Source organism: Uloborus diversus, chromosome 7 (genome assembly GCF_026930045.1).
Source record: "Uloborus diversus isolate 005 chromosome 7, Udiv.v.3.1, whole genome shotgun sequence".
NCBI classification, from domain to species: Eukaryota; Metazoa; Arthropoda; class Arachnida; order Araneae; family Uloboridae; genus Uloborus; species Uloborus diversus.
In genome coordinates, this window is record NC_072737.1 from 140850662 (window position 1) to 141113980 (window position 263319).

At 34.9% G+C, this 263319-nt stretch overlaps 1 protein-coding gene across 1 annotated transcript; it reads right to left on the bottom strand.

The window, feature by feature from the left end:
* Window positions 1-5404: 5404 nt before the first annotated feature.
* LOC129225533 (serine/threonine-protein kinase 17A-like) lies at window positions 5405-201219 on the bottom strand. Its single transcript, XM_054859969.1, has 8 exons — window positions 200855-201219; window positions 181238-181357; window positions 48020-48232; window positions 42475-42613; window positions 17418-17544; window positions 14060-14108; window positions 11914-12093; window positions 5405-9233 (listed from the first exon to the last, which is right to left on the bottom strand). Exons 2-8 carry the CDS (start codon window positions 181351-181353, stop codon window positions 8834-8836), a joined length of 1224 nt encoding a protein of 407 aa, XP_054715944.1. The 5' UTR covers window positions 181354-181357; window positions 200855-201219; the 3' UTR covers window positions 5405-8833.
* Between the last annotated feature and the right edge of the window lie 62100 nt (window positions 201220-263319).

Genomic DNA, 263319 nt, shown 5'->3' on the forward strand with positions numbered 1-263319 from the left:
ACAAAGTCTCTCAGTGATTTAGAAGGCTCTAACTGGGACTAAAACAACAACAAATAATAATAATAATAATAATGGCATTTTTTACCCTAAGTTTTTAGCATTCTATTCTGTCAGATTGTCCATGAAACTTTGAAGTACTGAAATGTGTTGTAAATGTTTTTACTGTGTGAATCTACTCCCATACAAGTTATTTAGTAGTAGATAATGGAAATCTATGTTAACCCCTGTATATGTTTTCCCGCCTATTATGAAGTTTTTTTTTTTTTTGTCAGCTCCATAAAAAATATTAAATTGGGGTTTTACTTTTTGTTAGTAAAAATGTCACACCCATGTAAATGGAGTGAGCAAAGTACAAAAGCACTTGTGGGGAAATTCATCATATCAGTACCTCAGAGCCAGAGTGACATAAGTTCAAAAATTGATTTTCTGTTTATTAATGCATTGTGTGTAGAAGCCTATTCCGCATCCAGCCATATGAAGGTAATTCTAAAAAAAATCCTTTTCAATTGTTTACCAGGGTTAAAAGAGTGTGCGCCCCATCCTTCCCTTCGCATGAGCCAGAAAAAAGTTTTTCCCCTCTCCCATAAAATTATCATAATGTGACTTACGTCCTTCTGGCTCTAAGGCAGGGTTTAAGCTGGGTTCAAAAGTTCTTTAGCATAAAAGCTAAAGTTAGGGGAAAAGTTTTAGCAAAATGTTACACGTTCTCATATCTTTCTAAATGCATCCGTGTGCTTCATCTCCTGTTGAAAATAAAACTCGAATTTCACCCATGACATCTTAAAAGAAATATATACAGAAGCTTTTTTTTTAATGTAAAATAAAAAGTCTTTGATTGTGCATACAAGTCCCCTCCTCCCAGTATACACTCCATTTATTGAGTAGACATAATACCCTTTTAGACTAATTGTTGTTGAACTTAATACTAATTTATGCATCTTTGTCGAGATTTTAAAAATATTAAGTTGACTGTTGCAGTGCTTGCTCCCTCTTTTGAATCATACAGTGTTTATTATTATTATTTTTTGCTTAACGTATTTTTTATTTGAGCAAAAAAGCAAAAATGCTTTGCTTTATTTTCGTAATTGGGATATTTTTTTCGCATTTTGTGAAAAATGAGACGCTAGCGGAAACCCTGCTCTGAGTTACAGATATAACAAAAAAGAAAAATAATTTTTTTTATGAATGTGAATATTATGTTTCACAAGAATAAGAATTATTTTTGTATCATCATGAATGAGCTTTCTAAAGTGTAATGTTATGTTTTATAATTTAAAGTATCATCTGTTGGTTTCTGTGAGTGGAAAAATATTTAGTTTTACCTTATTGACAGCTATTTCTGTTTTGGAGCTTATTTCGTGTAATTGCAGTCCATATTTTATTGTTGTAATTTGTTTTTAAGTTAAGAGGCATGGAACAGCTTGATACTGATTTATTTAATTAAAATTTAAGTACATTCCACTAGCTTCAATTTGTTGTATATTTTGTTAAGTAATTCGTTTGATCAAAATAATTAGTTTGAATATATATATATATATATATTTAATCCATATATCAGTACTGCAGAAGTTTTTTGTAAACTTAATAACAGTAACTTAAGTACAAATTAAACTTTAAATTGCTCTTAAAACACAAACATTGTCTGTTTAAATTATGATAATACTACTTGTAGTTAGTTGTATTAACTTGAATTGTATAACCAAGTGTAAGGTAAGACTTATTTCATTTGTAAAAGAAATGTTTTTTTGTTCACTTAAAATTGTTGATAGTAGAGGTGGGGTAGGGGAGAGTGGTGAATGGTACTAATGTCTTTCTCCACTTTTTAATTTATTTTATTATATTATTTTTGGTCACCACATGGCGAAAGGCAACTGTTAATCTTTACCTTTTATTTATACTTTGTATTATTAATGTGAAATTAAGTTGAATTGGATCAAGGTAGCTATTAAATTATGTTTCTTCATACATGGTGAGTATTGAACTGTATAGCTGGAAGATTTGATTGAAATACTGATTTCTACCTTTTTTGTACATGCAAGGTTAAACCAATTAGAATTGGTGTTATCTCATGTGGCTTCATTAGGGGAGAGTATAAAGAGTGGTGTGCCCCATGTGTGGTACTAATTAATCCCTCTTGATATGAAAAGAAATATTTTATAGTACTTTCTAATATGAGAAATATAATTATCTGTACAACACTTGAAAGTAGGATACTGCTTGTGTAAACATGATGTTTTAGCCCTTACTATAATGGCTTTAGAGTCATGGAGTTGGACAAATTTTAGGGTAAAGGAGTCCAAGTTGGATGTTTTAGAATTCCAGAAGTCGGAGTCTCTCCTATTTTCCTTCAAGTCTACAGCTCTGCCCAGGGGCGTGCACAAGGGGGGGGGGGCACCTGTTGGCTGTGGCCCAGTATTTTTAAAACTGGTCGTGAAATATAGAAATAAACAATATGTAGGGGGGTCCGGAAAAGTCATTTGTGATGGGCAGGGTTCCAAAGTTTCTGTGCACACTCCTGGCCCTGTCCTAGCTGTGGAGTTGGAGTCGGATTGATTTTGGGGTGAAGTCGAGAGTTGGACGATTTAAAATTCCAAGAGCTAGAATTACTCATTTTCCCTCCAACTTCCCAGCCCAGTTTACTATCAAGATAAAGTTACCCTGATAGAAGGCATTCTGAACTTTTAGAGGTCATTCTTTGCGAAAGCATAATTGCTTGTTAGTGTTTCTGTCTCTTTACCTGAACTTGTAACTGAAGAAATGGAAAGTTGACAGATTTTCCTACTGAGAACAAACTGTTGGTACACCACCAATTCTTCCCAATTTAAAATCTCGGCTGAAGAAGCAGACAGTTCCATTTTAAAACTTTCCAGAATAATCACAAAATAAAAGTTTAAAAAATAATTTTAAGAATTTTATCTTTATATTCAGGACTATGTTAGAATTTGTCTCGATGAAATCAACTTCAATGACATTTTAATGAAGTATTGTGCTGTACAGTGAAACTTCAGTAAGTTTTACTGTACAGCAAGTTCAGTAAACTTCAACAAGCCGAAGTGTATCTTTATTCCCGTTTAACTGAATGAACAATTATCTTCTGTAAGTTAAATTTCGTCAATTTGAAAAATTTGATAAGCTGAATTCTATTTTATGACCATTCTCATTTTCCTTGCAAACGTAAATCCATAAGTCAAAATTGTTTTTTTTTTTTTGTTAAAAAGTATGAACAAAAAAAAAAAAAAAAATTATGGGCACCATAGCATCAAGCAGTGTGTGGACAAAGGGAATCTAATAAATCTCTGGACATAAATTTACAAAATGAGCGAAGCTTTTTACAAAAAAAAAAAAAAAAAAAAAAAAGTGAACATTCCATCAAAAACAGATTTTATGTATTTTGTTGCAGTTAATAACAGAATTTAAGTTACAGTATACTCCACTGGTGAAGACATTTTATCGTGCATAAAGCATAAGGGAAAATAGCGAAAACGTTTCTTGTGATGCAGAGGAGGAAGAACTTTAGGCAGTGGTAAAATTACCTTCTATTCAAGATATGGATGTCTCACTTGCCAAAACCAAGATGGTGTTATCCATAGGAGTAAGCAGGCCCTTGTTTTACATTTTCTGCCATCACATGTTCAGAAATGTACTAAACCAAAATGTTAATATAAATTCACATGCTAAACATTGATAGAGCACTATTTTTTTATAAATTGGAGTTAATCGATTTGGCAGTGATGGATGAGGCATCCATATAAAGAGCAGCAAATGTATTGCACATTTTCATAGAATCCCATCCGAATGTTTCTGACTCCTTGTTTGATGCATTAAAAGTGAATGAAAGAACAAATTTCTGCTCGGAAGCGTTTTGTTACAGATTTTTTTTTCTTTTAAATACCTTGTTTTTGGTAAGTAAATATTGTTATATTTCAGCATAAAAATTTTAAAAATTTATTTTCCAACCTATACAAACGTTTGAATTTATATACTAATTATATTAGACGTTAATTTTGGCAATAAAATATACAATGTCCTTGATACATTATTCTATCAATTTTTGCTCTTATCAATTTAATGAGTTTCAATGGCATTTTATTTTAAATTTCGTTTTCGTTAAGCCAAATTTTCAGTAACACTCCACCCCACCCACCCCCCTATTTCCCTGCAACTTCGACTTGTCGAAGTGTCTTTGCATACTTATTTGCTATGCATTCGATTTCTCCCCATTGGTAAAAAGGAGAGGCTGTCTGCTTCTTGCTCTGAGGTCTTCAACTTTTTAACTGAAAATGATGTTATCCATGTATTATTTTCAATTCGTTTCCGCATGCCTTGGTTCACTCGGTTGTATAAAATGCTTTTTCATTAGTGAAGAAAAATCCAACTGGCAAGCATACTGTTAATAAATAATCATATTTATTTGTTAAACGAGATTTTAAACAAAGGGAATTTATTTCATTATTTTAGTGTACTAGATGCAGTTGTATTTAGTTGTTAATTTGTTAATGAATTTATTAAATGTCATTTGTGCAACCACAAAATGCAATTCAGAACATTTGTATTTCATTATTCATGTTTGAGGTTATTTGTGAAAAAATATATTTATCTTGTATTTGATGCAGTGTTCTTATGATTTTGTGAAAAGTAGAATATTTTAAAATGATATTTAAATAATTATAACTCAAGAGCTTTTACCTAACACCAGTGATATAAAAATGAACAATTTGTAAAAAATTGATGAGCTTTGGCAATTTCTAGAAACATGTTATATTTCATAATATCAATGGCTGGTCTTTTATGTATGAATTCATAGTGTGATTTTTTAATTTTTTAACTTGTAAAAAATTAAAGTTTCGATATGAAAATTTTAATAATTGTTAATATTTCATTTTATGGTTACATTTTGAAAATAAATGCAATAAAAGGGAATTTTCATTGTTTTCAAGCGATATTCTTGTGTTGAAAATTTTACAGAATACGTCATCCTTTGAGAGATTTTGTTTTTGAAATGACGCAATAAAAAAAGTCTAATTTCAGCCCGTAGAATGCGAAAAACTTTTCAGAAGACAGGTTATGAAAAATTTGGTTTGGTCATGAATTCTACATTATAAATTTCCATCAAAACCTGTAATAAATTTTTAATCGACTTTTCCTATGAAGCCACTCAGTTGCCTCATTTTCTTTTTGTATAAAAGTTTTGTTATTCACTAACTTTGCTGTTGATTTCTGTACTCAAAATTTATACTAAACTTTTGTAAATTATTTGAATGAGTGTTTTAATGTTAGTTTTTTCTTCGCTCAAAATTGTTCCACATGTTTTCGTTGGCTTAAATTATAATTATCAATAATATTTACATTAACAATAGAAAATATGAAACATTCAGCTAAAGAATTACAACCAATTTTTATCACATAACTTTATTTACAAAATATGTCTAGTTTTTTAAACGAGACTGTTTAAATTATGTAACACATCTTGTTGTACATTCATTTTTAATGTAGGGTTACACTAAAATGAAGGAAAGCAAATTGCAAGGTATGAAAGTAGGCACCATGATAAGTTATTACATTTACAGTTTAAAAGGCACCTGTTGCTGGAAGAAGTTATTATAATGAATGACAAATCACTATTTTGTTATGTAAAATAGATCTCATTATTTTATATGATATCGTATGGAGAGTTAGTATTAAATATGGATTGAATTTAAAGCAAAAACATACTAAAACTCATACAATTTTTTGTTGTTCTGAAAATGCAACATACAATAATGCTCAGTCTTTTCAAGTTCATCTCTCTGCAACTTTTTTGTTTTAAAACAGTTACTAATGAACAAACTAAAATAATTCTTACAATCAAACCTCGTTAATGCAAATTTGATAGGAACGTCAAAATTCTACATGTTAACCGATTTTGACGTTTATCGAATTTTGAGTATACATACTAAAATTTTTGTTTCTGTTATGCAGAAAATAAAACAACCAAAGTATATTTACTCAGAAAAGCACACACAAGTATTTATGTTTTAAGTACAAAACTTAGATTCTATAATATAACTAGTAATAAACAAAACCTAAAAATTGAAGGAATTTTCTGCGTCACGTTTGATAAACAGAAACTGAATGCATACCGCTTAGAGACTAGTTAGCATTAAAGTGTAGGTCTTTCAACTGTTCAAAGGTAGAAAGGAAGTTTCCATGTTAAAGGATGGTGTTGTTGTTTATTTCTGTTTCTAGTTCTTTTTTTTTTATATACTTATTTATTTACTTTTTTGACCTTAAAAATTGGTTTTTCGTGTTAAGCGAGATTCATTCAAATCACCTTCGTCTTAAACAATTAAATTTGCACTAATTTTTAGTTTTATCTGATGGGGAATGACATTTATTTTTCGTTAGAGGTATTCGTGTAAATGGGGTTTGACTGTATTTATATGTTAGCACAATTGAATGTTATCTTTTATGAAATAATCAAAATCATTTAAATTTTGCTTTATAAATTCAGATACTACTTGGATTTAAAATGGATGCTCCAAGCGTTAATAATAAACAAGAATTGTGTGTAACAACAGAAATAAATATGAAACATTAGATTTTAAACCTAATATTAATAAAAAGTATTTCAATAATATTTTATACAACAAATACTTTTTACAAATTGATTTTTTAAAAAAATCACCAAATGAACAAAAAATAAATAAAGAAATAACAAAACAAAATTTATACAACTTTTTACATGTAGCATTTTATAATACTCCAAACTTTATGTCACACCAAATCAGAAATAAAACTATATGTTGAATTTTTAGTGTTGATGAATTTGCATAGTACCAATTAGCGTTTACATATTAAATAAAATTGTGTACAAATTTTTTTTGTAGCATTCAAAATTTTACGGCTGCAAAAATATCCACTTTAAAAAATTTGAACATTAAAAGTACTACAATGATAAAATCTATTGAAATATTTTATTATTCAATTTTAAATATTAGTATTGATTAGACTTCGTTAGGTTAAATAATTACTGAAATACGAGAACTAATGCAACATTTTGATAATATCACATTGATAAAACTTAAAATACATCTTTTTTTTTTTTCACATAATTCAAAACTCAAAGCAGTTCAACAGAAATGCATAATATTATTGAATGCAAATTGCAAATGCAACAATCATTATAACACCTTTCATATTTTTACTTGAAATTTTATGAAAAGCAAAATATCATGAAATCAACTTATAAAGCTATCACAAAGTATTCTATCACACCAAATTTCCTCGTCTTCTAATTTCTTGATCAACGACAAAGTTCATAAATTTTGGCAGCCTAATGCAGTTTTTGTCCTTAACTGCATGGCCTTATACTAATAATCTCAATATCGACGCAAATTTTACTTGCAAGGAACACATTAAAAGGGGCTCATTCAACTCAAACCGAATTTGATTGAATCGGATCAATAATCAATTGTGTCTACAATAGCTCTGCCTTTGCCCCACCCAGAAGGAAATTTCTAGTTATGATATTGGTTGATGGAATTCGGTCAAAAAAAAAGAGTTAAATGAGCCCCAAAGTTTGTTTTCGATACAGATGTGCAACATTCAACATTTTGGCTGAATGACGTTCTGTTATGAACAGCAGGATTAAACCAACATAGTAGATAAAGCCTTTTTTTTTTTTTTCAAAAGAGTTAATCCTGAGGACATGGCAAAGTCTTCTGTTCAGTATCATAGTTCTAGAGCCAAGTGCATAAGTTCAAGTACTGAAGAGCATGATCAATGTGGATTGTTTCACAATGACTTTGATTTTAGCACCTCAAATATTAGTTCATGTAATTATGGCAATGAAAAAATATTGGAACAATTATGATATGATGTGGTTTTATAGTTCATTCAATGAGTAATGAAAAACGAACTTGGGAAAAAATCACCGGGGGGGGGGGATAATTGATAAATCAAAACACGTTGCAATCTAACTTCTTTTGCCAATTTGAGGAGGTATGTATGTAATAAAAAATACACGTACCTGTGAATGTTCATTTTATGTAATAAATACTTCACAGTATTTGAAAGCATCCAAAATCATTAAAAAATGAATTGCTAATTAAATTACTTTAAAACATTCATTATTTGACAATTGCAAAAGTTTTTTATTCCTAAAATTGAAATATTTAGCAACAATATAAATATTTTTTAAAATATAATCTATTTATTGAATTTTGACATACATGCCATAAAAAGTTCATAAGAATATGATATGTAGTTTCACAATGTATCTCCAACACTTGATTCTATTTTAGTATTACATTTCATATCAAAAAATCAACAAAATGAAACGTTTCATGACGATGGTTGGTTGGTTCGATAGGATTTTTCAACACAAGAGCCTTAATAGGCTATACTGCGCCAAACGATTATTAATAGGTTGAAAAAGGTGCCAAAAAATGAAGTTGTTTAACGAGTAAAGGACATAAACTTATGGAATTTTGAAAAGTTTAGCCAAAATAAACACATGAACAAAGTTCTAATTTTGAATAACAAACCAAAAGAATTAACTGAGGAATAATTTTGAGCTTCATAAAAAGCATTCATAACAAAACAAAGACGAGATGAAAACAAGGACATAAGGACGAAATCTAAATTAAACACAGAAATCCAACCTTCTGAATTTTTGTCTTTAATTCATGATGATGATATACGGCGGATTCTCAAGAAAACTAATATCATCGAAGTTAGGTGATTGTATTTTTGCTAAAAGTCTATGATAGTCGATTCAATTTCACCTTTGAAGTAATGTTCATCAATGTGATAATTTCCTCAAGTTAAAAGTAGTTCCAACACAATCCCTTTGCTAATAAACCATACCTACTCGTTCATCTACAATTATTTCTTCGGAGAACACAATTCGTTTGGACATGGCCAGTCCTTCAAATTGTGCAACCATCATGTCTACACTCCTGCTGGGAGTCTTTTCTTCATTAGGTGTGCTGTCATTTGGTTTTGGAGAGAGGCTCTTGCGAAAACCATTGCTCTGGTTGGACTTGTTTGTGTCTGAAAGACGGCTGAAGTTGCTGCGAGGAGAGTAGGTGTCTTCGCGAGAATTGACAGAGGAGTCCGAGTCGTAATCTGCGGCGTTTTTCTTCTCTGGGGATGGCAACAAAGTAAGTGATATTCCTGCACGAGGAGTTCCTGCGGCTTCTCCGTCATACAACCAAGGATGGCTAAGGCATTCTTTAGCTGACATACGTTCACTGCAAATATGCACAAAAAAAAAAATCAAGACTTAATTGCAAAACCATGTATCAAATTTGTATTTTCACGAAATTTCATTAAAAGGTGTTCCTCTCCAAGATATTGATAATTGTGATATGAATTAATTCTTCACAGTATTCATCAATTCTACAGCATATTTAAAACTATATAACTCCAACACCACTAGAAAAATCTGCTCATTTATAAATTTCTTCTAGACCGTTGCATTTATCAAAATATAAGAGGTAGGAGACACTTCCTTTATTCTTGTAAAAGGATTTGCTAACCCATCAGGGTGGCGACAGGAACTGTGAAAAAAAGTTCCCTGACTTTTCCCTGATTTCCCTGATTAAGTTCACCAAATTTCCCTGATTTACGTTACCAATGGTAATGGTTTCCTTATGTTTGTATAAAATGCAGTATTTTAAACGTTTTAAGTTGTGTAAAGTTGTTGAACTAAAGATATATTTTGAAAAAAATGCTACTTTTTTAATAAAATGGCAAAAAAAAGAAAGAAAAAACGAGACAATTTTTTTCTTGGGGGGGGGGGGGCCCTACAAAACAGAATATTAAATTTTTATACATGGAAAGATTATAGAAAATTTTTAAAAAAAGTACGTTACTTCCAGAAACCACTTAGCATAAGAATTTTAAGAAACTATTAAAATTACTCTTAAAAACATATGTGTATTTATGATAGAACTAAAAAGTAATTGAAATTATTTTGAACTAAGTTTTCAAACAGTATAATAATTGTTGCAAGAATAACAAGTAATAGTGAAAGAATAGAAGTAATGTAGTTATTCTTATATAACTAATTGACATATTTATGCAAAACAGATGAATGAATACAGCATTTTAACAATAAAAAAATAAAGATATTTTCTTAAGTACACAAGTTAACTTTATCTCAAATGATTTCAGTATGTAATGAAAAAAAAATTCAGATTGCTTTTGTAACAAACAACTTTGAAATTCAAGAAAAAAAAGAAAAAAAAAAGCAATTAGTTAATTTTAATATATATTAAAAAAACTTGGTTATAAAATTAAAGAATTACTTAAATCTGAAGAAAAGACAACCTTTATAATCTGCGGTGACAACAAATAGTATAACGGCAAAAAACAAAGTTTTTTTTATTCAAAGTTCAATTTTAGCAATTAAATTAAAAACGCGAAGAAGTAATAACTTTTAAGCTTTTATAGTATTAATTCAAAAACCAAAGATTTCTTCTTCAAATCGGGATTACAGTACTTAATTACTTCCAGACAATGGAATAAAGGCAAAGGAGCTAAGGCATTAATGAAGGCTTCCTCTTTGCCTGTATGGTTGTTTATTTTACGTAGCATTGAAAGCGTAAAAGGAAATTTCGAGCTAGGTAAAATAAACAACCTAACAGACACAGAAGCAATCTTAGGAAGTTCATCCTGTGGTTAATAAGTAAGATTCAATACTTAGGCGTTGAGGAAAAAAGATGCACAAATATGCGGCAGTGTATAATCGCACCTCATTAATTTTACTTTTTTTTTTTTTGAGCAGTTAATTGCCGGAAAATGCGTAGGGAATTTAGAGTACTTAATTTTGTAAAGCAAAAAAAAAAATTTTTTTTCTTCATAAAATCAATTTTCCCTGATTTTTTGTTATTTTTTCAAAATTCCCTGATATTTCCCTGATTTTTCCCTGATTAATAAAGTTCCCTGACTTTTCCCTGATCTCCCTTATTTCCCTGATCTGTCGCCACCCTGACCATGTTTGAACAAGCCGTGTGTCCAAATGTCCCAAAATCAGAAATGCCAGTCCGCATTATTGTCTATTCAGTTACTAAACTCAGTTGCAAACAAAAAAAAAAAAAAAAAAAAAAATCAAGTCAAAATCGGCGGCTCCGTGTGGGAGTGGATAGAAACGCCCTTTAGTTTTTAAGCTCAACTATTTTTCTTTTGTTTAATTTTATTTTGTTTCAGAATTCTACGAGATTTGACCAAAAAGAAGTTATTTCGCGTAAAAAATACGTTGTTGTTTTCAATATAAAAAGAACTGCTAATCAAACGATGTACGTAATAGAGAACGAAATCGTGGCCAATCATGGTGGATAGCGTTGACGATTTCTCTGTTAGCCGAAATTTCCTTCCATTACCACTTACCAAAAGGTAAGAAGAGAGAGATGAAAAATCAATGTCAGGCCCGTCCTTTGGGGGGGGGGGGGCAATCGGTCAATTCCCTATCTGGCTTTGAAAACTTTGTTTTTTGCTGTTTTCCGATAAAATTTGCTCTTTGACCCCTCCAACCCTCCCCGATAAAAAAAAAAAATAAGAGAAGGACCTGTACAGTTCAAGGTATTTTTGAAGAACCACTAGAAGTAGTTACTTTATTAAAAATTACAATAAAAAAAATGAAATATATCAATTTCACCAACTTTCGGAGGACCTCCTCTCGTTTCCTATAAATAAGCTCCTCTAAGGTTCGGGGTTTACATTTTCGTGTTTTCCGCTGAATTCTGACTGAACAATTTTAAGGTGTAAATCATTGCTAGGATTGAGCAGTTGCATTTTCCTCTACGGGCCATGGTACTTTTTTTTTATAACATCGCAAATTTCTAAGGTACCACGAAACTTGGGTTCTAAAATAGTAAAAGCTACATCAGCTACTTAAAAGTATGAAAATCCAATGACATGATCACCAACCTCGGTTCTCTGACCAAGAGCCTTCGGATGAAATCTTTAGCATTGTTGGACACAGTTCCAAAGAGATCTGATGGGAACTCGAGGGTCCCCCTCGTGATGTTGCAAAAAGTTTCTTGCTTCGTGTCTCCTCCGAAAGGAGAGTGGCCAGATAGCAGGACATAAGTTAAAATACCAATACTCCTGAAATTAAAAAAAAGGGGGGGGAAACATTAGTTACCTTTTCCTTGAGCCTTTCTCTTGTGTTTCTAGTAAGCTTTATCTTTTGGTTTTGTACTTTTCATTTTGGATCAAAAATTTCCAATTAAAGTAACAAAATCAATGATTCTTGACCTTTTTACATCTACTCGTACTTAAAAATAGTCCGTTTTTATGATCACGATTTTTTTTTTTTTTTTTGGTAAAGGGTTTGTTTTTGCGTTGACAACATTTCATGCAATGTCAAATTCCTTGAAAATTAATCGTGTTAGGTGACGAGAAATTTGACTAAAAAATTAACCTAAGCCTTATACGAGTTCTCATATTTTCTTTCATTTAGTTATAATTGCCTATTCGCAACTCCAATAAACTATAGGGGGCGCTGCAGTCACTGTCTAATGGCGGATGAAAAAGGTAAAACAAACGCATGCCGTAACTTATAATTTGCTTTGACGCTTAGTGAATGACAGTATTTTTTCCATCGTGTTTGTGGAAAGCTTTCTTTTCTATTCTTCTGAAATTATATTACACCATAAACTGTCTGAAGCCTGTAATTTACCCCAAAGAAAACACGTGAAATGGAATGTTTTACCTTTTTCTTTAGTATTATTAATCACCGCAAGGTAGCGTATTCAAGCTCTGGAGTTGCGAGTAATTGTATTTAATTTGTAGATCATAATACTAATAGCGAATAGGTTATTTATTCTCTGCGCTGCGTGCACACTTTTTTAAAAAATGGTTACCAAAAGTGCAAAACTGGCTTCCATTTTTTGTGACTGTAGTAGCCAGTGGCTACTGTTCAGAAATCCTAACCTAGCTTTACCAATAACTGGGACCAGCTTATTTTTATTTTCTGCACGATAAAAACCACAATATTATCAATGTTGTTCATTACAATCATTAAATTCCTGTTGCACCTAAAAAAAATTCTAAATAAATCAAGTTCGTCTGTACATCGCAACATTACAGGCGTAGATGGGCATTGTCTTTCAATAACAGTAGAGACTGAAATTGAATTAGAAAATGTTCAGAACGCAATTTTATACAAATTAAGATAGTTATAAATCAGTAACAAATTTCTTCACTACACAGTTTCAACTTAAGATATATTGCTTGAGAATTTTTGCGTTTTGTTTGATATCCGCAAGAACAGATATGAATTCAGTGGAGATTAACGAACTATAGTAACCGTTACAACATTTAATAGAATAATGTACGGTGATAAGTTGTTTTAGCTTTAATATTGTATTCACGTTTCGCTGACAAACGATTTTGATTAGTTTGAGGTATTGAAGTCTAACACCTAAATTCCATGGACAAAATAATGAACCAAATCTACAAGAAATTTAGAAGATCGTAAAATATCAAGAGTCATAAAGCTTTTTTCTTCCACATATTCCACTTCTACACATCCTTTTCCAGGAGGTCACATATAACGCCCCCTTTCCTGGAGTCGGGGCCTTATTACTGAATAGGCCTACTAGGCCATGGCCTAGGGCCCCCGATATTTAGGGGTCTCTAAATGGCTGAAATTACTTCATTCTATAGCTAAAATTGATTCACCCTACAGCTAAAGGCATTAAGTTTAAATACAGGGGCTCCAAAAAAGTATTTGGCCTAGAGTCCCCCGATATCGTAATCGGGCCCTGCCTGGAGTTTAAAAGTTTCGTGTGTAGAAATAGTTTGTGTTTTTATCAATTTGGATGTGCGAAACATTACTTCGCGAATTAAAGATAACTGGATTTTAAAATAAATCTCCAAGTATGAAGTGTGGGGCACAAGATGATGATGATATCCGATTCCAAGGTGTAGATTCTATGGCTCCAAAATACTTATAATAAAGTCAATGATCGAGCGAGCAATGGATTTTCCCAGCCGGCTTTAAGTGTTTCTATGAAAAGCGAAAGGGCTCGCCCGTTTTATCAATCAAGGATGGAGAAAGGGTACTTACCACATGTCGGTGGGCAGGCTGATAGGCTCGTAGTGGAGTACTTCCGGCGCTGTAAAAGGAAACACATTAATGGAACCGACGAAAAAAGATACACATTTGGTTTGCTCTTAAATGGAGCGCACATGTATTGCTGGAGCTTTGAAGCTCACACAACCAATGATCATCACAGCTGAATCCTCAACACAAGAATAGTGGCACACAACTCAAAAAGTCATTATTCTTCAATATTCACCAAGGAACCACACAAACAGTGTAAAGTCGAAATCGTTTATAACGATCTCTGAGTTAACGAAAACCTAGATTTAGCGAGGAAATCAGAAATACATGGTTGGTACAATGTTGAAGTCTATGGGAGCATAATTCGCATTTAACGAGCAAACCCCACTTAAAGCGAGCATTATTTTTGCGATTCATAAAATTTTTATTGACTTCCAGCTCGGCTGAGCCTTTTTTGGTAAATTTTATTCAACATTCCAAAGTTAGTAATAAATCATAAATCCTAAGAACAAGCGATGACAGCACTTTTTTAATTTGTGGAGTAAAGAAACATTTAAAAATTACATATGTATATAGATCTCCTCAAAAACACTGACATAAGAAAGAGACATTCAGAATTCAAAGCAAAGTTATGTAACCAACTTCTTTGGTACTGTACAGTGACAAAAAGGAAGAAGAAAAAAGCAACTGTGATGATTACAGGAGACTTGGATCTAATGATTTATTTACTTTCGGTTGTTAGCTTAAAAATGGATGATAAAAGTATTTGATGAAAATATTTAAATTACGGATAGAAAGTGAAGATAATATCAACAAAAAAGTTGAGCCTACATCTCTTCAAAGAGTTGTTAAGCCGTTGATTGCTTAAAATATTTGTCCGTAGATTAAAGGAAAAGGAATTACTCTCAGCTTTTTCAATATCTTAATTACATGTCGATTTCAAACAGTCAGGAAATCAAATGTTTTCCATTTGCCGAAACAGAATATTATTACCAACAATACAAGCACTAATAAAATACGAATGTGGAACTGATGAAGGTAACATCAACCTAATAATTAAAGCCATCAGGTTATCGGGTATACATTTTCAATAATTGTAATTGTATTTAGATAGGATCAATTATTTCAGTTCTAAGGATTGCATTCATCTTTTTCAATGTTGACTTTCGTGTTTTATTTTATCTGAAGAACTTCAGCTGTAGATATAAGATTCGCTCTTGTAAATAAATGGATAAACGCTAGTCGTCTAGGAGCGAAACAAAGCAAATGTCTTGTATGTTTGCCTTGACCTTGCTTACGTTTTGCAAAAGCCAGATCATACTCAGTAAAGAGGGTTACGTTCATTCAACTAGCCACAAAGTGCACAGGCTATTATAATAAGAGAAAAAAAAAAAAAAAAAAAGACGAAGCGATATTTGTAGCAAGATGGCATTTCGAAAAAAAGAACAAACATTCAGTCTTCGGTAACGAAGAAACGTCAAGTGATGCAGAAACAAACTTAAATTTATTTACTTTTCATCTGTTTGCAAATCTGCAAGGCAAAACAACGACCTGTAGACGGCAGAAAGCAAACAACACACTTCAGGTAATTTGATGATTTAATAACAGTAATATATTAGTTTTCCCATGCCATTCAAAATGTTATTCGCCACAAATTGAAAGGTACAGCAAGGATATAGAATGTCAAGCCAGACAAGAGCAAAAAGCTAAGTGTTCTGTATTTACGTTATTGAACAAACTTGATTCTTATTGTTTTAAATAAAGAAGGTTACAACTTTTTTTTCTTAACTATGACTAAATAAAATTTTGTTTTATTAATTGGCGATTTATTGAGCAATCACGATTGCTTATTGTTCTCACTTGACTGTTTTGAATTCCTATCATTTTGTTTTCCCACCAGCACCCTCTGCCAGCACCATCGTCGACCGACCGCCTCCCGATGCTGCTCCTCTAGCGAAAACCGTCTCCAGGTTGCGTCCATATCCTATACGCATACATACATACAGGCATGCCTACACACTCACACACACTCACACATATACACCTACAGACATGCACACATACACACACATACCCTCACACACTCATGCCTGCACACAAACACAAACACACACATACCCACACACTTATGCCTGCACACAGACACAAACACACGCCTACACATACACACACACTCGTGATTGCGAAAAACATAATTTGAATTCCAAATGTCAAAATTCAAATCAATTTTTAATTTTTTTCTTCTTTCTTTTTGATTTTAGGTGTTGCGTTTCGCTTATTCGGGATTTTTTGATTTGCCGCTTTCTTTCTTTAAGAATGATTATTTTGACGTGAAATTCACAATTTTTTTTCTCTCTAATTGAAGCCTGATTGTTGAACATGCGTCACTTGACATCACTTATATTTTAGAGGTAGACCGTGCAAAGCCGGGCAATGCAGCTAAGTGTTAATAATAAAACAAGCAAGCTCTATGAGTTTTTTTTTTTTTTTTTTTTTTTTTTTATTATAAAGCCAGATGAAACATCCCAACGCTGAAAAGTTTTATGAATTCATTTATTTATTTATGAATCACAAAAGTTTTTACGTGGATCGCCAAAACCTAAACTATTCCATTGTAGTCTTTCTACACTTAATGCATTTTGCACTTTGCTGCCACTTTACTGGTCATACATCACTGCTGCAGGTATGAAATTGCTCCTCTATGGTAAAGTATGAAATCTTAACAAAGCCACAGTATTTTGTAAGGAGGGGCTTAATTTGCATGGGAGCTCCGATACTGTAATTCTTTTCAATTTTCAGTGATTTTTTACACAATAGAAGGAATTCAGACTATTTACCCTACATCACTGCTGAAGGTATAAAAATTTTCCTCTATGTTAAACGTGCAAAATCTTGACAAAACCACAGTATTTTTAAGGAGGATCTTAATTTGCATGGAAGCTCTGATCCTGTAATTATTTTTAATTTTAACTGATTTTTTTACACTCTAAACGGAATGCAGACTATTTTTACCATACACAGAGCTGCCAACTGTTGAAAATCCAAAATCGTAGCAGCATTTTGCAGGGGAGGGGGGGGGGGCGTATCCGCTGCCGCCGATTGAAACAGTGATGAATTTTCAACAGTATAAAGAACAAAAACAATGATATTTAACAACTTCCAAGTATGGATGCAGAAAATATTATTACAAACTATATATATATATATATATATATATATATATATATATATATATATATATATATATCATCACTGCTGAAGGCTGAAGGTATGAAATTGTACCAGCGATTAAGCAGAGTATTGAGTAAAAATGTCATGTAAAAAAACAAATATATAAAGCAACAAAAAGCGCACAACTTACCCACATAGTCAGGAGTGCCTACGATTTCTCTTATTTCAATACCTTTCGTGATGAGTCTGGATATTCCAAAGTCACATAATTTAACTTCACAATTTGGGAACGGTTTAGTCAGTAGCAAATTTTGCGGCTGAAAAAAAATTATGAGGTTTTGTATAGTTTTTAACAATTCAAATTTTCAAAACGAAATTTTACGAAAAAATTTCATAACATACTCAATGTTTAACAATGAAGTAGGCGGTCCACCCTTTTAAATATTTAATAATTTCATAGATGGCGCGCGATATAATGAACCACCGATTCCAGTGACTTTTACTATAATCGCTGGCCATCAGCATCACTTTTCTTGGTCGTTGAAAACTTTTCTCAGTGCAGTAAATCTAATAGAAGAAGATGCTCAAGATATCTCTTAATAATTTTGGTAAATTGTAATAGTTAATTGATTTGTTTTGAAGTGACCAGAAAACGGTAAACTTTTACGAGCGAGCAATAAACGTTTATAAGTTTCAATTTCACTATACCCCTAAACACAATACAATTCATCCAAATTTTGGTTTGGTAATTCACTTTACTTGGTGAAACAAAGGCAGCAATGAAGAGATAAATGCCTCTAAGTTTTATTTTGTTCATATTCATTTTGAACACCACCCTCTAACTAACATATGCAAAATTAAAAAAAAAAAAAAAAGAAAGGAAAATTTAGTATGCATGTAACAAACGTTCACATGAATCGGGAGAGGGGATCTTCGGGTTGGGGCGGGAATCGCAATTGTCTTCCGTCTAATTAGCGAAAGAAAAACTTGGAATTTCCAAATATTGAATGTTTCCGATTCAGAACGAGATTCAGTTAATCCAAAGCCGGTTAATGAAAGCACAAAACTTTTTCTGGTACCTCATGATGAACATTTTTGTGTAGTCTATTATGCCATGCAGTATAACTCATCTGCAAGTCTTTAAACATTCATTGGAAATAAATGATTGGATTCGGCATAGGTAACATCGAAAGTCAAATTCCGTTAAAGTCAACAAAGAACAAGGACGGATACAAGGGAGGGGCGATGGGGGGGGGGGGATTGCCCCTCCCTTGAGGGACTATGTACTGGAAATTTTTTCGAATTGAAGTGCTAAAATGCCAGTGTAGGCCCTTTTTGATGATGTTATGAAAAGGAACAGGGTTCGATTCTCCTTTCCAGCAGCTTTTCAGATTTGAAGTTTCTAAGGCAATTTTAGACGATCTTGGACGATGTTACGAGTAAGACGTTTGAAAGACTCCCCCCGGAGATTTTGCAAAATGTAAATCACAAAGACACGATTAGCCATCTCGAGTATTGGAAGGGGAAATAATGGATTCAGTGACTATCTTTTGGTAATTTTTCGAAACTGAAGTTTCAAAAAGCGTGATTTTAGACGACTTCCGATGATGTTAGGCGGAGGAGGGGTATTCGAAACGTTCCCCTGAAATTATTTAAAAAAATTGAAGTTCTAAAATGCAATTTTAGAATATCCCTTTCACAGAAAAAGAAAAGAGTACTTTGGGGGACCTCTTTGGCTAAATTTCTATAATTTAGTTGCTTTAGTAAAAAAAAATCCAGTGGCAAGCCCCCCCCCCCCATGTGTGAACAAAATAAGCATTAAGAAGCAAGTTAAAAAAAAAAAAAAACGCCCCCTCGTCGAAAATTTTCTGGATCCGTCCTTGACAAAGAACCAAAACGAAATTCGTGTAGAACCTAGTGATGTAAAATACCTGGGTATTTATTTTTAGGGGTAAATACCCAGGGTATATACCCGGGTATTTATTTCAAAAATTTATATTCAACTAAATTACCTTTCTGTTTGTATTTCACTATGTAACCAATCATATGCAAAACAAATTTTTGCCCAAAAATTGTATTTTGATCACATATTTAAAGAATTATTGTGTGAAACAACTTAGAAATATAATATGATATTCACATTAAATGTGTTGGATATGCGTAATCAATGTCCCCATCTTTCTTTTTTGTTTTTCACTTTTCTAACGCCTCCTAAATACTAAATGCCTATCGCATTCTCTCTTTTAACATAGAGCAAATTGATCCCAATAAGCATATTTTCGGTCTTCTGGCTACTGCCAACTATCGAAGGTCGAAAGCATTAGAAATTAAAAGCTGAGAAAACAATTGGATAACTTATAAATTTAAATTTTATAACTAACCAATTAACGATTTGATTTGAATTGTTTGGATCCATCGTCATAGCAGCACCATCCATGTATTGTCGTCAGGTAGTAGTGTTGTTTGTGTACCGGCGGAGGATCACTTTTAAAGCAAATGTGATAGGCATTTAGTATTTAGGAGGCTTTGGACAAACTAATTACAACTCAAAGCCAAAACTAACCAGTAGCATGATATTATGAAAAATCAATGAAAAGTTGAGTTAGTGCCATCCATGTGACAAAGTTAAACTTAAATCCCTTTGCTTTACCCTATAAAAAATTAAATTATCCTGCCATCCTATTTAAGTTTTAGAATAGTTCATTCTAAATTCTGACAGTTTTTTTGATAAGATTTCATTAGGCCTTTAATTAAAGAAATTATAATGTATAAATTTTTATATTTTTAATCTTTCATTTTACAGTTTATGTTTTAAAAAGAAAATCATCACCTTTTGATACCAACTAAAGTTTTTTTTTGGCAAAATGCACAATTACTAGGAGATTTACCCTACCTTAGGATAAACACCCAAAAAAATTTACCTTCCCACCCGACATCACTAATTGCGTGCATTAAAAATACTTCAAATAAATTTTCATCATGAAGTACTGGGGAGCAAATGCAAATGAGCAAGGCAACAGAAAACAATATATATATATATATATATATATATATATATATATATATATATATATATACAGATGGGGGACAAAATAATATGAACACCTGTGAAATAAGGAAAAATCTTTATTAATAGGGATTTGGACCACCCTTTGATCGAAGAACAGATTGAATGTGACGGGGGATAGATGCATAAAGGTCATGGACAACATTTAAAGGAATATTAAGCCATTCCTCCTGCAGAATGGTCTCTAATTCCGAAAGTCCGGATGGAGGTGGAAATCGGGAACGAAGTTTGAACTCTAAATATCCCCATAAATGTTCAATAATATTTAAGTCCGGAGACTGAGGGGGCCAGGAGAGATGTTCAACTTCACTGTCATGCTCTTCGAACCATTCTTGGACACATCTGGCAGTGTGTATGGGGGCGTTGTCGTCTTGAAAGAGCGGTCGCTCTCCAGGGAACACAGTCTGGACAAACGGATGGACATGATCCTCTAGAATGCTCAGATAGTGATTAGATTTGACACGCCCATGCAGAATAACAAGTGGCCCAAGACCACGCCAAGATATCGCACTCCATACCATAATTGAGTCACCCCCATGCTTCACAGTCGGCAAGAGGCATTCAGGATTAAAGGCTTCTGAGGGCGTTCGCCAGACATAAACGCGCCCGGTAGTCTGAAATAGGGTAAATAATGATTCATCTGACCATATTACCTGTTGCCACATCTGTGGGGACCAAACTTTGTGGCCTCTGCACCATTGGCGTCGCTTGAAAGCATTAGTTGCTGTCGCCAAGGGTTTTTGAATTGCCACTCTGCCATAAATGTTCGCAGCATGAAGTTCCCTTTTGACAGTTTTTGTTGAAACGGGGTCCTGGAGATGGCTGTTCATTTCAGATGTTATTTCGGATAAGGATTGCTTGCGCTCTCGGGCTACTATGCGCTTCAAAGCTCTTCTATCCCTATCAGCAAGCTTTGACTTTCGGCCACTGTGGTGCTTTGAAGACGTCGTCTTACCTTCTTTCGTGTATGCTGTCATAACCTCTGACACCGTACCTCTTGCACACCCCAAAAGCTTTGCTGTTTCCGTAACCGATGCTCCACTTAAACGCGCCCCAACAATCATTCCTCTTTGGAACTCTGTAAGGTCTGACATCTCAACTTATTACAGAAATTTAGAACCAAGCACGCAACATTTGTGACTACTGTTGAGACACTGATAGGTTCCTCCTCACGCTCACCAGGTGGCAGACTTCTGTTGCAGGTGGCGTGGCTGTACTATAGGTGTGAAATACGGCATACTTTTTCATAGGTGTTCATATTATTTTGTCCCCCATCTGTATATATATATATATATATATATATATATATATATTGCTTATTAATATGAAAACTGTTTCCATATTTGTCACGTTACCACTTAAACAGCAATAAAATAACTAAATAAATAATATCATAGTCTTAATGACTTCTCAGTAAATTCTTCCAAGCATCCCTCATGCTTCCTTTTTTTTTCATTTTGGATATGACTAACCTAGATTGTGGTTTTGAAATCCTAAAGTTCATAATTGGGACAAGTATAAGCAATTCAATGATGACATTGAAAAGAAAGATTCTTTGGTTCACGATATGTTTCTTCCATAATTTCATCAAGTCTTCCAATAAAAAATATTATAAACTGTGTAATACATATGTATGTATCAGTTTTACCTATTATTTCATACTTAGATTTAAAAAAAAATTTCAGACCCACTTTTTGCATTTTTTTTTTTTTTTTTGTAAAATACCCAGTTTTTGGGTATTTACCCAGGCCTTGGGTAAATACCCAAAAAATATTTACCTACCCACTGGGTATTTACCCGATCCACATCACTAGTAGAACCTCACTAATCCGAACTAATAGAAAAGCTAAGTAGTCCGAATTACTGAAAGTACAAGGAATTAAATAAAATAACCTACAAATTGGGCCAAGGTACTTAAAAAAACTACCGTACACGGTAAAAATTGTATTTTGGATTCAAGAGAAATAAATTATAAAACTACATCAGAGAAAATTAAGTCTTGTATGCAACAGGCCTTCAAAAATAATACATTATTGCGCTAACTCGTCTTTTATTTATTGTACACTATGTCATCTATATGGCTGTCTGGATTAAGCGAAGTCCGGTTTAAAAGGGTGCGGATCAATGAGGGTTTATAGTAATTCAACCGACAAAAACGTCCCAAATGGAGAATTTGTTCAAAAAACCGCACCTTTTCCGGTATTACGATTTTCTGAGAAACTAAATTTCAATACAATGAAGCATTTTATCTCTGGTGCAACTTTTTCTTTGGCACTGTTGCGGCGAGGCACGATAACATTTCTTCCATTCACGACTTTTTGTTTTGGCTTCGATCGTGAAACCGCCGCAGCGTGTCGAAACCCTCTCCTTCCAGACGTAGGTAGGCGAACCGTCCGAAACAAAAGTTCCACGCACCACTCAAAAGATTAATAATTGTCGGAAGAATATCTACAATAGTCCACGTTACTTTCGCAATGGCCGATGACCTGGCAGAAGTTTGCGCAAACAGTGAAAAATTGGGCAACAAATAAGATACAATTGGAAGATCGTGTTTTTAAAAAAATCGAGGCCGGTATGACGTCGGTTCGAGTTCTTGATTTTTTTTCGACACATCCTCGGCTGAGTGGAATATCACTTCCGCCCGTCTATATAACAAAACTCATTTTCTAAGGCAGAAATGTTTCTCAATCATGGCACGAAACGAATACAATTTAAAAAGTAAAAGATTAACATCATTACCAGTGGAACAACAATGATTAGATACACTCGCACTAAAACAAATAAGTTTAAGGATTACATGACGTATTAATACATTAAGAAAACAGAACAATGAGCTAGTTGTCATCATCCTCGATATTAAATTTATAGCATATTACAGAAAACGAAGTAAAGTAACAAAGTTCTTTATCATTGCGAAAGAAGAATAACGTCAAAAAAATATCAGTCGCAATTTAAAACTTATTTATTCAGAAAGAATAAATGAACGTCACAAGGTATGTCCGTTCTCGAAGCAAAGACTAGCACTTAGGATAAATTAAGGGGCGATAGGTTGAGGATGGACATTTTCTTCTCTCAACTGCTATCTCTGTCTTTTTTAACACCACTTTGGAAGAATTCCTGAATACGGTTTTTTTGCACCTTTTACTTCCGAGTTCCTATTTTGATGAAATCATAACAGATTTTACGCATGCGCAATTTGGTCCTAGGTTTCGGCTGAGGAAAACAGACGGTACAACTGGTTAAGCAACACTTGGTTCATTAAGTTTATTTTCAAAATACAGCATAACCTCGACTCGTCTATCCAGACAAACTAGGGCTGAAGTCAATCCGAAGGATCAAAATCCCGAATAATCCGGGGTAATATCTATATACTAGAAAATCGCCCATCAAGGTATGACGTGTGAAAATTGCTTGCCTTCTTCTACATTTTAACCAAGCAATTGCCTGTTTGGGAATATTTTGATGTTGAAATTTCAACCCTAACTCCAGTGGATTAACCTTGAATTCCAGTAGATAGCATTCATAGTTGACCGCTTTTTCGTTTCTTCATTCCCCTGAAATAACACAGTCTACCAGTATAACAGTTCAGTTACCGGATCGAGTTAAGCCTTTTCACAATGAAACCTTTCACTGCATGTTAAACATTACCAAAACATATTATCAAATCATCACGCCGTGGCGCGAATTTCATTGTTAAAACACGCGGGTTACTCTATCATCGGCTATTATTTATATGAGGATATAAATATGCTTTCCACATTATTACTAGCCATAAAGGTCCACAGTGTTGCATAAAATTACAGTATAATGTTTCATGAGAGACGATCGAAGTTAAAGAATGGGCTTGTTTCCTTCAGTCAAAAGTAGTACTTTTAGTCACTGAAATTGATAGAACAAGGGGAAAAAAATAATAAAATAAAATAAAATAACATGGACCCTGAAAATTCTTTCATTTTCCCAATAGTTATTTTTTAATTAAGTTTTTAAAAAGTCCGATTTTTCAAACAAAGCGTGGTCTAGATGACGTCACAAATGATGCTTTTTGGCGCATCTTTTGTACCGCGTTTCCACGCTATGATAATCAAGAAGCGAATTAAAATTGCGCTCTACGCTTGCTATCAACCATATCGTTGCCAATACACGTGAATAAAGGTGCGAATCAAATATTTTGCTCTGTGAATGGCAACACAGAATGGCATTTCATCATTTGTGATGTCATCGGCAAGAAATGTAAACAATGAAAGATCATGATTTAAGTAATTTTTTTAAAATATTAAACCTTGTCAAATTTTTTAAAAAATGATTAGATCCAATGTTTTTAAGCATGTTCTTTCAGAAAAAAATACTTTTAAAATATTGGAAACGACTCCATTATCTATTTTTAATAATTATATTAAAAGAATTTTTTTTCCCTGTTTTGTTTTTGCAAGATCTCCTCTATTGATAATCATGTGTTTTGTAACGAAAACGTAAAAGTAAAATAATAATTGAAAATCATAAGATGCTGAGGTTTTAATTACTTTGAATATACATAAAAATTTGATACCACGTGAAACCTGCGTTTTCACGGTATTTCTTCCGCAGTTTTAAAATAATCTTCTGCATTTTACAGATTAGGGCTTGGCAGGTTTGGCATAACTACTTACGATATTAAATTTAGCATGACACTTTATGCCAATAAAATTTTCTGCTAGCTAATACCTCTTGCGAAACAAAACTTAACCAGATTCTTTTTCCTTCCCTGCGCTATTTTTTCCTCTAATTTTACCTCTACCAACGGATGTAGAAGAAAATTATCATTCCAACATCTAGTTTTTTATTATAACATGCTTCGAGGCATATAATAAAATGACAACGTATGCGAACAACCTTTGATCTGGAGATATTTGACACTCCTTTGTTTTGCGTAAAGCACTGACATAACTTTTATTGCTAACAAAAAGAGAAAAAAAATGCCTTAAAAATAGATTACCCAAACGTACATATCGGCGATCAGAGCAAAACCATGTTGCGACAGTTGTTATAGTGTCCTTACTCGAACAAAAAAAAAAAAAAAAGATCTAGTTCCAATAAAATGAGTGCCAGAAACAAAGTTATTAATGCCATGTATAACAAAAGAAGTGGAGGTACAATATAGTTCAGGTCCTTAATCTATGTCCATCAGATTTGCAAGAAAAAGAGCAGATCGTCAGAAAAGATTAAGGTTTTTATTTCAATACTTTCCTGAATCATTAGTTTTTTTCCTTTGTTTTTCGACGTTGTGGGACGTTTTCCATTATTTCGCAGCCAGCGGGGGGATATCTTGGAAATATTTTTTTTATTGTCCGGGCGTGCAACAGACGGGGCCACTGTAGATGACCCGGAGAGAAGAGTCCAGGAAACAAAACGATACTACCTAGTTGGGAAAGTAGGTTACGGAGTACAAGATCACTCCCTAAGTCGAAAATCAAATTGTAGTATTCGAATATAATACCTGTTTACTTTATGATTTTTTTCCAATCAAACAAAGGATGAGAAATTAATTCGTATTGAAACAAGCTTTTTTTTCCCCCCCAGTTAGAAAAATAGAAACATAATTTATTGCGAGAAGTTTTAAACTTAAAAAGGATTCTAAATGTTGCGTTCTTAAGGGCCATTCATTAATAACGTAAGGATGATTTTGCCCCCCTTCCTCTAATGTAAGGGTAAGTAAGATTCCCCCCTCCTCCCCTCCCCTATCTTACGTAAGATTCCATTTCGTTTTTCAAAATAACGAATCTCACTGGAATCGTTATTAAATTCACTATTACATTTTTTTAAAAACCTTTTTGTACAAGGGGCCATTCATTAATTAGGTAAGGATCTAAGCGGTTGGGGGTTGGAAAAATCTCTACGTACCCTTAGCTGGGGGAGGAGGGGGGGGGGGTTCAAATTCATTCTTACGTAATATTTTCCAAGTCGATATTTACATTAGAAATCGCGCGGCCAAATGATTTGACAAAGATTACATGAAGGTAAAAAACGTATTAGGATGAGCTGCTTTTTATTTGTTTTACAGAGAATGAATAGGGTGAAATATAATTTAAAAAATGCACTATGTGTGGCAAGTTTTATTTTTAATTAGTATCATACCATATACAAAAAAATGTCGAAAAAACAGTCAGTCTAAATTCTAATGTTTTAGCAAATATTTATTTACACAAAAAGGTTTAATTTAATGATATTGAATTTAATTTCGGTTCCAGTGAGGTTATTTTATTATTTGAGAAAAATGGAATCTTACGTAAGAATAGGGGGGAGGGGTTTGAAAAATCTTATGTACCTTTACATGGGGGGAGGGGATCAAAAATTGCCAAAACCATCCTTACTTAATTAATGAATGGTCCCCAAAGAAATATTTTCTAAAAGAAATCAAGACTAAATGTTTTTTCGACAAATATTTTTTGAAAATTATGCGGTACTAATTAAAAATAAGACATTCCATACACAGTGCGATTCTTTTCTATATTTTACACTATTCATTCTTTGAAAACCAAGTAAAAAATAGCTCATACTCATCAGCAAATGAAATATGATCCCTGCGAAACAATTTGACCGCGCGATTTCTAATATAAAATATCGACTTGGAAAATATTGCGTAAAAAAGGGTCTGACCCCTCCTTCCCCAAGTAAGGGTATGTAGAGACTTTTCCAACCCCCCTCCCTCTCGGGATCCTAACGTAATTAAGGAATGACCCCTTACTAAAATAAAAGCGGTAAGTGTAAGCTGTAACTACTATACGCATCAAAGGCCCAGAAAGGGCCAATTTAAGGAGTTTTAGGTTGGTCCCAGAACCAGTGGTTTTATTCGAAATAATTTTTTTAATTTTATTTCAATAACTTTAAAGAAGACTTGAATCGATGTCAATAGATACCGAACTTGTTTTCGTGATACGAATGATGGCTACATAATCAAGAGCGAAGGCACAAAGCTCACACTTCACTGCATTGAAAAAGGGTTCCCTTAAAATCCCGAAACACGAGTAGGCAGCAAACGGTAAGTTTTGTGTAATAAATAGTTGTTTTTTTATATCTCATTTTACTTTTCAAGCACAAAGGTATTTATTTAATTCGAACGTCCTATCGCAATTCGTGATTGCGTAAAACATAATTTGGTTTAAGGTGTCTACGTTCAAATTAATGCCAGGGGCTAGATGTTGTGAGCTGGGTGTTTTAAAAATTAGTTTTTTTTTTTGGTAACATAAGCGGTGAGTTGAGTGCACTCCACAAAATTTACCAACTAAAAATGGAAACATTTCAATGATTTTTGTGTTTATTCATACATTATAAATACAACTGAAAGAGTACCGCAAGTGACATATATATATAAAAAGCCATACAGGAAAACCTTACAAAACGTTTGAATAATTAAGTTCAATGGGGTCGTTTCCAAAATTTTAAAAGTTTTTTTTTTTCTTTTCTGAAAGAGCATGCTTAAAAACATAGGATCTGACCATTTTGTAAATAATTTGTTTAAGTTTAATATTTTAAAAAAATACTTTGATCGGTGCGCTTTCATTGTTTACGCTTCTGTCATGCGACATCACAAATGATGAAATGCCAGTCAGTGTTGCCATTCACAGAGAAAAATATTTCATTCGCACGCTTTACTCACGTGTATTGGCAACGATAGGGTTGATAGCAAGCGTAGAGAGCAATTTTAATTCGCTTCTTGCTTATCATAACGTGGAACCGTGGTAGAAAGATGCGCCAAAATGCATCATTTGTGACGTTATAAAGACCACGCCTTGTTTTCAAAATCGGACATTTTAAAAATTAATTAAAAAATAACTGTTGGGAAAGTGAAAGTATTTTTTGGGTCCATGTTATTTTTTTAAATTTATCTATCAATTTCAGTGACTAAAAGTAGTACTTTTGACTGAAGGAAACAACCTCATTGAAGGGCTAGGGGCAAGAATGTGATATGCACATGATGTGAATTTTCAGTAGGCCAATTTCCAACATTTTCAAAGGTATTCTACATTCAATATTCTGCAATACTAAAATCAGATATCTTTTTCTACAAATGACATAACCCATTGTCATGTTTATTTCAATTTTCGTTATGAGAAACAAAAATTTTGATTGAAAAGTTACTCCTTGTGGCTTTTCACATTTCTGCCCTGAGACCTTCAATTCTTCTGGGATGTAAGGCCTCACCAGATAAGTATTAAAATTCTCAAGGCAACATATAAACAAATTGCTGTTAATTTTTGTAAAACGACAGGGGTAAATTATCCGCAATTCATAATGATACTTTGATTTATAATTTTTGAAGTAAATACATATATTTTGTGATAAACTTTAAAGTTCTCAACGGGATAACTCATGCCACGCTACTTGGCACAGTTTAAAACAACTTCGACAAAATTTAGTCTATGAGAAATCGAAAGTTCTGGAGTAGTTGTATAGAAGAAAAAAAAAATAACTTAAAAAAAAAAAGCCGGAACTGCAGAATTGCTGATCAACAGAAAGGTTTTTCACACGAAGGATAGTATTCTGCATTAGTAACAATCGAAATCAAAAGTAGGAAGAGAAAAAAAAAAGCAGGGAAATTGATTTTGATTGTATCTTGATTACCCGAAAGATTTCAGTCATCTTGATAAAAATCATGGATGCATTCACACAAAAGTCATTACATATGAAACGACCAATAGCTTTCCTCTTTCTAATGGATGTGGACAGATAAAATAATAATGGCAAGCGAAAGTAGTTTTTCGAGAGAAAGTTTACAATGAAAAATACTTGATTCAGGTTAGCATTAAACAAAAAAAGCAGTTTTTTCTCACATTGAGCTTTGTAACAAAGATAAAAAGCTGATATTTCGAAAGTATGGAATATAGTCTCTCTTATCACTTACTTAGACAGTGGCGTAGCCAGAAAAAAATTTCGGAGGGACATAAGGTGAAATTTTGGAGTAGATATGGTTAGTTTTAGTCCTTTTCTATGGTCAAAAATGGAAAATTTCTGGTTTTCGGAGGGGAATTTTTCCCCAAATCTACCCCCTGGATGCGCCACTGCTCTGAGAGTACATCATTATAAAAGTTGCTATAATTGAACAAAACTAAGGGCATAAAAATTTTCGTCTTTTGCAGCAGACAAATTAAAACTTCAATTCAATAATGAGCGTAACATTAGTTTTCGTTATTTAGGAGAGGGAGAGAAAGCAAGTATACTGCTTGTTTTTTGTTAAAAACAGCATTATCAATTACATTTCCTATACTGTAAAAAAAAAAATGAAGTACTACTAGAAAATGTCTAGGAAACTGGGCTTCCATCCATTTTACTAGTGATTTTCCAGTGGTACAGCAATTTTTTACAGTGTAGTACAAAATCATTTTCATTCTAAACTGACGCTTTAATTTTCGCAAATAAGTAAATGTTAAAGATGGATTTAACTAAACGAATTAGCAGTTATTAAAGCTTTGGAAGTGAGACACCGATTAACCACTGATCACAGTGTCACAATCTCACAATGATTTTATTTGTTCCATCATGCAGTGCTTCCACAGCTCTAACAATATTTTCGTATCAAATATAAACGTATCAAATTTTTGAGCAGATTTTATTTGTTACTATTAGTCTTGGAGAGGAAAAAATCAACTTTTGTATCAGTCACGGAGAAGGAATTAACTTATTTACCTGTCACGAATCATGACGTAAAATATCAACTTTGTATCTTTAAAACGCAGGGCAATTTTGATAGTATTACACATATGTATATTGGAGAGGGGAAAATAAAGATGTCAATTACAAGCGAACGGTAAAAGAAGGGAGGCCAAGCTCAAGGACATCCAAGAGTAGCTTGAACGACCTTGCCGAGCAAAAAACTGCAGTAAAAATACCTGGTTGAGGAGGGGGAATAACTGATGACTCGAAATGAAGTTTTCACATTCCCTACCTATCCCCATCACGCCTGTTCCGGCAGATATTTGCACGCAATGTGAGACAGGTTCAGAATTGTTAGATAAGATCACGACAGAAATCCATTTTTTAAAAGCATATTATCCGTTGACAATTGTTTTGAAAAATGGATGTTTAAAAAAAAAAAAATGATCCATTGGTGTAAGTCATACAAATGATGGTTTAGCAGAATTCTGTTTACCGTTTGATCGTGCCAATGTAAATACGTAACATTTACACAAACTCGTTAGGTTAGGTTTGAAGTTGAAGGGCCAGGCTTCTTTCAAATACTAACAGCAATGGATTTTAAAAAATTGTAAAATAGTTCACAGTGTAGGAAAGATGCAAAATTATTAGAAAGAAAAAACTTGTTGTTGTCCCCCCCCCCTTTTTTTTTTTTGTCAACCACGTCATCATCCTAAATTTTGCACTTATTTAATTTTTACAAAATTTTCTTTAACCTAATCTTGGCACAGTAAAGGAAAACATACTTTGAAGCAGTGCATGGTTATCACAAGAACAAACAAGGAAGCTTTTTAACGAGTTATTATAACTAAAATTAAAAATTTACTCTCGACTGGGTCGCAAATAAAAATCAAGAAGGAAAATTAAAAATCTTTTTAAAAGCCTAGCTATTAAAAATCAGTTATAAGTATTTTATTTGTTAACAAACAGAAACTGGCTACAGATAAAAAATTTAAATCATTGCTTTTAATTTCCTTGTCGGGTAACAATGAATTCGGTTACCAATCGCGTGAATAAAGGCTTAGTCATATTTAAAATGTGCTTTAAAATATATATATATATATAATTCGAATTATATATAACATGGAAGTTTCAAACACATTCTATCAGACGCAGAAAAAAAATACTCTTTATTTTGATATTAAATTTTAAAATTTTTTGAATTTTCACTGCAAAAATCGCGAAAACCTTTTAGAGGTTTTAAATTAATATCTTCGTTAATTAATGTCATCCGAAGACGCAACCTAGCTAAGAACACTCTCGATCAACTATCCTTTCGAACATTTTTTTTTTTTTTTTCGAAATCGGTCCATCCGTTTAGACGCTGGAGTGCCACAGACAGATACACAGACGCACACACATCAAACTTATAACCCCCTTCCTTTGTGTGTTGGGGGGTTAAAAATGATGTCTCAACAAGAAAGAGTTCTTGAATTTAAAGGGGATATATGTAAGATCTAACGCGTCACACCACCACACTAGATGGTGACGCCTAACGTCACATACAAACTGACATGCCATGTTTATCATGTTGCATTTTGTTGTTTATACATGACTGTTTTTGTGCCAAACGTCGATCTACGAATTCAACCCTAAAACACACATAGGGGAAATCCGGGTAACGTGAATACCTTAAGCTTTTCTTGATTATTGTCGTTTAGTTATAACTTTAGAAATTAAAACAAATGTTTATAATCAGTCTTCATTTAATGCACTTGCGTAATGCAATAACAGTTGTCCTTAATATTAATTACACTATTGGATATAAGGCCAGTTTTCAACAATGGCATGAATATCCACTTTGCCCAACACCCCGGGTCAAGTGGATTCGTTACTAGGGCAAAGCGAACAACATTATTTGTCATGAAACTAAACATTAAAAATAAAATAACCATCGAAAATTAAAGGAACATATCCAAAAAACATTTTTTTGCTACAATGCTAATTATTGTAGTTATTGCAAACAAAGAAATTAAACTTAAAAACAAAATAAACGTAGAAAACAAAAGGAACACATTTAAAAACATTTTTTTTGCTGCAGTGCTAATTGTTGTTGTTAATACAAACAAAGAAACTGAACTTAAGAATAAAATAAGCATCGAAAATTAAAGGCTCATATTGAAAAGCATTTTTCTGCAATACTAATTATTGCATTAATTATTGTAGCAAGCAAAGAATTTTTTTGAAAAAGTCAGCATCCAAAATTTAGGAGCATATTTAAAAAAAAAAAAAAAAAAAAAAAAAAAAAAATTTCTGCTACAATACTAATTATTGCAGTTATCACAAACAAAATCATTACCATTTTCGAATTCTGAACACTCTTTATGACATCACTCAGTACAAATATGACATTTTATCATGTTTTCTATTGGCTGATCAGCTTCTTCAATGAACATTTCATCACAGTAAATGCACCTTACATCAAATTTTTTACTTCCTTCTTCTTATCATTCTCTTATGCAGTCCTATGTTTTGTAGTAGAGATTTTTGATTAGTCTTTTTGGTACTTGGTCTCTTTTTAATAGTCTTCTGAGAAGGTTCAGTCGAAACATAATCTAATTACTTCATGAAAGTCTTTTTTAATTTTTCAAATTTTTGTCTTTGATTGTCCTTTACTGGAGTACCTGCCTGGAGTGTAGATCTCTGTAGTTTTTATTTACGTGTTGTTATTGGTTTTACAGCATGAGGAATAGGTAGTAAAACGAAAGGACTGTAGTAGTTCGTAGAACTTTCAGGTTTGAGTGAAGCGGCGGGAATATCATTGCCTTGGACTTATTCTATTGTTTCAGATCCCATGGGAGTATAAGGACGGTCTTCAATGGTAGTATTGTCTTGAGATCTTAATATTGAAGGACTTTCAGATTAGAATGAAGTGACGTGTCATGACCGGGCAAAGTGAATATGGTATTCACTTTGCCCAATCCGCTTCGCCCTTCAGGTACATTTTTGAGGTTACTAAATATTGCTAGAAAACCAGAGCATCTAAACTCGTCGTGTACGGATAGTTGAAAGCTACATAATCGTACATCAAATCCTACTCATAACAAAGAACATGTCACAAATAGTATTAAAGTTATAAATGAAACATTAACCTCTGTAAACAAATATTTTTTTCTCCAAAACATACTTTGTTCGCTCACTGGCGTTGTATTAGGTGAATATGTCCCGACGTGTTTGCCGCACACGGAGCGGCAACAGGCGACCGTGGCTACGACAACGCAGCTGCCGGCGGACCAATTATTTGGGAGTTATAGGCAAAATTCGCTTTGCCCGGGGTATCCACTTTAGCCGGGTTTCCCTAAGCTCTAATTCTACTTTCTAGAAATTTCCCAATAAAACAGCAATTCTCGTATACAGTTACTTCCTTTAAACTTTCGTCGTCAAAACCAAACCTGATGAGTTAAGTCAAATAAACCCCTCTCACTAAATCCAACAATTGACATCCAAACAATAGCTCATCACTATTTCCGGAAAATACCGTCCTTCGGTCCTGGGTCTTGATGAAAACGACATGCTGCTGCTAACATATTTCTCCTTTTCTACAAATGCCAACCAAAAAGAACCCCCCCCCCCCTCCAGCAAAAAAAAAAAAAAAACACATTTAATCATCATTATTGCCAAAAAATATTGTCCTTCGGTCTTGATGAAAACGTGGCGAGCTGAACTGAAGCTGTTGAGGATGACAGTTATATTCCTCATTTTCCACCAATCGAATGTAAGTAAAAAACAAAATTATTTAATCTGTTGACTGAAAGGAATATGGATGGAGTGCCGTGCCTAGTTTTCTGGAGGTGGTTCAACTATTGATGCTAACCAATAGAAAATACCCATAAGCTGAATCTTTAAGAATGTTTTCTAGAAATTTCCTATTAAAAACAACCATTCTCGTATGCCAAGCAGGGGTGAATTTGAGCTAAAACGCACCGGAACGTCGTTCCGGTACTACTTTTCTGGAAAATGTTTTTCCTTTTTACCAAGAGCTGGTCACGAATCAGGATTCAACTATTTTTTTACATTAGCATTCTTGCACTGAAAATTCGCGAGTTTACTCCTGTGACCAAGAACCCCCTCAAAACCTCACTAAATTCAGCACCCGATCCCAACAATAACTCACATCCTTATTGCCGAAGAACATCGTAGTGTGCTGAGAGCCTGGTGGGATGAATTGCTACTGATGAACCTTCTTCATCTTCCCTAAATTGAATGAAAGTAAAACCAAAATTATTCAACCGCTCGAATGAAAGAGAATGTGTCGTGTGAATTGGAGTGGCGAGTCCAGCCTGTTGGAGATGCCGTTTGCCCTGGATCTCTCGAAATGATCGGACTGATATCTGAAGGCGGTCAAGGTTCATCAACAAAATGGACAAAAGGAATTCCAGGCGCGGTGGTTTATCAAAGCAAAACAATGCAGCGACGAGTGATAATGTAGAGAAACAAAGAAATGCAGGTCCCGCTTGTCACGAGTTATTATAAATCATCTGGCGGAAAATGAAAAAAGTTAATAAATGATTCATGAAGTCACGATCCAACATCATGGACTTGCAGCTGGGTGTACTGTTTCTTCCTTCAATAGAAATTTTCCAGCTAGCAGAAACCTGATCGGTCATGATTGTATCCCAAATCTACAGCTCCAAAACTAAAGTATTGTACGATACACATAGAGTGTTATGCATTAATTAGGTTTGACACTGGTAAACTTCTGGGTAATCGCTACTAAAATAATAAAATCAGTAGTATTCCTGTCGGATTCAAGAACAAAAACAACTGCGTAATTATTGAAATATTTTCCTCGTTATTCAAATCATTGGAAAATAACCCCAAAACAGTTCAAGGAGTGAGAATACTTTTGAAATTATCGTAACGTTGAGCAAAATATTGTGTTGTTTTTTTTCCCCTGTCTAATGCTGACCTGCCTGAACAAATACCTAACTAAAATGAGCAACAGTACCAAGAAAATTATAACTATCATAAAACGAATGTATGACAAAAAGATACAAACGAATGAGGACCACTTGGTACCCTTTCGAATCCTTAGCGAACTTCATACAATAGAAATAATATTTTCAGAACCATTTTATTAGGTGAAATGAGATATACCCAAAAGTTTTCTTTGCAACTATAAAAATGATATTCTAGTGTGTAGTCATATTTTTTCTACCAACATTCTTTCATATTAACCTCTTCTCAAAAATTTTCGCTGCGTTTTCTTGGTCAGCCAATCCTTTTCTGGAAAACTCTTTTAGAGAATTTTATCTTTTATCCAGGGGAATCAGCCACCACACTTTGTGCTGTTAGTGCAATTCAAAAAGGCTAGGAAAGGGTAGGATAAATGTGCACCTCTAGAGGAAAAAGGCACCATGAAATGTTTTCCAAACAAGTATGAGCAGGACTTTTTATCTTTAACAGACCTGACTGACAAGAAGCTTTTATCTCTTTTCAAAACTTATGTATCTATTCCTTTATTCATCACGAGGTGTCCAAATAATATTGGTGATACTTTTCAAAAAAAAAAAAAAAAAGACAGCGGAAAGAACGGAAAGAAAATTAATTTACTGGAATTAATTAGGTAATATTTATAAGTAAGTATAGAAACCCTTCAGGGATTGAAATTATGGAACCTCAGTAAGTTGAAATCTGTTTAAGTCGACACATTTTCACGTTCCCTCGAGGTGTCGAGTTATCGAGGTTCCACTGCAGCAATATTAACTCAACTAGCTGTTCGCGTGCGGCATGAAGATTGCTTACGGACTACAGGTTGAGAAGCACTGGTTCAAAACATCTTAAGAGCTTTCCAAACTTTAGACCCTTCTTAAACTAATTTAAAAAACAAATTTGCATTGTTGCTTTCTATCAAGAGATACGTTTGTGGAATTGTAGCATTCTGTGAGTTCCTTGTAAACATCTTAACAGCATTTCCAACATCATCGCGTTACGTTTGCTCCGTGTAGCCTTAAAGCATTTTTTCCCACGCAAAATAAGTCAGTTACATGCCGAAGGAACAACAGCCTGATTGAGAGTAGTGGAATTGAAGGGTATATTTTCACCAGAAGAGTAAATAATGCTTGTTGGACTCGCGGCAAAATCGCCTCCAGGTCAGCTTGTCTACAATCTCGAACGATTACGAGGTCGAAAAAGAATTATGACTGAGATAATTCAAGTTCGGGCTACCATTTAATAACACGACGGGCAAAATCGACTGCCGTTTGTGATGGGCATGTGAAACAAAATATATGTCATTATTTTAGAAATCATGTATAATTTCTGATCGGCAATTGCTTAATTTTTTGCAGTTCGTGCAACGCAGGTGCACGCAGTTCAATTTCATGTAAGAAATTTTGATCGCCGAACGGAAGAAAGCATAATTTCTCGAAACAAAGTTTTACAATAACTTATGTAGCTGTGTTTCAAGAAGTTGCTTTCGAATTGAAGTATGTATAATTATTATTCATATTTCAATTTGAAAGCATTGAGGTTTGAATTTCATATAGTTGGAATATAGGAGGAGTAATTTATCAAAAGGGAACATATCCACTTTTTAGAAAAACTCATTTTAGGACATTTTCTAAATCTTTCAGATGATCTTAATCAAATCACTTACTCTCAAGAAGTTCAAACGGTTCAAATCCTATTTTACTTAAGGGTAAAGTTTGACTTTTCAATCAAAAAGTAACAAATCCGTCCTCCACACTTTTTATTCTGAGCAAAAGGTGACACATCCTGAATGAATCTTTAGTACAAAGACTTTTAGATTCAAAAGAACACATGTCCAAAACCCTCAAATTTTAATCCACTTTTTTTAGCTTTAAGTGCTTTGATAAGAGAATTTGAAAAGGTGAAACATTAGGGTTTGGGTGAAATTGAAATTTTCAACATTCATGTTGTTGTTCAAAAGGGCACATATCCAAAATTAAGATGTCGATATCTCTTTGTTTATTTTTATACAAACATTTTTCACTCTGGGTCATGATTTGCTATGCTTTTGGTCTCAATTCTGTACCTAAATAAGATAATATCATTTTGCTCTAACCCTAATTCGTTTTTTTCACCTCCTGAACATTTTTTGAAAATGGATTCCCTTTTGATAAATCAGTCCTCATATGAAATGTGTACCTTCTAAGAAGTGCTTCTACATGAATTGTATGCAATTGAAAAGCCTTGTTAAGGTTAGAGAGGTCTTACAATAAGTACTTTGATATTTTAACAATAGAGTTCCAACTGAATCATTGTATATGGTGACACCACACTTCTTGCACGAAATAAATCACGCATATTTTGCTTCGCAGAAAGAATTTATAGGAATTCATAAATGCTTAGATACCGCACACATCTTTGGGGAGGAGGCTGACCTTTTCTATTTTATCCCATGTCTGAAATGAAACAAACACACCTATGATATTTCCTTCCGCATCAAACGACAAACCTGGAAATCGAACGTCATTTCCAGAACACATCCGGGTCCCGCTACTTCCAGAAAGGCTTTAGCTCATTTTGATTTCCTGCAATAAAAAAACTTACTACTCTTTTTACATCTACTCGCATTGTCCGCGCTTGAGTCGGTCCCACTTGACCGCTTGACCCTTCCCATTCTCTTACAAGTACCAACCATTTGTTTTTAGGCTTAACTTCCTCTTGCACAAACGCAAAGCTTACGGAAGAACAACCCTCTTTTGTTGGAACACATACGTTTCGTGTACTTCGCCTGAATATGTAATAGCGCTCACAGAAAGAGATGGTGTCGTTGCCCCCTCTCAACGACTTTCACTCCAAGCAAATTTCGATGACATGACCCGAGGTGTCACACATGGTATATTGCTACATTATGCCTCCACCTCTTAACTTTAGCACATTAAATGGGGAAAAGGGCCATTTTTGTAAGTGCGCAATTGTTTCCTCGAAAAGGTTGTAAATCGGCGGAATGATCGACGTTACAGTTTCAAAATGAAAAAAAGGTGGGGTAGTCAGGCCATTAAATGAGCACTTAAGAAAAATAAAGTAAAGTAAATAAATGAAATGAAACAAAAAATAAATAAAACAATTTCATAATACAGCACCCGCCATAATAAAATCACTGGATAATAAAATCAGTCGCTTTTTGAAATCAAATCTAGACGAACAGAATCACTGCAACACCAAAATATGTTAAAACCACCCTTTTATAAAATCAATATGACACTATCGCCGTTTTATAAAATCAAACTTTTGGACATCCTACGTAAAAAGTTGATAAAGGTGAAAGAAACGGAAAGAAGTGGAGGAATCGGTCTCAGAAGATGAGGAAATCTCAGTGCCAAATTAAGTTGCCAAAAAAATACTTAAGACAAAAATAAATGAAGCAATTCATTTCGTTTTTAAAGTATTTAAACTTCAAAATCTTTCTTCTTTTTTTTTTTTTTTTTTTTTTTTTTTTGATGTAGGTATGCCGGTTTATAAAATCAAATGTCCTCAGGACACTTTAGTTTAGTACCCCTTTCTTTTCAGTTTGTTTTCCCCCAACTGCTTTGAAAAAGGCTCTACAAATTCATGCCCCCTCCGAGTTTTGGAATATGTGAAGACTTGATTTAAAGTAGTTGTTACTTAATTTTATTCAATTGAAAGTATTTATGTCTTCAATCGAAAAAAAAAAAAAAAAAACTTTCAATAACAGTGAAACATTTTATTTTTCCAAATGTGTAGTTACCTAGTTCTTACTTCGTAGTTACCAACCTCGGCCTACGAAATTACAACAATGAAAGTAAATGGACCCTTTACCTTTTGAATAGTGTTTTCAGAAACGGCTCGGTTCAGAACTCTAAAAGGAATATCATATATTTTCTGCCTACAAGATAGTGAAAGTGATGCGTTGTATTTCATTGTAATTCAAGCCTTGGAAAACGTTTCGTCACGCCATGATGAAATCGTGCGCGGTTTGTTTGTTCCATTGTAACGGGAAAAGAACTTTTCCAGGGAACACTTTACATTTTTCCATTACGCTTGACTGCACGTTAATGACGAAGATTAAATCGTGCTTGAAATTATTTGAAATGAATCGCTCAAAATTTCATGGGGTAAGCAGAACGTTTTGTTTCATTTTTAAAAACGTTGAAAAGACTATTGTTTCAAAAAAGCATCTATAAAACTCACATGTAATACTGTGTTTAAAAATAAATAAACAACATCGCTTTTTGAAATCGAATCTAATCAAGACGGATACAAGGGAGGGGCGATGGGGGCCTTGAATCGGCAATGTTTCGTAATCGAAGTTTTGAAAACGCGAGTGCAGGCCATCTTTAATGACATTAGGGGAAGGGATAGGGTTTAGGGACATTCCTTCGGTAATTTTTCGGAACTGAAGTTCCAAGAAGCAAAATTTTTGACGATCTTCGTTGAAGCTGGAAAATGTTCGAAACATTCTCTCGGAATTCTTACGACGTTGAAAGTTCTAACGCATGCAATTTTAGAACCTTCAGTAACGGAGAAGGAGAGTACATTCGGGGACCTCCAGCCTCCCAGTCTAAATCTCTACATTTTAGTTGTTTAAAAAAAATATTGTGGCAGCCTCCCCCCCCCCCCAAACAAATATGAATGACATGCGTAGTAAGATATAAGTAAAAAAAAATCAATCGTTGCCTACTTGAAAATTGTCTGGACCCGCGCTTGAATCTAATTTAAGCACTTAAAAACAAAAATGAATTTCGAATACTGAAATATTGAAGAGATGTACCTATACAACTGTATTCCTAACAGTTTTTAAAGGACAGAGTGGAAGGTTGTACGCCACAATAGCAAAACAGGTGTTTTACAACTCAGAAAAAGAAAAATAGCTACACTGGGAACAAAAAGGCACAACAAATATTACCAAGCTGATAAATAATGATGCGACAAATTTGGAATACATATCCAACTGTGTATTTCTTTGAAGACACCCAACGGCTCGGGCAAGCATTTACTTTTCTGCAGGTAACCTTCTTTTTTGTCGCAAACATTTTTCTAGTGAGGCTCAATTAGAGGCACAACTTTTTGCAAACCCATTGCGATCCCTCGATATAGCATCCATTCTTTTACGTGGCACCACAGTCGGCGGATATTTTACCACGAGAATTTTGATGCCCAGTTTTCTCACTAGATGGAGACATCTCATCTCACTTCCATGCGAAACTGCACTAGGACTTAAATTTTGCCGAGAGAACTAACTCCAAGCCTAACAAACACTCGAAGGATTTTTTACATGCCGCATAATCAAACGACAATGACACTGTCGAGCACCACTCTGTCGGATTGCCGCTAACATATAGTAAACATTACTAACTGCCAATTTTGTTAACTATTTTCCTACGATTTGTATATGGGAAATGCTTTACATCGTCCAAAACAGAGATGGTTAATATTTTGCTTTGCAGTTTTCACACTGAGTAGAACATAATTTAACTTTTCATGAAGTTGTATTATGTTTGGTCCAAAGAGTTTAGTACTAAATGGGGCTCCTTAACACCAATAGTTCAGTGTGATTCCCCCCCCCCCCACTTCCCTTTGTTGTTTCCCCATGTTTATCTGATTACGTACATAAGCGCACCTTTTCCCTAGAAAACGGTTTAAAGTAAGAAAACTTTCCCCAAGTTAGTTCTCTTTACATCACATAAATTAATTAATAACTTAAGAAAATAAGCACCAAATGAAAAGGATGAACTGTGATACAATCGAAATTAATTTTTCCGTTGCTTCTTAAAAATGAAAGAAAAAAACCCAACTTTCAACCAAGCACTAATTTAGTTGGGGGATTAAGGGGTCATATTACCCCCCCCCCCCAACGACAAAAGTTTAACAAAAACTGCGTTTTGGGAAATTCAATTTTCGAGAAATTACATGGGGAGAGCCTTAGACCCCCAATTTTGTGCTTAACTATTACATTTACGATATACTCTTCGATCTGTATGGTCATATTTCAATAATAACCGCTCTAGGGATTGCAATACCGAACCGAAAACTCAATACCTATTCGGTACTTTTAAAACGTAACACCGGAATACCGGTATTAATACTAGTATTTGAAATTTCTCAAAAAATGATTGAAAGCATGTTGTTTCGTTGCCGTACTTTATAATTTTGTACAAAAAAAAAGTATTATTTATGAAAACGTACTGTGAACAAATATAAAATGAAGGAACTAATGTCATTTTCAAAAAATCAATAAATAGTAAAAAAAATGATGAAACATAATAGAATTGTCTAAGCCTTGCACTCATTTTAGTGCTCAACTTTCCTACTGTTGAAACTACTCTTTCTGAATTCACGCAGGTCGGTGATACTGTTAACATTGTGGGATTCATTTCCCCTAATTGTCCCTAATTGTCTAGAAGTCCTTCACCTTCAAATAGTTCTGCCTTTTTTCTTGTGGTTATTTTTGGATGACTGTTTTTGTGTGTGTGTGTTTTTCTTTTGTATTGTGTGTATTATTATTATTATTATTATTTAAATGTGTAGCTAGTTGTAATTTCTTTCCGAGAGACGATACTTTTCCAATATTAACGTCATTGTCTCTTGAACAGGAGAGATTTGTGTTTGCTTTTTATTAGCAGTTTGGTTTGAAATTTACGATAAAATTGACTGAATTTGATCTTGTTAGTTTCTCTTATTAGTTTTCGCTTTTTTTTTCCATCAACATTCTTTACAGTTATAATTGTGTAAATATCTTAAAGTATGTTTCAATTGATTAAGCTTTACCTCTATGCAAAATTTAAGGCACTACATATATAATTTCAAAATATTATCTTCCAAGTATAAAGCCAAACAGCGAGACAGGACAACAAACCAATACTGGGGACAACAAAATACCATTTGTTATACTTTCAAGAAAAAGTTTTTGTCAAAATTTAGTACAGTTGAAACAAATATATTTTTAAAAAATCAAAGTATTACTTCAATATAGTTGGAATAAATGTTTCAAGGGACAAATGCAATCAAAATTACACTCGATTTTAACTTTTATAAAACGGAAAGTGAGGGATCAGGAAAATGGAAAAAACAAAAACTTGGTGCTCGAAAGCGCACGAAAATATGATTCAAATCACCATCTAATAATGACAATATTATTTTGAAATCTGTCCGCTACTTTTGTTTAATGATATTCTATTAGTTGTTTAATGATATTCTATTAGTTGCTTTTGAAGCTAAATTTTTACATCAATAGATTGATTTTGGTTTTGTATCATGGAAAAATAAATATACATTTAAAATATAAGTAGATATTTACTAAAACTCTTTAATTATAAACAACTTATTATTTTCAGCTAATACCGAAAATACCGGTATTTTACCTCAGCAAAACCGGTATTACGAAATTGCAAAGTTGCTCAAAATACCGTTATTCGGTATCCCGGTATTGCAAACTGAAGCCGCCCTTGCTACCCCTCTACACTCACATATTTTGCCAATTCAATCATCAGTCGTGGTACTGAAAGACTGCGCACACTGCTAAGCCTAAAAGCGAGGGTCAGTATTTAGTACTAAAAAAAAAGTTATTAGTTCTTCAAATTCTCACCTTGAGATCGAGGTGTGCTATTTTGTGTTCGTGTAAGAAACAGACCCCGGACAGGATCTGTCTCAAGAGACGGGAGGCTTCTTTCTCGGGAACAACTTCCTCGTCGTCCAGCACTCGTTGCAATTCGCCACCGGGAACCCTGCAGACAGAAAGAAGCAAGAATTAGACACGAACAACTTCGGCGGAATTTCACATTCAATGGGTAAATCATATAGACTAATAATAAGAGTAGACCGAGCTATGGCAACCCTTTTGCTGCTCACAAACCAAACCATGTGACTGGTGTGTATCCTAGCAACGGCGGGCGTTGATCATTGCAGACGACATCTTCCATATAAGAAATCATGTTTGCCAAGCGCTATTTAATTTCATATTCAAAACACTCAAGTGCAAGAAAAATGGTTCACTATTGCTGTGCATTTCCTTGCAAAGAAAAATATGTAAAAGGATTAGCTGTAACATTTCACAAAGTATGCAGTATTATTAATATTACATTTTATTTAATTTCTTGCAATTTTTCTTTTTCGAGTCATGTTTCGCTATGAAACTTGTAACTATTTCTATTAAATATTAAGTTATATCAGTAAAACACATAGGAATATATTTGATACACTATTTTGCTAGCTTCTGGAAGCATTTTATCTTCAGAGAAGTGAAATGCACTTTGAAAAGGTTTTTACGTGTTAGCAAGTTAGTCTCAATGTTGGCGACAATTTTTCCCCGCCAATTTGAAACACCCCCCCCCCTTTTAAACTGAAAACAATCTTGATTTTTAGTTTTCTCTTTTATGTACACATACTGTCTTTAAATAATTCGTATTTCTATGTTGAAGTTTTGAAATTTCTGAGATTGTCAAATTTGATCCCTATTAATTGTGGTGACATCCGTTTAGTAATGTTTAGACGTTGTTTAGACAGTTTGAAATACCAAACTCGTTTTGAGAAGATACCTTATTTCTATGATATTGATTTAAGAAAGTGAAGTGGGAAAATAATTCAGTGTTTAGTTTACTACAGTGGCGGATTTCTAAGTTGACTACTATCTAGTATAGCTTACGGCGGACAACTTCCGTAGAAAGCAAATGTTTGAAATGCTAAATTCCTTCGGCGTTCATTAGAAACCTAGTATCCCCTAATTTCTTTCACTATTGCAAGAAATGTAGTATAGGCAGTATGTTTCAGCTTAATATAGACGGTAATTTGTTTCAACTTGTTTGCGGCGAATACTTTTAGTCAACACATAACATTGCACTTAAAATGATGAGTTCCAAATGAAATAAAAGTTACTGGAAACTGTTATCCAAAACTAATTACTAATGTTAAAATAATTTATTATTAAAAGAAAAACAGTTCAAACTCTGCACCTGGGGGGAAAAAAACTAATAAAAATCAATTCCGTCTTAAAATACATGTTGAGTGCCAAACTATATATAATGCCGCCATCTAACAACCATGCTGCCAAAGTTTTCGCCAAACCCCCACACCAGTCACATCATACATCTGCGAACCAATTTTCTTCATCAGCAAGAATGCGAAAGCTCGATCTACTCTTATTATTAGTCTATGGGTAAAATAATCGAGGATAAAGCAGGGTTTTAAAACTTTATTGCTAAAACATTTATAAAGATTTCCCAATATTTTCGATGGTGAGATGCGTAACTTTTTATTTTGGGACATATCCATCGAAACTCGCCCGTGATGGTGGAAGCTCTCTCGTGGTGCAGAATGGGCCATCCTAAATTTCTATCGACTCTCCCACAACTGATCACAGACTTTAGATCCTATACCTAGACTATGGCTCGTGGGCAGTAAAGTAGGCAATGGACGCAACGTTCCACAGACCGGGCTTTATAACTGAATCCAAGATGTCAATGTACTCGATTCACGTGACGACTGCGGGAATAACGTCAATGATGGTTCTGTAATAGACGGAGTTCCGATTCTTCGCCGTACACTATCATGTGTACTTTCGTTCTTTCTACTGACACAAGACATCATATGAAAATAGTTTATATCTTAAATATGTTCAATTCTAAAAATGAACCAATTATTTCACACAAAATCTATCTTTTCAATCGTATTTTCGAAATTGGAAACTCCTTGGTTCCTCGTCAGGAAATTCGCGAAAACTAGCATTTTCTTTTTATTTATCACTTTTCTCGGCTCTTAAACGTTACAACGCAATCATCAACACTGACTTTCAAACATATGTCGTTGACACTCCATCAGGGGTGCTTCATTGTCGGGGATGGTTTATGAAGAGATGAAAAGTTATGAAAGACGAACTGCGTTCTTAACCCTGTTCTGAGGGTGTAACCCGTAAAACCCTGGTTGGTGTAAGTAGAGGACGCTCAGGGCTAGTCAAACAATCAAGAGAGACAAAAGCTATTCATTCTGTTTCTAAATTAGTTCTTTTTCCGTTTATTTCAAACATTTTGCTATCATTGTTTAAAATTGTCAATGAACCTATGACCAGGATTTGCCGATATATATCCAATATTTATTTTGAAAATATCATGATATTTTGATATTTTCGATGTTTATTTTTTCAACTACGGTATTTTCAATATAAAAATTACATTATTAACAGTAATATTGTTCATTAATTTTTTAAAATAACCAAAAAGTTATGTACTACATTTTTATGAGTATTAATACATCATTAATGCAGCAAAGTATTGTTTTTCATTTTATGTTCATTCAATTATCAGTAATGTTACAATTTTGATTCACATTAAAAGTGCCAAATTAAATATTACATGTTGGTCAGAAAAAAAGAAATGTATTATAACTCTGCAGCGACAGATGCATATTTTTAATTTCTGAATCATAATATAACTGTGTAAAAGTAGCTAACAGAAGAAAAATGAGTAAAACAGCTAATGCTAAATTAAATCCGTTAAAATTGATAAAAATGTAAAACGAAATATTAGATATACATAATGAAAGAACCTTAATTTTAAGTATACATATTGTAATAATAATAATATCTTATACATATAAAATCTGAGTATCTATCTATGTCCAAGCTTCTTCTCCCGAACGACAGTGAACTGACCATCGAACCAGGTATCGATGGATTCGTCATCTTCCCGTCTTCATGTTTGGCTATTTAACATAATCCTCCGATAATAATTAGCGGAGATATCAATTAAAAACTATTAATTATGACTCTTAGATTTCAAAATCAAATCCCTATTTTTCGAAGGCTTTCCTCCATTTAAATTATTATTCAGTGCTTCATCTCAACTTTCCGCAACAATGCTTTTATTAAAATGTATGTGAGCGTGAAGAAAATCATTGAGATGAAAGATCTGTTGCCATTTTTTTCTCGAACATGAAGAAATAAAATTTGGCTTTTGTTTTAAGGCTTTTCCTGTAATCGGAAGATTTAAAATGTTTAATTTTTGGTTATTTTTCCGCAATTTGCCGCAAAATTTTACTGATTTTTTTTTTTTTTTTTTTTTTTTGTTCAAGCCTGATTGTTGAACACGCGTCACTTCACATAACTTTTATTTCCGAGGTAGACCGTGCAAAGCCGGGCGACGCAGCTAGTAAGAAAATAAAGAGTGATTTGAGGATGCATTTACTATTTTGAAGACTTCAGTTTTGGCTGATATTGGATATATATCAAAATATCGGATATTTTCGAACCCTGCCTGTGACGCACACACTACATTTAAGTTGATTCTTGACCACTTTGTTGATAGAATTAAGAATATTGGTTGTTCAATAAACCTTTAACGATTTTACGCACAACTGCAGTATAAGTCTAAATAAAGTTACATAGATATTCTCTCTAGTTTTCTTTTTTTTTTTAATTTATATTTTTCTTAAGAACTAGTCCACTTGAGCATGCAGGAAAACGTAGACTGTTTACTAAATTTTGAACTTAACAACTTAAAAAAAATTTCTTTACTCAAAATGTAATCAGAACCAGAGTCCTCCAAAATAAATATTGCACTTTAATTTTGTCCGCAATTGTTCGAAAGAACCAAAACCATTTAACGAGTAATGAACTTACACATGAAATCTGTAGTGTAATGCAAATTTTCAAGAACCGCTGGTAAAGATAACTACGAAGAACCGTCCTGGTAACGAACACAACTCAAGAACAATTGCTTTAATCCGCCATTTAGCTTGTTGATATGCATACCTTTATTATTTTCGTTCTTTTTTAGCTCAACACTCATAAGTAACTTTCATCCCCCCCCCCCTCCTCTTCTACTGAGTTTAAAAACTAAAAGCAATACCTGTTTAGCTTTCAAGACAATTATCCATAATTATATTTTTCTGTATTTCTGGTGAGCGATGCTCCATCACAAGCAAACTTTTACTCGATTATGTGCAGATTTTAAAAATCTGTCAGATCAGTTTGACTTCTGTTGTGCACTTGAGGGGGAGAGATTCGTTCTCCAAAACCTCTCCTCATAAACAAACGGAACAATTACAAAGTTTTTCATCAACAAAATAGATGACCCTTGGCCAGCTAATTTGTAGGTACCCTGTATATTGCACTGAACATAGGACGAGAGATCGCAACAGCTTCTACTTTGCATTTAAAAGTATGATTCCAAACAGTAACTTCCAATTTACTAAATAATGGAATGAGCTAACTGGGTTCAGTGTTGCCAACTCATTTTGTGAAATGACAAGAGAAATAGGGTGTCTTCGTGGCTATGAGGTAGAATCTTGGCTTCTTATGGCGGAGACCTAGGTTCGATTCCCCCGGTGTCGTAGCTGTTATTTCCTCTTTCTGCTGTAAATCATTGTTCTATTATGTTATCTGTAAATAAAAGAAGTTCAACCCCTCGAGGCAATGACACCAAATATTTCCGTGTTGCTAACAATAGCGTAACTATGGGGTCTAGCGCCCCTGGCGAACTAAAGAAATTGCGCCCCCCTCCCAGGGCCGCCCACATGGAAGGTCATTAGAGGTCATTATGACCTCCAAAAAAAAAAAATTTTTTTTTGGAACATTTTGATTGATTGATGTTCGACAAATAGGAGGCAGCAATGTAATTTTTTTTTAAATTATTTTCTTTTTTAGAATTGTTTTCAGTTATGCAGTTATGCCCAATGTCCCTTCTCATTAGATGTTATGTATGTGTGTATATATACACCCCCTCTAGCTCTTTTTTTTTTTTTTTTTTTCAATTTTTTTAAAGAATATTTCAAATTCTATGATTTAAAAAAAAAAACTTTTAAATCAGTCGAAATGCCGCCCCAACCCCTGGCTGCTGCGCTCCTGGCGAGAGCCACTCCTGCCAACCCCTAGTTACGCTACTGGTTGTTTAATCACTACGGACAGGTCAACAACAAGAATACTGACATGAAACGTTGCCAGCAGAGTAGTCTTCTCTACAGACATTTTGATGTCAAGTATACTATAAAATGTGGATGCAATTTTAAAAACCCACATCGTTCGAAGAAGTCCGTCTAAGTGACAGAACAATTATTCTTTCCCCTAAAGCTGTCAAACACAAATCAAAGTTTCATTTTTCCCTCCCATCGAAACGTATACCACCTTAAACCATGATACTCACAATTCAAGGACGAGAATTATTTCAGAAGGCGTTTCGTACACTTCGTGCAGTTGTACGATGTGGGGGTGCTGGATGCTCAACTCCAGGACGTGAGCTTCGTGCAAAATTTCGTGCCGCACGTCAGAAGCTCTCCGGCGTTTTCGCATGTACTTGGCGGCATATTCGATACCAGAATCTTTGTGCTTGCAGCGGCGAACAGTCGCAAACTTGCCCCTGAAATGATAAAAAAAAATCATAAAGTCACAAATGTACTGTAATATAAAAAATCATATTAGCAAGCATTGTTCCGAACATGATTACAGAACAATAGATTTTTTTTAAAACCTTTCTGCCGATTGGACCGGGTAACGAATAAAAATTTCGCAGTAAGAAGCTTAAACGACTTTTTTTTTTTTTTTTCCAAATTGAACTAAAATACTTTTTCAGCAAAAAGGACAATAGACAACAGAAATGAATAGGTGGGTCGCATGCAGCCCGAGGGTTGGACCACACTGATGAACTACTTATTCAAGAAATAGATCAGAGTTGGCAAAAACCCGGGTTTTTTTTAAATAAAACCCAAAAAAAAACTCCAACTAAAGCTGGGTTTTTTTAAAAGAAATGTGTTTTTTTTTTTTTTTTTTTTTGTCTTTTCTTAGGGAAAATGTGGGGTACTTGTAGCATAGTGTAGCGTAAGTATATGGACAAAGCAAAAAAATTGTCTTGGGGTAAAAAAAGCTGGAAAATTCAACATTTTCTGAAGAAAAGTAAAAAAGACGACAAAACCCAAGAATGGTGAAGTTTCAGATTTTTTAGTTTCCATGATTATCAACAGTTAAGGCAAAGTTACTTCTCGAGAGATAAAATCTATTGTTTGTTTGTAATTACTACACTTTTTTTTTTTTTTTTTTTTTTTGTATTTTACTTTATAGTATTTCATTTTGTTATGCAAAACTACTGTAGAACCTCAAGTAGTTTAAATCCCTTTTTACTGAATTCTAGCTTAATCAAGACATTTCTTTGAATTTTATGTTGCCTGTTTTTCTATTTCTGTGCACAGCGTAAGAAATATTAAACTTTTTTTGTAAGATAATGAAAATACTGTACATCTTATTCTGTTTTCTGTTCGACCGTTAATCTACAAATATTGAGAAAATCAGCCGTGACAAGACTTAGTCAAGATAATTTGAGTTATTTATTGACCAGTTAAAGAAAAAAGTTAAATATATTTATTTAAAATCTTTGAAGTATTCTTTAATGCTGTTAAGAGTGAAAAAATACTATTAAAGTTCAAAATTAATTTTTTATGTCCATTGGCTGTGGTGAAGAACAAATAAAAAAGTTTAAATTGGGAAAGTATTTAAATTAATTTTTTTTATAAACTTCTTGGAAGATTTTAAAAAACCCAAAAGTGAGCTAAAAATGGTTTTTTTTAAATGGGTTTTTTCAACAAAAAAAACCCATTGGGTCTAACCCAATGGGTTTTTTTTTCCAATCTCGATCCAATTTCTTGATTGGACCAATTTCTTGATCCAATCCGGTCAACCCTGAGATCAAGCTATTCGATGAACTAAACAGAAATCCGTTCCATTAAGTTTTAGACCAACCAAGTTGTTAATTTTAGTCACCGTTCCGTCTAGATGTTCGCGAGAATTGCAATTTAACCATCTTCCAAATTAGGGTTTTCCAATCCCGCGCCGAATTCAGTTCCGCGGGATTTCGGGATTGTAAAGTTCCAATCCCGCGGGATTGACTTCATTCTTCAAAAAGTTAAAATTTTATGACAAAGAGAAAAAGTTGTGCTTTTTAGGATGGTTTGCTTTTATTACTTGAATCAGTAGTTTTCGTGAATTCCTTACAACAATTGTAAAGCACTACAAAGTCAGATCCTAATTAGCTATTATCGTTTGGTAAGCAAAAGTGTGCCGCTCGTATGGGATGGTAAAGGATTTTTACTCTAAAAATAATGCGCTTGGTGAAAACTCGTGCTGTGGCTCCACTGCAATTGGTTTTACTAAAATTAAGAAATTGGGAAGAGTGAGAAAAAGATTCGCATTAACTTCATCTTCTGAAATAGATTTTTCTTTTCTTATGCTGGGTTTTTGTTCAAGAACTGCAAATTTCGGACAAAACCGATGTCTGTTGGACATGTTGTTTGCTGCATCCAATTTAACTTGCATTAATAATACCTTTGTTGCTTCATTAACGTTGTTCACTGCATCAGGGAATTTGATTCATTACAACGAGGGGTGAATACTGCTTGATTTCACCATTTCACCCATTTTCAGTCTCAGTAAAAGTGTTTGGCTATCTTTGCTAGTTTTATCTCTCACTTCAAAGAGGAATTCAAAAACATGAGCAGCTTCAGGGGCTTTCACGGGGGGGGGGGACTGTTGTCCCGGCCTCGAGGCTGAAGGGGAGCCCAATATTTTTCAAATGATGGGTGAAATATAGGATTAAACAATATGAAGGGGGGGGGGGGGCGTAAAAGTTATTTGTGACGGGCCCCAAAATTTCTGTGCATGCTCCTGAGCAGCTTAAATTACTGCACTGTAATGAAAATCATCCTGTGTTCGATACAAGTACCTGTCACCCCTTTTAAAGTCGTGCCGAATACATAAATAATGTCAGATTTTTCATTGCTTTCTTCTTCGGAGTGCACTTTTTGTAACTTAAGTTTTGAGTGTATTACTATAAAGCTTAAAGAAGTGCTCTAACATTGCATTCAGGCTACTCAGCGGGTTTAAGAATATATAATACACTTTCTCTATTTTTTAAGCGTAATATTTACTGGATTTTAAATTTTAGTGATGGTTTTTAAAATGATTATAAGTTTTACGCATTTTTTCAATTGCTGAACGTATGAAAATTGAAAATTCGAATGAGAATACCAATTCATTCTCAGAAAAATGTGCTCTGAAATGGTAAATCCACTGTTGGTCATATGAGACACAGTTTTACTTGCTCTTCTTGTAGATATACGAAGAAGATTCAAACTTCAGATGATGCTTGTGAAAATAATCGTTTTATGAGCGGCAAAAGCTGAAAAACACTTGAATGAAAAAAAAATTTGCGGGATTGGGAATCTCGCTAAAAATCCTGCGGAATCCCGCAGGATTCGGGATTTCGGGATTGGAAACCCTATTTCAAATATAGGATATCGTACACGAGGAAAATGGTTGGAATCACACAATTTCAAATCGGTTTCTTTTTGAAAATATTCATCATCAAATATTATACTATCACAACATCTCAAGCTAATAACATAAAACCAGTATAAGAGATAAAAATCTTGGCTTAGAGATTCCATATCGCTGTAGATGAGTACCGTATGATTTGCCAAAAGCGTTACACTTCTAATCTTTGGGATCTTTACTACGGCCACATTGGAGAAACATTCTGCTTGATCTAAACCACCACGCAGGTCTAATCTAAACGATCTGATGATAACTTCACCCAAATGACTGGGTACAGGAAAGTATAAGAACTACATCCATACCAGGAAGAGCAAAAACTTTCCAGGGTCACATCAACTTAATGTGCTGGCTAATGTGATATCTTTCAGCCATATTAACAACATATTTTCTCCTGAGCATTTTGTTGTGAACGGGGTGGCATTATTTGCTCGAAACTACAGATTCGCAGTAGAACTCACGAATCATTTACAAAACGTGGGCATCAAATAATTCAAAAGATCACGAGATAAATGCGCCATGTTGTCCACTCCTTCCGCCCTCCAAACTTTTTAATTATTCAAAGAGAGTTCATTTTATAAAGATAGCGTCAAGGAGAAAGGATTAATAACATTTCAATAATTTATATTTTAGAAGTGATAAAAATCTTCCATAAGGCAATTACAAGGGTTGGATACAAATTAGTAGAGACAGGTACTAATTTGATTAGCGTCGAGAGACCGAATTGATCATTTTAAACTTGCTTTATGATTTTGCCAAATTGGCTTCCAAGAATCGTATCACGAGCAGCACCGTGTGGGTACTTCTATGTGCGTACGTGAATTGTTATATATACATATTTTCGAAAATATTCAAAGTATGTTTGAAACTCTCTTTTTTTAGCGTTTCCTCCACCCTCCTTTTCTCTTCTGTTTATTTAAATTGAATTGACCCTTCTTTAGTTAAGAAGACAAGAGAAAAATATTCTGTTTTGATCTGTAAAAGACTAAGTTCAACATTTCTTTTCTTGTCTCTTGCTATATGTACGTCCTTTATTAGATCGCTTTCTTTTGAACAACAGAAAGTTCAACATTTAAAATTTGACTTAGAAGTTTGCCTATAACAGCGATTCTCAAACTTTTCCGAGTCGCGGCATCCTTTGAAGAATTCGAATTTTCTCACGGCACTCTAGCCTATCTCTCTGTTAATGTTCTTTCAATGTTTTTCCTCTTGCATTTGAGTTCATTTGTGTTTTCTTGTAGTTTGAATTTGTTCTGAAGAACTTCTAATTAATATTTGTGATGCTTGTATTTTGGTTTGAAAATGTTCAATTAATTTCTGTCATGTTTACATTTTTGACTTCTGGTATCCCCCTTTGCTTGAATTGAGAGATGTCGGGGTACTAGTGCTGTCTTTTTTGCATTTCGCCTGCAGCACTCACGAAGCATCTTAAGGTATTTTCCCTACCCTCGGGGAGTAACCCCCTGATGAGGCCCCAGGGAGTTTTGGGATTTTGATTCAATTTTACGTTCCTTTTTGTTCAAGTTTTATATTGCTATTAAATTTATCGTCTACCCGTATCAAAGTGCTGCCTGTGGCGCCTATTGAACTGAGTTATGAAGCTTCATTCAATTTAATTAGTTTGTATTGTCCAGGTTTAAACTGAAGTTTATGTTAATTTTTCTTACTATCTACTGTGAGTGTATATATATATATATATATATATATATATATATATATATATATATATATATATATATATATATATATATATATATATATATATATATACTAGAAGTACCCGCACAGCAATGCCCGAGCTAAAAATTTAATGGAAGTCCGTTGAATAAAAAAAATTTGACGCCCCCTCCCCCTCTGATGTGAAATGATCATTCTTCTTTGTATAAAATGCGTACTCACCTTTAAAAAAATATAAAAAAACCTACTATGTTACTCATTGAGAAGACATCTTTCATACAGTGAATGAATTTTTCAAATAGGGGCAGTGGTTCCTGAGATTACCTCGAACATATAAACACACAAAAATTCGTCCTCTCTATTATATATATATATACTAGCAGTACCCGCACAGCGATGCCCGTGCTAAAAATTTAATGGAAGTCCGTTGAATAAAAATATTTGACGCCCCCTCCCCCTCTGATGTGAAATGATCATTTTTCTTTGTATAAAATGCGTACACACCTTTTCAAAAAAAAAAAAAACTATTAAAGTTTCTTTGAAATTCAAAACTTTTCGTCAAATCATTAAATTAGATTTACAGTTGCTTTAAAAATCTATTTAGCGAGCGAAGCGGTTTTTACTGCAATTTAAAATATTTCGCCAAATAAACAAAAAAAGACACAAAATAATATCTTTCAAATGTAAAAATAATTCCATAACTCTATTGTTTATCTCCAAACTCGCCCAGCAACTACGCTATCATAATCCATCCGTCTAACGAAAAGCAAAAAAACATCCCGTGGAACATTCAAAAATCATCGTCAGAAAAAAAGAAGAAAATGTCGTACATTTCACTCGGATAAAAACAAATCAAAAGTTTCTTTTCTTTCAAAACAAACCGCCAAAATAATGAATTACATTTACGGTTGCTTTAAAACAATGATCCTAGACTGAACCCTGCTCAGCACCTAACGCGTCAAGCGACCACGCTATTGGAACCCAGCCCTTTTGCGAGTAAAGCGGATGGTTTTTTTTTTTTTTTTTTTTGACAATAATGAATGTTTGGCCAAACAAACAAAAAAGTATAAAATCACATTAACAGTAGCTTTCAAATCTTTATATATTAAGAGCTGCGTTGCCCGGCTCTTCCCGGTCTACCTTGAGAATAAAAATTGTGTCTAGTGACATATATTCAACGATCAGGCTTAAATAAAAGGGAAAAAAAACCACCATGCAAAATTACCCTTCCAAACAATGACGACAGATATTAAAATACTTTTAAGAAATTAAAATGCGGAAGATGGATTTTAAAAGCGTAATCATGGAAACACGAAATAAAATAAGTTTAAGAAATTAAATGCAAAAAAAAAAAAAAAAAAAAGAGGAAAGAAACAATGTATTCAAAAAGCGTAACCGTGAAAACGCGAAAATAAAATGGTTGACAACCTGAATCAAAATGACATTTTTCGAAATTGATTTTAAAACGCTTGCAACTTTTTTCCTTTGAAGACAGAAGCTAAGTTTTTCGACCATAAGTCGAGAGAGATCTGGAGTAAATATGTCGCTTTTAACAATGGAGTCAAAAAGAAAACTTCGGGACAATTCCTTTACGTTTTATTGATAGATTTAATGAAGAAAGTAGTGAATAAATTTCAGCTAAGCCTAAAAAAGTTCGAGCTAAAAACGCAAATTACTCCCGCCGTAATTAAGTTTGAGCATTGATACAAATTGTTTAGAATGCGGAAAATTCTACCCTTTTCAACAAGATATAGTATTAATAAGTGCAAGTAATTTTTCACTCCCATATTCAGGAATTTATGTGAAATTTGGGCCTAAATTGGAATAAAAAAAGAACTATTTATCGGATTTTTTTTCGAATTATAAGCCTATGTTACTCAGTAAGAAAGCAACTTTCATATAGTGTAGGAATTAATTTGACAAAGAAGCTTGTCATTCGCTGTTCTAGAGCTTGAATACGCCACCCTGCGTTGATTTACAAAATCATTAAAAGACGTAAAATATTTCAACATTGCTTGGACAAGGTAGACTTCTCATTGGTATAGTGCTCTTTCTAGGCACTATATCATTGGACAAGTCATATCCTTACGTAGATGGATGGGTCTTTGTTTCACCTTTTTCAGCAGCCATTGGGCAGAGAATACAGCGTCTCATATAGCCTATTTGAATTGCGAATATTAATTGATATATATTTGAAACGTGTCAGTTCCAAAACAAACCCACGCATCCGATAAATAATTTTAAAAAAAATCTTTTGGACGGAGGAACCGAATCCATCATATAATCGCGGCCCTGACGTGCTCCATAAACGATTCCTCGCACCCGCCGGCAGTGATTTATGTGAGGCTGAGAACAACCGGATTGGAATTCGAGCCCTCTAGGGTTTGGTTCATTTCAATGCCGAACACAAGCATGTAGATTACCTAAATGGTTAGAAGTAGCAAAACACACGCGTGTAATGATTTCCGAAGAGAGGCGCACGAAATTTGCATTTGCGTGTTTTCGCATAGCGTTTGCGTAAGCTCTTTTTTAATTTTCGAACAATGAAATGGTTGAAGGTATAAGAGGTCTAACATGCTAAGAACATTTCCTCGTAAAAATCTGACAAAAAAAAAAAAAACCCTACAGCTTTTCTTTTATTTTCTTCAAATTGAGTAAAGTATTTCAATTACGATAACTTAAAAAACAAAAACGAGTTTTTTTAATTAGCACTTTCATTCACGAATCATGATAAGTCAATGTAATATACCTATTGTGTTTTGCATGGTAATTACTATCGCTATAAATTATGTACTTGTATATAATTTAAAAAAGCGCCTAGTGGAAAACAGCGATTAATTTATTAAATTCTTGTTTCATACAAAATGGTTTTCCTTTATCGATTCATTGAAATCATTCACAAAAAAAGAGAGAGAGAGAGAGATTCGTGCAGGGGTGCTACTCCCCTCCCTCCCCCCAAAAAATCTCAACCCTCTTTCCCTTTTTTATTTCTTTTTTTTAATATTATTATTATTTTTTTTAATATTTTTATTTATTTATTTGTTTTTAATTATTATTTTATTAGAAAAGTTCTGTGCTACGCCAATGACACACACACACACAAACTGAATAAATAAACATAAAATAAAATGAATAATTTAAATTAAAAATAAATTTAGATAAATTTAAATAAATAAATTTAAAAAAAAAATCGCCCCAAAATTTTTGATGGCGCAACTTGCGTCATAATCCCTCCCCCCCCCCCCTGTGGGCACCCCTGGATTCGTGAAAAAAAAAATCACTCAACTCGAAATTGATCGGACATAGTTTTTAGCCTACGTTCCCAGTATAAGTCAGAAAAAGAAGAAAAAAGCATGAAAGAAGGCTTAATGCATCTTAAAAATATCGCGAAAAACAAAAAAAAAGTCAAAGAAACAAAATAATTAAATAAATATCGAAAATTAAAAAATTGGAAAGTAGGGTATTGAGATGAGGGGAAATGTCTGTCGGTCTGTCTGCCCCCCCCCCCCCCCAATAACTTTTGAATGAATAGTCCGATTCGAACAAACTTTTTTTTTGTTCGAAAGATCTCGGCAAGGACACCTCATTCCCATATTTTACTTTTTGATTTGAACTATTTTTTGTTCAATTTTGAACAGTTCAAAAAATCTTAATGCCTACGGGGAAATTCAAGGCAATTCCGAACTGTGAGGCGACTTTGCTTCAAACAAACTTTGTAGGAAAAAGCTTTTGATGAAAAACTTGTATATAAAATATCTTTTTGATTTGAACAATTTTCCGTTCAATTTTAAACAGTTCAAAGCCCTTAACATTAGCGCCTACGAGGAAACTGAAAGTCAATGTAGATTCCGTACTTGAAGGCGGATTTACTTCAAACAAATTTTCATGGAAATAGCTTTTGATGCCAAACTTCAGACTCCGACAATTTACAGGCACCTGACTCTAAAAATTATTTCTTTAAGTTGACATTTTATTGTTTTTATTTATTTTGGGAAGTGCATTAATTCATTTAAAAAATTATTTTTGGCAACAGGGGAAAAAGAAACTTTTTTTTTTTTTTGATATGATATATTTATTTTAATGAGCTAAAAATTTTAATTATTATTTTTTCGCTGTTAAAGAATTTTTTTAATGGAAATAAGTGTATTATCTGCTTTGTTTAAAAGGTGCTGTTATTTTATTTGTTCGGTTTTTTTTTCCCCCGATGAGTGAGGAATATTTTATTCCTAGAAATCAGCATAAGATATTTTAAAAATATGTTTGAAACAATCTGCGATTTTAGCTATTTTTGAGAATATTGATCAGGTACTAGAATGTAGTATGGGTATACGGGAAAGTAGGCTCGTTTAGTTCTAGACGGAACTTCTTGTTAAAATCGCTTTCGTTTACTTCAATAACCTCTGGTGATATCAAGGAGACATGAGATTTTACAGTCGAGTCCCGACTTATGCGAGGGATGCGTTCCAAGGCTCCTCGCGTAAGTCGAAATTTCGTGTTGTGGAAAAATATGTGAATACAATTTTTTTTAAAGCGTACCAAATCCTTTTTGACACTTATAAACACCCCTGAAACTGCTCTAAAGCATTCCTTAACCATACACTGCAGTTTCTTGCAAAAAGAACTGAACTTTTACTGTATTTAAAAAATAAACTGTTATTCAACATGAAATACTTTAAGATGCACAAAATGAATGACCAATGGGAATGAAGGACATAAAATAACAACACGGTACGTACAGCATATAGTAAAATTAAAATGATGCACATTAATAGCACTGTACAGTAGATACATTAACAATATTTAAGAGTTAAAGAATGAATCTAGTAATGATTTATGTTCCATGATCAGATTGTTTTTTTTTTTTTTTTTAAATTCTAAGAATACATTTTTAAATACGGTTGCTTCACCTTTTCTTTTATGACGTTTCAATCTGTGGCAATATCTCCTATTCCTGATCTCTTTATTAATCTACAATACAAGAGCAGTTTCAATTTTTATAATATTTACTTTGCTAGACGGCTCTGCAAGCTTCAATATTGAAACTAAGTTCTGAACTTTTACGGATATCTTTTTGTTTTGACTTTTAACTGTACGTGTGGAAGATTCACTCATACTTATTGTCGCGCTAACCGTCGACGTTTTGTAGTTGTTCAAGCACATCTAGAATCTTAGCCTTTTTTTTTAATTTTTTTATAAGAAACTTTCTTTTTCTTCCCATCTTCACAAGCTTTTAGATGAAGGCGACTCTAAGGTGCCATTATATTTCATCAACTTTTATATTTAGAATGAAAAAAATAAATAAATGAAAGATGCTGAGAGTGGTTATTTGATGCACTAGACTAGTTTAGTGTGGGAACTTTGGCTGTCAGTGATGCGAAAAGAGATTTAATAACATTCACTAAATCAATATTTAGTGGCCAATAACGATGCTGATACTTCTTTCCAAAATAATTCGTGTTGTGGGCGAAAAAATTGCGCTAGCTCAAAATTTCGTTACTCGTGAAAAATTCGCGTTATAGCCATTTCGCGTAAGTCGAATCGCGTTGTAGCGGGAGTCGACTGTAATGACCTCAGCCTCCAGCAGAACAAAATCATAGCTTCGCCTCTGTTTCGGATTCCTTAGCTATGTCTAACCAATGTCAAATGCTTTTTTTTGCACATTCTCACTTAGTTCACTGACCAATACGAACAACTTCAAAGCTGTGAAAAATAGAATGTTTAGTTTAATGCTTTGATGCATGAAATGAGGTTTTGTTTGCGAACTCATCCATCGGAATCTCTTTTCTGTGTTTTCTGTGACCAATGCACTTTACTAGAGGTTACATCGTATTTACATGACTCATGGACCCGTTTTAAGAAACTCTTCTTTTCCTGAAAAAAAATTGTTCCCCCCCCCCCAGGAGGGAAAAAGAGTTCTCTGAACAAAACGAAAGCTATTCAACTCTCTCTACCTCTTTTTTCCATTTTAAACCTCCATTTAGTTATATTATACTAAAAGATTGCCCGTCAAGGTATGACAGGTGAAAATTGCTTCTACAGTTGAACGAAGCAATTGCTTGTTAGATTAGTTTCAACTATCAAAATATCATCTAACTCCAGTCGATTAACCCTAAACCCAAGTAAATAGCGTTCATTACTCACCACTTTTTCGTTCCTTCATTCTCCTAAGGTGACAGTCTTACCAGTAACCAGTAAAACAACTAAGTTACCGGATCCAGTTCAGCCTTGACAAAATAAAGCATGTCATTGTTGGTGACGTCAGGAGCGTTACTCGATCAGTGAATCGGTTATTGTTGTGGGGTGTTTTTCACCGTTTATACGTTTTTGAAGACACTGTATGAATAAACACAAAATAGGCAGGCCCGGATCTGCGTATCCGCAGACTCCGTAGGGCGGGGGGGGGGGGGCACGTTCTTAAGGAAGGGGCTCAACGGCCCAAGAAATTGCAAAAAAAAAGTTTTAAAACTAGCACTACGACTTATTAATGTTGTAAATATACACTGCTAACGTCTGGGGAGAGACCATACAGATTTCGTTGTGGGGACTACTGATTTTATTGTGTGTTGTACTTTTTATAGATCCGGGTCTGATATTAGGTATACGTTAATGTGTATTAGATTCTGCAGGAACCATTATAAAATGTATAATTGATAAAAATCTATGAAAGAGAAACGTATAAATGGTGTTTCACCGTAAATATACATATATCACCCGTTATAGAGTTAAATGAACAAGATCAATATATTAAGCATTTTAAGACTTAATATTAAAAATGCACGTTACTTTGAGCCCGAAGAGGACCATTTCAATATCAAGGACCCATGGCTTCAAGGATAATTTAGTGGACCTATTCATTTTATTGCTCCTCCTTCCACTGTCAAGGTTTTTTTTTTTTTTTTTTTTTGGAAAAGAATCCGCTCCGTCATGTTTAAAAAAAAAACCAAGTTTTGCTTGAGAATTAGATTACTTATACAAAAGTTGAAGAAGGGAAAAGAGAAGAATTCGCTCAACAATACGTCAACGAAATTCAACAATGCGTCAATGCTAAGAGAAAATGCAGACGAAGCAAGATGAAAAAGCTAGAAGAAAAATAAGCAATTCAAATCCCAGTTCGAGAAACGGCAGAACAACTAAAACAAAGAATAGGCGCCGAAAACGTTTGTACACACATCACACCCGAAAGGCAGGTCAAAGGCCCAAGCTGGATACGAAGAGAAAAAAAAAAGAGGGGCAAGGGCAGTACACTGAACTTCGGCAGAGCCAGCGAGCGAAAAAACGTCCCAGCCACTAGTTATGGCATTATTATATATAATTTTTCTACCATAATTGTACTGGAGCAGGAAGGAACAATTAATCGTCGGAAATAGAACGGCCTCCAATTAGTGGAGAAGGAAAAACAAACCCCACAATAATAGAAAGCAACAAGAAAAAAGCTTTTTAAACTTCCGAAGCAAGGAAGCGAACCGCATCCATAAATGCTCCTGACAAAGAACTTAATTGCTCGTTTAAAGAGTTCTTTTTCAAATGAAATCATTACCGGAGTTATGCCGTAAATGGGGTTGATAAACCTAGGGATGTCGTAAACATACGAAAAAAAGGGATTGAATCTGGGGATTATTACTCATTAACGCGCGGGAAAAGATAATAGCGCAAGGACGAAGAACGTCCTCAGCGGGTTTATTACACCCACATTCTTCTCTCGTCCAATATGTTTGCCCTTCGGGCAATACAGTGGATTACAACGAATGTTACGAGCATTGCCATCACGCAATTCTGTTATGGAAAAAACTAAGCTCACAGGGTAAGGGAAATGTACAATAAATGCACGCAAATGTCAGAAATGAATTGTAGAAAGTGGTTAAAATAGATTTTCTCCTGCTCCCATACGATACAGTTTGCTATGGTGGCATTAAATGCATATTTGAAAATTTTATGAAAACCAAATGAAGATGAATAACACTTTGCATCTTAAAATAAATAAATAAAATTTGAATCTTTGATATCTTGATTTCAAATCATGTTTTTCGCAATCACGAGTGTACATGTGTCCAGAGGTGGGTGTGTGCAGGCGCGCGTGTGTGTGCCGGTGTGTGTATGTATGTAGGCGCACGCGCGTGTGCATATGTGTGCAGGTAAAAAGAGGGGGGGGGGGGCAAAGACGCCAGGAATGGTCCCGCTCGCGGAAGCCGGTGGATCAGCGATGCTCACCCCCCAATGGCGCAAATCAATGGCGGTCCTTTTTACCCGAAAAAAATGATCGCATTTTCTCAAATTTAGTGTCATTGGAAAGTCCGTGAAAAAATCTCTTCAGAAGATTTCCTTCCTTCGATTTGAAAACTCATAAGTGCTTAAATTCACCAAGAAAAATGTTTTTCAGCATTTTTAAGTAAGTACATGCACCGAGTCGGAGGCAGATGTCATCTCATTGAAGCTGAGAGTGCAAACAAACAGGTAGATAAAATGAATTTATCTCAAGAGCGAGTGTCCGCAGAATGGTGCAGTTCGACTCGTGAATTGAAGGCAAAGCTTGGGTAGGTATTTAGCAGTTAGTTACCACCCCTAAGCCAGGGCTAAGGTCCAGATTTACATGCAATAAACCAGACAGCCCGGTTATCACATCCTCCTTATTAGAACTCATCAGTGGGGAATAGTATTCCTAGGAACAGAACACATGGAATGTCAGGAATAGAACACCTCAGTCAGGAATACTATTCCTGACTGAGGAGTTCTAATAAGAGCGAAACTGCAGTCTCAGCATGTGATTGATAACCGGGCTGTCCTGTATATTGCATGCCGTTCTGCCTTAGCCCTGGATTAGGGGTTTTAACTTACTGCTTAATTTGTACGTAAGGTAAAACCAATTTTAAATTGGAAATTTCTCGTCTGCACGAGCTAATATAATGAGCGGGAAAAAAATCATTGAAAAGAAATAGCTGAATAAATATCTGTTGCCGTTTTTTACTTGAAAGTGAGCAAATAAAATTCTTGCTTTTGCTTCGAGGCTTTTCCTGTAATAGAGGAATTTAAAAATTTCCCCTTTTGATTCATTTTCCGCTATTTATCGTTGGAACGCATCTTCACTTTGCAGATGGATGTTCTCTTACGAGCAGACAGTCAAGGGCATTTAATTTCTCGCCAAGTCTTTAAATTTTCGCGATTTTCTTAAAATTTTGGCAAACTTTAAGACTTTAGATCTCGATAACGGTGACATGAGAGTAAAAACATTTTGCGTCAAAAATAAAAGTATCAATATGCTCTTTTGATTACAAACTACTTTTTTCATTGGTACACCATTCCCATGGTTTCTTGATTATTAAGTAAATGTTGTTGCTTCATAGCATAGCATCCTGAAATTTCTGAATAAGCCTCACATATACAATAGCGAATTTACTGATCGAGTAACGCTGACGTCATCAACAATGAAACTCGCGCCATTGCATGATAATTTGATAATAGCTTTGGTAACGTTTAAAATGCAGGGAAAGGCTTCATTGTGACAAGGCTGAACTGGATCCGGTCACTTAACTGTTTTACTGGTAAGAATGTCCTTTTAGGATAATGAAGAAACGAAAATGGGGTCAACAATGAACGCAATCTACTGGAGTTTAAGGTTCATCCACTGGAGTTAGGGTTAAAACCAAAATATCACCAAACAGGCAACTGTTCAAACGCAGAAGCAATTTTCACCCGTCATGACGGGCGATTTCCTAGTGTTTAAATAATTACTAAATCATCCGTTTCAACATTTAGTACACAAGTACACAAATGTAGCAAATAACATGGGATAAATCTTTCGACTCAAATACAGCGACTAATTTGGGACGGAGGAAGTAGTAGTTAATGTTCGACTCAATAATAATAATCGTTGCCATCATTTCACTTCAACACTGCAATCAGGATTGCAAAAAAGTTACAGGTTCACACCTACCCAAACACGAAACCTTTCCCTGGGGTTAAAATCACGATTACGATTCCTTTCCATGCTACAAATTTTACGTTTCAATAAGCAGCGAAAACCCAGCAATCATCTCATCTCCGAACGCATACTTTCCACACACCTTTTCGAGGCGAAAACAAAAGTGGCCATTCTCGCAGAACAAAAGAACAACAACTTCGCGAAAGCACGCACATGCACAATGACTCCGCAATCAAGAAGAGCCTAAAATAAAAAATCGTCGGCTGAAGAATACGCCACGAGGAAAGCAAGCAAAGGATCTGTCCACCCGTGATGGCACGCGGAAGAAAGCGCGCGATTACTGTTATCAACCACTCTGGCATTTGTTTTCTGAGTTCACAATGGCCATGCATACACACACAACAACCGAGTAAAAATTATAGGACATACTTGTGATGATTCAAATTAGAATGCAGAGAATTTAACATTTTGGGTACAGCTCAAGAACATCTAGAGGCGCGAACAGCCGAGGGAGTATTTTACAGTCATTTTTATTTCATTCTTTAAAATTCTTGAAACAGTGTTTTGCACTGGGGAAAACTACAGTCTTCATTAATAATTTCATTTTGCTATTGGTAAAATACTGATGAAGTTGAAGTGATAAATCTAAGAATATCCACTCGCCACACGGCGATTACACTTTTTTTTTTTTTTTTTTTGCTGTAGATTATTATTAACGTGAGTTAATGTTTCTAGCATAATTGAAACAGAACCAAAAAGATGTAAGTGCCGAAATTAAAAATTTGGAGATAACCAGCACAAAGGGTAGGTTAACATTTCCTCTGTTTTGGTGCAAGAGATAGTACTAGTAGCGATAGTAGGTTATACAGCATGATTTAGAAGGGAAAAAAATGAATGTCTACCTAGGACCGGAACTCAAACACGTTTTGCTCAAAACTTGAAAATGTCCACTTATATCCCTTTGTTTCTCACTGTCTTACCCGAGAAAATTAAGCTAGCCAACTGTGGCTAGTAAGTAAGAAAGATTTGTGCGCAACAGACTCGTTGAGTTTGCGAGAAATGTGGCCAGAAAGCTAAAAAGCAGGACAGCGGAATCGGACTGATTTGGGGGTAGAGTTGGAAGTCGAAGGTTTTAAAATTCCAAGAGTAGAAGTCTTTTCTCCTTCGAGTCAGCAAATCTACCACAGCTGTGGAGTCAAAGTCGGACTGATTTTGTTGTTCAGGAGTCGGAGGTTCTAAAATTCCCGGAGTATTTCATTGTCTCTCCGATTCCACAGCCATGCTAAAAGGATAGCCAAAGGGCTAGTCATTGACTACTAACAAATAGTTTGAACTTTTAGATTCATGAAGTGATCGGAACAAAGTGACCCCATCAGCTACAAAGCTTGACCACAAAGAGATAGCGGATGACCTAAAAGCAAAAACATCATTTGTAGAAGATTGTTTGTTATTATTTAGCGAGAATGTACCTCTTACTACTCGGCGCTTTCTGACTGATTATACCTATTACAAATGATGTTTTCGCTTCAAGGTCATCCGCCATCTCTCCGTGATCAAGCTTTACCAAAACTTAACAAACGTCTTAAGACAACAAAGGTCTCCGCAGATCAGTTCCTGGAGCACTGTAAAAAGATACTTTCAAAAATAAAGTTGTCGTCCTTCCAGCTTCCAGGTGATTTTTATGTGGTATAATACAATTCAATAAAGTTCATGTCTTCGTCTATCGCTGGAACTGCTTTCTGAAAACCGAAATATTAGCACATATATACGTGCTTTGTACAACACAAAGCAAACTCATTTAATTACTCCAACATTGCAAAAACGATAAGTGAATTAAATCAAAGTAAAACTTGCAGAACTCTCAATGTATTTCCACTTACATTAGAGAAACCATAAATTCACGCATATGAACGAGATAAAATCAACTCTTCAGATCCGAAGAATTTTTTGAATCTTTTGACCCACCCAAAAGGAACCCATGATTTCGAAATACAGGAAATTTATAAATATAAGATATTATAAAATATAAGATAATCGTACAATTGCACATCAAAAGCAAACAAAGGCACTACAGACCTTCATTGCTACTGAACAAGGAACAAGTAATCATTACTCCGACCATCACCTTGGGGCCAAGAACATTTCAAACATTGTAATTGCATTAAAATGCGAATGACACACCCTTTCTACACAGGATTGTTTCTAGAATTTTTTTACAGTTAACCAAGTCGATGGAATAATCTAAATGATCGAAGAACGAAAAATCTTTCAGCTGAAAATTACCGCACCCATTTTCCATTCGACATGATACTCAGAAGTAACAGAACAGCTTAGCACAACAGTCGGCAATTGGTGGACCGCGGTCCAAGTTCGGACCGCAATCGGTCAAAAAATAGAGAAAAAAAGTCCGGAACGAAAGCCACACAGAGAGAAGGTATATTCTGGATGCGTTAGTGTCTAGATTGAATTCTAGTTAAAACTTAACAGTTTTACTATCATATCCAAAACATCCTACAGATCGAGACACCTGGAGAGAAATTTCCCGCATCCTCATATAAATAATAACCGATGATCGAGTAACCCGTGTGTTTCAACAATGAAACTCGCGCCACGACATGATAATTTGATAATGTGTTTTGGTAATGTTTAACATGCAAAGAAAGGCTTTATTGTGACTAGGCTGAACTCGATCCGATTACTTAACTGTTTTACTGGTAAGACTGGGTCATTTCAGGGGAATGAAGAAACAAAAAAATGGTCAACAATAACCGCTACCTACTGGAGTTTAGGGTTAATCCAATGGAGTTAGGGTTAGAATTTCAACTATAAAAATATCACCAACACAGGCAATGGCTTCGTTCAAATGTAGAAGCAATTTTCCCCCGTCATACCTTGACGGGCGACTTTCTAGTCTGTAAATAAATAACATTTGATACGTGACGTCACTTATTAAAAATCCACGTGCGCAAAAGGTTCATCGAGGTTTACGCCCAAAGGGCTATCTTTTCTGAATGAAATTCAAACGCCCTTTTCACACGCGAGATGACCTCGGCTAATCTTGAATCAAACGAGATGTCAAGGAGTTTGATCTATCTCGTACAAACCTCACAGCAAAACTATTCGTCATAGCTAATTTTGAGGTGGATATCTACAATTCTTTTCACATTTTTACAGACCAGATATGAAAATAAATTTTGTTAAGAAAGTTTCAGAAACAGTTATTTTAAGCACTCTAATTGTCACACATAATTCGAACAGTACTCGGGATAGTTTTTTACGTGCTTACCAATAGTACCAAATACTATTACTTTAAAATTAAATTTCGAACACCTTGGAGCATTTTTATTTCGTTTATTTGCTTTGTCGTCAGATTTTGAACTACAGTTGAACTATCTTAATACGATCACGTTTAATACAAAATCACAGCTAAAACGAACATTTTGTTCGTTAAGCTTGGTTTGCTATTTAATTACGTTAAAAATTTTACGTATAATACGTACATTTAAATTGAAAGTTTCGGTTAAGACAAATGTTCATGGTGGCTGGTTAAGCACTGTAATTTTCTTTTTTTAGAAATTATTCATCATTTTGTTAGGTAGTAGAAGTCCTATTGTGTAAAGAGAAGTAATAAGTATTTTACATAGGAAATAAAGCCAGTACATTTGTTTACCTGTAGACATCTCAATTAGTCGGAGATAAAATTGTTGATCTTCCATTGTGAAGTACAACCTATTCCACGATTGTTGATTATCATTTTCCTTTTCCAATATTTAAAATAATAATAATAATACAATTTCATTTATATGATATAAGTGATTTTTTCTAAATGTGCTAATAATTGGATTACGATGCGTGTATTAGTTGTAATGTTTTTTAAATATAGGTAAGCATTTCTTTTTTCACAGTATTACTCATCCACAGTTGTTACGAATAACGGCTAATACGAATAATTTCATGGATTTTTGACATTTCGTATTAACCGAGTTCAACTGTATGTTCAAAATTTCAAATCTCTAGCTCATCGGGAAGTAAGTTTAAAAACTAATCACAAGATCCCACCCGAACAAGCATACAAAAGAGCGAATTGTTAAAAAGAGGGTAAAATAAAGTATGACACATCCCGTATGGGTAATAACTGCAGAAAGAGATTAGAAATATCAAAATTAAGAAACAAAAATGTGATGAAAAGTCAATGACTCTTTTTCTAAGAAGTATTTTTCGTTTTCATTAAAGAACATAATAAAAATAATCATCACAATTGCTATCATTCAAATCAACTCATAGTGTTTAAAAGGGGGGAAAAACAATGGATTCTGTTGAAACTGAAAATAATGGCTTAGAGCTGAAAAATAAATAGCCAAATATCGTTTTTTGAGAAACTTACTATTCAAAACGAATAACTACTGACTTCGAACCTTTCAAGTTAATGAATAAATAATACAATACAGCTTTTAAATGGTTTACTTTATTCAGGATTAGAGTTTCAATAGGTAGGACATTAATAGTTCAGGGCAGTGCTTAATTTAGCAACAAAAGAAAAAAGTGCAGGAGTCTTATGATCTTCGGAATTCATATTCATACATGAATAGCATGAAATTTTGTCTGGTCTGCAAGAATTCACCGAAAAAGAGAAGTTCAGGAGATAAGCTCCCAATGATTTCCTACGCAAACTAAGCCTTTGTTCAGAGCTTAAAGTTTTAATTAAATGCTATTCTTTAACCTTTTTTCGCAATTATAGAGCTTGAGTACGCTACCTTGCGGTGATTTAAGAAACTACCGAAAGAGGTGAAATATTCTATTCCAGGTTTTTCTTCTGTAGCAAAATTAGGCTTCATATACTTTATGGTGTAATGTAAATTCATAAGAATAGAAAAGAAATCTATACTAATATTATAAAGAGAGAGCACGAATTTTTGTGTGTTTATATATTCGAGGTAATCTCCGGAACCACTGCACCTATTTGAAAAATTCTTTCACTGTATGAAAGGTGCCTTCTCACTGAGTAACAGAGGCTATAATTCGAAAAAAAATCCGATAAATAGTTCCTTTTTTATTTCAATTTAGGCCCAAATTTCACGTAAATTGCCTATTATTGGCTATTAAAGGGGTGAAAAATTACTTGCACATATTAATATTATATATCGTTGAAAAGGGTAGAATTTTCCGCATTCTAAGCAATTTGTTTCGATGCTCTAACTTCATTACGACGAGAGTAATTTGCGTTTTTAGCTCCAACTTTTTTAGGCTTAGCTGAAATTTAGGCACTACTTTCTTCATTAAATCTATCAATAAAAAGTGAAGGAATTGTCCTACAGTTTTCTTTCTGACACCATTGAAAAATGCGACATTTTTTACTCCAGAAATATCTCGACCTATGGTCGGAAACATTAGCTTCTATCTTCAAAGGAAAAAAAGTTACAAGCGTTTTTAAATCAATTTCGAAATATGTCATTTTGATTCAGGTTATCAACTATTTTATTTTCACGTTTCGACGGTTACGATTTTTGAATCCATCGTTTATTTCCTCAGTTTGCATTTAATAGCTTAAACTTATTTTACTTCATGTTTCCATGGTAACGCTTCAAAATCCATCATTCGCATTTTAATTTCTTAAAAGTATTTTAATATCTGTCTTCAATGTTTGGAAGGGTAATTTTGCATGGTGGTTTTTTTGAGCAATCACGATTGCTTATTGCTTTCATTTGACTGTTTTTGATGTCCTATCATTTTTCCCACCGCCACCCTCCACAGCATCACCTTCGACCGGGTCCTCACGATGCTGCACCTCTAGCGAAAACAGTCTCCAGGTTTCGTCAATATCCTACACTTACACGCATACATACACGCACCTACACACATATACATATATACACCTACACACATACACAAACACATACACACAACTACCCACACACTCATGCATGCACACAGACACAAACGCATATGCCTACACACACATACACATACCCCCCCCACACACACACACTCATGCCTGCACACAGACACAAACACACATGCCTACACACACGCTTACATATATACACACACTCGTGATTGCGAGAAACATAATTTGAATTCAAGATGACAAAATTCAAATTATTATTATTATTTTTTTTTTAATATTTAAGCTTGATTGTTGAATATATGTCACTCGACACAATTTTTATTCTCAAGGTAGACCGGGCAGAGCCGGGAAACGCAGCTCTTAATATATAAAGATTTGAAAGCTACTGTTAATGTGATCATATACCTTTTTGTTTGTTTGGCGAAACATTTATTATTTCCAAAGAAAAAACATCCGCTTCACTCGCAAAAGGACTGGGTTCCGGTAGCGTGGTCGCTTGGCGCGTTAGGCGCTGAGCAGGTTCAGTCTAGGATTATTTTTTTTAAGGCAACCGTTAATGGAATTCATTGTTCTTTTGGTTTGGTTTTATCTGAGTGAAATGTACGACATTTTCTTTCTTTCTGACGATTTTTGAATGGTCCACGGCATGTTTTTTTTTTTTTTTCTCTCGTTAGACGGATGGATTATGATAGCGTGGTTGCTGGGCAAGTTTGGCGATAAACAATAGAGTTATGGAATTATTTTTACATTTGAAAGATATTATTTTATGTCTTTTTTTTGTTTATTTGACGAAATATTTTAAATTGCAGTAAAAACCGCTTCACTCGCTAAATAGAGTTTTAAAGCAAATGTAAATCTAATTTAATCGTTTGACAAAAAGTTCTAAATTCCAAAGAAACTTAAATGGGTCATTTTTTTTCTTTGAAAAGGTGAGTACGCATTTTATACAAACAAAAATTATCATTTCACATCAGAGGGGGAGGGAGCGTCATTTTTTTTTTTTTTTATTCAACGGACTTCCATTAAATTTTTAGCACGGGCATCGCTCTGCGGGTACTGCTAGTACACCCATAAACAAGATTAAAAATTAGTCATTCACTACATTTAAAAGCAGGTTATAAGATACGGAATTTTGTTAGTTTTAGCCGCCATTGGCCAGAGATTGTAGCGCCTCCTAGAGTTTATTGGAATTGAGAACAAGCAATAGTCATATCTTGAGCACTTTCTTTCGAACAAATTAATTCCAAAAGCAATTTTGCGTGTCCGTCCAAGTGATGCAGAAGACAATAAAAAACGACAATTGTTTTATCATCCACTTTCGAACAAGCCCGGAGATGCTCAGTTGATATGGAAAAGGAAATGGAAGACATTGTCTCTGCTCACGTGACAGCGATAACAAGACCCATTAATGCCACACGGAATGTAAAAGGACGGATATCGGTACCATGCCAGTCATGCATCGCGAGAATTTTCCAGATTAGTTGGGGATGCTAATAAAAATGTCCCTTGAAGATTATGAAATAAGAGTTGCACGAAAAACCTTTTTAGATGAATTCATCCTTTTCCACAAGCAAACAGGCTTAAAGCATGGGCCAACTGGGCCCAGGTCCCTCAAGGTTTAGGGCCCCAATTTATGTTTTAAGTTTTGTTTATGTAACAGATTTCGCATTTGCTGGGTTTTAGATACATAACCACTGAAAGCAAAATATTTTATCATGTTTTGTGCTCCTTTTTCTTCAATGTCTTTAATGTTTAAATTAAACATTCAGTACATTTGCACAACAATCTTTTCTTTTTTTTTTAAATATTACATCAAAACTGCAAAGCAGTTTCGGTCTTCCCTGTCTTCTGTTTGAATAAAAAGCGTTCAATCGAACACTTTATTGTAGGAGTGTAGTTATTGTAGTGTTTGTTGAAAGTCTAAATTTTATTTTACAATTTGTGTAGGGCCTGTACATTCGCTTATTGAATCAAAATAATGCGCAAATGTTCAGCGCAGAAGAGAGGCACATGTTGGCGAACTTTTTAAACTTTTATTATTATTATTATTTTTTTTTAATTTGTAAATGGAGTAGAAAAACTTTCTCCTATAACTTGGATAATCTGTAAAAATGCAAAGATGACAAAAATGAAAGGGGGGGGGGGGAGCAGTTGCTGCGTTTCACCTTCTCACAGCCGAGTTGTGCACGTAACAAAATGAAAATTTGTAGTTTCTTCCTTGCTATCATGATTTTAAAATATTATTTATGTAAAAACAAAGGTTTTCTTAAAAAAATCCATTTTCTTCCGGATATTCCAAAAATCTACATGAATGAGTTCCGGAAAAACGAAGTTCATTGCACTTATTCTCAAATGGATCATTAAGAAGTCATTCAATTCATGCGTTTTTTTTTTTTTTTTTTTTTTTTTTTTTTTGCGATATGTGCAGTAGTTCCGAAAAACATGGTTTCTTTCTTTTTCCAAATCGAGTCCATCATTTCGCTCAGCCCGTGCCTCCGGAGAGCGAGGGCCTGAAAAAGTGCTTTCTTCCTTTTCCCCTCAATTCAGAGTCTCTGTAAAACAATCTTTCCTGTCTACATTCTAAGAACTGCAGAAACTGCACTTCAGAAGAGTTGTTAGAAGATGTTTTTTACCAGGGCTGCGGAGTCAGAGTCGGACTGATTTTGGGGTAAAGGAGTCGGAGTCGTTCGAAAACATGCCGAATCCGACTACTTTGTTTTTCTTTAACTTTCACTGACTCTCCTTGCAATTCCTAAAAAATTTTTTTGTAACTATAACAATTCATGAAAGCATACTAAGATCTTTTTTTTTTTGAAAGAGAAAGGGGTACTTTGGTTCACTTTTCTTTTTCCAGAGTTTAAATGTGCAAATGTAAAGAAACAAAGTATAAACATCAATTACAATAAAACTTAAGCACAAAGGAAATTTCTAATCTAAAAAATTACCACTTAATAATCACTTACAATAAAAATCAAATCGTTTCCAGCAACGTATTTCTTTTGGCAAAAAGAAACAATGCTTCAACTTCACAGGACTAATCCATACGTTTCTTTTGCAGTGTAAGGTAAAAAGCATTTCGATTTTTATTTTTATTTTTTATTATATTTTAATATGATGAAAAATTCCAACAAAATATTTTAACTATTCAAAAACAAAGTTTTGAACTAATTAAGTGTTTGCTTTTTAAACTTTTAAGTCTTTTACGGTTTGGCCAGATATTTAACTCCATTAATTTGCTTTTCATCAGTTTCGTCAGCATGACCTCGTTGCAAATATCCCTTCCATATGTCAGAAAAAACAATTGGAAGTCGAAACTTGGTCCAAAAATATACAAAACTGTCTTTATTTTTCAGCTTCTAGTGCTCTTAACTTAGTGCTGCGAGAAGCACTATTTCGTCTTTCTCTATTTCTCGAAGAACATTATCTTGAATGAGCAGCTTAGGCTAGGACTTTACCTTGGCAAGCAATGCGAATTCTTTCTTTGACTGATTTGTTTGCTTTGGTGTCTCCATCGGGAAAAGGAGAAGAGAAAGTTTTACCAGAATATTTTCCGTATGCATTCTAAATATACTAACGCTTTGACCAGCAAGAAAGCTTGGCTTCTGCCCAACAAAATGAAATTCGGCATGCGGATGATATCTATCATATTTCTCTTCCGTTCTTCAAAGAAAATAAAGATCATTCACGTTTTAAGAGTTTCACAAAGAAAGTTTAATAATGGGGTCGCTTCCGAAATTTTAAAAGTATTTTTTTCTGAAAGAGAATGCTTAAAAGCATAGGATTTGGCCATTTTAAAAATAATTCGACTAAGTTTAGTATTTTTTAACAATTATTTTAATCGGTTCAATTTCATTTTTTACGCTTCTGCACATGACATCATAAATGATGAAATGCCCTTCACTGGTGCGATTAGCGCAGAGCGCAATATTTAATTCGCTTCTTGTTTATTATATCGTGGAAACGCTGTAGGCAGCAAGCATAAGCATTCAGCGCGCCAGTAGTGAAATAGCGGGCAAATTGTTGGCTCTTAAAAGGATTTTCAATTTTCCCTCTTGATTCTACAGTTGCGACTCAGTCGGTTTTTTTTTTTTTTTTTTTTTAATTTGATTTTAGTTACTCGTTCACAATTGATTTTATTTAAGAAAACCTGAAATGACTCGAAAAGTATTAAAAAATTTATAAATAGGAAAAAGTAAGTAATTTTTTTAATTAAATTTTTGCAGTGTACGGGATTAGAACAGAACGATCTATAACTTTAGACCGGGAGGTTTAGAATGCATCTGCATATCAAGGAAAATATGAGGTGGTCTAAAGTTGTCACCACCATATGCTAACTTTATACCACTACACAAAAAATTCCCCCTCCCTTTGTGTGTAATTTAGAATTTTTTTCGAAGCGCAATTCTACAGCTGAGATGTATGGTATTGTGTGGTTAAATTATTAACCATTTTTGGCAAAGAATAATAAACCTTGAAGAAAAATACACATTAAGTGGTATAAAGTTGTACTGCTTTACGTTACTCAAAATCTTTCATTTCTTCTATTTTTCCGAGCAACATTTTCAATTCCAGTGCTATTGGTCTATACAACATAAAAATGATTAAATTTCTCCCGTAGAAAGTAATTATAAATATCTTTTAAGCCTTTCAAAAAAAAAAAAAAAAAACGCTTGAAAATAATTAAATCATAAACTTTAATTTTACGTAACAGTTCTATCAAATAAAAGAATTGTCGTAAATAAACCCATCTATTAGATCAGAGTTTTGCAGAAAAGACAAATTTCTTCATATAGCCACACTTTTTTTTTTTGAACTGTTTCAAAATTGAGCGAAAAATTGCCCAAAACCAAAAAATAAAACGCGATTGAACAACTTGATAAGACTCCCCCCCCCCCCCCAAAAAAAACATGTGTTCAACTCAGATTATTCACCCGCGTCATTCGGGGGGGGGGGAGATCGGCTGACATACCTTCGCCCTACACGCTTTTTTTTTCACTCATCAATATTTATTGTAGTACTTATTTTTTGAGCGATGTTTATTTACAGATGATTAAATCTTCTCTCATGTTTTCATTTTTCGCGGGGAAAATATCAGCAGATCTAAAGATGGTGAAGACTAGAAGAAAAAAAAATGAATAAATAAACATTAAAATTGTTGGAGGGCATGAAAACCTGTTCGATCGCAACTGCTTCACAAGCCTTTAGAAACACACACAATCTCGTTTCAGAGGAAGCGATGATGGTATATTTACAAGGTAAAAAATGACAGTACAAATAATCCTCGGGTACATAATGTCTGGATTTAGCCGGCGGAACAGTCTCAGAGAAGCTTCCGAATATAATTTAGTCAGTATCCTTGCAGATTATGCAGAACATCAGACATTAGAGTAATATTCCTCTTAATTTGTTTCGGGAAACGAGAATTCGCCTGGAATGCATCTTCCCAAGATGTCTGAGGGAGATTTCGTAGAAATGATCAGAGAAGCTACAAATTTCTTCATTGGGAATAATCGGGATTTGGATACCGAGAAGGTGACGAGTGCATTCCGTAAAGCAGATACCAAGAAAACAAATTCACTTCAGCATTGTATCAATAATAAGCAGAGTTCGCCGATATATATCAGCCAGTCGATATATATCAGGATATATATCACGGTACATATCCGATATATATTTTGAAAATATCATTATGTTTTGACATTTTTGATATTTATTTTTTCAACTGCGGTATTTTCAATTTAAAAATTATATTAATTATAGTAATATCATTCATTTATTCTTAAAAATAACCAAAAAGTTATGTACTATATTTTTATGACGTATTAATACATCATTAAGAGGTCACAGTACCTTTCAAATATTTTTTTAAAATTTAAGTAACTTTTATATTTTTTGAAACCATAACATGCATACTTATTTCGTAATCAATAATTTATTTTCAAAATTTAAAAATATTGCCTACTTTTTTAAAAATTCAAAAAATTGAGAAAATTTTCAATTTTTTTAAATCCCTAAGGCTTTTTTATTTTTGCACTAATTTAAAAAAAGTTTTTTGCTAAACGATCACTATAATCATCTCTAAAAATCTGTGCATTCATTTGCTTATAAGTTTATTAGAAAATTTTCTGTGATTAATTATGTAAAAAATCAAAGTTTTTTTTTTTTAATTTGGTTTTTAAAGGTTTAACATGCTCTAAACATTTGAGTAATTTATAAAATGCTTATCCAATGCAGTTTTGTCAAATATGTTATCCCAATTACAAAAAGTATTACTTTAAAGCTGTATCTTTAATAGAAAAAAAATCCTTAGGGATTCTAATGACATGAAAAAAAAAAAAAAAAAAACATCATCGAGAAAAAGCAATTTAAAGTTTTTCTTTTGCATAAGAACACATAGCGAGCATGGCCTAAGACCACTCATAACTTTTTAAATATTTGAACTAAAGCAATGAAACTTTTTCCCTTTGTTCAGAATAGTTTTTAGTTTTGAAATAAGAAATAAAATTTTTTTTGATCGTTTCATCATATTTGAGGTACTGTAACCCCTTAATGTAACAAAGTACTATAATACTCCTTTTTATTTTATATTCATAAAATTTTAATTCATATTAAAAGTGCCTAATTAAATATTAAACGTTGAACTTAATACTGCGTGTGCACCGATTAATGCATATTTTTTTTTTTTTTTTCTGAATCATATAATTGTATAGAAAATGCTAACAGAAGAAAAATGAGTAAAACAGCTAATGCTAAATTAACTCCATAAAAATTGATAAAAATGTAAAATGAATAATTGGATACAAATAGTGAAAGAAACCTTGATTTTAAGTCTACAAATTGTGATAATTATATAAGAAAACGAAGAGTGATTTGAAGATGCATTTACTATTTTGAAGACTTGATTTTGTGATGATTGAAAATATATCGGATATAAATTAAAATATCCGATCTATATCAAAATATCGGATATTTTCGAACCCTGATTATAAGCATTAAAGAAAAATATTAAAGAATTGAATTGGTTTCTAGAGTATAAAGTTTTAAGGAGATGCAGGGGAAAAAAAATCCCGTTTTTTTCAGTAAAAATTGGAGAAAATGGAAAAATTGGTTTTACAAATAATTTTTAATAGTATTTTTTCTCAGATAACATAAAGTGCTCAATATTAAATATATATATATATATATGCAACCCATATTTTATCTCTTAAGAGATTGATATAAAACTTTTGTTTTTTCAATCATCCTTTCTGTTTCATAACACACCGAAAATAATTGACTAAATCATCATTTAACCATTAATTTTGGATAGGATTGATTTTTGTGAATTGAAATAATTTTTGAGAGTAATTTATTCCCTCCCCTTCCCCCCTTTTTTAAAAAAAATATATATAAATTGAAGATTTTAAAACAGAATGTTGATGTTTTTTAGTTTGTTACATGCATTTTTCATATGATACATAACTCATTAAATGGCCATATTCCCACTGATTGATATTATTGATATAATTCTGTCCTGCACATAAATTTAGTTTTAGTGAGAAAAGTAGAAATGAATACTTAAATTGCAAAGAAAATAAAGTATCATTTAGCTTCCTGCATTATCAAAGTTAATGTTTTTGATGTGGAATACTGAACATTAAAAAAAATAATAAATAAAGGGAAAAAAAGCGAGTAGAAAGTAAATATTACAAATTTCTGAGTAATTATTTTACGATGCTAGTAATAGAAGTAAACCCCATCGAAAAACAAAATGCGGGGGGGGGGGGGGGGGTGCGTAATAGAGCATTAACACGCGTAACATAACACACAAGAACTTATTGTTACAACGAATAAAAAGCTTAAGTTTCGCCGAAGATAAACCTCCTATTATGAAACAAAAATAATTTTAGGACAATAAACAGTAAAAGCAGCCATAGATGGATTCAAAAACTGCGATTGTATCTTCTTGCAGTGACTCCAATGTTTGACAACTTATGTATGTCATTCAATTCTTTAGCCCATCTGAGAGAAAGCAGTTTCTTTTATTCTTTGCCCTCTCAATGACATTCAGAACTCGCCAGTTAAAACCCGATGAAGAGACAAGGCAGAAAATTAGACCCACACACGTATCCCTCCAACACTTTGTAGAAATACAAAAGAGTGATGTCTCGTTAAAAAGCAAAATTGGTGTACCTGTTGAACGTTGTTCGCAGTATTATAGTGTGAAAGGACTTTCGATGAACCTTTTTTCATCCCGAAATTCATTTTCGACCGCATCGAAAAGTTGGCTGATCGTTTTCACCCCAAACCATTCATGACGAAAAAAGATTATTGCCAGCATTAAAGATCAGTATCGCTGCTTTTAAACGATCCGAGGGAAGATTATGCTCATATCAGCTATCTTTATTATCTCCAGGGCGAATGTACTTGCATCCTAGAAGAAATGATGGATGTAAAGATTGGTAAACTGAAACAATGTTCAGTGTGGTAGTTACAGATACAGTCTGTTGTCCGCTTGCAGGAGACAAAGAAAGAACCAAAACATTTTAACTGTGATGAAAGTGAAAAATCGACGTAAATAAAGCACACATTTTGAAGAAAGTTACGTAAAATAAAGCACAAAGTTTTTCTTCAAAATTTGTGCTTTATTTACGTTGGTTTTTCACTTTAATCATATTGTAGCACAAAGCTTATATGATTATTTTTCATTCATTTTAACTGTCAGTAAAAAGTACGCTAAAACTTGATGAAAAACAAGTGTCTCCGTCTATGTATTAAAAAAGAATAACCTTAAAAAAATTGTGCCAGGACACCCCACAGCAACTGCAGCTTTGATAATATGTAGAAAAATAATACGAACCCCGGCAGCTTGCTCTTCGAAACGTTTTTAAAATTAATTTGTTATGTTGTAATTATTTTTTTAGGATAAAATTTCACATAAATTGCCTACTAAAGGGATAAAAGGTTTTCTACAAGCACCTTAAAATTTTATGTCATTCGAAAGAGCTTTTTTTTTTAGCACTAGGTAAAGTTTGTTCCAATTTTCCCAACAAACTAATACATCAGATATTAGGGATTCTAATTTACCGAAAACCCTACGCTAAATTTTAATCAAACCTAGAGACGGAGTGCAAATTGTTACTGGAGACTACTAATGGAAGGACTAACCTAAAGAGCAACTACTGGAGACTAAAAAAGACTTTTCAAACGTATTAAACGGCTGTTTAACTATGCTCAGGAGCAGAGTTCGTAAGTAACGCGTTACAAGTACCAATGCTACTGTAATAGCTATATTTTTGTAGTGTAGCGCACAACTTCAAAAAGTGGGCAAAATAATTGATCGAAAGCAACCTTTTAAAATGTGGGAATACACCAAAGGTTGTAATAATAGTCAAATATTACTAATTTTTCCACTTCTCTCTCTCTCAAAAAAAAAAAAAAATCTGATATCCTCTATGCTAAAAGGTAGGAGGGTGTATGCCCTTTACACATAAATTTTAATTTTGGCCCCGAGTTTATACCATTGTTCTGAAGGAAAACTTAAAAACGACGGACCAGATTAATGTGGATGCTACTTTGTTTTCAACGTTCTCGTAATGACTATATTTTAAGAATTGCGAAAGATTCGTCATTTTTTGAAAAACAATGAAGACAATACGAATTGAAGAAACGTGATGGTGTGATAACAAAAAAATCAAAGTATACACCTGTTACATTTATATAGTTCACTAGCATAAGCCTTCATCCGGCTCATAACCCCGTAAATTTTGTGCCCCCCAGTTGATGATTTAAAATATTTTAAACTCATGTCTTCGTGCCTTTACAATACGGTAACAGCACCATTCCCCAATTGTTTTCAATTTTATTTTATTTTGTTTTTTAATCGAATCCGCGAAACAGTCACTGAGCAAGGACTTAGATTGTTTTACCTATATCTGCTTCACTGCAACAGGCCAGGCACATGCAAGACAACAACAACAATCTTGACGAACGAGTAAATGATTCATCTTCAATGAAAGTGAAAAAAAAAAATTGAAAAAGGATGGGAAATTCGACCTTGAAGTCAAATTAACCAGAAGAAACTTCACGGATGGAATAGGTCAGTGAAGCCGGGTTCCTCGACATTTGCGCAATCCCTTATAATCGCAGGTTTCCTGCCCCCCCCCCCCTCTCCCGGTCAATGGCTACCCAAGCAATTATAGCCGATAACCTTGCCAAGGTCGTCTTACAAAAAAGGTTCCATGTTCCAGAGGAGCAAGATGATGGAAAAGGGAGGATCAAAGCGTGGCTTTTGATCTTCTGGTAATAACAACACGCATCATTGCCCCTATGGTGTCATTCAAAGGGGTAACTGTCCGATATTCTTTTTTGAAGGTTGGTTTCTTTAACGGACTACTAGCCACGCAATCAGTGGATGCTAGTGTGAACCATTTCTGAGCAAAAAAAGTGACATTAGTGGGGGAACTGAGAAAAGTAAAAGTAATGTAACCAAACAAATTTGAAGCTCTACACCCGAACTGAACATGAAGGATCTTACAGAACATCATCAGTTGCTGATTTCAAGAATAAATGGACGTCAATTTCAAATAACCTGTATTTCCTGAATATTTTTTTCTTTTTCTTGTTGTTTCCTGTTTGTATTTCCATCCCTCCCCCCTCCTTCCATTTTTTTTTTATATTCTAGAGTCAGTGATTGAGGTCCTCAATCATTGAGGTGATGGTCTGCTAGTGCAGTAAACCATTCTGATGATGTGCCTCCATCTCCATGTACAACAAGGATGACCGACAATGACTACATTTAATGTGATTTTGCGGAAAGATACCCCTGCGTAGAACTTCTTCAACACGGTGTCATTGACATAGAAGTATTTCCCTGCCGACTGATGACGCCAACCACGCGAATCTACTCCAAAGTTCTAGAAGGAGAATGGAATCTACTCCAAAATAGTGAGAGACAGTTAGACAGTCTTCCAATTTCCAATAGCATATACGTACTATGTTGATTCTGATTCTTAACTTTTAAAATGTTTGATATAAACTACTGGCATATGGCATATTACCATAATCACAAACTACAAATAAAAGTTTTGGACACAAATGATTGTTACGTCTCGTAGATATTCCATTGAAATGAAAAAAAAAAATTTTTTTTTAATTAAAATTAGTGTTTAACCATACGATATTAGTTCCTTAGATACAGTGTGTCTGAGTTGTCACTCAATTCGGTATCATTGATACACTTCTACAATAGAGGATTTCTCGAGTTGGAAAAGCTTTTTCATCTTTTTTAGGAGGAAAATGCTAAACTGATACCCAATTTCGATGAATCGCCGTTGTTCTTGACAATGGCTATTTCAGAATTTTCAAGATTGGTTTCATATCGAAAGACGCTACAAAAAGGAGCAAAATAGTCGATGAATAAAATTTTAAACTTATTCGTGAGCTTAAAATGATAGTAATAAAATATTTTCTAAGACTCCGGAAAAAAGTAATCTTTACGATGACAACATAAAACCAATGTTGATTTCAACTGATTATCAACTGATGTAGACAAAACTTAAAAAATGTTGACAATATAGTGCGTTATCAATATTGTTGTTGAAATCCAAACAACACTGCATGCAAGCTGTTGTTGCAGTATTGTTTAGTGAGCATTTATATAACTTTGAAAATGTATGAAAAACGTTAATATTGAAGCTGTCAATGCGCTGTCAAGCTAGCTTTGTCAAGTTTGCCACACAATATTTTCTAGTCTTTACCAATTATAAAGCTGAAAGTCTGGATCTCTATCTGGATGTCTAGATGCCTGGATCTCTGTGACGCGCATTTTCATGAAATTTGGCGCATGGGGGTGTGCACCTTGAAGCGATTTTTCGAAAATTCGATTTTGTTCTTTTTCTATTCCAAGTTTAGAGAACATTTTGCCGAGCAAATTATCATGACGTGGACGAGCAAATTACCATAACGTAGACGAGAAAATTACCATAACGTGGACGAGCAAAACTAACATAACATGGGCGAGCAAATTGGCGAGTAATTCATCATTCATTATTTGTAAATATACAAGCGAAACAAATGACCTTTTAATTTTCTACAACGGGCAAAGCCGTGCGGGTACCGCTAGTAATGAATAAAATGAATTCGAAGGTAGGTATGAATATGTGTGTAGTAGGCGAAGCTGAAGATGGAACGGTTTTTAAACAAATGCAACACAGGAATTTTCATCAAATGGGAGAGTAATTCCCGTCATTAATCATCCCTAATAGTAACTGTTGGAACATTTTCCTCGGGCGGACCTCTTCTGAGGTGCAAATCTAGTTTCAGTATCCATTTAACTCGGTTCTCCTCCTCTTCAACCCTTCTGCTTGACCTCTGTCGCATTCATTTTAAAGAGCATTTGCTTCTTATCGGAATTTCTTTGATGGTTTGGAATGTGATTCATATAGTAAAAGACAACGTCGAATGAACTTTTTATTTTTCATTTCGTGCTTTCATCACGTGACGTCATTTTCAGTGGTCAGACGGTGTGGTGAGGTACATCCGCTAGTTGGTATTTTAAAAAGGTAATGGTGAAACGGCTTTGGTGATGGTACTTGTACGTGCATGATTGTGTGGGTTTGATTCATGATAATGTCGCAAAATATAATTGCTCGTGTAGGATGCGATAGCAGAATGTAGTGATAGCAGACTTGAAGCTTTTGTCTGGATAAATTTTGATGCTTGTTAAAAGAAGAGTTGTTTGAGTAGTGAATTATCTGGAATATATTACTTTTGAAAGACCCACAGCTATGAGATATTGTGGCAAAATACACAAATGATCTTGCAACAGTATAATAAATTTTTAATTAGTGTTTTAATTTACTACTTCATGAAATTCGATAATTTTTGGTGTATTTCTTCCTTGTATACTCTGCGTACAAGTAAAACTTGAACTATGATTTATCTGAGCTTACTGCTCCCCATCATCGCTACCCACACTCTGCATAGCCAGGTTCTTTGGTTTTAAAAATTCCTTAAACGAACTCTTTCAAGGAAATGCGGGCCAAAAAAATTTAAAAAAAAAAAACGTATCATTTTCTATCCGTGGTCCGAAATGAAGAATATAATTCGAAATATGAACATCAATATTAGCATCTGCTTACATTGGAAGCTGGTCAGAATAAATATCAAGCGAGGTGTACGTGCCCGCATCGTGAATTGGCCGTATGAACTTAACTTTTTTTTTTTTTTTTTTGAGAGGGGGGGGGGATCGGAGAAGATGTTATGCTTTTCTCTCGATTCTTACTCAAAAAAATGCAGGTTAGTACAGTTCTTGGGATATATTTTATGTACCACAAATGAGAAATTTCGCTGGTGGGTAGATTTGCTCGTCACGATAGGCCAAGGTACAGATTGCCCTTGAACAATGCGTTTCCAGAATAGGACACATAACAACTGAGCCAAAACTCTGTTATACGCGCCTCTTGCTTGCAAACATTGCTGATGTGCTGATGTTCATCGATAGAGTCCCCGCTAAACCCTTGCCATCCACTTCCTTTGTTCGAAACACAGTTTACGAGCAGGTAGTACTTTCTTTGAGTGGTAATTAAATTGGCAACCATGACTGAAGAAAGGACATGACATCATCCATTTCTTCTTGAGAATTCCCGACGTCTTAGAGCAAAGATCCGCGCTGCTCTTTTTTGTGACACATATATCTTTCCGTGCGACTAGGTTATCGAGATGCATCCGTCACAATAAAGCAACTGGTGGAGGCATGGTTGGTTGCGCACGACTGGCTTGCAAGCTTGTCGACAGAGCGAGAAGCTAATCGCTATCAGAGGTTCTTGATTTTTTTCAAAGGTTGTGCCACTCGGCGGAAGGATCAGCAGCTTTGGGAGAACATGCATGATTTACGGTACCTTTCGATTCACCTTTTACCTCCTGAAGTGGTATTTTGATTTTTATGGAGAATTCGTGCTAGCACTTTTGGGATAGGATAGACCGACCAGTGGATGAACACTTAAGAGCGCAATTTCACTATCAAAAATTCATTACATTGTTGAAAACTTTAGCATTTGGCAGATGACAGTGAAAACATGTTAATTGCTATACGTATTTTTTTCCTTTAGTTTTTTTTTTTTTTAATATAATGGGAGAACTTTTACAGTTTTGCTTCAGATTTCCTGGAGGCTTGAAAGGAAAAAACGTGCACCACCCAGCGAGTGAACAGTACCAACCAGTGGCTAAACATATAGCCTGTTCTAGTCTCTCTTATTTTGGAAAGGTATAGAAGGAACGTACTACTGCCAATTCGTTTGAGAAAAAACTTTCGCAAACTTAATTTTACATTTATTTATTATTTATAATCAATTACGAGCTGTTCATTTACTGGTTGATCTACCCTACAAGTCGAAAATTTTCTATGCGATACATTTTTGTACATTACTGAGCGCAAGGAAGAAAAAAAAAAACTGCCAATTTAACATGAAAAATGAAGTTTCAAACAGCTCTCATTCGGAATTTTTTTCAGAATTGTAGTCTTATAAACGTAATTAATTAACATCTCTTAACACTCAAGGATCGGAACTTTGTACAGGACGTTTTTCGATGTTTCCAAAGCTCAATTCGGGGGAGCTTTGATTTGTAAAGTTCTTTTAATTTAAGTCCAAAAACAGTAATTATAGGATGCCTCTGATAACGCTAAGGTAAAGGATGGGGTTCAATATACACTCCGCCGGAATTTTTTAGAAATGGAAATTTCAAAACAAAAAAAAAAAAAAAATAATAATAATAATTTGAGAATTTGAGAGGATTTTTCATGATGTCAGGGGGCAGGGGTTTGGAAATTTATAAAAGGGTAAATTTCCGAAATCAATCGCCCCTCCTTGAATACTTTTTGGATCCGTCATTGGGGGCCCTAGGCCACGGCCTACTTAGCCTATTCAGAAATCAGGCCCTGCCCCCAATGACCATTTCCATGATTCGAAGAGAAAGTTATAATCAAGTCTCCGTGGTATTCACCAAACCAACGCATTCAAATCAATACCAACTGTCCAAAAGTAAAAGAAAGTCTATCTTCAACACGTGTGTGGAACAGCCGGCACGTGCTGGCCAGCAAAAGCATCTCCCCAAGGCCAATTCTTCTTGAAGACGGAACACAATCCGCATCAGGATCGGGCCCCCGATAGCAGAAGAAGAGCTATTAATCTAATTGCGGACAGTTCAATGGATCAGGAAGCAGGACAGCACATGTTGCACTGTCTACCGGCCAAAATGGATGAATCGAAAAATGAAGCCAATATCACCCTGAGGCCAACAAGCGATGATAGGCTGAGATAATAAGGACCCTCCATTTGAGAATTAAGTCTGCCCAGCCGTCTGGTTTCCAAGTGGAGCGGCCTGGTTATTATTAGTGATCCTGCACTGATTGTTATGCAAAAACTAAAAGAACATGCGTGGAATGGCAGCCGAGAGATCGCCCCCAGGTATCCTGATTTTCTCTAGATGCCTGAATAAATTAATATTAGAGAGTTATTTGGAGGCACTGTACATTCGAATCTATTCCCACTATAAGAGTTTGGTATATAAGGCAAACACCCAAGTTTCAGAACTGCATCGGAAAAAGAAAAAAAAAAAAAACAGCAAATGAACTGTATCAAATAACTCCAAATTAACAAAAAGTATCAAATGATTCAATGCATAAAAAATTAAGGACTGAAGAGGACGAATACATTTGGCTGGCTGGAGGCTACAAAAAGCTTTGAAATAATGGAATGGCAATTTCTTACAAACTTTTCTGTAAAATCGTGCACACTTGCAGATATTTGACATGTAACAGAGGGCGTTCATTATTGTCGGAAGCTCTCTTGTCGCCACCCTTGTTGACAGAAGGGCACCAATTGTGAACGACTTATAAATTTAAATTTTAAACCTAAATGCTGATACTTCGTTCTTGTGGCAAGAACTAATTACTTAGAGCAGTGGTGGGCCTGCCCAACCCACGGCCCGTGAGCCACATGAAACCCGCGAGGCTGACCTGCTCTCCCCGTTGTTCTGTTTTAGTGTTACAAATCGAAAACCAAAAATATCAAAAATTTGGAGCCAAATATTCAGAAATTGGTTTCCGGAAAATAGAGGTATGCCGGAAACCAGCATCAAGTACGGAAAACAACAATTCTTGGTTTGTAAATTTTCTTTAATTTTCTCGTGTTATTGAGGTTTCCTTTAAAATGAATTTTTCAAAATTTTATATGTGTTCTGGCCCACGAGAATCATTTTAAAATAGGGGTAAAGAAAGGTTGGGCAACAATGACTTATAAGGGTGGCGATAATTATATCCTCCGCCTTTTTTCTGCAGACCAGGAGGGCAAAATTCGTTTCTTAGCATTCATAATGTCCTAAATTCGAGTTAAATAGTTGAACAGTTCTCTGTTCATAAGTTTGAATAAATTGACAATAGCGACAAGTTTTCGTTATGCTGCTAATAATCCTAGGATTGTTCGAAGATTTTGATACTTGTGAATCTTGTCCACTTTGAATCCCAACAAGTATAGCTAGCAAGAATGTCAGATTAAATTACTTAAAATCTTTTTTTTTTTTTTTCACAATATTGCAACAACATTTTCATTTACAAACACATATCATATCTCAAAAATGCACAATAAATTACTATTCGTCTGCAACATTTGGTTCCCATCAATGTTGATGTTCCAAACAATAAATGTTGTTGCTAAGAGTAAAAACCTTCAACGGTTATACCCGCATCTATTCAATAGTCTGACTACACCAGAGGTTACGAATCACTCCTTTATATCCATCAACGGGTAGAAGGTCCTCATCCACAATCAGAGTCTTTGCAGCCAGATGTAATATCAAACGACCTCGGAAGGTCGAGTCAAGGACGGTAATGTGGTATGAAAATACCTTTAATCTCCCTTTTTAACTCTATTTCCAGTAAAAAAAAATAACGGTCGTCTTACGGGATGTAATGAAACCAGTCAGAAGTTTCTTTTTATGCACGATCGAACTAATGACTCCAGTTAAGACGTTCTGATGCGCATACAGGTGCCCTCAGTGTGAGGCAATTGCGTCAAGCAAGCCGGATATGAACTTCGCCCTCGCACTTTTAATAGTTCAGGTTTCATAATAATGGCTGTTATTTCAAACGAAAAATGCGCTCATTGGAGAGAAAATGAAATCTAAAGGGTAACACACAAAAGAAAAGTTAATGTCTTTCTCAAGTAACTTTGACGCAAATAATCGGTTCGGAGCTCTTGGAAAGATTCGAAACGTTTTGGAAGTTTTTAGTTGTAATTCTTAAAACCATTTCAGCCCTTACAATTCTACAATTGTAGCAAAAGTAATTTATTTTTAAGCATTTTTTTAAAAATAGTTTAATCAACAAAGAACAGGAGAACAAGCTATCGTTAGAATCTTTGCTAAAGTTTCGTAACGATTTCATTTGCAAGTTAACTGTAGCCGCAGATAGTGGTATAGCTGGTAGAAGAGACCCAACAAGGAAAATTAGATATACAATACGAATATAATTATAATTTAAAATAATAAATACCAAGTTTTTTAACTACAAAATTTTTTTGAAAAAAAGTGGTAGCTAAAATTTGGCCAACAAACTGTGCTCACTGAATTTTTTGAGTGAGGCGATTACCCAAATGGAATTTTGAGGTTGGTATTGTCCACTGACCACTATCTATTTCACAAAATATTTAGCTTTAGTTATCTGATATACCTTTGCAGATTTACTAAAAATCTGTACCTGATGAATCTGTTGACCAACCATGTCCGATAACCCAACAGTCTTGTTAAGAGATGGTTTGCGGAACTTTTCATTCTGCTGTTGAAAATATTCAACACACAAACATAAAAATTCTGAAACCTTAAGCTTCGAAAGAACAATAGAAAAGCTTTCGACTTTCAAGACCGTATTCTATAAAACAACCAGATTAACGAGGGTTATGAGATCACAAAGTGCTACGGGTAATCTTCATCAGATAAATGAAGAAACCAAATTGGACGGAAGAAAAATGGCGTGAGCAAAATGCAATCCAGAATGTACCACAACTGTAGCCAAACCGTTAATTAACGAGCCATTTTATGGCTTATTGAAGGCCAGCGACCCAAATCAAAAACAAAGCTCCCAAACTCGGAGACTCGAATTTCCCTTTGTTGGCAAAGGAAAAGCAAATCGTGAAAAAGAAAAAGGACACAGTTCCAAAAAAATAATAAAGATAATGCTCAAAATGCATTTTTTTTCTTCAGTCACAATTACAACTTCTGATAAACACTGAAATACCTGCAACAATGAATCCAAAAATGGAAGTCTCCCATATTCAACGCAAGTTCAACGATTTCAACTTTTGTTCGCTGTTCGAAATATTTAAGAGCGAATTAGCTAGTAAAAAAGAGTGACGCATACAACATCAATATAATAAAGCAGCAACACATATAAAGCGGAGTTTGTAAAAAGAAAGAGTATTTTTAGATGGATTTTTTAGCAAAGACCAAAGACCCAATTCATATACAAGAAGGATTAGTACACATAATCCCAGGTAACTGACCTCCGTCTCCAAAGACAATGTGAAGAAATGATGTTCCAATCAATGTTGTTTTGCAGAGTAACACTTTCAAAAAGTTGATTGCTTTGTTTAGAAAACGAAACAACACATGGCTAGTTGATTCGTTGGTTGAATGGGAATTTACAGGACATAAATATACAGCGCAACGTATTTTTTATATTTGGGAAACAAATCGAAATGTGTGGGTAAAAAAAGAAAATTTGAAATATAATGGTTCCAGAAAAAAAAAATTAACTTGGGAAAATTTGAATAAAGTTAAGTCGAATATAGCAAAACACGTAGCATGAAATTTGGTATTAATTTTAATTAGTAGTAAGGTTTACATTTGGGCAGAACATTAAAATTTTCAATAACATGAAAATAGAGAAAAGGGGGAAAGGGGAAAAACGAGGAAGAAAAACAAATCATCAGCGACGCCCATAACTCTCCTCTCACCCATACATTACCACATTCACTCGGAATATAAACCGGGGTTAGATAGCCTGCCTGCACATGCACTTCATAGTCCTTTAAAAAGAAAATTCTAAACTTTAAAATTACACTTGCCTCGACGATTTTTTATTTTTAAATTTTTTTAAATGAAATTATTCAAGGGTATTTTAAATCATTTTCTTTGTGCTTAACACATTTTTGGCTGAAACATTAATTCATTTAAGAGTGTTAAATTGCACAAGAGAGATGGTGGGTTCATTCTCAAGTCCGGAACCCTACCCGCCTACTTAATGAAAGACAGCGGTCCTAACCACAAGACCACAAATCATGAAGATTGCAGGACTAACATGTACGCACTATAAATCCATCTCTTTATACTTTAATATCATTAGTGCACTGAAAAGAAGTTCGACACATATCTCCACATCTTTTCAACTACAGACACCATATTTAAACCATAAAACCAAGGCTTATTTTTTACCAAAAAGAAGTGCAGGAGCCCTGTAGTCTCCACTACTTATTATTAAGCGTAAATAACCCCCGAATTTCGCTTAAAAAGGTTAAATTTTGCAAAAGTTTTAAAAGAAGTGCAGGAGTTCAGCTCCGTGAGCTCCTATGTACATTAAGCTCAGCATGTAACTGACATGGAAATGCCGCATTTCCAGATGGTTCGCAGTAAAGTTCCGGCGGTTTTCAAATTAGTCACAATTGTCTACCATGGGAGGTTTCCGTCAGACAAAAGTACTACTTTTAATCACTGAAATTGGTAGAATTAAAAAAAGATAATAATAAAAAAACATGGATAAAGAAAATATTTTTTATTTTCCCAACATTTAATTTTTAATTAAATTTTTAAAATATCTGATTTTTAAACCAAAATGTTTCATTGAGTGACGTCACAAGTGATGAAACGGAGTGCGTAGTTGCTTTTTCTGGCAAGATATCGCCTTTGAATGATTTTTTTCATCGCGAGCAATTTATAAGCGGAAGGAGAATTGTTAGTTTAAAGAAATATTCATTTAGCGAAGTTTGGAAGCATCTTGAAACATTATTTTGGTAACCCTAGCGATTTGCTCACTTGTGACGTCAACAGCGAAAATGAATGCTGAAGTCGTTAAAGATATTTTTTTAAGAGAGAAAATAATCAAAATCAAGAAAAAAAAGTAACTTGCATCATCTTTTCGACCAAACTCTTTCAGAAAAAAATATTTTTGATAAATGCGAAACAACCCAATTCCCTTATTGAAATTATGATTACTGAAAACAGACATAATTCAAAACTGCCCAGCGGCAAGAATTCAAAAAGAACACACACACAATTACACGCACCATACACAAAAACCTCCATATTCAGTAGTAACGCGTATCTTCATTGTGTGTGCATTGCCACCAATAATTACACTTAACTGCAAAGTTTGGCATGAATAAAACCTATGTTTAATATCAGTGTATCATACATTAATAAGCGAGCATAATTTTTGTGCTTATTTGCTTCAGCCTCTAATTTTATCTTCCGCAATAAAATCTTTCACATAAATTTAGTGTGAGAATGGCATTCCAACTTACTTCCTCCTTATGCCATTTAACAATCCAAAGGTCAGGAGAGTGGTATACCAACTGGCATAAACCATAAAACGATTGGTATTTAGTGATATAATATTTGGACGGAATGCTACAACTGAGCTTTTTATCATTAGCAAAAGAGCTTAGAGTAATTAATATTGCAACTTACAGTACGACAGGACACAGTAAATAAATGTTTGGTATTCATAAAGTTCATGTGGCCCCAAAGTCAATTAACCTCTCAGAAATATGCATATCATACGTCAGGAATTATTGAACTCAAAAAATTTAACCGAGGTCATATTAATAAATCTTATTTGTCGTAAATGTAAGGTTTTATAGCTTGAGATAATTATTGAATGGTTGAATGCAGTGGCTGGAAGTAGCGAGCTACAAGTAGCGAAGCGACTGTAGTAGCTACGTTTTTTAGTAGTTTGTAGAGTAGTGCACTACTTTTTTTAAAAAAAAAGTAGTTTAGTGAGGAGTTCACTACAAAAAATAGTAGTTTGTAGCGATTTCTGGAAACTATTTTTAAATAAACTTAAAAAAAAAAAAAAAATCTAGGTTCAAACGAATTTGACTGCCGCAAATTTTACACAAGTACATCATCGGATGAAATGAGAAATAAGACTTATAAAAACACGAGCTGACCTCAGGCAAATCATTTTGATGCCATACGTTCTATCTGTTTGACGCCATTAGTTTGTTTGCCATCGTAATTTTCATATTTCGCCAATATTTGTACTGTACTGAATAGAGCTTGACTTAAAATGCTAATATATGAATTAGCGATAGCCGCCAATTTAGTAACTCCTTTGTTTTTTCTGGCTGTCGAGACTGTCTCGTGGATAAACCAGGGTTGGCAAAAACCCGTGTTATTTTAAAAAAGCCCATGGACTCAGGGTTTTTTTAAATTAAACCCAAAAAAACCAACTAAAGCTGGGTTTTTTTTAAAGAAATGTGAGGGGTTTTTTGTCTTTTTTAGGGAAAATGTGGGGTACTTGTAGCATACTGTAGCGTAAGTACATGGAAAAGCGCAAAAATTGTCTTGGGGTAAAAAAAGCTTTAAAACTAGTTAAAATTCAGCGTTTTCTGAAGAAAAATATAAAAGACGACAAAACCCAACAATGGTGAAGTTTCAGATTTTTTAGTTTCCATGCTTACCAACAGTTGCAAAGTTACTTCTCGAGTGATAAAATCTATTGTTCATTTTTAATTATTATTATTATTATTTTTTATTTTTTGCATTTTACTTTATTGTATTTCATTTTATTATGCAAAACTACTGTAGAACCTCAAGTAATTTAAATCCCTTTTTACTGAATTCCAGTTTAATCAATACATTTCTTTGAACTTTATGTTGCCTGTTTTTCTATTTCTGTGTACAGAGTAAGAAATATTAAACTTTTTTGTAAGATAATGAAAATACTGTACATCCTATTCTGTTTTCTGTCTGACCGTTTGAGAAACCTATTAATTTCTAAAAAATATACCTTGCTTATTTGAGATTTGTGACGTGTTGGTTTACAGAAAATAATTCACATGAAAGCGTTTTAGCTAGAATAGTTTCCTCTGTACAATCTATAAGTATTGAGAAAATCAGACGTGACAGGACATAGTAAAGATAATTTGAGTTATTTATTGACCAGTTAAAGAAAAAAGTTAAATAATATTTATTTAAAATCTTTGAAGTATTTTTTTAATGCCGTCAAGAGTTAAGAAATACTATTAAAGTTCATAATTCATTTTTTATGTCCGTTGTCTGTGGTAAAGAACAAATAAAAAATAAGTTTAAATTGTGAAAATATTTAAATTAATCAATTTTTTAAAAAACTTCTCAGAAAATTAAAAAAAAAAAAAAGTGGGCTAAATAATGGGGTTTTTTTAAATGGGTTTTTTCAAAAAAAACCCATTGTATCCAACCCAATTGGGTCCAATCCGGCCAACCCTGGGATAAACGTTTTAGATTTCAAAGAAATTATTGTTTCAATAGTGTAAAAGCACTTATTTTCCCGAAAATGAAGATATCGGTGATTTCGCGGTTTGAAAATTTCGCGAATTTTATGTGCACAGACCGAAAGTTAAAAAACAAAAATATTTCATGAAGTTTAAATTTTCGTGATCACGACGGGCAATCGAAAATCGCAAAAATGATTTTCTTCAAAAAATTGATTTTTTTCGACACATACTTTTAAAAATGTAAAGCAAATTTTACGAAATTATCAAGCTGAAAAATATAAACAGTAAAGTTGATAATTAGTGTTAAATAGAAATTTTTGCTCTTTTGCCATGACTAAAGCCTCATATATAGTACCCAAAGATATGGATTTTTTCAAGGTAAAGTTATTTTTTTCATTTTAAATACATTATTTTTTATTATTCATTTGCAAATATTGATCTGAAAATATGTTCACTAATAATTTCTGAACTTGATATTTCATTTAAATTTATATGTAATTTTTTAAAAGATAAATAGAAAAAAATCAATTTTTGATGAAAATGATAAATTTTAGGCCAAGTGTGAGACATCTAAATGTTTTTAATTTAAATAAATATGTTTGTGGTACATGTGGGCAGTGAAGTAGAGGGCAACATCTTATCAACAGAAATTTCGAGTTTCTAAAAAAAGTTTTTTTTTTTTTTTTTTTCGATTTGGCCTAACATACAATTGCTGGTTTACACTTTCAGGCGCAAGTTGCCACGAGTTGCGTTTGTTCAAATTCTACGAAAAATTTTTTCACAATTGCTTTGACAAATAAGAGGAAAAATATTAGAGGGTATGCGACTTGAAAAGTCGACTTTCATTTTTTTGTGGGGCACCCTAGTGTGTATGCTTTTTATTTATTTCCTTTAGAAGTAGCGAAGTAGCGACTACATTTCAAAAGTAGTTTGTAGTTGCTACATTTAAAAAATAGTTGTAGTTGTAGTTACCTACATTTGTAACAAAGTAGTTGTAGTTCGCTACAAAAAAAAGGGGGGGGGGGGGTAGTTTTTCCAACCACTTGGATGAGTGCAATAAAATTAACCAGGAAACAGAATGCGATAATTCTAAAAATCAGCTAACATTAGAACAATCGAATCTTCTGCTAAAGTCAATCTGCTACGTAACTTAAATCAAATACAGTCAATATAATTAAATACAGCTCATTAAACGCTTAATAACAATATGTTAATCAAGTAAATAATCCAATTTATTAATAAAAATAACTAGAACTATTAAATAAATCGAAAATACTTTTGTCAATGTTAGGTTTTAGAGAAATTAAATTTCCATTTTTGTTCATACGTTTATATATATATATATATATATATATATATATATATATATATATATATATATATATATATATATATATATATATATATATATATATATAACCAAAAATTGATTCTGCAATTTTCTCAAAGTTAGATGGCTTTACTCGCGCCTGCTCGATAAAAATTGTTGATACTCCTTGTTAATGTACATGATTTGTATTTTTTAAATAATTCAAACAAAAACATATACAGTGGCAAACAAAAAAAAAAAAAAACTGCAATACTTGCAAAAATTCATTTTTTTAGAGCTTCTCAAGAAATTAGAGAACAATGGTTCTGCAATTTTTGTCAAATAAAAAGTATGCTTCAATAAAAAATTAAATCCTCCATCCATTTAAGGGACCAGCAACAAATTGAAGAAACCAAAAAGGAGTTTTGGTCATCCTTCATCGGGGCATTTAGCTGAGAATAAGCTGTAAATTTCAGCAATTAGTTTACTTATTCATGTAAAATATTAGTGAAAATATCACCGAAGATATGAGTACTTCTTTTAAAAATATTTTTTTGAAAACAAAGATTATATATATATATATATATATATATATATATATATATATATATATATATATATAAACAGTTTTGCTTTTTCACCGTCGCAAAACTAAGCAAATGAAATACACCGCCAGCTCAGTCAATTTCAGTCGAGGATTGCAGTTTCGTGCTTCGGGCTGATGAGTGCTAATAAGCACGAAATTGCGGTCCTCGGCTGGAATTGACTGAGTTGGCGGTGTATTTCATGTATTTCTGCATTAGCCGTGGCTATAGGGCGATAACTTACTGAATATACCTGCCTTGCCTTCAATATTCGACTTGAACCGAAGCATTGCTTCGGTCACTCTTCTGGTCAATGCTAATTCTGTATTAGCTACCAGTTTGTTTGACACTCTTGGCTTCCTTAGGTTTTCCACCTCCAGCTCAGTCACTCCTATGCCGGGCTAATGAGTGCTAATAAGCACGAAACTGCAGTCCTCGGCTGGAATTGACTGAGCTGGCGGTGTATTTCATGTATTTGTGCCTTAGCCCGGGCTATAGGGCAGTAACTTACTGAATAAGTAAATGATTTTAATTTGTCCCTTTCTTTCCTTTCCAACTTTTCGCAAATAAGGAAAATTCTGCTTAGAGTCAAAAGGGCAGAAAAGGACAAAAAAAGAAAAAAAAAGAAGTGAAATTCAACAATGACTGCTTTACCGACGCCAATTTTTATTTAAAAAAAGAAACGAAAAAAAAAGAGTGATTCTCTTAACCGGAAACTGGCGATGACAAAGAAAGCACTGGAATCCCAGACATGCGACCGACAACCTGAGAAGCCATTTCGCCTGGCAGCAATTCACACAGCCACGTCCTTGATCTTGGCGACCTTTTAAATTCACAATGGACATCTTCAGAGAAAGGTTTGGCATCCACAAACATTCCAAGCAATTTCTTGTTTTATTTATTTTTATGCTGCGCGTTTTTTTTTTTTTTTTTTTTAATTTCTTCAACGAATTTTTTAGAAATTAAGGAGATGTGGGGGGGGGGGGGGGGGGCAGGTCCGACGAGAGGTCATGTCAGCCTAGTAGGGAACTAGGGGCCCGGGCCATGGGCTCCCATATGCAAAATTTTAAGGGGGGGGTGTCAGATATTTTCCCTATGGTTTAGCAGGATATTTTCCCCAGAGAAACCGATTTCAGTACAGATTAGAGTTATAAAAGTTTGACATTTTTAATAAATGACTCATTAATGGCTGGAGGAGAAATGTTTTTAGATTTTTGCAAAGAAAAAAGTACTGAAAGCAAGGAAGTTCTAATTTCTAGGGGGGGGGGGGACTTGAGTCCCCACTTGCCCCCCTATTTGGACGTCCTTTGGGGGGAGGCAACACTGATGCAAACAAAAAGAAAAGAAATAAAAGAAAGGAAGAAAGAAAAGGGGGGGAGGGAATCCGATCAAGAGAAAACGTAAAGATTAAGTAAAATTTATACTATTTTGATATTCACTGCTACAAGGCACTTAAAATACAGTTAATTGCTTTCTAGTAAGCAGTTTTGATTCCCCCCCCCCCCTCTTCTTTCCCGCCTTTTTTTAACACGCTTTTATTAGCTTCACCTGTATGTATGTATGTATCTTGTAACGGAATCTTGCAACTCAAATTTCACCCACTTCCTGCGATCGGATTCTTTTGAAATTTGGAACGCGACCTCAGACCCGATGACAATGCAATATTCTATAACCAAATTAATTGATTAACTCTTTTATTTGTTAGTTTCCTCCAATTTTAATCAATATTTTGGCATAAATCCAACAATGTGAAAAAGGAAAAATTTTAAAAAATACATGAAAAAATGCTCGCAAAAATTATTTAAAAATATCTACAAAAACCTTTAATTTTTCTGCATCAGACAAAATTTGTTCCAATGTTCCAAGGTAATTAAATTAGAACATTAAATATAATTGTTTTTAACTGATTTCATGCCAAAATTTAGGTGAGCCTTCAATTGTAAATTCATTGCTGATCAGACCATTGTTGAACAAAACTTTTATTCAAATGCATCTCAAATTTTCAAAGTAATATAAATATGATTTCCGCAAACATACATCAATGACTCACAGTAGCTTCCCATCGGGGTGCCCTTGTCTTAACTTTAAGATATTACCTAGCACTCGTTTTATAAATAATTTCGTCGCCTGATAATTCTCCAACATAAGACGAAAAACAGAAAAATAAAATAATGAGCGATTTCATTGAAAAACTAACTTTCTAACGATGAAATGAACGATTACAGGAAAGGAAGAGATATGTACTATAGTAGAGCCCCGATTATCCGAGATAATGCGGACCGAGGGTACCTCAGATCATGGCCCCACTGAATACACTTTACGGGCCTTGACAATTTTTGATTTTTCTGTGTTAAACAGATGCAGCTCATGCATCCACCAATCAATGTCAACGTTTCAATGCAGCTCATGCATCCACCAATCATAATCAATGCTTCAGAGTTAGTTTATATTTTTGATTGGACGTCGCCCATTTTGACCGCAAGAGGCGCCACTGGGAACCCCTGCAGCCACCAATCAATTGCGAAGTAATGGAGATGGGTGCCCTGTAGCGCCCTCTTTGTTGCCATGGGTTTCAGAGATTGTCATGGCCTATAAGAATTGAGTGGGGTTATGCTCAGATAATCGAAATCTAACACGGGCTCTGTCCGAATCGAGAGGGAATAGGTAGTTAATTGGTGAAATGAATGAAAATATAGTCTAAAAATGCATTTACTGTACATGTTAGGCAATGAAAAAATGACGCATATGCATACAAACCCCAGGGGTGCCCAGCCTTCTAAGATCAAGGGCGCACCCCCACCCCTCCCCCCCAAAAAAGAATAGTTTTAAAGAATCTTTTTGTTTCTATTTCCCTCCACACACACACATTTTAAAAGGTATACTATTTTTTTTTTAAATTTGAAACACAAAACTAAAAAATAAGTGACTTAATTTTTCAGGCGTATTTCCGATTTTTGACGCGTGAAATACGCTTGTGAGGGCGTTAAAAATATCTCTAAAAAGGGGGTAAAACGACATCAAGGAAAGAGATAATTTGTATAGAAAACATAAGGCAAAATGCCACATAAAAAGATTCTCTCCGAAGATATTTTGTTACGATGAGATTATATTTATGCCTACTCTTTGTCATTCAAGACAGATTTGATTAAAATATAATGACATGCGCGGGGAAACGCCTTACACATCTTCAGGCAGTGAAAAATGTAACTCTCTCTATTAAAAGAGGGGAGGGGAAGGGGGTGCATCAACGGAAAAAAAAGAGAGCAGTTGATTTTTTTCCTCGGATAATAAAGATAAATCAAAGAAATAAAAGAAGAAATTTGAGTGAAATTTTTTTTCTGCGATTGCAATCACGTGTTATAAAAAAGAACTTTAATCTTGGAGTCACGAAGGCGCCTAAGTTTTCTAGGGGTCAAAATGAAAAATTTAGTTGCAATTTTTAATAAACCAAAGAAGGTTTGAAAATATGTCTTACAGTAGAAATACTTATGCCAAACAGCAGATGGAACCTAATTGGAAAAATACTGCTGCATGTTAAATATTGATTATTTAATTAATATTATTACTATAAGTTTATCGGATTGATTGTAATTAATGCTCTGCAGCTCTTGCTGCTTTTTAAATCCTAAAAGAATGTTAGAAAAATACATTCGAATTATTTACGCTTGCTAAAATCTCTTCAAGAGCAAGTACCAAAATTGAATGACTTCTATACAACAGTGATTCACAACCTGTGGTCCGCGAACAGCTAGCGAAAAATAAATCTGTATTATTTTTACAGTTGCATTTAAATTTATCACAGAAAACTTTTGGATTCCTCTCATACATTTCACCACATATTACTCTTGTGAGAATATTTTTTCTGTCGTATATTGTCCGACTAGGATTCAGAAGGGTACCAACCTAGTCCTCAGTAGCGGAAAGATTCAGAACCACTGATATAGAATAATATCAAAGCTTTCGAGCTCAAAAAGTGTACAAGGACATTTTTTTCCAGGAGATACCACACAAGATTCTCGGTGCAATTTTTACCTTGAAAAAAAAACGAGACGACTTTGCAATTTTCACCTGGTGCTTCGTCCGTCCCTCAGCCTTAAAAGTCAGTAGGTAATTAAACACTGCATGCTTTTCGAGTTAATTAATGGCACCCTCGACACAATAGAATTCAAGGTATACCGGTGGTTTTCGTCGGTATTATTTTTAGAAACTAAGGAACATTCTTAAATTTAGAATTGACTGCTTCAAGGCGCCTGGCTAAGCCATAGTAACAATGGGACATTACGCAACACGACACACAATGACACTCGTGTCAAACGCTTTGTGGCAATAACTCACCGAGTGCTTCAAGTATAGCAGAGACGGGCAAGTTGCCAAAGGTTCAATGGATATTTTTAATGTATATTTCAATGGTCAAAAAAGAAATACTGTGATAATAAATACTGCGAAGTAGGCAGAACAATAAGACTCCTAAAATGCTAAGCCTCCGAGACTCGGACTCTAAGTTTGTAGCAGTTGCAGAGTTGCGAACTGTGAGGGCAAATGGTCGAATCCGACTCCCTGGTTATAATTGGTGATGTTCGGGATATCCGTATCCGTAGATATTCGAGGAAAAATAAAGATCTGTATCCACATCCGTATCCGTTACTTTTTTGACGGATCTTAATCGGATATTTTCTATTCTAAAAATTCTTAAATATTTGAATAAAAGACTCTTAAATTCCGTTTAAATTAGGTTTTATTCCCTATTTAAATTATAAGGTATCATTTCAGAAGCCAACGGCCCTCTGAGACATGTTTTTTTTTTTTTTTTTTTCTAATTTTCAGCCTAATATTAGTTTTTGTTATTGATTTGGGGTTTCTGTTATTCTTCCTTTTGGTTTTCCTCGGCATCCTTCAAAAAAAGTGAGACAAAATTCTCTATTTACTGTTTGTAAAGATGTTCCCCGCTCTGTTACTCCGTCAGTCGGAGTAATTTGGATGGAATGGGTCAGCGCTGCATTAATGCTGAAATAAAATGCGAAAAATCATTTCTAGCCTATCCAGTAGCAGCTTTACACTCTTGTTCCTGTATCGTACATCTACCGAGCAAGCTAAAAATAATTTTTCACATTCTATCTAAGCATTAATGCAGCGTTGACCCGTTCTTTCCAACTCTCCCTCAATTTTAACGGAGATTTCTTTAAAGAGTAAATCATAGTCTTTATTATATTTTCGCCATAGATAACATTTTTTGAAGAAACAGTGTTATTATTAAAACGGGATAACTTCCGCAATAAATTTTACACTTGGATACTTGAATTGGGCAAAAAAATTTTGAGATCCGTATCCGTACCCGCGGATCTTGACACTAATGATCCGTATCCGTATCCGCAGATCTACTTTTTTAACGATCCGGCATATCACTAGTTATAATTTAGATTTTACATATGCAGGGGCCGATTAGAAATTTTAAAAGATTGTAGGTCAGATACATCTGCATGAGTCGCATTGAATAGTACAATTGAAGAAAAGTGCTACAGCTCGAACTTTTTTGTTTTTGAATATGCTACAGGCTAGGGTACACTGGGGGTGTCTGAACTACCTATGGAAAACACTAGATAGCAAGAAAAATGACTGATTTGTAGTTAAAAGTCACAATGCTTTACACTTTACCGCTCCTTGACTTTATCATCATAAAAAACATATTAAAAGCCTATTTTTAGCCTACTTTCCCAGTAAAAGTCAAAAAAAGAAGAAAAAAGCATGAAAGAAGGCTTAATGCATCTTAAAAATATCGCGAAAAACAAAAAAAAGTCAAAATAAATAAAATAAATATAGAAAAATTAAAAATTGGAAAGTAGGGTATTGAGATGGGGGAAAATGTCTGTCGGTCTGTCTGTCTGCCCCCCCTCCCCCCTAATAACTTTTGAATGAATAGTCCGATTCGAAAAAACTTTTTTTTTGTTCGAAAGATCTCGGCAAGGACACCTCATTCCCATATTTTACTTTTTGATTTGAACTATTTTTTGTTCAATTTTGAACAGTTCAAAAAAACTTAACGCCTACGGGGAAATTCAAGGCAATTCCGAACTGTGAGGCGACTTTGCTTCAAACAAACTTTGTAGGAAAAAGCTTTTGATGAAAAACTTGTATATAAAATATCTTTTTGATTTGAGCAATTTTCCGTTCAATTTTGAACAGTTCAAATCCCTTAACAATAGCGCCTACGGGGAAACTGAAAGTCAATGTAGATTCCGTACTTGAAGGCGGATTTACTTCAAACAAATTTTGTTGGAAATAACTCTTGACGCCAAACTCCAGACTTCGATTCCGAAAATTTAGGGGTACTTGACTCTGACTCCGACTCCTGTGCCCGACAATTAATCGGACTCCGACTCCCCGACTTCGAATCTGTAGCTTTGGCAAACATTTATACACGGAGGACAAATGACTGACTCCGATTCTTAAATATTCGACTCCGACTCCTTTATCTCAAAATGAGATTGACTCCGACTCCGCAGCTATGGTTTTAACTGTAAAATAGTTATTGTTGATATGACTTGTTTTTATTTTTACGCTAAAGTTTCAATTTAGGTACTCAGTTTTTGGCGAATAAACTCGACGTCATTTATGTTTCTACATAAAAATATGCGCAGAAGTTTTTTTTTTTTTTTCAATGAAAATTATTTCTTTAAGTTGACATTTTATTGTTTTTTTTTTTTTTTTTTTTGGTAAGTGCATTGATTCATTTAAAAAATTGTTTTTGGCAACAGGGGAAAAAACGATTTTTTTTTTTTTGATATGATGCATTTATTTTAATGAGCTTATTAATTTTAATTATCATTTTTTCGTTTTGAAAGCTGTTAAAGATTTTTTTAATGGAAAAAAGTGTATTAGCTGCTTTGTTTAAAAGTTGCTGCTATTTTATTTGTTCGGTTTTTTTTTTTTTTTTTTTTTTTTTACATATCTAATTTTTTTTAGATGAGTGAGGAATATTTTATTCCTAGAAACCAGCTTAAAGTATTTTCAAAATATGTTTGAAAAAATTTGCGATTTTAGCTATTTTTGAGAATATTGATCAGGTAGTAGAAAGTAGTATGGGTATACGGGAAAGTAGGCTCGTCTAGTTCTAGACAGAACTTCTTGTTGTAGCTTTCGAAATGATCGATAATTTTTAGCGGCCCCTGAAGGCCTGAAGCCAAGGGGCACCTTAGACTGGGCCTAATGGTAAATTACGCCCTGTATATATGGTACGCAACAGCGGAAACATACTCAAAATGATCCAGACTTACAACGAAAAAAAGAGGGAACAAGAAATCCCTCTTTGTATGCTAAGTTTATTTAATACATAAAATTATAATTAAATTAAGCGGCGTTAGGTTTCAATTGCAATAAGGAAAGACAGATTAAATCTTTTTTTTTTTTTTGAAATTGAAATTCAATTGTTGTGAATAATTATGAAACACGGAACAAAATTTTCATAAATTAGGAAGGCCACATATTCAAACTGTATGAGTTTTGCCGATTCACTTACTAACCTAATTAAAAAGCATCTGTATTGTTATCACACAATTGAGAAATCTTGAGAGATCTGCTATACGCACGGGTTGAAATTGTAGATTTTTTTTTCCTTTCTGAGCTCTTCATGAATTCAAATAAAGCAACGAGGAAAACGCATTTTAAATCAGATATATCTCATTCTTTTCGACATGAATTATTCAAAATAAACAAACTTGCTTTACGACATGATCCCTCGAAAACACACAAGTGTCTACAAAAGAACGGTGAAAGTGAACATGTTCCATTTTAAATATTCAAACTATAAAATTTTCAATTAAAAGAATCACATAACATACAACATAGTGAGCGAACTGGCAAAATGAGGTTTCACATAAGTAAGAAATAAGGCGCAAGGCAGTGTGTCCGCCAAGTTCGGTAAGTCCTATAAAATTCTTACTTTTCGATGAAGAATATTCGATTTCAGTGACTTTTATTAATGAAATAACTAACTGTAATTGATAATTGTGTACACAGAAAGGTGAATCAGATGTAAATAAAAAAAATATGACGTATGATGGCGGTCCATCTTTTTGCTGAACAGAGTAAAGATCTTCAGATCTTCCGCCCTCCCAGGGTCCGATTATGACTTTTGAAAGCATTTTGTACGAACTCTTAATTTAGTGCCCCCCCCCCCCCCGCTTGTCCTATTTAATAATGTACAAAAATATATTTTTGGGGAGATTTTTTTTTTTGGATTGAATATTTGTATATTGTTGTAGAGCAGCGGTTCCCAACCTTTTTGATTGTGTGGCCCACCAGTTTCGTAGAAAACGCGATTGAGGCCCACTAACTACTGTATATTACTTGCACAGCCAAAACTTTCTGTGGTGCGGGGGGGGCTGTTCATAACTGTCCTTAAATGTAAATAATATACCGTATTAGGACTGAAAGTGAGTTGAAAAAAGAGTTCTGGACACGTTAATCCGCTTCTCCCCTTACGTCACACCACAGATATAACTATATTGTACAAGAACAATTTTCAGAATGACTTTGATATCTGGATTGAAACTAGATAGTTTTAGTCACAAATAATTCGCAACATTCAATGCATTTCTACATTATTATTATTTTTACTTCCTTTTACAAAAAAGGAAGTATTGTATTCGTGAAAAGAAATTCACCCAAAAAATCGGCCTTAATTTCCATTTTGCTCACCCCCAGATGAATATTGAATTTTTTTATAACCCGACCACACGTGGGTATGTGCCCAGGAACGTACAGACACCCGAAATCTCCATTTTGACGATCCCCGAGTTAATTACAACCAGTTTTCTCGTGACATCTGTATGTACGTATGTATGTGCATATGTGCGTATGTGTGTATGTGTGTACGTGTGTATGTATGTCGCATAACTCAAGAACGGAATGTCCTAGAAAGTTGAAATTTGGTACATAGACTTCTAGTGGGGTCTAGTTGTGCACCTTCCTTTTTGGTTGCATTCGGATGCTCAAAAGGGGGATCTTTTGTCCCTTTTGGGGGGGGGGGAATCATTGTTAATTTCGATTTAAACTCAAGTGGTGTTATAATTTGTCGACACTTGGCGATATATCGCCAGTTTTTGGTCGCCAAGTTTTGTCGCCAACTTGACGACAATTTGGCGATTTTATTTATTTATTTATTTATTTTTAAATCTGGTTTCGATTTGGCCACCGTTGGTGATATTTAGAGAGTAAACTATTGAATCATATTAAAACTGCCAATAATGGGAAAACGACATTAAATTGGAGTAAAAGGAAGTCATGTGATGCACACATCAGTTCGTTTTAACTGCAATGACAAGTCTCATTCAAGTAGGTAGGTTGTCGAAAAGCCCCTGAAGTACCTCGATTCAATAGTTAGTCATGCAGTTCAGCAAAGGAGAGGCATTTTTAACTTGAAGCTAATACCAGTTTATTTGGCAATTTTCATAAAAGAAGTTTCTGATTCATTAGATCTCACCTTCAATTAAAGTTTCTAGAAAATATGAAAATCCTTAATCCCGAAGTTCCTTATTGTGATGAGCAAGGGAGAGTTTCTGAGTGACGGTATATCTAATTAGAGAATTTTCGAAAATTTTTTGAAATTAATACCCCAAGTTTTATCTTGGTTTAGATTCTTGACCAGTGTCCACGGCCCAGTAACATGCTGTTCGCGGCCCACTTCTGGGCCGCGACCTATGGGTTGGGAATCGCTGTTGTAGAGTGATATGAATTTACTCTATTCTTAAAAACTTAAGCTACAGATTTGGTTCCCTCCAAATTTTGGTGCCCTGGGCATGTGCCCAAAGCCTTAATCTTACCCTGCCCTTTCCTTGTGCATGAGCACATCTATCCAGTGACGTCACTTCGAAATGAGGCGTCTCAAATGCAATTAAACCAACTCATATATGAAAATAGCTTTTTTTAATGTAAATTTCTCTCCTTTTTCCCATCAGGTTTTGATTAACAGCCCTATTTTAAATTAGCAAACAATGTAAACCGACACTACGACATGATTAATTTTTATTTGGGGCAGTTTTTCATTCAACACGTGGGCCTAGCAGTTCATGAATTACCTGATGTTAAACTTCCTGCTGTGACACCTTGTTAATATTTGGCACATTCAAGGCATCAAGGCATGGGCGAAATCACTTTGATTACCTATTTCACTTCATTACTCGGACGCCTACAGGTAACATCGTTGCAAAACTAAATGGACATTACGAACGAAATTTGATTATTCATGAAACTAAAATTATCCCTTCTAGTTTATGAGTTCACGTTCAGATGATTGGAAGCTTCGCACGTCTCCATTGCTTTATATGAACGAAGCGGTTTGTTTACACAGGTGTTTCTCAATCTTTTTTGGTCCACGAACAAGCAAAGTGACCAAAAAAAGAAAAAAAGGAAGAAACTTGGTAGACGTTAAAGAAATACTATAAAAGCGCGATTTTATTTTCGCGAGCCCATTACAACCACGGAAATGTAAGCCTCGTGAGATATTTTAACTTTTTAAGGGAGTCCGGGACACATTTTGAAAAAAAAAAATATAACAGTTTAGAGTTTTGAAATTTTTTGCATTGATTCACAATCTATTCAATAAATAAAATCGTAACACAAATATAATTTTTTTTTCATTCAATTTGTTTTTTTAATAAAATGGGGTTGCTTTAAATCACTGTAACTCAAAATATTCTTGGTCAATTCTCAATATATTTTCAAAAACTGATGCACTAACTAACTTGATCTAAACTTGAACTTCATTCGGCGACGTAAAAAATAGAAATTCAATAAAAAATAAAATTCGCCGAATAAAAATTAAAGTAAACTGTTTGAAAAAGATATGCTCCAAATTTCATTACTTTATCTTCATCAGTTCTTAACTTATAAGATTTTGAATGCAAAACACCGGGAAAAATTGCATCATGGAGAAAAACACGTAGAAAGTTTAAAAGTTAGCTGAATGCATGCAACAAAAATAATTACATCTTTCGTTCTAATTAAGATAGAAACAAGATTCAAACGTCCTGTTAAGCAGAAAAAAAAAAAAAAAAACGGAAAAAGTTTCCAAATGATAAAAAAAATTGCAAAATTTGACGATTTTTTGTGTCCGAGACCCCTTTTAAAGTAATTAAATATCAACTTTTGGTAATGTTCGCATAAAATGAATCTATCGGGGAACTTTTCTTTTCTCGCCGATAGATTTATTTTGGAAAAAATTATGGCTCGAGATAATAAGTGCTTTTTACTGTAGTACCATATTAGTTATATTCTACAATCATTTATTTCCAACAACATTGAAATGTTATTTCAAGCCATTATTTTACATATTAATGTCCGCCAACATAGAAACTTCAGTTGGATGTTTGGCTTTTGCGTGGAATGGAAGTCACAAAAAAAACTTGTCAGAGATGGATTTATTTTAATTTATTTTATTTATTTATTTTTTTTTGGGGGGGGGGGGGATTGAAGTGAAAATTTAATTTGAAATTTAAGTGGGACATTTTCGTGAACACTATAATTTTCTTTAGTACAAGGAAGTTAAAACGTTATTACGGAAAATATATAGAGTCTCAAAAATCGTTCCTTGACCGATATACATTTCTTTTTAATTTTATCATTTTAATGAAGATTGCTAACACGTGCATTTTAACAAAAAGCTTCTTTTAGTCACCCCTTCCCATAAAAAAAAAGGTATTTAACAGTCAGAAATAACAACAATGTTGTAACTAATAGTACTGTGTTTAGAAGTAAGTTACCGCCCCTAAGCCAAAGCTAGGGCAGAACTACATGCAATGTACCAGACAGCCCGGTTATCACATCCAAAGACAGCAGTTTCTTGTTAGAACTCGTCAGTCTGGAATAGTAAATAACCGAGTCGGAGGCAGATGTCATCTCATTGAAGCTGAGAGCGCCAACAAAAACGAAACTGCAGTCTCTGGATGTGATAATCAGGCTGCATGTTGCATGAAATAGTAGTGTACTTACGGAAAACATTTGGAAAGTAAGACAAACTTGTTTGCTTTTGCTTAAGAGCGCTATAATGTCGTTTCTGCGTGGTTCCGAGGGCAATAAGTTATACAATGAAGATATCCAGATATCCAGTTCCCTCTTGACTTCTCCTATCCGATGTTGAGAGAGGATTTCGACTTGACGGAAGTTTTATCAAAAGAGAACTGATGCACGAGATTCGGCTCAGAAGGAGTCAGGTCGGACGTTTACATTATGAGTCACCTATGTACTCTAGAATTAATACCCCCCTTGGGCAAACGATTCAATCCTTCATCTATACTCAGAGGCGGCGATTGGGGATTATAAGTGCGAAGGCAAGAAATTTTTGGAAGCTGAAGATTTTACTTTTGGCTATCTTTGGGTGATTTAAGAGAAGTCTATCCGAAAATATTTTCGAAGCTTAAGTATCAAAAAAAAAAAAAAGTCTTTGATGATGTAAAGGTAATTCCCGAAAATAATCCCGAAACTGGTGTCTTAACAAAGCACATTTAGGACATCTTTAGAAAACTGGAGCAAGGCGTTCTGAGGTTCTCTTCCGAAAATTTTGCAGAGTTGAATCGTTTTAAAAACGTTATTTCAGGATATCTTTGAATGACTTAATGAGGGGAGAACGAGTTCGGAGGATCTCCCCCGGTAAATCTTTTGGAACTGATAAAGTCTTAAAACATTAATTTTAGACTTCCTTCGGTGACTTCAAAGGAAAATGCGGAGGACTAGTCCCGAATTTGTTTCCTAAGTGGAGGATAAAAGCATTTTTACATATTTTTACTGATGTTAGGGAGAAACGGGTTCGCTTCCTAGAAAAAAATTCCGAAGTTGGAATCTTATAGTAACACAAATTTAGGCCCTCTTTGAAGATACAAGAGGAGTGCGTGTTTACGGGTTCTCCTCCGGAAATTTTTAGAAACCGAAGTCTAAAAAATGCAATCTTAAGCTATCGTTGGATGATCTCCCCAGAATTTATTTCTAATCAAAATCTTAAAAACGTTCGAGCGATCTTTAATGATAAAAAAAGTGCGGGGGCGCCCCCCCCCCCCCCCGAATCGCCGTCACTGTCTATACTTCTTTCACGATAAAGATATAGATTACAAAGAAATGCGCAATTTGACTGTTCAATCAACAGAAACTCCAGTCTATAATCTAACGTTGTGGTTTTGCAGCGATTTAAGCAGCCACCACGTAAATGAATTACCGAAACGTTTGAGGAATTAATTACATTCTGATATAAACATACTGCGCGGCACAAACCGAACGAAAACACTAATTCGTTTCACAACCCATCCAGCTACAGAGAAATAATCGTAAAAGAGGCTACTATCCCTCAGCAAAACGAATTTCACAATTCCTTGGGCACAGCAAGTGCGTCACAAGAAGCGAGGCCAAATTAGGCATGCAAGGGGAAGCCCTCTGTGACTAAGCGCGACACCGGGAGCAAGCGTGGGCTGCCCGGCGACACGGTGGGCAGGCCTCGGCGATGGCCAAGGGCAGGCCCACCCACGGGCCTTGTTATTGCAGTTTCAACAGGTAGTTGTTGCCACAGAATAAACGCATTTCGGCCCGCGACTACTTTTCTCCAACTTGCATTTGCAGGACTCCCAACAGATTTTTATTTTGGGGCAGTCCATAAATGATATCACAATATGTTTTCACGGCAGGACCACGCGTTAATCAGGTTCTACGTGTCATAATGTGTCACACTTCATCAAACCCCTACCCCTCCTTTCTCACTTGTCTTAAAAAAGAAATGTGTGAGATCACACTGCTTGTTACCCACTCCCTCTACCTTGTCACAATATCACGAACCCTTCTCCTCTTAAAGCGTGATATCATTTGTAGACGGTCCCTTAGGAAAAAAAAAGTGACCTAAATTCTAAAAAAAGGGGAACTTTGTCTTAACTTTTAAAGGGAAGCGCCAATAAATCGAAACTAATCAGATTTCGGCTACTTCGCAGATAATTTATAATCGACCAATTAATAGGCTAAAAGATTATTTTTTACTAGAACTTTTTACTTTTGCATAGAATAGAGGTTCCCAAACTTTTACGAGTCGCGGTAATCCCGTAAAGAATTGGAATTTTCTTGCGAATGAAATGGTCGGCTTTAAGCTACTTGTAAGGAATTGCGAAAATATCCATTCACATAGCAACCTAAACTCACCGAAACTTCTTTAGACTAACCCGCTTCCCTCCTGGTAAAAGGAAATCGAAAATTCTACCTTTCCCCCTAAGCATAGGAAAGGAAAAGAAAGGAAATAAATATGAAAGAAAGAAATGGAAGGAAAAGAATTTTTTAAGACAAAAATGGGTAATGATATCGACTTACATACATTTTCAGGAAGCCAAGAATTTAAACAAGAGCTTCATTCACTTACCTAGAAAGAAAAAATATATATTTATAAGCATCAATTCATGAAAGAAGAGAAAAACAATTTTGATTCAGGTATCATAAGGGCAGTTGGAATTTAATTTCAAAGGGGAGAAGACATTTTTATTGCTGAACACAAAGCGAAGACAACATTATAACCAGATATTAAGATAGCTACGTCTACAAAGGCGAGAAAATATCCTTTGAGTTGTATACTGTTTTTGCTGTTTTAGTGGAGTTTTTAAAAACCACCATGAGTAACCCCATAATCAAACCTAAGGCTTCAAATTGTGCACCTATTACTATGAAACCATACGATCCGTTTTTGTAAATTATTTTGAAGAAGTGGTACTTGTGCATTTTCTTCTAATTTGAAAGTTTTCCCATCATAATCTTGTTGTTATCATATTCCTTTTCCCCACACAGGTACACATTTTGTTCCTATCATTTAAAACAGGGGTTCCAAACTTTTCCGATTCGTGGTACACCTTTGAAGAATTTTAATTTTCCCAAGGCACCCACACTAGACTGTCTCTATTCTACATAGATACTGATACCGAGGCACCTACTTTGGGAGCACTTCGGAGTGAAATGAAAACAAGAAACACTACAGCAATTACAAATTAGCAACAAGGGTGACAAAGTCTGATTGTGTGCGGTGGATGAGGAGGGGAAAAAAACGTTATTAGATTTCATGCGGTAATTATTTATGACAAGCCGTTGAAATTAGTAAACCTCTAGTTGAAAATGAAAACAAATCAAATAGAAAGAAATATGTAAAGAAAAAAGCAAAGAGAAGTAAAGTAAGAAGGACATATGTTCAGAGTTTAACAACTCAAGAATATATAACATTCAATTGGTGCATTTCATTACGTGTTTATTCTTACATAGCTTTCCTCTACCAAACATACTCGAAGTATGAAATTCATTCATGACAGTTAAATTCATTGTGCTTGTAAAGACAACGTGGGCCACACTAAATGCGTAACTAAGATTAGTTCCTTGTATAAGCCAAAAAAGCATTTAATTCTAATGAGATAAGAAGTGTCAAAAAAAAAAACTTTTCTTAATTACTAACATTACGTTGTCGAAGCCAGAGGACAATTTGTAAACTTCATCCACAGGACCGCGCCCAGTACATCAGCATTTACGAGGGCTGATCGTGTTTTAAGCGCCCACATGAAAACGAAAGGGTTGCAGATGAAGTTAACTACGCAGCGTTTCCGATCCCTGTTAGAACAGTGACAAAGAACAAACCATTTCTTCTGGAAGAAAGAAAAAAGTATCATCGTAAAATTATGCCTCCAGTGATTTGGGGGGTCTCTTGACGACGGCAATAACCATCAATCTACAAAGAACGGTTGAAGGAGCAGCAACGAAAACTTGCTCAAGACCCGATAAGAAACAAACTGCTGAAGAAGCATCTTAATATGCTGCTTAAGCACTTGAACAAAAGGTTTTGGTTAAAACAGTTGACAGTTAAGGACGGTTAGATAAGGATTGATTATCAGTGAGACATAAATCCTTCCTGTTACATCTGATCTGTGAAGAACTGGGCTGGCTCCGAAGTTACCAAGGACGAGACCAATTTGCATCATGATGGCAATCGTTAATCAGACTATCCAACGAGAATGAAAGGGTTCTTTCAGAAGAATTTTGGCAACTTGTTGCGTCAAAATGTTAAGTGGCAAATATCAGAAGCAGCTTGGCAATAGTGAAAGCGAACACAAAGAAGGTAAAAAAGAAACTTGTCTTCGAAGGAATGTCAACAAAAATTAAAACCGCAAAACAGCTTCTTTGTCTGAGTCTCATTGTACATTGATGGAGTTAACAAAGAAATTCTACGATATGGGACAATTGAACAGTACATAGGATTACAAATGACTTATCGCATAAGGGCCCAAAAAAATACAATTTTAGTTTTAAATGTCTTTTCAAGTTTCAAAACTAAATATTGCTCAGATATTTTATAAAAGATATTGAAAAGCTGTGCCGAGGTGAGAAAGCGAAACGAGCTTCAGGTTGTTGGGGGGAAAAAAATGAACCATAAAAATAACAACAATCAAGACTAACGATACTGAATAATGTCACTGAACAATATCTTCTGACGAAAAAGCAATAAGTCAAAATGTCCATACAACGCTTAAGCTTTGTAAAAAAAAAATCGCAGGGCAATAATCGTGATTTAAATGCATTTTCATTTCAGTGTCCATAACTCTTACTAATTTTAAATGACAAAGCTATTAAATCAGACATCGTACTTGGAATGGTAATCGGTAATTAAAAGGTCAAACCATGATGTACAGCATTTGAACGGGGGATTTTCTTTTAGAATTTATAGGACATATTTTCATGGAATAGAAACGAAGTACCTGCTAATAAAGATGTAAGTCGCATAACAGAACACTTTACATTTCTCATTCGACGAGACATTGAAACAGAGATAGATTGCCAGGTGCTCAACATCGTCTAACACAGTGGAATGTAGCATAAAAAAAAAGAGATTGACTTGCTGAAGACCGGGACGAACAGCAAGACGTCCAAAAAGATGAACTGGACAAACCACATGCCAAATTATCATTAAAAATGATTCGCTGTAAAGGGAATACTTTAAAAAGAATTGACTTGTCGGAAGGAAAAATAACCATGCTTCGGGGGACTTATTTCAATGTCATTGGTGAAAGTAAGTGGAATAAATTTTGATGAACGAAGGCCTGTCATTGCATTGGCAGAAATTAAATTCTACAAATCACTTTTGATTAATGATTTCAAATTGGAAGCTATTTCTTCATTATAATTATCATCCGATTGGTACGACATATTGGAATAGGCAACAACAGTTTCCTATTATCCAAGATAAATCATAATTTGTCGGAATTCGTTAATGATTCTCGTCCTTCGGAAAGTATCTGTCCAGTTAAAGAATTTTCCTGACCAACAAATTACCTTCTTTTTGTAATAGGTCAACGTTTATAGCAGCAATTTGAAATAAACCAGCTACTTTAAAAGCACAACTAAAATTAAATATTTAACAAACCCACGACTGGGTTGCAAATGTAGAATCAAGAGGGAAAATTTAAAATCCTTTTAAAAGCTTTATACTATTAATATCAATTACAAGTATTTTATTTGTTAACAAATAGAAACTGGCAACAGATAAAAATGTAAAATCATTGCTTTTAATTTCCTTGTCTGTCAACAATGAATTCGGTTACTAATAGCTGGAAAAAGGCTTAGCCGTATTTAAAATCTGCTTCAAAAAGCGTTATAATTCGAATCCTATATAACATGGAAGTTCCAAACACATTCTATCAGACACAGAAAAAAATACTCGTTATTTTGGTACCAAATTTTAAAATTTTTAACTATATTTTCACTGGAAAAATCGCGGTTTTCAATTAATATCTTCGTTAATTAGAGTCATCCAAAGATGAAACCTAGCTAAGAACACTCTCGATCAACTCTCCTTTCGACCATTTTCTCCCTCCCCGTCCCCCATCCCCTATACAGCTGAAAAATAGTTTTCGACGGACGCTGCAGTTTGTCAACTGTTAAGGCGTTAAGTAATAAACATGGCGTTTTTCATGCACGAATAAAACGAAACATTTGATTAGAACAATGGGACGGTTTGTTTAGCTGAGCAAAACCACAAGAAATGGTTTAGTAGCAATCAATCGCCGGTAGCGATGATATACAGAAGATCATGCTCGATTACTGTGGCATAGTAATCATTTGTTACTTCATTATTAAAAGGTGCAGAATGCAATTCCGTTTTCAAGACATCTTTCATTAAGAATACAATGACGACGGTACTTTTTAATACGAAACTAATGACAGCATGTCTCACACTAAGATCTACAAAATTGCTGCTAATGCATTTAATGACTTGCAATGGTTTCAATAGTTTTTGCTTACCCTAGTTCCACACACACACACACACACATCACCCGTTTTTCCCCCCTACACCCTTTTTTTCCAACAACAAATGTACATACAACATATATTTCTATAACATGACGAAGTGATTGGATTGACATGGAGCGTAATCAAATATTCCAACTTAGATCCCCCTTTTTTTTATACCACTCGGTTGATACTGGTGTCGCTCCTTTTTCTACCCAAGGGTCGCACCTAATATTAAGATGGACTCTCGTGGACCAAAACGCAGGTAAAATTTAAATGCATTTGATTTTTTCCCAGGTGACATAAGAAAGCATCAAAAAGGAAAGAAAATTACAAACCAAGAATTGTTGTCATCATTATTGTAAGTTTTATTTTATCAGTACGAAATTTTCATCTGTCGTTTAGAAACCAATTTCTGACTATTTGGCTCCAAATTTGTAGCAATCATTCTTTACACTGAAAGATGGAGATTATGTTCTGAAGACTTCCAAAACAATCAAATATCAATTCGAAAAATTGAGCAGAACTGTGGGCCACACAGATCAACTTCGAAGGCCTAATGAGGCCCACGGGTCGTAGGTAGGGCACCACTGGACTGTACTAAGAAAACGCTAAGTACGACATTGCAATTATTCCCAGCCAAGTTGTTACTTGAGCAACCAAAGAAACCTTAATGAAAAAAAAAAAAAAAAAAAAATATATATATATATATATATATATATATATATATATATATATATATATATATAATGCTCGTTATAATTAATTTTTCCTTGTATTCTATTGAAAAGCCTAGTTTTGCTATGAAATATTAATAAAATGATCAAAGGACTTCTCTTTGTTTTCAATCTCGAAACAACCCTGAAAAAACGATTACCTAACCAATACATAACAAAAACTTCAAAAGGTCAAATAAAATGAATTTCTGATAAGAATTCACAAAAGGTATAGTCATCCGCATGGTCACGAAGCCGCTATCGGCGAATGCGGGCGAAAGTAGCACAAGTTTTGAGAATCGGGCTCTTTGGGCACCCGGGGCACTTGCCCTCATTGTTTCAATACAAAATTCTCGCACATATCAAGCGTTCTGCGTAATGAATGTCACAAAATCTTCTCGCCCAAAGGTTGCAATGTGCGTTATCACTATATGATTCGCCCACTGTCATGAATGTCAATAGACAGTCCTGGAGCTTCGGACAGTCCAGACTTCGTGAAGCTACGGGGTCTACATCCCTGCGGGGAAAGTCGACCTCGGGGCAAATGGGTCAATGCTGCGACCCTTTCCATCTCGCAAAAACAAATGAGACGCAATTTTTACGACCCACTCAGTATGTCAGAGAAGGCACTCCGAATACGTAAACAGCTCGTAAACCTTCCGGGCCCGAAAATTCCACTTCAATCCAATATCAAACTTTTCTTTTCCTTCGCCCGTTAAGTAACAAAAACAACTCTTCACTCATTCCTCGTGGGTGAAATATTGCATAGAAATAACATAAAACTCGATTTCCCTGGACATATTTCAACATTTGGACACAAAGTGGGGACCTTGCTCGGTAGGGTGCATCACCTTCAGATGCTTGCGAATAAATACTCAAATAATTAGCAAAACAAACCAGAATTTTAAAAACAGGAGCAAATTTAAGCTTGTATGCATTGCGAACTTTTTTCTTTTCTCAACCGCGGATCCAGAAGCGGAGGATCAAGGGCGCATGACCCTCCGACATGGGGGTCGAAGGAGGCAGGTGGTGACATATAAAGTTGCAATTTGGGGACTTATGTTTCAAAAAGTTCACCCAGAACCCTATTTGTTTCCGAAAAATTATACTTTAACGCCCCCACCCCTTACGTTTTCAGAAAATGACTCCATCAAAACTAGGATTTGTCTATTCTAATACTAGATCCTTAAGTATTTGGTAAATCATGAGAGCCTGATTTTGTGAATGTGTGCATATGCAATGTCAAATCCAATCTTTTGCTTAGGGTCCCCTTCTGTCCCCCCCCCCCAGAAAAAACTTTGAAACAAATCATTCCCGACCTGATAGTTCTTAATTAAATATAAAATTGGAACTGTCCAATTTTTCGTGCACAAGTCATCATCTTACAGCAGTTGGATCCGGGATCACTGAATAGATCTAAGAATAGAGTAAGGCAAGGGGTCTCAAACTGGGTGCCGTAGTAGGAGGCGAGGGGTGCCGCGAAATGTCCACAATAAATGTTTGCCAAATGAGGTCATCCAATCAATAAGGACATCCCCTTTTTTTCATGTACCATAGTAAAAATTCGTCAGATCGTGACTTCAGTGACATGACATTTCTGGTAATGTTTTTGATGTTACCAAATGAGGTTCAATTTTTATTTATTGCTATTAAAGACTTTCAATTCGTGTTTGTTTGATAGTATTTTTAAGAGTTTCTGTCTTCAATTCAGCGTGAAATAATTTTTATTCAAAGTTTTCTTTATAAGGATCCATGTACCTAATAAGGTCAAATCGCTTATCTTTGCTAAAACTGCTGAAAAACGTAACTAAAACTTACATTTTTACTTGGTTTTATTTTTTTAGTTTTCATGAGTTATCTGATGAATATGCAAAAGTCGCAGCTATTCAATTATAAAGGAGCGAGATTATTCCCTTTTGAACCTTAGGGTAGCCTTATTTAGCACACCTATGCACTTATCTCAAAAAATAAGGGTGCCGTGAGACAATGTCAGTTCTTCAAAGAGTGCCACAAGTCGGAAAGGTTTGAGAACCCCTGGAACAAGGTAGTGTGTACTTTAAAAGTTTCAGTCTTTTCCCAATGCTCATTCACCGTTTCACGAGAGAAAAAAAAAGTATGCGTTACTTCTACACCTATAGCATTGATGAATCCGAAAGTTGCGGTTGACCGTTGAAGACACGCAGCAGTCCACACTCCCCTTGTGGTGATTTTTGAGAATGGAATTCCTTCAAACAATCACCAATTGCACTCAAATGAATTTGACATGAATACTGAGGCATTCCGATATACCATTAAACGAAGAAGAGGTGTTTATCGTTTGTTCTAAACGACATGGTCAAAAAACATTAAAAGCCTGAATAAAATCCATTAATTAGCAGCGAATAAAGAAGGCAGTGTCATCAAGAGACACGAAAATTGTTAATCGAGATGTCCGACCAGCTTCAATTACAGGCCACAGGTGACAAATTGAGACCAAAAGCTATTATGTAGTTACAACAAAACATCATTTACCTGCAAAAGTTGGCAGTACTTATGTACCTCCATACGTGAGAAACATTCATCAACTAATCGGATGCAGCCTCCGGCGTAAAAGAGGAGGAGTATTGTTGCTTCTTCAAATGTTTTTATGAAACTTTAGAAAAGAAGATTTCTTTTATTTTTCAATTATTACTTTAAAAACTTATGTATTTTTCGCATTGTTGTAATGCTAAGCATAATTTTAAGTAATTTGGGGTCCCTTAAAAAGATGGGGCCCCAGGCCCAGGCGGCCTGTGCAGTAATCAGGCCCTGTTGAGAATGAACTACCCTCTAATATACGCTAAGAACCAGCCAGTGGTGTGTTCCCTTAAGGGGTGTTTGTGATCCGAAATTTCCAAATACTTTGGGCTGACAACACAATTTAAAGCTGAAAAATTGTCTTTAAAAAAAGGAAACTTTTAAAATGTTTCTTTTCAATAATTTTTATTTGCATGTTGCAAAATTTTTTACGAAGGGGGGGGGGGGGCGGGATCGAGTTGCTCCTAGTTTCTGAAAATTTCACACTGTCTTCAGAAAATTTTACTTGGGTCCACTATCACCCCCTGGTTTCCTTTTGAATACTCGCGACGGGGGTGGGGGGTATTTCGGTGTCCTAGTTGGACATTTCAGAACTCTGGCAAGCCTACAAGTGCGCCAATTTTAGAATGCTCGACCTCAGAATTCGGGTAGGAGAAAAATCGGTGTTTCAATTCCGTGAAACCTGAACTCAGTTCATCCAATATATGATATGTATGTAGTTTTACCAATGGATGGCGAATGGACGAATGAAAAGCTTGTCAGTTTCGCGCCATTTGTCGGATTTTTGTAACTTTGCAGTTTGCAGTTCTTCAAAATTTTATTCAAACAATACATTGTTCGGAATCACAATCATACAAATTTGTAATCAGACGATGATGAAGAATACTTGCTAGGCTCTTAATCCTCGTTAAGGGTGCCCCCCCCCCCATCAAGAGCAAGGGCGCACCCATCTAAATGTCGCGAAGCCCTGCCCCCATAAGAAAGAAAAATACCCCTCAAAACACACACCCCTAAAATTTTCAATGGCGCAGTCTGCACCATGGCCCTCTCCTCCCTAGGTGGGCACCCCTGCCTCATATGCCAACAAAAGAGTGTCCATATTTTAAAGGGTATTATTTAGAAGTTGTTTTGGTCCAGAAAAGAAGTCTTGAAACTCCATTTTTTCCAAATGTTAGGTCCCACGACGGATTTGTTAAAATATATCTATTTCCGACATTTTGATGATAGTAACGAACAAAATTAAAGACAAAAGAAAAAAAAAACCCTCAATGTTGACACATTTTTCTCGAATATATTCCACAGGCTAGGGTTTAACAGAGTAGATAACTTTATGAACCAATGCTTTGGAGGAAAATGTGCTATATAAAAAGGAAATTAAAAAACCACTCAGGTGTCGAAACAAGGAATGAATTTAAATTTCAGGATTACAGTGTCATTTTCGCCCTTAAACAATAGACGTATACCTCGAAATTAATTTCTAGAAGATTAATCAAAGTGTCGCAAGAGCTGCTTTGCATTGCGCAGGCGACGCACAAGCGTAGATATCCATCTGATCACGTAGGATTTCGACCTACCCAGATGAAATGAAATCCTTTCAAGAGGCTAAACATGTCTTTGTGGTTTCATTTCAATAGAATGTGAGTTCATAGCATCAAGAAAAGGAAAAAAAAAAGCGTACCTCATTTTCTTTTTGATCGGTCAACAAACTCCAGACGCAAAGAATGCATGCAAATGAAGTTACATTAGATTTATTATCAACATCAATAAATTTTAATTCGTGGAAAAAGTGCACTCCTTTTTGAAGCCGAAAGCATAACAAGTCCTTCCTACAAGGTATCCGGCTACCTTTAGAGTTTTCAAATCCATGACTTTCCACGACTTCTGCTTCTAACTTTTTATGACTCACGGGATGTAGGGTAACGGCACCAGTAACAGACATGCTTAAGACATCCCTCTCAAGTTAACTCAGTTTTCTGAGCCTTTTAATGTACTCAGACTTACTGAGCTATTTCTCTCTCATACAAGTACTTCTCATCTAACGTCTGGCTGCTTCTGGATCCTCTGAATGAGTTAATTTTATTTTTATTTGCTCAATTTCGGACAAAAGGTCCGATCCCGAGTAACAACCACCGAAAAATCAGATGATATCCAGTAAGAGATAGGATGATGAAAGGATGAGTAATGGACAAAATTCCATTTTTCTCTTCAAAATGTGCAAAAGCTCTTTATTTTTTGAACTAAATCCTTATTAAATTTAGATGAACATGAAACACCAGCTGACCTCGTGGTGGATGCTCGTAACCTTCCCCCAGTGCCTTGTGAATACCAACTAGCTCATATAATTCACTCTGACAACACTAGATGGTTGCACCGTATTCCTGGGCCACAGCAACATCAGTTTTACCCACCAAAAATTCTTATTATTAAATTCCTAACTTACGACTGTCTGTTACTGGTGCCGTTACCCTAACGTTTTCAAAAAAAAAAAACTTTTCACAAGAATTTTCCAAATTAGCGTTTTGTAAGAATAAAGTTTCAACCATCTGAGCTATGCTTAGCACATATGAGGCAGTGAGAAGCAAAGGGATGTAAGTGGACATTTTCAAGTTTTGAGTAAAACGCGTATAAAGATTACGTTCTAGGTAGGGTTTCATTGATTTTTTACTTCCTTTTACAAAAAAAGGAAGTATTGTATTCGCGAAAAAATTTTCACTCAAAAAACGACCTTAATTTCCATTTTGCTCACCTCCGAATGAATGTTGAGTATTTTTTTTCGACTCGACCACACGTGGATAAGTGCCTAAGAACGTATAGACACGCGAAATATCTATTTTGACGATTCCCGAGTTAGTTACAACGAGTTTTCTCGTGACGTCTGTATGTACGTATGTATGTATGTCACATAACTCAATAACGGTATGTCCTAGAAAGTTGAAATTTGGTACGTAGACTCCTAGTGGGGTCTAGTTGTGCACCTTCCTTTTTGGTTGCATTCGAGTGTTTTTAAGGCCACTTTTGCCCTTTTTGGGGGGGGGATCATTGTTAATTTCGATGTAAACTCAAGTGGTGTTGCAATTTGGCGGACACTTGGCGATATATCGCGTCTTTTGGTCGCCAAGTTTTGTCGCCAACTTGACGACAAATTTGGCGATTTTTTTTCCTTTTTTTTTAAAAATCTGGTTTCAATTTGGCCACTGTTGGTGATATTTAGAGAGTAAACTATTGAATCACATTAAAATTACCAATAATGGGAAAATGACATTAAATTGGAGTAAAAGGAAGTCATGTGAGGCACACATCAGCTATTTTTTCTAAATCACGCTGTACAGCAGCACCTACCAGGGCTTCTAGTACTATCTCTTGCCCCCAAGACAGAGGATGGGTTCATTTACTATTTGCACTGGTTTTCTCCAAATTTTTAATTTTGCCACTTACATCCCTTTGCTTCTCACTACCTCATATGTTTCTGAAATTCAAACTTAAGCAAAATATAACGAGCTAAAAGCTACTATTAAAAGAAACTAAAGCAAAAAAGTGATGTTTATTCTATTGCCATCATAAATATCCTTAACTAATCTTTTAGACAAATTTTATTTTCTAAAATATTCATAAGTTTAAGATTATCATTGATGAAAATGAATAATATTTTTTACAAGTGCTATTAACTTGAATCGACTCAGATTTAAGTTTTCAAGCGGGCGTGGCAAAATGACAAATGTGAAGTCCTCAATTACACAATATAAAATACAAGAAAGGTTAACAACATTGGTTGACCACGAAAATAATAATATCCACGCGCAGGGGCGTAGCTAAGGGGGGGGGTTTGGGGACAAACCCCCCCCCCCCCCCGAAAAGTTAGTCTCAAAAAAAAGAGAAAAAGAAGAGAGAAGAGAAAGAAAAAAAAAGAAGAAAAGGGAAAAATTCCAAGCGATTATACATATATATATATATATATATATATATATATATATATATATATATATATATATAAGAAGTAACCCCCCCCCCCCCCGGGTCTAGCTACGCCACTGTCCACGCGGTAGAATACATAGTAAACAAACACGGGGGAAGTTTATATTTCTGTAAGTTCTAGAACTCACAAGATCTGTGATCATTTGCCGATTTCCATTATTTTTGAGCATTGCTGGCGGAAAATAATGACTTTGCAAGACAAATTCCGATCACGGCCGAAATCCATGACTTCCCATGATTTTCTAGGTGCGCGAGCAACCCAAAGATATCCCAATATCCAAAGAATAAATATGAGGAAACTAGAATCGAAAATAACACTTCTCGTTATTCGGCCATCAAATCTGCCAATAAAATTACTCGACTGGCCGTGACGATGCACCATTTTTTTACTCCTTCTTAATTTAAGTCACACCATTTTTACCGTGAAAATAATTCAGAATTTACACTTTTCCATATCACCAAGTGATAAGAAAAGATATAAAAAGTGACTACCAGATTAAAAGTGTACTGGTTTATTGGTAATTAGCGGTACCCGCACGGCTTTGCCCGAAGTAGAAATTAAAAAGTCATTTGGTTCGCCTGTATATTTACAAATAACGGATGATGAATTTCTCGCTAATTTGCTATGTTCATTTGCTCGACCACGTTATGGTAGTTTGCTCGTACGTTATGATAATTTTCTTGTCCATGGTATGATAATTTGCTCGATAAAACGTTCTTAAAACTGGAATTGAAAAAGAACAAAATCAAATTTTCGAAAAATCGCTTCGAGGTGCTGCTCACCCCCATGCTACGAACTTAATCTGTGCCAAATTTCAGGAAAATCGGTCAAACGGTCTAGGCGCTAAGCGCTTAACAGACATCCAGAAACACAGACTTCCAGGTTTATTATTAGTAAAGATGAAAACTACTAAAAATGGTAGCGGAAAACAGAAAATTTATATTTTTCAGCATCATTTGAATGCACTTTGATTCCTGACAAAGTATTGTGCATTGCAAGGGCACAAATTGAAAAGACTTTTAATTTTGAAACTGTGTGATACAGGGCGTAGATTAAAAAAATACCAGCATCAAATGACCAATCAATAACAGCATCTGAATGATAAATTGCCATAAATAAGAGAACCATATATACTTTTAGACTTGCGTACTAAATTTCAAGAGCCGTTTATAAACCCTCGTCTAACGCAAACTACACAATGAATTTTCATTACACAGACGCAGAAAAAAAAAACGATGAGGGGGTCCAGATGAGGAAGGATACACATTAGAGATGAGTTCGGGCTCAATTTTGAGAGCGCGGGCCCGAAAATTTGTAACCGAGCCCGCCCGAGCCCGAGTGATATTGTCTCGGAACAAAATCCGAGCCCGCCCGAGCCCGAAGGAAACTTTCTTGTATCAAAAACTGAGCCTTCTACAGTCAGACATGATCTCTCTGTTAATGAAAAATGTTACGTCAAATGTTCTTCATTAACAGAAGTTTCTAAATGTTCTTAAAATGCTCCACTTCAAATGCATTACTGTATGACATATTGCAATAATAATCGTAAAGAAACACTATAAATAAGCGTTAATTAATTAATTAATTTATTTATTTTTGGGAGAGGGGGGGGGATAAATTTGACAATGATTGAACTGATTTAAATGTTCCTTTCATTTTCTCACAGTAGGAAAATGTTTATTTGCTTTGAACTTGTATGGAGATTGGCGATTGAATATCTGTGCTTGAGCCCGAGCTCGCCCGAGCCCGAAACCTATTTTCGGTTCTAGAGCCCAAGCCCGTTTCGGGCCCGGGCTGAGCCCGTCTCATCTCTAATACACATCTACCACACCCAGGCGCGTCCCAGTGGGCAAACCGCTCGATCGACAAGACCCTTTCCTTATTCATGTATATAAGTTCCTTGTCCAAACCTGCCTTATGACAGAAACATCCTACATAATCGGTATAAGGATATTTCTCCCTCAACATTCTTATTTTTAAGCTTAAAAATTACATTAAAACATCATATACATGCGAACAATGGGGTTGTTACCTTCAGTCAAAATTGCTACTTTTAGTCACAGAAATTTATAGAACAAATAACAAAATAACATGGAGCGAGAAAAAACTTTCATTTTCCTTATACTTGATTATTTATTTATTTATTTATTTTATTTTAAATCCGATTTTGAAAATAAGGCGCGGTCTTTATGACGTCACAAGTGATGTACTTTGGCGCATCTCCACTGGCGCACTGAATGCCTACACTTAATATCTACCGCGTTTCCACGTTATGATAATTCAGAAGCGAATTAAATATTGCGCATTTCATCACTTGTGATGTCATGTGCAGAAGCATTAACAATAAAATTGCACGGTTCAAAATAATTGTTAAAAATACTAAACTTTGTCATATTATCTAAAAAATGGTTAAATCCTATGTTTTAAGCATGCTCGTTCAGAAAAAAAAAATACTTTTAAAATTTCGGAAACGACCTCATAAAAAGCCTCGCGCAGAAAAGGGACTGCTCCACTTTTGCGGGTCTCGCATTTTACATAGAAAGTCCTGAAGAGTTTTCCAAAAGTAATGAGCTTGAATTTTTTTTTTTTTTTTTTTTTTTTGAATTTAAAAAATTTTTACATAATATATGAATAAAAAATAGTTGCACAAATGAAAAATATATGAAATTTTAAAACGGACAAACAGTGATTTGGTACAATATCCTCATATATATAATAGCCAATGATCGAGTAACGCGCTTGTTTCAACAATGGAACTCGCGCCACGGCATGATAATTTGATAATATGTTTTGGTAAAGTTTAACATGTGGGGTAAGGCTTTATTGTGACAAGGCTGAACTCGATCCAGTAACTTAACTGTTTTACTACTAAGACTGTCATTTCAGGGGAATGAAGAAACGAAAAAATGGTCAACAATGAACGCTACCTTCTGGAGTTTGTGGTTAATCCACCGGAGTTAAGGTTAGAGTTTCAACTATCAAAAAATCACCAAACAGGCAATAGCTTCGTTCAAATGTAGAAGCAATTTTCACTCGTCATACCTTGACGGGCGAATTTCTAGTAATTTAAATAGCAATCAAGATCAAAATGTTTCTTGCAAAAAAGCGCAAAAATTCGTGTTTTTCATCAAAACCCCGGGTGGGCTAGGCTTTGACAACAAAATAACACGGGTTTTTTTAAACTATGGTACAAGGTAGCAAAATGCTCTCTATTAACGATAAATAAACAACTGTTTGAATGCACACGAAACGGCAAATGAGTTTAAGAACTTCCACCCAAGTTCCGAAAATGAAAGCGAGCAGTACTTTCTTGAAAATGAATGTGTTTGTTAAATGTGCGTCGAATCACTTTCTCGAAGACAATGGAACGACAACAACCAAATGAGAAAACGGTTCCGCTTCGACAATAACAACTGAAGCGCTGACCCCGTTGGCAGAAAGGTGTTTCAAAGAAAAAAAGTTTGTTTCTTTCGCGCTTCACTAACATTAAAACGCTCGATTTTCTCTTTAAAACTGTTTTTCATTAGAAAGAAAGGAACAGCAGCCGTTGCCGTTATACGCAATAACTAGAAACGAATCACATTCATACGCATAGTTGAGCGGAAAACCCAAACTTTCTTTTTTGCGCGTTTCCTCTCTGGCAGCGGGAACATTTTTGAAGCTATTTTTTGAAAAACAAAAGTTTGGAAAAATACCAAAAAAAAAAAATTAATTTGAATTTTGAATTTAAGTTATGTTTTTCGCAATCACGAGCTGCGACAGGACCCTACTCACTGGAGTTATTGGTTCTAGAAACGGCTCCTGTCACCCCAAGCCTGCCCCTCCTCTTGGACGGTTACGTGTGTGTAGCTGTGTATGTGTAGGGTTGTGTGTGCGGGTAGACCTGTGTGTATGCACGTTGCGGGTGTGTATGTGTGTGAGTGTAAATGGGCGTGCATGTGTGCAGGACATGGACGCCACCGACCAGGAGCAGCGGCTACCGGGAGGAGTCACGCCTGCAGAGGACGGTGGGGTTGAAAAAGGAACCAGAAAGTCAAGAACAGTCAAGTGAAAACAATTAGCAATCGTGATTGCTCAGAAAAAAAAAGATTTTTTAGGTGAGCAAACAAAGTACATACATTGCACACACGGTACAGAAAAATTACCTTCTTGTGCAACTGATGAACACAGATTAGAATCTTCCCTGTTGAAAATTTAATTTTTTTCCGAAACAATCAAGCAAATGAAAGTTACTCACAAACAAGAACAATAATATTTTGGTAAAGAAACAATTTATTTTAATCCAGAATGGTTCGTGTCAACTAATTGGAGGGCAGTAGGGCTTCCTGTGATACATTCTGTCTCGCAGAAAGTGGTCAGCACTCAGTATGCCTATTTTACTCTAAAACAGCTAAAAATCTATCTCAGCACAAACTGTGTTACAAATTGTTCGTGCTCCCCTGTATTACCTGGGTAATGTGCAGATTATGTAGAGTAACCGTGAAAAAAATATTTCACTTCTCTAATTACCAAGGTAACCTGTAATTACTTGTAGGACCACATTTAATTTTGAATCGCAGACTATCAGGATTGCGTGCAACTCATTTTAAAGACTATGCACTACGGCATAAGTGTAATGTGTTTTCAAATAGTGTATTTATTTTTGAACTAATTTTGATACGCTTGCTGCTACCTTGGGTGCAAGGTACTGGAGACGTTCTATCCCCTTTAGTACTATGTCTAAATTGTGGAGGTGGAAATAGATCAGTACCACTATGAATCGATGGTGGCTTAAGTCTTTAGTATTTTGGGAGTGATCAAGATGTTGCATAAGATTCTTGTAGATGTTGAATGTATTTTGCCCCCCAAATGCGCAAAGCCAACGCCAATCATGTTTCATTATAATTTTTTACTATTGAACTGTTATCTATTTTAGAGTAAGGACTTCACCGTGGGGAGAGTTAACAGCCCTAAAAATGAAGCCAAATCTGTCCCTTGCCGTCGGGTGCTCCAGGTCTTCGATCTCCATGGTTTGTACCACGTTTCCTTTTGTCATGAGTTTTTCGTCTTCATTGGATCATGCTGCATCACTCGTCGCGCAAACTAATCAGGAGTGCACTGAGGCACTTCTCAGAGCAGAGGGCCTTCCTCGAAAAATTTGCAACGGTAAATAGGCAGTCTCCAGGTGGTGCCTTTTCCATCAAGGCGGAAAGCGTCGTCCAAACAACACTCGTAGGCATGCAAAGCATTCCCTTTTACTTAGGTCAGAAAATTTATAAGACTTGTAATGTAAATCAGTGCAGGCATCTCCGAATAATCTTCTACTTTGTGCAGGACTTGACAGAGAGAATATTTATTCCAGTTCTCTCCTGGTGTACGATTTCTTGAAGATGGACCTGGTCTAGCCTGCTCATGGACCTGGTCCAGCCTGCAGCTAGACAGGAGGAATAAAACAACAACAACACGAGTAAGGACTCAACTAAAATTCTCAATGAAATTGATAATACTTTGTGAGCTTCACTTTCTTTCCGATTCCGAGTAAGCTATCTTCATCAATTCAGATAATAACATCATTTCGACCAACACGCACCATTTCGTTCAACAGAACAAGCCTGGGTCAAAATTGGTTCAAAGTCACGAAATTGTGTCTTATAATAAAGTTATACAGGATTACAAACTAAATAGAAATTCATCGAATATATATTAGTCGGAATTTACGGAATGCATGGGCGCACTTATATTTCAAAGAAAACGAAGGACCACGCATAATTTTGCAATATCGCGTGCACGCAATATCATAAAAATGCAGATTTTACGGTCTTGAGCGGCTGAATAGAACTGATGGTCACAAAAGACGTCCTTCAAAAAATAAATAAAAAAACATAAAACACACGCATACACATAAGGGCTCCCATACACTTCCGTTCATTTGCATTTATTAGTACACAAAGAAGTTTTAAAATGCCGTTCGAGGAATATTTCCCATAGGAAGTACAACCGCAATGCAATCGCTTTATCTTCTGCCCAGCAGCAGATTTTTTTTTTTTTACAAACCAAAAATTAGTCTGCAAGATAAACCGACATTAATCATAAATCGGCCAAGAGAAATGCTTAAAAATAAGATGTACTGTACAAATAAATGCTATACCAGTGGATTATATCCCATAATGTACAGTACAAATCTTCATTAGCTGAAATTTATACTCCCCCCCCCCCTTTAAATTTTCTTTTCTTTTTTTTAAATCTCTCGAATAAGAAATAGTCTGCAGATTTTCTCAAAAATCTTCGACGCATGTCGTCGGTAGCGCTATTTCTGCTACCAGGTTCGTTTGAATTTGTAGTTCGAAGTGGTGGGATCTTAAAATAAGTTTATTTTGTCTGTCCGTTTGCAGTCGCGCCGCTTATAGCGAGGCTGAATAAAACGAATTCATGGTTATAACGTAGAAGCTCCAATTTCCATTCATAACGTAGAAGCTCCAATTTCCATTCACATTTTAAGGTGAAGGGAAATTGGTAGGGAATTGTTAGAGGTTGGAAGGGAAATTAACGGTGTCCTTTTTAACTTTTTGTAACGAAATAATGGCTCTAACGAAATTTTTATTTGGCCCCATCGACTTCACTATAAACGGGCACGACTGTATTTTCATTTAATTTTATGTTCATCTTTGTTTAGCTTTTCTATTGTTATTCATTTGATTTCTTACATGCTTTTTTTCCACTGGATTCAAGCAGAAAACGACCTTTGTCTTCGTTATAGACACACTAGCAAAAATACCCGGCGTTGCCTGGGTCAGTAATAATTATTAGAAAAAATCGTTACTTGCTTTTGTTTTCTGTTTTAAGTAAAAGAATTTAAAACACATCTTTTTGACGTGATTAAAAATCGAGTTTCTTCCTTACCCATAAAACTAAAATAGCAATCAGTATAAAAACAAATTAGTATTGATTAAGAAACGAAAGCACTATATTTAAGCATATACAAATTTAAAAAACATGAAATTAATCTTCTCATGTTTAAAAAGATTAATCTGTTGATACTTTTTTTTTAACATGGAGTCGAAAACCTTCTCTGTATGGCTAATGAAGTACGAAGTGATTAAAAAAAAGTAGCTGCCCTCGTAATCCCCTTATACTTGCTTTAGTTATTTCGGGAAATTTCAATCATTGTGGCTCTTGGTGCGATTTTACCGAATTTGCGAAAGTCGTTTCGAGGTACCTTCGATGATGCTCCCCCATTCTTTCCTTACTTTGTAAAACGATATGATATTAATTTTCGTTACAGAGATATCGTCGCCAGATGCTGAGATATTTTTGGTCACCATAAAATGGCGCTAAACAGTTTCATCCCAAATGTTACCAAAATAAGTAATAAAATTTGGTGATTGTTTGAAATTGTGCAAAAAGGAAAATTAATGAAAGTTTTTGTGCTGTTTATGGATTTGCCTAATTTAGTTGCTGGATTATTTAACACAGTAAAAAAAGTCTTTTGAAAATTCTTTGATTGGCGATATTTTCTTTACATGGTGAAAGATGAGAAACATTATGACGTAGTCTTCGGCTTCAAAAACAGCAACGTTGAAAAAACTGCCAAATGCATCAGCTACGGAAATCTTTCTGCAAAAATTTTGGCGATCTGCTGGTTGTTTGGATAATGAGTAAGTGTTCAATTAGCATAAATAATAATAAAAACCATTAATTACTTTAAAGTTCCGTTTAAATGGAAAATCATCAGCCAAATCATGTATTATTTGCCAATCTTGTGCAAAAATCTTACTTCAAGATTTGACTTGAGAAAAGCCTTGAACAATCACGAAAAGCAAAGAAAGTCAACAATACAACAATTGTCGCTATCGACAGGGAGTTGAGATGATACACTAAATACTGTATTGAGTTGAGGAAAGCCTTCGAACATGGATCTAAAAAGCTCATAACTCGTTTTTTATTCTACTTAGAAATTTCGAACAGGTGTCATCTTCAGCAGAAAAATCAGAGCTTTCGATGGACATATAATGTAAATATGTGCAAGTATTTTTTCATCCCAATGTTAGAGAATTTATACAAAAATTGTGTTTTATTGCCCCCCTAAGGGGGTTTTGCCCCCCATAACGGGACGAAAACTACCCTATGTGTTATTCTGATGCATAAGCTATATTATTGTAAAGTTTCATCAAAATCCGTTCAGTAGTTTTTGCGTGAAAGAGTAACAAACATCCATACATCCATCCATACATCCATACATCCATCCATACAGACAAACTTTCGCATATATAATATTAGTAAGATACAGAACGAAAAATTTTATTTTCTGAAAAATCTGACAGCTGATTAGCGACAATAGGGATAAAAATAAATAAGTAAATAAATAAAAAATAAATGCTTGGCCTATTGCTTACCGTTGAAACTTTGGGGGCACAGTTCGTATACTGCAGATTTTAAAATAGAACAGCTAATCTGAATAATCCGTGATACATACTCGAAGTACAAAGCAAATGCTCGGAATTTCGAAAGTTATAAAGTAACTGCACCCTACAAATATCTAAAAGCTTTTAACACATGCATTATCTCAGGACAGCATTCACAACCTGATCATTACAACCAAACGATCTACATCAAAAATGAAAAAAAAAAAAAAAAAAGCGTTCCGAGTACAAACAGCAATTACCAAAACTGTTAAATATAGGCATCTTTATCTCCCGCATCAATCTCACGTGCGTGCTGATACACGATGATCATTCTAAAAGTTGACGTGACTTTTTATCCTACCGGGATAGGGGGGGGGGGCATTTTTTTAAATCCTACATACTCTATCCAAGTCAACAACCTCCGCAGTCCCCCTTGTCGTCGCCGCCGTTATGTGTGATGTTCCAACCGGTCCATAGCCAAGTGGCGAGGCTTGGGCGTCACAACTGGCTCTTGCAGGTTGATTGTCCGCCAACATTTTTAATCTTCCCCTGCTGGTGCAGATGATTAAACGATGTTCTTCAGTGACACGTAATCATTAGAACTTCCTACCGCGCAACTCCGGCAACGAGCATTGATTGTGGAATTAGAAAAACGCAACAAATTCAGGTAACTCGAGCGAATCTAGAATTTATAACTAGTTGCATGGAATGAGTTACAAACTCTGAACAGGTAACCGGTAGCAATACCCTCATTTTGTACAAGGGGTGATCAAAGGAAAAGGTACGAAACGACACGATGGGTAAAAATGTAGACACTATTGAAAATATACACCATAGGCCTGAGCACAACGATCCCACTGATGAACAAGCCGCGCGATTCCTTGTTCCACGAATTCCTGTGGCTGTGACGAGACCCTGTCCTTCACAGTGTCCTTGAGTACGTCGTCCGAGTTGAAGTGCTTCCCTTTCAGGTGTTTCTTCAGAGAACCAAACACATGGAAATCGCAGGGAGACATGTCCGGACTGTAGGGCGGATGATCCAATGTCTCCCATTTGAACTTCTTCAGTTCAATTTGTGTGACTCTGGAGACGTGTGGACATTACTCCCCGTAAACGGTCACAATTCGCCGATGAATTGCTGCCGGTTTCTCGCCTTCCGCTGTCAAAAATCGGAAACACTTCGCTACTCGTCAATCGTCGAATTTTGCAACGCGAACGTCATCCTGTCCTCATACGGACTGCCGCATCATTTGGACGCCGCTTTTTATAAGAGCCTTTGCTCTCTCCTGCGCATGCGGGCGTCCGCGCATGCTCCGATAACACTCAGAGTCTCCAATGGCATCCCAAGATGACTCGTTACGTTCTCCCATGGCGGAATATGCAAGTATTTAACTTTCATTTTTATGTCGTTTCGTACCTTTTCATTTAATAACCCCTTGTATATACACACAATTCATAGAATTTAGCAAAACTATTCTCAACGTTAGCTACTTCCTATAAAGATATTTCTTAAAGTGGTTGAGTTTCCACCGCTGCCGTACATTTTTAGCTCTACCACTGAGAGATGGCGGATGAACTGGAAAAGGAAACGGACCACCTCATTTTCTAATAGGTAAGATCAACGAGAAAGAGCTAGCAGTAAAACCTTTATAGCTTGCTCGTTCTCTGCTGGCGCGATTCTACCTATTACAAAATGAAGTGATCCGCTTCCATTTCATCCGTCATTTCTTTGTGGTCAAGCTATAACAACTCCTGAGCAAGCAAGCAATATTAACAGCAAAGTCATAATAGACGTAAAACAAAATTTCGAGACTTAGGAGACGTCCACAAATGATGTTTGAGCTTTAAGCGTGGAAGAGGGTTTATGAAATTGTGAGTTACTGACAAAGGACACACATTCTGGTCGTAAAAAAAGCAATTTTATAGCATTATGTTCATGCAATATAGCACGATATGTGACGAGGGGTAAGCAAGGTGAAGCGTGACACATTGTTTTTATTATTTACATTTTCAGAACAAAAATAGTTTTTTTTTTTTTTTAAATTTTGCGCTCAATGAAAGAAGAGAAAAGCATTCTATACACAATTGTGCAAGAAATATTCCTCACAAATTTACAAATTGAAAGACATCAAAAAAAAAAAAAAATCTCTTTTCTTTTTCTTTTTTTAAATAAAATAAAATATGAAAAGAGAGGGACAAAGCGTCAAGGAAGGATGCAGATTTAATACAAATGAAACTGTCCAAAGATTTAACGCAGGAAAGTGTTTTACAAGGAAATGCATGAAAACTCATTTTACACTGTAAGGAGCCCGTGATTAGTGATTTCCCGAAGTTGTATGATTCAATTATTCAAAAACAAAAGTTACTTGAAACGGTATTGTACGTAGACTTGCATTCTAAACCCATATTTATTTTTATTTTTTTTAATCTGGTAGTATAGCAAAATAACATCTAATGGTATTGCTTGTTGAGCAAAATAAGAATTTGACCAAAAACTTCATCTTCATTTAAGCAAATTTGGGAATTTAAAAAAAAAAAAAATGCTTTAAGTGTTCATTTTTGCTCTTTTTTCTAATTAGCACAAACTGGGGAAGAGCGAAAGCGGTTTTTATTATTATTATAAAAAGATGTACTGATATTCCGCCGTGGGCAGTATTTGCAGAAATAAGTTTGCGAGATATTCGAATTGATGCGTTTTAGATTTGATACTGACAATAGGAAAATATTGGAATCAGACGCTTTTTCGCGCTTTTTTTTTCCAGTGGAAACCAAACAAAGCATGTACAATAAAGCTAACATACAATAGATAACAAAAATGAAAAAAAATGAAAAAGTTACAGCTTCTGTCCTTTACCTGCCTACGGCAGAACATTATTCAATTCAAAATATAAGAAAGTATATTCTTGGCATTTCGGCAACTTGAATACAAAAGTCGGCACTGGATAAAAGTGAAAAAGAATTCCATAAACCAAAACAGTAAGACGCATTCCTCGCCAATCAACAAAGCTACTGCTGAAACATGCAGAGAAGACGTCAAGACACTTCTCTGGAAGCGTGTGTGCTTTTTTTTTTTTTTTTTTTTGAAGACCACAGAATGGATGGAACTGGTCTGAAGGACCGTTTTATTTGTGCAGCAGCTTAATAAAGATGTATGCGCGCAGTCGCTGGTTAATTTGGTATTCGCGTTTCGGCTGGTAAGATTCAGACTACATGACGCCAATGGCAGTGACCTTCAGGACACATAAAATGTTGGATCAGCTTTCCAAGAAAGAAAGGAAAAAAAAAGCAGAGTGACAAAGGTAGGAATGACAATCGGTTGCTGCGGAAATAAATATTAATTTTACTCTCTTACTAGTGCACATCAGATAAGAACTAGGAAAGTGGAGAGAATGGACTATTAATTTTATAGCTTGTCACAGCTTCGACTTGGGCCTGTAGAGATAATGTACATTGTTATCATTAATCGGGTAGCGGTATCGAAGACCTGTTTATAAGAAGACAGGAAAATATACGGGAGGGACTACCCCTACTTCCCTCCCCAACAATAGAATCAGTTTTTATTAATGTAACTGGCATATACGCAATAATTAACGATTAAAGGACTTTAGCGAATAAATATGGATTATTAAACAGCTTAAACAATTACCAACAAAGATAACCAGTGGCGCCGACTCCATGGGGCTTGAGGGGGCCCGAGCCTCCTCAAAAATATTTTTGAGGGGGCAGAGCCCCCCCAATAAATCAAGAAAATTATAAGTTACATTATGCTTTCTAAACTCATAAATTTATCTTTTATTTTCCTTGTTTGAAGATAGTTTACCTGGTAAAATATATTCAGTAATGAGTTAAAACAAATAATTATTACGGTTGTGTAAGCAGGTTAACTGAAAACGAGTGGTGCGAATGATAATAGTGTTACAGTGCTGCGAGTACTGTAAAAATTTGTCCCAGTGCGCGAACTTACGGGTCAAGTCTGTTGCCGGTGGGCAGCGCTGCGGCGCGCTCACCTAAGTGTTGCTGATCTGGAAAAATATATATGAGAGTTTGATTTGTATATAAAAAGGGAGGCGTGATAGTTTTGAATACTTTTGGGAATCGTGTTTAAAAGAAAACCTTCACAAAATGATGATCCTGACCTTCCTCGGAATCAACGTGTACCAAAGAAGTATGAAAACAATGAACGCAGCTCACCGCACACTTTCAAAATCCCAAAGGAAAACATTTGACTCGCGCTACTTATGCGAAATAGCTATAACACGATTTTTTCTCCAGTATTCAGACCTAACGCGAATTCCTCACCGCAACACGAAAATTCTCGGAAGGGAATCGTGGTGTGTTCGTATCAGCTTTGTTATTGGCTACTAAAAATTTTTTTTCATGAATGTATCTTTATCCTTTTACCATCGCTGAGAGTAGAAGTTCCCTTTTCATATTAAATGCGAAAGTTAATGAAATATAATGACACCTAAGAGCGCTGTTTCATCTAAAGTTTGTGAAGATAAAAAGAGAAAGTTTCATGACAATTAAAGAAAAGCTAGAGCTTCTTGAAAAGCTGATGGTCAACTAAAAAATGCGTTGAAGGTAGCACGAGAATTAGGTATGAGTGATTCTTCCGTACATACAATTACAAGTCAAGAAAAGGAAATCCGTAAAAATTCACCGAGTAGTGTCTTGCAAAAATTTATGAAAATGGAAACTGCTCATGTATTGTGTTCGAATGTCATTAATTGATCGACTGTACAGTACAACTAAAGATGCATTTGCTTTTCTTACTATATACTGTGTCTACCGTATACCGGTTTATTTTTTCTTTCTTTCCCATTAATCACTGATTTTGTACATCGTAGCAGTATTTTATGCTGAATAAAACGTTTTTTTTTAAATACAAGTAAACATTCAGTTCTTTATGTAAGAGACAGTAATGTACAGTTAGTTAAGAGATGGTTTTTAACAGTTTGAGGGGGTGTTTACAAGTGTCTAAAATAATTGGATACGTTTATAAAAAAATTTACACATACCCTTTTCCACAACGCGAAAATTCGACCTACGCGAGAGGTCTTGGAATGCATCCCTCGCGTAAGACGGGAGTTGACTGTACTACAAGGCAATATACATTGAGGTTTGTAAAATGGTGCAATTTTGCATTATTGGGCGATTTACATCAACTGGACGCACACAGGTCATTGCAGTTGAACAAGAGTGCTTGCTTTTATTAAACAGAGGTGAAAGAGGAGAACATTTTGAAAAATCAACTGAGTTTTTCAAAAATGACCTAGACATTGAGAGACTGCGTTTACACTTGAATATGTTAGCCGATGTCACTAATGTAAAAACAACTGGTCTTAAAAAGCATGCGTAAATTAAATTTCCTTTTTACAAAAATACTGTGTGTGTTTGTATTTATTTCTTCCGTTTTTCGAAGCCAAAAAATATGTGTCAGGCTTGTCGAGTTTTCGAGGTTCTAATGTTGATTATATAATTTAAAAAAAACTTTAAAACTCACTATTTTTCACCTCAAATTTAGAAAATTTCCTGCGGCATGCCCCCTTTCCCCGGACATTTTTTAAGTCGGCGTTTCTGGCAGTGCCCTTCAATGCAAGTCAAGCGCCCTACCTTTTCCATGCCTAGCTACGGCACTGCATGACTCCCCATAAAATAGAACAAAAAAATGTCTCTTACTAAGACAGGTGACATGATCTAGTTGAACCAGAAAAATTTGTATACCAATTTTTGGATTGTTTTACTTTGAAAACGCCATGCCACATACTGTTTGTTTTTTAAATTATACACACCAGAAAATATGTAAATTGGCATTTTCAAGGCACAACAATCAACCTTTATTTGGGGGGGGAAACCTCCATGGGATTACATAACCCCCTAAACCCCCGGTGATGACTGGGCCACCCCCCCCCCCCAATGATTTTTGCAAGTCGGCGCCCCTGAAGATAACTAAGAATAGAACTCTCTACAGAAGATAAATAAACTAAATTAATAATGCAAAAATTTGTCACCTCCCCCCCCTCCCCCCCCCCCAAAAAAAGAATTTATTTTCCCTTGTAGAATTTACATTTTAACCACTGTTTATTTTCCACTTTACCCTAAGGTGTTTATTTATTTCTTATAGCCTAGTTACGATTATAAACAGGCCTGCAGACTCGGAGTAGGGAGACTGATCTTGGGCAAAGGAGTCGGTGTAGTTAGCATTTTAATCGGTACCACAAAAAAAAAGTTAAAATTTAGAAGGAAAATTTAAAACATCAAAACAACCATTTGCATCAAAGCCAACATCACTCGTATTTATTTCCTTCCAGAGTTTAAAACTGATAAATCAAATCAGTCTCATACCTTCGTCAATATGAAGTTCATGAATAACTGTTTCTCAATTTTATTCATAACACTAGCCGCCTGCGGCGACCAGCTGGTCCGCCTTTTTACGCCATTCGCCTTTTTGCGCCAGAGTTGCCGCCTTCGGCGGCTGCTTAGACAATTTAGCGACGGTATTAATCAACGTTTTTCTCTTTTTTCTCAATATTATCATTCGCCTTTTTACACCGATGTTGCCGCCTTCGGCGGCTGCTTAAACAAATTTCGTGGCGGTATCAATCAATCTATATCTATGTATATCATTAGTAGTTTGAATAAAATATTTTCTAGATCTATCTCCAGTTCCGTCGTTTGGAATATTTTTAAAGGAGGGGGTACGACGTACTCTTCATGCAAATTTTGTCGAAAAATAACAAAAAGCACTTCCACTTTTATGTGAAAGCATTGTTTTTTCAAAGTCATGGTGTGTGTGGGAAGGGGGGCACTGACACCCCGTTGACTGACACCACCGTCCCTAAATAACGGACATGCCTCTTTCTTGCTGTCCATCTGCTATATCGAACTCTATATTTGTCTATCTATCAATCTATACGATCTGCGCATATCTACCTCCTGACAGTACAATCTTTTTTTATTTATATAAGTATTAATTCGAAAACAAAAATATTTTTTGTCCACTCAACCTCTATCTATCTCTGTATCTACCTAACCTAACCGCCAATTCGTAACAAAAACGAAGATCATGCAAAAAATCGGGGAATTTATTTATTTAATCAAAATAGCCCTCAAAAATAAAAGCTCTTTGTTCCCCGTAGTGTTCAAAAAGTAGCGCTTGCAAAAAAAAAAAAAAAAAAAAAGAAAGGTGAAGAGAAGGCAAACGATTTTAGTTGGATCACGTGATGAGGTTAACTCGGAACTCAGCCGGCAAGCGAACAGCGCGCGTTGTGTTCTGCCATTAAAAAAATTGTAAAAAAAAAAAAAAAACTATTGCGTATTTTTCAAAACTTTTTTCTTCTGAAGAGGGCGGAATGTTTTTACTATTACCAACTAAAATTTTAGAATTGAGGGTTCAATACTTATCGCAGGATGGGTTTCGAAAAAAACTAAACCCAGAAAAAAATGTAAAATAAAGGTTTTTTCAAAAATCAATAAAAAATACAAAAATTGCTCTATCTTCAAAATTTTTTCAATCATCATATTGAAAACTAAATTTCCTACATTATAGTACAAAAAATATTTGTGTGGTGCGATTGGTTCGGGGTCTGTGAGGTAAAAAGTACTAAAAAGTGCAAAGAAAACGCATAAAACATTAAATAACTTTTTTTCTAATAAAAATATCAAAAATCGAAGCCCGAGGTGCACTTTTTCAGCAAAAACTGCACCTGTATACCAAATTTCATCTTTCTAGGCCTTACCGTTTTCCTGGGATGCGCGCCACACACACACACACACACACACAAACATCTTATTTTATTATATGTATAGATAGATAGATTTCCGGCTAAAAAAAAGAAAAAAAAACACTAAAGATACATTTGAGTCTCTGTAAAAAGTTCTCGATTTTTTGGTACTAAACAGTAATTTTATCAACCATAATGGTTTTTACAAACATGGCTTAAATTTCTCCCGCAAATTTCCAAAACATGCCTATAAATTTATTGATTTATCTAATTTAATTTTATTAATTTTTTTTCGTGTTCTTTCCACTGCTTTATAACGATAACCCACTATAACTAGCTTTTTAAATAATTTACAATTCTGGTCGATAAAAAGCAGTGGCTTTTCGAAAGAAAAGCAGAGCAGTCCGAATTATATGCAACTAGTGATGTGGATCGGGTAAATACCCAGTGGGTAGGTAAATATTTTTTGGGTATTTACCCGGGTATTTACCCAAGGCCTGGGTAAATACCCAAAAACTGGGTATTTTACAAAAAATGCAAAAAAGTGAATGGGATTTTTTTTTTTAAATCTAAATTTGAAATAATTGGTAAAACTGATATATACATATGTATTACACAGTTTATAATATTTTTTATTGAAAGACTTGATGAAATCATGAAAGAAACATATTGTGAACCAAAGAATCTTTCTTTTCAATGTCATAATTGGAGAAGTATAAGCAATTCATTATGAACTTCAGGATTTCAAAATCACAATCTAGGTTAGTCATATCCAAAATGAAAAAAAAAAGGAAGCACGAGGGATGTTTGGAAGAATAAACTGAGAAGTTATTAAGACTATGGTGTTATTTATTTTATTGATATTTAAGTGATAACATGGAAAATATAGAAACAGTTTTCACATTAATAAGCAAAAAAAAAAAGCAAAATATTCTATTCTGTTGCCTTGCTCATTTGCATTTACTCCCCTGTAGGGTGGGAAGGTAAATATTTTTTTGGGTATTTATTCAAAGGCAGGGTAAATCCCCTAGTAATTGCGCATTTTGAAAAAATTTTTACGTAGTATTAAAAGGTGACTATTTTCTTTTTTAAACATAAACCCTAAAATAAAAGATTAAAAATTTTAAATGAATTTTAAATGTTTATGTATATTATGTGTGCGTGTGTGTGTGATACAAAATACACCTGAACAATTGAACTAAGTGTGGAGCAAGGGCGGATCCAGAAAATGTTCAAGGAGGAGGAGATTGTTTTCACTCTTTACTCTTTAGAACTTCAATTTCTAAAAATTTTCGAAGGAGTGCATTGAACTCCTCGTTTACCTATCCCTTATATCATCTATCGTCTAAAATTGAGATTTCGGAACTTCAATTTCAAAAATATTCCTGTAGAAAGTTCGTGCCCCTATCCCCAGAGTAATAAGAGATGTGCTACGATTGCGCTTTAAAGACTTCAATTCCGGAAGAATTCCTGGAAAGAGTTCCCTTTCTTCTAACACCATCGAATATTATGTAAAATTACGGTTTTGAAACTTCAGTATTGAAAATATACATGAAAAAATTTCCTGTCTCTTGGCTCAAGGAGGGGCCGATCGCCCCCATCGCCCCTCCCTTGTATCCATCCGTGGTGTGGAGGAAATTTCTGCATAAGATATAAGTAAATAAATAGTAATAATAAATTGAGCGACATTTTGTTACATTTTGATGTCATGCAGGGACATATTACTGGGTTATAAAAGACTAGGACCTTAAAAAATTGATGTTTGCTTTTTTTTGTAACCAGTTAAGCTTTTTACTTTTTGATGAATGGCTTTTTATATCTGAAATTTGGCTATCAACATTGATAAGGCATATCCAACACAATTAATGTGAATATCATATTAGATTGCTAAGCTGTTTCACACAATAATTCTTTAAATATGTGATCAAAATACAATTTTTGGGCAAAAATTTATTGTTTTGTATATGGTTGGTTGTATATATACATAATGGAAGACATACAGAAAAGTATGAGTTGACTATAAATTTTTGAAATAAATACCCGGGTATTTACCCATTTTGGGTATTTACCCGGGTATATACCCTGGGTATTTACCCCTAAAAATATATACCCGGGCATTTTACATCACTATATGCAACCAAAACCAGAATTAAAAAACTCTCCAACGAATAATTTAAAAAATCTCGGGGGAAAAAAAGAAGAAATTACAAATACTATTGCTAGTTAACAGTTCAAGCCGATACGTAATTTAATTACGTATTGATTTGTGCATAAATAACTTTTAGGAAGACTGTATACCTCATTTCTGCGGTGCTGCGAACAGATGCAGAAAAGACAGTTTTACAGAGATTTTGGTTGGTAGAAAATACTCGGTCCTTCATGGAGTTATTTCACCATTTTATTGACGTCGCGTCGTTTCCCATAGCATTCCGTTATTAGTCATTGCGGGTAACTTGTTGGAGCCACAATTTCTCTGTTGAAATAGTCCCACTCGTATTTTAACAGTTTTATTGTATTTTTTGGATCAAAACGAAAGAAACATTCGTAAAGTATTGCGTAGTTATCCAAAATCCTCATATATATGATAGCCAAAATCACTGATCGAGAAACGCTCTGACGTCACCAACAACGAAACTTGCGCCATAGCATGCGTGACGGCATTATTTCATTGATAAAACAAGTAAAATTCAGTAAGTTATTTACATATTGGTGATATTTTTTGGCAACGTTTGACATGCAGAGAAGTGTTTTCTTTTGACAAGGCTCAACTGGATCCAGTAAGTTAACTTTTACTGGTAAGTTTTTGTCATTACAGGGGAATGAAGAAACGGAAAAGATGGTCAACGATTAATGCTATTTGTTGGAGTTTGGGGTTAACTTAGAACATATAATTTCTGTTGTATTACTTATCATATTTTATGAAGAAGCAATTTTCACCCGTCATACTTCGCGGGTTATTTTCTAGTTAAGAAGCAATAATCACTAAATGAATTTAAAATGAGATATTAGCCTGATTTTTACTATCCTGTCTTGAGGTTAACTTTGAGTCACGTCAGAAATGGGATGCAAAATGAATTATTTTAATACAGTGCAACTTGAATGCAGCAAAGTAAAATTTCTAAATGTTTCAAAAATCCTCTTTTTATTCGTACTTTACATCATCACGAGATTTCTATTATTTAGTGATATCGCACAGAACATTACGATCATGCATAAAGAGCAATTTCAAAAACTTAAAAATCAGCTTCTAAACAGTTGCTTCAGAGTTATTGGATAGTGCAATGAACTGTGTGCTTTTTTTTTTTTTGTGTGTGTGTGTGTGAGTGTGTGTGTGTGTAAAATAGAGAATAGGAAACTTATTTCATAACCTCGCCAGATGCGTGCAGCACTAGGGCTTTTAGGTTTTTTTTTTTTTTTTTTTTTTTTTTTTTTTTTTGTCAAATACCCGGCAGTAGAATTTCTTTCAGCAGTCTGCGACGCAAAATAAAAGTACCAAAAATAGTCTGCAGGATAAACTGACATTAAGTTAATCGTAAAATCTGAACGAGCAAGAAGAAGAAAAGTTTACAAATAAGGTGCTAAACTTTAAAATACGTATGAACTGTGGATAATATTCCGTTAAATACGGTACAAATCTTCGCTCGCTGAAATTTAAGATTTTTTTTATTTAAATTTTTAGGTTTTTCTTCCCCAACTGAGAAATAGTCTGCAAATTTTCTCAAGAATCTACGTCGCGCTGTCTCTGCTACCGGGGTTAAATATACTAAAACATTTGAAGTGATGCAAAGTTCTACGAAATGGCTCTAATTACCTTGAATGATGGAACTTTCATTCAAGGGCGTGCACGGGGGGGGGGAAGGAACCGAGACGGAAGGGGGCCCGAGATTTCTAAAATGAGGGGTGAAATATATGTAGAGACGTAGGGGCAAACAATATAGAGGGGGGGCGAAAAAATCATTTGTGATGGGCCCCAAAATTTCTGTGCACGCCCCTGCTTCCATTTTATATTGAAATTAGAACTACTATAACTTTTTAACGTTCCTTCAAATATAATTTATTAAACCATTCAACAAAATTGGACAACTGATAAATATTAAATCAACTACATTCTGAAAAGCTGTAAAAGAACAGATTTCGCTTCAATCATTTGCCCTGACTGGTTTCGAATTGTCACAGATGTCGGGACTTCAATAACGGAATTTCTGTCGTAAAGAAGCAAGACAGCTCGCAAATAAAACTAGCTCTTTCCAGCGACGCGACGCTTGATACACTTGCAGGGTCGTTCAAGGCTATCCAGAAAAGGAAGATGTAAAAAAAGAACGAATCGTGGGTAAATGCTTCCTTCTAATAAACAAAAAAGTTTTTCTTCCTAGTTGGAAAAGCGGCAGAAAAACGTGTTGCAGCTCAACTCGATCTAGTTCAGTTTCGCAATACGCCCGTATGTTTGTTTTCACAGCTTTCTGTTACCGGTTTCCGAGCATTTTGTTTAATATTTAATGATTTGCTTGCTTTGCGGAGGGCTTCCGAAGCATAAAAGTTTTTTCAAAGATGACTGGAGAATCCCTAAAACACGCTTGTCTTTTGCCCCTTTCGAAGAAAAAAATTAGTTTTCTTACAAAGTTGCTTTTGCAGTTATTTTATCACAAGGGTGAAAGCATCTACTATGTACTAAAGTTGACGAAGAGAAAACAAAGCAAAGGTGGCTAAAAGCAATGGTATACTGAACTAGGTCGTACAAATATAGTAATATTTCAGAGGTGGAGAAGTTTCAGAACTAACCAGCACAAAGGATATTTTTAACTAGCAAACAATTTACGATTATTAATCGATCATCCTAATAACATAATAACAGTAATAGTAACAACAATAATAAATATATCAATCTAAGGTGAACAGAGAGTTGTAGCTACTAGAAAATCCACATATATATAATAGCCAACGATCGAGTAACGCGCGTTTCAACAATAAAACTCGTGCCACGGCATAATTTGATAATGTGTTTTGGTCAGGGTTCATGATTTTTTTGATCTTTTTAAAAAAATAAAAAAGTGGGATTTTTTAAATTTAAATCGGATTTTTTTTAATTAAATCAGATTTTTTTATTTTTTAAATTGTTTAAAAATTTGTAGATATTAATTATTTTACAGTTACAAACATAACATATTTCATACAATAGATGAATCTATTCAACTTACTTTTAAAATTAAGATAAGTTCTCTAATTATTCAATAATATTTTAAGATTTATAAATAAGTTATAATGCTGAGATAAGATGTTATTTTGTTTTATGCTTTGCTTCAAGATAAGGTTTCCATTACCATGTACGATTTTAGTGTAAAATAATGTGTCGAACAATTACTTTTCTGAGCTATATTAGTCATGGTGTATAAGAAAAAACTCGTAATTTTTATTTTGTTCTAAACTGTAATTTTGGAGTAGAAGCACTAGAGTGAAAATTTGTTACACACATAGAAAGAGTGATCTATATGTAGTTTTGCCTGTTGAAGTTAAATAGTATGATGCAGTGTAGTTAAATTTAGAGCAATACATTCTAAAAATGCAAAATTAATTTGTAAAAGTAAAATCAACCGATTTTAATTAATGATTTTGTTAAAAAATCACTTTATTCAAATCGATTGATTTAACTCAATGATTTTTTTTTAAAAATCACTTGATTCAAATAATGATTTTAATCACGATTTAAATCAAGCTGATTCAAATCAACGAACCCTGGTTTTGGTAATGTTTAACATGCAGGGAAAGGCTTTATTGTGACAAGGCTGAACGCGATCCGGTAACTTAACTCTTTTACTGGTAAGACTGTCATTTCAGGGGAATGAAGAAACGCGAAAGCGGTCAACTATGAACGCTACCTATAGAGTTTAGGGTTAATCCACTGGAGTTAGGGTTAAAATTTCAACCATCAAACTATCACCAAACAGGCAATGGTTCAAATATAGAAGAAGAGAAGCAATTTTCACCCGTCATACCTTGACGGACGACTTTCTAGTTTAAATAATAGTTTGGTGTAAGATGCTTTTCTATTTTTAGCAGCATTTTGTAAGAACCTGGATCTTAAAGGAACTGTGGAAGTCTTAAAGAAACTCATCCCCATATCCGCTGCTGCTGATCATTGTACGTGTGCTCGCCGCTTTATGACGAGGCGGATTTCTAAAAAAAAAAAAAAAAAAATGTTGTGTAAAAAATATTTTTTTAAATGCGCAGTAACTGACGTATTTTGATAATGTCCTTCAACATTATTAATGATCTTAAAAATATACCACTTATCCGTGACTTAGCTGGATCAAATGAATCAAGTATTTAGGGTTTCGAATTACGTATTACTTTTAGTTCTGTGGTTTATAATTTATTTATATCCTCTTTCATTAATCCACGTGGATTAAATGCTAGTACTCTTGTTTCATGCAGGGACGGCGATTGATATGTTGATGTGAATGGGGTTGTTTCCTTCAGTCAAAAGTAGTACTTTTAGACATTAAAATTAATAGAATAAGCAAAATAAATATAACATGGACCTAGAAAATTCTTTCATTTTCCCAACAGTTATTTTTTAATTAAATTTTTTTAAATGTCCGATTTTTCAAACAAGGCGTGGTCTTGACTTCAGAAATGATGCTCTTTGGCGCATCTTTGTACCGCGTTTTCACGTTATGATAATCAAGAAGAGAATTAAAATTGCGCTCTACGCTTGCTATCAACCATATCGTTGCCAATACACGTGAGTAAAGATGCGAATTAAATATTTTGCTCTGTGAAGGCAACACAGAATGGCATTTCATCATTTGTGATGTCATCGGCAAGAAATGTAAACAATGAAAGCGCACCAATTTAAGTAATTTTTTAAAAATATTAAACGTAAACAAATTATTTAAAAAATGGTCAGATCCTATGTTTTTAAGCATGCACTTTCAGAAAAAAATACTTTTGAAATTTTGGAAACGACTCCACTGTATGAAAAAATAAATAAACTGAGCAAATTTAAAAGTCACCACATGAGAAAAATCGCCCGGTAATGACCAGTTAATCTTAGAATTCTTCATCTAACACGTCACCTCTCATGCGTCCCTCAGTTGTACATCTATTATCGAAAATCTCGCTCAAAAAGCACTGTTTACAATACCGTTTGTTGATACGTTAGAATTTCAGAGTTATCTCTCTGTGACGCAATCGAAAAGTTACTTTTGATACCAGACAAAGAAAAATAATCTTGACTTTTAAATGCTTCAAAAAAACTAATCACACACATGTAAGTTATGAACATTTTACTTTTCTTTCATGATTTTCTTTCATATGAAAGTTACTTTTGATACCAGAAAAAGAAAAAAATCTTGACTTTTAAATGCTTCAAAAAATCTAATCACACACATGTAAGTTATGAAAATTTTACTTTTCTTTCATGATTTTGGTGAGCAATGCTTTTTCCCAGAAGAGTAATTCATGATGATGAAACTATGTACTCTCTTCATTTATTCTTTCTGCGTTTTCTCTGCTATTTATCCAGTTACTTTAAACTCAATTTGATCTCTACATTAAAGATGAACTTCATTTATACATTTCTCCTACTTAAGCGTCGTTTTTGGTTTACACCTGCCGCTGACGTATACTATATAAATACAGTGAAACCTCCCTTAACGGACACTCCCGAATAACGGACATTTTTGCAAGTCCCAGTCCCTCAATATAGGTCATTCCATGTAATTCCCTCTGAATAACGGACACTCCGAATAACGGACAGTTATTTCACAAAAAATTTCCCTTGCAATCGTAGCACTTCCGGTTTTTTTCTTTTCACAGAATATCTTAGTAACTGCTTGCCTTACAAAGCTTTTCATCCTCCACAACTGATATTCCACCCCCCTCCCCCGTCATTTCCTTATCACTGTTTCTTGGAATTAAAAGGGTGGTAGTAGGCAGAGGCAGCAATTGGGACTTAAAAGTTGGGGGCAGAAAAAAAAAAGAACTAAAAGGCATGGTACTTTTTGCGGGCAGCAAAAAATGAAAAAGAAAAGAAAAAGTCATAATTTTGTAACGGCTAGTTTTGAGAGTATTGAAGCAGATAAGTGAAAACTGGTGTCAGTCTAACAATTAATGTACGTTTTTCTTAAAATTTTAATGAATTTTGTACACAATAGCTATTCAAAAGTTAAGATAAAAAATAGGAAACTGGCCGCTTTTTCTAACTGGGGCTTTCGGGAGATGTAATTGAGCAGACCGGCGCCGGTAGTAGTCGGCTTTATGGCGCCGTGGTTTCGTTGGGTTATTTAATTTTTAGATATGAAAAAGATTTGCATATATTCAAGGTCATATTGCCAACTGTCAATCATGCAATAGTGATACTCGAGATAAAATAAATAAATTAACCATAAAAAGTGTGGGGGGGAGGGGGTTGCTCCGCCGAATCGCCGCCGTTGATAATACAAAAAAGAGATGTCGAACTGTTTTAACTGATTACTTTAATTGATTAAATGCTTTTTAAGACAAGTGTGTGCTGTCAGTATACCTTTATAAAGAAAAAACAGATTAATTACACTTGACGTAAAATGTAGTAAACCTTTCGCAATTGTTTCGATTGTGTTCTACAAAGGGAACAACAGCCCATTTTGAAAAAGGTAAATTAAGTAGTTCCTCCTAATAGCGGACAACTCCCAATAACGGACAAAACTTCTAGGCCCTTGACTGTCCGCTATTCGGAGGTTTCACTGTATAAAAATGTTCGCGCTTTTGTTGAAAAATAAGTTCTGTTGAAAGTAAAAACATACAGATTTATTCCATTTAACATTGATTGAAAAAATTAGTCGGTTGGTTTGATCGGGTTTTTTAGCAAGAGCCTTAACAGGCTATACAGCGCCAAACGATTGTGGAAAAATTAGAATTCATACTAAAATTAATTGCAATTCATTGAATAAAATAAGATGAATAAAAGTAATTGAATAAAATAGAAAAGTCATTTCGTGAGAGGTATTAACGCAACAACGCAATCATTAACACGGAACCGGAAACAAAGCAGGGATTCCCACCTAGGGGGGAGTGTTTTGAGGGGTATTTTTCTTTTTTGGGAGAAGGTCTTTGCGCTAATTAGGGGGGGTGAGCCCTTGCTGTTAGGGGGAGGGCACCCCTGAATCAAAGTAAAAGTACCCGTTGAACGAAAAATTGAATGAACCTCAGCCACACCGTGGGCTCATTGAGCAAAATTTAAAATGTGAAAAAAATAATTTTTTTACTTATTTTTCTGACTTTGCAATAACTTTATTTCCAATGGCTGGAATTTTTATTCTCCGGACAACTTTCCACTGTACACGTAAAACAGGTGAAAGAAAACATGTTTCGCTTTCATACTTCGTCAGTAATGAGTCACAGGTACCAAAGCGCGGATGATCACCCCAAACGCATCATTACCTCCTCCGAGAGCATTTACATACGGGAATGACGACAGGAAACACCTCACCCCGGGAGATATTCATCCCAAAGTCATTCATGTCTCATGGGGCCTCAGCCTCGGTGGTCTCCGACGTCTCTCTCCGAGCTCATCTCCCCCTTTGAGATGGTTTATTTCCCACCACAAACAGCAGCTGATTTGTTGTTTGATCTTGTTTCTGACGGAATTGCCAAGTGCATCCCACCTTACTCGTTTTAACCTAAATTCCTAATTCGTCACTCCGTAAGTATTTAAATTGCTTCAGATTGACGGAATTTCTTCCAAACGGGGAAATTTGAGACATGCAGCTCATTTCAAAATTTAAAGAATTTCGTAAAAATTAAAGACGTACCAAGTAGCATTTTGGCCGAGTACCTCGTACTCGGCCTTTCACTACTCGGCCGTGTTACCAAGTACCAATTATGTTTTAAGAAGAACCACCGCCACACATGTGATGAATTTTGAACTTATTGGAATAGTAGTATAGACCCCCTTGTCCATATAATAGTTTTAAAACTAAATTCCTGCTGAAATTTAATTACGCATTGTTTAAAAAATTTTGTTTATGTCAAAAATTTTACAAAAAAAATATTTTTAAAATTAAAAATAAATAAATAAAAGGTATGATTAATCAAGTTGGAATTAAAACAAATTATACCAATCTATTATAGTTCTAGTCCGCCAAACATAAATAATTTTCAAAAGCAAATAAAACAAATGTGCAAAAACACTGCAGACACGTGTTTCTGCATTACAAGGAACGTCTTTTTCAGTGCATAAAATATGAGCTAAAGAATAAAGACATTCGACAAAAAAATCCAACTTTTGTCGGATGCCTTTCAATCCACGAGCTCACATTTTGTCTATTGAAAAGGGAATTTCTAGTAACGCCAAAACACGTGTCTGCAGTGTTCCTGCACTGTGCTTTCAACGTCGTTGTTTTATTTCCTTTTATTTTTTACTAGTGGTACCCGCACGGCTTCGCCCGTAATAGCAAATTAAAAGGTCTTTTGGTTCGCCTGTATATTTACAAATGATGTGTAGTGAATTTTCTCGCCAATTGGCTTGTGCCCACGTTACGGTTCCACGTTATGATAATTTCGTATCTCGCCAATTGGCTTGTGCCCATGTTACGGTTCCACGTTATGATAATTTCGTAATTTATTCGTCCATCTTATGATATTTTTTTTTCTTAAAATTGGAATAGAAAAAGAACAAAATCGAATTTTCGAAAAATCGCTTCGAGGTGCACACCCCCATGCTACATACTAACTTTGTGCCGAATTTCATGAAAATCGGCCGAACGGTCTACGCGCTATGCGCGTCACAGACATCCTACAGACATCCTACAGATATCCTACAGACATCCTCCGGACAGAGAGACTTTCAGCTTTATTATTAGTAAAGATAAAGAAGCAGAGATATTTTTATAATTCTTATAACTAATTTTTGCTCGTAGCAAAAATCCATTTTCAATTAAAAAATTCCACATTTCCCATACTTTCCTTTTTTGCACAATTTTCAATAAATAAGTTTTATTAACTTTGGGGACATTAAAAATAAAGATTTATTCCATTGAAGCATTACATACTTCGTTATTCTCAAAATTTAAATTTGACTTGTAAATTTGAATTGTAAATGATTGCAAAATATTACATATGCTTGCGCTTTTTTTATGAATTTTAATATCTGTCTTGGACAATATTAAATTTTTTGCAACTACTCAGTATTGATCAAAATTTGGCCGAGTACTCCGACCGCCACCGCCGCACAGTGGGGCAGCCTAATGTTAATTTTGGACATTGGGCGGAAAATTAAACCATTTAGTTTCGCATTTTTACTGTTGTATTGATAAACTAAGAACATATTCCCACTAATCTTACTAGTTTTTAACATTATTACCCGAAGATAATACCTTGAATTCGAAGAATTAAATAGCTACTTCGTTAGAAGACCATTAAGTAAACAGTAGATAACTTGTTTAAGAACTGTTCAAATTTAATAGTGTGATGTGCTGGGCTTTATGCACTCGTAATAAATAAGAAAAACACCCAAAAACGTTTCTTAGAAAATAAGAAAATTTTGGAGATAATTTTCAAAGTATTTTGAATGTATTTTTGAATTACGAAAATCGCTAACAAACGCTAACAAAACTATTATATCCCAAGCATTGTAGAGAGTTTCAGCTTTCATAATCCGGTTTCAGTTTTTGCCTAAACTTGCCTATTCAAAAGATATTGAAAATTAAAAATAAGTAAATATTTTACTACGAGGACGACGAAACGAATACGAAATGAACGTTGCACGAAACGTATTATTTACGTTGGTTTTTTCACTTTAGTCAAATAAACATGTTTACAGTTTTCAGTTTGTTTACTTTTTATTGCAAATTATTTCAATTAAATACTTCGAGGAATCAATTTCATTGTGTCATTTGTAGACTGTGGGACAAAATCATATGAGATGCTAAGAAGCATGGTTTCGTTTGCTTATTTCGGGGACTACAAAAATTGGTACTATTTTGAGTTATAAGTGACAGCAGACGAAAAAGACGCAATAATCTCCCAAAAATACTTCTCATAAATTGTATGTACACAATAACAAACACATCACAAAATGAGTAAAAATGAAAACAAGGAGCAGACATATTTTGAAAAGATCAAAATATTATACATGTACATCAAGAAAAGTGTTTTTCTTCAAAAAGCAAACGTTTGTCTTTAATAAACATTTAGTTTCTTTTATTACATTCTATATTAGGAGAACTTACAGCAAGCTATTTACTTTTTAGAGCATTAAAAGTTATTTACTTTTGATTTTAGTCCAGCAAGTTGTCTAACAAACAAAAGTAAACACTTTTTAATTTAAATATCCATTTAATACTTCACCAGATTTATCCAAAATAAATTCTGAAGGAATTATCATGCCTAAAAATTTCATCTTTTATTCTGAAGTATCATCGTCAAAATCCCCGAGTTAAGCTATCCAATATCCGAAAGTAATCAGTGACGCTTCGGATTTTTTTTCGTGTATGTCAAGTTGTAAAAAGTCATTAAAAATAATTTAAAATATCATCTGTTATTAAACAGCCATAAACGAAAAAAATAGAACATTGTGATAAAAAATGAATTTAACTTTAATTTTTAATCTATCGTCTGCTCATGCTTCATTTAATGATATTCTCTAAATAGGTCCTGGCATTAGTTAGAGTGGTTGTTTATGTTCTAAAGATTTCACTTATCAATTATTGCTATTCGGAGATCTATAAATACGTTTTTTGTGCAGTCTAAAGTTTTGTACTTAACAATGTAATTCAACGATGACTCTAGTGTATACGAATTCTAGTGTACGCTCGCTTTGGTAAGCAAACTTGAATGATATCGGTGCTTGACCCCATAGACTTGCTGGTGAAAGATGAATTTCGAAACCAACCGTGACCTTTTTATTTTTTTAAAGACAAATTCTATTCCTTTTACCGATTACGACCTGGCTCTGGAAAAATGGATTGACACTCTTGGTTCTGAGATTACAAATACGACAAAGACGAAATTAAGAGGCAAACCATAAGTATTTTCGATCGTATAGGGAATTGCATTCAAGGAAAACGTCCAGAATAGATAACAATAGAGACGTTTTTAATAATTTATTAATCAATTCTGATCCTCTTATCTCAAATTTGAGTCCAAAGATTTGCAGTTTGCACCACGAAATGTCACAACAAGTGAAGAATTTGCTTGAAGATGATGGAATGGAAATTGGCTTAAATACTGTTACATATTTCTTTAAAAATTGTCTTTAAATGTTAATTAAATATTTTATTTTGCACTAATGACTTAGTATTTGATTATCTTTACATTTTAAATAACAAAATATTATCACATTTTTAAGTAGAAATTGGTTTTACTGAAATGTCCAAGCTCTCCGTACACTTGCCCCACTGTGCGCCGCACCCAGCCGTGCGGGGGGCCCGCTACGCGGACCCCCGGGCGTTGGAACCTAAGGCATACAGCTAAGAGGTGGGGTGTGTGCGGAGAAAAGTACCGAGTACTCGGCAAACTGGCCGAGTATTGAGTAGTTACCAAGTACTAGGTACGTCTCTAGTAAAAATTCTAGGAAAGTCGGTTTTAAAAAATAAAGTAATCGGTAATCATGACATAAGCCATTTGATCTGTACAAATGCAAAACCTAGATTTTGTGACATTTCTTGGTTTTGTTCAATATGCATAAAAATATTGTATCAAAATAATCGCTCACTGGCAATAACAATGTCAAGCCTCAAAAATTGAAGGGTGAGGGGGGTGTAATAACTATTGGATTAAAATGTCAATTTAATGTCTTTTCTTGCCACAATACTGGCACAAAATTAGTTTACACAACTGGTGTGTGGAAGTATGAAGAAAATATAACCCATATTGGCACATCATCAAAACTTCACAATTTAGAAAAAAGTTTTTTAACTTCAAATGCACACTATTAATTTAGAATTAAAATAATAATAATAAATAAATAAATAATTATAATTTTTTTTCGCACACTAAAGAATTAGAGAAAAAAATCAATTAAAAGTTGTGTAACGTAAAACATAGGTTTTCACCAATACTGTTTTTTCGGGATGTGGCAATATTGTCATAGGTGAGAGATAAGATACAAATTTGGTAACGGTTTATACCTGTGTTGTATTTTTTGAAAGCTTTATCGCTAGTCAACGATTTTATTTCATTGAAAAAAGCATCACTTCCTTTATTCCTTCGGTTTGTGAGCAAATACGTCCTTCAAAAGAAGCGACGATAACATTTCGAGAAAAGGAAAGGATGACTCCGTGTTAAAAACGGCAGCGATAAAAAGCCTCTTATTACTCACTTCAAAACATTTCCGCTTTATCGCTTTTCTCAAGCCTGCCAACATCATCCGAAGCAATAAATCAGACTAACCAGCATTTTTTACCCATTTTAAACCTGTATCATAAATGTCGGTCTGCGAATGCGAAAGCAAACTCGTAAATACCTCCGAGCGGCCGCATAAGGCATATGTGTACACACAGAAAAGGAAAACGCGTTCCAGTTTTTATCCGTTACAAAAGGTTTCCATGGTGACAACGGACTCTCCGCTCAAGGATTTTATTTCGCTTCCAAGGTTGAGCAAAGGGATGAGTCAGAGGAGTCACCTGTGCCGCTGCTAGCGGGAACGGACGGGGTTCACGCTCTGGCGAATTCTGGGTTCCGGAGGACAACGGAAGTTGATTAATTTGTGTGAGGAAAATTTGGTCGTTTGTTGACAGGGAAGGAATGATTTTTAGGCGTGCAAAGCCCTTATAACACGCAAATAGGTAGAACCTGTCTTCTAACATTGCTACTCTGTTAATGGCTTGATAATTCTCATGAGAAACTCTCAATATTATTTTAAACATACACACACACACAATTTTATTAGAATGAAGCACACCATAAAAACTACTCACAATAATATATTAGATCACCTCAAAAAAATAAAGAAAGAGAGAAGAATAAGAACCTCAAATTCAAACTTATTTTTATTACTCTTTTTCTCTCTTTCACATTCTACAGGGGTACACACCTGGGGGGGGGGGTCATTGAAATTTTTAGGGGGTTGTTTTGAGGGGTATTTTTCTCATTTGGAGGGGGGCTGTGCGATTTTTAGACTGTTTTACTGGTAAGATGTTTTATTTCAGGGGAATGAAGAAACGAAAAAGTGGTCAACATTGAAAACTATCTACTAGAATTTAAGGTTAATTCATGGAGTTAGGGTTAAAACCAAAATATCTCCAAACAGGCAACTGCTTCGTTAAAATGTGAAGCACTTTTCACCCGTCGATCTTGACGGGCGATTTTCTTGTTTTAAATGTTCAACAATCTAAAACATAGACAGCAGAAAGAGTGGCAAATTTCTTTTTGATCCCTAACAGAAAAATGCAGAAAAAAAAAAGATTCTGCACCGAGAGTAATAAAAAGAAAATGCTCCAGAAAGAAAGGAACTCAATTGTAATAAATAAATTATTGACCAGCAAGAGAGACATCCTGCTGTGGTCCCAGCTGTTTCTCGCAGGTCGACGCGAGGACAAAGATTTCGACTTCAAAGCAATTCCATCTTTGGCCTTCGGCCTCGCGACAACTTGCTCTTCCAGAAATAAACGCCACCAGACGCCGACGTGGAATGCCGACTCGACATTATACTCTTCCCTCTCTCCATCTTTCGTCTTCCTCTTTTTTTTTCCTTTTACCCTCGGCTGTGTTCGAGATCAATTTGCGCGGATTTACCACTCGCACTGTGTACGATGACAAAGCGAAAACACAAAGCATACAATTTGTAGCAAAGAAAGAGTTCCCTTCAAAATGGAAATAAGAAAAATTATTTGCTGTTGCCACGGGACGAAAGAAAGAAATAAAAGTCGAGGGAAATTTATGAAAACGGATTTTGGAAGGGCGCACCGAACTTTAATTTTCGGGAGGGTCGAAATTCTAAATTTTCTGAATGGAACTCTAAATTTTGCCGAATGATGATAATTTTGCCGAATAGAAATCCAAATCTTGCTGTATGACGCAAATTTTACTGAATCGCCAGACAAAATTTGCCGATTCGGGACGCCCATTTCTCCTTTGAGGGTAAAACGTTTTCTTCTGTGATGTTAATGTAATTGAATCGATGAGTTCAAAAACCAGTCTTGTAAAAACCATCTCCTTTGAAAAAACCAGGAGATGACTGGTTTTCGGACTTAAATTTCAAATAAATATAAATGAAAAGCACCTTAAAAAAGAAGAAACATTAGTCACTTGAAAGCTTAAATGTTCGATTGACAAAAATAGATTCGTAAAATGATGAACTTCCACATAATTGCAAAGCAAAGCATTTGGAAAAAAAAAGGGGGAGCCTGTCTGGAATGCTTCCTACAGGGGAAGAAATAATAATAAAAACAGACAAAAAAGTTAATACAAATTTTATTCAATAAAGACAAATAAAATGTGAAAGAGGAATGGCAAATATTTCGAACAAAGTTATTAAAAAATGAAAACATAGAAAAATGAGTCAGTGAATATCATTACATTTATAAAATTTTAATAAAATCCAAAATCCGAGTTTTCGAAGAATTTTATATTGCGTTCACGGAAAAAATTACATGTAAATAAATATGCCATTTGGTGGCGTCAACTTCGTGTTTGGCGAGGAAAATAACAAATTAGCGCCAAGCATTCTGGCAACCTATTTGTAGCGCCAAAACTTTCTGGGATCTCATTCAAAATAAACACTCCAAGAATGGAACAAAAACTTATTTCAACTATTGTGAAACAATTTTAAAATACCTTACCAAAATTATATTGGTCAAGGATAGGAAATTGTGGGAATTAGGTACAGAAACCCAAATGATTAATCCCACAATTTAAATTTTTCCAAGAGTAAGATTTTACGAAATAAAAGACATTCTTCTGACCCACATTCCAGAATGGTATGCCATTTTGAAACAAAAACAGAGACACGGAAACAAAGCTATCTCTGTGAGCGTAGTCAGGACGGAGCCCAGAAGAAAGCACTTGATTGGACAAAAAAGAAAGGAAAAGTGAGATTGATTTTGACGTCAAAGGAATACGTAAAAAGGGAAACTGGTAATGAGAAACACCTACGCAAAAAGCTGGACATTTTTCTGAAGTCCGAAATTCTTTACTACACCAAGATATTTTTGCATAATCTGTAAGATCGAATACATATTCGAATGTTTCTCGAGGGTGTAGTGATAAGTAAAGATTTAGCCTACTTTTGCATTTGAAAAAAATAAATCTATTGACAAATGACAAACATGTAAAACAGTGTGGAAGCATATAGTCCAATCAAAACAATAAATCATGTTGTGTGTTTCCACATATGAAAAAATCGAAATAATGCCCTTTTCAACCTTTCTTGACCCACGGATACGTAAAAACTTCGGGGGGGGGGGGGGGGGGGGAATCCAGGACCGGCCAGAGTTTTTTTTTTTTTTTACTTAGGTTCCAGAATTATATAAAAAAATATTCAAAAGTAAAGATAAGGTTTTTTTTTTATATAAATTAAGTAAACAGCCGTACATAAACGTTTACGTAAGCCGTACGTATCACGTTTTGAGGGGAGAGGGGTTCGTGAAAATGAGAATTGTGACAAGGGGAAGAAGGGAGGGGGTAACAAAAGTATTTTCACATTTTTTAAATGAAAATACAGTGGCTCCCAAAAGTTTGTTCGTACACCTACGACTTTCAATGAAATAGGCCCGATGCATTGGTTAGAATTAATATTTCGGAGTAGGTATTTAATTATAAGATCTATGATCTATTTTTAACAAAATTACACGAAAATTTTTAGTAAAACATTAAAACTTAATTTTTTAAAAATCAAAAACCAAAAAGTGCCGCAAATTTTATCTCACATAAGTCTTCGTACACTTTGAAAAAATGTCAAAAAATTAGTAAATAATCTAACTTTTTACGAAATTATTGTTTAATAGAATATCATGCAGTATCAACAACAGCTTTGAAACGTCTGGGAATAGATTTCACTGTTTTTTCTATATTTTTTATGCAATTTCTGAGTAAGTGTTCAGCCGCTCTTCGAGTCTTAATAGTTTAAAATTGTTTTTTTAAATATTTAAATGAACAGCATGATTCATTATTTCTTCTAAAAATTCTAAATTTCCAAATCCTGATGCAGTTATGCACCTCGCACAAGAACGCCTTCAACGTCCTGATTAACTGATCCAACTAAGTTCTTAAGATTAAATTCCTCATTTTTTTCTTCTATTGACAGATGTACAACAATTTAACCCAAAATATTGAATTTATTTTCATCTATAAGTAAGACGTTCCAAAGCGTTTTGAGCTTATTTATCATTGATTTTACGACGCAAAGCGTAAGCTTACTGTTTTCCGCACGAACAAGAAAATTTCTGCGTGAAGAGGTTATCTTTAATCCAGCTAATCAGAGACCTTGACGAACAATTTTTGGTGAAAATTAAATATAAAATATTTTATTCAATTCTGCAGAAACTTTATCAACACTAAAATGTGTATTTTCAATCTTTTTTTTTAACTGTAAACCTCCGATCATGCTTTGTTAACTTTGCCGGTTGACCTTTTCTTACCTTGTTTTCGATCCGATTCTCGTCTTTAAATTATTTTATCTAGCACTTCACTATAGAATGGTATAAATTAACTAATTTAGAGACATTTTAAATCAATTTATGTCTACTATGAGGGGAAAAAACCAAATTTCGAATCGTGTTTGTTGTTTTCTACGCATACCTGCCAATTTAAAATAATACGCAGAATATTAGGGAATCATGAATTTATTCGAAAATATTTCAGTATACGATGACTTTTGTGGCGTATTTTTTCTCTGTCTCTTCGTTTTTTGACAAATTTCAAAAATAAAATCTGACAATATTTTGAAAAAAACTGCTGGGTTTTATTCAGAATGGCATAAGAATGGTGTGAAAAAAAAAATGGACTTCATATTCGAATTCAGTTTTGCGTTATTTTGGTTTTACTAAAAAATTTCAAGGTGTACGAACACTTTTGGGAGCCACTGTATGTTTATAATAAAACAGCGTGATATGTGACAAGGGCAGCGAGTTAGGTGAAGGGTCACATCATCAAGGGTGTGACAGTCCAATAAATAAACCTTTGAGAAAAAGCATTAAAAAATATTAAAATTAAGGACAAAATTGAAGTAAAAAATGTCGTGTAGAATTTTATTGCCACTTTTTGAGTAAGGATTTTCTTTTTTTTCCCCCATCGATAATTAGGGCCCTAGGCTGCAGTGCACAAGGCTCTCACTCTCACGCCATGGGCCTAAGGTTGGAAAGTCCGAATCCTGACAATACATGTTTTTGATCGGATTTGTACTTAATGCCCAAATGGTTCAGAATCTAAGTCACACTGTAATTGAATTAATTCGGAAATTGTCCGGAATACTTCATGCTCAACCTGTTCTGTTTATCCAAATATAAATAAACGCACATGATGCATGACTTTTGAGTTGTAACCAAATTACCAATTAGTGGTAGTATCTGCTGTCATGACCAATTTGTTTTTCTTTTGATCTCCTAAGAAATTACCCCGAAAAATCAGTTCTATATAGAACTAGTATCGAGGTCAGGGCCGACGAGAGACCATGTCAGCCTAGTCGGAAACTAGGCCCTTGAGAGGGCCTGGCTCGGAATCGTAGTAGTATAAATTTGGCTTTTGGGAATGGAGGGAGGTGAGCAATTGACATGGAGCCCGCCTTTTGGCTCTCGGCGACCCGAACTCAAGGGCGGATCCAGAAATTTTTCAAGGGAGGGGCGATTGATTGTTATTACTTACTTTTTACTATGTATACTGGTTTCAAAATGCTTGATCACAAAGATTTTGGACTTTTAATTTCGAAACAGTTCCGGGATAGGGCTCCAAACCCAAACCTTCCTTCTCCCAACATCAATGAAACTTGTCAAAATTTATGTTTTTGAATTTCATTTTCGAAAAATAATTTCGCTGGAGAGTCCCTCAAAGGAGGGGATTATCCCCATTGTCCCTCTCTTGTATCCGTCCCTGGGCCTGACTGAGGTTACTGAGAATTAATGTAGTCGGATTATACCATCAACTGCAATACTTACACAGTCAGAAAGCGATGCAACTCAAGACGGGGAAAACTTTAGACAAAAACCACCTACACAAAACCCAATCATTCTAATTACACGAAAAACCTGTGCGAATACAAACCAGACATTCGAATCATAGCACCACACCCTGGATAAGACTTCAATTAACATTTCGCATAATACATGCGGACTATACGTAACAGATGCCCGAAGAGCAGGTTTTTAAATACTCGCGCCGCCTTTTTTTGTTTCTCCCTGGAAAACACTTTGCTGAAAGCGGGCATGACAAGTGCACTCAGAAGCTGTCAGGATTGCTTCCCACGCATCTATTAATCAAAAGCTGGCAGAGGCTGGAGTAATAATGGATGGTCTGAAATTTGAACACACACACAAAGTATAAATGCATCACTCAATTGGAGTCGAAATCTGCAATGTGGAAAAGAGGGATACGGATCATGATTTTTCTTCGGTGGAGAGCGTGAGCTCTTTTGCCGGGTGTGAGGGTATAGGGTCATGGCATGGAACAGATCATTGAAGGTATGAGGGGGAGGAATATGTAAAAAAAAAAAAAGGAATCTTTTCAGGGCCACTTGTGTATATACAATATTTACAAGCACATGTGAAATAATAGACAAGTATGAAGAACGAAGGATAAATATAAGTGGATAACTAAGGACTATTTACAATATGTACATCGAAAATCCAATGGAAGATCAGTGCGGGTAAGGCCTGTCCTACCCGCAAGGAGGGTTCGGGAGCCGAATCAACAAATGGAGAATTGCTATCAATCCTAGTAAAACACAGGCCATTTATTTCTCCAAAAACGACCTCAATAATGCTCCCAAACCCCTCTCTGTCAACAACGAAAACATCAAGTACTCTAAATATGTAAAGTACTTGGGCGTGAGCCTAGACAGAAAACTCACTTTCAAATATCACATTCGTGAAACCATTAAAAAAGCAAAAACAAAAATCGGCTACATGTACGGTCTATTAAGCAAGACCAACTCATTAAGCACCAAGAACAAACTCGCCATATATACTACCATCATCCGCCCAGCAATGGTTTACAGCATCCCGGTTTGGGGGCATGCTGCTAAAACCAACATGATGGGGCTCCAAGTCATCCAAAACAAAATACTGAGAAAAGTCTTTAATGCACCTTGGTTTGTCTCCAATGATATGTGGAAAAGAGATTACATTTTGCGGATATTTACTGCGTTAGTGTGTCGCAGTATAGTGGTTGCAAGTACATGGTACACAACCTTTTTACCACTGAGGATCACTTGGTAACCTTCCGAATTCTAAACGAACCACATAGGACATGAATAGTATTTTCACAACAATTACATAAAAAATTCATAAAAAATTTTTTTTGACAAATTTAAATTCAACTATAAAAATGATAGATTAATATACACAAGCTGCTCGCGGACTTCATGAAAATTTCTATTTGTTCGCAAATAAAAAACTTGACATTGATTTTTAATAGTATAAGGCTTTTAAAAGGCTTTTCAATTTTCCCTCTTGATTCTACAGTTGCGACTCAGTCAGTTTTTTTTTTTTTTTTAAATTTTTATTTAGGTAATAAAATTGCCAGCATTTAATGGAGGAACATGTAACCAATATTTGATGGAATTCTGCAAGCAAAAACCTAAGAGAATGTTTCATCTGGTACAGCTTTAAGTGCTCTGAAATACCATTCAAAAAATAATTTTTGTGCTTTTTTTATTTGTGTGAAGACAGGACTAAAATAAATACGGTTCAACACTTTTTAAACTGGGACAATCGAAAACAAATCGTCTCCTTTTAAAGTCCTCGCGAGTATTAAAAGTAAAGTTCTTTATTGTTATTATTTTTATTATTATTATTATTATTATTATTATTAGTGCTGAAAACAAAATTTCCGTGAAATTAATTTGTAAGATTTTTTCCCCTCCGTACGTTCTGTAAACATTCTCTATTAGTCTCTAAAAAACATTTTTGTCAGGAAAAAAAGTTGCACCTTGTTTCAAAAAATAATCTTTACTCTTTTTAAAAATTATTTTCACTATCTTATTATTATTATTTTAGATATCATTGTTTTCCGAAGAAATTGGTTTAAAAAAAACTTTTACTGCCAAATAACTTTGAAAAATATGTTAACAGCCGGATGATATAAAATGTCTACATAAATCAACTACCCGCTAAAAATTGCTAACGTTACCTAGCAGTTAATTGCGATGACCAAAGCCAATCAACAGGAACAAAAAAAAAGTAAACTAATCGTTTATTATATGACACGATACAGCCATTTTGTATGAGAGCAGAAAAAAACCAAGATATCAAAGATTGCGGGTCCACTAGACAGTTATTGCACTGAAATATGGCCTTGGAAGACCTCAACAGATGATCAGGTTAATTAATCATACGATAAAAGAGCATCTAAGCTAATTATACCCATTGATGCTATTAACCTGGGATGGAGCAGTTTCTTCTGCCATGCATCTAAAGTTGAAAAATTTCGAGGACGCGTCCAAAAACTTCCCACTGCACGGCGATCTTTCAATAATATTCATCAATTAGGCATGATTCACGAGAGTTTATTTGTATTCCTTTTACATTCGCTGGAACACCAGATCCAAATTTGCATGAAAGCTAAATTACAAAATCTAATATTGAATTACAATTTAAGAAAAAAAAAATCAACGACTCAAATAATTCATTGCTAACTGTTGATAATGTATGCCTCAAATTAATTATAACTACCGTATTTTACCAGAAGTCCGTAGATTTGCAAAACCTTGGCGCCCAATTTGAAGCTTAAAATTCTGGATGGTTCCTCATTGGGACTGTGCTCTGTCTTTGACGTGAAGAATAAATCTGCAAAAGTAAGTTTAAAGTACAATAATTTTTCTCAGCAAAAACGATCTTCAGCAGTTTCTTCAGCACATTTCACAGATATTTCAAAATATGCTACCGAAAGTACAGCGTTTCAATTAAATTAGAGACGTACCGAGTACTCGGTAACTACTCGGTACTCGGCCTACTCGGCCAATATGCCGAGTACTCGGTACTCGGCCGAATTTTGATCAGATACTCGGCCAATACCGAGTAGTTGCAAAAAATTGAATGTATTAATATTTACAAAAAAACTCAAGCATATATAATTTTCTGCAAACATTTACAATTCAAATTTAAATTTTGAGAATAATGAAGTTTGAAATACTTCAATGGAGTAAATCTTGGCTCGAATGTCTCGAAAGTTAATAAAACTTTTTTGTTAAAAATTGTGCAAATATGGAATTTTTGCTACAAACTAAAATTAGTTATAAGATATATAAAAGTACCTTAGCTTTAAAAATAAAAGGAAATAAAACAATGTTAGAAGCACAGTGCAGGATCACTGCAGACACGTGTTTTGGCGTTACGAGGAATTTCTTTTTCAATGCATAAAATGTGAGCTCGTTGATTTAAAGGCATCCGGCAAAAGTCGAATTTTTTGTCGTATGCCTTTACATTCTTTAGTTCACATGTTATGCCCTGAAAAGATGATCCCTGTAACACAGAAAAACGTGTCTGCAATGTTCCAGCACATTTGTTTTTTTTGCTTTTAAAAATTATTTATGTTTAGCGAACTAAACCTATAATGAATAAATTTGTATAATTTGTTTTATTTCCAATTTGATAAGTCATACCTTTTATTTATTCATTTTTAGTTTAAAAAATATTATTTTTGCAAAATTTTGTAGTTAAATTTCAACAGGAATTTAGTTTAAAAACTATTATATGGACAAGGAGGTCTATACTACTATTTCAATAAGTTCAAAATTCATTGGTGTGTGTTGGTAGTCCTTCTTTCAACATCATTGGTACTGGGAAACTCGGCCGAGTAGTGAAAGGCCGAGTTACTCGGTAACTCGGTACTCGGCCGAGTAGTAAAAGGCCGAGTACTCGGTACTCGGCTACTCGGCCAAAGTGCTACTCGGTACGTCTCTAAATTAAATAAAGATTCTTTTTTTTTTTTTTTTTTTTTTTTTTTTTTTGTATTCAGTTAATGTACATAGTATTTGATTCATTGAAAATGGCACCTAAATTGCTCATTTTAAAAGTAAAAACAAACTCACCATAGGCGTCCCAATAACGCCTAAATTTAAATTTTAATTTCTAACACTGCTCCATGTTAAGATGAAACTCGCTTATTAAAATACATTTTTTTTCCTTGAAATACTAGCTTGGAAAAACACGGAAAAAGAAAGAAAAGTACAAACCAAGGATTGTTGTTACTGAATGTTTGTTTTTATTAAAACGAAGTTTCCATCTGTTTTACAGAAATCCATTTTTGACTGTTTCGTTTGGCTCCAAATTTGGAAGAAAAAAAAATTAACCAAAAAACCGAATCATGATTAATGTTCTTGGAAAGTTCCAAGGTCCGCTACTTTGAACATAACAACGGGCCATCCTCATTTGATCAATTTAGATTTGGAACAAAAATATTTTTTATCTGTTGATTGATTTATTTTTTACATAAGTATCTTTCTCTCTTAAAAAATACGGTATTATGTAAAAAAAATATTGAAAAATCACAAGTCTGGTTAATGGATAAGAGAAAATAGTTCATCAAGTTGCCTCAGTTATTGAAAAATTATTAATGTCGCTAGTAGTTTCCATTTTTGGCACGTCTCTCCCTGTCTATTCATCTTCAAAAAAAAAAAAAAAATGCAAGGCAACTACACAAACCACATGACAGACAACAGATGCACCAAGATGTGTAAGGCAAAACTAACAAGACTGACAAAACACATAACAACGCGTTATTGCCCAATGGCTTTCTCCTGAATCAATATTTACATTCGTCTATTTACAAGCATAATGAAGCAGAATGAAGAACCCACCCTGTTTCCGACACTTCAAGGACCGAGTAGCTTCAAAACTTTTAATTTGACATTGATGATGGATGACGGATGCAAATTAAGAGGAAAACCGAAACACTTCGGGAAGTTACTTCTGCTTTGTTCTACTACCATAGCTTTAATTTTCAAGTCAAGTTACAGATTTATTAGCGCATATTTACTTTTTGTTTTTCTCTGATAAATACTATCACAGTAGGTAGGCTTGCCAGATTTCTGAAATGCACAACGGGGCACCGGAGTGCCCCCCCCCCCCTCAACGTCGCGAGTATTCAAAAGAGTACACACCAATGGCTTTTAGAGTATTTTACATGGCAGTTCATTCTCAATGCTATGAGTAAATGGTTACTAAATTATGAACCTAAAACAAGGGTAATAAGAAATGACACAAGCAGGTAAATTTAAAAATTTTACTTCATGTTAATATCTACAAGTTATTTTGAAGGAAGAAAAACTTTGGATTAGAAATAAGAAATTTAACAATATTTACATACACTTTTCATTGGCAGGGAGTTTTTTTCGAAAGGCGTTTTTGGTTTTAATCTTGTTGTAAAAATCCTCACAAACTAATCCGCGATATTAATTTTTCAAGCCAATGTTGCAAATGACTAAGTAATTATCCTAGATAATCCTTCCCAGTTAATTATTTTTAGACTTTTTTGGTCATCTGTAATCAAATTTATCTTTTTCCGGGACATGAAGTAAACCGGTCTGGACACCGGAATTTTGTCTGAAGACCGGGACTGTCCCGGCAAGCCTAAATAGGGATGAAGAACTTTCTAAATTGTCGCCTCAGAGCAACAGTAAGACATCTAATCGCGGGAATAACAGTAAGATGAACAGTACTCTTGTTTCGAGGCAACGAAATATAGTACATTTCTGACTTTATCGTTATAAGACAATTTGTGTGGACCCCACACTATTTCCTTGAATGTCTATCAAAATCAAACAATCAGTCTTTTAAATGATTTAAAAGAATATAAATTTGATATGGATCAATCCATTATTTATCTTCGCGAAAAATGGCAAGATAAATACTATATGGATCTTTAATCATTATTTATCTTGCATTTTTATCCCCAAAATAAAACTCTTTCATTGCACAAGGCAAAAGAGCTTGTACTCTAAACCAAACTAGCATTCGAAGAAGTCATAAAATAAACGCAATCAATATAATGCTCACAAAGTAAGTACGCAACGTACCAAGAGGCAATCTTTTACGATTATTCTTCACAGTGGGGAAATTGATGTCCTTGATCACGAACGTCCCGCCCTCGTCCGAAAATTCACTATAATAAAAGTCAGGTTCAAAAAGGAGAAAACACGAAGAGGCGGGAAAAAAAACTGAAGAACTTCACCCCCTATATTCGAAAATTCCCCACCAACAAACGCGGCAGTGAACATTCAACAAAACTATGAATGGATGAACCCCACGTCACAATAGCTCTCGGCTCGGGATAGAAGCTTCCATTTTTAACACCACATCACAGAGGAGCTATTCATCTACCTGAAGCCCGTAGGAATGCCGGTGGGTTTTTACAATTTAAGGATCTGCTGGAAGAAACAGAAGACAGGTGCAAGGTTGGCGAAAGACCGCCGCATCCCACGCCTGGAAAATTGACTTTCCCCCAGTTGCGTTTTTTCATTTTATTTATCTGTACAGATCTCTGGCTCACCGCAATGTCGGAGGATGATTCACTTCGAGTGTCGTAGCGAAGTCGATGACACACACGTCAAGTTCCACATGAAGCAATGGGGGTTCCTCCGTAAAAGGCCACATAAGAGACCGTTCGGATGGTGATTTCTGGGGGTGTATGCACTGTCGCATTAATAACAAACAAGGATTTTTGCCTCAGGACATATATCTATCTATCTAAGTGGTTGCTCCAATGTCCTCTGTATGTGCACATTGGAAAGGCGGATCCCACTTCTGGTTTTGGAGGGTTTTCTTTCCGGAAGGAAAGGGTCTTAAGTGTCATTTTTTGGTGCAGAAATACGGGTCTGGGGCTAATTTTTCGAAATAAAAGTCCCCAAAACGTAGCTAAAGGTTATCTTTCGTCGCTTTCGGGGCCCATGCCTTCCCCCTCCCCTTCTGGATCCACGTCTGTAAATGCAAAGTCGCCGAAAGGTAAGGCGAGTCCGCAGTCAGTTTGGTCAACGGGCACCCTCCCCCATGAAGTTTATAAGATTTTTTTACTCATTCCGAGATGATTCCGCCAAAGCGCTGGGTCCCTAGTTTTCGACTAGGCTGACATGGCTTGTCGTCGGCCCTGCACGCCTGGCACATGCACATTGCACATGAGCACGTGATTCCCAAAGAAAAACGAAGAAAACGGCGACATTCAAACAGAGTTTAATTTCAAAACGTCAAAATATTCTTTAGCCAGTTAGAAACTACGTTGTACAATAAGTTGTACAGATTAAAAAAAAAATACTCACTTAAAATTGAACAGAGAAAAAAAAAGTTTTTTTTTTTTTTCTTTTTTTCACATAAAAGAGTTACCACTATTTCAGTGAATAGAGGGTCTACTCATTTCGAGTGGAACGCTACTCAGTCAGTCTACTCATTCAGAAAGACCACTATTTCAGTGTCAAACAAAAAGGAACTATTCCAAATAAATTACCAACTACAGCGGCTTTCCATTTTCCATGATACTTAAGCAGAAGCACCTGTTGGAATTTTTTGTAATTTTGAGATACAGTAAAACGTTAAAAATCTGAACGCGCTCATTTTTAGGAGCTATTTTTTCGAGTTGCACATTGTCTGAACAATTTTTTACTCATACTGAAAATTGCTAGGTATGTGACTAAAATCTTTTTGAACGTCAACTCCTCAACTAGTAAACAATTGAGATGGTAACCAGTTTTTCAAACTGCGTATGAAGTGCAGAAACATTACTTCAACTTCCTCCATAACATTTTAGATCGTCTTGTTATCTTCGTTGCCATAACAAGGATACTTAATAAGAAAAACGTCTTCGTAAGTCAAGAAAATACGAAGACAAAAGAAATGTTAACATTTCACTAATTGCTTCAAACAGTGTTAATGGAGAGGACAATATATGGATGATATTACTTATTACCAAATAAATGTTACGACTAAGTAAAGACAATAGATGCTAAACGAAGAGTCGTAAGACCCAAATGCGACTCAGAAATAACTTTTAGCGAAAAGCGAGGAAATAATTTCGCATTAAGACAGTTAATTTTCCTAGACGAAAGATGATTTTAATCGTAAGTCGTAAAAGTGCTATTAATACGGCCAATGTTACAAGGAAATGACAAAGTTAAAAACTGTCGCTCTCTTTTGAAACAAAAACCACCAGCAGATGATTTAGTTCCATAACTAGGTTAGTGATCAAATTAAGGATAATAATAGTATCATGCAGCATGTAAATAAAGTGGATGATTAAATAAGTTGTAGCAAATTGTTCGTATTTCCTTCAGCGATAAGAAAACGCAAGACAAAAATTACTAGAAGATACATGAAACATGCAATTTTCAAGGAAATAAGGGAAGTGGAGTACCACGAAAATGGTGTGTGACGGAATGCTTTTTTATGCACGTAAAGTATGATGAGTTTTTTACCCTGCTGTCTTAACTTTTATTAAAAAATTAAAAATAATACTGCTGGCAACGCCAAGAAATTAAAAGACATACTACTCAATCCATTTGCACGTACGTATGTCTGCTATGGTGGACTAGCATGTTTCGTTTCTTGATTGCGGTGTCTTATTAACTCTATGTTAATCCACAATCAGAAGCACCACAATCAAGATGCAAAACACGCTACTTCATTATAGCAGACATAGAAAGAAAACGGCATTTAGCCCCAAGATGGCGGACGTGTCGCTACTTAAGCTACGATTAAGTGTCCTCTCAAGCTCCACCTGTCCGCTCTGCGCTGATGGTATTATGGAGCGAGATCATCTCAACGGAAGTACTGGAGTATAAGAGTAGCATCTCTTAGACTGAGAGTTACTGGTGTACAAGACTGCGCGAATGGGACAATGACTAACCTTATTGCCATTTGATTTTCTTCTTTTTAGTCTGATATTTGTTATTGTTTCAGTGTTCTGTTATTGTGGTTTTTACCCATGTTAAGTAGTCGCCATGAGAAAAAAAAAAAAAGAAGGTGGGTTTTCGCAACAAGTTGCCACGTTTGGAACAAAACACATGAATTCGTGGGCGCCAGTATTGGCCATGAGATTCGAAGAAGTTCGAAAACAAATCGAAAATCAGTTCGCGAGTGGCATACGAGAAACCGAGTGTAGGTCCGAGCCTTGCACTGTTTCTCCTACAATGCGTAAACGGGTCACTCGACGGAATATGTCGCAAGTGGAGTGAACACCCACAACAGCATGAGTCAAGCTACAATCCCTCATAATACTATTTAGCTAGTTCGGCGGGAAAAAGAGTCAAAATAATGGAAGAGTAGGTCATTTTGGATGTCGCGCTCAGCCACGCTTGGGCGTTGTTGTTAGCAACTTTTTATCCTCCATTATTGCCGTGATTGTTGTTATTTTGTTGTTAGAGGAGCTGTCGGTGTGCGAATGGAGCATGGAAAGTTTATTTACTGCCTCGTTCCTTTTCTAGCAGAACTGAATAACTTGTTTCTTTTGAAAGGGAAAACGGAACGGACACGACGCGGACAATTTGGGAGAATTAAAATTGCTCTGAAAAATGGCATTTCTTGCTTCCTTCTTCTTTTTTTTTTTTTTAATAACTCATATTATTAAAGTAAATGCGTACTCAAATTCTTTCACGCAGACAACACAAGTCAGTAGCCATTTAAAAAAATTTTTTTGTTCGTTTCTCTGTGCATATTTCTGCCCATGTCGAGTTTGTCAGAATAGGGAGAGAGAATATCAGCGATGAGCTGATTTTATTTTTGTTTCATCAGCATTGTTTTGTTATTATTTCCATACGGGAATTTATATTATTGGAATATGATTTCTTTGAAATTTGGCTCATCGATTGCACCCTTCAAGGTTAATTACAAGTCCAAATTTTTAGATTTTTATCTCTTTTATTTTTTTATTTACAAGACTTTGATTTTTGGAAAATCCCTCTTTTTTTTTTTTCTTTTTTTTTCCATGGGTGCTTGGACATAAAATGAACGATAACTCAGCATCAAATATAGATAGAAAGATTTAGTAAAAAGCATTTTAAAGTACATTAGTTGCTGTTTAATATGATATGCACCATGACTAATTTTGTAAAAAATTTCATTTTTAAAAATTTAAATTTAAATTTAAAAATTTTCATACTTTAGCATAAAACCCCTTTCCTAGAATCAGAACTATTGTACCTAGAGCCATGCACTGTACTGAAAGAATGTTAAAAATCTTGTACTGTTTTGAATATAAGTGTTTAACCACTAGTCACCATCACTTCAGTAGAACATATTGGATTTCAAAAGGTTTGGTATATTTGCGGAATGTGTTTATTTAAAACCTTGGGTGACAGTTTCTATATTTCAGAATGCACTGGTAATCATTTTAATTTAATGAAGTATACATTTCATAATCGCAATATAAAAATATTAATGAAATTAATAAAACTGCATGGCTCTTTTTGACAATCAAGGGATGCATTTGAATATAAGACAATTGGCAAAGCTGTTCAAGAAGTCAGTGAAAAAATATTGCTGCAAAGTACCTGAGATTATGCCCCAAAATCTCATGAAATTTGAAACATCCTAACTTATGGTCAGCTTTATTAACTGGAAAAAAAAAAAGAATTTACCTGATACATTTTATCATGCAAAACTAGGGAGATCAAACAAATCTACGAGTTCTGGAAGGATTATCTTCACAAAGCAATAAAATTTATCGGAGGAAGCCAGTTAATATAATCTTGCGGAAGAATTATATAATAAAAGATTTTAATGAAAAGATAATAACCACATTGAAGATCAATTTCAATTCTTTTTGCAGGTTATCGAAAAACATTGTCGCGCTGATACGAGGCCTCGGCTGATACCGATCGATAGCAAAAAATAGTTTGGTAGGTACTAGCAGAACCATATCCGTAGTCATTTAAATATAATTGTTGTATAATTTTCAACATAAACAATGCTAAAGATTTAAATGAAATATAGTTGTATTGCTTTTTCAGCCTTTTTCTTTCCTTTTGCATTTATTGCGTAAAATCAAATATAAATTGAATTTTGAGGTTGTTGACCTACCTCTAAAAGTTAAAATTATGAGCTGGAGCTTCACAATAATTATTTTTTTACTTAAGTGGAACTAAATGAGAGGGTAAGACCAGTAAAAATCAGAAATTTTTATAAAAGAGCCTTTTTTGACCACCCTAATTCACATATATTTCTTTTATTTATCCTTACACGAGATTCAGGGCAGTATTCAAGGGGTGGATTTTCACAATTCAAAGCCCCCTCCAAAATTTTTCAAAACCGATCCAAAAAATACTTTTTGCTGAAAAAAAATATTGTTACAATTTGATTTATCAATTTTATCAATCTTTTTTTCTTTTCACTTCCATTTAAAAAAAGAAATTTTTCGCATTGAAAAAATGCACAAACTCAGTATTTTGTAAAATCAGCAGTATTTATTTATTTATTTTTTAGATATTGTAGACATCATTTACAAAACAATATAAAGTTTTCTTTCATATTTTGAAAACCTGACGTTAACAAGAACATCGAAATACTTTAAATTTGAAGGGGCAGAACGCAAAAGATATTTTTACTGAGTTGTCACAAAATATGAATTTATGAAGTACTACAACAAAGGTGCGCATCTACTCTTTTGAGTTATCGATTAACAGGGTACAAGGAAGTTATGTAGTGTACACATCAGATTTTGTTCATTAAATACATACGTCATCTTTTACATTTGCTTCAAATAACCTATTGAAACAAAAAATAAATAGAATATGAGTCAAGTAATAGAATATGAATGAAATAATATTTAACTGATCATGAAGATTTCGCGAGACACGTGTAACGTGTTGGATAAAACCCTCCCCGAAACAAAAGCCTCGTTACGACCCTGACGCAGTGCCGTAGCTGAAGTTTCTGCTGCCCGGGGCGGTTCCTCTATTTGCCACCCTTTCATTGAGACATCCAAGCTAATACATTAAACCGTCGAAAATTATTGAACAAATTAAATACTTCATTTATGGAAGAAAAGGGAAACTAATTTAATCCGTATTCTTCCTACAAAAAAAAAAAAAGTGGGGGGAGGGGGATGTTAGGCGCCTATCTCGGAGAAATATTCTAAATTTACATCGAAAGTCGCAGTTAAGAGTAACGTTTAGGGGGATGGAGTTCTCTCCCGAATCTTCATCAAAACTGAAGTCAGTTTTAGCTTTTGGTGACGTGGAAGTCAGGGTCTTTTCTCGAATATTTTCCGAAATTTACGTTTTAAAAATTCCATTTTAGGTCTGTCGTGGTGGACGTGAGATTCGTGGAGACCATGGAGGATGTGTCGTGGTGGAAGAGAATGAGGAAGGTTCAGGGGCTCACTACGGAAATAATTCAACTTTGAACACTCAGAAGTGCAGTTGTAGTCACAACAAAACCTTACATTTCGAAGGGATTTTTTTCTTTGTCACCATTAATAGATTTAAAGTACGATTCTCTTATTCAGATTTTTCCCCCACATCAAAGGTGCCGAATCGCCGCCCCTAAAAATAAGCCGCCCGGGGTGGATCGCCCCTCCGCCCCACCCTAGCTACGCCACTGCCCTGACGAGAGTAGTCAGGGTAGGCACTGTTTTATTTGGGCCACAAATTTCATTCCGTTATGCAAAGAAAAAAAATCAAAACTTATTCCACCAGAGCAGCCTCTTCTTCTATTTCTAGTTGCTGGCACGTGATTTAAATGAAAACACATTCACTCCTTGGGTATTTAACTGGCATGAATCAACAAAGATGAAATGCTTGAGGAGACGAGAAGTCGGTAACCTCGAAACCGAATTAAAAAATCCAGCACAACTCGCGCCTAAATAATGATTCACGGAGACAAAAATATATGACTTGGAGAAAAAGAAAAGAAAGGAATGTCACCAGAAGCCAAAGACTTAGCCACGGAAAGCACATGCTTCCTCTTTCTTAAACGTCACCCCCCTCCCCTCTAACTTTCAGAACGATAGTTTATTTAGATAAAAAAGAGAAAAATGGCTACGCCATTAAATTTTGCATCGAATCTACTTATGATGAGAGAGAACTCAAGAGCTTTTTTTGTTTTGTTGTGAAAGTTTCATCGCAACACAGTTTGTTACGATAAAACTTTCATAACAAAAGAACAGGAAAACATGATACAGTGGCCGCGCTTATATGAATCACGTTTGTTCTCAGCAGTTTTGATTCCACAAAGCCACTGATTCAAGAAAGCGGCAAATTCACTAAATCGGGATTTTTGTTCCGTTTTTACAATTTGAGTCATTAAAGCGGCTGATTCAATTGACCGGCGTCCACTGTAATCAGAAAATTTTGTATATGCAAGTATACTTTTCATTCACTTATTCGGTTGTTGAATCACTTTCGTGTTCATTCATAAATTCACTCGTATTCTTTCATTTATTTATTTCTTTTGTTGTGAAAGTTTCATAGCAACACAGATTGTTACGATGAAACTTTCATAACAAAAGGTCACGCAAAAATGATTATCAGAAAATTCTGCAGATGCAAGAGAGTACTTTTCATTCACTTATTTGTTTATGAAATCATTTTCGTGTTCATTAATTCACTTGCATTCTTTCATTTATTTATTCACTTATTCAGTTGTTATTTTATTCACTCATTTATTCATTTGAAGAAAAATATCTCGAATGATTTAATAGAAAAAAAATATATATTTAATTATTTTAATTATTACTTTGCTCCCTTCATGAGACAAAGTGACAATTTTTTACTTCTACATGAAGGTACAAATTGACTGCCAAAAATAAAAAATAATGTTTCAATATTTTTTTTTTAAATACATCGTTCTTTACATAACCGTAGTTTTCAATTTATCCATTTTATAAAAACTTTTTAACAAAAAAATTGAACCGCCGAAAAAACTGAAAAGCAAAAAATAATAAACCATTTTAATTAAACCTTAATAACTAAGTTCTTAAACTGATGTAAGTATACCTAAGTATATATTTTTGTAATAATTTAGAGTTTTTAATTAACCTTAATAACTCAGTTCTTAAATTAATGTAAGTATACCTAAGTAGTTTTGAGTCGGTGCCAAACAAGCAAATTAATTATTTTTGTAAAGCGTGAGGCGCAGCGGTGGCGTATGGCGACACGCCCCTTCGCCGGAAAATGCCGAGCGTTCACGAAGTTAAACCCGAACGTCGTCGAGTGGTCTCGAAGAAGCACGTGTCGAGTATTTGGCTACTACTGAGCTTTTGCCTCATATACAACAGTCAAAATGTTTATATCATTGTTCATCATACTGAAGAAGGATTTCTTATCTTGTTAAAAGCTCAAATAAATGGTTTTGTGGGTTATAGTATTATTCAGCGTAAGTATGGCATAACAACTGTAGCCGTTAATTGCATACATGATCCTGAAGATTTTTCTCACTGGTTGTTTGCCTCTCTCGTGCGAGGTCCCAAAGGTTTCAAAGTTCCAACGAGAGGTACTTTTTGTTGTATACGATCTACTAGTATTCATGATTTAATGATGGCGTGTGGAGGGAGCATTTTTTGAAACATTTATGTTTATCGCCGGACATTTCACATTACATTGCTAATTTTATTTGGTTATTTCTTTAAATTTAGGTAATTTAGGGATCTTTGTTTATTTATTGTTTGGCACCGACTCAAAACTACTTAGGTATACTTACATTAATTTAAGAACTGAGTTATTAAGGTTAATTAAAAACTCTAAATTATTACAAAAATATATACTTAGGTATACTTACATCAGTTTAAGAACTTAGTTATTAAGGTTTAATTAAAATGGTTTATTATTTTTTGCTTTTCAGTTTTTTCGGCGGTTCAATTTTTTTGTTAAAAAGTTTTTATTTTATAATTTTTTGTGGCTATAAATGGAAAGAAACCTCCAGATAATGTTGTCCCGAAAGATGTGAACAATTGTGGTGGACTTTTATCAGAGGTAAAACTTGCTGCCGAATCTCGTGTGATGTTGAGACGTAACATATCAGTATCTGACGGCCTCGTCAATGGTGCAATGGGTATTTTAAAAAAATAAAATGGCCATCACTACGTAGGGATCAACTAGAGGAAGGAGAATTACCGGACTGCATATTAGTTAAGTTTGACGATGAAAACATAGGAAGCAGACTAAAAGATAGCGATGGTTGTGTCGCCATACATCCAGTGGTTGCAACTTTTCAAGGAACGAAAGGTTATGGTGACATTGAGCGCAGGATGTTGCCAATAATTCTATGCTGGGCCGTCACGGTACACAAATTGCAAGGTACGACCCTTGATAAAGCTGTAATAGACCTCGGAAAGAAAGTGTTTGCTAAAGGACAGGCATATGTGGCACTGAGTAGAGTAAAAACACTTGAGGGTATTGCTTTATCTGATCTAGAGCCAAATAAGTTACTATACAAACCTTACGATGAACGAGCTTTAGCAGAAATGCAGAGACTGAGAGCTCTAAATCAAGAGACTGACAAATCTAAAGCTCATTCATCGTGAATTGTTTTTTTTTTTTTTTTTTTTGTAATACACAACTCGGTAATAAAAAATCTGTGAGCGAACAATAAATCACTCCTAATATCTCCCCTTTAGATAAGGAATTTTTCCAAATTTACTTGGGACAAATTCTAGGTATACTCTTTCAATTAAAAAACAACTATCGAAATCAGACTATTCTGTAAAAGTTATGCGTCGTCTTACACGAAAAAAAAAATAAAAAACCTGTGAGTGAACAATAACTCACCCCTGTTTTCCATCCTTTAGGATAGGAAATTTTTTTTCCAAATTTATATGGGAACAACTTCTGGGAAAATTCTTTCCAATGAAAAAAGAACTATCAAAATCGAACGAACCTGTAAAAAGTAATGCCTGGTCATACATGAAAAAAAGAACTTATATATACGGGTCGACTTGAGAACCTCCTCCGTTTTTTCGTCGGTTAAAAAACTAATCCTAATTACAAATACCAGAGATTGAGAGGTCTACACTGCCGTGGGCAAGTCAAAGGCAGTAACTGCATTTTTTTTTCATTTCTTTCTTTTTTTTTTTTTTTTTTTTTTTTTTTTTGCATTTTGTCATCTATTGTACGTTAGCTTTGTTGTACAAACTAACTTATTTGGTTTCCGCTGAAAAAAATATATAACTCCAACATTTTCTTATTGTTAGTACTACTGAATCCAACACACATTTCTTCAAATATCTCGAAAACTCATTTCTGCAAATACTGCCGCTTACCTGCCCACGGCAGTACACACGAGAGACATACAGGTCTGAAGCTCATTCATTGTGAGCTTTTTTTTTTTTTTGTAATACCCAACTCATAATCAAAAAATCTTGGAGTGAACAACTAATCACCCCCTCTCTCCCCCTTAGGGTAGGAATTTTCCCCTCAAATTTATAGGGGAATTACTTCAGGCTATACCCTTTCTAATAAAAAAAGAATATTCAAAATCGGACTATTCTGTAAAAAGTTATGTGTGGTCATATATTAAAAAAAATATATACGTGTCGACTTGAGAACCTCCTCCGTTTTTTCGTCGGTTAAAAATAGTATGTCACCATCACTAAACTTCGCCCTATTTTTTCTAAAGAAATCCTGAATATAAAAAATGTTTGACGACTGGCACTGAAAACTAACCCTAATCACAAGTACCAGAGATTGAGAGGTCTACACTGCCGTGTGCAGGTAAAGGGCTATAACTGCAATTTTATCTTTTTTTTTTTTTTTTGCATTTTGTCATCATTGTTTGTACGTTAGCTTTGTTGTACAGACTAACTTATTTGGTTTCGGCTAAAAAAAATATAATTCCAACATTTCCCAGTTGATAGTACTGAATCCAGCGCACAATTCTTCAAATATCTCGAAAACTCATTTCTGCAGATACTGTCGTTTACCTGCTCCAGACAGTACACACGAGAGACATACAAGTCTGCATCTCATTCATCGTGAGGTTTTTTTTTTGTTATACCCAATTCAGCATCAAAAAATCTTAGACTGAACTACTAATCGCCCCCCTTTCCCCACCCTTAGGGTAGGATTTTTTCCCTCAAATTTATATAGGAACAACTTCAGGCTATACCCTTTCCAATAAAAAAAAGAATATTCTAAATCGGACTATTCTGTAAAAAGTTATGTGTGGTCATATATAAAAAAATCTGTGAGTGAACAACAAATCTCCCCCTTTTCCCACCCTTAGGGTAGGAATTTTTTCTCCAAATTTATATGAGACCAACTTCAGGGTATAACCTTTCCAATAAAAAAAGAATTATCAAAATCGGACTATTTTATAAAAAGTTATGTGTGGTCATACATTAAAAATCTGTGAGTGAACAACAAATCAACCCCCTTTTCCCACCCTTAGGGTAGGAATTTTTTTTCAAAATTTTTATGGGACCACCTTCGGGGTATACCCTTTCCAATAAAAAAGGAATTATCAAAATCAGACTGTTCTGTAAAAAGTTATGCGTGGTCATACATTAAAAAAAAAATATATATATACGTGTCGAATTGAGAACCTCCTCCGTTTTTTCGTCGGTTAAAAAAGCGTAAGTTATCTTAACTATTTCATTTTCCCCCACATTCCTCAACACGTCTAATATAATTACTTGGAAGTTTAACAAAGCCAAAAATCATCTGTGAGGACGAAAAAATGAAAGCTTTGTGGCTTTGAAAAATGGTATCAAAATTCACTCATTTTTTCATTTCTGCTAATTTACAATTCCTTCATTTACGTATTTACGAGATCAATAGCATCCCGAAACCTCACATACCCTAACGCTTACTATGTCACGTTTCCATTCCAAGCGAAGAAAGAGAGAGAGAGGAAAAAAATAACACTCGACAAAATAATTGGCAGTCTATTCGACAGGTGGTAATACAGAAGCAGAGATTACACTCGAAATATAAAAACATAAAAGAAAAATTCCGATTCCACTTCACAGTTGCGACGTTCTCGTCCCCATTGTCAGCACCTGATAACTGGAGAAGTTATAGGACAGAGACTTCAAGTACTCGAAGGCGCGATACGCAGCTGGTCGTTACTAAAAGAACGTGAGGATGTTCACATTCCCTCCGCAATAAAACGAAATTTATTAGACGATTTTCAGGCCTTTTTATCCCTGAGATAATGCACTAGTTCGAGATTTTTAAAAATAGTTTTACTATATTTGCTCTGTCTCGGATGAGTTTGTAGTTGGTTGGGCTAGAAGCCTTTTAATCGATGCCAAAAATAAAAACAAATATAGCAATTATAAAGTTAATGGTTAATCATGACAATAAATTAAGTTCAAAGCTGAACTTAAGCAAGCATAGAATAAATTGGATAATGGACTTTCAAAACTTTCGAAAGTAATCTGGATTTTCGAAGCTTTCCTCGATTCAAGTCAGCATTTTTAGGGCATTTTTCATCATTGTTTTTCAGCTTTTTTTATTCGCAATGGGGTGGTTTCCATTAGTGATGTTCCGGATATCCGTATCCGTAGATATCCGAAGGAAAATAAAGATCTGCATCCGTATCCGCTACTTTTTTGACGGATCTTAAACGGATCTTTTCTAATCTAAAAATTCTTAAATATTTGAATAAAAGACTCTTAAATACCGTTTAAATTAGGTTTTATTCCCTATTTAAATTATAAGGTATAATTTCAGAAGCCAATTTGTACCCCCCCCCCCCCCGTTGAAAAAAGAAACGAGTAATAAGTTTTTGAAAGTGTATCTGTGTGTCTATTTGTGGCATCGTAGCTCCTAAACAGATGAACCGATTTTGATAGTTCTTTTTCGTTCAAAAGGTGACTGGATCGAAAGTGTTCTTAGCTTGGCCTTGTTTTTGCAGAACTTTAATTACCGGAAATATTAATAAAAACCGACTTAACGCTTTTCAGAATTATGGTAGTAAAAACTTACCCGTACTTTAAAAATATTGGCTCCAAATTAAAAGAACTAAGTTTTCTGCGTTTGATATTTGTTTCGAACTTCCAAGTTATGTACAGTAAAAGCTATAATTTTGTTACGGAAATTTTAAATGCAATTCAAAGCCTTTATACGCGTGATCAGTAGCTATTTCATAGTCGGATAAGGAGAAAAAGCTCAATGATTTAAAATTTCTATTCGCTGTTAGTTTATATTTGTTAACAATGTGTGTTCTGATTCGCAAAATCCATCTCAATATCAAGTCGGCCCTCTGAGACGTTTTTTTTTTTTTTTTTTTTTTAAATTTTTAGTTTAATATTAGCTTCTGTTATTGATTTGGGGTTCCTGTTATTTTCTTCATATTGGTTTTTCTCGGCATTCTTCAAAAAAAAGTGAGACTAAATTATCTATTTACTGTTTGTAAAGGTGTTCCCGGCTCTGTTCTTCTGTCGGTCGGAGTAAGTTGAGTGGAATGGGTCAGCGCTGCATTTATGCTGAAATAAAATGCGAAAAATTATTTCTAACCTGTCCAGTAGCAGATTTACACTCTTGCTCATGTGTCCTACATCTACCGAGCAAGCTAGAAATAATTTTTCACATTCTATCTAAGCATTAATGCAGCGTTGACCCGTTCCTTCCAACTCTCCCTCAATTTTAACGGAGATTTCTTTAAAGAGAGTAAATCAGTCTTGATTATATTTTTGCCGTAGATGACATTTTTTGAAGAAGCAGTGTTATTATTCTTTGGGAATGCATTCTGTAACAAATTAAACACTTGGATAGTTGAATTGGATTTAAAAAAAAAAAAAAAAAAAAAGATTCGTATCCGCGGATCTTGACACTAATGATCCGGATCCGCGGATCTACTTTTTTGACGATCCGGCACATCACTAATTCCCATCAGTCAAAAATACTACTTTTACCCACTGAAATTGATAGAATCAGCAAAAAAAAAGGCGGTGGTGCTGCAAAGGCCCCTCGCACAAGCTGAAAAAGGAACCGGACGCCAAAGACGGTCAAGTGAGGACAATAAACAATCGTGTTTGCTCAAAAAAAAACATGGAGCGAGAAAAAAAACTTTCATTTTCCCAACGATTAATTTTTAATTAATTTTTTAAAATGTCCAATTTTGAAAATAAGGCGTGGTCTTTCTCAGTCACAAATGATGTCCTTTGGCGCATATGTATACCGCTTTTCCACGTTATGATAATCAAGAAGCGAATTAAATATTGGGCTCTACGCTTGCTATCAACCATATCGTTGCCAGTACATGTGAGTAAAGAAAAGAATTAAATATTGTGTTCTGTGAATGGCAACAGTGAATGGTAGTTCATCATTTGTGATGTCATCGGCAGAAGTGTAAACATGAAAGCGCTCGAATTAAAATATTTTTTTTAATATTAAACTTAGTCAAATTATTTAAAAAATGGTCCTATGTTTTTAAGCATGCTCTTTCAGAAAATAATACTTTTAAAATTTCGGAAACGACCCCATTCCATCAAACTATAGGAGGCGCTGCAGTCTCTAACTAATGGCGGATGAAAGAGATAAAACAAACAAATGCCGTAATTTATAACCTGCTTTGAACTTAGTGAGTGACTAATTTTTCATCATGGGGGTTTTTTTTTTTCTATTCTTTTGAAATTACATGATACCGTCAACTGTCTGAAGTCTTTAATTTACCACAAAGGAAAAACGTGGAAAGTATTGTTTTACCCATTTCGGTAGTTTTCTAAATCATCGCAACGGAACGCATTCATGCTCTAGACCTCTAGAATTGGGAATACTTGCTTTGTCGTTGGTGATTTGGTGGGGCAAAAATTTTAATCGTTGCTAAAAGCAAAACTGAATAACAGTAATTATAAAAGTTAACTGCTATGAAAGCAAATTTCATTTCAAGGCTGAACTTAAGCAAGGCTAGATTTGTGGGTTTTCGGCAGTTGAAATATTTCAAATAATCCATGAACGTGGTCAAAAAATTGGGAGGAGGGCGTTTGGTAACCACTCATTTTTTTTTTCTCCAAACGTTCAGCAAGAGAGAGAGAGAGAGAGTCAGATTTTTGCTTGGAAGGGGAGGGGGTGTCATTACTAGTATATGAGAAATCACACTGAGTTATATAAGTGGAGAAAGAGAATTAACAATATGAATCTACAGTCGTTAACGTTCAACGTAATAACATTCGCAAAGGTCCTCCCTGAATAATGATCAAAAAAAGTAGTTCTAAAACTGCAGTTTACACGATCTCTGGTGCTCTTCGGAGGAGAAGAGGTTTAGGGACTTCTGTGAACAGTTCAAGCTAGGAGACTGCCTTTGAAATTTCTTGGAACTGAAGTCCTAAAAATGAAGCTTCAAACGCTTTTAACGATAGGATGGGGGGGGGGGGAGAGAAAGATCGGGGATGCTCTCTAATTTTTCGAAAACAAAAATGATATGTCCTAAATAACCTCAGTTGCAAATCATCTTACATCTTAGTTAAAATCATGCAAAAGAAAGGATTCGGACCTTTCCTCGGAAAATTTTTGATTCTGAAGTTCTAAAAACGTAATTATGGACCATTTTTGTAAACATTCGGGAAAACGTTTGTATTCGGAGCCTCTCCTTAATTTTTTCGGAATTAAAGATCGAAACACGAAATTTTAGACTAGTTTTAATGATGTGGTGGGAGAGAGGATTGGGGGTAATCCCAAAGAAAATTTTTGAAATTTGAGTCCAAAAATGATAATAGTAGGTTAGCTTTGATGACAAGGGAAAATGTTCGGAAACCCTCACCCGATTTTTTTTATAGAAATTTCAGTGTTAAGAACGAAGTTTTATACGATCTTTAGTTATGAGAAGAGAGACAGTAGGCACTCCCCTAGATTTTTTTTCGAAACAAAATTCTAAAAACCCATTACTTGGCTACTTTTGATGAAGTTAGGGGAAGGAATGGGGTACGGGGCTCTTCCTCGGAATATTTCCAAAATTAAGTGCTAAAAACGCATCTACAGGACATCTTTCAGGATAAGGGTTGAGGTTTAGAGAATCTCTCACAGAAATTATTCGAAATTGACCAAATCTGAATTCGAAATGTCCAAAGACGATGTTTTAGACGATTTAGGATGATGAGGGAGGTGAATTCTGAACTCTTTCGCAAAAATTTGTAAAGATTGAAGTCCCTAAAGCTTAAGATAATCTTAAAGGACGTTGGGGGATCAGACACTATGTCATGAGAGGGGGGGGGGGGGGAGCTGCTGCAGCCTTATAACCCTATTCTTGGATTCGCCATTGCGCTCAAGTTTTGATGCTGCTCACAAATGATGCAATTTTCCCTCTATGTATTTTAATTATGAAACTATGTAATGATATATTTTGAAAGTAAAAGATTACGTCGCGACCCCCTTGGGGGTCCGGACCCACAGGTTGGAATCCCTGATTTAAGTCATCAGTTTAAAAAGAGTTTTAAAATACTTGTTTTCTCATTGTTTTCTCTATGCTCTTGCTATACTTGTTCTGTCCTGTGTCAGTCTGTGCTGGTGAGTTGGCAGTACAAGCTTTTCAATTATTGCCAAAACCAAAAATAATTAGTAATAGTATGATGTTCATTACTAAGAGACGGCGTTCTCATCCTACTAAACCACGACGAAAGACATCCGCGTATTTCATTTTCCAGGAGCTCTCGTTTGTAGAACTGTGATACTAAATGTAATATTTTCTGAATTACTGAAACTACCATCTCATAAAACGAACATTCGCACAAACTAACCCCAAAACAAACATCCCTTATAATTATTTAGAAGAGAAATTTAAAAAAAACTTGGAAATGCATAACGCTGGCTGGGAAAACCCCGTAAATCCAGGCACACCTGTCTGTGCTCTCGACCACAAATCAAAACATCTCAGCCTCAATAGGCTTCGGAAAGGGCAATTCCGCAACATTTGAGGGGCATGTGGAGTAAAAAAACCCAGCGGGGATAGTGAAGCGACCTTGTAGTGAAGGTCGTCTGCAAAGATATATATTCCACCCAATATCTTTAAAAATGGAGATACGGCTTGCAGGAGGGAATTCAGGTGATATTGGAGCTCCCAGCCCAGCAAGAAGACAACGGGCGCCAATAGCTCTTGGCATTACATAGGATAAAAATAATATCACCTAAAGCCTTTTCTTTTCTTTTTCTTTTATATTTTCATGTTCCTCGAAGTTTACCTTTTAACTTCTGCCAGAAATGAATGCCTTGTGGTAACACATTTTGAAAGAATTTTAACTTTTTGGAATATGTGTAATTCTAACGTTGAGATAAACGATAACTGCCACAAAAGCAGGATCCAGAAGTTCAAATATAATTCTAGACCTAAAGCCTTTTTCATTTTTTATTGCTTCTATTTAGAGAAATATTTCAATACTGATGCATCCAGTACTTTTAGTTCCAAACGCAAGGAAAATTTCAACCTTGTACCTCATTTATTCAGAGAAATAAAAAAGTATTCACTGAATAATTATCCTTTACTCAATTTACATACAAAGGATTTCTTTAAAATAAAAAAAAGAAAGCCTTGCTTTTCACAATTTGAAATCTTTGAAATCGAACAACAAAATTATTTTTCGAGTACATTTTAAAATTATCATAATGTCTTTGCTTTTCTTGCAGGAACTTTCAGAATTATTTCAATCCTATTATTGTATTTATGAAAATAAGAATGAGGTCCTTAGTCCTTTCCTTCAGTCATAAGTACTCTTTTTAGACACTGAGTTGATAGAATGAGCAAAATAACATGGATCCAGAAAAGACTTTCATTTTCCCAAAAATTAATTTTTCAAACAAGGCGAGGTCCTTATGACGTCACAAATGATGTACTCAGGCGCTCAATTCACTGCCGCGCTGAATGTTTGCGCTCCCTGTATACCGCGTTTCCAGGTTATGATAATTGAGATGCGAATTAAATATTGCGCATGTTTACGCTCGCTATCAACTATATCGTCGCCACTACATTTGAGTAAAGAAGCGGAATTAAATAATGAAGCTTTGCGCAAATGGGTATCAGTGAATGGCAATTTCAAAGCTCAAATGATCTTTATTCCACAGAAAAATTTTGCATGGGCTTGCTTGAGGTGATGTTGATGTACAGAGGCGGCGATTGGAGGTTATAAGTGCGAGGGTGAGAAATTTTTGGAAGCGGAAGACTTTACTTTTGGCTATCTTTGGGCTTTTCCCCAAAAACATTTCGAAACTGAAGTATCAAAATAATACCCGAAAATAACACCCAGCAACTGGTGTCTTAAAAAAGCAAATTTATTACATCTTTAGCAAACTGAGGGCAAGGCGTTCTGGGGTTCTCTCCCGAAAATTTTGCAGAGTTGAATCGTTTTAAAAACGCTATTTCAGGTTATCTTTGAATAACTTAATGAGGAAAGAAAAAGTTCGGAGGTTCTCCCTGATCTTTTGGAACTGATAAAGCCCTAAGACATCAGTTTTAGACTTTCTTTGGCGACTTCAAAGGAAAATGCGGAATACTACTTCCGAATTTGTTTCTTAACTGGGGGTTTAAAAACGCATTTTCATGTATTTTTACTGATGTTAGGGAGTAGTGGGTTGGCTTCCAACAAAAAATTCCGAAGTTGGAATCTCATAACAACGCATATATAGGCCCTCTTTGAAGATAAAAGAAGGAGGGAGCGTGTTTATGGATTCTCCTCCGGAAATTTTTTGAAACCGAAGTCTAAAAAATGCAGTTTTAAGCTGTCGTTGGGTGATTTTCCCATATTTTTTTTAAATTAAAATCTTCAAAACGTTGAGGCGATATTGAATGATGAAAAATAAACCGGGGGCGGTCGCCCCCCCCCCCCCCCCCCCGAATCGCTGCCACTGTTGATGTAAATATGGGACATATTCTTTTGATCTGCAGATTGCACGTGAGTGCTCCCAACTACTTTTAAAAAGAATTCATAGCGTGTTCATCGGTTTGTTGGCCTCCTCTTTTTTCTGAACTCATTAAGAGCGTTGGAAAGACTTGGCTGACGTTCAAAATTTTCGTCCCTATTTAAATCTTTAAATGTTTTCTCGCTTGTATTTTTACTTACTTCCGTTAGTCTCATGTTATACTGTGTGATACACGAATAGTTTTGTTTGTTTAAACCATTTCTAAGGCTGTGGGAAAAGAATACTTCCCATCAGTTTTACAATTTTTGAATGTTCATGTTTGCATTTTGCCAGTATTAAGGAAGAGGGAAGTATATTTTAACCCACTAAATTAATTTTACTTAAAGACCAAAACGTGTTTCTCCCCCCCCCCCCCTTAAATCATTCTTATTGAAGCATTTTAATGCACCACTACAACAAGGAAAAAAAAGGAAAAAGAGGGAGGGGGATATGAAGGATTAATTTTTAAAAATAGTTTGAAAACAGCATTATTTTAATTTGTTCTTTTCTGCACTACGTTCACAGAAAAGATAGACTAGGTGCAAACAAAGACATGCGCCATTTGGATCAGATATTTTCATCGGTGGCACAAGCCACGTGACTTTAAATTTTAAAATAGATTCGAACGCCATTGTTTTTCTTGATGTAGCAACAAAATGAATGCTTAAGTACTTCGTGATAAAAGAAAAGTTTTTCGCAAAAATGATTTCGATAGGAGCCATTTTATAAAAACAAAAACTAGAAACCCAACGGGTAGGTTCCTATCGTAATTCGTAATTACAGAACTAAAAGTGCCTACCGGCCACTGGCGACCAGTGGCGCACACAAGAGAGCGGTTCAGGGGGTCCGGCGGACCCTTCCCATAGCTTTTGCATTTTTTCGATTATTATTCTATGTATTTTATACGTAAAATAATTCCAAACAAAGGGAACAATAATTTCTGTTTGAGTGAAAAAATAAAATCCTACAGTTAAAAGATTTTTTAAAGTATGCACTTTTTCGATAACAAATTGCACTAGCGAGAGATCTTTCTCGACTTTGCGAAGGCTAAAAACATACTTGAGGAGTTCTATGTATGTATAATGAAAGTTTAATGAGTTCTTGCACTGCTGAATTCAAGCAAAGTCACCTTCACACACCTGAGAAAGTTATAAATAAAATCGAAAAAAGAACAAGAAAACTATATTCTACGATATTTTGTAAGCCTATAGAGTCAGACTGGTGACAATAAATGAATACACTGAAATAATTATGTGTTTAGTTTTGTAATTACAGATTAAAATGAGATTTTTCTTGGTCTTCATACTTGGTGCTTCTTATACCTAATTTGCTTCGCTATTTTCATTTTCGAATTTTAAGAAAAGTAAAAGCAGAATTTCTTGTGCTTTCTGGTAATTTAATTAAATATCTGCTATTAATATTTTTTCATTAATTAATACTAATTATTTATTTAAAAACTTTTTATATTGTTTTTTGTTCTAGACAATGGATAAAATCAGCTGAATATGTTTGACGGCATATAGGGGTATGACATGAAAATGGGACTTTAACTCTGGACCCTCCCTCCCCTTGCAAAATTTCTGTGTGTGCCACTGCTGGCGACTAACTAGAAATTTGTATTTTCATGTCTTCTGTCACTTGCTGATCGACGGGAAGGTTAAACACAGCAGAAAAGATGCACAACAAATAAAGCAGATTCTCTCACCTGGCAAACGGCCTCGTCTCGACCGTGTATTTATCTGAGATAGGTTCTGTCTTGATGAGGACGGGTTTTTTACACATGGACTCGCTGAGAAGGCCCTGAAGCACAGAGTTCTCCATCGCCCTGCAGGAGAAGAGGATAACTTTAGTTCCACAACAAACAAGACAAATGCCAACACACAAAACACTTAAAACAATGCACTCATGCCGTTTGGAACACGAGTCTAAAACGTTTTAATTATACTTGCTCAAGGGGAGGGTCATGATCCCCCTCCCCCTAAACCATCGACAAAATGATTCATCTATCATTATTATATGCGGTCATAATTTATTAACTAGAAAATCGGCCATCAAGATATGACGGGTGAAAATTGCTTCTACATTTGAACGAAGCCATTGCATGTTTGGTGATATTTTGATAGATGAAATTGTAACCCTTTCCTCCACTGGATGAACCCTAAACTCTAGTAGATAGCGTTCCATGTCGACCTTTTTCCCTTTCTTTATTCCCCTCAAATCACAGTCTTACCAGTAAAACAGTTATAGCCGAGTAAATTTAGGCCAAAAATGGGGGCGATGCACCACAAATTTATAATTAGCTGAATTTTTCAGGATTAGTTCTTGAACATGTGTAGAACGAATCCTGAAAAGTCCCCTAAGTTCCCATGTGAGCTTGTATCCAAAATGGCGGATCAAAGATGGCCGCCTGGTATTTTTTATTTTCCTTACAACTCGGTGAAAAATGAAAATTTTTCAGTTCTAAAAAAACTGTAGGCTCTAGAAATAATTTTGTTTCGACACATAACTTAAAATAACCAATTAAAAAAATTCTAACATTTGTTTTGACACCAAAAACTAAAATTTCTGTGTTCTATGTAACATGCAGCAGAACGCATAAGCTACAAAAATAAATAATTTTTGACACTTTATGGGGTATTCTTTTAAAAATATTTTCCCTCATATATTCGTCAATCGTTGTTATTTTTTAGCTTTAAAAAATGCTATGTATGTTTGAATTGGTACTTGTGTTTTACCGACATTTTCCCATAAAAAGCTATAAACATATATGATCTACAAATTGTGTTTTTTGTCGAAAATGCAAAATTTTCGTTGAGAAAATTCAATGCTGATTTGTTTAGCCCTTTAAAACTACCATAAATCGTAAAATGGCTCCAAATTCCTTTTGTAATATTAAGTTAATTAAAAAAATAAATAAACAACACTCACAGTAACGATAGAAATTCGTCAAAAATCGTTGAAAACTTTTTTTTTAAATAAAAAAGATCATTGTTATCACAAAATGGCATTTTTTGTGCATTTTAGGTAGCAAATATGAATGATTTTTTTTTTTTAATTATGTTTCCCTATAATTATGTGACAGTGGAAAAAATGTCGGTGAAAGATCACCGCCTTCAACTTTAGGAAGTTCTTTTGGGGAAGTGAAACTTCAGAAGAAAAAAGGGGTTATTATTAAGAGATGAGCGTTCCACAGTTTTTGACCAGGATGCTGCTGTTTTCAAATCAAACGATAATTTATGAGACATCCCCAATTCGGAACTCCAGCGCTCGAATACGATACCTTGCGGTGATTTACAAAACTGCCGATGAGACTAAAACATTGCCACGTTGCGTTCCACGTGTGTCTGTTGACGTAAACACAGGCAGTTTGTTCTGAGTATTTATTAACGCAATCGATGTGTCTTAGTTTGCTTTCAGCTACAGAAATTAATTCGTCCCTTAGTAGCATTCTCGAGCTTCTCAAAATAATGTTAGTTTTCCTTATAGTATCGCATCATATACAAAAAAAAATGTAGAAAAAACATTTAGTCTAGATTCTAACTTTTTAGTAAATATTTCTTGATACAATAAGATTTAATTTAATAATAGTGAATTTAATAACGATTCCAGTGATACAAGATTCGTGGATTCGTTATTTTAATATTTTAGAAAACGAAATGGAATCTTACGTAAGAGTAGCACGGAGGGGGAGGAGTTGAAAGATCTTATGTACCCTTACATGGGGGAGGGGGGGTCGAAATTAGTCAAAATCATCCTTACGTAATTAATAAATGTCCCCTAACTAGAGAAGCCTTAAAAAAAATCAAGGTTGTTGGTGACTCAACGCGCTATTTGATAAACGAAAACCTAATTCTTGAACTAGTATTTTTCCCCATCACAGATGCTCAGCGATGGAAGAATTCTCACACAGACAAAATGTCAACAGCATAATGAAACAAGATTACACATTTCTTCCCATAACCGACACCGTACTCGTACTGATAAGTAAAAAGGCAAAGTACAAAATAAGTATTTATCAACGGATAAAAAGCTTTTATTTTATTTTATTTTAAAGGGGATAAAAATATTTCCAACGGAAGTCCTTTTTTTTCCCCCTCAATAAAAATGACATCACATAAAATTATCCAACTGTAGCATGTCAATTAATTTCAGAGTCAGTTCACCGCAACAGAAAATTATCGCGAATCAAATCATCCGTTTTCAGTTGATCAAGTTCATCAAATAAAGAGCACTTTTCATGGCCCTTTGAATATCTTTCTAAATTAAAATACAGTGTGTGCTATTACACTCAAAACGTATTGATTAATGATTAAAAGACGTAGATGAATGGAATTATTTAATGATGACCTTCAAAAGAAAAAGTAATCAGGGACAGACTGCCCCGCCGGCCGATGCGCCCTCAAGCCTTGAACACCTTTCTTTCTTTATTTTTTAAATTTTTTGGAACACAACTTCCCCTTCTTTCTTTTTAATTTCTTCAAACTCGTAAACCTGTTTACCATCGAGTTTTTTTTTTTTCACCCCCCCCCCGTCCTTTTGCACACTTTTTTTTTTTTTTTTTGCGCTCCTCTTGCGGGACCCAGTCCGCCCCTGAAAGTAACCCTAAAAACAACATATTATATCGTAAAATTTGCTTTGAAGGAGCCTAGATTACTATAATTGCTAATGGTGATGGAAACTATGCCTCTGTGCACCCTCATTTCATACAGTAAGTTATTTCTTGAGTTGTTGTTTCGTTGTAGATGAAGAAAAAAACTGCCTTTCTGTATGCTTTCAGACAGCGTTTGATACTCAAATGAACAGAAGAAAAACAAGAAAACTCCGAAACTAATGAGGCAAAATAAAACTGGAAGAAAATTACGGTCTCTTCCAAAATAAATTTTTGAAAAAGAAATAATTTTTGATAGAATCATGTCTTTATCTTTCGTTTGCAAGTAATGGATATAAAGGCAAAAAAAAAAAGAAAGAAAAGCAAGACATCATGTGGTTTGACAGCTGAGGAAATTTTCTTTAAAGTGCCTGAAGGGGGGAGGGGGATTAAAACACGCAGTGTAACAGACAGATACACGAACAAACAGTCGCTGATTTCTAAAATAGTAGGGATAAAAAGTAGACATGTTGAGATTAAGAACATTTCGGTCAGAGGGTGCAGAAAGAAGGGGTTCTTCCCCCAAAACGCTTATTTTAAACCATATTGCCAATTCTTAGTATGATACTTTATAAAGACGTGTTGACTTATTCTTGTACAACCAATACACAAGAAGAAAAATTCTGGCTATACTTAACATCGGTCAAAATGGCGCAGCGACTTCGCTGGCATACCTCGATCTAAGAGCTGATCAAAATTTTGAAAAACTATTCCTCGTTGGTCGGGTGGTTCAACTGTAATGACGTGTGTAGGTTTTTTCTTTCAAATTCAGGGATTGTTTGCGGTTTCTTGGCGTTTTACTCACAAAACCACACAGGTAAAATTTTTCCTTGGCGTCATGTTTTGAATTTGCCTGACGTCAGTGTTTCTGAAATTCTTGTGGAATCTGGCAAGGGCGCCCATATGCAATTTTAAGGGGGGCTATCAGATATTTTCCCCATGGTTTAGCAGGATATTTTCCCCATAGAAACCGATTTCAGTACAGATTAGAGTTATTAAAATTTTACATTTTTAATAACTTATTCATTAATTGTTGGAGAAGAAATATTTTTATATTTTTGCAAATAAGAAAGTACTAAAAGCAACGAAGTTCTAATTTCAAGGGGGGGGGGGGCTTGAGCCCCACTTGCCCCCCCCCCCCATATGGGGCTCTTGGAATCTGATCTGGTACACATTTGTTAAATTTTGATTTAAAGGGCTGTACACAGATGATGTCACGCCTTGAGGGGGAGGGGGGACGTGAAATTGTGACAGTTTGTGACAACGGAGAGGGAGGGATAACAAGAAGTGTAAAATGACTTCTTTTTCAGAATATGCTTATGAAAAATAGCTGAAATGGGACAAAAAGGGGAGCAGAGTTTGGTGAAATGTTACTTTGTGTTATAGAAGGGGTCAAAAATGGTGAAAAAAAGTTACATCATTAATGGACAGCCAATAAACTGATGGCTCTAATAACTAGGGTTATCATAATTTACAAAGGGTAAATCTGAGCACCCTCTTCATACTGAGAAAGTTGGGAGGGAAAAATAAGGTACTACCAGCATAACGTTCCGGTTACCTTGTTACACGTTTAATAACAGACATTGTGTACTTAATTGAAATACGCATGAGTGCAAGTATGAACAGCTAGGATACTTTAAAACACAAGAACAGGTTAGCCAACAATGCACCTAATCATAAGCATTACTAATTGATTCAAAACTTCTCGGCTAAAAGAGTTGGAACTGAAATTAAAAACAACATTACCGCAATAACTATAAATATAATTTAAAATTTTGGGGGAAATTTTCTGAATTGAAGAATTTATGTCTTTTAAAAACTTGCAATTTCACTTTTTGTGTCACCAGGGGGGGGTGCCCCACTTTGTGTGTCACCGCCCCCCCCCCCCCGGTAGCGACGCTACTGATATTGCTATTTGGCACATAGTCACTGAACTCCACCAACAGCAGTCAAGAGAATCCTAACAAGGCAAACTTATTTAAGAAAGAAAGTAAAACCGTAAAATAGGCAAACTGCTGAAGCGTTAGGTTCGAGGTTCCGGGACGCCACATTTGATCGATTATGAATTGAGCGGAAGGGATTTTTTTTTTATTGTTGTATTTTACTTGGCGGGGGTTTTTGAGGCATGAAACTTTTTCCGTTGCAGGTGTTTACATCGCACATTTAAATGCCACAACTTCCACTTTATTATTTTAGGGCTATTTCGAGAGACCAATAGTGGAAAATTACTTTCGAATTAACTTATGAAACTGTGATCACACGTTTTTGAGTTTTTAGTCTGTATTTTTCATACAAAAAAAATTTTGAAAAAAAAAAAAGAACCGACTTTAAACTTGCTCTAAAAAAAGTGAAAAATAATTTCATTCTTTAAACACCATCGATAATACTTTTACACATAATTTTTGAAGTTGGCGCAAAAACAAAAAGTAAAATCTAGTGTAACCATGCTTTGTTCATATTTTTTCAGAAAATCATCCAATGCTAGGAACGAAACACTTATATCGTTGCTCAAATATGCTGTCATCAATGCATAATGTGTGTGGTAGTGAAGAAACTCGGCCTGCTTAAACTTATAGCTGTAATTGAGTTATGGCTGTGAATGATTTTATGGATCGTTTTTTGCAACAACTTCAAAAATTATGTTTAAAAGTATTATGGATGGTGTTTAAAAAAGAAAATTATTTTTCACTTTTTAGAGCAATTTTGAAGTCAGTTCTATTTTTTTTTTCTTTTTAGTGTGAATGTATTTCAGAAATAGTAAAAAGTTACTACATCATGAAACTTCACCTTAGTTTTTTCATAAAAATGCTCCATACTAAAAAAAAAAACTATAAACACGCCTTCAACTTTAAGCGATTGGCACAAAAAAAAAAGTATCTTTGTTCCTCTCTGGAATTCATTTGTGTGTTAATTTAATTATAACCATTTAAATATTACGTTTTCCCTAACTAATTTGCATTTCACAGCGTACAAGTTGCTTGTGATGCAATTTTGTATAGTTGAGGCAAACCTAACCTAGTAGTGCTGTGAAGGTTAAGCAGATCCTGATTACTGCATCACCTCGCTTCCAGGTTAGGTTTACCCCACTATGGAGCAATGACACTGAAGAAACTTGATGCTTGCTTCAGAGAAGCCTTTATTCAAAATTATCATTACAACTATTGTTAATGTTACTCTTATATGGCACCAAAATTTATAACAATGGGTTCCATGTTTAATCATTGAATAGGGAAATTACATGAAACTTACTGTTTTTTGCCCATAACTTTTTTTCTGAAGAACAAATATGGTCAAACAAAGTAATAGGACCTAAGTTAAGCCATCCCCTATCCATTAAAAAAGAATCAACAAAATTGGTCCACTAGGTGAGACGCTGTGAGTGGAAAAAAAAAACATACGTACGGTACGAACTGATAACCGCCTCCCTTTCAAAGTCGGTTAAAAACTAATTCTTAAGTTATAACTAAACTAAGAAGGTCGTAAGATCAAACAGTTTCAAAAGTACTGTATCGAAAAATTGCATTTAGGTAAATTACGAGACTTGATTACACTCATTCGCGCCATTTAATTTTTAGTCCGCATTTTACATACTAAAGAGTTGTTGGAACCGAACCATATTTTTAACTTGCGGTACCCGCACGGCTTTGCCCGTAGTAGAATATTAAAAGGTCTTTAGGTTCGATTGTATATTTACTAATAATGAATGATGAATTTCTCGCCAATATGGTTATGTTAATTTGCTCGTCCATGTTATGATAATTTACTCGTTCATGTTATGATAATTTACTCGTCCATGTTATGGTAATTCGCTCGGTAAAATTGGATTAAAATAGGAATAGAAAAAGAACAAAATCGAATTTTCGAAAAATCGCTTCGAGGTGCTCACCCCTTATGTTACGAACTAATTTTGTGCCAAATTTCATGTAAATCGGCCGAACGGTCTAGGCGCTAAGCGCGTAACAGACATCCAGACATCCTACAGACATTCTCCGGATTTTCAGCTTTATTATTAGTAAAGATAAAGAGGTAAGCACTCCATTTCACACTATTACTCACTTTGAAATATTCCATAGTTTTTAACAGAATATACGTTGTACACATTGTGCGTGCATTAATGCATAAATACTTTTTTCTTTGTGTTTTGACCTTAACTTGCTTTTGTGTTTTTTTATGTGCCACTAGAAAAATAATGGATCAAGGTTCTACCGTAAAGCAACTCATGCAAAATCATAGAGATAGCAAAATATTAGTTGGCAGCAAATTTGGAAATAGGTGTGAAATATATGCAACATTTCCCCAATTTTCTGAACTAATTTTGAAATATTTTGATTCTCTTTTATTATTTGCAAAGATAGAGATCAGCATTAGTTTAAATATTTTTCATTCTTTAATTCCTACTATTAACTTACAATTTCCACATATTTACATATCTTTTACAAATCTTGCTAAATCCACCCACTTCCTGGGATCGGACTCTTTTGAAATTTGGAATGCGACTTCGAACCCGATGAAAATGAAATATTTTAAAATCAAATTAATTAACTATTACTTATTAGTTTATTCCAATTTTAATCAACATTTTTGCACAAACCCTCTAATATGAGAACGAAAAATGCTTGCAAAAATTGGAATAAAATATCTACAGAAACACCATATTTTTCTGCATCTGATAAAATTTGTTCCAATGTTCGAAGGTAATAAAGACTAGAATTACAATTATTTTTAACTAATCTCATGCTAAAATGTTGGTGAGCGTTCAATTAGAAATTCATTGTTGAACACTGTCATTGTTGAACAATGAGTCTTATTAAAATGTGTGTTAAAGCTTTCAGATAAGCATTATCTCCCGCTTTTAAAGCAATATAAGTATAGTTTCCACACACAGGGACAAACTGGACCCAAGTAGGATTTGAATTTAAAAAATTTTTACGTATATATATTATTCGTTTTTATAGTAAATGTTGATATTCTTAATCAAATTTTTCTTCCAGCGTTTTACAATTTATTGAGCAATCACGACTGCTAATTGTTTTCATTTGACCGTCCTTGGCGTTGTGGTTCCTTTTTCAACCCCGCCCTCCCCCCGTCAATACATACACTACACACATGCCAACGTACATTCACACAGGTCTACTCACACACAAACACAACTATACACGCGTCAAGTAACCGCCCAAGAGAAGGGGCAGGCTTGGGGGGGGCAGGAGCTGTTTCTAGAAACAATAACTCCGATGAGAAGGGTCCTGTCGCAGCTCGTAATTGCGAAAAACATAATTTGAATTCGAAATTTCAGAATTCAAATTCATTTTTTCTATTTTAAAACTACAATTATTCGACATAAAAAGGTCGTCAAGATCAAAAAGCTCCAAAAGTTCGAAAAACTGCTTTTTGTTTAATTACGAGAACTTATTCCACTGATTTGCACCAAAAACATATTACCACAATTACCAAAGCAATTTAGAATTTATGTAGAGTTTCGGGCCCAAAATATTACTTCCTGCATCACTAAATACGAGAACATTTATTTACACACTAAACTAATTTTCGAGACAAATTATGCAATTTTCTCCATCAGTACCATGACAGTGAATTTCCGCGCATGAGCAGTTATGATAAAGAAACAAGTAGCATATTTTTAATCTACAAGACATAAGATGATTTTGCAGCCATTTATTAAAAAGTGACCTCTAGCAGAACCATTGAACTCCACCCAGCTAAGTCACGGATTGAAACGTTCTTTTTTTTTGGAAATTAAATAATGAGTAATGAAAGATTTTTCGTTCTCCAGAAGTAATCAGTCCTGATTACCTTGAGGCGAAATGCGTAACTTTATTTTTCTAAATTAATCATTTAGAAAATGAGTTACTTTTTGATATAATTAGAAAACGTTAACATCATTTGCTGCAGCAATGAATTAGGTTTTTACAATCCAAACATTGGTGCTGCAAATAGAATGTTACAACTTAAAAAATGCTTCGAGTTGAGGATTAATAAAAATTAGATTCGGGCCAATTACAATATTTTCTTCCCTCAACGATGAATTAAACAACAAAATTTAAGGTGGAACTAGAACCACAGCACTAACAACAAAAATAGGGAAAGGAAACAAAATAGAGCAAAGTGTCCCGTCGTCGTGTAGAAATAGTAATTTTATACATAAAAATTTAAAGTTGAACCTCTTTGATTTTCATTTTTTTTTTTATCTCCGAAAATTTAGTGACTGTTATTAATGGGGGTAAGCATTCCGTTTCACGGAATTGCTGGGGAACCCCCCCCCCCCCTCCGTTAAACGGTCGAATAACCCCTTAAGAGCTCCCCATTTAAGAAAGCGAAAATTCCCTATGTGAATTCCTGAGCATCAAAGAACCTCTGGGCTGAATTTTGCAAAAAGGATCTGCCCCCCCCCCCCTTGCGGGAATTCCTGAGAATCAAAGGACCTCTGGGCCTAAAATTTGGCAAAGTTCCGACGTAAACTGTGGATTTGTATAAGGCACCCCCCCCCCAAACACACACACATACAGCCATTTTTATTTTTATAGATTTTGTGAATAGCAAAGAAGCTGGGATGTTGTAAAACAAGGAAGAAGCGGAAGTGTAAAAAAGATAAATAACGGTAGTTATAGCAATGAAGTATCCTTATATATTATTTCTGTAGCCTGTTTTTGGTTTCTACGCGAGATTTTCCTCAATTCTTGATCGATTTCTTTGATTTACACCTTATTTTAAAGCTTATCGTGCAGGCTACTGACGAAAAATAGACCCACGGTCTAAAAATTGTTTTTTCGGGCAAAAAAACCTGTTTTAAAGAACCAGAATGAGGTTTTCGGTTAAATTTATAACTTTAACTTGCACTGTTACGGACAGAGCTGAATAGCTTGATCGGCAGAGCGTTGGACTGGTATCCAGGAGAATGCGTGTTCGGGCCCACGTCCGGACAATCTGCATCAAAAAATTAGAAAAATATCGCGCATTGCATGAGCAATGAATAACAAAAATGAGGGAATACATGAGGTAGAAACGCTCCTAGCTGTTATGAAATCTTGATGCATCACGGAGCTAAATTGATACTCAACTGTAAGTTTTTTTTTTTTTTTTTTAAGCTTTGGCTTCGGGAAGAGAATTAAAGCATAATGTAAGCGAAAATATAAGTATCAGGTTTAAGATTTCAGACTACATTGGAGTTGTTTCTTGTTCAGTAAAATATAATAAATCGTATGTTGAAATATAGATTCTTCTAATGAGTTTTTGACTCTTTGTACAAATAAAAAAAATACTACCTCAATTTAAAGGGTAATATATATATTTTTCTTCTTTTTGCAAAAAAACAAATAGCGTATTACATTTTTACTACATTTGAAAAGTTACGTTTAAAAAAGAACTTAGTTCAAATTATTTTGTATATTAACCGTGCTGTTAAATGATGAACACGTGCTGCCATCTAAGTCATAACGGTTCAAACAGCCTGCGATAACAAATTGTAACAATTTTCAAAAATAAAAACACTTCTAGGCAAGAAAAAAAATTTAAAATTACCTGTGGGTTTTTTTTTTCGGTAGAGCGTTCGGCTTTAAACTGTCTGAACTTCGGGCCAGTTCGGGCTGTCCGACATAATAGCAAATAAATTTACAGTAATATTATGCATTACATGTACTCATAACATACAACAGATAACACACGTAATAAAATAAATGCAGTGGGAATGCTATTTGCTGTTTCGACTCCTTTATGCAGGCTACAGTTATCATTCAGATAAGTTGACTGCTAGTCGAAGGGTGTTCTTCCCTTTTTTTAAAGCTTTGACTCCGTCCAAACCACTGAGCACATGTAAGCATAAAAAAAGTATTAGATAGGGGATAAAAAAGGATTCAAGGGAATCCTTTTTGTGCAGAAAAACATTTTCATTGTATGCTGAAATGTAGATTTTTCTAATAGCAGTTTTCGAACTTTTGTACAAATGAAAAAATACTTCTCCAAATTAAAACTATGAGTTTCAACCAGTAAATCTTTAATTATTTATTCGAATACGATATAAAACATTAAAATTATTATCAACTTTATTAGTAAGAAATCTACTCCTCTGCTTCCGGCTCGAAAAAAAAAAAAAAAAACATTTTGTCTACGTTCGAAAAATTATACTTAAAAAACGGACTCAGTTCAACTGGTTTTGGATTTTAAGTGTTCGATTAGAAGAAAAACAAGTGCGGGCTTTTAAGCCGTACAGGTTAAAGAAGCCTGCTATGGGAAATAGTTGAGTATTCAAAAATAAAAACACTTATTTTTTTCAACCGAATTTATTACTTCTCTAGAATGTTTGTTTCAATCGCTACGTGAGATCTTCCTCATTCTTTAATCAAATTTCATGTTTTACGAATAATTTTAAAACGTATCATGCTGGCTAATGACAAAACATAGACGCATGATCTTATTATATTTTTTTCCGCGAAAAACATTTTTTACTGTGTTTTATTACGCATTCCTTCAATGAATAGCATTCGAAAAGGAAGGCACAGTTGCTAGGTTTGTTGGAGCGTCGTACTGTTAGTCAGAATGGCGCCAGTTCGAATCCGTGCTACTAAATATCTCTTTAATGTTTCTTTTTTTTTCGTCAGATGCTCACATGGGCAGGACTGTATTTGCCACAACCTGTTTTTTTCACATGCAAAATTACTGATTTTTCACGTTTCACTCAGCCACACTTTTAATGATATTTATATTTGCATTGAAAATACGTACAACCAAAAGGGGAGCAATGATCAAATTATCACAACGTTGTATTTAACGAGGTTTTGTTACTGATGTCTTCAAATTACATGCCTTCTCTTGTGCGCTTACTTTTTTCCGTTTACTTTTTACGGTTTTTCTTCATAATATTCTTTCTTTGAAATTTTTAAAGAGCGAAATGCCTTATGAAACGATTCGAAGTAACGTGCGGAGTTCCGCACGGGTCGACTAGTAATAGTAGTTCCTCGTAGCCACTAACGCAACCAGAAATATTTTTCTGGAGGGGTTTTTGATCAAAAATACCTTCTAGATGGGGTTTTTGATGAAAAATACCTTCTGGGGGCTTTTTGATGAAAAATACCTTCTACAGGGGATTTTTTGATCAAAAATACCTGCTGAAGGTTTTTTTTTTTTTTTTTTTTAAATCAAAACAGCCCTTTCATGATGGCCCAATTTCTCAATAGGCAGAGTAGGCAGTTGCCTAGGGCCGCAAAATTTTCAGAGGCGGCAAACTTTGCTTTAACCACATATTTTTAAAATTAATTTGCTATTTTCGAATGTAAAATGTAAACATTCTTTCATTTTCCACAGATAAAATTTTTTCTAATGTGTGTCTAAATTTGATTTTCATAAGATGTGTGAAATGGACAATATGTTGACATAATTTAGCAGGGAAAAACCACACTGATTTCTAAAGATTTTTTTTTTTTTTTCATTTTAGGCAAGATTAGACTTTTTAGGCGGAAAAACTAGAAAACCAAACTTCTTAAAAGGGTAAACTCCACAAAATAGGAACACATTTGGAATCAGAGAAAAGAACTTATTAGAAGGAAAACTAGAAAACGAAACTTCTTAAAAGGTTAACTTAATTATATTGAAATAGAAACACAATTGGGATGAAGAAAATAACGAATTAAGCTATTAAACTTTTCAAAAGGGTAAATTTAACTATAGAAATAGAAAGACAATTGGGATTAAGTGGGAAAACTAAACTTCTAAATAGGATGAACTCAGCAAAATATTAAAAAAAGGCAGACATCTGGGATAGAAAAAAAAAAACTTATTGCGCGGGGAAACTAGAAAACTAAAACTTCTTTAAATGGAACACTCAACAATATAGAAATAGGAAAACATTTGGGATCAGAGAGAGGAAAACACCAACTTATTAAGCGGGAAAACTTCTAAAACGGAATCCACCGTGTATCGAGGAAGAAGAAACAGAAAAATCTTCACCCCTTCCAATCCATTTTTGCTTTTGGTCGCTCTTCTCTCCCATCCCCAGAACAAAAGACTTCCTGGGAGGGAAAATGGGAGGGGACCGACAGAAAGAAGAAAAACGAAAAATATAATGCGGCAGAAAAAGAAAAGAGGTCTGACAAGATGCCTGAGCTCGACCTGCCGAGCCTTTTCCAGAAAAGGTGTATCAGAAAAACGTGCGATACGCGACGGTCAAACAACCCAGAGACCAAACCCGTTGCAGAGGGAATCATCCAATTATGTATTGATTACGACCAGACCGGACGGATGCTTGAATGGGAGCTTGGCGGGGTAAAGGTCACTGGTGCATTTCATTGAGATTTAGCGAATTTGATTTTCCGCCAAACGTGGAAACTGAAATTCGGATCGCTCTGGCGAAGTTAGTTATTATTTTGTTTAGGACACGTGATTACAAAAGATTCTATGTTCCCCAAGACCAAAACACCAACTAATCCAAGAGTGGAACTAGCTTCAAGTTTTGGAGGGGGTCGCTATTAAGAAAGGAGAGGAGTCAATCATTGCGAAGCGATAAAATGGGGTGAGTGAAGACTTTCATTCATAAAACCAAGACCCCAAGTCACATGATAGATTTTAAAACAAAGCACTGGCAGAAATCAGGTTTCTTTCGCTTGTTTCATGCAATACGTGCCAACCATTCGTCGTTCTTGAGTCACGTGACTTGAGCTCCTTGGGTTCAGCTTTTGTTCAGCCAATGATTGGACCTGATCACTCCATTTTAATTCATGCTCCAAGGGGTCAATGTGCAAATTCGGGCATAAATCTGGAACAAAATTTTCGAAAAATAAGTCCCCGAAATGCAATTTCAGGCTTTATATGGTCGCTTAAGGGGTCTTAAGACCTCCATGATTCCAACCTTCATAAATGGGAGCTGGTTATTAATAATAGCTTTAACAATAAGCTCTAGCCTCACTTTTATAATAGACCTCCTTGCCAGATCGTGCCATAGATCCCTCCATATTTTGTCAATTAGGTATACAAAAGTTTCATCCACAATTTTTTCATCCCGGGCCCTTTTTCAGTCCGAGACCCATTGCTGTAGTACCTATCTCTGGCCCTCCCCACCGAGAAACCAGCAAATGTACAATGACACAGAACAACTACAGTCAAATAAATACGAAAAAGAATTGCTTTGCTTTGGAATCGTAGCAAAATGAAAGCAAAAACATATGTGTCGCAATGATAAAACTTGCTAGTTTTTTTTTTTTTTTTTTTTTTTTTTTCCAAGGAGTGAAAATATTCCTTGACATTTTAAAGATGAGTGAAAATCATTTTGGAAGAAGAGTGAAGAGTATGAGAATGTTAAATTACACAAGAATGATGAAATGGTAGATGGCACTAGAAAGAAGTGATGCGTAACTATGTTGTGTTTTTTAGCATTTAGAATGTTTGACATTTTGCATTTAAAAAAAGTAATATAACATTCCAACAGTGGTGGATCTAGAACTTGAACAAGGGGGGGGGGGGCATCGCTCTTAGAGGGACGTACACCCTTGTTTAAACAATATGAAATTTTCTCTACCAGGGTTCCCTCTCTCGAAAAATTTAGGCCTTTAAATATGGTTTTTTAGTTGAAATAAACTTATATATTATACTGAAGAATATAAATAATTTCGAGAACATTTTAAAGGTCTGAAAACACTATACGCACCTTAGTGGGATATAAAGCTACAAATTACCGCCCCATGACCAGAGCTAAGACGGAATTGTAAGCAAATACCGAAAATGATATTTACAGCGTCCAGAGATTGCAGCTGCACTCTAGCTTTATGTTCATAAGTCTTCTGGAGTAACTAAAACCATACTCAGGCAAAAACCTCTGATAAAGCTGAATAGATTATCACATTGGTAGATAGATAAAAATGCATTCGCATAACAGAAAGACGTGTGCAAACATGGTATGACTCCATAGTCCCTATCGAAAAAAATTGATCTCCAAAAATACAATCAAAAATAAAAAGTACAAAATCAAATACTATCTCCAGAAATAGCTCACCCAACAAAATTTTCCGAAATTAGAGGCCTAAAAAGTTTTATAGGCTCTCTTTGTAAAAGTATCTAAGTATTTAAACTCTCCGAAAATTCGGTTTTATCCAGTGCAAGTTCTGACCTCATTGAGATGGGGGAGGGGACTATAGTACCGTTAGCCTAAAAAACGAAGTAAAATATATAACTGTGTGATTTTGAAACTGATAACTTCAGATTAAAAACCTTGATAGCATCTGGACGAAGCTATTTCCTCCAAGCCTTCCCATGCTATTGCAAGTCACATTGCAATCTGTTGTACGTTTGATCAAATGGGAGAAGGAGCTACAGCGTGGGTCTCGGCTACAGTTCCTTTACCCCTCCTTTCAAATCACCATTAATACGCCACAGTTTATATATTTATTTAAATACTAGCTGCATTGCCCGGCTTCGCACGGTCTACCTCAAAAATAAAAATTATGTCAAGGACGCATGTTCAACAATCAACCTTCAATTAGAGAAAAAAAAATACTGTAACATTTCCCGTCAAAATAATCATTCTTAAAGAAAGAAAAATTCCCAAATAAACTAAACGCAACCCTCCATAAATACAACAAAAATCCTTAATTTTAAAAAAAAATGATAAATCGAAAATAATCCTCAAATTAAAAATGACAAATTTTTAATTTTAGGTAAATTTTTATCTCAAAACGAAAACAAAATTTTATTTAGTGACAACCGAGAAAAAACAAGTGGCAACCTTCTACACGCTAATTTAAAACGAGATCGCGCAAACGATAGTTTTCCGACATAAAAATAGAGTTCCATTAGACTTAAAAGTGCTTTTTAATTTTTTTTTTTCGGTGATTTTACAGCTTTTTTTTTTAATTCGAAGGAAGTTAATGAACTATATGGGTATTTTATCGGGGGCTTTCGAATGGTGTTAAAATCGAACTGATCGGATAATTATTTCCGGTAGAAAGAGCCATTTAATGCCATTTTTGAGCCCTAAAATTAAAATTCGAACGGTTCGGTTCTTTTTTAGTGTTCGAACCCCCCCCCCCCCCCCCCTCCCCCTACGTTCCTTCTCGGGTGCCCAAGTACCTCCCTGCCAAATTTGGTCCATATCTGACGTAAACTGGATTTGTATAGGGAATATACACACATATATATATACCCACATACATACGTACATATTCTTTGTTTTATATTTATATAGATAATGCATACTTAAATTTGGAAAAGTATTGAAGTATTTTAATTCTTTGAAATTTCGGTTTTGTTTAGAGTGGCCTGGCCCACCGAGACACGTGCCGGTGTCTCGGCGGGCGGGGCCACCACTGCTGGATATGATTACTAAAATAAGTACTGAAAACAACAGTTTTACAGTATAAGAATCTATTTAAAAATGAATAAATAAATAAATAAATAAAAGAATTCTTTGAGGCTATTTCTCTCGCGCATAAAATAAAACACTTTCAATTTCAAGTATTCGGATATTGAAGCGGACAGTACGATCAATCATTTATCTTCGTCTATCTATGTCAATGTCAAGTATGTTTCTTTTATTCATGTTTTCTATATCTCATAAATAAAAACGTAACATGCATTACTTTAACATCTTCGTATTTCTTTTATTATTATTATTATTAAAGCGTTTGAATCTATCTAACCCATAAAGAGCTATGTTAAAAGTTTTTGAGCTTACGAGGGGGGTCTTGAGGGCTAATCTCACAGGAATGTTGGTTTTGACACATATTGCCAATTGTTTTAAGGACTTATGATCAAAGCCTCAATTCCCAGAAAGATAAATTCTGGTAGCGCTAGTGTCTGTAGATTTCAAAAAAAGGTACTTGGAGGTCAGGGTGGACCATTTGGGGGGGGGGGGGGTCTCATAGATAGCGCCATGAAAATTTTTAAGGCGGGTTGAGGGGTATTTTTCACTTTTTGGGAGGGGGGCTCTTGTTTGGGGGGGGGAGTTTCGCGGTGTTTAGGGGGTGCGCCCTTGCTCTTAGGGCGGGTGGGCTACCCCTGCCACAAAATATCCAATGTGGCTACGCTTCTGCTGTAAAAAAAATGGAAAATGAAATATAAATCTTAAGATTAGTTTGTTGACAGTTTAATATATATATAAATATATATTCTATTTGCAACGTAACTCCTACAAGTAATTAAAATTTGAGTAGGATCTTAATAAAAATCTCGCAAGGTTAGGCATAGAATAAACCAAGAACACCGACAGCGGCTGACTAAATCATTTCATAAACATCGTTGATTTGGCAATCGTCTTCATAGAAAAAGTAAAGCAATGATAAAAATGAAACTTAATTGGAGACCTTTTATCACATGACTTTACATCCTAAAGCTCACACTTTCTGCAGTAAAAAAAAAGGGTTCCTTGAGACTCGAAACACGCGTCTGTGATCAATTTGCTAGTCCGTTTTATTTCTCTAAAATAAATTGACGTTTATAATTTTTCTGAACACAACATTTTAATTGCGGTAATTTACTATAAAAGATCAAAAATATAATCAATGATAAACAGTAGGTAATATGCATTCGAACAAAACTACTATGGAAGCATCAAACGATGGGCATGCCAAATTGGCAAAAAAATTTCCCACAGCTGAAAAAGCTGTTGCCGTTTTTTCTCCCGATACTTTAATTTCTTATTTTGGTGGAACTTTTCATGTTAGTTAATGCGTGGTAAAGGATATATTTTTTTATTTGGAGGATGATAGTTTTATTATTTGGTGGAATTTGTTTCATTTTTTAAATTTTGTTTAATGTTTTGTTTTGTTTAAAAATTAAATTTAATCCTTCAGCAATATTGATTTTGGCAACGTATACAAACAGATAAACGCTTTGTTTTGATCATGGCCCCACAAAATTTTGCTAAGTGTCAGCGCCATCTAGTAGGGCCATGGTTTTGATGTCCACATATTTGAAATTTGAAACTTGTTTTAATCCTTTTGAGGGAGCAGAGCAGACTCTTAACTTTTCAAATTATGCTGTTTATAATTATGCATGCATCAATTAAAATAAATAATTTATAAATTGCGAACTTAAGAGTAAAGTTTTGCTGTCTGCAAAGCTGTTGACATGTTGACAGAGACAACAAAACTAATTTAGTTTCCTTGCAACAAGATCCAGCAGAATCTGTTTAAAATTTTGAAGCCTGATATTTTTTTTAGCTATGAATTTTTCTAAATTTTGTTCTGACCGTCAGGTCTTAGTGATTGGTGGTTTATAATCAATATCTAAATCTATTATGTAGGTACTACATTTAGTTATTGTACATCGGTTTTACAGGAATCTGACAGAAAAGTCTCATTCATAAACTAATTTATTGTTTGATACAGAATGTTTATGGACATTTCACTTAGAAGTTAGAGGATTTGTAGCAAACAATAATAATTTAAATGCATCTTTGGCTTATTTTGTCAATAGAATTTTTAAGTTTTCCTTTTTAACAAGAGATAGTTATGTTTTCTTAAATAGCATAAAACAACTGGGTGTAGTGTAGTTAACTCAAAGAAATTGTCAAAATAGATACATGATACACGCACAAAAACTGCCTGGAAACCCTTGAACTATTTTTGAAACAACAATGGAGAAAAACAAAGAAGCACTACCATAAATGAGTTTAAAATAATAAAGCTTTTAGTTTTAAAATATTACTTCTAAAGAAACACTAATTTAAAATTATAAACGTTACACCATTGTATTCCGTAACATTAAATTCATGAAAATCAGGGGACATTCATTAGTAGTAATTTATTCCAGTAATGATCAGGCCCGACACTTCAAAACTTTCAATTTAAGGGGGATGTGTGTGTTGACTGTCTTGAGGGGCATACTCAATAAGTTATTACAATAGTAAAACAGGAACACATACACATTACACCCGCACTCAGAAAAAATACTACATTTTTCGAAGCAGGTCTGTCTTTTAAGGCTAATGTCACCTCTCAAAACCCTGAAGTTTTCCCTTTCTAACCAAAGAAAACGTCTAAAATTTACCATCCCCCCCCCCCATACACACAACCTGCATAATTTAACCAAATCTCCCTTCAAAATATTTTTTTAGCAGTCAGGAGGAGCAAATATGACTATGAGAAACTCTACAAATAAAGTGGACTTTTTTTTTTTTTTTTGATTTAATATGCATTGAGGCAGGCCCGTCATTTTAAAATTTTCCAGGGGGTGGGGGTGGAGCAAAAGATTTGTGTTCAATTCATTTCATTGGGGGAAAAAACAACAAAATATGTACACAGATGCCAAATTTCATTTTGTTTTTAAAATCCAGTGGGGGGTGGGGACAATCGACCTTCTTCATCGCCCAAATGACGGGCCTGCATTGAATATGTACTTCTTCTGTTCCCCCTCCCTTGAAAAAATTTGAAATGACGGGCCTGTTTCAAAATTAGGGGGCAATGGCAACTTCTGTACCCTCATGCTGGATCTATGGGGGAGCAAGATGGGATGAACCTTCCCCCCCCCCCTACAGAGGTAAATTCTGGATGCGTTAGTGGCCTGACCACAACGGTCTTTAAACAGAAATGTAAAAGTAATATGAATACAAAACGTATTAATATAATAACACATTGGGCATTAAAAACAATCTTTTGAAATTCCAAATATATACTTCACTGTAGAAGTCATTTGCAAAAATGTGTACAATTTCAAACTCTATTAATAAAAAAAACTTACCTGTGATTTCTCAGTATATAATCTCCGCAGGTAATATCAGGTTATGAATCGTGAAAGTTTAAATCCAAGTAGTTATTGATTAGCTCACCCGTTTCCAACGAATATTTTTTGTAAATCATAAACGAAAGTCCATTGATATCACTGATGTCACAAAAAAGGAAATCACATCAATTGGATACGACTAGCTTGCACACAACGGTTGTAAAAACACAACATAATATATCACATATTGATTCAACAAATTTTATCAGTTATCAAAGAAAAACATCGTATTGACACTGAAATAAACTCAAACAATCACTAGGGAAACTTCAACAACAGCTGGAATTTAGCTAATGGTTAACAAAACACCACGCAAACACGAGAACTCACGTCCGTTTGAATTGTGCCTCCGGACAAGCCTTCGCCTCATTCCGCAAGGGTTACCCATAATTCAAGAGATGGAATATCGCCAATTCGCGCATCGCCAAGTTTTAGCACTTTATTTGTGTCTTGGAAACCGTTGCTAAGCAAGCATTTTGTGTCAAACGCAACGAATTTGGTTAGCAGAAATAGATTTGAATGACGTTCGCTCCGCATGCGATTCGAACTGCGGGTTTGAATTAGGGATGCAACGAATAGTAATTTGGCCGAATACCGAATATTCGGCCGAATGTTTGGCTATTCGACCGCCGAATAGTTAACTTGCTTTTGTTTAAAAACAAAGCACAAGTTGCATTTAAAGCACATTTCTGTGCATTAAACAGCTTAAAATACTATCTCACAATATAAAAAAAAGTCGGAGCAAATTAATTATTTTTTGAAAGAATTACCATTAATTTCAAAAATATTCAGCCCTATTCGGCCGAATAATTACTAAGAGAAGTTGGGAAACAGTTTTTGGAACACTTTCTAAAGATAAGAGCTTTTATTTCTTAGCTTTTGAAACAGCAATATCTTTCTACTAGAAACATCATTTCACTATGAATGCCTTTCTGATTAAAATAATGATGCATTTTGAGGTTTCGTAAAGTTTGACTCTTCGTTTCAATTTTATAACACTAAGTATTTCAGTGCAGTATTTTTCTTTTTTTTTCTTTTGTTCTAAAATATCTCTAGAGAAAACAGTTCCACTTTTGAGATCATAAATTTTTTTCATTTAGCTGTGTCCTTGTTGTAGCAATTTGAAATTTATTTTTTCATAGGGTGTTTCTGAATCAGTGTACTTCTCTGTTTTTTTACAGATATTTTCCCCCAAAATATGTCTGTCAAAATTTCTGAACCCTTTAGTTAATTATATTTTAAAACTTGATAAGACTTATTTCCTTTATTTTGTAAATATCACATTCACAATGGGGTCGTTTCAAAAATTTTAAAAGTATTTTTTTCTGAAAGAGCATGCTTAAAAACATAGGATCTGACCATTTTTTAAATAATTTAATTAAGTTTAATATTTAAAAAAAAATATTTAAATCGGCGCGCTTTTATTGTTTACACTTCTGTCGTGTGACATCACAAATGATGAAATGCCATTCAATGTTGCCATTCACAGAACAAAATATTTAATTCGCATCTTTACTCACGTGTATTGGCAACGATATGCTTGATAGCAAGCGTAGAGCGCAATTTTAATTCGCTTCTTGATTATCATAACGTGGAAATGCGGTGGAAAGATGCACCAAAGAGCATCATTTGTGACGTCATCAAGACCACGCCTTGTTTGAAAAATCGGACATTTTAAAAAATTAAAAAATAACTGTTGGGAAAAAAAAAGTGTTTTCTGGGTCAATGTTTTTTTTTTCAATCAATTTCAGTGCCAAAAAGTACTACTTTTGACTGAAGGAAACAACCCCATTCCGACGACCCTTCATGATAGAAAAAATTAATAATTTTTGCAGTGATACTGCCGAACAAATAACTAACAAACAGTTTTTAGAAATTTGCAAACACCTTTTTTATCCAATTTCTCTTGCTTTACTCAAGGAAATTTTCACAACTGAAAGCATAACAAAAAGAAATAGTTGAAAGTCACGTTTTCATTTTCGTTATTCAACTTGTCGTCATGCTTCAGTTAAAATAAATCAATTTTCTGTGATAAAAAGTACACAACAGTTCAGAAAGTTTATCGTAGAAAATGTATTTTGAAAGTAACTCAAAGATCAAAAAGTCAGGTTATCATTTGTAACTGTCATGTGAAATAATAAAAGGCAAAAAGAAAATGCATTGTCTGATGTTAAGGTATTTAAATTATACTTTTACACGTGTTTCGGCCCATGTTTTAATGTCATACATAAAAAAAAGAAAACATCGTGAAGGTTACTCGTAATTCCAGAGCTCAAATACGCTACCTTGCGGTGATTAACAATACTTTCGAAAAAGGTAAAAGAATCTATTCCTCGTGTTTTCTTTGGGGTAAATTACGGGCTTCAGACAGTTTATGATGTAATGTAATTTCAGAAGAATAGAAGAGAAAGCTTCCCATTAACACGATGAAAAATTACTGTCATTCACAAAGCGTCAAACCAAGTTATAAGTTACGGCATTTGTTTGTTTTACCTTTTTCATCCGCCATTAGACAGTGACTGCAGCACCCTCTATCATTTATTGGAGTTGCGAATTACTCAGTTGTTTTAGTTTTAAATCAAAATTCAAAACCTTACCTTTTTTCATCCACGATTAGACAGTGACTGCAGCGCCCCCTGTAGTTTAATGGAGTTGTGAATTACATAGCTGTTTTTTTTTTAATCAAAATTCATTTCTTTTGAATGGGGTCGTTTCTAAAATTTTTAAAAGTATTTTTTTCTGAAAGAACATGCTTAAAAACATAGGATCTAACCATTTTTTAAATAATTTGTTTAAGTTTAATATTTAAAAAAAAAGAATACTTAAATTGGTGCGCTTTCATTGTTTACATTTCTTGCCGATGACATCACAAATGATGAAATGCCATTCTGGGTTGCCATTCACAGAGCAAAATATTTAATTCGCATCTTTACTCACGTGTATTGGCAACGATAGGGTTGATAGCAAGCGTAGAGCGCAACTTCAATTTGATTCTTGATTATTATAACGTGGAAACACGGTACAAAATGCGCCAAAGAACGTCATTTGTGACGTCATCAAGACCACGCCTTGTTTGCAAAATCGGACATTTTAAAAAAATAATTAAAAAATAACTGTTGGGAAAATAAAAGAATTTTCCGGGACTATTTTATATATATATATATATATATATATATATATATATATATATATATATATATATATATATATATATATATATATATATATATATATATATATATATACGTTATAACGTATTGCAAGTTGTTAAGTCATTTTTTAAAATGCAGGAATAATTTCTCATAATTATGCTTCATTTTAGAAGATAATCAATTAACGAAATACTTTTTTAAAAAAATTGTGTGAGTTTCTTTCCTTTTTTTGAAATTTTATGCTGCAATTGTAGAAGCTTTCCGCCTTTTTAGACTTTTTGCATTTGTGATGTCTACCATTTGTGCGCGATTTTCTTTTTTTTCTTTTACCCTGTACTAAAAAATTATTCATTTAAATGACCATATTTTACCTTTAGAAACATAGTGTTAAAATATTAGTTTTCGGATATTTAGTCCTGAGATTAGAATAAAAATTTAAACTTAGTTTTGGACGTTATATTGGAAGGAGCGGTTCAGTTCGGACGCACTAATGGACAGTAAAATAACATTGCATCTATGGAATTGGAAACGGGACTTCAGGCATCAGTCGCTATAATGGAAAGTTCGCAGTAATAGGAGGTCGTTATATAGAGCGTTGACTGTATATATATATATATATATATATATATTAGCAATCACGATTGCTTATTGTTTTCACTTGACTGTTTTTGGCGTGCTATCATTTTATTTTCCCACCGCTACACTCTGCAGCATCACCGTCGATCTCCTCACGATGCTGCTCTTATAGCGAAAGCCGTCTCCAGGTTGCATCCATGTCCTACACACAAGCGCATACATACACAACTACACACACACACACAAACACATACCTACACAAACATACACAAACACATACACACACGCATACAGACAGACACCTACACATACACACAAAAAACATACACATATACACACAACTACCCACACATTCATGCCTGCACACAGACACAAACACACATATGCCTACACACACATACACATCCCCCCACACACATTCATACACACAACTACCCACACACTTATGCCAGTACACAGTCTCAAACACACATGCCTACACACACATGCACATATCCCCTACACACAACACACATACCCCCCACACACAAGCACACACGCCTACATACACACACTCGTGATTGCGAAAAGCATAATTTGAATTCAAAATGTCAAAATTCAAATTATTTAATTTTATTTTTTATTTATTTATTTACTTTTTTTTTTTTTTTTTTGAGCAATCACGATTGCTTATTGCTTTTATTTGACTGTTTTGAGGTCCTATCATTTTATTTTCCCGCCAGCACCCTCTGCAGCATCACTGTCGACCGGCCGCCTCACGATGCTGCTCATCTAGCGAAAACCGTCTCCAGGTTGCGTCAATTTCCCCATACTTACACGCATAAATACACGCACGTACATGCAAACACATACACACACATACATACGCCTACACACATACACAAACACATACACACACCGCATATACACATACACAAACACATACACACACACGCATACATACAGACACCTACACATACACACACACCTACACAACACCCACACACTCATGCCTGCACACAGACACAAACACATATGCCTACACACACATGCACATTCCCCCCCCCCCACACACACACAAACACTCATACACACAACTACAAACACACTCATACCTGCACACAGACATAAACACACATGCCTACACACACATGCCCCTACACACAAACATACATACCCCCCCCCCACACACACACACACACACTCCGTGATTACGAAAAACATAATTTGAATTTAAGAGGTCATAATTCAAATTAATTTTTTTTTTTTTTTTGAGCAATCACGATTGCTTATTGTTCTCACTTGACTGTTTTGATGTGCTATCATTTTATTTTCCCGGCAGCACCCTCTGCAGCATCACTGTCGACCGGCTCCTCACGATGCTGCTCCTCTAGCGAAAACCGGCTCCATGTTGCATCCATACGCTACACACACGCGCATACATACACAACTACACACACACACACGCGCGCGCGCACGTACACACAAATACATACACCTACACACATATACACAAACACATACACACACAAACACATACACACACTCAAAAACATACATACACACACACGCATACATACAGACACCTACACACAACTACCCACACACTCATCGCACTCATGCCTGCACACAGACACAAACACGCATGCCTACACACACATACACATTCCCCACCACACACAAACACTCATACACCCAAATACCCACACACTCATACCTGCACACAGACACAAACACACATGCCTACACACACATAACCGATACCCCCTACAGACAAACACACATACCCCCCCCCCACACACATAAACACACATGCCTACATACACACACACTCGTGATTGCGAAAAACATAATTTGAATTCAGGAGGTCAAAATTCTTTTTTTTTTTTTTTTTGAGCAATCACGATTGCTTATTTTTCTCACTTGACTGTTTTTGGCGTTACGCTGATTTTATTTTCCCACCAGCACTCTCTGCAGCATCACCGTCGGCGTCGACCGGCCGCCTCACGATGCTGCTCCTCTTATGAAAACCGTGTCTAGGTTGCGTCCATATCCTACGCATACACGCATACATACACACACCTACACACACACACATACACACACTCATGCCTGCACACACACAAACACACATGCCTACATACACACACACACGCACACGAACGCCTACACGCACATGCGCGTACACGCACAGCACTGCATACACAACACCAACACACATGCAAATGCATACATACACTCATACATACACGCACCCACACACATGCACCTACACACACACGCGCATACATACACACACACGCTTGTGATTGCGAAAAACATAATTTGAATTCAAGATGCCAAAAATTCAAATTAATATTTTTTTTTATTTGTTTATTTTTATTTATTATTATTATTTTTTTTTTTTTTGAGCAATCACGATTGCTTATTGTTCTTACTTGACTGTTTTGATGTCCTATGATTTTATCCCCCCTCCCTCTGCAGCATCACCGTCGGCCGGCTGTCTCACGATGCTGCTCCTCTAGCGAAAACCGTCTCCAGGTCGCGTCACTTACTTGCCTACACTTACACACACGCCTACATACACAAACACATATACACGCGCATACATACAGACACCTACACATACACACACACACAAACACATACACACACAACTACCCACACGAACAAACATGCCTACACACACACACACATACCCCCCAACACACAAACATGCTCGCATACATACATACACACACAATCGTGATTGCGAAAAACATAATTTGAATTCAAGATGTCAAAAGTTCAAATTATTTTTTTTCTTTTTTCTTTTTTTTTTTTTATGGTTATTCTATCAATTTCAGGGACAAAAAGTACTACTTTTGACTGAAGGAAACAACCCCATTATGGAAAAGAAATTTTTTATTTCTAAAATTTTTTAATAACTATCAATCAGACCGTCTTGTTCGGTGATGGATTGGCGAAAATTGAGTTTGAATTGCGTTTCTCGCCAGAAATAGCGATAAATACTCCACCCATTTGAGGAATCAGGAAGTTGCAGCGCCATCTAACGATGAGGATGAAGCGTGTTTGTAAACTTACACGAGTTCTTTTACGAGTAAACTTTCAGTACGAGATGAGTTTAGGAAGCATAGGTTGAAACTTCCTTCGAAGACCACTTTAAAAATTATGAAAAACAGTTACGAGACAGTTTTGCATTGAACTCATTTGTCATTCGAAACCATTCTTTTTTTTCGTTTTAAAATCCAGCTTTCTTTTCAAAAATAATAAATAAATAGATAAAATAATAAATAAAGATAGACATGGATAAAAATATGAAAATAGGGGGTTGAATATTTTTATGACATAATGACATAGGTATTCGCAACTCCAATGAACTATAGGGGGCACTGTAGCCAGTTTCTAATGGCGGACGAAAAAGGTAAAACAAACGCACGTGGTAACGAAGAAAATGCTAATAATCCTAGTAAATTTTGTTCGTATGCATGATTTTTTTGCTTTATTCTTTTTAAATTAATTTTCAAAGTCTTGTTGATATTCTGGCCCACGTAGAAAGAAACGAGAACTCAAGAAGCATAACTAAACGTTAGAAATTAATGCAAATTACGCAGTTCGTAGTTCTAAGCATCCATTTTCACGATGTTGAATTCGATATTTATCAATTCTTGATAAAACTAAATAATAATTGTGGCCTGACAAGTATAAAAATTAATTCTAGAAAATTTAATTATATGACATTACGAATTATTGTCAAAAGAAGATGATACTTCTTTGCCTTGCTTGGCTAGCGCTAATTGTTTTGAATTTGTAGCTGAACTATTTTTCTCAAATTGCCAACTCGGTTAATTTTAAATTTTTCTGTTTGGTATGTTTCTAATTTTTGAGTTATGATTTAATTATGTCATGCTATGCAAATCATAACATTCTCACGGATATATGGTGGTAGTTTTCTTTTCAATTTGATCTACCATTATTTCTTTTTACTTATCGAATTCTGTAATCTTTCTACCATTTTATTCCACTCATGATAAAAGATAAAAATGGTTTAACTAACATGGGCGGAATCTCGCCAAGGGTACTTAGCTCGCACAATACTAAAACTATAATCCAAAACAAATTTGGCGAAACCTTTCAGCTGAGAATAAAAGCAATAAAATAAATTCTTTGTCGGTTAAACATTTTTCATTTCGTTCTACGATAATATATTCAAGAAAATATTTTGTATACTGTCCATTCCAACTAAATGCTGCTGTAAAATATGGTTTGTTAAATTAATTTAAGATTTAAAAAAAAAAAACCCATATTCTTACAAATTCACACAAAACAATAAAAAATTTTACTTGGTATAACGTTTTTCTCAATCAACTCACTTTTTAGGAGGAAATAAGGAAAACAAACATTATTTTGAGAAGCTCGAGAATACTACTAAGGGACGAAACAATTTCTGTAGCTGAAAGCAATCTAAGACACATCGATTGCGTTAATAAATACTCAGAACAAACTGCCCGGGTTTACGTCAACAGACACACGTAGAACACAATGTGGCAATGTTTTAGTTTTTTCGGCAGTTTTGTAAATCACCGCAAGGTAGCGTATTCGAGCGCTGGAGTTGCGAATACAAAAATTACTTCGAAAATTACTTTGTTTTTTCAAACAAATCTTTAAAGTAGGTCTTCAACCTTTTTTATCCGAGGGCTATATCAATAAATTCATAAATATCGGCGAATCGCACACATGGGGAATGAGAAATGTACGTAGAAACTTGAAGTAAAGAGGAAGGGAACAACGACACAATAAATTTTAAAAGGAGAGGTTTGGTTGGTATTTCTTTAATTGTCCAATGCATTGTGCTAAAACTAAATAACTAAATAAACAAATTAAAGTAAATTGAAGTCGAATAAATAATATTACGTTTTTTTTTTAAATAATGAAACAAAACGACGGTGACTGGTCCATAACGATGGTGCAAAACCTATCAACAGTTAAAACAAAACAAAACAAAAATAAATCCTCATATATATTACAGCGAATTCACTGATCGAGTAACGCTCCTGACGTCACCAACAAAAGAAACTTGCGCCACAGCATGATAATTTGATAATTCGCAACTCCAGAGCTCGAATACGCTACTTTGCGGAGATTAACAACACTAAAGAAAAAGGTAAAACATTCTATTCCACGTGTTTTCTTTGGGGTAAATTGCAGGCTTCAGACAGTTTATGATGTAATGTAATTTCAGAAGAATAGAAAAAAAAAAGCTTCCCATAAGCACGATGAAAAATTACTGTCATTCACAAAGCGTCAAAGCAAGTTACAAGTTACGGCATTTGTTTGTTTTGCCTTTTTTCATCCGCCATTAAACAGTGGCTGCAGCGCCCCCCCCCCCTATAGTTTATTGGGGTTACGAATAATTTTTGGTAACTTTTAACATACAGGGAAATGCTTTATTTTGGCAAGGCTGAGCTAGATCCGGTAACCTAACTGTTTTACTGTCATTTTAGGAGAATGAAAAAGAGAAAAGGTAGTGAACAACTAACGCTATCTATTGGAGTTTAGGGTTAATCCACTGGAGTTAGGGTTAAAATTTCAACAATCAAAATATCACCAAACAGGCAATTGCTTCGTTCGAATGTAGAAGCAATTTTTACCTGTCATACCTTGACGGGCTATTTTCTAATAAATAAATAAATGAAAATCAAAATAAAGTAAACTCACGTTATTAGAGGAATTTAAATCTCTTCGATCCTAATGGGAAAATTTGTTTTGTTTTTGCCTTATTAAAGTTGCCCTATTCGGTTTGACTGTGTTGCGATTTGCAATACACCCTCCCGACTAGGGAATGCAATACCGGACCAGAAATGAAATATTGGTATTCGGTATTTTTAAAACGTGATACAGGAATACCGGTAATAGAAATTTCTCAAAAAAGGATCAAAATATATTGGTTCGTGGCTAAATTTCATAGTTTTGTGCAAAATATACATTAATTAAGAAAATGTATTGTGAACAAATAAATGTGAAATGCTGGAACAACTATTATAATAAAAAGAATTAATATTAGTAAGAAACAATGCATCTTTTTGAATTGTTACTAAGCCTGAAACTCACGTATTGTACGAACTTCCTTTAGTTGAAATACTTTTCCTGAATTCACGCTGTAGGTGGTAGGGGAGACCGGGGTTAGTTGTTACATGGGGTAAGTTGTTACATTCGAATTTAAAAATAATCGCCAGGAGAAACTGACTTTCCTTGCAGCAGATGATAGCACTCACCCATCTGCATTCCCTGACAATCATTGGAGTGCTTGTAGTCAGTAGCATGGAGAGTGCTCAAGGAAAACGGTTTTTTTTGAGTCTGGAAGTAATTTTTCTTTCCGCTGTTATTTTTCTATTTGTGACGAAGCCGTTGCAGATAACGAATTAATTTCTGTACCACGTGAAAGCCTACATTTTAAGGTAAGTGCTAACATATTTAAAAGTTTTGTACAAAGATATAATACCAGTAATATGTGCCAAGAACTAAAATGGCGTTGTATATGGGGCAAGTTGTTACAATTTTGTTGGGGTTAGTTGTTACAAGTAACAACTTGACACATGCAAGTTTTAATTTAATATTATGTTTTCTTTTTAAATGTGATATGGCGGAGGACTATAAAAACAAGACGGGCAGGGGCAAAACACCTAAAGAAACATACATGGATGTGGCTAAAAAAGTAATTGCAGGTAGTTCATTAAGAAAGGCAGCCGATAAATTTTATGACACTAGAGAGATTCTGCAGTAAGATGAAAAATGCTAGTGGTGGTAAGTAGTATTTCTGATCTGTTTTATTGCAAGATTTAATTCATATAAAGTACTGTAGATGGATGACGATAGTAATAATAGTAATAATTCTGATCTCCTTCATTCTATGATTAATTTATTGTTAATATGCATGGTTAAATAAATAATAATTATAATTACAACAATGATAATAATAATAAATTATGTATTATTCGAGTATGGGTCTTTTTCCAAAGTTGCAGGCAGTGCAGAAGTGAAGACGGTTCGCAAGCGGAAACCATTGATCAGCGTTACTTTAACAAATACACCAGTAAAAAATGTTTTGGAAGCCGCAGCTGGGAAACAAAAATCTGCGAAAAGGAAATTGTATCTAACAGAGAAGAAATCAACTGACACAAAGGCAAAAAAAAAAAAAAGCAAAAAAGGTGCGTCCAAACAATGCGTCCTTCGGATGAAGATGATGAAGACTGGTTCTGCATAGAGTGCTCTAAACCGTACTCAGAATGCAAAAAACAACTAAACGGCTTCAATGTCGTAATTTTGACAAATGGGCACATGACCGATGTGCTAAGTTTGATAAATTATTGCTTGTGAAAATTGTAATTCGCGGACAATGATAATGATGATGATAGTTTATTAGAATAAGTCATTAATGAAGTAAACTTGTAAAGCGAAAAAGTTTTTGATTTTTAATGTGGTTAAGAATTTTTTTAATTTAACAAAATAAACCAGAAAATGTGTAAAATTCATTTTATCACTAAAATATATCTCATGTAACAACTAACCCCATATACTGTAACAACATGCCCCTTGGTGGGGTAAGTTTTTACAATCTACATCTATTCAAAAAACATGAAATATTTTGGAGTAGTGGCTTCTAATCATTTTTTAAAAAATATGTTATGAATGTTAAACAATTTAGATGCATTTTAAAATTCCACGCGTGTAAATAATTTAAATAGTTTAGCGTAAAAAAAATATTGAAAGAAATTGTAACAACTGGCCCCGGTCTCCCCTATTGTTAATAATGCGCGATACATTGCTTCTAATGGGGTCGTTTCCAAAATTTTAAAAGTATTTTTCTCTGAAAGAGCATGCTTAAAAACAGTATCGGACCATTTTTTAAATAATTTGTTTAAGTTTAATATTTTAAGAAATTACTTAAATTGGTGCGCTTTCATTTTTTACATTTCTAGCCGATGACATCACAAATGATGAAATGCCATTCTGTGTTGCCATTCACAGAACAAAATATTTAATTCGCACTTTTACTCACGTGTATTGGTAACGATATGGTTGATAGCAAGCGTAGAGCGCAATTTTAATTCGCTGCTTGATTATCATAACGTGGAAACATAGTAGAAAGATGCGCCAAATTGCATCATTTGTGACGTCATAAAAACCACGCCTTGTTTGAAAAATTGGACATTTTGAAAAATTAATTAAACAAAAACTGTTGGGAAAGTAAAAGAATTTTCTGGGTCCATGTTATTATTTTCTTTTTCAATTTATATCTAGTTGTAATTTCTAGACGGTTCTTTTCAAATCTTAACATTATCTTCAACGATTTCCTCTTGATTAGGTGTTGACTAGTAGGTAGAGTTCGTGTTTTGCTTTTACCCTTTTAGTAGGAAATTTACGATGAATTTAACTAAATTTACTTTTTTTGTTAGTTTCTTTTACTCGTTTATGTTTCCTTTTCAAAAATATTTATAAATATGTCTCTGAACTTATTTTCCTTTGCATTATACCATTCATCTGTGCATTTTGAAAGCACTGTATAATTGCTAAATACTATCTCGCCAAGTTTTACAAAGCTAAATAGTAAGACACTGCTGTACACCAACACGGGGAACAACAAATTACCATTTGTTATACTTACAAGAAAATATTTTCTCGAAATTCAGTACAGTTCTGGCAAATATTTCAAAAATGTATCATAAAGTATTGCTGCAATTTATTATCAGTTCGAATAAATTATTAATAGCACAAATACATTTGTAGTTATACTTCAAAATTAATTTTTGCTAAAGGGCAAGTGAATGGTCGAGAAAGTAGTAAAAATAAAAACGTGGTGCACATAAACGCACAAAAATACGATTTACCATACCGTTTATTGAAGAAAATATCATATCCTTTGATTTTGTCCTTTTGATTTTGGTCGAAAAGAAATGCGCATCTAAATTAGCAGTATATATCTAATAAATAAACTGTTTATTACTAAAACTATTTATAATATTCAGCTAATACCGAAAATTCCGGTATTTTACATCAGCAAATACCGATATTTCGAAATTGCAAAATAGTCAAAATACCGGTATTCAGTATACCGGTATTGCAATCACTACTCCCGACCTTTCAGATGTGTTCTTGTTTTTGATAAAGAGTTCTTCATTTGAATGAGCAACTTTTCACATTATATTGGTACTGTCAAGGGTAGAAAAACTATACAATGCATAACAGGAAATATCCAACGTTGTTTAGCACAAATAAACAGATTTCAGAATGCACGTGTTTCGAGGTTTCAAAGAACCCCTTTTTCAAGAAAAAGGGGTTCCTTGAAACCTCGAAACACGTGCATTCTGAAATCTGTTTATTTGTGCTAAACAACGTTGGATATTTCCTGTTATTCCTCGGCACAAAGGTATTTATTTATTGCTTATACAATGCATGTTTTAATGTTCTGGATCAATGTCTTCGTTCTCTGATAAATAGCAGAGTAGTTTTATAAAACAGCTCTGTCAATTTTTAAAAAATAAACAGAATTCCTATTTTGAAATTGATTTTCCCATAAGCTCAAAAGCTTTCACAGATTGTTAAATACAGTAAAACCTGTCTACAACGATACTGTTGAGACTTAAAAAAATATATCGTAATAGACAGGTTATCGTTATAGACAGTTTGATTATTCATGCTGACATTTTGCTGGAGCCAAAAAAAAAAAAATATTGTTATAGACAGGTTATCGTTATAGACAGTATTGTTATACACAGGTTTCAATTTATTATGCGCAAGTTGACTTATCCAAAGTAAACCGTAGATCTGATTACTCATATGAGCAGTAATATCGACACGAAATGAAAGTAAATACAGGCGTCCCTCGTATAACACGGTACTTCTACAACACGGTTTCGATATTACACGGTAGCAAATTTGCGATTATTATATCACGGTTTCGATACTACACGGTACGAAACTTGAGTTTAATACTACACGGTTTTGATATAACACGAAAGTTTTGTTTAAAAAAGATGGATATTTTTTTTTTTTTTTTTTTTCATTTTTGTTTAATGCATTCTATTAATCTTTGATAATAACTCGAAAAGTTTTTACTTTGTTTTTAGTTTCGATATAACTCGGCATACATCCCTTGATTCACATTATTTCTAAGTTTCGAATAACACGGTTTCCATGTAACACGGAATACCGTTTCGATACAACACGATACATATTGATATGATTTTCACAATGTACATGATTAATTAGTCTAAAAATAGGTAAAAAGTAATTTTTAAAAAAGTCTTGTATAACACGATTTTGATACTACACGGAACGAATTAATCGCGTTATACGAGGGACGCCGGTATCTTATTCACCTCTCTTTTAGGGACTCGGTAATAGATTTCCTTACGATTGGCCACTTTAACAGCAATAATCGTCACCTGCGCGAAGTTTGAAAAGGATTTCTTGCATAAATTTTTGATAGATGATACGGACAGGGAAGCTCCGAGTTAAAATTTTTGGGAGGGTTAAATTTCTTAATTTTCAAAATGAAATTTCAATTTTACCGGATGATAAAATACGTTATTATGTCACACACGCATAACATCTAATGAGAAGGAACATTAGGCATCATTAAAAAAAATTTTAAAAACTTTTCTAAAAAGAAATTTCTTGATACTGAACTTTTAGAAACCAAACTAAAATGCTCCATATTGAATTTTTAAAAAGCGACTCTAAAATTTTTGCTTGGTGACATTAGATAATGGGAGCGATTTGGAAGCTCTTCCCTTGAAATGTTTCGACATTGAGATTTTGAAAACGCGACTTTTAGGGTCAGATATAAAATCTCCAAACGAGGTTGAAGAAAAGGGGGCCTTTAGGAGAATAAAAGGAGATTTTTTTTGCAGAGAGTATGAAAAAATACACACGCAAAAGTACTCTTTTGCTAACACATTAACATTGTTTTGCATCAGAAGGAATTAATAGAGGAGCGCGTTTTCAGGAGGGCGCATTGAGAAATGTCCCGGGGTTTTCTCTACAGCCAGTCTGAGCCTGAACCCAGCTTAGATCAATATTTGATTTTTTGTGATAAAATTCATTTTGAACGTTTCCTCCTCATGCTCAAAAATGAAAAAAAAAAAGAAAGTAACAGGGCTTAGTTTGCATGGGAGCTTACGGGAGCTGAGCTCCTGCACTTTTCAATGTGAAATTCACACGTGAATTTCAACATTTTAAACGAAATTCGGGCTGTTTTCAAGCACAATCAGGTTTTGACGGCATTTGGGCTGCACTTCCTTTGGTGGAAACTAAGCCCGAAACTGACAATATTAACACCGTAAGGATTTTGTCTTTGAAAATAGTGAAACAAAAGCAAGCCTTTAAATCTATTGAAAAGATCAGGCAGTAGCAATCAATGGCACATTTGACGCCATGCTGCTTTAGATTTAGCATACGGCTATAATCGACTTTGTTTTCTCATCCATTAAATGCGGGGAATGAATTAAAAGCAGCTTCGGAAACCTGTGTGCTTTTAAAAGAGACACCGCCGCAAACGATTTTATTCTCTAACCTGCTATTTAATGAAGCAGAATATCACAGCAGGTGGCAGCAGTTCTACGTGGAGGGCAATTCAACTACCAGATGGAGAGGCCGGAAATGTTATCTCAATAGATGGTATGTCAGGCAGAAATGATTATAAAGGAGTTGTTATTTACACATGAAATCCATGAACTTTGTCGGCAACAGCAAAAGCATGTGAGACGAACTGTTAATTATCGATGCTTTGATAAGGTGGATGATTAATGTTTTATTTAAAAATACCTCATATGGATACTATCCTGTGATAGAACAGATCTATCAAAATGTTTTTGGGAATTTATAATTTTATTGATAGAATAGATGATTTTATTGCATATTTTTTCATTAAAATATATCCGTGGAAAAATAAATAAGGACAACGAACTACCATTAAATAGTAGAATAGCTGATGAAAGCAATATGAGATCTATTTAGTCTGACCTTTGGAAGAAAAATAGCGGGAAAACCTGGAGCGTTGGAAACCCAGGCCCCCTCAAAGTAGTCTCCTTGGGACTCCACAAACTTCTCCTTACTGACATTGTTGGAAGCAATACCCGAAGGCTCGTTTCGGCATGGAGTTTAGCTCGGTGGTCGTTGCAGCCATAAGGCCCTCTCTTGTTTGATTTGAGAAGCGAAGGAATGGCTCCACATCCAAATTCATACCGCGGACCCTTTGCCCGGTCCTGTATAAGACCTCCGTTCATTTGTACCTAGTTTCGAAATAAGTATACATAAAGACCCTCTTACTTCTTTTCAGTCTGGTTCCATTTTCGGCTCGGGTCCCATTGCTGTAGTACAACTATAGAAGGAATATTTGGTAGATAAATTCTGCTAACTAAGCCCCCTGATGGAATCACTAATGTTTAAATAATATGATGAAACCATCAGATTCAGTATTTAGTTCAAAAATATTGAAATGTTGCAACTGATTGAATCGTTTATTTCAAAAACAATTCAAACACTAAAATTTCTAACTCCTGGGGAAAAAACTATATCATCACATTTAAATTTTAAATAGGAATTACAACCCGAATAACTATAAAGAAATATCCCAAATGTGCATCCCTTTTAGTTTAAAATATCGTAATCCTTATTATTTTTTTTTTCAAAAAAATGTGTTTTTAATGTGATGCTAAATGTGCCTTTTTAAAATTTTAGAACTTGTCGCTTGAACTTGGCTTCAAAAATAAACGGTTACGGACAAATGGGGTCGTTTCCAAAATTCTAAAAGTATTTTTTTCTGAAGGAGCATGCTTAAAAACATAGGATCTGACCATTTTTTAAATAATTTGTTTAAGTTTAATATTTTTAAAAAATTACTTAAATCGATGCGCTTTCATTGTTTACATTTCTTGCCGATGACATCACAAATGATGAAATGCCATTCTGTGTTGCCATTGACAGAGCAAAATATTTAATTCGCATCTTTACTCACGTGTATTGGCAACGATATGGTTGATAGCAAGCGGAATTTTAATTCGCTTCTTTGTTATCATAACGTGGAATCGCGGTACAAAGATGCGCCAAAGAGCATCATTTGTGACGTCATCAAGACCACGCTTTGTTTGAAAAATCGGACATTTTAAAAAATGAACTAAAAAATAATTGTTGGGAAAATGAAAGAATTTTCTGGGTCCATGTTCTTTTTTTGCTTATTCTATCAATTTCAGTGACTAAAAGTACTACTTTTGACTGAAGGAAACAACCCCATTTGTTCAATCTAAATGTAGCAACTCATTTGGGACGGAGCGGTTATTCAATAGAATTATTTTTTGTAACTTAGTGTTCATTATGTATTCTGTGAGTTGTGAAAGAGGACTCATGTTAATAGGGGAGAGTGTTGTACCTTGGGACACTTTTCATATTTTAACTCTTAATGTCAATTATTTGAATGAAATTTAAAATCTAAAAGTCATATTAAAATACCCAAAAATACTTTTATGCAATATATTTTTTTAAAAATTCAGACAGTTTGAAAATAAAATATTGCCAGCTATTTAAAGTAAAAGTTCAAAGTTGTCCCAAGATACAACATCCTATATGTACCTTGGGACAGCTTCGAACCACGATGTGTACCTTGGGACACATCTTGCTGTACTATGGGAAAGCCTTCATGATTCAGGAAACAGGCATATACTTGAACCATTTTTGCACCAGAAGACAAAAAAAAAAAAAAAAAAAATTCATGGTACCTAGTGAATTAAGTCATAAATAATTAATTAGGAATTATGAATAATGAATTATAAATAGTTACCTAACATTAAGTATGCTTAAAAGACTACATGAGATTAGAACAGTGTTTGGAAAAACTACATTTTTTTTGTAGCGAACTACAACTACAACTACTTTGTTACAAATGTAGTTAACTACAACTACAACTACTTTTTTCAAAATGTAGCAACTACAACCTACTTTTGAAATGTAGTCACTACTTCGCTACTTTCCAAAAAATAAGTAAATACAAAGCATACACAACAGGTTGTCCCTCAAAAAATGAAATTCAATTTTTCAAGTCTCATACACCCTTGTATATTTCCTCTTATATCAAAACAATCGTGAAAAAAAGTTTCATATAATTTGCACAACGGCAATCCGTGCCGACTTGCACCTGAAAGTGTAAAACAGTACTTGCATGCTATTATGCTATAGGTCAAATCGAAAAAAAAAAAAAAAAAAAACTTTTTTTAGAAACTCGAAATTTCTGTTGATAAAACGTTGCCCTTGTACCCAACACCTCACTTGTACCACAAGAACGTTTATTCAAATTAAAAAAAACATTTAGATATGCCACACTTGACCTAAAATTTATAATTTTATTTAAAAAATTGATTTTTTTTCAGTTATTTTTCAAAAAATTACATATAAATTTAAATAGAATATCAAGTTCAAAAATTACTGGCGAACACATTTACAGATCAACAATTACAAACGAATAATAAAAAAATAATATATTTTAAATGAAAAATTTAACTTAACCTGGAAAAAATCCATATCTTTGAGTACTATGTGGGAGACTTAAAAATTGCAGGAAAACAAAAATTTCTACTTAACGCTAATTACCTACTTTTCTACTTTACTGTTTATATTTTTTAGCTTTATAATTTCGTAAAATCTTACATATCTGAAAATATGTATCAAGAACTTAATTTTTTGTTGTGTAATGTAATGTTAGGCTACGTGTGGAATATCTAAATGGTTTTTAATTTGAATAAATATTTTTGTGGTGCATATGTGGGGTATAGGAGCAACGTTTTATCAACAGAAATTTTGAGTTTCTAAAAAAACATTTTATTTTAATTTGGCCTAGTACTACACAAGTACTGGTTCACACTTTCAGACATAATCGGTGCTTGTTGCCGTTGTTCAAGTTATGTTTTTTTTTTTTGTTTTTTGTTTTTTTTTTTTTTTTTTTTTTTTTTTGACTTAAAAGGATAAAATATAAGAGAGTGTGCGACTTGAAAAATCAACTTTCGATTCTTTTTTTTCTTTTTTTTTTGGAGGGAGGGGGACACCCTAATACACAAACAGACCGTAAGGGGATTGACCAAAAAAAGATTGATAAATTAGCTCATCAGAAGACACTAAGAAAAATGTCCGTTATCATACTCTCATACACTATAATGCTCGCATTTATTGTTCGTCCTCCAGAACAGTTCAATTTCATCCTTTTCTATAACAGTTTCAGTAGCTTTTTATTTGGTGAATACTGTCGAAAATTTAAGCCTCGCTAAAATATTTTTGTTTTTCAATCCAACTAGTCTGTTCATATAAAATTCACCAAATTTTCAACTCGCGAAATCACCGATATCTTCATTTTCGCGAAAATAAGTGCTTTTTTCAATATAAATATTGGTGAAATATGAAAATTACGACGGCAAACAAACTAATGGCGTCGAACAGATAGAATGTATGGCGTCAAAATGAAATGCCTGAGGTCAGCTCGTATTTTTATGAGTCTTATTTCTCATTGCATCCGCTGATGTACTTGTGTAAAATTTGCGCCAGTCAAATTCGTTTAAACCTTGATTTTTTTTTCAGTTTGTTTAAAAGTAGTTTCCAGAAATCGCTACAAACTAATATTTTTTTGTAGTTAACTACTCACTAGACTACGTTTTTTAAAAAGTAGTGCGCTACACTACAAACTACTCAAAAATGTAGTTTCTACATTAGCGTCGCTACTTCCAACCACTGGATTAGAACATTGTTCCATGTTCCTAAACATATCTTAATTATTAAGAACCTTACATATGTTCTACCTTGGAACGTGTCCTAAGGTACAAAATGTTTGGCTGTCCCAAGGTACAATCACCACGTGGTTTAATAAAAACCAAAATAATGGTCACTCTAGATACACTATCATTATTTTCTCATAAGCAAAACATTTAAAACACTTCTCTTTTATAACAAAATAAAATTCAGTTAATAAATTTACAAATATACAGACAGAAAATGAAATAAAAAGGGAGAAAATATTTACTTTGGAGTCAGGAAATTTTCTTTCCTTCACAAAATCGTCAATTTTACTCATTTGATGCTGATTTTTACTAAGGCACCATTTAGTGGTGAAGGTGGCTATTAGAGATTACAAAAACATGGCTGCTAAAAATAAATTCTTAGAAATTAGCAGTGTCCCAAAGTACAAACGTCCAAAGATACAACACTCTCCCCTACTGTACATACAAAATGCAAATTGTGGAGAACTACTTTATTAAAAATTCAATACATAATACATATTCTACTTTCCAAGCATCTTTTATTACATACAATGCTTCATATTCTAAATCACAATGCTTTATATTCTACAATGTTACCTGTCGACCAATATCAATAAATTCTTCAGTCGTATTCAGGGTTGCGGTGGCCTGATCGGTAATGCATCGGACATATTACCGGAGGGTCCCAAGTTCGATCCTAGCCGGTCGAAGATCCACCGTCTTCATTAATGGTGACTGGGGAACGTTAAATATGCTCGTGGTCACAAAATCCTCCAAGTGAAACGATACCGCTGGGGCTGCTGAACCGGGGATTGCTCGGCTTCTGGTTTGGATCAAAAAATGAGAGCTGTCTTCAGGGTCCCATCCAACTGGTTAAACCACAAATAGTGGTAGGTACGGGGGATCCCGGAATGTAAAAAAAAGAGAGTCAGAATGGAGTCGGACTGATTTTGGGTTAAAAGGCTTTAAGATTCGAGAAGTCGGGATCGGAGTCAATCATTTTCTCTTCGAGTCAAGAGCTAAGGCAGAGTTGCAGAGCCGGAGTCGAACTGATTCTGGGATAAAGGAGTTGGAGTCGTGTCATTTTCTCGACTTCGCAACTTGGTATTAAACTCTATTGGCTTTTGTTGATTTATTATTACGCATTATTATTATTCTTTATTTACTTCAGTAAAGTTGCATAATTTTTGGTCACACATCAATGCCTATCCGAGCCAAAGCTCTTTAACTGCAAATTTATCATAATTTTTTTAAATAAAAATTGATGTAAAACCACCAGTAGTTGACACTGCATTAGTAGTTGAGACTTTTAAAGAAAAAAATCAACTAAGAAGGAGAATTATAAAATTGGGCAAAAAAAAGTTACAAAATAATAATAATGTCTCTTCAGTGGGGTACATAACACTCCCGCAATCCCCGCGGCGCTAGGGTCGCAAGAGGTTATCAGGGCGCACGCTCTGAAAAATACAACTGTGTAAAAAAAAAAAAAATCTTGGAGGGAGGGGTGCTCACTTTTAAATCTTGTGTGTGCGTTGGGGAGGGGGGCACCGAAGTCTATGTACGCTATTGTGTCCTTTGTTAATTTATCTTTATAAGTGTCAACCACTAGTGCACTGTCAAATACTGGTGAATTTACCTTAAGCTAAGATAACACTTAAAGCTTCGGCGAATTCGTTTAATTCAATTGAAATTAATTAGCAGATTATAGACTACTCTAAGAAACTTCCGCTAATTTAGAATGATAGATAAAACCTATACAGCTATCGGAACTTTCCCAGATTAAAATTGCCGCAATTTAGATAATGGTTATGGTTCGTTATCTTTATCTTAGAGCCGCTAAAATCTGCCGGCCGTTTTAGAAAATGCCATATTAGCGGTGCATAAAAGGTAAAAGAATAACTGTTTAAACACGTGATAAAATTGAGGTGCTAAACTATTTACCGAAAAGGTTTTAATCAAAAAAATACGTTAAATGGTGTTGAAGGAACTGAATAAATCAAATATGATAACATATTGAAAATCATATCATTTTTTCTTTTCTTTCTTTCTTCTTCTTCTTCTTCTTCTTTTTTTTTTTTTTTTTTTTTTTTTATTGTATAAAAAACTCACCTGATTTAAAAACAACCTATATTTCAAGTCATCTGCTTTTTGAAAAGTTTTTTTTTTAAAACTTATAGCTCCGATGAAGGATGAATGTGTAATCTTTATATGCAACTATAGTGCCTAGAAGGCACTAGTGCCTTCTAGGCACTATAATGCAACGGAGGTTAGGCAATGGAAGTGTCAGTTGGAATCGCGTCTTTTTTAATTATTCGATAAATTTTCTTTTGTTTTTATTCAGAAAATTGTCCTCCGGTAAAAAATTTTGTCAATGCACATGTCATAATTTTTTCTGTTGATTGAGTTTTATTTTTTTTATGTCCTCGGTTAAATCGCGTTTCCGGATATATCGAGAGTTACTGTATTTAGAAAAGAGTGAAAGCGCCATCCATGACGTAACGGCAATACTATTTCACGGCAATGGCGCCTTCACTGGTAAAGTAGACCACATTCAGAAGTGTTTACTTATGAATAGTTATCGTGAGAGAAAAGAGAGAAAAACAACGAAAAGCACGGTTTATTCCAGAGCAAGTCGACGCCGGCAGATTTACGTCACAGTTCCGCCCTCACATCTCGAAAACACTTCTTTAAACTGAAATGGAATGCGAAAAGAAAGCTTTACTGAAAGCTTTTATTATACTCGCTCTGTCGTGGTGTCAGTTCGGTGTTTGGAAAAAGATTTTCAACTGTTGCGAAAAACAAAAATGAATAATAGTACGAAATATTTTTTTTTAAAGTGAATTTCTACTTAGGTCAACAAAGAATTTTTTTGAAATTTATTTCGTATTAAACGAGGGGCTCCGCCCCCTGCTCGTAGAAGCTCACCAATCCCCGGAGATTGCTTCGCAATCTTATTTGATCAGCAAAGATTTTTTATTGTCAATTAAAAATAAACAGATTAAAACCGTATTATGAGTTCTCTCTGGAACAAAAAGCAACCCTTCCCCCGGGTTTCAAAATAACTTGTACCAACTTGCAGAGCCGTAACGGCTAAGGGGCTCCTGAGCATTGCAAAACTGCAGTTTTGTATGTTTTGAAAGTCGCTTTCATATTCGTGGTTTCTAGTAATATGTTTGTTTTAGCTCGGGGCTTGAATGGGGTCGTTTCCAAAATTTTAAAAGTATTTTTTTCTGAAAAAGCATGCTTAAAAGCATAGAATCTGACCAATTTTTAACTAATTTGTTTAAGTTTAATATTTTTAAAAAAATTACTTAAATCGGCGCGCTTTCAATGTTTATGCTTCTGTCCGATGACATCACAAACATAGGCGGATTCATGGGGGGGGCGGAGGGGGGCAATGCCCCCCCAGTCTTGGGAGGACTTTATACATAATAACTATACACCTTCCAAAATCTTAAAAGAAAAAATTATGATTTTTTTCTTTTTTGAATAGTTCAGAAGCGAAAATGAAGAAAAAAAACGGCTGTCCATTTCTAAATGGTGGGGGAGGGGGGGGGGAGAAACCATACAATGTATTACAAGTAGTAAAGTGGTCACTGGGATGCTGAAATGTAATAAAAACAACTACTTCGAACTGAAAACCATTAGGGCAAGTATATAAGGGTCATTCTCCAGAAAAGGTAACTTTTTAATTCAAATATTTCTCAATTTCAAAGCCTTTTCTTTTCTTACTTTTTATTCTTACATGAAAGTGTTACCTACTAGAGGTAACGACAAACAATGGCCTAGCAAGGTTCCAATAATTTTACTCATAAACAAAAAAAAAATTAAAAAATGCTTTGTTCACAGAAAAAAAAAGAAGAAAAAACTTTTAATGTTTAAAAATTGTGGCTAATTTAGTATCAAAGTAGTAATTTTGTTAATTGTGCAAACAATGAGCTACTTTAATGATTAGTGGGACTCTAATGTTAAGCTCTCTTAAGTAAAGTACAGCTTAATTAGTAGGTTTCCTTTTAATTAAAATGTGTGTTAAAAAGTAGTATTTAGTAAATTTGAGAATATACTGGCAATTTAAAATTTTGGTAGAATACCTAAGATTGATGTATTTAACCTCCATCATTTATTTTCACCTCAGAAATAATGACATTGATAAGGCCTGTCATAGAGGTGAGGAATTTTCCATTATTATTGGCCTAATATGGATACATTTTTCAGGGAAATATTTTTTTTTCTTCGTTGCTACAATCTGTACATGTAAAGCATATGAAAACATGTTGACTTATTTTTTTACATTAATTTACATCCCTGAAATTCAATATCACAGAGGTGAGAAGTCACAGTAACCATACTTAGTTTTTAAAGCAAAATCTGTCTTCTTGTTTTTCGACAAAAATCTCACAACTTCTTTATGACTGAAAGTAAACAAGGGGGCCCCCTTGTATCATGGAAAATAAAATTTGATGTCAAGACTGCCACGTGTTAATGAGGAATGGCATTTTGTGCTTCAGTAACGGAGGTGAGAATTTATTGTGTGACACAACTCCTTATCCTACTAAAACAAACTAAAACACAATATTAAAAATTAAATATACTTAAACAATTGGTATTTAAGTCACTTGTGAAAGGAATAATAAATAAATAAGTATATACTTTTAATTAAACAAGTTATAAAGCAACATAAACAGTCACACAAGGTGTGTAACATGCCACGGAGGTGAGAATTCACATGTTGTGAACCAAAAAAACAAAAAATACTAAAATAAAAATTATTATTAAAAAATTGTTGGCAGATTTAAATAGATATATTTTTGATGAAATTAAAAAGCATTGTTATTGTTAGATGAATTGTTCCTTAAAATTTTTACTGTGAAAGGCGTGCGACTCAAAAGTTACACTTTTTAAAAAATGACCCATAAGTGAAAATATCGACTAAACGACCTATGTATTCAGCAGCAATACATGAAATAATCAACGACTATTTCAACAAATTAGAATCTCAAATAAAGATTAAAAAAAAGAAAAGAAAGTACTTGAAAAAATACATTTCATTTTAAAGTGCTTGAAAACTTTGGAAAAGTGTGGATACAAACCATAAATTTAAACATTTATAACAAATAGTAGGGGTTAGAGGGATAGATGCCGAATTATGTTAAATTTTGTTCCTTGCCTCATTCTGCATCAAAAATGCAAAAATCATGGTTCTCACGTTTCTGTAACATATTAATTGAGATAAATTGTTGTGACTCAAATGTTTCATATCTTGCTGTTTATTTAATCCCAAATGCAATGCATTATTTTGGAAATTCTAATATACTGCTTGCTTTTATCTTGCTTCGAATGCATATTGTTAATCTGTTCAGCACAAGAAAAAAAACTCGTTTTCTGCACTGCTTGTAATTGAAGAAAAAAGCTGTTGAAATGAAAAATCAATATATTTTTTTTTCTTTTAAACTTTAAAGTAATTGTATCTTACGAAGTTAGAACAATACTGTAAAACTATAAAATTTAGTACTAAATTTCAGAGACTGAAAAGGGCAAATGAAGCCTAGAATAGTTTTAATTGTTCTGGAGTCCTTGAAATGGATTAGACGAGTTTTTGAAATTCCTAGTGCTTCAAATTTATTTCTTATCAAGTGTATAAATTATGAATTATTCAAATGAGCAGCATGTTACTCTCTCGTTACCTATTTTCCAAATCTGTACACCGTTTCTTTTAAAGCACTTTTTACTATTGATCATTTTGTATTTAATTTATTGATGTATTTGCGGGTGGATTGAAGACGTGATCAAAAACTAATTGAATTGAACCGACAGCCGATGTAAGCAAATAACAATGCATAACCTTCTATTCTACCTTGCTTTTTCTCTCTGAGGACTGCTGTCACTCATTTGCCAACACGAAAACAATTTTTACTTTGTATTATCGTAATTCGCATAAGATTATTTTGCTATTTTTTTCTGAGATTTTTGTGGTTCCAATTACCCCTTATAAGGCTTAAAAATGCAGAATTTCATATCTATTTCACAAAAATTCCTCCAGGAGGGAAACCCCCTGACCCTTTAAATTGGGGATATTCTATACACTACTTAAAAGAAACACTATTTCCCAGCATATACCAAATATATAATGCATAATGGGGGGGGGGGGGGGGGGGTTCGGGGCTTTAAAATATGGCCTTTTTTGCCACCGACAGAAAAGCTGTTTGGACTACAAAATAGACTCAAAACTTGAAATAGCTTAGGGTCACATGAAGTCTAAATCTAGCCTTGATTACAACTAATATTGCTCAAAAAAAAAAAAAAAAAATCCTGCCCCCCCAGGAACTCAGTCCTAAATCCGCCTATGATCACAAATGATGAAATGCCATTCTGTGTTGCCATTCACAGAGCAAAATATTTAATTTGCATCTTTACTCACGTGTATTTGCAACAATATGGTTGATAGCAAGCGTAGAGAGCAATTTTAATTTGCTTCTTGATTATCATAACGTGGAATCGCGGTAGTAAGATGTAGAGCCGCTATGTAGACAGGCCCGCCCATCAGCTTAAGTTTAGCCATTTTGAATCGGATTTTTCATTGTTGCACTGCTAGGGTTACCTCAGCAAAGTTCCATATTTCGCCAAATTTGCCGGAAAAATTATTTTATTTAATAAACAATTCACGTGCCGCTAATAATTGCTCACAGTGAACAATCACCAAACGCGATTACTCGCCAGAAAAGACAACCATCAAACACGCGCTCCGATCCAAAAAGGCTAATCGTAAGCTGATGCGCCGCGCCGGCTCGTATATATAGGGGCCTTAGAAAGATGCGGCAAAGTGCATCATTTGTGACGTCATCAAAACCCCGCCTTGTTTCAAAAATCGGACATTTAAAAAAATTAATTAAAAATTAACTGTTGGAAAAATGAAAGTATTTTCTATGTCCATGTTTTTTTTTTTTTTTTTTGCTTATTCTATCAATTTCAGTGACAAAAAGTACTGTACAAAAGTTTGACTGAAGGAAACAACCCCATTCCCTTCTCCCCTCATGCTGCACCACTGATATAGGTGTACTGTATAAGAACAATTTTCAAAATATTTTTTAATAAAGAAAATAACTTTATTGCATTTACTTATATGGCACAGCTGTAAGAAAACTCAAAAAACAAGTCATCGAAAATGAGGAATTTTTGACGCTGTTTTTCCTCTACGAGGGAGTTGATGTCTGGATTGAAACTAGATAATTTTAATCTCAAATAACTCGCAAAATTCGATGCATTTCTATGATATTTAAGAAAAACTGCAATGAAAAGTCTCATTCAACTAGGTACGTTGTCGAAAAGCCCCTCAAGTGTCTCAATTCACTGGATGGTAATGCCAGTTCAAAAAACAAGAAGTTCTGTCTAGAACTAGACGAGCCTACTTTCCCGTATACCCAGACTACTTTCTAGTACCTGATCAATGTTCTCAAAAATAGCTAAAATCACAAATTGTTTCAAACATATTTTTCCAATATTTTAAGCTACTTAATATAAAATATTTCTCACTCATCTAAAAAAATTAGATGCGTAAAAAAAAGAAAAAAAAAACAACAAAAAACGAACAAATAAAATAGCAGCACCTTTTAAACAAAGCAGCTAATACACTTTTTTCCATTAAAAAAAAATTCTTCAACAGCTTTCAAAACGAAAAAATAATAATTAAAATTAATAAACTCATTAAAATAAATACATCATATCAAAAAAAAAAAACATTTCTTTTTCCCCTGTTGTCAAAAATAATTTTTTAAATGAATTAATGCACTTATCAAGATACATAAAAACAATAAAATGTCAACGTAGAAAAATACTTTCCATTGTCAAAAAAAAAAAAAAAAATCGTCTGCGCATATCTTTATGTAGAAACATAAATGACTTCGAGTTTATTCACCGAAAACTGAATACCTAAATAAAAACTTTAGCGTTAAAATAAAAACAAATCACATCAACAATAATTATTTCACAGTTAAAACCATAGCTTCGGAGTCGGAGTCAATATCATTTTGGGATACAGGAATCGGAGTCGAATATCCAAGAATCGGAGTCAGTCATTTGTCCGTGTATAAATTTTTGCCAAAGCTGGGAAATCATAGTCGAAGTCGGGGAGTCGGAGTCCGATTAATTGTCGGGCACAGGAGTCGCATTCGGATTCAGGTGTCCCTAAATTCTCGGAGTCGGAGTCTGGAGTTCGGCGTCAAGAGCTATTTCCAACAAAATTTGTTTGAAGTAAATCCGCCTTCAAGTACGGAATCTACATTGACTTTCAGTTTCCCGATAGGCGCTAATGTTAAGGGACTTGAACTGTTCAAAATTGAACAGAAAATTGTTCAAATCAAAAAGATATTTTATATACAAGTTTTTCATCAAAAGCTTTTTCCTACAAAGTTTGTTTGAAGCAAATTCGCCTCACAGTTCGGAATTGCCTTGAATTTCCCCGTAGGAGCTAATGTTAAGTTTTTTTGAACTGTTCAAAATTGAACAAAAAAAAGTTCAAATCAAAAAGTGAAATACGGGAATGAGGTGTCCTTGCCGAAATCTTTCGAACAAAAAAAAGTTTGTTCGAATCGGACTATTCATTCAAAAGTTATTAGGGGGGGGGGGGGGACAGACAGACCGACAGACAGACAGACCGACAGACATTTTTCCCCATCTCAATACCCTACTTTCCAATTTTTAATTTTTCGATTTTTATTTAATTATTTTTATTTATTTTTGACTTTTTTTTTTCGGGATATTTTTAAGATGCATTAAGCCTTCTTTCATGCTTTTTTCTTCTTTTTCTGACTTTTACTGGGAAAGTAGGCTAAAAAGGAGAGCATTTTTAACTTGAAGCTGGAAATCAATACTATTGAGCTGTAGAGATTTCTTCTAGTTCAATGTCTGATACTAGTTTTGGCAATTTTCTTTTAAGGTGTTTCTGATTCATTAGATTTAATCTTCAATTACAAGTGAAAGTAGATACCTAAGAAATATGAAAAATCTTAACCTTGAAATTACTTAGTGGCTATGAGCCAGGGAGAGCTTTAGAGTGACTGTACATCTATTAAGTGAATTTTTTTAAACAACGGAAATTGAAACTCTAAGATTTATCCTGATTCAGATTCTCGACCAGTGTCCGCGGCCCAGTAACAATCTGTTCGCGGGTGGGCCGCGACCCTTGGGTTCGGAACCGCTGCGCTAGTTTCACGCAAAACGTGTCAACTATTCCTCGCTGTTGAGTCACGTGACTTAAATTCGTAGCCTCAGCTTTTGCTAAAAGCCAATGATTGTTCCTGCTCCCTCTATTTATTTATATTCTTTTTCTACGGGGTAAACTAATAATTTATATTGGGTTAACAATTTGAGACACATTTTAATAAAATCATTGTTCAGCAATGAACTTTCAATTGAGGACTCACCTACATTTTAGCATGAAATTTTTTAAAAGCAATGATAATTCACGTTCTAATTACGTTGGAACATTGGAACAAATTTTATCTGAAGGCGAAAAATCAGGGTTTTCTATGGATGTTTAGTTCTAATTTGCAGGGCCGCAGAGACCCAAGGCTAGCCCCTTGTCAGTTATGTCGCCGCCCCCCCCCCCCCAAAGAAAAGAAAAAAAAGAAAAGGGGGGTGAAGATAAAAAAAGGGGGAAAAGAAGAAAAAAGGAAAAGTAGAAGGGAAAAAAATCAAAACTGCTTGCTAGAAACTAATTAACTCTATTTTAAGTGCTTCAACAGTAAATACCAAAAGAGTAACTTTTACTTAATCTTTATAAGTTCTTTCTTATTCGGAGATTCCTTTTTTTTTCTTTCTTTCTGTTTTCTTTCCTTCTTTTCTTTCTTTCTTTCTTTTTTTTTTTTTTTTTTTTTTTTTTTTTTTTTTTGCGTCAGTGTCGCCGGGCCTCATCAAGGCTCGGGCTCACAGTTTCCGACTAGGTTGACATGGCCTCTCGTCGGGCCTGCTGTCGAGCATTTTTTCGTCCTCATATTAGAGGACTTGCGCAAAAATGTGATGCCTAGAAGTCTTAAGAGTCGTGTAACCTAGTGTGCAACCTGGAAGTCTTAAGAGTCGTAAACATCAGGAAGAACACCATCCATGTCGTAACTCAGCTGAATTATGCGCCATGTTCCGGCAGGTCATTGCAGCAAAACTTCTCTGGATCCCCACAGCTCCGTAAAACAAGTGCGAAAAGATGGCGTGGAGCTCAGCTGTGTTACGACATGGATGGTGTTCTACCGATGCACATGACTCTTGAGACTTCTAGGTAACTGTGCGTTGCAAATTTTCAACCATAACTAACATGATGTTGAAAATAAAACGGGAGTACGCCCACTTTCAGAATACTCTATACGTCTATACTGTCGCTTCAGAGCAACAGACATCTAAGCCAAGAAATAGCACTACGATATCCTGCTGTTGTTGTGAGACGAGGATATATAGCTTGTTCGAAGTACAACAAAAGTGCTTTGAACAGGCTGATAGTACTGTTACAAATACTGTAAATAGTAATTATTGTAGTAACGTGACCTGTAAATAGTTTCCCGTAATGAATATACAACCCCTTAACATTAGGCTAAAGTATACGATCCCCCTATTTCTTTTTTGTTCATTGATAAAATTTGATAACGGTCTACTATTTTCGAGAGGCATTTGGAATCTTGTGGAATATTTGAGAAATCTCTTTCGGTGTATATAAAAAGCGTTATACATGATAAAGAGTTTAGTTTCGATTGAGAATTTGTACTGAGTGTATTAGCTCTGTTTATTGCGATGCATTTCGCTGTGTTGTTTTTCGTATTTGGAAGTAAATACGTGTGTAACCGTTGAGTTTACGGTGTGGTGTGATACTTGTTTAATTGCTGATGGTTAATTTAGCAGTTGTTAACGATTTCTCCAGTACATAGTGTAAATAAAGCTAATGTGTTTTTATCAAGAACTGTGTCGTCCTTTCAAGAAAGTTGGAAGTCTCGCCGGATCCGTAACAAATGGCGCCCAACGTGGGGCTACTTCAGGACTTTCTTGGAGTAAGTGTGACTTTGGACATTTTTTCATAAAGACTTTTTTTGAATTAGGACTTTATTTTTATGGTGATTACTCGCGCAATGGATGAACAATTAAAACAACTTCTTGACGCAATCAATTCTGTGAAGAGTGATATGGCGGCTAATCAAGAACAATTGAAAAATGATTTGGCGGCTAATCAGGAACAATGGAAAAGTGATTTAATGGTGCTGAAAAATGATTTAGCTTCTAACCAAGAGGAAATTAAAAACGACCTTACTTCGGTAAAGACTGTGATGGAAAATAAATTTAATGAGATAGATAGAGCATCGAGTTGATGCTTTTGATGAAAAACTTGAAACAGTAGAAAACCGTATCGCAACAGTTGAAAATCATGTGGATGAGAAAATTAAAAACATGGAAAGGAGATTGGCAACCGCGGAAAGCAGCTCTGTACAGTTTGGCGCTCCCACATCGGTTGCTCGACCGTCCATTAAACTTGCCACATTTGATGGGAAAACTTCGTGGCAGGTTTACAAAACTCAATTCATGATAGTGGCGGAAGCGAAAGGATGGGACTCTGCTACCAAGGCCTGCCATCTTGCAGCATCCCTGAGAGGTGACGCAGCGGACATTCTTCAGACCCTTCCGGACAGCCAGCGCCTGGATTTCGCCGCCCTCACATCTGAAGAAAGAATTGTGCCAGAAAGATTTCAGCCGACTCCAGTTGAAGTCCTGTTTCCAGAAAACCGGGGAAACCCTGCAAGAGCTAGCGGCGGACGTCGAGAGACTGTCTCATTTTGCTTTTTGCGACTGTCCTGCGGATGTTCGAGACAACCTGGCACTCAACTACTACATCGACGGGGTTCGAGATCCGGAAATCCAGAAAGCTCTACGGATGGCGGATGTCAAAGACCTAAATTCTGCTGTTGTGTATGTGATGAAGTTGGAGGCAGCCCAGCAAGCAACCCGCAAGGATCGCCATTCAATCCGCGGCGTGAAAACTAATGAGCCTGATCCGGTTTCGTCACGCTTTGCTGAACTGGAAAAGCAAATAAAAGAAATTGCAGGAATCCTCAAAAGGACTTCGGCTCCCAAGGACCAAAATGGACAATCACTTAAGTGCTGGAAATGTGGCGGCGAGGGTCACTTACGAAGAAACTGTGAAGCTCGCCAAGAAACCAGAGGGAAGAGCACCTCTCCCTCGCAGGTCCAGGAAAACTAAGCCATGGCAATCTCGCGGGGCGGAGGTCGCCAAATTGGAATGAGCCCCATCTTAAAGTTTTCTAGATTTCATTGACGAGTGGCGGCAGTAATGGACTGTTTTTTTACGCATATGTAAACGGGTTTCCCTGCGAACTGATTATTGACACTGGAGCCAATGTTACAATCATTAGAACAGATGTGGCTCGTCAATTTGAACTCAACATTCTATGGACGCCGCCCTGCGTTACCCTCCAAACTGTGACAGGTGACGAGATCGAGATTGGAGGTAAAGTGAACTTAGAAATTGTGTTTGGAAATGCCACTTACCATCATACGGCATTCGTTGCTGCTATCACAGACCCCTTCATTCTCGGATTGGACTTTTTAAAGAAATATGACTTCAACCTCGACTTCAAGACTAATGAGCTGCACTCGATGAGAGAAGACATAGTCATCTTCAACGCTGAAAATGATATCAAATCCGCTCATCAAATAATAGCCCAAACAGATTTATCGATTCCCTCAAGGTCAGAATCATTAATACCTGGCTCCCTTGAAGAAAGCAATAGTTTTCGATTTGGACTCATTGAATACCCTAACCTAAGCAATAACCTAAAAGGAGTGCTGGTAGCATCTACGCTTGTGGACCTTTCTAAGGATGTAATTCCTGTGAGAGTCGCCAACGTGAGTGAAAGGCCAAGGAATATCGGGAAAGGTGAAGTGTTAGCAACCTGTACTCCAGTAAACAGCATCATTAGAAGAATCAATTCCCCCGAGACTGTGTCTTCTGAGTCCTTGACATCGAAGTTAATTGGGAGTGCGCCATTATCGAAAGATCAAAGAACTGCTGCGGAACAATTGGTGGATGACTTCAAGCATCTGTTTTCATCTGCATCGGAGGACGTTGGCCGTACGAATTTAACGCAGCATAGGATTTACACTGGAGAACACCCCCTATTAAACAGCATCCAAGACTACTACCATTCGCCAAGAAGGAAGAAGTTGAGACCCTCCTGAAAGAGATGAAGGAGAATGATGTAATCGAACCGTTATCCAGTCCTAGGGCTTCTCCCATCGTCTTAGTCCGAAAGAAAGATGGCTCCACCAGATTTTGTGTCGATTACCGACGGCTGAATGAAATCACCAAGAAAGACAGTTACCCTCTTCCACGGATAGACGACACCTTGGACACTCTTTCCGGACACAAGTGGTTTTCGACCCTGGACTTGAAGAGCGGCTACTGGCAGGTTGAGATACATCCTGATGACCGAGAGAAGACAGCTTTTACAACTGGACAAGGCTTATGGCAGTTTAAAGTGATGCCCTTCGGCCTCTGCAATGCACCAGCTACGTTCGAGCGTCTTATGGAGACAGTGTTAAGAGAACTTTCCTACGAATCCTGTCTGGTCTACTTAGACGATATCATCATCGTGGGACGCAGTTTCGAAGAACATCTGGCAAATCTTAGGAAAGTGCTGCAAAAGCTTAAGGAAGCCAATCTGAAGTTAAGCCCGTCCAAATGTAATTTGTTCCGCCGGGAAGTGAACTACCTTGGTCACATCACCTCTTCTGAAGGTATACAAACCGATCCAGAAAAGGTATCTGCGGTCAAGAGTTGGAGTCGTCCCGAAAATATTCATCAGCTGCGAAGTTTCCTGGGGCTCTGCACGTACTACAGGAAGTTTGTAAAGGGATTTTCCAACATTGCACGACCTTTGCATAAGCTGACGGAGAGCAAGCAAAAGTTTGAATGGTCCAAAGAATGCGAAGATGCATTTCGACGACTGAAGGAGGCTTTAACATCAACGCCTATCCTCGCCTATCCTCAGCCTGAAAAATCCTTCATCCTGGACACTGAAGCGAGCGACGAGGGCATCGGAGCTGTTTTACCCCAAGAAATTGACGGCAATGAACATGTCATCGCTTACTGGAGCAAATGCTTATCAAAGTCGGAGCGAAATTACTGCGCCACTAGAAAGGAGTTACTGGCCATAGTGAAAGCTGTAGAACACTTCTATCATTACCTCTACGGCCGAAAATTTCTGCTTCGGACAGACCATGCCTCGTTAACTTGGCTTTTGAACTTCAACAATCCAGAAGGCCAGATAGCCAGGTGGATACAGCGGCTCCAGGAATATGACATGGAGATCAAGCACCGAAAAGGATTGTCTCACGGTAATGCTGACGCTTTATCAAGGAGACCCTGTCCTGAGAACTGCAATTATTGTTCCCGAATCGAGAAACAGTATGGAACGACTAGCCCTACTGCCAATCAGGTGACAGTGACTTCAACATTATCAGAACCTGATCCATGGAGTGACGACCAAGTTCGAAAAGATCAACTTGAAGACCCCGACATAAAACCAATTTTGGAGTTCATGGAGAGTGACAGTCGGCGACCTAGCTGGCAGGACGTTTCCATCTTCAGTTCTGCAACAAAAAGATACTGGGCTTTATGGAATTCACTCCATTTACGGAACGGCGTACTGTACCGAAAATGGGAATCTGATGACGGCAAAACATGTAGGTGGCAGTTACTACTTCCCCGATCACGGATTTCAGATGTTCTGAAAGAAATACATAGTAGTGCGACTGGAGGACATTTTGGTGTCTTGAAAATCCTCAATAAAGTTCAGGAGCGCTTCTTCTGGAGCAAGGCGTAGGATGACGTGGAGAGGTGGGGCCATTCCTGTGATGCCTGTGCTGCTCGTAAAGGACCGAAGAAAAGAAGCAGAGGGAAGCTACATCTGTACAACGTTGGAGCTCCTTTCGAACGAATTGGGATCGACATCCTGGGTCCTCTACCAAGAACTGCTGATGGGAACAAATACATTCTTGTTTCCATGGACTATTTCACAAAATGGCCCGAAGCGTATCCCATTCCAGATCAAGAAGCTACCACCGTAGCAGAGACTCTAGTCCAACATTGGATCTCGAGATACGGAACACCTTTGCAGATTCATTCCGATCAAGGGAGGAATTTCATCTCTGCTGTGTTTAAGGGCCTATGTCAAATTTTCGGAATTGAGAAAACTAGGACAACACCACTACACCCACAATCGGACGGCATGGTGGAGAGATTTAACCGCACAATCCTGAATAATCTCTCGCTTATGGTATCCAGAAATCAACAGGATTGGGACAAGAAGCTACCTTTGTTCCTTCTGGCCTACCGGAGTGCTGTCCACGAGACTACCGGATGTGCCCCATCTCAGATGCTCTTCGGACGAGAGCTTCGGCTACCTTGTGATCTCGTCTTCGGTCGTCCTCCTTCATCGCCTGAGGAGTACATCCAGGATCTCCAGGCCCGGTTGGAAAATGTTCATAACTTCGCACGAGAGCGAATCAACATCGCGGCGGAGAAAATGAAGACCCGATACGACACAAGGTCTACTGGACATGAATTCAACGAAGGCGACAAGGTTTGGTTATGGAATCCCATCCGACGGAAAGGTCTTTCACCCAAATTGCAGTCGCATTGGGATGGACCCTATAAAGTCCTTAACCGACTGAATGATGTCGTAGTGAGGATCCAAAAATCACCTAATGCAAAACCTAGGGTTGTACATTATGATCGGTTAGCCCCATACTATGGCCATAGTTCATGAGTATTATGTAAACAACTATGGTTTATAACATAAAAGTTGTAGATAATTTTTGCTTTTAATGTTTAGTAATATTTCTTTTTATTATTGTGTTTTCTGTATCTGTTAGTTATTAATTAATGTGTATATTTGTAAACTTGTGATAGAAGTTGGCACCCTTTCTGGGGTACATGGGCGGATTTATGGGGGTGCAGAGGGGGGCAATGCCCCCCAGTTTTGGGAGGACTTTATGTAGTAACAACACATCTTCCAAAAATAAAAAAAATATATATATTTTTTCTTTTTTGAATAGTTCAGAAGGGCATGGGTGGATTTATAGGGGGGGGGGGCATAAGGGGCAATGCTCTCCAGTTTTGGGAGGACTTCGTGTAGTAACAACACATTTTCCAAAATCTTAAAACAAAAAAATCATGACTTTTCTTTTTTGAATAGTTCAATAAAAAGGAAGAGAAAAGCAAATGTCCTTTTCTGATGGGAGAAAAGAAAAGGAAAAAGAAAAAAAGAAGAACATTAAATACAAATAGTACAGCTGTCACTGGGGTGTTGAAAATGTGTCTAAATTCACTATTTTGGACTGAAAACCATTTGGGCAAGTATATGAATGAAAATATAAGCTAAATGAGCTATACATTAAGCTGCAACACTTTTAATAATTGACGATTTTTTTAACAAATTAGAACCTAAAGCAAAGGCGAAAAACTCCCCCCCTCCCCCATTCGCGCTAACAGAACGATCTACTCGTTATGATTTGTGTCCACATTTCAAGTATATTGTGCATAATATTTATGTTCCTTGTATATTAATTGGCCTTTTGAGAAATTCTAAAAAACATAAGTTTTTTTTCCTTCTTCTCTTAAAAAAAAGAGAGAGAGAGAGAATAAATACTATCGCAAACTGAATAAATTTCAGTTATCTGAGTATTCTGATTGAATGAATTTTTTTACTTAGAGAGAGTACAATTTTACTTACTTTATAAATACCCCCCGGCCCCCCTGTAAGGGAATGTAGAGATTTTTCTACCCCCCCCCTCACCCTCGGGGCCCTTACGTATTAATGAATAGCCCCTCATATGGGGCCATGGTTTTATGGGTTCAAAACTATTACGTATACAGTTGAACTCCGTTCATTCGAACGTGCTTACAACGAATTTAACAAACTACGTTTAAGATGAATTGATTTTAGAGGTCCCTTTGGATTTGTTTCAACGCGATTTTACTGTATTTCAATATTTCGTACATTTAAAACTCAGTTGAAAACTGTGCCCAATTTTGAGAAGATTTAAAAGTGTATAAAATATAAACGACGTATCCTACTTCTTCCTCTTATCTTCCAGCAAAAAAAAAAAAGCTGCACGCTTCCAGAATTCCGAATAAAATTATTATCTAAGAAAATGTAATCAAATGTTGATGTTCATAAACAAAATGTATCCTTCGTGTAAAGCAACACACATCGCATCAAATCATGACTCAAACAGAACCACGATTCTTAAATAAACAAGAAAGGACAGAAAAACCCTCATTGTCACATAATGGTGAAGGGTTCTAAGACAATGAAACCCTTCTTTCGATGTTCTACAGCTAATCGTTTTCGGCAAGACCCAAGCCTTGTTTGTGTAAAAGCCCCACTTGAGAGACAAGGCTCCTCAGAACCAAACTGTTGTTCTTACTAACTGGCTAAAAGAAAACATTTTTTTAAAGAAAAAGCAAATCCTTTCTGGCGCCAAGCAAGTTTGTTTTTCCTGAAGTAAGAGAAATGTATTCATGAGAGAAAGTGCTTTTCGAATTCCGTGATGAAGAGTTAGGGAATGTGGAAGGAGGAGGGGGAGGGGCGGTGTCTAAATGACGTAAACTGGAGATGATGAGATTGTTTTAGGTAATAACGGAGTTTATCGCATATTTAGGGGAAAAATGAGTTATGATGTTGAGACATCTTTAAACAGCATTGAAAATTTATAAAATAAATAAAGTGAAGAGAGTGTAATGACAACTGCGCTAAGGGACTGTCTACAAATGTCACGCTTTGAGGGAGGAAGGGGGAGGGATTGTGAAATTGTGACAGTTTGTGACAAGGTGAAGGGAGGGGCAACAAGAAGTGTGACATTACGCTTTTTTTACTTCCTTTTACGTACAGGGGTGTCCGAGAAAGATCCGTACAACTTCAAAAATTTATTGAAAAATAAACAATAGGGTTACAGAGAAACTAATTAGTACATTAGATAGATTAACTCAAAAAGTATTTTTCTGCAGTATGTTTGTAACCATATATAGCGCTACATGTCACGCAAAGGAATATTAAAGCATTTTAGTTATTTCAATGGCGGATCGCGTGAAGAAAGCTCAATGTGTTGCGTAGTTTATCGAAACAAAATCCCATACGCAAACACAACGGAACAAAGCATCCAAACAGCTGTAGCTGTTGTTGATATTAGCATGTAGTACAGGGCAATTAGACATGAACCTCAATATCCAAAGTAAAAGTTTCCCGTCAACTCCAAATTGTTGTATACTGTCCACATAATGTTTGGTAAAAAGTTACACCGTTTTCAGCGTCGGGTTTTGGGGGGAGGGGGGGGGAGAGTTGGTAAATTAGTAGTTTTTATCAGTTTTTTAGAAATATTTAGAAAACTATGGTGTTTAGCGCGAAAAGTGCAATATACAAAATAATCTACACTAAATTACGAACAAAATGGTCCTAAACATTATTTTGTTAAGTTACGGCGGGTGTAAAAGTAGAAAATTTTCGCATTTTTAATATTTTTTGGAAAATGCAATTCTAACTACTACGTAAACAGAAATAACTAAACAATTTTATTAAAAAGTAATATTGTACAATCGTATTCTAATCTAAAAGAAACTAGGAGGCACCACATGGGATTAAAAACGTAGAAATACTGGGAACGAGAACCGGTTTTCTGCAATTTGCATGAACTGTGATAAAGCACTTGAAGTTAGACTACTAGCTTCAAAAAAGATTGAGAACAAAACATACAGAGATACACTTGAAAAGAAAGTTAGCTGTTCAGTCTCTAGCCTCTATTACCAAGTCTATGATAATTAACAACACCACTGTATGTGTGAACCCTAATACCACATACATGGGTTTTTGTGTTCCAAAATTTCAGAAATTTCAAAAACTTTTGGGTTGACAATACATTTTAAAACTGAAAAATTATTTTTAAAAAAACCTTAAAAATAATTTTCATCAATGATTTAAATGATTTTTGTGTGCATATTGGAAGAGTTTTTACTGGGGAGCGAGAAGGGTCGAGCTTCCTCATAGTTTCAGAAAATTTAACACATTCCTTCAAAAAAATTTACTTGAAACCACGCGCACCCCTGCCTAATACTCTTTCACAGCGAATGGTGTGCACTGTAAGAAAATATGAGAGACTTTAAGAAATACTGTCGAACCCGCTTAAGTGAATAGCCACGAAAAAATATTCTAATAAGTGGGATATTCCAAAAACCGAGATAAAAACAACCACATTACATTGGTTTGGTGCATTGAAAATGTATTATATTAAGCGGGATATTCCTTTAACCGATATTCTAATAAGCGGGCTCGACTGTATTTTAATTCGAATTACGTGCATATCCTCCACCCTTGTTCTACGAATCTGGCTTGATAAGGAAGGGGAGCAAATCTCCTAGTGTTGTCTGTTTTGGTTCCATATTCAAATGAATCATCGGTCACCCCTTATTTAGAAAAAGCGTCCTACATCATTGATGAAGATCACCTTCTTCATCGTGTTTTCAGATGTTTTCAGCTACCTTCAAACAGATTTGCGAGCAATACATAAATTACGTAATTGCTCATTATAGGCAAGCAACTTGTTTTTGATGAATACGAGCAAGGAACCACAAAAGATGAAGAACAATTATGTAGATCACGTTCTACGACTAACATTGAAGTCAAAGTTGAAGACTCAATCGATGTAACTGTCAACCAAAGTGAATTTCTAGCTAACACTAAGAACAAAATGGGCCTAATTTCTCTCCTGACAATGTACTTGCAAAGAGGCGGTTGCACAGTTCATCAAGCATCGGGTGAACGATGACTTATTTATAGTTTTAACAGCGATCGATAAAGCTAAGAATGGAGTTGAAGCTTGTGTGATCGGTGATGACATGGACTTACAAGTCTTGCTGAATGTTCACACACCATCAGAAAACAAATTGAAAATGGTGGAACCAAAGGAAGGCAATCAGCAGGAGAAGGTACGCACTGTTTCGGACATTCAGCGAAGCATTGGAGATATGAAGGGTGTACTCTTTGCAATATACCCCTTCACAGGATGTGACATTGTACCATCTTTCTACAAGAAGGGAAACATTTCACCGTATAGGAAAGTGTAAGCCAACAACGCTCTTCGTACGAAACTTCTAAGTCTTTAACGATTCCAAAGCTGACCCCAGTGCGGTGGCTGACGCAGGAAAGTATTTCTTGCGATGTTTGGAGCAAAGAATACTGAAGAACTAGATAGCTGTCGCTACTAGTGTTACTTGCAGGCTACTGCAAAGCAACCCATACATTCATTGTTCAAGTTGGCTTACCCTCACTTCAACAGCTACCAGGCAACATTCATATAGAACCTACCACCAGGTTCAGCAGCGGCTGGATGAGGAAAAAATTTACCTCCAGTGGGGGTGGAAGAAGATTGGTGAATACCTGAGACCAATTACAGCAATGCCTTCTGCAACTCCCTAGGAATTACTTTCCCTCATAGTGCGCGAGCGCGTTTAATAAGCTGAATGCGTCTATAACTGCGAGTGCCGAAGTAGTGGTCTAAACTGCTCAAGTATGTGCAGTAATTGCTCAGGTCTAGAAAGTAATAACAAGGGCACTAATATCATAGACGAAGATCTAGAAGAGGACGGTGGTATGCTTGAAGAGGACTGAATCCTGGTGAATACTTTACATCACAATATGTCACATTCAACGTTCTACATTTTTTTAAACATTAGTATTGAACTCGTTTACGAACGTCAAAAAGTTTGATAAAATATGGTTGTAATATACAGGCAAATATGCCTATTTTCTAAAGAAAAAACTTCAAAAGCTGCACTTTTAATAAAAATGTTATTAGTAAAAATGATATAACTATAAATCATAATTGTTATGAGTTTTTATAATTTAAAATCATCTATGTTTAAAATATATTCATTCTTATTGCGGCATTGTCTAGAGAAAGTTTGGGTTTTAGTATAGTAAAAATAGGGGTCGGACCCAAACATCCAAAAAAAAAAAGCTAAACCTGGTGCAAATTGTTTATTACCCTTCCAGTAAGAACAGGCAAAAAAATCCCGCCCCATTGTGCGTCGGGTTTTTGAATGGGGGGCATCTAAAAATTGCTGTTTTGGGTATTTTTCCAGAATTTTTAGAGTAAATTTAAAGTGAGAATATTATGTTATACTAAATTTAAAAGCATGAAATTAAAGTTGTTTGACCCCCAAGAGGGATGACATAACCCATCAATGCTACAGAGCCCCCCTATCCCCGTAAAACGAAGCAGTACCCCCCGAACCCCCCTCCATATATTTCATATGGAAACATTATTTTATGCTAAGTTAAAGTTAGAAATCAAGTGTGTACATCCTCCAAGAGTGATGGTGCACCTCCTCTCAAAGCTACAGCACCCCCCCTCCGAAAAATAAAATAAATACTCAACCCCCCCCCCCCTTATTTTAAGTAGAAGTATTATTTCATGCAAATCTAAAATGCATTAAATCAGGACTGTCCACCCCATAAGAACAGTAGCTCACCTCCCAAAACGAAATTATATACTAAAATATTATCCTCCCCCCCCCCTCTGATGGTGCACATTTGATTCAATGGCCAGAAAATCACGCTGAACTGTTTTTTGCTTTCAAATGATTTCTCCTAAGCTTGCAACAAAAAGTCTTCGTTATCAAAATGTTTTTTGGAATCTAGATTCTCAGCAAAATCGTTATTGTTGCAGTTATGTCTAGCACAGTTTGTGCATATAGTTGCACACTTCAGTCCACTTTCAGACTTTTCAAACACTCACTATATCCAATGAACCCCTCAGAGCAAGCACAAGATTTGAGGCGCAGAAAGTCTTCTAGAGCTTGGCTGTTGTAATAAGACACAGATTATGTTTCTGTGGTGCTTTCTTTGCACCCATCAAAAATGACACTAGCTTTCCCATACTTACAAGTGACCTATACACTGCATTGCTGGCATATTTCCTTGAAGCTTACAGAACCAAAAATATGATCAAGCAGGTATCTTCCATCTATTACATATGATGCAGTGAGAAGCAAAGGGGTGTCAGCGGCAAAATTAAAAATTTGGAGATAACCAGTACAAACGGTTGATACAAATGGTTGGTGAACCTCTTCTCTATCTTGGGGCAAGAGATGGTACTAGTAGACCTGGTAGTTGCTTCTATACAGCATGATTTAGAAAAGAAAATCAATGAAAGCCTACCTAGGATGTTATCTTTAAACGCGTTTTATTCAAAACTTGAAAATGACCACTTACATCCCTTTGCTTCTCACTGCCTCATATATGACACCAGTTGTTCGTTCTGTGATGATGGATGAACCTTTTGCTTCAGATAATAGCACTTTAACGATACATGATTTCTTTCCTTCTGAAACCAGATTCATCTAATACTGATGGAGGATCAGCGCATAACTCGTACCAGAAGTTTTTAGCAATTTGTTATTCCATCTTTACTGTTCATACCATTCGGTGTAAAAGATGGTTTGGGCTTACACATCTTTACAGATAATAACTACTCTCGTAACAGAAGCTAACCTCCTTTACAAAGAAATGCCACAAAATTGTTTGCCTTCAATATCCTTTGATGTTACTACACGAACGTTAAAGGTCTCATCGCAACTCACTTTATCATCAGCGAGCAATACTACTACCAACTTGAGAGGGAAGAAACTTCTGGGGGCTTTAGAAACAGATTGTAATTTCCAAATTGAGAGACAAAAAGGTGTAAATATTTAGCATTCTATTGTTGCATTAGTATTGCTCATTGCTCTCATCAAGACTTGTTCTATTGTTGAATCACTGCAGGTTCTTGATCACCCGAATTTGTCACTGCGTTAGATCGTTGGATAGCTGATGTTTTAGCTGATGTTTAATGTGATCAAATTTTTTATGTTTAATGTGATCAAATTATTAATGCGATCAAATTTTTATCGCATAATATACTCAAAAGTTTCAGATAGTGTTGTAAGTATATATCCGCATATTTAGCATAATTCACATAACCAGCTGCGTAAAAGAGAGGTAGCTTGGTGTTTGCAAATGAGAACCTTAGAGGGTGCAGAATTGCAGCATTGCCTGTCTCACTATTGGCAATTTCGATTTGTCCCCCCTTACGGTGGTGGCAAAAGATTGTAGAAAAGTTGAAGTAAGTTAATCAAGAAGAAGTAAGGAAACTTTGGTCAATTTGAACTTTTTTTATGCTGCACAGGAATTTGGTTTTCCAGCGCTCTAAACAGTTTAATAACTCCAGTCACAAATAATTTGGTTACTGAGCTCGCTTAGATCTTTTAGAATTATCATTCTGATATTACCATATCATTGTGTGACATTTTGTATTTCGGGAAAGTTTAAATCAGGGAAATTTTTTCATAAACTTCACTGCAATAGTTGATTTTAGAATGTAAATTCAGGCCCCCCCCCCCAAAAAAAAAGCGATGGCGCACCCCTTAAGTGTGACGGAGTACCCATCCAGAATAAAAGCCCTCAAAAAAGAGAGAAATAATCCTTGAAAAAACTGCCTTAAAAATTCCAATGACGCAAAGCTGCTCCATGGAACCGCTCCCCCCCCCAATCCCCCCTCCGCCTGTCCACCCCTGTTAATTAGAATTTTATTCTGTGAGAGTTTATTATTTTACTACTATAGAGTGGTTTCTGTGAGGTTTGAGAATTTTTTTTAAGTAATAGAAATTATTTTTATTTAAATAGAAGATTATTTCGCCCCCCCCCCCCCCTTTCCCCCAAAACCCGACGCGCAAAGTGCTGGGACTTTTTACCCCTTCTTGCTGGAAGGGTAAGAAGTAATTTGCAACAGGTTTCGTCTTTTTTTTTTTTTTGGATGTTTGGGTTTGGCCATTTTTTGGCCTAATTTTACTGTACTATTTCTCCGTGCCGCAGATTCATATAACCACGGTCCATAAATGCTTCTTTTCCCTTAAAAGTAGAGCCCCTTGAGTAGGTGGTAAGGTTGTCGTTCCTTCAAGGGCTAATCACAAACATACCACCTGCCCAGTGGCGCACACAGAAATTTTGCAAGGGGAGGGTCCATAGTTAAAAGTCCCATTTTCATATCATACTCCAATATGCCGTCAAACACATTGACTTGGTTTTATTGATTCTTGAGAACAAAAACAGTAAAAAATAAATTATTGAATAAATAATTAGCACTAATTAATAAAAAATTTTTAATAACAGATACTTAAATTACCAGAAAGCACACGAATTTATGCAATGTATTTACTTTTATCATTGTTCATAAATGAAAACAGATGCCCAAATTCAAGTATAAGAAGCATCAAGTCTGAAGAACAAGAAAAATCTCATTTTAACCTGTAATTACAAAACTAAAAACATTATTATTACTCTGTTTTCATTTACAGTCACCCTTAGTCTGCCTCGATAGGTTTACAAAACATCGTAGAATAAAATTTAGTTTTCTAGTTCATTTTTCGGTTTTATTTATAACTTCCTCAGTGTGTGATGGTGACATTGCTTGAATTCAGCAGTACAAGAACACATTAAACGTTCATTATACATAGTACTATTTAAGTATGTTTTTAGCCTTCTCAAAGTTGAGAAAGATCTTTCGCTTGTGCAATTCTTTACAAGAAATGTACACATTTTCTAAGAAATCTTTTAACAAGAGGATTTTTTCCCCAATTATTAGAATTGAAATTCTTGTTTTCTTTGTTTGGAAATATTTTGTGTATCACGTACATAAAATCATAATCAGTTGAAATAAGAAAAATGCAAGAGCTATGGGAGGGGTCCGGACCCCCTGGACCCCTCCCTTGTGTGCGCCACTGCACCTGCCCCATAAATCGCAATTTGCTTTTACAAAACACTCCTCATACAAAAAATTAGTTTCCTGAGTGATAATGAATTTTTTTCCGAAAAATCTAAAAAAATACGAAAAATTTATATTTTTCACCTATCGTAACTCTGCAATCGTTCACTTTACAAAATAATGTTTAGGACCATTTTGTTCGTAATTTAGTGTAGATTATTTTGTATATTTCACTTTTCGCGCTAAACACCATAGTTTTCTAAATATTTCGGAAAAAAACTGATAAAAACTACTAATTTACCAACTTCTCCCCCCCCCCCTCCCCCCAAAACCCGACGCTGGAAAAACGGTGTAACTTTTTACCAAACAATATGCGGACAGTATACAACAATTTGGAGTTGACGGGAAACTTTTACTTTGGATGTTGAGGTTAGGCCCTTTTTTCGGTCTATTTGCACGGTACTAATGCTGAAACGGTCGTGGATGGAATTGGATTATCGTCTTGATATTGTTCGTGCTACGAAAGGGTCTCATGTAGAAATTTCCTAAGGTAATAACTTAAGTTATGGGAAAAAACTTTTTGAGTTATTTTATCTAATGTACTAATTAGTTTCGCTGTAACCCTATTGTTTCTTTTTCAATAAATTTTTGAAGTTGTAAGTTACTTTCTCGAACACCCTGTATTGTATTAGCGAAAAAAATTTCACTCAAATATCAGTCTAAAGTTTCATTTTGATCTCCCCCGACCCCGAATGAATGTTGAGTTGTTTTTCAGACAGACCGCACGTGCATATGTACCTAATAACGCTATGAACGCCCGAAATATCCATTTTGACTAGGCTTGCCAGATTTCTGAAATGTTCAACTGGGAATTTTGTGTTGTTTTGCTCGGAAGAGCAATGTGCAAAAAATTGTAACATTGCTCTTCCGAGATGTAAATATTTGCAATTTATTTCAGATAGAAAAAAATAACTATCGTTCAAAAGAAAGCCAAACCCTTAGTTGTGAAAACACACCGATCACAGCAACACCACGTGACCATGACGTATGAAATTTAAAGTTTCTTGGATCTCTCCGGGACCCCTTATCAGATCCAGACCAAATTACAATGGGACCATCTGGGAAGTATACCCTTCCAAACAAAAAACATTTTTTTCAAATCGGTTCAGTAGTATTGGAGTAATTCGAAAACACACATAAAAAGCCGCAATACGAAATCATGACCTCCTTTTTTGAAGTCGGTTTGAAAAAAATCTTCGATTTCGATTTCGATTCCGAGTTACAACTGACTACAACTGTATTTATGTCGAGGACTGAATACTAAGTGCCTTGTCTCCATTATTTTTTTATACCGATAGATGGCAGCACCATCACCGGATCGAACAGTTAATGAGAATTTAGAACTAGACCAGGAGCTAATAGCTACCTGGTGCTAGCACCCCCAGAGGTATCGTTTCACTTGGATGACATTGAGACCACGAGCATATTTAACGTCGCCCAGTCCTCTTTCATGACGACGGTGGGTCTTCGACCATCGAGGTTCGAACTCAGGACCCTCCGTCCCCGAATCCGACACTCTACCGATCGGGCTACCACGGCCCTAAAAAAATCTTAACCATCATAAATGCAGAAGAAGAAATATAAATTGTCTGTAATCGTGGATTGAATATACATGTAGTATGTCGTTGTGTCTAATGAAGTGCAGAGTGCGAAAGGTTTAGATGCATCCAAAAGTCTTGCTGAAAAAATCTGCCAACTCAAATTGAATAAATAAAAGATTAAAATGCAGAGGGGTGCCCACCAAGGGGGGGGGGGGGGTTAAGTTATTTCGCTGATTGCGCTACTGAAATTTTTAGAGGAGGGTGTTGAGGAGTGTTTTTTTCATTGGGGGGGGGGGGGTGCTCTTGCTTTTGGAGAGGGGATCTTCGCTATATTTGGGGGAGGGAGAGGAGGTGCGCCCTTGCTCTTAGGGGGGAACCCCTGTAAAATGTAAAAGGCTTGTTGGGCTAATTGAGCTTTTGAGGTTTTAGGAATGGAAGCAGTCATAATAGAGTATATAATCTTCCATATTAGGATTGGTCATGTAAAAACCAAGGGCTGTTGGGGATACTGCTCCCCTTTCCCCCCTGTCAGTAGTAATTATAACAACAATCTCAGTTTCGAAGACATATTTCACAGTTTTTTTCTCTTATCTTTTAAAATAATAATTAATAAGTATATGCTAAATAAAAAAAATTATTTCTTCACTATTAATGTTTTCAAGATCCAATTTTTTTTCTATGTATTGTTTTTCAACTGTTCTTCAAAAAAGTACTTTTCTAGATATTCCTTTTCTAAACAAGCAACTTGTACTTATAATTACATAATTCCATCTTTATTTTCAGGAATAAAATGTCAAAACAGTAATCTTGGTTACAACAGCAGTTTAAAATAAATAAAAACATCGTTTCTGTAAATATACGGAAAAATATTCGTAAAGGGAATAATTTTTTTAATCATAGTTTCACTTCAGCTGATAAAGAACTTTGACATAAGTTCAATCTCAATCCAAAGGAAAGATTCTAAATTGAAGAAGAAATGAAAAGGATGATTTTGAAATATTCTCTTTTCCTTCAAATGTATCATACTATATAGCAGCCAATTTACAAATGCTTACATTATAATCAAGTACAGTATTCGTATATTATTGCTAATTTTGATGTCAGCGAAATGGAAAATCACATTTTAGAATCAATTCCCCAGAATTATCAGCCTCTGTACTGTTTTGTAATTAGTTAATCAATATCAAATTTCAATAAAGAAAAATAAATTTTCTTAAATTGAATTCAATTGAAATCTTATGAACAGAACTTTACACCTTCTTTTGAAACGATAACAGTGGGTAACTTATAAAGAATTTAGGGAAAAAAGGGGGAGGGGATTTTATAACAAAAGAACACAGAAAAAAAATTACCTTCCTCAGTGGCGTACCTAGCATGGGTGACATCCGGGGGGGGGGCTATAATTTGTGGTGTCACCCCTCCCCACCCCTACAAACGGAAAAACAGGGGGATTGTAACATTCTGTGTAAACATGAAATTCATACAATTTTCAGAAACAACAAGTACTTTTGTGTTAATAACTAAATTTTTAAGTGGGCTAATGTACAAAAGACAAATAAAAATTATGAACGCTTTTTATATAATTTGCCCTAGACGCATTAGGAAATACATAGCCCCTTATTTTTTTCAAATGCATTATCTCTTGAAAATGGGGAGTGCCCCCGATCCCTCCCCCCCCCCCATCTTATTTCCTAAATGATGGATTTGGTTAAAAGAAAATGGAATCAAACCTTAGCCAAATGCATTTTTATTCATAAACTCATATCTTTTACATTGAAAAAGGAGCTCTTAGTACAAACAACTCCCGTAGTTTTAACACAAAAATTCCACGGAAAACCACTTGCCTCCCCCCCCCCATCGCACCATGTTCGGGGTTCGCTACATTCTAATTCGTCCGCTAGCCAATACCTTTCAGAAAAACTAACTCCCGTTCTTGTGTCACAAAAATTGAACCGAAAACCACTTGCCCCTCCCCCCCATCAGTGCAGTTATGATCTCCCCCCTTGCCCCTGCACCATTTTCAGGGTTAGCAACATTCTAATTCGTTTTCTTTGTGCCAATACCTTTCAGAAAAAACAACTCTCGTATTTTTATCACAAAAATTCTACTAAAAACCTCTTGCTCCTCTCTGCACCACGTTCAGTGTTCGCAACATTCTAATTTGTTTTCCGCTTGCCAATACCTTTCAGAAAAACTAACTCCCGTTTTTGCGTCACGAAAATTGAACGGAAAACCATTTCCCCCAGTGCAGTTATGACCCCCCCCCCCCTTGCCCCCTGCACCATTTTCGAGGTTGGCAACATCCTAAACGCCAAATTGTTGTCTTCCTGCAAATAAATACCTTTCAGATAACTGAATTCCGCAATTTTATCACAAATTGAATGGAAAACCACTTGCCCCCCCGTGCAGTTTTACCCCCCCCCCACCAACTTGCACTATTTCCGGGATGGGCAACATCCAAATTCGTTTTCCTCGAGCAGTAGCGTAACTTCAAATTTTCGGCCCCACCGCAAAATCTGATTTTGGGCCCCCTATTAAAAATCGTATTAATGTAATTTGCAGTGCATTTTTTTTGATTTTGTCGGCACCATGTTTTTTTTTCAAACACACACACACACACACACACACACACATATATATATATATATAGCCACATCTGTCCCAATGTGACAATCGTTAGGACAGATGTGGCTCGTGAATTTGGATTGAAACTGTTGTGGACATCGCCACGCGTAAGTCTCCAGACTGTGACAGGTGACCAAATTGAGATTGAGGGTAAAGTGAACTTGGAAATATTGTTTGGGAATGCCACCTACCATCATACGGCATTCGTTGCTGATATCACGGACCCCTTCATTCTCGGATCGGACTTTTTAAAGAAATACGACTTCACCCTTGACTTCAAGACTAATAAACTGCACTCGATGAGAGAAGACATAGCCATCTTCAACGTTGAAAATGCTGTAAAATCCGCTCATCAAATAATAGCCCAAACAGATTTATCGATTCCCTCAAGGTCAGAATCATTAATACCTGGCTCCATGGAAGAAGGCAATAGTTTTCGATTTGGACTCATTGAATACCCTAACCTAAGCAATAGCCTAAAAGGAGTGCTGGTAGCATCTACGCTTGTGGACCTTTCTAAGGATGTAATTCCTGTGAGAGTCGCCAACGTGAGTGAAAGGCCAAGGAGGATCCGGAAAGGTGAAGTATTAGCAACTTGTACTCCAGTAAACTGCATCATTAGAAGAATCAATTCCCCCGAGAATGTGTCTTCTGAGTCCTTGACATCGAAGTTAATTGGGAGTGCGCCCTTATCGAAAGATCAAAGAACTGCTGCGCAACAATTGGTGTATGACTTCAAGCATCTGTTTTCATCTACATTGGAGGATGTTGGCCGTACGAATTTAACGAAGCATAGGATTTACACTTGAGAACACCCCCCTATTAAACAGCATCCAAGACGACTACCGTTCGCCAAGAAGGAAGAGGTTGAGACCCTCCTGAAAGAGATGAAGGAGAATGATGTAATCGAACCTTCAGCCAATCCTTGGGCCTCTCCCATCGTCTTAGTCCGAGAGAAAGATGGCTCCACCAGATTTTGTGTCGATTACCGACGGCTGAATGAAATCACCAAGAAAGACAGTTACCCTCTTCCACGGATAGACGACACCTTGGACACTCTTTCCGGACACAAGTGGTTTTCGACCCTGGACTTGAAGAGCGGCTACTGGCAGGTTGAGATACACCCTGATGACCGAGAGAAGACAGCGTTTACAACTGGACAAGGCTTATGGCAGTTAAAAGTGATGCCCTTCGGCCTCTGCAATGCACCAGCTACGTTCGAGCGTCTTATGGAGACAGTGTTAAGAGGACTTTCCTACGAATCCTGTCTGGTCTACTTAGACGATATCATCATCGTGGGACGCAGTTTCGAAGAACATCTGGCAAATCTTAGAAAGATGCTGTAAAAGCTTAAGGAAGCCAATCTGAAGTTAAGCCCGTTCAAATGTAATTTGTTTCGCCGGGAAGTGAATTACCTTGGTCACATCATCTCTTCTGAGGGTGTAAAAACCGATCCAGAAAAGGTATCTGCGGTCAAGAGTTGGAGTCGTCCCGAAAACATCCATCAGCTGCGAAGTTTCCTGGGGCTCTGCACGTACTACAGGAAGTTTGTAAAGGGTTTTTCCAACATTGCACGACCTTTGCATAAGCTGACGGAGAGCAAGCAAAAGTTTGAATGGTCCAAAGAATGCGAAGATGCATTTCTACGACTGAAGGAGGCTTTAACATCAACGCCTATTCTTTCATATCCTCAGCCTGGAATATCCTTCATCCTCGACACTGATGCGAGCCACGAGGGCATCGGAGCTGTTTTATCCCAAGAAATTGACGGCAATGAACATGACATCGCTTACTGGAGCAAATGCTTATCAAAGTCGGAGCGAAATTACTGCGTCACCAGAAAGGAGTTACTGGCCATAGTGAAAGCTGTAGAACACTTCCATCATTACCTTTACGGCCGAAAGTTTCTGATTCGGACAGCAGAGGCGTAGCTAGACCCGACTTTCGGAGGGGGGGGTTACTTCTTTTATATATATATATATATATATATATATATATATATATATATATATATATATATATATATGAGCGTGTTCCGTTCATTTCAGTGTCACTGCTTAATTTAGAGGCTAACACACATCTACAAAAGCTGATATCCCTGAAAGCTAATAGATACTTCCATTTCCGCCTGTAAATTGGATGTTTGACTTTCAAGCAATACAAGACTTTTGCTTGAAAAAGATATGCTTAAAGTTTCTTTTACTGTCAAAATGATTCTTTAAACTCGCAATAAAGCACTTAATAATGTAATCTTCTTTACTAATAATAAAGCTGAAAGTCTCTCTGTCCGGAGGATGTCTGGATGTCTGTAGGATGTTTGTAGGATATCTGTAGGATGTCTGTGACGCGCATAGCGCCAAGACCGTTCGGCCGATTTTCATGAAATTTGGCACAAAGTTAGTATGTAGCATGGGGGTGCGCACCTCGAAGCGATTTTTCGAAAATTCGATGTGGTTCTTTTTCTTTTCCAATTTTAAGAAAAAAAAGATCATAAGATAGACGAGTAAATTACGAAATTATCATAACGTGGAACCGTAACATGGGCACAAGCCAATTGGCGAGATACGAAATTATCATAACGTGGAACCGTAAGATGGGTACAAGCCAACTGGCGAGAAAATTCACCATACATTTTTTGTAAATATACAGGCGAACCAAAAGACCTTTTAATTTTTCTATTACAGGCAAAGCCGTGCGGGGGTACCACTAGTAATAGAATAAATACCTAGCAAAACTAATAAAGAGGAATTTTAATCAAAAGCCCATATTGTCTTTAGTATCGATTTCAAATTTTCACTATCATACTTCAAATTTCTATAAAAATTTACTTAAAGCCCCCGTATCTCAAAACCTCTTTATCTCGATTGTTTTCTTTAATGTGAAATTTGAAATATTCAGATTCGACTGTATGCAATATTCCCACTGCGCGGCTCATAAAATTAAACATATTTAACAATTTGCAGAATCTAAAACAAAGAAAGGCTGCATATACGTGGATTTAACAAATCAATCTCATTTCTAAAGCAAAGTGTCAAATTTCACTCAATTATCAAAAAATTGTCGCAGCAGAGGGCTTATGCTTGAGGGTCACACATGGAGCAGATTTTCAATGTCATTGGGGAGGGGGGGGTTAGCGAAGTGAATTTTTGACCTTTGTTACTCAGAAAAAAGTCGTTTTGATTTTTTTTCTTTTTCTTCCTTTTTTTTCTTTCTCTTCTCTCTTCTTTCTCTCTCTCTCTCTCTCTCTCTTTTTTTGAGACTAACGTTTCGGGGGGGGGGGGGGGGGTTTGTCCCCAAAACCCCCCCTTAGCATCGCCCCTGTCGGACAGATCATGCCTCGTTAACTTGGCTTTTGAACTTCAAGAATCCAGAAGGCCAGATAGCCAGGTGGATACAGCGGCTCCAGGAATATGATATGGAGATCAAGCACTGAAAAGGGTTGTCTCACGGTAATGCTGACGCTTTATCAAGGAGACCCTGTCCTGAGAACTGCAATTATTGTTCCCGAATCGAGAAACAGTATGGAACGACTAACCCCACTGCCTATCAGGTGACCGTGACTCCAACATCATCAGAACCTGATCCATGTAGTGACGACCACGTTCGAAAAGATCAACTTGAAGACCCCGACATAAAACCAATTTTGGAGTTCATGGAGAGTGACAGTCGGCGACCTGGCTGGCAGGACGTTTCCATCTTTAGTCCTGCAGCAAAAAGATACTGGGCTTTATGGAACTCGCTCCATTTACGGAACGGCGTGCTACACCGAAAATGGGAATCTGACGACGGCAAAACATCTAGGTGGCAGTTACTACTTCCCCGATCAAGGATTTCAGATGTTCTGAAAGAAATACATAGTAGTGCGACTGGAGGACATTTTGGTGTCTTGAAAACCCTCAATAAAGTTCGGGAGCGCTTCTTCTGGAGCAAGGCGAAGGATGACGTGGAGAAGTGGTGCCATTCTTGTGACGCCTGTGCTGCCGAAGGACCGAAGAAAAGAAGCAGAGGGAAGCTACATCTGTACAACGTTGGAGCTCCTTTCGAACGAATTGGGATCGACATCCTGGGTCCTCTATAAAGAACTGCTGATGGGAACAAATACATTCTTGTTTCCATCGACTACTTCACCAAATGGCCCGAAGCGTATCCCATTCCAGATCAAGAAGCTACCACTGTAGCAGAGACTCTAGTCCAACATTGGATCTCGAGAAATGGAACACCTTTGCAGATTCATTCAGATCAAGGGAGGAACTTCATCTCTGCTGTGTTTAAGGGCCTATGTCAAATTCTCGGAATTGAGGAAAACTAGGACAACACCACTACACCTACAATCGGACGGCATGGTGGAGAGATTTAACGGCACAATCCTGAATAATCTCTCGCTTATGGTCTCCAGAAATCAACAGGATTGGGACAAGAAGCTATCTTTTGTTCCTTCTGGCCTACCTAGAGTCCCTATATGAAAACGTAGTTTTCAGAGTTGCGACAACGCGGCATCATTTTCCTATTGGTCGAAGACCGCCTGAGGCAGTGTTTCTTCTTCTCCCGTAGGATTAACATGGAGCGTATGACAGTGCTGTGGAAAAACCCAGAATCTGGAAAATTAAAGGTGAGTCCAAGATTTTAATGCTCATATTACTGTTTTACAATGTTCAAATTATACGTGTGTAGCTTTACTTGAGTGAGTCCATTCCTATTTCTTTAACTATCGCGTAATTATATCAAGAACATGTGTTCCGGTGTGCTAAAATTCCATTCTGATACACTATTTGGGTCTTTTATAGTTAGTTTTCCTGTTAAATCAATTATTCCAATCACAAAGTTATTGAAAAACAACACTTTAAGACAAGGCAAAAGTTTAAATTGTGTAAATTAAATTTTTTTAACGATAGATCTCTGTATTCGGTTTGGCGCGATCAATTTCGTGCTTGGCGACGAGTGGAAGTAAACAAAACATACACTTGTGATGCGAGGAGATCTTAACTTGTGATTTGTATTATAAATGCTGTATGTTGCAGAAATTTTTATTTTAAATGAATGTGACTTGATATTAAAACCCATTTTAACTTATGTTTTAATGTTAAGGTTTTTATTTTTCCTGATCATTTCTTCGACAATAATTGACTTATGTATCGTTTTTAATGTTCCTTCAAGCTATTAAACTCCAAGTCAAATCTTCTCTTTATGCAACGTAAGTATTTACAGTGTCAAATTTTTGTTTTTTGAAAGGAGATGCTGAGGAAATAAAATGCTTATAAATTATAGAACTTTCAATGCTGGCTGGCAGTATTTTTTAATACCATTTAGATTTAAGGAAAAACGATTTGTTATGATTTTCTGCCAAATATTTATTACACCGACCTATATAACGCAATTCTCGATAAACCACCGCACAACTTTTCAGAAGTAAACAATAGGTTTTAAAGTTAAAAAAATCTCTCTGTTTTGCTTTGCACACATAAAAATTGTTAGGCAAATTAAATTTTGAAACAGTTTTTCATCTTCCCATCGTAATTCAAAGCATTTAAATGTAAACTATTATTCACAGTAAAAAGAAAATACCAGATGGCTCTTGAAAATGCAGCTGTTATGCAAACCATGAAGCTACAAGAAATGCTCAAGGTAATTCACTTTCTTCTGATTGTGAAACATCAAAATCATTTGTGAATAACTAATTCTATAATTAGTGCTTTACTACTCATTGCAGATAAAACCCATTCTGAAGTGCTAATATAGATATATTCTGAATATTAGTTCCAAAATTTGTGAAACGACCCATATAACGCCAAAACCTGTATAATGCAAAAGCTTTGGTCCCAAGGTGTGCGTTATAATGGTCTTCTACTGTAGTTGAAATTTGTAAAAGAAATGTCAATTCGATTATGAAATTAATGTAACCACATGAATTTGCCAAAGCGTTTGAGGTGGATATGAAGTACAACACTTGCTTGACACACGGCATAGTTTTTATAAATTTTTTAGGTTGAGCGAGCCAATTTAAAATGTACTATTTTATTAAAAATTTAATGAACTGTAGGTAATTTTTTTTTTTTTTGGTATTTTACTCTTTTTTTATTCAACAAGCATGTCAGTCGCTGTGTGTTCCATCATAAACAGAAAACTGAGATGTTCTAAGTTCATTTCAAGTAGTGTGTTGGTACTTTTTATTATGCTCTAATTAGGGTTTACTAATTTTTAGGTTGCCTAGTTATTTCCTTTATATGCTACTCTTTCTTTATCACCTGAAGAATAAAGTGCATGCTATCACCCCGCTTCAGGTTCGTAAAATTTTCCATTTTCATTGAGAAAATGATTTTTAAATAATTATGCCTGTGATTGATACATAATTAAGTTTTAAGAAGTGTTGAATTACCTTTGAGATCAGGACCGTTATCATGGGTTTTTGAGATTGTAAAAGTCCTCCCAGCCACAACTCTTGTTTGTCAGAAATTAGGTACATTTAAAGTTTTGCTGATTGAAATATCAATACTTTTATGATAAAATGCTGAATCAAGGATTTTTTAAGTGAAACTTTTTATGCGAGGGCTTTGAAGTTATGATCCAACCTTTTTGTGTGACGAAAAGTGGTGGGGATAAGCAATGTCGGTTAGAAGGAAAGCAGTGGCTTGCTTGCCTTCAGGTATTGGAGAAAAGTGAGACATTACACTCTTCTCACTTCCTTTCTCATTTTGTATGGTTGCATGTACTGCGTTCAGGCAGCGCGGAGATCAATATGTACATTTGTAATTACTTACTTTAGTTATCGTAAACAGATCATTTGTCTTCTTAAGAAGGAAGAAGATGATAATTATCAGTGGACACATGTATATAATTTTATGTAAAAATATGAATAAGAAACACAATCTGTTCAAAAGTGTTTGATGAATAGTTAAAATGTTTCCCATCTATCGTGTGTCATTATGACGCAACCTGTTTCTTGGAATCAAACTTTAGAAGAATTCTACTCTTCTAGATCAGCAGAAAAATAAAGTACATAAAGCTCTCACCCTATATCAAGTTCGTAAAAATTTCGATATTTGGTGGGAAAATGATTTTTAAATAATCCTATTTCGATTAATGTGGAGTTAAATTTTAACTAGTGTGGAATTGCATTTTAAAATAAAGGCTGTCATCGAGGGGTTTTGAGATTATCTGTAAAGATCAGGGTTCGAAAATATCCGATATTTTGATATACAGTCGAGTTCCGACTTACGCGAGGGATGCGTTCCAAGACCCCTCGCATAAGTCGAAATTTTGCCTTGTGGAAAAAGGTATGTGTAAAAACTTTTATAAACATAACCAATCATTTTAGACATGTAAACACAACCTTAAACAGTTAAAAATCTTTTCTTAACCATACCTTACTGTTTCTTACATAAAGAACTTAATTTTCATTTGTATTAAAAAAAAGCCGTTTTATTCAACATAAAATACTGCTATGATGCACAAAAACAGTGATCAATGGGAAAGAAAGACATAAAATAAACCAGTACTGTACGTACGGCATGTAGTAAGGAGAACAAATGCCCTATAGTTGTACTGTACAGTTGATTCAGTAATGATATTTGTAACTTAAAAAAAGTGAAAATAATGATTTATGCTGCAGTTATTCTAATATATTTTTAAATAAAGTTGCTTCATTGGTTCTTTTATAAAGTTTCCATCTATGGCATTATCCCTCTTCCTGGTTTCTTTAATTTACAATAAAAAACAGCTTCCATTTTCATAATTTTTGCATTTTGCGTGGGTACTATTACTGGGTGAACTTTTATGGATTTCCGTTTCTTGACTTTTAATTGTACGTATGGAAGATTCACTCATACCGTCATACCTAATTGTTGTGCTACCCTTCGAAGCATTTTTTGGTTCAGCTTAAGCTTTTCAAGAAGCTTTACCTTTTCTTTAATTGTCAGAAACGTTCTCTTTTTCTTTCTATCTTTACCAACTTTAGATAAAGCAGCGCTCCTTGGTGTCGTTATATTTTGTTAACGTTCGCATTTAGAATGAAAAAAAATAATGGAAAATGAAAAGTAGTTATTTATATAAGCGATAAAAGACTAGTACAGTGTGGGTACTTCTGCTCTCAGTGATTCTAAAGGAATGAAGGTCCGTTCATGAAAACAACTTACTCACGGTGGTTCCTTTCCGAAAATTTTCAGGTTGCGGGCGAGGAATTCGTGCTAGCTCAAAAATTCTTTACTGTTGAAAACATCACGTTATAGCCATTGCGCGTAAGTGGGATCGCTTTGTAGCAGGAGTCGACTGTATATTGGATATTTTGATATTTATCCGATGTTTTCAACCAATGCAAAATAAAGTGTTTAGTAACTGCTTCCTTAAATCAGAGTTATTTATTTTCTTATATTATTATTATAATGCATCAACTTTAAAAGTAATTTTTCTTTCATTATTTATATTCATTTATTACATGTTCATGATTTTGCCTCACCCACTCAAAAAGTAATTCAATTGCATCCGAGTTCATTTCAACCACTCATAAAAATAAATATATAAATAAATAAATATTCAATTTATCAGAGCTTATCTTAATTTGTTGAAGTCTTTAGAAAATCAATACTTTTGTCAGGAAATAGAACATTGAAATAAAGGGGAATTCAAATGCTCTAAAACAGTGGTGCCCAACATACGGCTTTCAAAACTGATTCATGTGGCCAGCTGAAATATCAGGTATAGATAAATGAATTTACTAAAAAATGTGGCTTTATTTTAAAGAATTTAAATTCAAGCATTAGTATATTGCATTCTCTATATTTTTACTTCACTTAAATTTATATATTAAAAACAAACAGAAACAGTTTATAATTAATTTCTTTAATATGCACTCACATTTTTTCAATCACAATCACAAGTAAGCGCTTTGATGAGGTAGTAGCATTCACGTAAAAGTTTAAGACAGGAGTTCAATTTTTTTTCCACAATCTTGACTAAAACCATTAAAAAAATTAATTCATAGTTTTCTGAAAAGTACTCAGGACTGCTGAAATAACACTTTTTGGAATAAAATTTGTTCAATATAACTGTACCATGTGATTTCATTATAGGATTTGTAGGACCATCTAGGAGCTATTTGTTGGTCAAAAAATAAAATAAAAAATATTAATATTATTCAAATAATTGGAACCCGTACAACATGCCCCACTGTCCAACGTGCCCCACCTCCCCCTTCAATTTTGTTGTGGATATTCCTAAATAACAAGCAAGTTTTCTCACGGTTCCTAAAAAATTTAGAATCATGAACGTTCATTACTTATTTTAGTCATCATAAACTGATGATTTCTCTTCTTAAGAGCAAAGATGATGCACAGTAACAAATATGTACATAATTAAATGAAAAACAATCTATGCTAGTCAAAAGAGATTGATAAATTAGGTAAAATATTCCCCTGTAATATGTGTTTTACTTTTTCAAGTGTTTTTAAAACACACCCTGTTATTTGAAATTAAATTTTACAACACACTTAATGCAAAGTAGTTGAAGTACAGCTCTATTTCGAATAAAGTGTGTTTATGTATTTTCCATTTATAATTTTATGAACTAGTTAAAAAAAACATTCCTGCTAATTGTGTTCAGCCGTATTGATGATTTAGCACATTTGAAGAGTTTTACTTCTGCTTTTAAATTTATTTGCCCTTAATGTTTTTTAAGTTTCTTCCAGATATTCTGCAACTTGAAGAAAGCTCAACTACTAGCTGAATTTATAGCCCTGATGCAGATGTTCTAGAAAACTCATGATAGTATTGTACTGTTTGCTTAAAGAATTGATCTCCAATATTTAGTTTACAAGGATGTCCAGAAATCATTTTCCAAGTTTTCTTAGCTTGACAGCTTTATCAAAACTAATGAAGTTGTTTAAAAAAATAATAAACTTCCATACATAATATGCCATTCATGTTTCTTATGCTTCTTATTATGCTGATGACTTCAGGAAATTTGTTGCCGAAATGGTCTTTGGACTTTCAACAATGACATACAAACCAACAGAAATTCTGTGTTTAAATGCTAAATAGTGTAATTAAATAAAATTTTGATCTTCTTCATACAAACAGTGCTGTATTTCTGATTTGTCACGCTTAGTATCATATTTATTATCTTTCATTTGTATAATAATATTGAAATGTAAAGAGGTAAAACAAACAATAATTTTGCAACAGAAATTGAGAAATAGCTGGAATTCTGTTTTGATTCTCTAAATTTAGAGTTTTGAATTTGTTTTGTAAAGCAAATGCTTGTAAGGTTTATGCTTGTTTGTCATGTAAAAATATTGTTTTCAATTTAGATTTTTAATAATTTTTTCGGTATTCAATGCAAGGCTAAAAAATTTAGGTATACATAAAATTATGAAAGATATATTTAGGTTTGTTTATTTCAGCATTAAATGAACAGTTCATTGATGCTTATTCTCTTTGTGTAGTTATCAAGAAATCCCCCCCCCCCCTTTCAAGAAGAGATTTTTCTCCCCACTTAAACTACAGGACAGGATTTGAATAACTGCAAATAACTCCAATTTTGGAAGGGATAGGTAGCAACTGTTATCTTAATCCACTTCCGACTGTCAATGCACCTTCTCTGTTTCTGACTAAATTCTGGAAGCATTTTTCAGGATGTTGGAATATAGGTCATGTTCATCCATCCATGATACAGGGTAATGAATGGAATTGCAATCTATATGAAAAAATCTGAACAAAAAATTCAATTTATTTCAATCAAGTTTTTTTTTTTTTTTTTGTTTTTTGTTTTTTTTTTTCACCAACATTCACTTAACAAATAGTATAAAAGAAAATAAATTACAAGCATCAGTATATTTTGCCCTGTCTAATCGAAACTTCCTAATTGAGTAGATGGGAGTAAAGCCTATAACAAAATTTATTTTCTTTATGCTTATAAGTGACTGAAATTTTTGATTAAACTTGTGTTTTGTCCATAGTTATTATTTTTAGGAAATGATACTTTGGAGTAAAGAATTTTTAAAAATTTGATAGTAATAACCACATTTTAAACATGTGAATATTTTAAAGTTACGTTGCATTTCAGAAAACACAAAAATTAATCTTTGCTTATTTTGTTACTTAAGCAGTTATTGACAATAATAGTTTGCCCCAAAATCTATAAAAAACTACAAATTCTGTTTTGGTACCCTAATTTTGATTTTAATTGTCTCATTGAGAAAAATGTCTTTGTTTTCTCTCTCTCTCTTTTTTTTTTTTTTTTGTGTGTGTAAAAATGTTAGAAATTCTATGTTTGAAATAAAGTTTACCGATGTAACAACACCAAAAAATAAATTGAACATTAGAGACTTTTGTTGTAATCTTTGTGTGGTAATGACCTGAACTGTTAGTATGGAATGAATGAGTTTTCTTCATACTAAGTTGTATTTAAAATCTCTGTCAAAATTAAATGTAAACATTGTTTTTCCACGAACATTGAAAATAAGTAACAAGTCCACTACTGGTACTGGGAATGATTTTTTTTCTTTATTTCATTAAGAAAGTGTCTACTTTCTTTTCCTTATAATAATGTTTTGATTTGAAAATATTGTTCAAAATGTAAGTAATAGATGCATGATGTGATGCAGAGAAATAAATAAATAACAATAGATACATTTGTTTCTTATTCATATGAGTTAAGTAATGTTTCAAATTACACCCCCTCAACTCCTCAATTTATTCCTGTATATTTCTATCTACATCAAATTAAGGTATAATATTCAACTTTATTCAAATTAATATTTTAACCAAGAGTGGCTACTAAACCACTAAAATATTTAGAGGGTCTTGGTATTCTTTCTTTTTTTTTGGGGGGGGGGGGGGGTTACCTCATTTTGACCATCTACCTATTTCTAATATTGATCTTTCAAATTTTCCTTTGCATATTTATCTTTCAAATTTTTAATTTAATCTTTAACTTAATCACATTTATATCAGAAAATTGTACAGGGTAAACTTTAACATGCAATTTTAATTAGCATTTTTTTTTAAACAGAAAACCATTTTAATTAGTGATATTGCTTTTTAGATGGTTACAGGAAATATTTTTAGATTTAAAACTCTTTACAACGTTTGCCTTTCCGTTCATTTATTTATTTTCATCTTCTTACCTTTTTTTATCTCTTTCTTTATTTTGAATCAATTAAATTCTAACGCATGGAGGTGAGAATTCACATGCTGCGAACCAAAAAAAAAAAAAAAAAAAGAAAAGAAAAGAAAAATTATTCCAAAAAAAAAAAAAAAATGTCGGCAGATTTAAATGGATATATTTTTGCTGAAATTAAAAAATAATAAATTATTCCTTAGTTTTAACTGTAAAAGGCATGTGACAGCAAAGTTGCACTTTTTGAAGATTAGCCCATTAGTGACTGAAGTTTTTAATTAAACTAATGTTTTCTTTTTCGGATAAAAATGTTTAAAATTTTGTGTTTTAAATAAAGTTTATAGATACAATAACACCAAAAAGTAAATTGAACAACAGAGATATATGTTGTTTACTACAACAACAAGATTACAACAATAAGATCATGCTATTGATCTGAAAACTTAGCATGAAATAAATGAGTTTTCCTCATGCTAAATTGTTTTCAATTTTTAGTTTTTGCTTTGTCATAAAAATTCAAAATAAGTACAAGTCCCTTTTTGGTGCTCTGAATTGTTTTAATTTTGTTTCATTAAAAAAATGTCTACTATCTAACTGCCTTTCATTCTAGTATTGTTTTGGTATAAAAATGTTGTTGAAAATTTTAAATAATAGATAGTGTACTTTCAAGAAATAAATATAAAATAATGGAGACATCTGTTTCTTATGCATATAAGAATGTTGAAAAAATATAATGTGTCAAAATACACCCCCCCCCCCCTCCTTAACTTCCCAATTTATTTCTGAATACTTCTATCTGCATTTAGTTTCAAATAAAAATGACCTCTGATTAATATAATTTCAGTTTTCAACTTTATACAAATTAATCTATTAATTAGGTGTACCCACTAAAGCATTAAAATATTCAGAGGTTCCTAATCTCTTTTTTTTTTTTTTGGAGTGGGTTGGGGCGAGATAGGATCCCCGCAGTGCGGGGTGCCCCAGGTCTTAAGGGGTTCAACGGCCTCTGAAATTAAAGAAAAAAATTGAAAAAAACCTAGCACTAAGACTTATTTAACGTTACAAATATACACTGATGGCCTCTGGGGAGGGGCTATACAGATTTTGTTGCATTAGGCCTAAAATGTATAGATCCTGGCCTGGATAGGATACCTTGTTTTAAGCTTATACATATTTCTAGTATTACTCTTTCAAACTTCCCTTTGCATATACATGGGTGCCACACCCCTAACAGCACCCCCCCCCCCCCGTATGTGGGCATCCCAGGCATATATTTCCTTTCGGAATTTTTAAGCTAATGCTAAACTTTGTTCCATTTAAATCAGAAAATTGTATATTTTTCCTTTTATAGAAAAAAAATAAGTAATGGTTTTGATATCAACGTAAGAAATATTGCTTTGTTCAAAAATCTTTATAAAGCTTAATTTAATGTAGCAAAAACAAGCAATTTTTTTATGTTCGTTATTTGTTGCTTATTTATTTATTTTCATTTTCTTAATCAGTCTTTATTCTTTCATTCATTTTGAATCAATTAAAATTATTATATAATTTTCGTTATCTCGGAATTTTTTGATTAATTTAAAATTGATCGTATTAAAGAGAATAAGATTTAAGAAAAAAAATCTGCTCTTAATTCTGCTAACAGGGCCATTTTCTCTTTTTTTAACGTTTGAATCAAAATCGAGCGTTTCACTTATTGAACAGCATGCATTTTCGAATCCGCGTGCTTACATCCTTC

What these genes read in the sequence shown, in the direction of transcription:
- LOC129225533 (XM_054859969.1), bottom strand. Translation starts at nt 181,353, where the DNA reads ATGGAGAACTCTGTGCTTCAGGGCCTTCTCAGCGAGTCCATGTGTAAA. An exon ending in ATAATTCTCGTCCTTGAATT is followed by an intron (nt 42,614 to 48,019) that starts GTGAGTATCATG and finishes TTCTGTCTGCAG; the next exon opens with GGTTCCCGGTGGCGAATTGC. An exon ending in TAGCACACCTCGATCTCAAG is followed by an intron (nt 17,545 to 42,474) that starts GTGAGAATTTGA and finishes ATTTTTTTTCAG; the next exon opens with CCGCAAAATTTGCTACTGAC.